Source organism: Molothrus ater, chromosome 3, assembly GCF_012460135.2.
Source record: "Molothrus ater isolate BHLD 08-10-18 breed brown headed cowbird chromosome 3, BPBGC_Mater_1.1, whole genome shotgun sequence".
NCBI classification, from domain to species: Eukaryota; Metazoa; Chordata; class Aves; order Passeriformes; family Icteridae; genus Molothrus; species Molothrus ater.
In genome coordinates, this window is record NC_050480.2 from 89,407,244 (window position 1) to 89,695,601 (window position 288,358).

Consider the following 288,358-nt stretch of genomic DNA (forward strand, 5'->3'; position numbering starts at 1 on the left):
AAGGGCTGATTTTCATCAGGTGCTGATGTGGCTTGCCAGATTTTGACAGAACCAGCTTCTCTTCACTTGTGCTCTGGGCCATTTGAGGGTGGTTCCCAGAAAGGTCAGCTCCCTCCTGCTGCTGCTGTCTGGGCTGGCAAGCCTGGGACTCAGCACAGTCCCAGCTCATCCCTGGGACTTGTCTCCTGTTAAACCACTTATCTCCATACCCGAGCTCACCATCACAGCAGAGCAAGTCTTAGCTGTGAAAGACCAAGGGACAAATGAAAGCCCATGGCTCAAGACTCCCTCCCAGAAAGATTTGACTTCTCCGTTCTGTTTGCAGTCACATCTCAAGGGCATTTAAACTACATGGCCTAAGGACCCCAGCTGCTTAGCACTAATCCAGAAAGAGACAGCCTCCAATATTTATGGGTATAATCCTGATAGTTTGCAGATCCCCTTCTCTCTAACTCTGGCACAATTGCATACATGTTGCCTATTGGCATCCCAAGGCCTCCTTTTGAGATTCTGCTCACACGGGGCTTCCAAATGTCAGGATGAACAATTACTTCTGGTGATTGACACGAAGGAAGAGAGCTTCAGCAGTCATTAACAGAGGCCTTCACTACAACAAAACACACTCATTTATTCTCTCTTCCTAAACCACAGCTTGTGAAGAAAGAAAGAGGGAAAGAGAAAAAGACAGATAGAAAGAGCAAGCAAGCAAGCCTCTTTTCTCTTCTGTAAACTTAGATCTGTTTTCAATTTTCATGAGCTTTAGCCTGAAGAACCGTACAATTCTTTTTTGTAAAAATATATAAATTGCCATTTGATAAAAAGAAGAAGTTTGCTCTCTAGTGGCTGAATCTAAATAGCTCAAAAAAAACCACAGGCTGCTGAAGAAAGGGAGGTTTTCATCAAAAATGTGCTCAGATCCTAATCTTTGTGCCACAAAATATTTGATCTTTGCCAATACTCACTGTTGAATGACTATGACTGGTCTGATTCCAATAAGCAAAACCAAAGTGCAGGGTATTAACATAACACTGTGGAGTTTATAGTTACAAAAGGAAAAGGTTCTGTCTCTAGATGCTTGCTGATGTGGGAAAGGGCTAGGATAGGGTTTGAAGGGTCAAATGACATAGGAGAGCATGCTGCACAACCCAGCTTCACAGGCCATAGAAAGTTTATGAGAAGACCACTACAACAGTGGCTGACTCCTGCTTGTGGCAGGTTGCCTTTGACCATATCAGGCCAACCCTGCACTTTGCCACTTCCATTCATTATGGTATTTTTGAGCTGGGACTGGTTTGTGCCAGCAGGCAAGATGTCATGGGATGGAAGAGTGCAGGACCAGGGGCAGATGAGGTCAAGAGAGGGCAGGGGCCTTCCCCAGGCCAGGAGGAGGACCACAAACAGTGCCCAGGCTCCTGCACCCATCCTGGACCCCAGGGTAGCTTGCAAAGCTACACTGTTGAGTCAGGATACAGAAAAGACTTCCAGTTTCTTCATATTTGCATTTCTATCCCTGGTCTTCAGCTCAGGGATTTCAGAGGAAGAAGGCCCAGTCTGCTCCCATCACCCAGCCGGGCCTCCTGCTTTCCCTTTGCACAGACCCTCATGGTGACCCCTCAGACCTCACAAAGATTCCAGCATCTGGGTTTGGGATGGTGCTCCTGAGAAGTGTTTTTCCTAGCATAGCCCACAGCCTTTAGCAGCAGTGGTCAGTGGCAGGCTCTCTGTGTGCCATGGCTCTCATTTCTCTCCTTTACAGCACATCTGGCAGGAGGAACCAGGTGCCACGTTGTGCTTGGGTCAGCCTAGGAATTGCAATGAGTATTAGACCTTTCCTAGTTACAAGGGAGAGAAAAAAACCAAGAAACAAATCAAAGATACTGCCTCAGTGAAGGCCAATCTAGTCCACTTCTTAACTAGTGCTCTTATTTCACAGAAAAGTCTGCAAGAGCTCATGCTTCTTCAGCAGCCAGATGGAGAAGGGGACAAGGCAGATGAGTGACAGCCAGGTCTCAAAAGCCCACCCTCTTGTGAGGCCCATTCCCAGGCAGAATAATTGCCAATCAGAAGCAAACTACTTTATAATTAAAGCATTGTATGAGCAAAAGGATGTCTGGGTCTTTTGCTTAATTGATAGACATGGTAGAGAAGCACAGACACATGGACAGAAGGGCTTAGGCAACAATTGCTCAAATCAGTGAGGGTTTTGCAGAGTTAATCCTGGGCAGGAGCAGAGCTAGGGCAGGTGTAGAGGCACTAGCAATCCTCCAGCCAAACCCTGCTGTATCTTAGCCCAGAAGAGTGTATATGCCTCCTCCTTCCACACACCCAGGGCAGGCAGGGGCACAGCCAGGCCCTTAGGGATCTCATTCCCAAAAGAGGAGCTCCACATGTTTCATCACCATGGATCATGCAAGTTTGGGCCATGCCCCATGGCTTCTGCTGCTCTGGCTCCACTGACTGGCTTGCACACTGCATTCAGAAGCCCTTTATGGAGCATGGGCCTTGCAAAGTTCCCCAATGAGAAGTCCTCCTCTTTTCTTCTCAGAAGATGGGTCTCTTTCTCTGAAGATGGGTCTCGGTGTTTGGCCACAATGCTAGACTGTGTCTCTTAACTGTCCTGTTCCTCATGGTCAGGAAATCCTCTTTTGCAGCTTAAACCAGAAAGAGAGTGCTGTGGTTATCCAATCTGGTCTCTGTAACCTGGTTCATTTGGCCTCCCAGCACTGAACCCTCTTTGAACAAAGATATTTTCTTTGAGAAGTATCTTGTTTGAGAAGTGCAGTGTGATAAAGAAAGTCCATCCCTGACACCAAGCACCGTAGATGGTAAAATCTCACCCCACAGAGCAGAAATTCTATATACAATTGTTGTATTTGGATCTTGAAACAAACAATGCATACTCATTTACAGAACAAAACCACCCACACCTCAGTCATATTTCCTCATTATTGTATTGCAGCATTTCAGATTTTTTTTTTAATTTGAAGTTAGTGATACTTCAGATGGAAAATGCAGAAGCAGATTTAGAAATAATTTCTCAGTTCAATCAGAGTCTTGGAGATAAGGAAGTGACTACATTAGTGTCTAGGGCTGTCTTTGGCTACAGCATCATTTCCTATTATGAGCTAATCTAGAGTGGCACAACATCAGTGGGAAACAGAGTCAGGTTTTGGGGCTCTTTGCAAATCCCTAACCTTCCCAGTGACCATATTTTACAACCCAGCCCTGGAGGCAAGGGTAACTGAGGTTCTTGTTAATAGATCCCTCGGGGCCGATTAAGGTTAAATGACACTGAATGACCGGTGTTCATATATATATATATATATATATATATGTATATTTCGGGTTTTTTTTAGAACAATTTGGTTTCAATTGAAAGTTATGTAACTATTTTTGTTACTATCTGTAAAAATGCAACAATATCAACGTATAAAGATACCACTTGAGAACAATTTTAAGGAAAAGAAAAAAACAAGAATAAAAGGATAAGAGTAGTAGTGGACAGGAATGATCAGTGGATCAAGGAACAGGACTCGGTTGTTGCAATTGATCCAAGTGACCATTGGTCACTGATTGCTCAAATCAGTGAGGGTTTTGCAGAGTTAATCCTGGGCAGGAGCAGAGCTAGGGCAGGTAGTACTAGCAATCCTCCAGCCAAACATTGGTCCAAGTGATGGTCTCAGTCTTGATCCGTCGGGACATGGGGGAAGCCCACAGAACATTAAGTTCTAGGGGTTAATAAAAGATCAGCTTCAGATGGGAACGGCCATGTACCTCCCCTGAAGAGGAGAGTTTTACACTGCGTTGAAACACTGTGGATCGTGACCAGTCCTCTCCGAAGCGCCCCCCAAAAGTGAGCCTGGGGGCGCCTCGGGGGTTTTTGATGGTTCACGAATCCCCCTAAGACCTGACTGCTGTTCCTCAGGCCAGCGTAGTTCAGCCAGTTATGCCCCATCAGAAGGGATGAAAACCTTCAGGCCCATGGGAATGTGAATGTCTCTATACCTCTCAGCAGGGCAGATTTACACCTGAACCGCCTGTGTAAGAGAGGACATTGTCATGATAAAAAGCATTATCCCACCTCTGCAGGATGCGTTTCTTATCGGCCTTCCCCTCCATCTGGCTCAAAACCCAGCTTGTTGCTAAACAAAGGTCGGTTTACCTCGGTCATCCTCTGGCGGTGGGAGCGCACCCTCTCCCCACCTGGGCTGTTCTTATGCAGATCAGAGCTTTTGCCACCACACACACAAAAAACCTCTTCTCCCCCTCGACTGGGTGTGCAAACCTGGCCTCAGCAAAGCACCCTACTGCTTTTGCAACTGCCCATTTTTCGAGTCATTAACTCAACACTTCGGTCCTTCACACCTTCATCCTCTTCAAAGCTCCTCCAGCACCGCTGCCGCAGTGTGCTGTCTGCGCACCACCAGCTGGGCCACACTGAGCTACTTCAAAGGAAGGTTAACCCTTCCACTAATACAAGGCATCAATGGAGATAAATTCATGACCAGACCAAATAAACTGGGACTGGTAGAACAAGAGACTCTCCCTCTTGGAGGGTCTCCAAAGAGGCCCGAGGAACAGGAAGATGTGTATCAGCAATCTTCTGCAAATACCAGAGCCCTTAAAGGATGTGGGTGTACTGTATATTCCCTTTTCTTCCCATGAGTCCTTGCAAGACTGAGCCTACCAGGTTGGCCATGGTATTGGACTACCTTCTCCACTGCTCTGCTCTTCATGCAGTAGGCTCTAGCACCAGAAAGGTACCACTGTGATTATCTTTCCTGATCTCCCTCATAACCCGGTTCAGTGGACCTTCCGGAAGTCATCTGTCTTTAAGAAAACCACCACAATTGTTAAGTTTCTTATGAGGGAAAAACCACTTCAACTTTTTTGAAGTCATTAAAGTCCAATTACTATTATACTCACAATAAAAAAATGCATCTTATTTTTGTCTGAGTTTCCTTACTTTCAGCTTCCACCCAGTTTTTCCATTCACCTAGGACAAAAAGCATTTGGCCATCAAGTATCTGTCTTCATCCAGGCAATGGTAAGCAGTCACCAGTCTTGTTCTCAGGGGTCTAATGATACCAGATTCTTTCCAATGAACCAGACAGGCCCTGGAGACCTTCTTATGTTCTGCCACTTCTGTTCCTAGATCTGTGACTTCATGTGAGACACACATTGAAGCACATGTTGTTTGTTTACACCCAGCTAAACCACTGATCCTCCTGTGACCACAAGCGTTCCCTGTCATCATCTCCACATGTCATCAGCAATGGGTCCTCCTTCCCTAGCATCAATAATATGTTCAGTAAAAAAACAGCTTGTAGATAATGATGTGTACCTGCACTTGGAGATTAACCCCCAGCATTATTGAAGAAAAATCTAATGCTGCTTAGGCAGCTGAGAACCAAGAAAATAGGTCTTACATGCAGTATGGGTTTGTTGTTTGGAAGAGACATGAGACAAGGAAGCAGATTGAACACCAGGTCCTTGGTATGCTCTGACTTTTGCTGGCCCATCTGATTCCTCTTTCATGATGAGAAATGGAAGATCTTGCTTCCTCTGGAGGTAGAAATCTGCTGGAGCTAAGCCTGAAACCTGCTTCCCAAACAGCTTTCCCTCAGGACCTTTCCAACAGATTGTAGACTAACTTGAGTGAGGAGATTGTGCCTAGTGAGCTCTCCCCCGGTTTCTGAGGCTGGACACACCATTCCAGATGGAAGGCAAAGTCATCCAAGTTGCTGAAATGTCTCTCCTTCACCTTAGAGTATGTGGGGAGGCAGGCAGAAATGGCAAGGAGATCATTAGGGAGGGGGGAACACAGCAGTGTTATGTGACAGTAGTAGAAATCACATTGCACCAAGCTTTGATGTCTCCACTAATAAGCTCTCAGAAAGAGTTTTATGGATTTCCTCCCCAGTACTGTCACACAACTAGACTGGATTTTGCTTACAGTCAATCTGACCCAAGGCTTCACCAAAACCTAAGACTCTGAGCAGGATACACTGAAAGTCTGTTAGTGTGAGTTGCACTTCAGCAAAGCTGAATGTTGCATAAAGCAGCTTTTTTTTGACCAGCACTGAATCTGAATGAACTCCTCTTTTGACTGAGCTTTCATTCCCGGGAAACTAAGACCTTTCGTCCCTGTTTTTTTTAAAGGAACTTATTTCCCATCTCACTGAAAGTGAAATCAGAGCTGATTATTTCTGCTGACTTGGGTGATGTGCTGTGAACAGGACATGTCTTTTAATGTAGCTCAAACTTCTTTTAAAAGTGTATCTAAGGAATAAAAGTGAATGATGAGATTGTTCTTATGTAGTCTTAGTGTTGCCATGGAAACCATTTCCTGCCTGTATTTATCCCAATTCATCTCTTTTTTTCATCAAGGGGAGGTAAAACTTCCAAAATAAATAGACAATACTCTGAAATGAAGGTACTTATTAATGAGACAGGGTATCCCCAAGATACACAGCATGGGATCTGGTACTCTTCCAGTCAAGTTGAAATACATCTCAAATCAAGAGCTTCTGGGGGGAAAAAAGATATAATGAAGGGATAGTCTGTATGGCTGGTGGTTTGTATTTAACCCATCTTGGACAGGGCTGTGTCTGGAGGGAAAAAGATGAATTAGTCAGTATCCTGTGCAGCTGGCCCTTGAATTGTATTCCCACCTCATAATCCTCTGGGATCTGCAGTTCAGCCAGGTCTTAATCCACCTCACCATCCGCTCATCTAATCTCCGCTTCCCAAGTTTACCTATGAGGATATCATGCCACTGTCTTGGTCAGGTTGGCTGCACTTGAGAAAGGGCACCCTTTTACCAAGGCAGAGTCCAATACTGAAGGGGGATGGTTAGATCCCAGAGCTCAGCTTCTCACTTTTCTCATACTCTGTGATTTCAGCCTAAGAGGAATGGGTAATAGCACTTATCTATCTCACAGAGAATTAAAAGACAGAGCATAAAAGAGAGAGTCAAGGAAATACCATCTCTTTGAAGACTAAACCCACACTTTTAGTGGCATGTTGCCCTATGCTATCAAAAATGACACTGTAATTATCCTCTTGCCTTCTGCCCCTAACAGACAACACATCACTCCTCTTGCACTTTGTAAATCCCTGGCAGCAAGCAACTCCCTCAAATGGGATCTCACTTTATGGAGGTGTGGAGATCCACCTGGTTCTGGATTAAAAAAATACCTTGGTCAGTGATTTGAATGCAAGCTCCATGCAGATGTGATGGGTTGGTGCCTGACATTCAGCACATCACAATGTACAGTGAGAAAGAAGAGGCATGAGGACCAGAATGCTGCTGCCCATACTTGTCACATATGCTCCTTAGGACCACTGTGGGACAATTCTGGAAGCCAACACCCATGGTGATGGGGCCAGCAGGAGAGAAAAGGTTGCCCTCTTTGTTCAGGTATTCATATCTCCCTAGTGTCTTTTCCATTTTGCTGTTTTAAACATTCCTCATCATGTCAGAACAAGAGTTTAGTGGAAAAACCCTCATTGATAAGATTATATGCAAATGCTTTGAAATTGGAGCATATTGCTAGAGATATATGCTGTGGATCCTGTGGGTGTGCTTGGCCTGTAGCTGTTCAACTGCAGAGTGCTGGTTAGGCTGAAACCTAACCCTGTGAAAGCCAGAGGCTTTCATTTTTCCAGTGGGGTGGGGATGAGGCTCCTCAAGTCGGTGCCTGAGCATTTCCACTGACATGTGAAGGAGGTGACTGGCACGGCAGGCACTGTGCCTGGCTGATGGGTTTTGCAGGACCTTGGGGACAGGAAGTGACAAGGGGAGTGTATGCCATGAAAGTTTGGGTAGGAACTCGGCCACGCAGAACATCCTTCCTCTTGGGAAAACAATTGAAGGGGTGCTCTGAAAGGCTGGCTCTCTTTGGCAGGAGCTTTATCTGTTTCTGGGAGGGTTTATTTCCTTTGTCTCAATTACCAGCTAACTTAAGACTATGCCTCCTTAGCTAAAAATGAGTGGCAATAAGGGAATCAAATGGACAGCTATTAAACCAACCCAAATGAAGGAGCCTTCAAGAGACAGGGTTATCCATCTGTGGGATGTCACAGGCTGAGTTAAATTATGCAGCCTCACCACACCCCTGCATCTGAGATAGTTCTGAGAGATAGCTAAGCAGATATTTAAACCCAAAACAAAAGCAAACACCTGAAGCTGCTCTAAATTCTGGGCAGGGTAGATGGGCCAAGGGTGGAGTTGCCTATGCATTTTCCAGGAGGATGAGAGTCCCTTCCCATGCCCTTGGATGGTAATGATTGCCTCTGTGGCATCAGCCTGGAGGTTTGCACTGGGAATGAGCTGCCAGGGACAAGGGTGGCAAAGGAATTTCTGGTTCAGACTTCCTACAAAGGCAATATGCAGGGTGCTGTACCCTGCACCTCACCTCGAGTACAGGCAGCAGAAGGGGAAGGAACAGGGAGGCAAGACATGGAAGCAAACCTGTTGGATTCAGAGCAGAAAGTGTAACAGCCTGTACAGCTGCAATGGCCCAGGGTGACAAAAAAAATCAAGCTTCTCAGTCCATGAAGCCACCTGGGTCAAAACAGGGTGAGGATTCACCCTGTTCAGATCTTATTTTGAAGGAGATAATGGTTGATAGCTACATCACAGCCACCACTTTTGGAGCCCTCAGCTGCACTGCCACCAAATCACCTCTGCTTAATGCCCAGTACCTGAGGGCAGACCAGAAGTACTTGTCTCCTGGAATGCAGGTTACATTTCAGGCTTACATCCTGAAATGTAAGCAGGGAATGGGGCATGGAGGCATGCCAGCCTGGGCTGCCTCAGCATTACTTGCTGAATCAAAGGGAAGTGCCTCCACAGGTGTCTAGGGGCTTAAGGACAGGCTGGGATCCTGAGCCAGGCCTAGCATCAAGCCAGCATCAGGAGATACACAGGCAGAGAGCAGCAGGGCTCCTGGGGCTGAGGCAGTGAGAGGCAGCAAAACAGAGGTAGAAAGAGGGCTGGAGCTGGAGCCAGGCATGTACCAAACATTGCCAGACAGAAGAAAAGCTGCCTCCAAGGATGCAGGCAATCCTTGGAGAGGAAGCCCAACACATCCTGAACCCTCACTGTGTCTTAAGCAAAGCCAAGTATTTTCTCATAAGTAAACACAACTGACCAAACTTAATGATACTTTGCACCTCTTACCTACAACCAGCTGCACAACATTCAAGGCTCTCAGCTATTTGGATCCAAACCACTGTTTGTAAAGCTAGGTTTGACCCAGCTATAACACTGATTTTGGTCACAGCTGTTTATACTGAGGAACTCATTACAGCACAAGCATTTTGAGGATGTAATATTGAACTATTAAAAGGGATTTTGTTTTGTAGTATTTAGAGTAGTTCTTAAATCAAGACCTAGTCTGTCTCTTGACAGTATGATCACTGCAACTTTCTGATGTTCGGTCGATGGAAGGATGAAAGGTTCATTACAGCTTCTTGCCAATATGAAGTATGACACAGTTAATTAAAGAAACATAAAGTTGACATGCAATGCTAAAGATCACCTCTGTGCCTCTGAATGCACACTGGCATTATATCAGTTGGGTAATGATGGGATAATTTAGTTCCCTATTTTAGCTGATGTTTATACAGTCCATTATAGGATGGAAATGTCATCTTGTGATTTAGCTGAAGGTGATGTCAGACTGTATGGTCTATAATTTATATCAGATTTCCAATAATATTTTGATTTGATTACTCTGAAGTATGAACTTGAATGGTCAGACTTCTGGGCCTCCTTAAAGTCAGGGTGTTTAAAAAGCCAGAGATGCCAGAGGAGAGGCTCACAGCCTTGCTGCCCCTTTGCTGCTCTGTGTACATCCTCTAGCTGGCAAAACATCTCTCCAAGGGGACATGTGCACAGGTCCTCAAGACAGCCTCGCACAAGCAAGAACTGAGGAATGTAAGACAGGAAGACTTAGAATTGGTGTGTCTCCTGCTCACTTCCATGTTGCTGAGAGAAAACCATCAGGAAAACTGTGGCATTTAAATAAGCAAAGGCACTGTGCTGGTTAGCTCTGATAAACACACATCTACAGAGAGACAGGTGACTATATACAGAGCATTGGTGGCTAAATACAAAATGTTGTAAGAAACAATAAAAAAATGTTAACTTTTCTTCAGTACAGAAAATGTGAAGTTCTCTTTGAATAATAAGACAACAAAACTCTTTAGATTTCATGCTTACCAGGTTTTGTATAATAACAGCAGGAAAGATCAAAACCTGGGCAAGCAAGGCCATGACTGGCTGCCGGATGCTGTGTCAGAGCAAGAATCACTGAAAATGGGAGGGTTTCCAAAAAGGGAATGGGCTGCATCATTCATTCCTGACAGAGTTATGCAGCTGTTACTTAAGCCAGTCCTTGTCATGCCACAGTTCTCTGATAGTATCAGGACTACATGGACATTTGTCAAAACAGGATGACATCTAAAGATAGCATTGAACTTAAAGGAAAAGAATTTAAAAGAAAACAAATCACCATGGTTACCGTGTAGGGTGAGAAAAGTTCCCTGTGAGTGGAAACATGACTTGGGTGACCTTTGCTGAGACAGACTCCCAAGACAGCACTGAGCTGTGCAGAGCCAGCAAGAGGAGAACAAGGGAGTCTGAAAAACAAGTGAAGATATTTCAATGTTCAAAGTGGTACAGTGCAGCTGCTGCAGGTCACACCCCCCCTGCAGAGCCCAAGGGCTTGGCCCAGGGGGCTCAGTGATTTGTAGCTGAAGCAGTTGGAGCCTACATGCTGCTGTAGCACTGGCTGCAAAGATGAACATGCCAAAACCTCCGCAGCACAGCCAAGCACCGTTACCAACCCATCCAAACACCCTGGCTAAGCCACAGGCTGGACCTGTGATCCAGCAACACACTGAAACCACCACTAGGTTACCTAGAGCCAAATGCCACATGTTTCAAAGCTTTAATTAATCAGCTCTGGCTACTCAGGCTTGTTTAAAATCGTTGCTGGGTGAACCTTGTACAAGCTGCTGGGTGCTGGATGAGGCACTGACTGCTCATGCTGCTCTGCCTCTGTGCTGCATCACATCCTCCCAGGAGCCTGAAAAGACAGCATAAGGTCAGTGGCTAATCCAATAGCTAATCTGAGAGCGTGCCTGCTCTCGCCCTGCACCTGTGGAATTGCAGCCTGGGTTTATAAAAGAGCTTAGAGCTTCCTGTGGCTTGATCTGAGAAGATGACAAAGGCCAGAGCCTGCTTATGTGTGCACCTGGATGGTGACAAAGAAACTGGGGTAAATTGCAACCCCTCTACATGCCTTGAAGCAGCAGCTGGGGTAATCATCTCAACTCTTGTCAAATCCCATGCATTGGCCAGTCTCTATGGAAGAGTGCTGAGCCTTTGCTACAGCTGCACAACAGCTTCTCACTCAGCCACTGACTAGCAGAGCACATTATGGCAGGAGCATATCATGCCTTTCATAGTTGCTCTGCTTCCTTCTGCTGTCCCCAGTACTGCAGAGCTGCTCTGGTTTGTGCCTTCTGTGGTGTTTTGGTAACCCCAGGTCTTACCTGAAGGAGAGTTCCTGCTCCACTGCTCAGCCTGAGAAAAGATGAACATCTTGCTACAGCCTTTTGAGCATCTCAGCTGCCACTAGGCAAACAGCCAGTACATAAAGGTTTCTGGTACAGGTGCAAGCTGGCGGTGCTATCAGCATAGAAAAAACATAAACCCCTGATTTGTCTACCAAGGCAATCCAAAAGAAGTTCTTGGTCTTCTCTTCCCTGTCTCTTTCATGTCTCTGTTTCAAACCTCACAAGCACTCAGGTGCTCAGGTATTCACCTTCCTCCACCGTATGAAATGCTGAGACCCAAACCAGGATATTGATGTGGAAACTACTGATAACACATGTTCCTGAAATTCTTCTGACCAACAAGGCCAAGAAATTCCTGCTTTGCTGACTTCAAAGAGAAAGTCTGCATGAATCCTCTAGCTCCTAAAGCTTTTATCTGATATTTTTGAGTGGAGTGGCCTTCTCTCCCCTAGACACTTTGTGGCAAGCTGTAGTAATATAGAATGGAGTTTCTGACAGTGTTTGAAATACTCAGGAAGGGACAAATTTCCATGAAAGCATCACTTCCCTGCTGAGCTCAGAATAGTGTGACATAAGCAAACCATGATGAACTGATGAAAGTTTGTTCTGATGATGTAATCCCAACAGTGTTAGGCAACACTGAAGGTTGGCAATGCCATGAACACACACATTTTGCAATCTTCCCTCTTCTAGATTACTCATGTGCTTTAAGGTAAATGCAGCTAAACTAGTCCTTTAATTTTAATTAGTCTCATCTTGGTCCACCTACTACAAAGCAACAGTATGTCCTGAAAGTTTCAGTTTTCCTATATTTAGATAACAGATGCAAGAGCAGGATGAATATACAGCAGAGTGATAAAATTACTATATGGCCTAGCAAAGTTTACAATTGTCCCTCAAACTCCAGCCAGCAGTGGGTTTTCCTGTGATGTGAAGGAAGATAATAGAGGTGCTTTAGCCCTCTAAAAAGTACTTCTGTTAACACCAGTCAGTGCTGTGACTTCTCTGGTGTCCCATATTCTTTCATCTGAGTACAAAATCAGCATTTCAGCTAATGTTGTCATTAACTCTATTTTTTAAATCAACAGTTCAAAGCATCTGCTAAAATTCCCTTCAGCTTTCATTTCCCATTCTTCTGACATCATCCTTTCAGTATCTCTCCAGCCATCACAGAGTCCAGCCAGAGAAGAAGACTGAACAAATGCAGAAGCAGGCAATTAATTTTCCCAGAATCTTGTCATCTGTTTCAAATAAATCAGACAGTAAAATGCAACGGGAAAGGACATTTTAAATTCACTACACACCTTCAAGACATGAGTTAAAACTGCAAATGGTTATACTGTGTAGCAGAACCAAATGCATGATTGAGATTACAAACAGATTTTATTGTTTACATTGGCCACTGTGTAACCTAAAGCAGCTGACTGTTTATTTCCCCGAACCAGTTTACATCAATACATCATAAAGCACTGGGTATTTTGCAGTTGACTTTCCTTTTTTTTTTTAAGAACTGTGTTGCAATACAGTTTTTAGCATGGAAATTTATCAAAAGTATTTACAGTTGCTTGGGAGTTCAAAGGGGCAAGATAGGAATTCAGATTAACTGGAAATCTAAACAAATGTAAAGGAAAATGAGGATCAGATTCCAAAAACCTTCTACTCTATACTGAAAGTCTAACAAATGGTCTTGATTTGTGTAGGTTGTTAAAGAAGTGTAAATTCCATGATAAATTGATGTAGCTCCTGGGATGAATAAAATCAATAATGTAATAACACTGACTTAATACCAAGCTGACGTTGATTGAGAATGAGTACACAGAATTTGAGGTCTCCTTCCATGCACAAGGAGATATTAGTAAATCAGAACCAGATTGGCAATTAAACATTGTTATTTAAGGGCAGATGAATAAAATCATGTGTGATGAATAGAGCAGGCTGAGGGTAAAGCTAGTCAGTTCAAAACTTAGTGTTCAGAAGTCTATGATTCCTGAATGGGAGCATGTGGAGAAGTTAATAATGCCCTCAGAAGGCTCACAGAAGCTGATGGTTTGTGTTGCATTTTTCCATAGTTGTTTCTATACGGACAAAGGCAGGGAGGCAAAAGATCCAATGAATGACACCCCAGCTCACAAATTAGTTTTTGCAATTTGTCTCCAATTTAGACATGTATTATTGTGTTCCCTTAGCATATAGTGAAAATGGTCAATGAATGGGCCTTCTCCAGCTCCTAACAGACTTGTTCCCTTTGCATGTCCAGTGTCCCTGTTACTTAAATTCTATTACTGTCATGGGTGGAGAGTCAACACCAGGTGAGAATTAGCCCTTTCCAGATACAATGCAGAGATCAACTGAGGGCTCATGGGAGGAATATTTGATTACTATTATACTAATTTACACTTCAAATCACAAGTAATGTTCAGAGAATGATGGGTCATGAGAAAACTAACAGAAAACCCAAAATAAAATGATTGTGTGCAACAGAATGAGAAAATGAAGCCTTGTTTCTTATGTTTTTTTCTCTGTCCCTCTATCCCTTTTCCTCTTGGACATCTGGTAAGATTTCACTCTCAGGAGAAGTGACATTTTAATTAATTCTCCCAATGTCATGGAAATTTAATGTAACTTTGATACCACTTAGGCCTCTATACTTATCTGGAGTTGGGTATTAGGGTCGAAGAGGCATATGCACATATGAAGGGTACACAATGTCATCTAGGTTTAAAAGAAAATATTCCTTTTATTATGATAAATGGAGTGCATTTGTTTTGAAGATGGGAGGGAGAAATGACTGCAGAAGCTCAGGCTGCTGCTAGGTCTCAGCAATTATCTCTTGGAGTAGATGTGGAGAGACTTCAGGAGCAGAATGGCAGTGGGAGTGACTTGCCCACAGATATGCAGGACATTACAGAGCCAGAATACTGGTTTTTCATTTCCACCCTCCATCCTGAAAAAATGAAAACATAAGTGTCTTGTCCTTTTGTGAGACTTATGTATCAGTGGGATAAATCCTCTGATACAGTATTTAAACATCTGTTCATACAGATCACTATCTCACCTTCTAAAGAAAATCTGTTCTGGGCAAAGACCGTGTTGCTGCTGCAATGTGCAATTCCTTTGTTCCTGGGGTTTGCAGCAGCCTTGGACTCTCCATAATGGATGTGCTGGGATCTGTGCTGAATGCACCACTGGTGGTAAATAATTACTTGACCAGTTAGCAGACTCCTCAGACTGTCTTCAGTGCATTTACAGCCTCCCCAGATGTATTAGACCAGAGGATTTCACAGGATGACCACCTGAGCTTGCTTCCACTTGATCCACTGCAAGTTTGATCACCAGCTTCAGCAGAAATGGGAGGTGAATCCTACATGTTCCCCAGGGTTTCTGTCAGATACCAGTGTCTCCTAAACCTCCATATATAACTAAAGAGGCTGATAAGTAATGAGGGAGGAAAGATGTCAGACAGGAATGCCCTTGAAATAAGCTATTCTAACAATACTATGTTAAGATAAGCACATCATCCTCAACTCTGTGTGAATGAACTGGCGCTATTTAGCAGCTCCATAACTCATTCAGCTTTTTTTTTCTTTACGTAAAGCACCAAACTCATTCATTATAGTTGGCTTCAGGGCTCTTGGGAATCACCTGAAAGCTCTCCATCTTCAGGATGGACAGCTAATCTAGACAAATAATTTCAAATAGTTTAAGAAACAGTTTGACCCCCGATGCAATATAACTAAAGGTTAAAGGACATCTTGGTGTGTATCTTTAGAGAATATAAATGGAGCTGTTTATTCCTTACCTCTGGAGCCTGTGCAAGGTTCAAATTCAGTTTAAAAGCTTATCACCAAAATTCATTTTATAGAGTACCTTAAACTCCCACTCAGTCCGATCAAAGCTTTTCCGACATAAAGTGAATGAGCTACAATGAGTTCCCTTGTTCAGTCAGCCAAGTCAATGTTCTTAATCAGTATAAAAACATCAGGAGTCAAATAGTGGTTTTTATTAAAATGTGTTTGATCAGCTTCCAAGGAGGTGACAGAGGTCTTTGGAAAGAAGCATTGCTGCCTGCTCCTAGAAATGCATGTGAGCCCTGTAAAAGCACTGGGCTCTGAGAGGACCCTGTGGCTTGCTCATGACTGACCTCATTATCCTGGGAGCTGGGCGCACCCTCTCACCCTGCACTCTAATCCTCCTCCAGCCTGACCTCTTTTGAGTTGCCTACTCCTGAAAACTCATTTATCTCAGCTCCCTCCACTGGATAATAATCAAGCCCCTGGGCTTTGCCAGGGATCAAAGAATGATTGCTCCAGTTGTCTCAAAATCTATTGCTTCTTTAGATGCTGTTGCTTATTCAAAGCAACATTATGCTGAAAGTCCACAGCAGCTGTGGATTAGACAGGGCAATGTTTAGGAAGTAATGTGTGGGGAAAAGCATCCATCTGACTTTCTGGGCACTCACTCAGCTGCTCAAGAGAGAGTGGATGCACACCTAAGAGCACCACACAGACATGGCTGGCCCCAAGAGCTGCTTGTTGGTAGCACTCCTACGAGTCTTCTCCAAACACAGGCCCATAAGGGACAGCCTCTGCTCAGCTGTCATACCACATACACCCAGACATCCCCCACATATCAGAACACCTGTCTAGAGGCCAAGTTCCTTTTTTGAACTTAGTGAACATAAAGTTGATTCTTCCAGCAGTGGGGAAGGAGCTCCCTGAAGCCTACACCCCTACAATGCACAGAGAGGGAGAAATGCCACGTCCTGGGCTGTCTGGTCCACTGCACTGATCACCATGAGCACACTGGGAAATCAGTTATGTCACCCAAGGCTTCACTGTGACTTAGGCTTGTCAAACAGCTGGGTCTCCCACATTACAAAATGGAAGACTCAGGACAATACTATCTTGCTATCAGGTCCCTGATGGGCTCACAACTTTCCTAATGTTTCTCTGCTACAAATGATCTTATTTCAAAAATCTCTATGCACTGATTGCCAGAAACCATTTACTACCAAGAATAGCTCAGACATGGACTGAAATCTTAGACTCTGGCTGAAATAAGGATGATCAAGACATATTCATGACAGCAAGGCTGTTATGAAATAGAATTATTCTCTGGAATAGCTCTAGACTTCAAATATTTAGGGCCAGAAAATGAATGCTAACTCAATTCTGATCCATGCAATCAAACAACAGCAACAAGGCAGCAGGGCCATTTTAGATCCATGTGTTGGGAAAATGAAAATGACCTAACTAATGGAGATGCTTTTCTGCATTCATGGTGTCCTCTCCTCCTTCCAAAAGCCTGTCAAGAGAAGTTGGCAATAAAACAAATATAACTGAGATGTTTGAGAAGATAGCTCATCAACAAGACCTATTCACACGTTCAAGTCATCAACAAACATTTCAGCTGGCAAAACTAACCAAATTTGGCAGGTGAAGCCTTTTTTTGTCCTTGGGACTATGCTTGAAACTAATCATTTGCAGTCATAAGCCCAGTTGGACACATCACTACCTCAAAAAGTTTAATCAGTGAAGACATAATCTCTGTTTAGGACTATTTGGACAGATTTTTCTCTCCCCAAGGAGCCATTAGGAGGCAGGAAGTGTGTGTCCACACACTGACTGGTGTAGGGATCTGACTGATAGGAAGGAAGCTCCAACCAGGAGGTGGGAGTGGAAAGGCATTTAACAGAAAATTCATTTCTGTTCATTTTCATTTATTTACATTTTGATAGCTTGTGCATAGGCAGAGATTTGATAATTTGAACTTCAAATAAAGGACAGGAAAAGTAGCTGATTCATCTTATGGTCTCTTATGGATATTCTTCTCTGTGGTGACCAGTGAGAGGACCAGAGGGAATGGCCTGTGGAAGTTGAGTCAGGGGAGGTTTAAGTTGCATATCAGGGAAAGATTCTTCACCCAGAGGGTGGCTGGGCACTGGAACAGGCTCCCTGGGGAATTGATCACAGCACCAGGTATAACGGAGTTCAGGAAGCATTTTGACAGCACTTAGGTTTGTGGTGTGATTTTGGGGTGATCCTGTGCAGGGCCAGGAATTAGATTACAGTGATCCTTGTAGGTCCCTCCCTAATCAGGATATTCCATTCGATGGTCCTTGTGGGTCCCTTTCCCATTCAGGATAGTCTATGACTGTATCATTATCAATTCAGGGAAGTAGAAAAACTTACAGAAACCCTGAACAACTGAGTTCTATTCCATTCACAAAATAAAAGCATGAAGAAGAGAGCAAGAGAGCAGCTGAAGTTGTCCATGATTACACACTTTTGAAAATACAAGCAGTTCCAATGGTTCCTAAACAGAGACTTGTGATAAAAATTTTACATCCATTTGTTAAAATTTTTATCTGATGCCCTAGCAACATCCTTTGAGTAATTCCTATCTTCAGGAACTACATGGGTCTTATGTTTTTGTCCTGATTTAACTTTTTTTTTTCATAAATAGAGCATAGTCATAGGTTGGTGCTTTTTCCCCAAAGCTGACTGGGTTGGATTTGAGGAGATGAACATGGGAGCAACACAAATCTTAAAAACCTCCCCCCCAGGCTTCTGGCTACCTGTTGATAGTCCATCCTCTCTCCAATCACTCCACACAATGTCTGTAATAGAACACTAACATAGTGTAAACATACTGTTTCACTGCTTCAATCAGTGCTTTCTCTTACTCAATCTAGAGGAGAAAGTAAGCAAATTACTAATTAAAGAAATATAAATAAATCATTTTTTTCTCTCCTTTTTGCCTTGTTAGGTGCCCCCCCAGCTTACCATCCTCCTTGTGCATCCTCCTTTCTTATCACAACATAGTTACAGGTAATTCAGATTTTCCCTCTGTAGCCCTGACCGCCTTACCCAAATCTCACAGCAATCTCACAGCCCTGATCAGGTGTGACCACCCACCTTGGTACTCACAGAGCCCGAAGTCATCTTGGTGCTGCTGCACAGCTTCTTCCTGTTTACTAACAGAGGTATGTGTGTGCTCAGTTATAACTCCCATGCTACTGAATCACTGAAAGATACAGGACAGCAGTTGAATGTGGAGATTTCTAGGAATAAGACATCTTTCTTGTGCAGCTGAACTCTCTCTCTTTCTGAAATGCTTCTGGATTAGTGATTTGAAGAATGCATTTTTTATTGTATTCACCAAGCTAGATGCATGCTGGTTCTGGGTAATGAGATTTCTTAATTCAAATTCCCAAAAGTGTAAAACAAACTACATGTTATTGCATTTCTTTGTAATATAATCAGTTACATATCTGTGTGTGTAAAATATTGTTCACCTGCATTTTTTACCTGTAGTATGCAGTGATGGAAGATGGTTATTCAGAGTAGTTGCTGCACTCTCATTGAAGAAGGCAGCTGACAACCTGGTTCAGTTCACATCAAGCATGCCAATGAGACTTACAGATGATCATTGTTGACACACTGTTAATGCTTAGTCACGATATTTACTGTGCTCTGTGTGAGATAATGACAGGTTTGAACCTACACCTTTGCTAATAATATGGGGTTCATCACATATTTCAGAAGGAACAGGATGAGGAGGGTATCATTCTTTGTTCATTATTGTTTCAGCTAAGTGAGAGGAATCATGTATGGCATTGACCAGAACAATTCAGCGTAAAGCCTTCACCCTTCCCAACTCATGCTGGTGACTAGTTGTTGACATGATTAACTAGTGACCTAGATATTGTAGGATGACAAGAAACGTCCATGCTACATGGAAAAATCTTTGTTTTACTACAGCATTTCTTGCATCTCCTCTGGCAGCCCGTGTTCATTGTTGTCTGAAGCAGGATACCAGACTTAATCAGCTTGGCTTTGCACAGCAACCTCCATGTTCCCATAAACATGGAAAGTACATTTTGGCTTCTCCCTACCAGACTGGATGCAGTGTCTGTGAATACTCACCAGACTGCTCCCTCCTTGCAATCTTGCCAAAACTAATTCCATGCTTCCCATACTTGCAGCACAGTGCTGCAGTCTGTCACCTTCTCCATGATCCCAGGCTTCCAGCAGAGTTGACTGGGCAATCTTCAACCTGCAAAGTGAGTGGTCTGGAAAAGCAGAGTGGTGGAAGTGTGAAAAGAAGTCAAGGAGGTGTAGGGGTTGTCTTATCCACCATGGAACCAGCTGCAGGATGGCTGTTTATCTGCGCTCTGTCATCTGCGAGGCTCAGTGTGGTGTCCCTTCCATCCTGCATGAACAATGAGTTCTCTAATGCATCAGAGCCAAATAAACTTTGTGTGCCTGTATTTAACATGAACAAAGAGTGACAGTGTCACTTTTGATTGCAGGCGAAACACAGCTGTTTTCACTAAAGCCCAAATAATTACATAAGGAGTGAGAGTCACAAGACCTCTGATGAAAAAAGGAAACGGAGGCATAGTCTGAGAATATAAGACTCAGATCCTGAGAACAGGATGGGGTTGTGTTTATGCAGGTAGATAGGTAGTGAGAAATGTGTGATTCAGATGTTTTTATGAGGCAGATCCATATAACTACAAACTGGGTAAAGCTGCCAGATTTCTGTGCAGTTCCATTGCATTTTTGGGAATTGTCACACCCCAGATGCTGTACTGGAGAGGAAGAAGTTGATTTCCCTCCTAGGGGAAGTCCAGCTTGTCATGCAACAGCACCCATATTTTCCCAACCAAAAGCTGCACCAGTCACTTCACCAGGAATGGGAGAGCCACACCCCATTTGCAGAAAATAGAGGGTATTGCAACAAACACCTCTTAAAAAATGCACAGCTCATAATGGCTGCAGGCCACAGCAGGCCAGTTTCTATCCTTCAATTAGTGATCTTCCAAATGACTCACCAGTGAGCATTGCATCAAAGACCTGCAATCTGCAAGGGCCATATCTAAATATTCATTGACAGGACTGGTAGCACCACTTTTTTGAAGGTTGCCCAACTTCTCTTTATAAGGTCCTATTTTCTGTTTCTTACATCTCTGCCAACCCTTTATCAGTTCCAGCTCACAAGTTTCAAGCTTAGTCCTGCCACAGCTCATTGTCTGCTAGTTGGGTTTGATGATTTGGTTTGGTTGAGTTTGGGGCAGATATCTTATTTTGTGTTTAATCACTTTAGCTGTTTCCAACAGATATTTGTCAAAAATAAAGAAATAATGAAAGACAGAAGCAAACAAAAAAAAAAACGGAAAAAATTTTGTGGATTTCTTCCTGTAATAGCTCCTAGTGGCAGAGAACTGAAATTTGTCAGGCAGAAGGCCCTCAGGTCATGAATCTGCCAGGAAAGCCCATGCTAATGATGTTTCAGCTAATCAGATTGCAAACATCCTGAAGCTTGGTCTTTCCATACAGCTACTGACTGACTGTGTCACTGACTGTGACAACATCATCAGGAACAGCATTTGACCATCTCAAGGGAGAACTAAACTGAACAGGGCACAAGCATCAGGTGTGGTGAAGTAGGCTTGCAGGCAAGAACCTGCCATCAGTGTGTAGTTGCAGTCATTGAGTGATCCACTCATTCCCTGGAAAGCTAAAAACTACTTGGACCAAATTAAGAGAACCTGTGAGTGAGCCTGTTGTTGCTATCTGTTACTGTTATCAGTTTTCTGTAAGTATAACAAAATGAGCCCTGCCAATTTATACAAACTAATTTAGAAAAGGCCCTAAGTAATTTCCAGAGATTAATACATTATGGACGCTCCAGGTAAATATGTGGGAAGGATAGGCATGTGGCTGTTGCTTGGGCTTGGGAGACTGTTTAACCAGAGAGCCACTATCAATCAACCAATCAATCAATCAATTAGCATTGATAAATTAAAGGGAAGAAGAATGACAGCAAAGATACTGTAATCCTGTTTTCTGAACAATAAAACTGAGCATGTGTAAACTCCAATCATTACTGAGCCATGGGCACTGCAGTATGAGGTGTCTGGAGCAGGATCTGTGTGTGGTGGGAATAGCCAGGGGGAAGAGAAGCTATACCTTGGAGGAGGAAGATACAGCAGTGAGACCAGGCAACTATGTGAAGGTAACAGTAATAAAAGAGTATGGATGATAGAAGTTAGAGGCTAAAGCAAGGAAAAGGGAGTAAAGCAAGGGAGATATGCTTGGAAGGGGACCAGTCCAAGTGTAAGGGGGATTCTGTACACTTCCCACTCTCCTCCTTCAAGGACAGACATAGGGATAGAGAAGCTTTTTCCTACTTCCCAGGCCTATCCTACTTGCTCCAAGGCATAATAGAGTGCCCTTGCCACCTCCAGACTGCAGTGGGGAAAATCCTGGGTCCCCGTTGGGGTACAGGCTGGCTCTCACAGCTGCACAAGGGTGCAACGGGACGTAGCCTGGACAGGTACTCGCAGCACCAGAGGGCACCAGACAGCAAGGAGCAGGTGTTAACTGGGTCCTTGGGGCTGCACAGGTACAGGGCTAGGAACAGTGGGCTGAGTTGGAAAAGCAGACAGGAGTGTATGATATCAGAGTGGTGATCTCAAAAAGATTATCTACTTTTTTCATTCACTCTCTGTAACTGACTTGGAGTAAATCTCAAAATACATGGCTTTGGGATTTCTCTCTTTGCTCTGTCAAATCAAGAAAGTAAGACTACAATATAAATTCAACCTACCCCCCCTACTAACTCTACCTCACTGAACTGGACATGTCCATACCATTTATACCCCAAATGTGGCTTTGCAGAACACTTTAGAGAAGAGGGAACCACCAGAGTTTTTAACTTCACAAGTGTGGTGAAACTTGTGCTGTTGGTCCATATGGTCAGCATTCATTTACACCCCTAGAAGCAACGAGACACAGGGTAAACTTTTCAGTCATTGCACCACCAGCTGTAGCCCCCTCAGCCTAATGCCAAAGATACCACCTCTACTCCCCTGACATTTATCACTGAAGTCATTGGTCTCAGTTGATTTCCTGCCCCCTGTTAACAACCCCGGTAGCAAGAAGGCCCAGAGGCATTCCCTGTGACACAAATCTCTGCACTAATATGATCATTTGAACCCTGGAAAAATCAGGCTTCCTTTTTTCCTCTGTGTCCTTGTGCTCTGAAATTAGATTTCCTTAGATGTAGGGTAATTAATATGAGTCCTCTCCTCAAAAAAAGCACATCAGGCTATATACTTGACTCTTCAGCTGCAAGCTGAGAGAAGTATTACAGCCTTCCTACACAGCTGGCTCAAAACCCAGTCTCAGGACTCTAATGGACTGTTGAAGAGAAGCAGCTGTGGCCAAAGCAGACTCCCAGCCTGGGAAATACTTGAAGGAAGGGAGAATACACTACCTGGCATGATGATTTATGGATGTGTTCAGAGTAACACTTTCAATTGTTCCCCAGCTACATAGATATCATCCTCTTTCTACCCTACAAATTAGATCCTTTAAATCCCCCATGTAAGTTCTTTCCCACTAAACATTTTAGTCAGGCTAAATGGAGTTTTATCCTTGGGTTTTGCCACAGTAACTGCTCAGAGCAATAGTGGCCTCTTTTGCAAAGGTCATTGCAGGGCCTTCCAGCTAAATTAGCTGCTTTAGGTCTGACAGTCCCTCACGTAAACTCACTTTCCTACTGCTCAGCTTGAGTTTCACAGCAAGCTCAGCCACCAAGAGTGAAAGGATGTTATCTACCAATCACATCAGAGATTAGAAACACCTTGCTCTGGAAAGAAAACTAAGAAAAATATGAGGATGTATATGAATAGAAAAAAGTATTCAGAAAACCTTGATGTGTCATCCTAATCATCTTCCTATTCATGAATGTACTTGAAACCTCTTACAAGGTTATGATAAGAAGTTGTTCACCAGTGTTACAAGAAGACAAAACATTCTGTTTTTTCCAAGCAGCAAGTTACAACATGAAAGTGAACGTGGTGTGCAGAACACTTTTCACCTCCACGTTCCCATCCAGAACTGTATTTTCCCTTGATAAATGATGAACCACATCCTACAGCTGTGCTACATATTTCAGACTAACAAGGGCAGAAGTGAGGTCACACCAATTCTAGAGTGCTGTCTATTGAGACAAAGGGGCTCAGGCTTGTGTCATGTGCTCTGTGTTTCATGCAGCATAGATTTAGACTATTTCCCTAATCCCTTGTTTTCCTGAGGACCTGGCAACAGTTTATGTACACTGAAGTTAGAGACATGGCCAGCTTATGCATTTTTCCCTTCCTCTACCAAACATTATCTTGTTCCTTTAAACCCAGCTTAACCTTACTTTGCTTCCTGTTTCTTCAGGGCACATACACCAACAAGAGAAGTGAAAGCAGCTATTTCTGTTTTTCCACTGCTCTGAGCAGTTCCTGAATGCTTGAAAGTGAATAAGAGCCAGAGACACCTCCTAGAAGATGAGTGAATCTATAGTTCCAGTTCAAAACAAAAGGGATCCTTGAATTAAACCTGTGGTGCAAAATTTCTTATCCTCATCTAGTAACAGGAGTTTGATCTGCTGCCAGCAACGTATGGCAAGAGCTGAACAGTAAACTTGGGAATCATGTCACTGATCACCTGCTGTCTAAAAAATTCAAATGGTCATCTAGCCCTCCTCAGCACACAATGCAGACAGACAGACAAAGAGAGTACCTCACATCCCTTTTATTCCTACTTTGGGCTGGTACAGATTGTTCCTGGAAGGTGTCTCTTTGTCTCCATAGGGTGAGAAGACTGGTATGAGCTAGATGCTGAGCTATCAGGCTGGGGTTAGGTGAGAGGCACTGAAATCATCTTAACAGCTATGTTTATCTGGGTCTTTTGTCCATGGGGCATTTATATCTAGGATCTCCTGATGCTGTCAATTCCAAGGTATTCAGAGGACTGATAGTGGTGTCTCCAGTGATCTCATGTCTCTGTTGCTTTCTGCCTGTTTTTGTTTTCAGGATGTTACTCCCCTTCAACCACGAACATGACTCTAGAATTACAAAGAAGATGGAAGATGATGGAAGAAAAAAAGGGGAGGTTACCTCTCCCCCACTCTTAATGGCATCTGAAAAATGTCCAAAAGCTGCTCTTAAATGAGTAGCTCTATGAGCAATGTGACTGGTGACTCCTGATTTCCTATGGATTCCTGTTTACAGTTAAATTCTCTGGCGCTTAATAATGTACAAATGCCAATTACAGCTTCTCTGGCACTTGGAGAGGTCATAATGATCCACTCCCACATAAAGTGTCTGGTGTCATATCTGAGTTCTGCCTGGGCCTTTCCTCTAGAGAAGGCACACACATGATATGTCTCTTCTAGAGAGACATCTATTTTCCTGACTGGAATTGAATGTGAGTTCAAAGACCTGAGTGGAATGACAGCAAAACAGAGCCAGTCTTCCAGCAAGCAGCAAGCCTCTTGAAAACTCAAAGATAATCCATTTATACTGTAAGGAAGTAAAATGAGAATGGAAATACTTTTCCCTCTGTTCAACTTTCAGTGAAAACTTCTCTTCACCTCTGCCTCTTTTCCTGTCACATCACACCTCTGAAGGCACAGACCTGGCAGATGGCAAAAAAAGAGTAGTTGATTTTGTTATTATTTAGATATAGAGCACCTTAATGTATGCTAGTAACTGCTAAGTTGGGTGGAGAAGCTTTCTGATGGAAAATTGTACCTCCCTTTGGCAAAAAAAAGAAAGAAAAGAGGTGGTACTTGGAAAGATGAAGGGCAATTCAGTCCTTTGAATGCTCATATCATAAAACTGAATATGAAATAATTACCATAAATGAGGCAACTGCTCCTACACCCTCTGCAACCTGGATGACATCCTTCTGTGTCATCAAAATTAAAGTTACTTGCAGAAAACACATCACTTACTGCCTTATCTCAGTTACCCAAGCTCACACATACAAGAAAAGAAGACCAAAGTCTTCTAAATTGGTTCTCTCTACAAAGAAATTTAACTCTGCAAGGATTTTAAGTCTATTTTTTCCTCCAAAAATACTGGCACTAGGAGAGGCGTGATTTTATCCCTAAACAGGGTGTTCCTTAGGCTCTTTGCCAATTTAATTGGCTTATTCATATCCTTCTCTTCCAGATTACCTCAGGGTGATTTACATGTTAGAGGCCTATAAACACTGATGAATCATTACATGAAAACCAAAAACATTGTTCATTGTCTGACGGGGTCCTCACTGGTTTTTGCCCCCAAATTATTTTTTCTCACTGGAACAACCTAATATGTCATCAACCTCTGACATCATTCTAATGCTATACAGAAAAAAGAGTTGCTAAAATACAATGGCACTACTGTAATTTGGTTTTTACCAGTGTTTCCAGGTACTCTGTAGGAGCAAGCAACAGGTGAGGTTTTCAAGTGGGGAGATACAGATGTCCCCAGACTGGCTTCTTCAGTTGACTGGCCATTTTGAAGACTGTCTCCTTCTCATTTTCCATCAATAAATCACTGTGACTGAGCTCTAAAGAAATGCAAATACAAAGACAATTTAATTTCCTCTCTCTGAGAAACATAATTTTTGTTGTAGCACTTGAACATCTACACTAATATGGTTTTATTTAGAAAGAGCTGGTGGACTTCCAGTGAATTCAAAACAATTTCCTTCATATGTTAAACATGAACTACATCTCTAGGAAATATTTTGCAGGCCAATTAAGGACAACTTTACCTCTACCAAATACAGAAACAAGCAAAGATTTGTATTCATGAACAAAGAAAGAGGTTAAAGAGGTTCATTTTGCCTTTTTGTCGATTAAAGTCTTAGACTTGCATGTATCTCCTTTTTGTGACATGAACACTTTCATAGAATCATAGAATGGTTTGGGTCAGAAGTCACCTTAAAGATCATCTAGTTCCAACTCCACTAGACCCCATCCAACCTGGCCTTGATAAAATGATTTTGATAAAATGCACTAGAAAGCTTTAGAGAACATACTTTTCTACAACTTTGGTAACAATTTAATATATTTTGCCTCAGTATTCTCACAAAAAGCAGTCACTCCATCACCCTCTAGGGAATTACTATACCCCGTATTCAAACACATAACTTTTCCTCCTTACATTTTATGTCCCTGCAGTGCCTCTCCTGAGCAAGCTCCTTGCTTCTAGACCAGGGCTACTACTGGCTATACAGCCACTCAGGGAAATACAGCACCCTTCCAATAAGTTCCTATTTTGCTTTCCAAAGAAATCTCCATGCCTAACACCCATCTCCCTCATCATCAACCAGCACTTTTTAATCCTTTTTGCAGTAACATTTCCATAATGTCTTTAAAAGCCACAGATTGCTTCATAAGGCAGTCCTCACCATTTTGGTACTTGTTTTCACAAGGACTTTTGCATATCAGATGCTAATAAACTCAGTACTCCTAATAACAGAGTCCATATACTTAAATACCTGCTGGAGGATGAACACTTCTCAACCATTACAGCTGAAATATTTCAAAGCCCAGTACTTTTAAAACAGTGCAAATGCCTTAAAACTAGTTTCCCTGTTTGCAGTGGCAGTTGTGGTTACAGGTGTCATGCACTTATTAGCTCTGCTTAGTTATTAAAACTTGCACACAAATTCACTCATATTTGCATTCACTGTGTTTATCTACAAAAAATCTACAATGCATTTGTCATGCCCACATTGCCTCTATACAGCATGTTCATACAGAAGTTCCAAGCAACATCACAGAATTATTACAGTCCTTATATGTAAATGCAAGTGAGCCACTGCATGAAGCTTTTACTATATAATACAGGAAAGCAAATGTGTAATGAAATGGTGGGAAGAATGAGGGGTGAACTCCCTAGAATTAAAGCACATATATACATAATTTTTATAAACAGCTGGAATGTTTCATTCCTACTGAGTACTTGAAAAACACAAACCAGTAAACAGAATTCAGATCTCACAAGAAGTCCATTTCAGGACTGGATCATTTAGAGTAATAGAGGAGCATTGCCTAATGCGAGGGAAATAAACGGAGCCCACACTCTAGACTCATTGCAGGAAAGTGGAGACCTGGCAGCCCTTTGAATTCCTCCTCTTTGATCCACAATGAAAAAGGATAATGAGGGTGTTCGTACTCGCCCTTGTCTAGTTTTCACTTTCTTCAAGAAAAGGAGCTATGCTGATTCAGGGCTCTAGCTGTGGCCCGGGAGAATTTTTGTCCTTATACTCCCCACACATTAAAACCACTTTTTAAAAGTTCTCAAGATTTTCTCTCCCTTTCTAAAAGTTCTCAAGATTTTCTCTCCCTTTCCTTAATTCAATCAATTCTAGTAACAGACGCTTCTTTGTTGCTTGCCACCAAAGTATTTTAAGCACTTTGAATCCTGTCTCATTTTCGACTTGTTTCTAAAGGAGTCAGATCTGGCTTTTAGCTCTTTGTTTTTCTTTCAAAACCTTATTGAACGAGTTGTGCTCCTCTGCGTTCACTTCAAGAATACCACATTTTCTTTTGTCATGATAACTCTCACACTGGAATGCCTCAAACAATCAAATGGAAAAATAAAACTATCTTTTCTATTTATTATTTTTAATAGCATCCCTGTGGCTGTGAGTTTCAGACAACCACTCAAAAGGCCATGCTGGGGGTCACAATGCAGAAAATGGGGCTAAACCCTTGCAAATTGTAGCTCAGGAAAGAAAAGCAGCGCCGTTTATTCAGGAATGTTCAGTTTATTACTCTCTATTTTACACCTTATGTTGCAACAGGAATTGACAGCTGCAGTAGGTCTGGCCTGCTCATCCACAGCGGGCTCTCTTTCCTATAACATGAAATGTAAGCTTGTGTTTTGTGAGCATGGGTATTGTAGAGAAAACCTGCTCCTGCTTCCACCCAAGCCAACAGAAAAAAACAGACTTAGGAGTCAGAGCTTTCCTTTCTTTACTTTTATTTAAATGTCAGTGTTTTATGTGGTTGTTTATTAAATAATAATAATACAATAATGCCCAGAGGCTCCAATTAAGACTGGGAAGTCGCTGCAGTGGGATTGTGCAAAGGCGGAGGAAGGGACGGCGGGCTGGGAATTGGACGCTCCCCGGCGGCGGGAGCAGGGGCCGGGGGCCGGGACTGCTCCCAGCGCTGCCCGCCACCGGCAGCACCCAAGCCTTTTGTTCGCGTGGGAGTTTGATGCTACTTTGGTTTTGGGGTTTTATTCATTTGGGGTTTTTTAAATGCCAATACACAGAGCAACCAGGAAGACATACAAAGGGGTTTTCTTCAAAGTAGCTGAGGGAAAAAAAGAGTGTGTGTAGCTGTATATGCTAATTTTTATTAATTAAAACCAGAGCGCTGTGCTGGAGCTGTGCACAGGCTTTATTAGCTAATATTAAAACAAAGGGATGATCGTCTTCCACAGAAATTTCGCCTTGGCATAGCTCTGTTTGCTGCAGCGGAGCTACTCCTCACTTCACACCAGTGTGAGCACAGGATCAGGCCAGGAGCCCTCAGGAAGGAATCAAAAGCTGAAAACAAAAGGACAAACAGGAGGCACACGGGGAGGACAATCCAAAGGAGTGGGATAAGAAAAAGCATGTTGCTCTTGGCAGAAAGCAACTGCCAAAAATTAGTTGCGTAGTCAGTCTCTTGCTCAGTTCTTTTTGTTTTGTTATGAAACAGGATTTGTTTTTATTATAGAGGAACAGGATATATTTCAGGAGAAGAATCTGAGCTGGATAGGTGTTCTGGCAAAAGTACATTTTATGGGGAAATTTGAATGAAGGCAGTGTGGATTTGGCTCACAAGATGGGTGCAGTTGTTTCAGGCTTAAAGAAAAAAGGGCAGCACAAGTGAAAGTCCTCTGAGGAAAGCTGGAGAAGGGAATGAAGAAGGGAAGGAAGTTATCAGAGGAAAGCTGGACTGGACCAGAATGTGTGGGATTGACATAAATCCCAAATTAATGCATCAGCAAAGGAATGCCAGGCCCCAAAGGTGAAGCCTGAAACCAAAGGGATGAATAACCCAAGAACATCCAAGAAGGGGTGCAAAGGTGATGAGATGCTCCTGATTCGTAAGGAAGAAGGGTGAGGAAAGCAGTGAAAACTTTGTCTCCTGAACTGGTGAACAGAGAGACCCTGAACTATGGGTGGAAAGGAGAAACTAAAGATTCCCTGGGAGAAAGTTCTAGAAAGCTGGTAATTTATGAGCATCTGCAGCCTAAAGGTGACCTAAGTCTGGGGAAGAATTTTGGAAACAAGGTCTGAGGTGGGGAAACAGGTCATTGGAAATACTTCACAGAAGAGCAGCCATGACCTAAAACTAGCTTTTATATGAGAGGAAAAAGGAGCAGATCAGCTTGAAGGATGACAGAATTAGTGGTGGTGGAGAAAGGACAAGGAGTGGGTTTGCCAGCAGAAGATGGGTGCTATCTTTCATTTTATGAATAGAAAAGATATGCTAAATGAAAAGTACTGTAGAGGATTGGCAGAGGGGAACAGAGAAGTGATTGATCAGAGGGGGAGAAGTAGGTAAAACCATAGGTGTGTACAGATGGTAGAGCACACATACATAGCACCTTGCCTGGGAGACCAAGGAGCATCCTGGAGGTCAGCTGCAGCAGGCAGGAAGAAGTTTTTGAGAATAAAATGTAGCCAGGTACTATCTGAAAAGAACAGAAGGATGGATAAGACAGGCAAGATAGTGACAGAAGTTGAACACTTAGTAAACAATCTGGAAAAATAGGAGTTTTAACTCAACTCCCCAGTTCTTCATTGCTTGATGCAGAAAATTGAGCTCAATACAAGCAAAATTTCCAAGGAGGCAAGAGGGGAAAGTACCTGCCCATTTCTTATGTGTTGCAAGTGAACAGAATGAACAGTGTCTCACACCTCCTCCTAGTTCTGAGGAGGTCAATAGGAGATAGTTAATAGATAGCTGAGTTGTCACTATGTCCCATGCTGGCTTGTTCACTAACATACTGGCACAGAAGAAAAACTGACCTTTACCATATCTCAGCTTGACACAGCTGTGTAAGCTCACAGAGGATCCAGGCTCCAGTCCACTGAAAAAGTGGAAAGATGTTCACAGCTCAGCATATTTGACTTCAGTGGCTCTTAATTTACATGTTCAGTATTACTCACATTATTAATACTTGGCCTGTAATTTTTTTTACAATTCCAGCTCTATATTTTCAGTTGACTAAATTCTACACTCCAATTAATATGCAATACCATGCTGCTCCTTTACCCTTAGAATCAATTATGAAAAGTTCTTTACAAAGATGTAAGAGAACATTTTTGAAAAAAAATCTTTTCATAAGAACTACAGGTTTCCTTTCTGCTAAAGCACTGTACCATTTTTTTTTAAGATCAATAGCAAAGCAGAGTTTGGTGCAGTGTTTGTCCAAAATCCAGGCAGGGAAAATTATATGTGAAGTTTAAAAATGTGAATTCTTAACAATAGTAAAAGGGAGGTAGAAAACCGATAGGCACAATGTAAAACGTTTGTGTATAAAAATATTTGAAATTGGGGTGTAAGGGTATTCAGGACATGGTGATGTAAGGCAATCTTTCTTTATGTTGCAGCAGCATTTCCAGTACCTTATGACACTGCCCTCCTTTTTTTGGTGATCCTACACAAGGTTGTGACTAACAACAGATAGAAAAGATTACTGATCCATGCTTTGCTAGTTGATGCTTTCCTGAAATCATTGAGGTAATTGCATTAATCAGAGCTGCAAAACTTTACTCAGTGCTTCCTAATTATTCTACATCCAGGTCTGTTAGCACAATTCATGCATATACACCAGTGAGTTTAGTAATTTTCTTTTTATAGCTTCAATATATTATTCTGAATATAGGTGAACTGACTCAAATGGGTTATTCCTGCTTCATATCCTTTCAAACTGTCAAATTTTAACTCCAGCCAGCAACTAAGCACCACACAGCCACTCCCCTGGTGGGATGGGGGAGAGAATTGAAAAGGTAAAAGTGAGAAAACTCATAAGAGTTTTCTGAGATAAAGACATTTTAATAGGGAAAGCAAAAGCTGTGCATGCACACAATGCAAAGCAAGAAGTCATTCATGGCTTTCCGTGGGCAGGCAGGTGTTCAGACCCCCAGGAAAGCAGGGCCCCATCACACCCAACAGCGACTTGGGAAGACAAACAGCACAGCTATGAATTTCCACCCCCCACTTCTTCCCCAGCTTTATGTGCTGAGCATGATGCCATGTGATGTGGAATGCCCCTTTCAGCTGTCCTGGCTGTGTCCTCTCCCAGTTCCCTAAGCACCCCCAGCCTCCTCATTGGTGGGATAAGAAGCAGAAAAGACCTTGATGCTATGCGAGCACTGCCCGGCAAAAATGAAAATATCCCTGTACTATCAGCACTGTTTTGGTCACAAATCTGAAACTTATCCCACATCAGCTACTGAAAGGAAAATCAACTCCATCCCAGCCAAAACCAGCACACCTGCAAAATGTTTAATTCCACTTTGATTTTGTTGTAATTTTGTATTACAAAACTTCCTGGGTTATTCCTAGTAGCGTCACTGAAAACATCAATACCACAGAATCCCTTTTTGTAAAAATACTAAGCCTTACCTAAAGCCCACCTAACCCACAACTAAAGATTGAGGTTTGTTTTCACCCATACTGGTGCTTCTGGAAGAGTGTTCTGGAAACTCATTTTTCTGGCACCTATAAATCTTCCTCTTATTTTCAGTTTGGGTGGGGTAACTGACAGTTCCTGTATCACAACATAGTCTTCATCACTAAAATAGATGTCCTGAACTTATTTTTTCCTTGTGCTTTTAGGGAAAAATCATAGAATTCAACAACTAGTAGGGGCAATAACATTTAAATAACAACACTTGAATTTCCTGGGGCTAATTTTTCCCTTTTACATTCTAATCAGCTCACTTATCTTTTCCTAAACAGATTCTGGTTTTAATTAATTTTTTCTGAATATGTGTAATTATATACAGTATTTTAGAGGAAATAGGTGTTTTGAATGTCTTTTATATTGGGAAATATACTTCTGTACTTCTGTTGGCAATTCCTTAGTAGCTCAGGCCTAAGAAACAGATTTTTCCTGTTGAAAGTCAGTGCATATTATAAGTTCAGGTCATAATTTTTGGTACAGTTTATCAGCATAAGTCATCATCTAAATAAGCAGAGCTGAACTTCACTGATCTCTGCCTTTCATTCCTGTTCCTGTGTGTCTTTTCCCTTTGGCCAGCACCATCTATATTCCTATATAGCAAAGCAGACTGAAAAATTTATTCCAGTTTTCTTTCAGCTGGTTTTTCCACCTTACAATTCCTGTACTAACCTTTTTTTTTTCAACTTAACTAATCCCTTCTCACTTGGCACCATACAAACACTTCACTGACATAATGGCAGATAGCTACCACTGCAATTTGTCCACAAAATCTGCAACCACAGCGTGTGCCTAATACATAAGTAAGAAATCTTTGGCACCCATGTCCAAATTCAAGTGGCATGACACCACTTAAAGTGAATTTTGTTCACTTGCGGAGGAATGAACGAGCCCTAGAAACTGTTCAGCCAATCTGTGGTCCCGTGTTGGCAAACATGACTGGTTAATGAGAAATGAGCCACTGGTGAAGTGAGAAGATCATGGTTAGATGGTGTAGAAGAAAAATGGGGCCTGTGATGTGGATCCTGAATCAAATGAATAGGATGTCTCAGGAAAAAGGAATAGGAAGCAAAGTCAAAATGGTATAGAAAGAGAATGAGAGGAAGACACAAAAAAAAAAAAAAAAAAAGAGAAATGGAGCAATGAAAGGAAGGGGAAGAAAAGAAGAAAATGGACTGCACAAAGCCTAATATTTGGTCCACTATGATATTTCCATCACCATCCCAAAGCAATACACTGAAAGGGTTACCTTCCCACCTCAGTCAGGGCTGTACAGAGGTCAAAATATTGTCTTGAGTCTAAGGACTTGCCTTTTTAACAGGTGTCATGCTCAAAGTACGTATTCAATAAAATCTAGCACAATGCCAGTTATGAATCAGCTCTCCCACTCCCAGTATTAATAAAATTTGTGGGTACAATTTATTTTAAAAAGATGCTTATAATATATAAAGGCACCCCATGTAGCACATAATGGGGCACTGCAAATTGGTTATATAATAAGTAAGCAGAAGAAAGAACAATATAAACAGTGGTTTGCAGCCTTGACCCTATGGTGTTTCCTGCCACAATGAAAGTAAAAACACATGTTCCCTGACAACCATCAAGCACTTTGTCACTGCTGTTGGACATTTCGATGCCTTAGGGCTTGTCTACATGCAAAGCTATGTTGGTTTGTCTGGGTTTAATTTGCTGCAAAGGGCTATGTGAATTCTTATTTTGACCTAAATCAGACTTGCTTCAGTTTAGTTCAACAAATTAAAGGTCAGATAAAAGCCAAATAACTCTGTTGATTAGGACAATCACTGTTCTAATCAATTGCTTACAATTATAGTGCTGCCTGTCAGCAAAAGCTGACTTTCTAGATCCTTATTTTGATGAAGTCTCACCTGATTCCTCAGACTTTCTTAATTGAGTTAAATTGTGCCTGAATGGTCCTTAGGATCTAGTGCGACATGGTTAATGTCACCAAGTCTTTGCTTCTGCTGCTGAATGCAGAATATATATCAAAAATAATAATTTCAGTGGAGAAGTACTGGTTACTCTGAAATTTAACTTTTTTTCTTCCACTACCACACCCAAACTTCTCAGCATACAAATGATGGCAGAAGCAGGCCACAGGGCACTCCAAACTAAACAGGTACATCATACACACACTGAGAAACACTTGGGGTTCCCTTAATTCAAAGCCTGCCAGAGCAATTTTGCCTTAGTCTTGCTGGGTTGAGTGCTTGGTAAGAATATTTAACACTGGTGCCCAAACACAGGGAAAGCTATATGCTTAGGGATATGTAATGGAAATGAAGAATTAAATGGATGGAAAACCAGCCAGCATTATTCCAAAGAAGAGTGTCCACAGAAGTAGTTATACCAGTACACTAGTAGTAGGACAATTGTAACACTGTAATAACATCAGTACATTTCCTGAATCTTGCTGCAGAGAAGCAGAACTTGTCTTAGTTTTAGAAAGGCTTGTCAGCATCCTTATTTCCAAGGAAACACTCCAAGGACTTCCTCTTCAGAGGAACAGCTCACAGCAGAGGTTTCATTTTGCAATTTTGCAGTATTAATTTTAGGCCAAGGCAACTCAGACAGGCATAAGGTAAACTTCACCTAATTGCACCAACACTGTCACAAACTATCTGTCAGAAAACAAATCATTTGTTGAGAAGGAAGGCTCTGCTAGGTCACCCCACCACCTGAAACCTCAGCTACCCCAGAAGCAGCACAACCACAGTGCCAGCACAGTCAGATTGGTGTTTTGACTGCCTGGGTGCTGCTTTGATAGAATTAACAATACATGCCACACACCAAACACGTACAGCAAATCCTGCTTCCAAAGGATGGTAAGGTTTGTGGGGTTTTTTAATACCATTAGAGAAAGTCTAGCTCACACTTCAGAACACAATCAAAAACACCAAAGTGTTAAAACTTTATGACAGAATATTCATAATTTTGCCTTTCAAAGACAACATGTCTTCGTGTTTATGGTTAAATTACCAAAATTAGACACAGAAAACATAGAAGTTACATATATTTTGGGGGGTCTAAACCTCTGTTAGTTTTCCCACTGTGGTGACCTGTAACACAGTTTGTTTCAATCAGGAAGCTGCACAGGAAAGAGCTATGCTCTTCCCAGCAGCAGCTTTATAGTTCTTTAAACGTCTTCCCTCACCACCCTCCTTAAGCAAGAATGTGCTTTATGCAACTGCAAGGAAACCACTCGGTTACGCCGTGACACAGATCCCGACATCGTGAGGCCTTTCCGTGCGTGTCCTTAGGTGCCACCTCGGACTCCCGCACGCTCCCTGCTCTGCCCTCACCATGGAGGCCACTAAGCGCACTTTGCCCCCAATTTCACATGCAGACAAGCGCCACGCGGACGTACATCCGCCGCCCGAGCTGCTCGACACCTGCGCTAACAGGAGGCAGAACAGACCCATCGCCCCTTTTGCGTCCCCGCGTCCCAAGGGGACCGACCGGCCCTTCGCGGGAGCCCGCCGCACCCCCATCCACACCCCAGCCCGCACCCTCCCAGGGGGGATTTAAACCAGACCCCGGAAGCCTACCCTGCCAACGCAGTGCACGCCGGAAGCTGTAGTCCCAGCTCCCCAGTGGCCATCCTGCCTTTGAGTGGCGTGGGGCAGGGCGGGGAAACCACGAGTCCCGTGAGCCTCTGCGGGGGGGGGAGGGGGGGGCCGACGTTTGAACCGGCGGCGTTGTTGTTGACGCCATATTGCTGGTGCGGGGGTTACGGCCGGGAGCGCCATCACCGCCGCCATCGCCGCCGCCCGGGCCCTGCCATCGCCATCGCCCCGCATCGGCCGCCCCGCACCGCGCACCTGGGACCGGCACCGCGTCTCTCGGCACTGCTCGTGTCCCGCCACCGGCCGCGGGCGGAATTTGTCCTGGCCGGGTAGGGCGGAGCGGGCGAGGAGAGCAGAAATCCAGCTGGACTGAACCGGGGTTGCTGCTGCCGCTGCCGGGGCCGGTCCCTAGAGAGAGGCCGGCGGGGAGGCGGCGGAGGCGGCCCTGACGCAGCCGCCCCCTCCTTTCCCTTCCCTCCCCCCCAGCCCACTCCAGACAGCGGGGAAGACGCCTCTGGGCAGGGCCGGCTGCTGCTGTCTCCACCGCTGCCCCTCGCTCCGAGCCCCCTTGGCCGCTCCGCGCCATGGCTTGCGGCGCCACTTTGAAAAGGACTCTGGATTTCGACCCGCTGCTGAGCCCGGCGTCCCCGAAGCGAAGGCGATGTGCGCCATTGTCAGCCCCGGCCTCAGCCGCCTCCTCCTCCTTCGCCGCCGCTGCCTCCTCCCCGCAGAAATACCTGCGCATGGAGCCCTCGCCCTTCGGAGAGGTGTCGTCCCGGCTCACCACAGGTGAGGGACGCGGCACTCCTTGCGCCCGGCAGCCCCCCCGGGGCAGTTCAGCGGGGAGGGGGCCGGGAAGGCGGCCGGGAAGCGGGGAGGATTGAGAAGGGGGGGTTGGGTGGGTCTGGCGTCCCCCTCCAGCCATTTTCTGCCGGGCTGTGTGGCTGGCAGCGGCCGGGGCGATCCCTGCTCGGCTTGGTACCGAGAGACACACAATAGAAATGGCCGTTTGCAGCAGGAGAGGAGGGGGAGGAGGAGGAGGGACGGGGAGGAAGAAGGGGGGGCGGGTTGAGCCGATGCGGGCGGGTGGCCATAGGAAAGGGGTCGGTGAAGGCGGGGAGGGTGAGATGAGACTGGAGAAAGGCACCCAAGTGGCGTGGGGAATGGGGGTGCTGTTGGGGGGAAGCTCTAGGAAAGGAGGAGGCCGGCTGGTTTTGGTTTTTTTTTTTTTTTTTTTCCTCCTTGTACCACGGGAGCTTGGATGTGGCAAGGAGAGCCGCAGGGGCGAGCCGAGCTCCGGAAATGCTGGGGGCGGCAGGGGACAGGGGTGCGACCGAGGTGGGGCTGGGGTCGGGAGTCGGCGGGGCCCCATCGATCCCTTCCTCGCAGCCATTATCAGTGGGTCGAGGCGGCGGCACCTCCTCCCGCTGCTCAGACATCGGGGGAGGGCGAGGGGGGCAGGGCGGGGAGGCCGGCCTGTCATCCATCACCCGCAAAACGCCAGTGGGAAAAGGCAAAAGCGAATAAAACAAAGGGGTAATCCCACTTCCCAGCTCCTTAATACGGGCTATCGTCCCGGGTAACCCATTCTGTGTTATCCTTAGAAGTTCCCTAGGAAACCCGAGCGTTAAAAGCGGTTGTGTGCAAGGGTGAGAATTGCCTTTAGGGCAGATAAAATGGGATCGGGCGGTCTCCTGCTCTCGTCTGGGAGACGCAGGGCAAGAACGAAACCCTTTTACATTTTTAAAGGTGCGAGAGATGAGTCAGCCGGCGGCCCTAACAGCTCGAGGTCTGCTTGTGTAATGGTTGTCAATTAAAAACCAACCGAGTTCTTTTTAGCAGCGAGTAGGGAGAGAAGAAAGGAGCCAGTCTTGGTTGGGCAGGAAGGATTGATTGGCCCGTGCCATGCTTAGTCCAGTGGGCAGCTTCCAGCAATGCACTCAGGGACGGTGCAGCTCGCGGCCATGAGCGGCTGTAGCACCGAGGTATGGATGTACCCGTGTCCTTTGTGTGCAGGGGAAAAAAAAAGCCCTCTGCAGTTGTTGCAGCAGAATTCCTTCCGCTGTTGTGTTGGGTACTCCCTTTTATAACACAAGTTGGCTCTAGGTTACCAAGCTCTAAGTTTTAATGTTCCAATTGCCATCTACACGTAGGACAGTGCCATGTTTCAATATTGTTAGTTCGGAAAACGGTACCCTACAGTACATTTTTTTTAGCGCTTTTACTCCTATAATAAAAAATGGCTATGAGGAAATATAGAGGGCATACAGAGTAAAACTTGGCATCAGTGCTTGATATTTTTTTGAACCTCTAGGAAAGGATCTTGAATGAGTCAGCGGTCTGGGATGAGAGTTGTGATGGATGGCACTCCCTGGTACGGCGAGGCATTGCATCTACTTTGAAATAGATATTTAAAATCAGACCTAATTTAATTATTTTAGAGGATAAGTATTGCTTCTTTGCAGTGATTTCTTTTGATTTCTTTAGGGTTTGGAGAGCTTAGGTTATGAATATTTGATATAAATATTGTCTGGCCAGTAAATATGTATTGCTGAAAGGAGACAAATCAATAAAAATTTCAGAAGAGACAACCTAGAGCAGTTTTTGAGGTAATACCTAAGCTTTCACTCTAACCATTCTGAAGGGCTTAAAAACTGAAATGTTACTGAAATTGAGCAAATACAGGCCTCTTTGTCTCCTGAGAAAATCAGAGGTGCAGGTGGTAATCCATGTGAAAAGGTGATTGGCATACAGACAAGGGTGTATTTTATGTATAAAAAATGTGTTTAATATAATGGAGAGTGAATGACAGTAAATCAAAATGTCTCCTGCAGCACTTGAATACTCCTAAGCAAAACGTGAAGCATTTATAAGTTGTTCACGTTTACATGGGTTTTGCTTAAAAGCTCCCTCTGTGGTTTCCATTACAGAAAAAAAAATCTTTATACCGTGCTGGTATAAATGCATTTGTTAATCAGCTTTCTTAGCTTTAAATTTCAGTTGAATTTGGTGGTATTATCACATTGTATATATTTCATTTCAACCCTCACTAAGCAAAATAGAGCTCATAATTTTAAAGAGGCCTGTTGAAAGGATGTCTGTGATTCATCTAATTTTGTAAATGTACCTGTGAACTAATAGTTAGCATTTTTCCTGGTAGTCACTTGGAAAAATCAGATGGTTTATTCTAGAGCTCTGACTTAGGTTGAGGCCTAGTGTGCTGCAGAAATATATATTGCTTTCCATTAACTCTGAAATGAGTTCACATGACCATTTCTGATGCAGATGTCTGCATTAGGGTCAGATAAATCTTGCTGTATGTGTGAGAAGAATTCCAGTCCGATTTAAAAAGTGTTACCAAGTCACCATTCCGTGTTAGGTTTTGTGTTGGGAAATTTATTAACAATAGCCAGAATTTAGTTGACTAGGCTTGGGCTTTTCTCAGCCTGTTACTGTAATCCAGATTTCCAGCACTTAACAAGAGTCTGTCTGAATTTTGTGTAATGAAAATGAATGTTCATATGAAGTCAGAGTTCCGGATATAAAGGACCTGATGCTTAGACTTTAAGTTCATGCTTAAACATTTTTCTTCTATCTGATACTCTGACCTGGTAGTGTTTTAACTTCACACAGTGGAGACCATATCAGCACCAGGACTTCTTACCACGTCGTTCCTCATTTCAAAAATGAATTATCTGGAAGTAGAATGTTACAGATTGATTGAGGGGTGTGTGAGGAACTGAGAATACAGTGTGGGAGTCAGATGAGAAAACAGCTGTCTGTATAGAGTGGTCGTAGACAAATAACCAATGTCTGTTGGAGAGAGGATAGGCTTATTCAAGATGAAATTTATCTCTCACAAGAGTGTTTTAATATTTTGTGGTTATTTGAACAGCTGTTAGGTCACTTCCAGTTTCTTGGTGAATTTGGCAGCCAAACTGTAATTGTGGCTTTACAATCCGTACTTTCTGTGGAATTGTGCTTACTGGCTTGAGCCATACTCATGAGTATGTTTGCTAATTTTTGAATAATATTATTTGCATGTAGAATGATGTTTTTAAAACTGTATTCACTATAAGCAGTGCAGAACATACCTGCCTGGTGTAAAACTGGTTTAGTTTTGAAAGAATGACTGCTCTTAAATATTTTTATACTGCTTGAGTACTACAGATGAGTTTTAGTTTCATGTACGTTCTAGCTATAAATAAGACTATTTTGTGTAATCAGATTAACTGCACCTGGGTCTGGATGCTGCCTATGTGTTATGGATACACTTGTTGGGTTTCCTCTGAAGTCCAGAGGATGCTTTTCTGTTTCAAAGCTGTTAAATGAATTCAAGGGTGAAAGGAGAAAACATTGGCAGTATTATTTCTCTGTTCTCTTTTGGGTGTTTTGGAACCATTGTTTGCAGTTTTACCCTGATGAAAGATTGTTTGGGAGTGGGCAGGAAAAAAGAAAAACTACACTTAAATTTTTTAAATTCATAGGCAGGTTAGTTGTTGAAAACCTGCATGTCTGGACATTTCTGAGATTGAAGCTACAGTGGGAAATACAGTTGAAAGAAACTGGGGGGACAAGGGAGAAATAATGTTGATCTTGGGGATTTAAATCTCCTAATTCCTGGTACATAGAAACGCAGAAAACAGACTGAGATAGCAAGTTTTTTTTCCACACTTCATCCAAAACCAGAGGTTAACTTGAAAGACCTCTATGAAGTCAAAAAGGATGAAATCATTTGAAAGTCCACCGACTTGGACACATGCAATTTTTCCTCCATCTGAAACATTCATCTGCTTCAGCACTTCCCCAGCAACTAACTAATGTTGCAGAGTAAAACCCAGAGTGGGTGGAGCTGTTGGGAACAGGCCTCCTGTGAGGGACTCTTTACAAATGGAAGGTAGATAAATTTGCCTTTAGAATGTCCTTTTTCTTTCACAGAAAAGTCTGGAAAGAGATTGATGTAATTGACACAGTTTTTCAAAGTTAATGCTAGAAAATGTCTTTGACCTTTTTGAATAGGAGGAACTGTTAGTCTTCCCTGTGGGCTGTCCTCCTACGACCTTTGAGTTGCCCTCTTGAGCAGACTGAACTGCTTCTGTCTGAAACTTGGTCAGGCAATGGCCAAGCATAGGTTTGGCTTTTAAATGAACAGATCCAGTGGCTTTGGAATGTGACATATTAGTAGTGCTGCATCTCTTTCTGCTTAATTTCTGTTTTGTTAACTTATCCACGTGTGTATTTATTGCTAAATTGTCTCGGTGAAATGCCAGGTTTCTCATTGCGCTCCAGTATTGCAGAAATCATTAGGATTTTAAAAACCAAAACATTCCCACCCCTTAAAAAAGTCATGTAATGGCTGCATCTGGACTTCATAATTTAATTTATATGAGAAATTTCTGTATAGATGCCTGTGGTGACTATAAATGTTAAATAGCCTTGGTTGTAGATGTCATAAAATGTTGAAGCCTTTTTTTTTTTTTTTTTTTGTTTCAATGACAAGTCTGATAAATGCAGTGTGACAATTTTTTATGTGAAGGGAAAGATGTAATTGCTGTGTCTAATACATTTTGCATTGCTTGATTTATTTTTCATTCCTCAATCCCTTGATCAGGAGAACTGGGACTTCCTGAAATAATACATTTGCAGAATGAGCTAATGCATATGTGAGCAACCAACTTGTGGGAGAACCAGAATTTTTGTCGGCCTGGAGTAACTGGATCTCCTGAGGTGGCCTGCTCTGTGCCCCAGTCTGTGGCAAGCTGCTTCTGTCCCTTCTGTAGCTGTAGCCGGTGTCTGTGAGGTGTCAGCATGTACCTGTTATCAGTGTTTTCTCTCTGGCTTGGAGCATGTTCCTGTGAGGGGGAGCATGGTTTCCAAAAGTATACATCCTGTTACAAAGCTCTTAACATGCCTAACTGAGAAGCATGAGTGGAGTGGTTGACATCTGAGACTAAAGCAAGAGAGTAAGAAGAATATTTGGGTTGTTTTAATTTCTGTCTCTGCCAGGGTTCCCTGGTTAAGTAGAAAAAAACCCTGAGGAGTATCTTTATCCATTGCTCTGCTGCAGTGCTGCCTTTAGGTGAATCTGGCATCTTAAAATTAACATTGGATGTCAGTAGTGTGGTGGTGTGACCAAAAGTAGGAATGTGGTAACATCAGCTAGGTGTTGAATAAGGTTGAAGGCCTAATGGAAATGTTATATGTTAATTTGAACTAGGATAGTGGAGCAGTTTCGCTTTAACAGAAGCTGAAATCCCTAAAGATGTATGCCACTGACATCAGGATAGCATTTGATTGATTACTTAGAAGAAATCTCAGGCATGGTTCAAGTTTGAATGCATATGTTGAATGGTGACATTGCCAACTGAAACCTGAGCTAAAGGTTCCATTTCAGGCCTGGAAGACTGCTACTCTGATTGCAGCGCATTGAGTCACCTTCCTGTGTGTTTTGCTGAATTTTCCTTTAGTTAAATGAGAGAAGTCAGGAACTGTGATGTGAGATTGATAGTTTAAAATCAAGCCCAAAGAAGAAAGTCCTTCAGGCGAAACAACCAGCACCTTCATAATTGATAAGCATTTATTAAAATGAAGAAAATAATTGTTTGCCTTTTAAACTTTCTAAGTCAAACTGCCATTTCCTTTGTACGTAATTTCTAGGTAATTACAGGTCAGGGTGAAGTAATTAAATGGTAGAATTTTGAAAAATATTAACTTGACTTCTTATCATGAATTAAAGAATGTAGGAAGACTGCATCACTCCTTGGAAATGAATATTTGGCGTTGCAATCCATTAGTGTGACAATTATATTTCAGATGTCAAACTTGTAGTCTAATTTGCCCTGTTCATATTTCATCCTCTCTTCATTTGGAAATCTTTGTTCTCCAAATGGCATCTCAAGTTCTGAAAGATCTTAATGCAGAATTTAAAGTACCTGTGTACTCAACTTTATGCTCTCAGTACACAGCTCTGGAAAAAAAAAAAAAAGAGTATCCATGTATTTCATTATATTCAGGTATATTTGACTGAATCCCTGATGCCTTCGGTGGTCATGGTGAGACGATAGCAGTTTTCATTTGTAATTCTTGGTCTTAGCCTTGAACCTGAAGGGAAGGGGGGCATAAAACAGATTATTGTGTAACTGGTAGAGATTCATCGTCTTGTTGAATTTGAAATGCTATTTATGAAGTACTAATTCATTCTGGTGTGTTAGCAGTGTGGCTTTTTCTTGCTGCTACAGCATATTCGCAAGTCTAATTTTCACTTTGAGCACCTCTGCCTGGTGTTTCCTGTTAAATAGCTCTGTGCTTTCAGAGGCATCTCTAACCAGTAAAAACCACTGAGCACAGGGGGCAGACTGAGATTATGAAGAAACTGAGGATAGGCCACAATGATGTGTGTTTCATCATATTAAATATATTCCTTTTGTAATCTCAGATCAAATCATTGTACAAATGTACGATGTTTTTGAATGTACAATATCTGATTTGAACTTCACTGTGTGTTCAAGGTGGATGAAAGCTTTTTTTAAAATATCTAATAAGTTGTGATATACGTGATGCAAGTTCTCACTTAAATTTTATAGTCTTAGAGAAGGTGATAGTAGATTTTCTTTAATGAGTGTACTTTCAGATTCTAAATTTTTATATAAAAAATAATACGTTAATTAAAATGCATGTCATTGTTTTAAAGGACAGTTTGGGCCTCCACACTGAGGCACATAAAAAAACTGTGCTATTTGGCACCAGTTCAGTGCACATTTTAAGTCAGTTGTGCACTGCAGAGAGAACAGTCAGAACTAATTGGAAGCTGGAGAAGTTGAAAAACTGAACTTAAAAAAGCAGGAAGGTTTTCTGGAGGCAAAAGTAGGTTGGATCTACTGATTCTAAGCTTTAACTGGGTCAGTTTTAAAATTCTTTACAGTTGGATGTCTGCTGTATAGGTGGTGTTCAAAAGTTGTCTGGTTTGCACTACCTTAATATTTCATGGCTTCCTGCAAGTGCTGAGATGCTATAAAATGTTGTTAATATATTTGTGTGGCATTACAGAACAGTAAATGGGAGAAGTAACTTGGTGCATTTAAGCAGTTTTTTTTACTGTATTAGATTATTTTAATTTGGCATTCAGATTTTCATTTAAAATGAGGTATAAATATTTGCAGGCTTACATTTCACTTCACAGTGAAATAGTTTTAAGTCTAAGATTTTATGCTACTGTAGGTGAATAAGAAAGTCTACTTAGTCTTTGCTGATATAAAAATGTGCCTGCTTTATTTAAAGCATTCCTGGTCTCATCGTTCATGTGAGATATCAGTTTGGTGCTGTGTTAAACTTGCATTTCTTGACTTATTCTCCCTTTTATGAGTGGTGGAAATCGGGAAGTGTGAGATGAGTCAGTCTCCTTGCCTGCTATCAGCAAGGTACTGAATATGCCTTGCAGTCCATTCTCTGTGCTGAGCAGCTGTGCCTTAAATCTTCTAAGTTAGTCTGAATGGAGGAATCCCATTTACCCCAAACCAGGTTATGGGCATGCTTAGCAGGTGTTCAGTCAGTGCTTAACATTTCAGGCTTTTTTTTCTCCTCCTTGCACTGTAGTCAGTGTCATGTTTAAATAGTCCTTTCTCTTAAACTTTGCTTAGTTCTATACCTTCAGCTGAAGTCATAGTAATGCCAGCTGTTAAAGTGATTTTGTCAGGATGGGGATCTCCTGGATATGTCAGTGTTTCTTGAGGTTTTTGATTTTCACAGCAAGATTTGAAGGTGGCAATTTAAAAAGCGTTGCCAAATTAGAAGTAGATGAAATTGCTGTAATGTCTTTGAGACTTCTTGTCCACAATTCAGTATAATTCAGAATAATGTATCTTTGGTGCACAAATCTTGATTTTCTATCCTAGTTGTTACTGTTTTCCCAAAGTCCACACCTGATTTCTCTGCCTCCTCTTCCTGTTTCCCCCCTTGCTTTTGCTCCTTCTATCCTGGCTGGTATTTTAACATTTTCTCTAAATTATTCCTTGTTTAAATTCTAGGTTTTGTTAGGACTGAAGGAGACATAGCATATGATTATTGATTTAACTCTTGCAGTTTCATCAGTTGACCAGAATCTGTTTACTTTTTTTGTCCTTAATGATTTTGGTGGTTAATGTGCTTTGAGAATGTTTCTGCAAAAATATGAAAGGAGAAGTATAGAAAATAGTTTTATTCTAGTTTTTACACCTGAAATTTGGCTGATTTTTTTGCAGTTCACATGGAGTTCAGAAAGTATGGCCAGGACAAAGTAGTCATAGTGAAGGATGGTCATGGTCTATTATGTTCTTCAGTTAATAGAAATGCAGTGTGAATATGTGCAGTCATGTTTCTCACAGTGTAAACATGCTTTAGGACAGATGATCATGTGAGCTAATTTGGTTCCCATTCAGAATTATGCAGTATCACTGGAGCCAGAACAGCACTTGATTTTGAGAAGTATTGTTCTGCCACCATAATACCATTTGGTATAAATATTGTTAGGCCACTCTCTGAGTGATGTGTGTATGCACATGATCAGCTCTGCATGGGATTCTGTTTAATTTTAGAAGCCTGGCTGCATCTTGGTTTAAGATTTTTTATTTACTTTGGTACTGTACAGGAGTGTTTGTATCTTGTCCTACAGAAAGTATGAATCCTCCATCCCCCTGCATCACTTTCTTGTGGTTTCTTCTCTTAATTTACCTGCTGTGCTTTTTTATTACTGTTTTAGTACTCTCTTCTGCATTTGCTGCTTCTTTGAACCATATTACTGACCTCCCATTAGAGAGTTGAAAATTTTACAGCTGCAGGCTTGGGATTGAAAAGGTATGAAGTCCTTAATCAATGGACAAAATCCAAGAAGCCCCTTTGCTGACACACATTCCTGTTGACTCAAAACAGTTTTCTCTCTTTTTGTAAATTGGAAGTCTCTAGACTGACTCATGGAATTGAACCATGACTGTATTTAAACATCTGAACTGAGAATTGTGTTTGCTTCCACTTGGTGTAGCAGAGGCTTCAGTCACTGACTGAAGAAGGTGGTAGCTGAAGGTACCTGCATCACATGGTTCCTTACTAGAAATGTTCAGATATGGAACCTCAGCAGCACATGGATTACAAACATGAAATTTGATTTAAGTTTTCATGCCATTGTATTGGCAAAATGTGACAGAAATAGGAAGGGTCTGAGTGGAGTTCTTTGTAACTCTGACGTGATCCTATGAATTGATATGTACCTGACTTTTGGAAAGTTGTCCTTGCTAAAAAGTCTAGAAGTGTCATTGGGAGCCAGCTGTGCAGGTAATTTTTTCTTGAAGCATTTGAGCATTTAAAAGTAAGAGTTCTCATAAAGGATGAGAATCTGTGGAAATTTCTTTATAGGAAGAATATAAAAAATAGAAAATTTCTTTTTTTTTCTTGAATATTTTACATTGATGATATGCAGTTAGGCCACTGATGCACCTGAAAGCCATTTGGTATGTGGAATTTCAGAGAGAAGGCACACAGGATTGGTGGTTCTGTTGCAAGGATTAGTTTTTCCCTTATGATTCTACAGTGGAGATGAGATTATTAAAACCTTGCTGTACTTCATTCATTGCAATCAAAAGCTGCAGTACATATTGTCATACTCCTTTGAAAGAGACTGTTGATCCATCCACTGTATTTTATTTGGATAAATTTGAGAGCATCAAAAATGTTGTATAATTATATATATATATATATAAATATAAATTTTGTATATTTTTCCTGTCAGTTTCCAACTCTGATATTTTAAGCAGTAGGTGGTTAATGCATGTTGTCTAAATTGTGTTTTCCTCTTCACTGTGCTGCCTGTAGTACAGCCTGCAGAGAGGAATGGCATGTCATGTGGCTGTTTTATTCTTGAGTGTCTTGTTACTCTTAATTCTGTGAGTGATAAATGCTGTGTGGGAATCAAAGATTAAATTAAAGATAAAGTATATGAAGCGAAGATAATTAATACAAGTATAAGTTTTATCGTGAAATTTTTATCCATGCACATTGTATCATTCCTAAATTTTAGGATGCTGGGTTTTTTTATTAGCAGTACTCTGGTGCTAATACTTGACCTCAAATAAGAACATTTTTGCTGGTGTTCTCCTGGTGAAAATAGCCTGGGTTACCTTTCTTTTAATTAGTTTAATGTTTTATGTCTTAGGTAAGACATTGTTTTTGCAGGCCATGTTTTAAGAGTCTGCCTATCCTTTGTCATCTGCTATTTATCTACAGCATTTGATGCTTGAGTAGAAATCAAGCAAAATGGTGAAATGTAAAGATAATAATTTCAGGGGTTTTTGTTGTTTTTTCCCTCTTTTTAGAACAAATTCTGTACAACATAAAACAGGAGTACAAACGCATGCAGAAGAGAAGACATTTAGAAAATAGCTTCCAGCAGACAGATCCTTGTTGTTCTACTGATGCACAGCCACATGCATTTCTCCTCACTGGACCAGCTTTGCCAGGTACTCAGATAATTCTGTGTAATTTTCCTATGTTTTCTTAGACTCTGCTTGTGTAAACAACTTTTTCGAGTTACTTGGTGGTTTATGGCACCTTGTCACCAGTTACTGTTGTTTTTTGGCCATAAATTGTGTGTAATTCTGCTGTATTCTGTTATTGTGTCAGATTCCATTTGAGTAAATAATTCTCCCTGTTACCTGTTGTGTTATGACACATTCCCACTAGTTACTGCTGCTTTTTTTGGCAGTAGCGCTATTGGTCTGGAAGATGTTAGCTTTGCATTTTAAAAATTGGTCAGACAAAAACCTGGCATTGTTTTCAGGAGACCATCCTGCCTGCTGTCACTGGTACTGTCATAGGCTTTTGCAGAGCAGCTGTCTTGGCACCAATATACTGTACTATAATATTTATATATAATAGAAGCTTAAATTTGTATGTGGCAACTGCCATGTAAATGGTCTTCACGGTGTTTGCATGATGGTCCTGGGGTTTTGATGGTTGTGAGTGTTGTCCATTACAGATGTTTTCCTTTTTGAGCATCCAGTCCTGCTTCAGTAGTAATTGTGAGGATCAACTAGCAGAGCAAATCTTCAAATGTTTTGTAAAGTTCCTTTAATGTAAAAGGTGTGAAAAAAACTGATTATAAAAAAATAGTTTTGATCTACTTGTAATTGTAAATTGGTATGCCCAAATATTTACTCTTAGGTACTTCATCTGCAGCATCATCACCATTGAAAAAAGAACAGCCCTTGTTTACTCTCAGACAAGTTGGAATGATCTGTGAACGTTTGCTGAAAGAACGTGAAGAGAAAATCCGTGAAGAGTATGAAGAAATTTTGACCACAAAACTTGCAGGTATCTTACAGTTCAGAATAATATAAGTCAGAGTGATTTTGAAAGCTTAAAACTTCTCTTACTTTTGTTATAGAGTGTATGGTTTTTTCTGACCTATTCTGATGAAGGAATGGGGTTGCATACATGACAGAAAAAATGATGTTTACTCCCTTTGATAGGTTTTTTCCTTCTGTGCGGCTTTGGATAGAAAGTATGACTCCTATTTATTACTACTCAGTGAAGACAGTTGTTTTATTTCAGTTAGAACTTTCTCTTGCTACTGTGTCTGAATTGACAATTTCCCTTTTTTTTTTTTCCCTTCTTCTTCAGAAAGACTGCCTGTAGAGAGCTCTTTTTGAAGGACTGTTTTGTTTTGTTTTTTTCCTGCTTGGGAACTGACTTCCTTTTTCTGGAATTTGGCAAGATGACAGTACCTAAGATTTCCCTTTCTCTTCCCAGTACTTAGCATTACACTGCTGCCAGCAGTGTTTGGTATCTGCTTGAGAGTCAGTTCGACTGTTTTGCTGATGCTCCATGTTGAATTCTTTTAGAATTCAGCTGAAATTCTTGGCACCTGATGCCAGCTTATCTTTCCATCAAGATCATGCTAATGTCAGCATTGTAAATATGACCTTTCTTCAGTTTTTGAGGTCCTTTACTTATAAGCCTCTTGCTAGCAGTTGAGCACCTAAATTCTTGTGCCTTCAGAGGTAGGTGCTTTCACAGTATGATGTGGAGTCTAATTTAATATTTAGTGTGATGATAATGAAAATCTGAGCACACAGTTCTGCAGATGTGCTCTTGAATACCTACAGCTGTTGTGCTTCCCACCTGAAAACACATCAGAATTAAAGTTGGCAGGTCTCTTCAAGTGGGAATAAAACCTTTTACAGGCATGCACATGCAGAAAGTCACCAGGCTTGTGGGTTGCTTGTGATAGTATTGTCTCTGCACCTAAGATCCTGTTCATGTTCTGCACCTGCTGATCTGCTATTTCTGTATAAGAAATTGCTATAGTTCTATGTCCCTCTTAAATCTACGTCTATTTAAAACTATAACTAAAGCTGTGAATACTTCTGCTTTGAGCCTGGTGTTCCATTCCAGTGGTGTTCTTTTTAACCTGCTTCAGTCCGAATTCAGATGAATTCGGACTCTATAGAACTTTTTCTCCTAATTTATTAGGAGTAATTTCCTGGATTTTCTTAAATTCATTTCATTTAGCAGGATTCATAACCATTTGAAGACCAGATAGATTTACATGTCTTCCAGACACTTTTGGAGTACAAGCTTGAAATTCTTTACAAACAGGAAGCCCTTCTGTCAAGTTTGTTACATATGCTCTGTCTCTCAGTCCCAAAAGGAGCATTGTTGGGTTTGTTTTTGGGAAAGGGAGGAGATGAATTCTATCTGGGAGTTGTGGTTTAGTGAGACGATTTAGGTTTGCTTGTTCTTACCATAGTGCTCACCAAAAGAGCAATTAGGAAGATCATGTTACTGCATCACATGTATTAAGCCAGTAATACATTTTCAGCATTATATGAGAATTTAAAGACTGGCAAAAGAATTTAGACATTCCCTACATGGAAGGTCAGTTATGGTTGTCTGCTGACAGAATGGTTATATCCTTTTCTAAACTTCATGCAGTAAGGTGATACTCCTTGTTACAAAAGTGAAGTCAAAGGAAATGTAACTGGAAATTCCATAATAAATCTCAGTTGAATAGCTTCTTTCAAGTTACTTAACTGAGTGTTTGCATCTTGGGTATTTTCTGAATCAGAGTTGTCATGTAGGTAGTTAGCCAGATATTGCCTATTCTTTTCTTCTTCCATGTTCCTTGCAAGCAGAGTTGCTTTTCATGCAGAATAAATGTTTGATAAATGGAAAACTCAGATCATTGTAATGCCCTGATTTCTCTTCCTGCCTCTGTTACCTGAAGCTGCTGTGTTAGCGCAAACTTGGTTTTGCAAGAGCCTTAGCACTTCAAACACTAGCTTGAAAGGTTTTAAAGAATTTCTGAAGAACAGCCTTTTATAGTAGTGTAATTGTATTTGTGTCATTTAGCCACCTGACTTAAAATAGTTAGGATGTATATGATACAGTGATGTAAGTATTTGTGCAGTGTTCACTTAAATTTTCAAGTAGTTAACTGTAGGCTGCTCCTACCTTTGGATTGCTTAACTTCTGAATCTGAATGTCACAAGAACGGGGCTTTTTTAGTAATTGGATTTTAAAAAAATTGCAAAGCTGTAGTTCTAACTAAGATGATGTTACAAAGCAGCTGTGTATGCTGACTTCCACCTTAATTTGCAAGTTTGATTTTGGCCCTTAATACATACTTCTGGGAAAAAATCTAGTTAGTGTTAATTTTTGAAAGGGTTTCAGTGCACTGGATCCTTCAGTCTGCTCTTTGTGTTATTTTGTTGTTTGGCTGAGCTCACATGGCTGCTGAACAGCTGCTGGTCAGAAGTGCAGTGAAGCAGGTCCTGCCTGTGGGCAGAGGGAGCTGAGCTGGCCACCGTGACTGCAGGCCCCCTTGGTCAGGGATGAATGTCCTTCCACCTTTGGGTCCGCTCCGTGCTTGGGGCTGCTGCTGCACTGCTTGCTGATTTACTGACACCCTGTTTACTTCAAAGGTGAAGCTCATCCCTGCAAGAGGATGGGGACTTTATTGGGGCAAACCTGTGGGACTAGGAACCACTACAAATCTAACTGCATTTTTGGTTGAAGATTGCCTTCTTTGACCTTGCCCTTTTCTCAGAACACCCCACATTGCTGCACATGTATTTTTCCACAAGGGAGGAAGGGGAATGGAAAGGAGCGGCATCTGGTAGATATTACTCTCCTTGTTCAATTTCCTAATTCTGAAAGGTGATATCCTGCTGATGAGTGCAGTATTAAAAATGGAATAAAATATTGCAAATGTATTTGTATGGATGTGTGTATATAAAGAATAACCTTTCTGGGAGATAACAGTTCAAACAGTGCTTAGTTCAAAGCCAAGTATGTTTCATATAAAAATTTCATTTCAGATGACACAGTAACTGTTTTCATGCAATCCACAGTCAACTATATGTCTCCCACAGCAGCTGCTTCTGTGATTAGAATTACTCTAAAGTTAGTCACTTAGCATTTCATCCTTTTAGTTTCTTGTTTGCTTTTGATTTTCTGGCAGTCAGCAAATACAGTTTCTAACTCTCTAGCAAATCCCTTTCCTGTACTTTTGTGTTTCCATTTCATTAAATTAATTTTCTTACGTCTGGTAGTGGTAGAAGCAGACAAATTATGTTTCCAACCCTAGTACTGACCTTTATGCCGTGTTTTCTACTCTGCCCCCATTATGGATCTGTAAAATGGGCACTCTTCATTTCTTCAAAATACAGTGTGTGATACTTAGCAAGTGTGAGGTATATTGAGATCTTTGTTACATGCAGCATAATTCTCTTTGAGTTTACTGCCATCTTTCTCATTTTACAGAAGTTTGTATGGGAGAGCCTTTTAATTAAGGGGACATTAGCTTAATTGTTCTGGAGGATAAAAAAAGAAAAGGCAGCTATGAACTGTATTAAGTTATTTAAAACTACTGCTGGTTTGGGGGTGTGTTTAACTTGTATGATTTCTGTGTATAAAAATTAGCCCTGAGTATTCTTCTGCTGGATTTAAATTTAATACTCATACTTGTAATGTTTCATCCTTGCAGAACAATATGACGCATTTGTGAAGTTCACGCATGATCAGATCATGCGACGATATGGAGAACAGCCTGCCAGTTGTGAGTATCTCTTTCTTCTGGTCTCTGTAGCAGCATTGAATTACCAAGTGTTCAATAATTTAAATGGCCATTGTTTGCTGTTAAACTGCTAGGCCCCAAGGTAAAATATTCAAAACTGAGAATATGGAATATTGAGATTGAAAGGGAGGTGCGAGAGAAAATGCAGCTTGTGTTTAAAACATCTTGACCTGGTTTCCCATAGCATGCTGGAGTTTAGTTTTGATACTACCATAGAAGATTTGCACAGAGCTGATACTTGTTAGTGCTGTCATTAACTCTTCTTTTTTTTTTCTTTCCCTTTCCAGATGTTTCATGAATCACACTTTCTGCATATGTGGGCTGCCCTATACACCCTGTTTTATTGTTGCAAGCTGTCCCAGTAAAGACTTGCAGCAATGCCATATTTTTTCCCCCCTGTGAACACAGGTTATTTCAAGCTTTTGTCAGTGGCAACCACTCTTATGCAGCAACTGGTTTTGGAGTGCTCCCTGATGTCAGTACCACCTGGATGTGGACCTTTGCTACCTGTAATAATACCAGTGGCCTCATTTGCTGTATCATTACGATTTGGCTTCTTATGTTAATAAGTTTGAAAAAGTAAAGGATTAAAGCTGGTGTTCTAGAAGTTGCCCTTCACTGGTTGTGTAAATAAAAATGTAGAATGACACTTCTGACTGAAGTTAGTGTGGTTTTCATAACTGTGCACTACAACAGAGCTGTAATCACAGTTAAGTTAGAATGTAATCCCAGGACAATTTTAAGCAAATAGCCCACAGTACTGCCTGTGAAATAGTGAAGGAGGGCATTTCTGTATTCCATGACTTTTTTGGGGGTTAAGAATGGGTTTATATGATTTCTCATTTTTGTAGTTTTTATTTATTCTATCAGTCTTTAACAAATGTTTATTGCTGCAATTTTTCAGTGTATCATTGTTTTACTGCCCTTGTAGTACTGGAATTTAGTTGGAAGAATAAAACATTTACTTCTAATCTGTTTGTTTTTAATATGCAGGTGGAACTTTTGCTGTGTATGAATAAACTTAAATCTGAGTGTTTAAATGAAAATTTTATTTACTAGCAATAGTGGGTGGGTCAGTTTTAGATCAGGAGAAGGAGGTGGATTAAAATCTCAGGTCATTCTTCAGAGACAGAAATCTTTCTTACATCAGCTGTAGTGTTTCGTGTTGAGGAAGCTTGTTTGGTACAGAAGGGACAGAAAACTGGTGATGTAACTTGCTGCAGCTGACTCAAACAGCAGCTGCACTTGCCTTCCTTCAGATTTCAGTGACACATTAAAGGAAATCTGTTCATGAGACAGAGCAGGTGCATGTACTGCAAACTGGAACAGTGTAGCTATTGCAAGAGCTGAGGGTGTGTAATGCCTGTTAAGGGTTGAGAGCCTTGTTGGATGCATTCAGCTGTTGACAGACTGCTGTGTTGGTGCTGCTGTCTGGCCAGTGCTGGGTATCTGAATCACTGCAAATTTCCTACATGGCAAGTCTAGATCTGTGTGTTGTGGGGTGGGAGTATTGCTACCAAAGGCCTTCAGTTACCTGCTCTGGGGACAAGAAAGCAGTTCCAAAATAATAATTTAATTATAAACTGCTGTCTTCTCTAATTTACTGTCAGCTTCTAGTTAAAGGGAAGTCTGCTCTGTGATAGATCTGTGTCCCATCTCAGATTAACAGAGGAATTTGAGTTGAAGCTGGTAGATGAACTTGGCAGTTGGCTCATGCGTACTTACGGTATCAGAGAAACCTTGTGATGAGCTCTACTTCTCGGTGAACTCTTCCACTTAGGAGTGAGATTGAAGGTTCAGAATTGGAACATTGCCACAGTATCAAGTATTTTCTGCTCACTTCCCTGAAACCTGTCTTGCCTAAATATTTGGATTATCTCTACTCTATTTTCAGAATCCCAGAAATGAGAAATCTCTGCTAGACTCCCCTCTCAGGTCTTTTGTCACTGAAGATAAAACTGTCAAGGGCTGTAATTTCTGTTGTCTGCCTTGAAGTCCTCAGTCCCTCTCCTTCCTGCTCCTCACTTTTTGACCTCCTTTTATTAAGTTGCCCAAGCTAGGAAAATCACTGCTGCTAGGTGGAGCACCATGCAAATTCTGGCATCCTCATGCATCTCATGTATTTTTTGTGTTCTTATCTTTTTTCTTGGGATATTAAGATTTACAGATAAGAAGTGATGTCATGCTAGCACCCAGCCACTCCTGTACTGCTCCAAATTGGTGCCTAATAAGCAGTCTTGTGGCAGATGAAAAGCATGGCACTGTGGGTGCTGGTTATCACAGCTTTGGTATACTTAATTTGTGCCTGTTTTGGAAATGAGGTTGCATTCTTTGAAATGTTTCATTTTTTAACCTGCTGCTTGTTCTATCTTGGACTTTAAACTGGCTCCTTTTCCTAATCTCAGTGCCAGTATCTAGTGTGATGAATCGCACATGAAAGACTTGTTCTAACAAGAGTCATACTCTTCCAGTAGGAAAATGGCTGGCAGCTTGATGGCTTTGAAAGAACTAGGGAAATTGGGGTACTGTGAGGAGCCAGCTGGTGCTTGAAAACCAACCTGCTTTGCAGAACCTTTTCAAAGGCTCTCGAGTTACGGAGAAATGGGTACAGTTCAGTGACCACGCAGTTCTTGGCACTACACTTTGTGGTGGCCACATGTAGAATATTTCTGTTACTTGTATGTAACTGCAGTCTTACCCAAAAGCCAAGCAGGCTGAGAACAGTTAATTGGAACTTAACAGAGTGAAACCAAAGATCTTGGTTAACCTGTTTTTAAGGTAGTGATGTATTTCTTTCCAAGCAGATCTCAGTTACTGTGTACTTGAAAAGCAGCATGTACGTCCTGTGTGTTGATTTTTGTGTCTAGATGTGAGACCCTAAGATGATTCAGCAATTTTCAAGGTTGCAAAGGAAGGAGATACAAGCAATCTTTATGTGCTGATGTTTGAGATTTGCCTGTGTGCACTTGAACAGCATGACCAGTCACAGATTCTGCTTAAAAAACTCTGTTTTGTGAAAGCTCTTTGTTCCCGAGTTGGGAATTGGGAAGGATTTAAGCTTTCTGACTCCACAGTGGGGAGAAAAAATGGAGGCTGGTAAAGCATTAAAAGTTTATGCTCTTGTTAACCAGTGCTTGTGACTTTTGTATTGTAAGTCATTCTCAGTGATGAAATGACTTTTACAGGCACCTGGACTGTTCTTATAGTTTATTGCTGTTGTAGGCTTCAGGATAAAGAAAAACTACAAAGTTTGTGTTTGAAACCAGTAGTGCAGTAGTGTAAAGAAGTGTCAAAGAACAGCATCTGTAACAGTAGAGAAAAAGGGTTGGAAAATTATTTTCATGAGTGTTAACTTGCATTCAGGTCTGATTTTTGGCAGTAGTTCTGTTGAAAGATGTGGCTACCTAAGAATATGATACAGTTAGTTCAGAGGTGAGGCTTTACACTAGACTTTCAGAACTACTACAGACATTAGCACTATGGGGTGTTTTTGTCCTGTTTTCTTTAAGTGAACATTGCAGACAGTCAAGATTTTTTTGAATGTCTGCAAAACATGTAATTACTATGCAGACAGTTGTAGAAACTAATTTTTAATTTTCCAGTTGGAATTTGTTTCAGCTAAGGTATATGAGGGTGTCTCAGCTGTTACTGATGTTGGTTCCAGAGTCAGTGATGTTAAGCTCTTTCCAGGGAAGTAGGACTGATTGCAAAGTCCAGCTTCTGAAGAAAGAAAGGTGAACTAAATAATGACCAGTTTAGTTTGTGTTTTTAACTGTTCAACCTTCTTACCCTCCTTGCTGAAGAAAATGAAGCGCCAAGTACAGATTTGATCTGAGAAACCGTATGTAGCACAGCAAATGTGACTTTAACCGTACAAATCTGTTATTAGTTTAAGGGAAGAAACAGCCATTAACTATTAATTTTACTGTTTTAATGTCATGTTGCCTGCACATTTGGGGATTAAAGGCCACACACTGTTGAGGCTGGTTTCTCTTTATTTCTGAATGTTTTACCCTCTGGGGGTGTGAAAGTTACCTGGGGTGAGGTTAGCAGAGTGGGGTGGCAGGAGACAGCCACACAGCAAAGCACTTGGCTTCTTGTCCTCTTGCACATCACAGAGACATTTGGTGCTGCTCCCTTTCATTTGTCAAGTGTGTTTGTGAGATAAATGGGGTGAGGTTCAGGATGGGGGTGTTGAGCCTTCCCCTCTGCTGAAATGCCTCGCTTTCCTCTCTGCTGCTGCAAAGCTGTATGTGCTACCGAACCGGGTCCCTGAGCCTGCTCACGAGGGAAGAATGGGAATATTTTACCTGTGTCTTGAAACTTTTGCAAGTGCTCCACTGCGATCCTAAAAGTTCATGCTCTTGAGTTTTTTGTCATTGTTTGCCAAGCTGTATGTTCTAACAGTAGAGACTGATAAGCTCCTCTCTGTCCTCCTCCTCCCCCTTCTGAACTGGCTGGCAGCATTCAGAACCAGACCCCCACTTACACGCAGAGGACCTGTTGCTGTGACTGCAATTCCTGCTGCTGGAAAATACTCAGAGAGGGCAGGAGTTGTGTATTTAAAACAAACCAATACACCTGAGTTGTGTATTTAAAACAAACCTTATATACATTGCTGGGAAACAGCTGGCTGAGTCACTGGTTCTGTACCAGGACTTCCCCTTCCCAGTACAGATCTGGTTTATGGAAGTGATTACGGAGGGTGTATCAAAGCATGGCAGGTGCACTGCTCTGGAGGGCAATGCAGCTCTTCCCCTTTGGTTCCTAAGGCTTTTCCCATGGTTGAAGAACAGGGCACAGACACTGGCATAAACACATACTGCTCCTTACACAGAGTCAAGGGAAAAGGTCTGAGAAGGCTTTTTGAAGACTTGATCATCAGATGAGCAGTGCTGGTACACGCTCAGCCTACATTGCTTCTCACAGCTGTCTCCTTTGCCAGCATGCAGCACAAGCCATTGGCGAAGAGGGAGGTTACAACATGTGCTTTAGGTGGGGATTTTCCTACCTTCCACCCGAGTGCACAACTGCCATGGTCTCAGTCTGCTGACACAAGTTTTCCTAACAGCAGGAGTCAGCTAGTACCCATCAACTTCAACTAGAAAAACGAATTCAAACAGTTCACTTTTGCTCTTGCCAAAGGGCAAAACTTTGCATCTTCACAATTATTCTCTCCTCTTCCTCAAGGAGTTTTGAGGGAGTTAGGACCAGTTTGGAAGAACACACAGCAGAGGCCGAACATGGAAGTTCATTGTCTTCTTTACCATACTTGTTTTATTTATTTTTAAATTGAGTTCAAGGATCAAGGAGACATTTTATAATAATGACTCAAATCCTATCAGCTTATAAGGATATTAATAATACTGCTTCATCACTTTTTGGCTGACACAGCCAGTGTTGTCCTTTTGGCTTGCTAGTCTGAGTTGTATCAGTGGACTGTTAAATATCACACATCAAAGATTGAAACTGGCACAACAATATGGTATTTGGAACATGAGCATTAATACAGCAGAACATTACACAGGGAAGATGAGCATTAAAAAACATCTCTATTCAAGCCTGCCCAGGCACTCAGAATGTATCTCACAACATTCAGGCACTGCTGACTTTGACTCAGTATGCAAAATTAGCAAGAAGTAGAGTGGTGGGAACAGAGCCCTTGCTCTGTTGGGAAGTTTATTAGCACCTTGGTGGCACATTAACAGCCTCCCCATGTCAGCCTTGCCACATGGTCAGTTTTCTGCTTGCTGGGCTTTATGAAGCCCAGGAGCTCCAGTTCAGAAACGGCTCGAATAAAGCGAGCGCTGGACATGTCAGTGAAGGAAAGAAACCAAGTACGCTTTTGATGAGACAGTGACAGACACACTGTTCTCCTCTAGGAGGGCAAGATTTCTAAGTCATGGTAAGCACAGATTTCACAACATGTTGCACAAGCAGAGCACAAGCTGCCTACAGAAACACAAATCTTCAATCTCATCAGTAGTTCTGCCACATGCATACAACGTGACAGCAAAGGAAGAGTTCCTTTTCCCACTGCTAAGAGAAACTTAAAGCCTACAACCATACCAATTTTGTAGTGTCTCAGAAGAATTTATACTTTTATGTCCCTTGACAAAAAAATGGATAGATAATTACAGAGATTTTTTTTTCTGAGGTTTCATGGCACCACCTCCTTTATATTCACTCTGCCTTTGTTGCTGCCTCCCTGACATACAGGTTTATATTCCTGAGTTAGAGAATTAAATTTATTGTGAGTGACAATTAACAGTAGAGCTTGTAAAAAAGGAAGGGCCAGGAAAGCCAGGTATAGTATTAGAGCATATAATTATCATTCCTTTAGTTAAGCCTATTTTTGCACAACTATTCATTTCTTCTCTGTGGCAGCACTACTGTTGTAGCCATGAGTTTTGGTTTTAATGCTCATCTATTAAATATTTTTTAGACTCAGTTCAGGATCAGGACAAAGTAACAAGCAGAATGGGTGTCCTGTGCAAAGTAAGTTCTTAACTCCAAGGTACTGGAACATAATGAACTACTGCTCTATTTGTCCATGTGCTCTCTAGGTCAGAGCCCTCCTCCCATCTGTTCCCAGTGATGCTCTACCCCTATCCAGCAGCTATACCAACTCTCTGATGATTTACCCAAACAGCTTCAACTTGTTTTATGGACTTTTGGTTCTGTTTCAGACCCAAACACCTCCTGTAGACCAAAGCTGCTCTCTTACCTCACCATTCCCAGGCCAACTATTTAAACTGATCTATTTCTTAGACATTTTCAATATATTAAGGCTATTTAAAGTAATTTTTCTGAAATGAATCAGTGCACATGAAACAATAATACAGGGGTATTTTAAAACCCCTGGTTCATAAATCCTGTAAGCTTTCCATGTCAAGCTTGAGAAAAATGAGAAAGGATACTGGATAACATCATCCACCTGGTCTGAGGAAGCTGCATCTGCATTTGTTTCCTCAGCTGCCATCACTACAGTTGAGAAAGCCTAGAAAGGGAAAAGCAGCGCAGATTTATTCCAGTTCATAGACAGATAGATCTGCATATAAAATAGTGACCTCTGAGCTGAAGGCTATCACTCAGGGGGAATAAGATCTTGGAAGGAGAACTCCAAGAGTGTGTCAGTTCAGCAGCAATCAAAGAACAAGCAAGGTTACACATTACCATGGCAGGAATACAGAATGCAAGACCTCACTCTCTGAACTCCTGTGCCTGCATTTTAAATCTCAAATGGTTCTGGGTCCTGACCCATTCTCAGATAAACTACAGAACTGAAAAAATATTCTCAAGGTGAGACTGGTTAAATATTTTGGGGAAGTGATAGAGGTAAGTTGGCTGTGAAGAAATCTATAAAACTGAGGGCCAGCGAGAGTCTGGGTAGGAATATACAATACACAACCAGGGCAGCAGCAAACAAAACACAGCTGGAAGAAGTAAAAGGCATATCCTCTGAACTGCAGGTGGTTAAGCTACAGAGTTTCTTGCAGAGGATGCTGTGGTTGCTAAAATATACTGGTAATGACATCCAGGTAGGTTTACAAAATACAGAAGAACCACTCAAGTTTAGGAAACCTTAGAGCTAAAATGTGATTGTTAGCCAGGGAGACTTTATCATATTAATGTATGTTCTCTTGCTATATTCTCTCTGCTTTTGGCTACAGTATGAGACAGGTTATCAAGCTAGAAGGACCCAGGCACAAGCATTCTCTCCAAGAGGCCCCCCTTGCCTGTTTCCATAAAAGTGTCACAGAATACTTAAAGACAAAAAAAAAAAAAGAAAGGCAATTTTGTTAAGCACAAAATCTGACCTGTGCTGAGCTTAAAATAGAAGCAGAAGCAAAATAATTTCATCAGAGATTAATAGAGCTGGAAATAAATGATTCACAATAGAGAAAGACTTATTGGAGTTACTGTGGGTTCTTGTGGTCTTGTGGACCAAGGTGTGCAATGATTTAAGCTGTCAGAAGGGGCTCTGAAGAAAAGCAGCCATGCAGGAAAAAGGGAAATCAGAATACTGAAAGCAGGTGAAGGCACTGTTGGCATCATCACATACCTCTAACCAATCCACAAGATTGATCAGTCTGCCACATTCCAAATGAAGCTTATACACTATGCATATGTCAGGGGCTTTGTTAGAAATGCCTCCTCCGTCACATCTCAGAGCTTGGTTCTGATGAAAAAAATTGAAGGCAGTAACCTTGATCAGTGTCTAATCTTGAGCAATTCCATGGGCTAGACAGAACATTATTTCAGGTAATTCAGATAGTAGGTATTTTATGCAAATGTTTACTGTTTGTGTGTTTAATGGCAAGTTGATGGTACAAAGGAAAAAAAAAAACAAACCACAAAACCAAACAGGAAAATAAGCACACTATTAAAAAAAAAAAAAAGCCAACAAAACCCTCCTACAGATACTTCACTCCTGGTGTTCCTTCTATAACACTTATGCAGCAGGTGCTGTAATGAGTGATTATCTGATTATTCTTTTATGCATTTTTTTTGCTAGTTCTATTTACATATGAGAGAGAAATACTCCATTTTATGGAGTCAGGAGAAGAAACTAGTCATGATTTGCCATGTAGAAAATAGGAAAGTATAATTTTTCCCCCAGGCCCCTTAAAAGGAAGAGGAAGACTTACTATAGATCTGTCATATGTACTAAAAATAATTGCTTCTCTCATCTCAGAGTTTTATCTTTGAAATGTAACAATCATTTATCTCTAGCTTGAAACTCAGCATCTGTAAAGGCAAAAGTCTAATTTCTCACTAAGTATACTATGTTTCAGGAAATTCATGGAATCATTAAGGCTGGAAAAGCCCTTGCAGACCATGTGAGTCCAATGATTAACCCAGAACTGCCAAGGCCACCATTAAACTGTGCTCTTTACTGCCACATCCACATGTCTTTTAAATCTCTCCAGGGGATGGTGAGTCCACAACTTCCCTGGGCAGCCTGTTCCAATGCTGATTCTTTCCAGGAAGAAATTTTTCCAAATATCTAACTTAAACCTCCTTTGGTGCAAGCTGAGGCCATTTTCTCTTGTCCTGTTGCAGATTCCCTGGAGAAGAAGCCAATCCTCACCTGGCTCCAGCCTCCTTTCAGACAGCTGTAGAGAGCGATAAGGTCTCTCCTGAGCCTCCTTTTCTCCAGGCTGAACAATCCTTCTCTCAGCTGCTCCTCATAGGACCCTTCCCCAGCTTTGCTGTCCTTCTGCAGATAGGCTCCAGCACCTCAATGTCCTTTTAAAAGTGAGGGGCCCAGCACTGGACACAGAACTCAAGATGCAGCCTCACCATTGAGAGCACAGGGGGACAGTCACTGCCCTGGCCCTGCTGGCCACACCATTGCTGATCCAGGCCAGGTGCCATTGGCTTTCCTGCCCACCTGGACACAGCTGGCTCATGTTCAGCCACTTCTGACCAGCACCCCAGGCCCTTTTCTGCTGGGCAGCTTTCCAGCCTCCTGGATTCAAGGTCATCAGCACTGAACCATTTACTTGGGAAGTTGAGGGCACTGGAGCCAGAGGCAAAAGTCTCTGTACAGCTGCAGAAATTGACAGCATTTCATTTCAGTTTCATGCTCTTTAAGTCAGCTGTCTTAACATGAAAACAACCACTGATCATTCCTTTCAGGTCACAGACATTTGTTCTAAAACACTTTCATATGCTAGTAAAATATACAAGCAACATTAGGGAAGTTATAAAGCTATAGCAATGACAGATATCTTCAAAAGAAAAATGCTTTTCAAGACAGGAAAGAAGGCTAGGCAAAAAAAAAATTGCTCAAGAATCTGTAGTTTACCCACAGATCTCAATATCTGCAATTTTTGAGACTCAGCTCCAGTTTGGACTCTGTCACTTATGAGACATTTCACAATTTACAGAACACCTAGCAATTTTCAAGTTTATTTACTCTCTACAAGGAACATAAAAGCTATAGACCTTAGGTTAGTATCTGTCAGTTCATTACAAGAGGGCTTCCAGAAAAAATTAGAGAATATGGCTAACCCCTCACAGTGTTACAATGCTGACATTAGTTCATCAGGAACTCAGAGGCATCATGGTACAGTTCTGTAACTCAGCAGTGTACCACAATAGTTTCCAATACTCCTGTGTTAGTACCTAGCACACGTGAGGTTACACTTCTGGCTGATCTAGATCTTGTGACTCACCACTGCCCAAAAGGACAACACTACACCCTTCCCTTTCCCCTCTCCTACAGCACCCAGCTCTGTAGTTTTCTACTACTCACCCATGTGCCAACCCGGCAATGCTGGACCCTTTGCATTGCTTTTTTAATTTTAAGGTCAGGACAGTTATCACAACCAAGAGGATGCAACTTCCAGAGCAACTGCACACTCCTGGAACAGGCTCATCTGTAGCAGCACCTGAGAGATCCCAGCCTCCCCTGTGGTAGCTGGGCCAAGCTCTGCAGAGCAGTGGAGGGAGCTGGGAGGGAGCTGCAGCTGCCAGCAGGGAAACCTCAGCTCTGAGGCTGCAGCACACGTGTGGTCCCGAGAGGAAATACCCAGGCTGAGAAGCAGGAAGCTGCCCTACAACGAGCAGCCAGCTGTGAACCCATCTGTACAGCACAGAGGTGCTGCTCCCAAAAGAAACGAACAGGAGTGGGAGCAACCCAGAACACAGCTGATAAGGAATTGCTCTTGCCTGATCCTGGCCCAAGGTTAGACAGAGGATTCCTTGCTCTGGAATCAATGCTGTTATCCCAAGGACCAAATCCTCTTTCCCTGATGTGGGAGCTGGTATCCCAAGTTTCAGCTTGTTAAATTTTCAAGGGATCAGGGAAACCAGAATTATGCTGGGTTTGATGCAGGTTTTTTTTTGGGTTCTCTTCTCCCCCCCAGCCTGATAAATATGACCCTTGGTTCATGCTTTGCTAAGTAACTAACTGGTAAGCAGTGCATCACAAATTAATCATTCACTGGTACTCTACGGAAGCACTTTTCTGTCCTGGCCTTCTGGAAGGCCTTACTGGCCTTCTTCTCCAGTTTTGGAGAACTTTGCTCTGGTCACAGTGCAGAAAAACACAAACCATGCAGAAGTCATAGACAGAAAATATTTGACTCACTTGGATTAAAATGCTAAGCAAGGTACTCAGCCAATACTGCTACTGTTAGAAGCTATGCCAAAACTTCACAATCTTCTCAGAAAACACTGGAAATATGTTAAAGCATGTCCAAGTACAAAGTACAGCATGACAAAGGGCTTTGAATCTTGTCAACTCATCAAAGAGAACAGAATACTTATTAAAGACATCAGTAGTTACATTTTCTTGGCTGTCCTAGTCTATGTATTTACAAGTTTTCTAAAAATAGAAATTACTGAGGTTCATATTAGGTTTCTTTAATGGTAACTTGCTAACTTCTGTTCTCACAAATAAGCTCTGTAAATGGTTTTAGTAATAACTCCTGCACACAGCAAAACTAATAACCCTCATTCAAATCGAGGACAGTGCCAGCAAACCCAATACAAATCAGACTTCAATACAAATGTAGATTTCAAAGGCTGATCTTTATCAGCCTTTACAGTTCCTGATAAGTGTTAGCTTTGATTCAAGTAGTGCATTACTCTGATACAGCCACAACCAGTATTTTCTTCAAAATTATGATCCATGTTTTAGGAAAAATGTTAGGCAATAAGAACAAGTTCAAGCACCTTCTATAATCAAGTAAAAAGAAATGTATGTTCACTCCTTTTCCAAATCCTAGTCTATTTCTTTCTTTTGGTCATCCTTTCAGTTTGACTTATGAAAGAAGTGGAGAACAGTCTGCTTTTCTCTTCTAGAAAAGGACAGGGTTAAGCTGATCCTTTTCTTGGACTCAGAAAACATAGGATATCAATGTACAACAAGGATTAAAATAAAATTGTAGAGGAAAACAAAGGACTTGGTAAAATACACTGTAATGATGCTATTTTAATGTTATGACTCCACCTGAACAGCCTTTACCTTACAGCTAATCTACATAAGTGAGGACTGAGCACCAGCCCTATTAAGAAAGTCTCTGGAAAGAGTAACAGACACTTTATTTTTCCCTGTGGACAGTCATCCTAATTGCAGTGGAGGACAAAATTAGTTTTCTGCTACATCTACAGAAGAAAGAAAATATCACAGCTAGAACACGCTCTGAAAAATGGATTCCTCCTACAGAACCCTTCCCAGAATTACCTTCACCAGACAGATTCCCCAGCTCCTTGAACAAAGTCCCCAGGTGCTTATCAGCACTTGCTAGTTCTCTGCAAAAACAGCTGAGTACGTGCCAAGATTCACGGAACAGCGAACTCAGCCTTGCACACCGTGCTCCCACAGCTTGCCCAGGATCCAGCACGGGAGCAGCTCCTCACCTTCAGGTACCAGTGGGGGTTGTTCAGAGCCGTGTGCAGCGCGGTCCTGGGGGCAGCGTTCAGGTGCCCCCGCAGAACGGCGGCGCCGTTGAAGTACACAATCTCCTGCAGGGTCCTTTCGTCTGCAGGAACAAGGTATCTTCTGGAAAAGCAGGAGGTATGGGGGGTGTGGGGGAGACACAAGCTTCAGCTCAAGGGAAACAACACATTCTACTGCTGTCAGACTATAAAAATGCATGTTTCCCATCCAATACTGAAAAATCTCTGAAAAACAAGATGAACAGCACTGAAATAAACTTTTAAGCAGAGAAGCCTGTTATTATCAACCCTATATCTAATGGATTTAGCAGAACTCTAGCTGGGACACTGATAAATTCAAAAATAAGGGCAGCAGCTACAGTGCTAACCCAGTCAAGTACTCCACAGATCTTATTTATCCATCTCAAGGCCTCACCATGAGTCTCTGCTCATCTTGGCCTTCCTAGCTGAAGCTTTTTGCTTGGCAATGATACTTCTGTTAGCTTCTCTGCCTCCCCCCACCCTCTATAATTAACAAATGCCTTCATCTCTTCCCCCACCACAACAAGCCTTTCACATTTTCCACTGCAGAGCTGCCTCCAAAACTGCATCTGCTATGGCTTGCTCACCAAAACAGTTCCCAAAATGGACAGGATATCACACTTGACATCTGTACAGTTTCGTAAGCAGAACAGATCAGCAAAGATTAGGGTAAAGACTCTTGACTTTATTTTGCCACTTATACCCACTCCTCCCTCAACACTGTCTCAGTAGCCAGAGTAGGTTGGTCCATTTGTATTCTAATTATTTCAACTGATCTCTTGGAACAGAGGTGTGGTTCATTTGGTTTTGGTTTTTTTAGTTATTATTTTTAGAGCCCTCAAAGAAGGAATAGGAAGAGAAAAAAAAGTGTGCCACAGGGAGCGAGACACAATTTTTACAAGATTAACATGTTAGTAAAATTTCACTTGCAACTTATAGTGCAAACTAATGTAGGAATATAAAACAGGAAGGCTCACCTTACAAGACTGTCTATATAGTCAACAACTTCAAAACGAAGCATTTCAAACTTTGTCAGTTTCTTAGACCTCCTTGATTCCTTCAACTCCAACAAAGTCTTTAAAAAAAAGTGGTGCATAAGACTACATGGGAGGCAGTTATTCTCTGGAGAGCACAATCTATGTGTTTAACATGTAGAATTAATTTTTGCTGGCATGTTCTCACTGATGATGTTTAAAATGTAATAATGCAGTTATTTTTATTTAGGCCAATGTATTCAGTTCTCAAATCCGTAGGAGTTAAAAAAATTCAAAGAAATATGTGTTAGGCATAATGTCTAAATTACAAGTTAAATAAAAACATCTAATTTGCATTTTAAAATCCTGGTTTATGATAGATTATTTTCTATAATTTTCTATGTGTCAAGAAGGCCAGAAATACATAGTTGGTACTTATTCACTCATTTTTAAGATGAGACATTCACACACAACCCTTTACTCAGAGACCCAGCAACCTGGGAAGAACTAGCCATGAACATTTTAAAATATTAATTTAAGGAACCAGTCAGTAAAGCCTAGGCAGGCCTAACCTTCTGAAGGTGATAAAGGTCTGTCTTCTTCTGGAGCTCCTTTTGTGGCGATACGGACACATCTCGTTCTTGGGAAGCTTCTGCTACTAGAACAAAACTAATGTTTGATATGTGGGGTAGACTTTTCCTTCATAACCTCCTAACCCCAAGCACTCTTCAAAGTACTCAGCAGTTCCTTGTTCACACAGACCCAACCACAGGCAGCTTTTGGGTCTTGCATCTTGCAGAAGATTGTTAAAAAAGGAGTCTGCAGTACAGCTTAGCCAACAGTGATTAAGTAACAATTCAGCCCTGAGCAAAGGCCCAGCACAAGCCTTGCACATCACTTTAATTCTGTTTAGGTCATCCTAGGTCATACCCTCAACATTTGTTAATTTGACAGATTAGGACTAGGTACTACTCATGCTTTTGGAATATTCAAAAAGCCACATGCTGCATTTTTTTTTCCTTCTCATGTGCAGAAAAATAATGAGTAAGAAATGAGTTCTCCCTACCTAACGCAGAAACTGCAACCAGAGCAGCAAACAGAAGCATGCTAAGGTATTTCATTGCCCAGTTTTTTTTCTCACTTTAATTAATAAGAAAATTATATCTTCATGGACATGTAGTTCCGTGATCAATTACACCAATTATTAGTAATTTTTAGGTAAAAACAAAAAAAGCAAAACCTCACAAAGCACAATCAGTGCCAGGATGAGTGATAATCAGAAAAAAAAGGAATCTAGATTTCTTGCCTTATTCAAGAAGATGGTAGATGGAGATTCCACCCACACATCACAGGTAAAGCTCTATCAGCAGTGACAATCATGATATTTAAAAGCTTTTTGGTGACCTGCAGAGAACAGTTTGGTATCTTCCAGGGTCCTGTGGACATTCATCTGAGTGTTGAAGACTTCAAATCAGAAAACTTCCTCTCCACTAGTACAACAATATATTTTTTTTATTTTCCAAATCCTGCAGCTCAAAATAGACTGAATGTGAAGATATTTTGTTTGTTCAAGCTTCATGATTTTGAGTGTTACCTCATGTTTTTCAGTTCATTAGGCAGTCAGGACAATGGACTCTGTTGTTGTTATAAAATACAGTATTTTGGACTATCCTTTCACTTTAAGAGCTCTGTGGGCAATTTGGGTACATCACATTTTTGGTAGACATCTGAGAACCCTCACTAAAGATCAACACCATCACATAAATATAAAGTAAAAAGTTATCTAACGCAGCAATCTATTCACATCCAGTATATCTTAACTTCCCCTTCTCACTTCTCCTTTGGAGATGAAATTAAATCCACTTTGAAAAGAAACTAAGATCATTCATGGATTCAGTAGACCTTCTCTATTTTAAACTCATCTTCAAATCCTAAGTAAACATAAATACTGTCTTTTTTGCTTTATAGTTCTGCAAGTTCTGAATCCCCAGAGCTGTTGTTCCTTATCATTCCTCAAGGTAAGAATCCAACTACTTAAAAGCCTTTTGCTTGAATTCCTTTTTTCCAAACTAGACAAACCTTTGGTTTTCCATCATAGTTCAGATTCCTCAGTGCTGGTACCAGCAGTGACATACACAGCTTTTTCAAAGTGATGACCTATTTCCTCTACCACAGCTCTGCTCTTACTACAACTATTAAAAAATACACGGTACAGACAAGAGCTGATTCTTTTGGACAACCCCAGTTAACCCTACAGTGTGATGTGACTACTTTAATTAATACTGATTGCATTTGGGGATGCAATCAGTGCATCTTGTCCAATGCTGTACAGCAACCACACTAGTAATGAGCTTAATTAATATGCATAAAACAGACCAGATTATAACCAATTAATCTTCAAAAGCCAATCTTTGTGGAGTGCTTCTCCATAATCCAGGGAAAGCAACAACATTCCTATTCCAGAAGAATGCTGGAATACATCATACTCGTGTTTCAGAGAAAATGCAGCAGTTTCAGTTAACCTGCCTCTGAAAGACAGAATGCTGCTACTCATTTGCCTTGCCAAACTTTGAAATATGTCCTGGACCATGAACAATCAATTCTAGGGGCTTGACAGGTCACAGCAGAGCTGACAACTGGCACTTGGGGTCCTAGCTCTAAACATGCAGGGGAAGGAACCTTATATTTGGATTAAATTCCATGTCATAAGGACTGCTTATGCAGTCCTTGCCTGTCTGCTGCTATTTATCTTTAAAACCAGTTTGTTTTTAGCAACTACAACAGCTGCTAAAATGCTCAAAATACGTGTATGAGAGATTCAGGGGATAATGTTTGCTGATCTGTCCAATTTCTTATCTTACATCACTCTTCCGTATTATAAAAAACACGAACCACATACCAGTAGAGAATATAAACATTTCCTAAATTTGTGCATGTATTAAAAAAAAACAGTCCTGCAAATATGATGGTTTAATATGATGACAGGCTATCTCAGGGAAAATGGTCAGATTACAAAATAGCTTTTATATAATCTGTAATGGAATACATGATGGTACACACCCACCTTCTAGATTCTGAAACTGGGTCAGGAACTCCTTCAACTTTTCTACTGCCCTATCAAACTCCTTTCCAGAAGATGACATCAAAATTTCCACACATTGTTGGAGTATGGTTACCAAATCAGTCTTATTCAGCATCCTAAAAGACAAAATTGTTGGCTGAAGTTGAAATGCAGAATGATGAAACAGCTTTCAATGTTCTTAGTTGAAAAAAGTTAAAAAAAAACCCCAACAAATTGAAAAACTCCTTTTAAAAGAAAAAATCTCCAGGATTACAAGCATTCAGTCTTGCAGCAAAGTCAATTTTTTTTTCCTGCTATCGTTAATAGAAAGAAACAAACCAATTAGTTTTGGTGATGATGTCCTTCATGTTTTCTTGCAGAACAGTCATTTTCCTGATTATCCAAAAACACTTGCTGGACACAGGAGTTGCAATTTTTGAAACTGTGAGTCAGACATCAAACCAAAATTAAAAAAAACCCAACACTCAAAACCAATTCATGGTAGGGTTCAGAATTCATTCCCAAAACCAGTAAATGAAATGGTAAAAAAAAATTCCCTATGTAAACAGATCCACAAAATTAATCTCTGTGACTCAGAATGACTCTCAAATGAAATCTGTATGCTTTTTTCTGCATTTAATTGCTGTAAATCTAACCATCACTAGAATCCCAGAACCATTCAAGTTGGAAGGAATCTCTTGAGATCCAGCCCAACCTCCAGCTCAGCATTTACTTACTATTTAGTTATTAGGGCCTCTCCCAAGTGTCACTGAGCACTGCCCAGTCTCAAAATCTTAATGTAAAAGATATCAAAGCAGTGATGGTGATCAGTGTCTCAAGCAGTGGCTTTCCATATCAGCTACCTAAAAACCGGCTAAGAAATTTAAGGAAGAATTCAGAGGAGGCTGGGGAAGCTCTTTGGATATCTGGAGGGACAACTGCAATTTGAGCTCTAGTTTTTAACTGGCAATGGATACTAAATGCTTTAAAAGGTTAAAATTTAAAACTTCAGTTTATCTGCTTCAGGGTTACAGATTTTTGCAAGTCAGATATTGCATTCAGATGCACTTGTTGTGTACAGAAAAGCATCAGGAGTTAACAACAGAAAGTGTGACCTTGACCACACAAAACATTTTGAAACTGTCTTGTACTATAACGGGTAAACAAGATAGCCTTGCTCCAGGCCAGACAAAACACTGCAGTTAAACACCCAACATGGAGAGAAAATAAGGGAATGGGAAAGAACAAATTTATTTTCCTACAATTATTCAAAAGGAAACTGCACGTTCTAGAAAAGCTTATTTACAACAACGGGAGGATTACAGGGCTCAAAGACAAGGCAAGAAGACAGCTACCACATATGAGAAAACAGTAAAGATCCTTTGCAACCTTTTAGGTTTGAGATTACTGCAAGGTAGGCCAGGTATCAGTGGGGTTAAGATTTTAATTTGGTGAGGAGTCAGGCTTAAAGCAGGAAGGCAGATCTCAGATTACCAAAAGGCAGCAAATAAATCTAACTCTGATTATTCAGACAAGTTATACAAGAGAAGAAAGGAAGCTACAATGAAGTCCACAGAAACTCCTTCTGAATGCTGAAGAGGGAAATCACCTGAAGAAGCGATACCATGTTGGTCAGCACCGGTCACAGAAGGGCAGGACTGTGATAAGCAGTATGTGATGAAAAGCCACCCATAATCAGCAGACAAAAACCAGAGTACAATATCTAGACAGAAGACAAGTCCTTGAAGTTTTGCCACCCAAAAGGTTGATGAGATGTCCCAGCCAGTTAACTCCACATAACTAATCGAGTGAGATGCTCTCCAATCCTCTTGTGATGGAATTAACGCAAAATGAACTGAAGCTCACACATTCTCTGTCACCCCATGACATCTTTTACACTCTGGAAAACTCAGGTAGAGTAACTACTGTCTAGATTGCTCAAGTGAGATTACACCATCTTTGGGAAGAGCACTTCTAGCAGAAGGCATAAAAGCCTGTCCAGGGAAAAGCTGAGGTAGAGAAGCCAATCGTGAAAGAAACACAATTCAGAAACTTAAAACCTTACATTCAAACATAATTCATAAAAGGCAAAAGAGGTACTCGGTTAGAAAATGAGAAATGAGCTGATCTAAAGCTTCTCCATTTTTTACTTTCTAAATATAAGGAAAAAAAAGATGGATTCCAGAAAAACACTGAAAAGGAGTAAGGGATGGGGAAGGGTGAACATAAGGATATCAACAGGTGATAGGAAGGCAGAGATATTAAGGAACAGTGAGTAACTTTTAAACCTGAGCAAAAGAGGAAAAAAAAGATTGTGAGTAGAAGGTGAAAGACCACATTTTATAATTTTCTTCTAAAAGATAACAGCAAGATTCTATATAGAAAAAGCAGAGATGAGAAGATTTGTAAAAAGGCAAACAGAAGTTAAAAGCTGAAAAAATGACAATCACAGCTAGAATTCCAAGTACTTGAAGAAGTTGTGTTGGACAAGTTTTGCTAGGAAAATGACAGAATTTCTGAATTAAAACAAAAATATATAAAAATCATAGAATCACCATCTATGAAAGCAGAGCCCATGATCACTGTATTTCTATCAGAGGCTCCCACAGTGAGAGCCAGGACCACAAGAACAACAGGAGGGAGATGAACAGATAAGAATAAAAGGGGAGCAAGCCAGAATCTGATGGCAGCATCAAATCTGAGATATGAGAAGAGACAGATGAATTCAGAGAGGATGAAAGCAAATTAAACAAAGGAGAATAAAAAGGCCAAGAGTTATTAAGAGATTATGGTCAGACAGTAGAGAAAGCAGAATGCCAGATTTGTGGGCAAGAGCTGAGAAATGACTGAGTGCTGTCAAGATTCAGGAGAATCAGAGAAGGAACACAAAGGAAGGACTGCAGAAATGACAACTCAAGCATGTAATCCTTTTAAAGGGATGAAGGTAAAGAACACAGAAAAGTGGCTATGTGCAAGAACCACTCAGTATGGCAAAGGTACAGTTTAAAGACTGTATTTCCTTGTGTGTGTGTATCAGCCCAGAAAGCTACCCTCCATGCACCACTGAAATCGTTTTTTTGTGCAGTTTTACTGCCAGACACATCAACCTGAGCAGCTCAGGGGGTCTGGGAGAGGCAGTGACAGTTATGGGGCTGTGTGACAAAGCCAAGGGATCATTTGAATGAGTGCAGTATCAGGAGACAGACACTGCCATATGTCTGTTGAAAGCACATTTAGAAGTCTTCAGCTGCAACATTGCAATTGAAAGGTTTTCTATCAAGAAAAGTGGCTTTGACAACTTTGGCATTTTAAACACTGACAGACAACACAAGTACAGCGTCTCCTAAAGTCCTATGCTCACAGTATCAGAAAAAAATAACTCAGTCCCTGTAAAAACTGTTAAGGCAAATCAGGAAGAGAAGGAAAGCAGTAAAATAAAAAAAGAAAGGCCTCAGCTACTATTCATTGGGAAGAGATTCTAATTTTCACAACAGATTAAAATTTAAGACAACTAAGGCTAATAATTTGATTGATAATATCTACCACAATCATACTTTAAAAGACAAAACCCGACTCATTCTCATTCACACAAAGTAATCTCAGTGGTTTCAGCAAAATTACTCAGGGCATATGAGATATGAGAACCTGCCTGAATTTCACAGAAATCAGTAGAAAACCAAACTGAAAACAGCAGCCAATTACACTTGCAAACAACCCTAAAACTAACTGTGAACAGGTAATAGCCTCAGCTTTAAGTTCCAGAATAACTGATGACTGATACTTTCCATGTGTACAGGCAGTATTAAAACAAAATGGAGAAAAAAAAATCACCTTGCTAGTTGAAGAGATGACTCATACTCCTCTGTCTCCCACACTCGGTTTTCCAAACAAGCACAGTGCAACTCCCTGATCTGTTATGCAGAAGGTGAAGAAAGGATAAAGTGTTTTACAAAGTAATACAGGATCTTACAACAAGCTGTTCAAAGCAATATGCAATTCCTTTAGAGCCTGTTTTCCAAAGATGCAGAATGATTGCAAAAGGAATGACAGCTCTTAATATCTTCCAGAACTAAGCTTCTGCTGGAGACTTGCTCTGCACCAGGTTCCAAACAATTAACATTCAGGTGAAGTTAACTGCAGTGAACAGAAAGGAACTCCAATTAAATACCCCAGCTAAAACATCCTTTTATTCTCAAACAGTTCATGATGCTTTTGTAGTCAGTGAGAGATTCTAGTAACAGTATGGAATACATTGAGAACTGAGAGACAGGTGCACATGCACAGAATATATAATTGCTCTTCTAGCAGAAGAAATTGCTTCGCATAAGAAGGTGGAATAAATGACATCAGAGCAATAGGACTATTAACAGAGCAATTATCACTGTTCCTCCTACAATTGCTTTTTTCTGTACAGAAGGCTGCTAAAAACTCAGTCTCTTTGTCTGAATTTGACTAGTGAACCAATAGGTGGTAGAAGAGTGTACACAGCAATGCATACAGGTAACCTCAGATGTGGGAAAGTCAATGTGTGGATCCTCTTGCTGATCTGTGCACCTGCCTCCTCCTGGAAACTCCTTCCTGTTGACTGACAAGGTATCATCCATGCCAGTAGAGAAACCACAAACTCTCATCCTCTGCCCATAGAAAGAGAGCATCTCTCTCCACTTTAAGGAGCAGGGGGCAAAACAGCACATTATAAATAAAGAGTAAATATTTATTTAACTGTCATACTTTGAGGGAAAAGAAACCCCAAACCAAAACCACAATAGCAACAACCCAACAAGACCCACACATAACAGAACATCACCTGCTTGCCCAAAGGATACTTTGGAAGAGAAGATGTGAAAACATGAAGACATCTCAAAATTCGAACATAATTTTCATGGTAAACACGTAAGTCCTCCAGCAACTTCTCTGTTTCTTCCTACAGTGGTGATAGAATGATTTAAAAAGTAATTCTGACATCCATTTAAAACTCCCATAAAGCACTTAAAATTACTCTGAACTTTTGATATTATACTGTGCTATGATTTAAATCATCAATCTTAAATGGAGACCACTAAGCAAATGAGCTGTATTTCAACAGTACACTGCATTCTCATTGCATATTGTTACCTTTACTTTCTTCCTCCACCTCACTAGAGATTTGCTATTGACTAGCACTAGTATTCTACCATTTTCAACTATATTTAGGCCTTTAGACTTGAAATGTCATCTCATAACAATGAGAGTATACACTATTCCTTTAGCAGGCAATGAGAAGTTACGTAGCTACTTTTACTCGAAAACTTGCATTTTTATACTGCAAATGCATTTACAATTCATTTCTTATATTGTGGGTGGCTGTTGTTTTTATTAGTTACATGTACAAAAAAAGACCAGCTCACATAAAACAAAGAAATATTTAATTGATTTTCCTATGTGTTTTTAATTTGATTTTGCTTATTCATGTGTCAAGAACAACAAAAAAAAAAAAAAATCACATTTAAGAAACAGAAATTATTGACTACTGCTACTGAATTTTCTGGATGGCACTACATTATCACTGGCCTGCCATAGAAGCATTTATTGCTTTTGGAAAGCCACATTCAAAAATTCTGGTACCTGTACTGAAGTCATCTAGTCTTTGTGGTCATTACATTTAAGTCTGTGAATCAAAAGATCTTCTTTCCTCTGTCTTCAGTCAAAAATAAAGAGGAAAACCCACAGAATCCTCTCTACGTATTTAATTACCCTTTTGCCTAACTCTGAGCAAACTATTCAAATGGAAAGAGAAAAACAAAATAAGCCACTGAAATTTTCTAGACTGAAAGTGAAACAAAGGGTATTAAAGATAAAAGAAAAGCAAAACCTTGTCTACAGGCAATATAAGGAGGTACAGATGTATGGAAAGAAAAGGTATCACATTGAAAAGACTGAAAGTAACAAAGACAGTGCTACAGAGAGCTTTCTGATGTTAAAAAAAGTTTTAAATGATTAAAAACATTAACAATCTTTCTCCCCTTTTAAGAGAAATTTAAGAGTCACCGATATAACATCTGTTAAGGCACCCTCTAAAACCTTAGGGCAGACATTCACAAGTCTGTATTTTAAGCAGGATCATTATGAAAAAAATTATCCCCACTACAAAATAAACTAAGAAAAGAAAACAAGTTCTCTCTAATGCTGCTTCATCAACCTTATTTCCCCAAACCCCAAGAATTAACACATCTGTATTTCCCTCATCTTGATCATAGCTCAAGACAGATATAGTTAATATAAGTAAATAGCAATGTATTTTGCCAAATAATGAAGTGAAAAGGCATAATCCATTTTAGAAGAGTTTGAAAATATCATTAAAAGACTATGCAATATTATTTCCAGAACAGAGATAAAAGACATAGATTGCCACATTTACATAGCTTTCAAATTAAATCTGCTGTGAAACATTTCAGACAGATTTGTTTAAAATTACGATGTGAAATTGCATTCAAAACTGATAATTCTAAATAGGTGAAACTCTTTCCATAAATATTAAAGTGGTAACAACATGGAATATAAATGAGGCTGATAAAGTGTATTGCAGGTTTAGGGGCTAAGCTGGAAGACTTAAAAGACTAAAGTGACCTGGTGCTGAAACACAAAGTTCACATGAAAGATTACTATAGTGATTTTGAAAGTGTTTCCAAAGCTGGGCATGACACTGTAGATTAGCATGACATCAGAATAAACAGCACCTCATTAATGCAGCAGTGGGACCTTTTTTTCCCAGGCAGAATATTCTGCCAGCTTGGCAAGGCAGTAATGGTCCCACCTCTATTGTGGAGATTAGAATAAATGTCTGCAATTAAAATCTGTGAGAAGCATCATATGCACCTAAGTATGAGAATTCCAGTTTCCTTCCCAAAGTTAAAAGTTGAGGCTTGTGAAATAAGGGGTGTATTATTAAACATGTAAGGTCGAAAAACATATAAAGTTTAAGCTGATGGTTATTCAGCTTTCAAAGCAGGTGTAAATAAAGGGCAAGGGAACAGTTGTAACTTAAGTTATTTTTGCCAATGAAGACAATGGATCAGAAAATGATGTAAAATCATATCTCATCTTGAATACTGTAACTGTACTTGCCATATTGCTTGCTCCTAACTTCACTCCAGCCATTACCATTGTTCTTCACACTTGAAAAAGACTTAGACACCAGGCAAGTCCACCATTTGCCTGACAGGTTACAAATACTTGAAATGAAGAGTCAGGAGAAACCCTTTATCTTCAGCAATGCTTCCACTGGGACTGGCTCAGATGGTGAAAATAACCAACAGATTTTTGTTGGTGAATTCCTAAAGGGTTCATAATAGTAGTAGTCTGACTTCAACCCATTGGCAAAGCTTCAGATAAACATATAACAAATTAGTTTTAATCCTGTATGAGGTGTAGGGTGAATGTGTGCCTTGGGACACAGACTCTGCTCTACTGAGTTCAATCAGAAACTACGCAGAGGCTATGAAGGATTAAAAGCTTATGAAATAACCTCCAAGATAACTTACACATTCTTCAAACACTTAACTGACCTTCCAAGAAAGTCAGTCTGGGCAAGCATGAAAAGACCTGGTCATAAATAAACCTTGTATCCTTCTTTTTAAGCAATTATATTTCTAGACATAGCTAGAAGTTGATGTAAGAAAGTTGTGCAGCTTCATCTGAAGGCTGACCTGGCAACCCTAGAGATTTGGAATTTTGATCTGCCAATCCTAATTCTTCATTACTGGTCACAAAGCACAGTATGTTCTGTATGAAAGATATTAAACAGAACTATATGTCTTGGTCTTGTATTTTATTATATTCCACAAAGTGATATATTGGGCAAGTTATTTCTGTTCTCCAAAGACATTCTTAAAATTTTACCTTTAAGAAGCTGTCGTTTGTCAGCAGTTCAATCTGTTTCCCTGACTCTTGCTTTTCCACATACCTTATTGGCAGGAAAAAAATAAAACCAACATAAAATTATAATGTAAAGGAAGATCCTAGGGTGAAAAACATTTAAAATGCTTATGCTGCTATAAGTATTATGCATCTTTCTTTGGAAAGATTCAAAAGGATTCAAAAATCCAACAAGTTGAAAGGCCACTCCAAAACTCTAGAGATTATGCTTCAAATCAGCTTAACAAGTTCAAAAGTGATTTACGGTTATTTGTCAGAATAACTTGTTTCTGTATTAAGAATGAGAAGGAAAAAAAAGTAAATTCAAGTGATTACACATCACAGAAGCTGTACTCTCTAAACTAGAACATTAAGGCTTCCTGAAATTATTTAGAAATGTCCTCTGTTTGATCAATTTACCTTTGCTATAGAAAGTGCACAAATGAACTACAATGTTCACAGAACCACATTTATAGATTCTTTTAATTTTTTTTAAAGCTAATCAATACATGATTGTCCAAGAAATGCATTTCCATCCTTACCTTCTAAAAGAGGGCAGTCTTCGAATGTTTTCACACTGATCATGTGATAAAGAATAAACTCTCTTCTTAATGTCTGCCAGGTGGCAACACAGTACACTGAGAGGCTGGGAATAGAAGTGCTCCACAATACAGAGCTGAAAAACAAACCAAGAACTAGGGATGTTAATAAAATTCAATCTCCCTGCTACATCTACTTTTTAATGCTTTCTTACTAATACATTACATATGCTACAATGGTAGTAATGGCACTCCTTTAAAAAAATTAATTACAATTCATAAATATTCCATAAGTCACTACAGGACATTGATTATACAGCTGTTCACAGTCACATAATAACCTTCTTTGCTATATGTGCTATTCATTTTCAGTACCTCAGCTTTTCCCCCCTTCTTATATAACATCACACCTAGCTATAATGACATGATGCTGATCTCTTGTATTTATCACTTCGAAAATCTGATCTGCAATTGCTTCATCCTTGAATTCTTTTACACACAAGGACACAGCCATACATGGTCAGGTCTAAAACTTGTATGTGCATGTCAGGCCAATGCAGAAGTACTAAACTTTGATGACTCTTTCAAATAAGAGGAGCTGAAACCTATGAAAGACCACAAAGGTCTGTCTTCAAGAAGAGGTACTATGGTCAGGATATTTTTCCTGGCCACCTGTAATCATTGAATCTTATATATCAAAAAATCAGAGAAATTCTAAATGTATATGACATTAAAAGGGCGTATTTTGCTAGCAGATTCACACATGGAACTAGGTAAGAAAGAAACCATTTCACAAGCCTGCATTAAAACAGATGACAGGGCCTACAAATTCTTCAGAGAACTCTTGTCTGCAATCCACAAAAACTACAAGGAGACCTAGACACAGAAATACATCTAGATATGAAGAACTATACAAGACAATAAAAACTTAACTATCATCCTCTCTAGAGACTCTTTTTGGAAACCCTCTGAGCTCTTCCACTTTGTCTCCTGAGAGAGGGTAAATATAACTCCCACAACTCTGCTACACAACTGCTTGGAGCACAAGTATTACTTCCTCTGAGGCACCAAGTAAATGACCCTGCAGCTCCTATTTCCCTGAAAAGGCAGGAAATGTGCATCCAGAAATTGTGCCAGAGGAGCTCAAGTGGGGAAGAAACTCTGCTGTAGCCTACTCACACCTACACAAACCAGAGACCAAGGAGCTGGTACAGATGATCAGAACTGGGGACTTCTGTCAGGGCTGCTAGAAAGCTACAAATTAATCTATAGCAAAATACAGCTCTTTCTGCCCACTAAGCCAGGTCACCCTTTTAAACCTAACCTTAAAATATCATTGGTTTTGTGGCACAGTAAGCTTTTATTTGTTTCTTCATACAGGTCCTACAAGTTTGCTCTTAAACCCTTATCAGTAAAGATTTTAAAATATCCATCTGTTCACAGATCCAAACTGTCTCAAAAGGATATTTTTTCATGCAATTCAGCAGTACTAGGACCTAAGAAATCTTTCAGTGCCTAGTAATTACCCATTGTTTTCACAACCATCATTTGAATTCTTGTTACCACTGCCTACCTGAAATCCTTTGATAAAATTCTGTACAGAAAAATCATGGTACAGGAATATGTTGATGAGAACCTGCAGAACTTTTTCTCCCAGTTTGAAGGGAAACCGGGATGTCAGAAGCAGCTAAAAGGGAGACAAAAAGAAGAAGTAGCCACAGCAGAAACTCTCTCCTGAATTCAAATCAGTAAAACTTATATGTGCAACTTGGTAGAACTCTTAGTATGTGTTAACATTCAACTAAATGAGATACTAAATACACTGCCAGCTTCTAAAAACAGTATTTCTACTAAAATATCCTTGCAAAGATTGATTTTTAAAGTTTATTATTTTACTGCATTTTCCTAAGTACCTTTCACTAATGCAACATTTTAAGTTAATTTTGCTTAATGCTATTTTTGTAAAAGTACAAATAGAACAGAGACTGCTGTAATAAACAATGATACCACTACTTTCAGCATGTGTAACAGATTTTGGAAATCCTGTGGTCTACCAAGAACCCACAGGCACAACATTTACATGGCTTGAACATATGGATAACTCAGCTAATGTTTGACAGGTGGCAAAACTCAGGCTGAACTTTATTTTTCAGAATTTTAGCTAAGTTTCAAAGCTATCTTTTTCTGGAACAAAGTAAAACTGAAATTACAGCTTGACTTTAATGAAGAAGTGTGAATGTCAAAGTGTAATTGCACAAGGCAATGCAAATGGAAGATGAAAGCAGGTGTGTGTATGTGTGTCTCAGTATGAGCTCAGTATTACACTACTCTGCACCTGCAAGTAGAAATATCTAAAATCCACAGCTCTCAGGAACAGAGTCCTTTCCAAAACCTTCAAACAAACCTGCATCTAAAGGCTACACATGTAAACTGTGTTTCAATACGCACACACTCCTCATTTCTATTTAGAAAGGGAGTTACCTTGTCAATTATAGTAGACAGGTGCTCCTTACAGGAAAGGGACTGGAAAAGCTCTATGCACAGCAGAGAGGACACTGAGTGAGGAAGTAGTCTGTGGATAATCATTGGTGATGTAGCAATTCCAAAAATCAGCACTAGAGGTAATTCATGGATATGCTGACTGGATAATGGGGGAAGAGGACAAAAATAATAGTTACATTATAGAAGCTTGTGTAACAAATGCATTATGTTCCTACTACAGCACTGAGTTTCAATGCAGAAAGGGGTAAATTAAAAGATTTGCTGCTGATAAACCAAAAGAAGAATTCATGTGGAATAAAATTAAAAAGAAAGGATGCTATTTAAAGCCCTAAAGTAGATAAGAAAATGAAACTCCATTTTCAGATTCAGATTTCAGAAAGTGGCACAAAAAGCATCATTTCCATAAGTTTTGTGCTGATCCTAGCTTCCCAAAAAGTTATATTCAGAGACCTGAGTCTTAAAATAGGATTTTTTTTAAAGATACAAAGAAAAAATAAAAAGCTACATTAAATAGGTAACAGCCAAGAAAATGTACAAGATTTACACCTTTTAATAAAGTCAAAATAAATATGGAATATCTCCAATGTCCGGAGATAGTGAGTGTTCCAATTACACTTTAAAAAATTTCCAACTTCTCCAGATTAAACTTCATCTTCAGATAATTTTTTAGTATTTGCTTTAGAACTGAAAATCAGGACTGAATGTGTAATCCTTGAGGACAGCATACAATTTATACAAAATACAATGTTTTCTCTGTATTTTCAGTGTTTCCATTTTTAGTGGTTTCAAGGAGGTACAAAGTATGCTATCTTATATACCTTCTAGGTTAAAATTGTCAACTTATTCCTTTCCTTTGTTTTTGCCACAGCAACTTTTTGACTTTGGATTTTAATTGTTATCCCACAATTACTTTGTTTCTCTAACTCCGCAAATGAAATAGCTGAAGACAAACATAAAACCAATAAACTTCACACATTACTGTCTACTGCTGATAACCTTAGAGAATCTTAAAAAGGAATCAGAACTTGTGATCAACAAATCATAGGAATTTCTCACATTTGTCCACTTCACCTTTATTATTAAACATGTTTAAGACTGAGATGAAGATAATAACACAAGCTATATAATTTCTTGCTGTTAGCACAAGTGAATTGCTGAGGAATTGCAGCCCCAATTCTAACAGCTCCAACCTTGGGACTTAAGTGCATGGTGCTCTTTTTGGAAAGCAGCATGAGTTTTTGATTAGCATGCCTGAGATAACATTAAGGAAGACAGAAACAGAATTACATGAAGGAAGACAGATTACATTAAAGAAGAACAGAAGTACAGGAGGCCCTGAAGTAGTCAGCTGCTGCTTACAGATCCTGGCCAGCTGGGGAAGTTTTATATACACCCCTATTAGTAAGCTAGTGACTCTTTAGGAGCAGCATTACCTCAGCAGTCACACAAAAATACACTCTGCAAACAATTTTAAAAGATCTAGACATCTTGAAAATTTAGTTTCACATTCACAAATTTTTCAACAACTAGTACCAGTAAATCCTATCATGTGAAGAATTCAATCAGCCACCCCTTATCTCAACCTGGCCCTTAGGCACTCTGGTTCACAGTCTGAAGTTTAGCTTTAGTGTAATTTACCCCTAAAACATAGCAAGTAGTTTTTGCTCAATCACTGCTGCAAAGAAGCAGCACAATATTTGATTCCAATGCTTCACTGGCCTAACTGTTAAATTTCAAAACAGCTGCAAACAGAAAACAGGTAAAGGAGTGGAAGAACTAAAGTTCAAGTCACATTACCTGCTGATGACTATGAAGTCTTGAAGAACTTTTGTGGTGAAACTTTCCATGTCTCTGAATATGACTACAACTGGAGGAGACTGCCAGTGTCTAGAGGAGGAATTTCTTTTTTTGCTTGGAGTTTCAGAATCTGTTTTCTTTAAAGCCATTAATTAAACATTAATACACAGAAGCCAGCAAAATAAAAAAGACTGAATCATATCTATGATATTACAGTACTCCAAATTGACATGACTGACTTTTTGTGAGCTGTATTTATTATTAGCACCCAAAACTGCCATTTTTCTTCCTTCTGTTTGGCATAGCATGAAGTACAAAGAATAAAGAGATTTTAAACACACAATCCAACAATGACAAGAATAGCTCTGAGAGAGAGAACTGGTGGAGTTCTGTTGGGAATGCAGGAGATTTGAATTGTGTACACAGACACTGCTTATTTTCTATATCTTTACCCAGTAATAAAAAGACCATGCACTCAGTACACTTTGGTTTATCACACTGCTCTAATGAAGTCATCAGAAAATCAGCTGTAACTTGTATTCATGACAGAAACAAAACTTAAAACTTCAATAGCTTTAGAAGACAAAGATATGAAAACATTTTGAAAGTTATTTCCTTACTGCTTGCCAATGTAGTGTGGGCTGCAGATGACATCATGGCCCTTTAGCACTAATACAGTACCTTTGCCCTGGATGGCTGTTCTTCTGTAAAGTTTTGTTTTAATAAACAAAATAACTCAGCACTCCTGGGAGAAAAGCATCTGGCATGAAGCTGATACTGCATTTTAAGCTTCCAGTTCCCAATTAAACATATGATAAAATAGTACTTCTTGCTTGTGTTTGATAATTCTGACATTCATACATCATAGTAACTAACTCCACATTGTTTCTATGTGTCACATATTATATTCAAATCACCTCAATATCACGTTATTTTTAAAAAATTAACCTTCGGCATTTTCTCAGAGAGAGCTTTGAATTATTAAATTTCTGTTTTAAACACAAAGCTGGGTTATTAAATCTGTTTTGAAGGTCAGACATTTTGATAAACTGGGGATAAAAAAGGCCAACAACATACCTTTGTTACACTGTCATACCAGCTGATGAGAGAAGGCATTGAACAACGTATTCTATTCTGTGAAACCTGCACACAGTCCTCATCTTCCAGTGAGTCCACATCTATATCACACTTCATCAGCTGTCCCATCAGCTTCTGCATCAGATTTTTTATACCTTCACAAAACATTTTGAGAAACGTGGTAAAGACATTTGGTTATCTGGCAACACTTCTCTGTCTCATACTGTAAGAAACGACCCCAAAGTTATTACTCATTATTTCCCACATTTCTAATTACTCTCCTTCTCTCTCCAGAATGCACCTCTCCTGCTCCTGAAAGCATTAATGATATGCATGCTGTTCATGCAATTTGCCTAGATGGCAACAACTGAGGTTAAGATGTTGGTCTTCCATCTTTTTAACTGTTATGCTACAGCTAAGGAGCATTGCAATCTTCAGTGTTTTAAACTGAACTGGATACCTCTCAAAATACAGTAAGCATTACTGCTCTGCTTACATAGGTTTGAGCAAATCTTTGGAAAGTCTTCAGGACCCCTCTGTCCATTACTCTTGCATTTAGGGGCAGAAGCTAGAATTCCTACTTGATTTGATACCATATTCAAAAGAAGCAGCTACACTATTGCAGTATTTACCTGGGCAATCTTTGGCTTCCAGCAAGGCTACATAAGGAGTAATGTTATCCTGAAGGACATCTGAGAGACCTCTGAAAGTCAAGTCATGATCTGTAACATTCACACCTCGAAAAAAAAAAGGACAAAAATTTTAAAATCTAAAATTTTAAGTAATTTTTTCTCATTACTTGTGAGCACAATGATTGGACAATAGACTGAACAGTAGACAAAAACCAGAAGATACCTCAAATATTTAAGGAAAGAATGAAAAGTATCACATCAGCTGTGAGGAAAGATGAAAAATTAGCACAAGATTAGACGTACATGTTGACAGTCCCTGATTAAGAGTAACAAGGAGTCACTGTGAATACCCTTCATCATATAGCTTGGTGGGGTTTTTAAAAGAAAGTTTTCCAAGGGTGCAAATTTGCAATAAGGACTGGTTTTCTAACATCCCTCAGAAGCCACCCACAGCCATGTAAGGCCTGCAGACAAGAAGTTAAACTCACCTCCTCTAGAAGAATACTGCATCCATACCTGGATCCTCTCATGGCTCATGTAAAGAGGAAAATTACTGTAATTTGCTGTGAAACTCAGTCTGAATTCACTATGAACTACCTAGTATTTACTGCCTTTGTTAATATCCTTAATCGACAGAAAAAAAAAAGAACAAGCCCCTCACGGAGGCAATTCAGAACTTTGTCCACAGAAATATTTGAAGCAGTAGTTTTTCACTTTCTATTACCTACAAAAGTTGACTACCATCCAATCTTTGTTAGTGCCTACATGGTCAGTTTGAAGCACAAGCCTGATTTTAATTTCCCTAAAATAATGCACTGAAAATGTAATCAACATGCCTTGAATCAGGTTTAGGATTTATAGGTACAAATCTCCGAAAAAAAAGGAGAATGGAAGAAAAAAAAAATACTTCAGAACTTCAATAACTTCATCTCCAGCTATTTTTCCCCCGTGCTCTTTTCCCAAGACAAAGACATTACTTTCCTTCATGTAAATTTGCACTGCAAGAACACTTATCAGAAGTTATACAATTCCCATGGTTAAGTAGTAGAAACCACCAAGCATGCTGGTGGCAGAAACAGGGACCTAATCAAAGTTATCTCCAGTGCCTCAAACAAAAAACCTCAAATCGCTCCCAGCTGCTTAAGAGAGACCTGTAGGGGAGTTGTTGACCTACTGGACTATTAAACAACATAAACAAAAGGGGAAGGAGGTTTTATCTGACTTCCTTCTCCCCACCCAAGCTCTTCTGTTGACATGTTTGAGGCTGATATTGCTCACAGTAGTTGCTGGGATTCAGTAAGTTTCTTTGATGTGTCTGTGAGATTTAATCAGATGTACATTACAAAAAATATCTTAAAAAAATTACCTAAGACAAGAGCTGCAGTAGGGATTTCTCTGAACTTCATCCTGCAAGTCCATTCTGTTGTCTTCTCTTGAAAGTCAGAATGAGACCGGCTCAAAAAACTCACCAGATTATCAAGCAACTGCTTATTCAAGTTTTCCTGTATTTTCTGCAAACATACACAGAGAGAATTGATCTATAAAATGTAAAAACACCACTGCATTGTCCTTTTTCTACTCCTTTCCTGCATAATCTTTAACTCTTAAAACCCCAGGGTTTAAAATTCTCCTATGGTCTATAAACCACGCTAACTTATTAATTGTGTGGCAAACAGCCATTTCCCATCTTGGAACTTCTGGTCAAGCGCCTCAAGAATAATTTGAAAAGCAAGTGTGTGTGTGTTGTCACAGCACAGGCTTTAAAGAAGGAGAAAAAAACCAACATACTGACAAAGCCTCAGTGATGCAGGCAGAAAAAACCAATATAATTAGTTTCTGGAACAATGGTAATGGAAATTCCTATTCTTCCTTCTCACCTTAGAAAACACATTTTTCTGAGAGAACTAAATGAGAGCAAATATTCTGCTCTTCCAAATCTAATTTGGGATGAAAGAAGTAAAAACAGTATTAAAAGAAATAATTAAGTATGTTTTATAGGAAAAATACTAAACCATGTGACTCCAATGTTTGCTACACTGCCTTTTGACATTCAGGACTATTTTCACACAACAATCTGCATAAGCAGGAACACACAACAAGGTGACAGAAAGCAGGGGGGGGAGATAAAACTTTTAAAACAAATATATGTCAGTAGTATTTTATGTTTCTTTTTTTTATCTATGTGCCTTTGAAAATCTGTCCCTCAACCAAGATATGCCTTATGCTAGAACAGACAAAAAACCCTCCTGTACTCTGAAGTTCAGGATATCAATATATACTCTAGAACACGCATGTCAGAAACAAGATTAAACCCTTGCTCCAAACAAAATCATCATCAAGATTTATTAGCAACAAAAATTAACACACACAGCTGTGAGCTTGATTTTAAGCAAAGTGGCAAAGGCTGTCTCTGGCAGCATTGAAGAGGTCACTATCAAAGAGTGATGGTCACATCTCCAGGAGGTAGCACATGATGCCTGCTCAACAGCCTGAACTCCACTTCCATAATACAGAAGGGCTTCTGTTGGTCTCCTAAACAACTGATAAAACTGTACACAAAGTAATTTTTGTCTTTTCATCCTCCACTTATTGAAGAATATTCTTCTGGCCTTTCTGATATTGATTGTGCAGCTCTGAACTCCCACCTGATAAATCCTATGCAACTCAGAACAAATTGCAACATGACATTTTGGGAAGAATTTACATCACCAGCATTATAACACCATTGTAACAATTCCTGTATTACCACAGATTCTTTAACAATCTTTCTGAGCTTCTGTTTCAGATTCCATCAAACCCTATACTTCCTGTGATCACTATTGTTTTTGCTAAGCTGACCTAACAAAAACCTCAGTTTTTACTCTGCATGATTACAGTATATATTATTTCTTACATTGTGCACTTGTGCCAATGGAATTCAGTCTGCCACAACATTACACATTTACCTAGTTTTCTAAAATACATCAGTCTTTTCTTGGCAAAAGAACTTTGTTACTAGCATTGTTTTAATAATGTTCCAGAAAGTTCACCAGGCTGCTCTGCATCTCAAGTGACTAAGTCACTTACTTCCATGGCATTCTCACTCTGGAAAAGTCATGGGAACTGGAAGTTCAGTTAGTGCCATGACACCAGGTTTCACCAAGACTATTTGTTATGTGGTCTGAAAACCATTATCTTTATATTAGAGCAAAAATTACTGTATTTTAGCCCTGCACTTTGCTTTTTTGTTTCTAGCCCAGATCCTGGTAGAACAAATTCTCGTCTCACAGCAGAAGAATGTTTCTGTAAGCCTTTGAGGAGATTTATCATAAGAACATTTGCAAGGCCACTTCTGACACCAGGAGTCAAAACTGGGATACACTGTGATACTGAAACTAAAAAAAGTCCAAAATTCACCTTCCAAAAACAAAGGGTAGCTCCTGCCACACTTCTGCCAGCTTTTTAGTTATGAGAAGCATGAAAGGATGTCATCACCAGATGACAGATGGTGCTATCACAACCACAGCACAGTTTATGATGGACATACAAAGGCCAAGAGTGCTCTACAACAAAGCGCCTTGGAGGGCAAATCCTCTCTGAACACCTCAGGCAGAGAACCAGGAAAACACCAGCACAAGGCCTGTCAAAAAATCACCAGGCAGCAGTGCCCTGGCAAAACCTTTGGAGAATGTCCTGCTAGGCTCCCTTAGCATGTTACCAGAACCCCTAGAATAAAAGCCCAAGCCACATGCTTCCCACCTACTCTGCCACGGGTCAGGTTCGCTACACTAGTGTTTGACAACACCTAAGAAATGAAATCCTGACTAGCTAAAGACCTCACCTACCTGGTCTGACCTCAGAGATGATGCTGCTTTGAGGAGTTCACACTAGAGACTTTCTAAGGCCCCTTCCAACCTAAATTACCACACTCTTTTAGATGTAAGAACAACCATCAACTCCAAGTTTGTCAACAACAGAATAAAAGGATGATTCAAAACTCAGTAGGAAAGATATCACTGATACACCAGAGGCAGAAAAAAAGTCTCTGTAGCAGCAGAAATAACTTCAGGTAATCTGCCCTTGGGCAATCAAACTCTAAAAAAATACTCATATCAATATGTCAGAATAGGAGGAATTGTCTTCCATCAGGAGGAGTAAGACCAGAAGAAAGTATCTGGAAAACTCCTATCAGCCTCAGAGAAAACAAGGGTAGGAACAAAATTAGAGGAATTTATGAGCTTAGCCCAAGGGTCCAGATTTTATGCTACATGCATCTGGCTTCTACTGCACATTCAAAAACAAACTTTGGAAAAATCATTCTCCTTAATGTCTATAGAGCCCAAGGGCAAGCAGAGGAATATGGAATACTTGCCCAGAATCCATGACACTGAATAGAGGAGGGAAGGAAATCTGCTGTATGGAAGCAATTATTCATACTATAATGCAAGCCAGCTGGCTATAGGGACACAACAACAGCATGCCATGTAACACACAACAGTCAAGAGGCCACAGTTCAGCATGACATTAACTCTGACTCCATTCACAAGTCCATACTAATTCAACAGGCCGTATTTGCAGCACTGTCACTCCATATCTGACATCCATGCAGCTGTGTTCACATAAATCCACTGTGAATCCTGGGCTGCTGTGTATGAATTCTGGAACACTGAGGTCAAGACCAGCCCAAAGTCCTCAGAGGGCTGGCAAGCATTAACTGAACTAAAACAGCAGTATGCCAGGAGTTAATAAAGAAGACAATTAGTAGGAAGAGAAGCTTAGAAGCAGCAGCTTGAAGCTGCAAAAGTGTACAGTTCTGTGGTTACAAGTAATGTGTACTTGATGCATCTATTATTACTACTTTTTACTCTGGACAGTCAATATTTCTGGCCGTCCCATTGCTTTAACTAACTGCCATACACTTTTAAGCATGTCAAAAAGATCCCCAGAAACAAAGAAGCAAGCAGCACTGTTAAGAAATGCAAAGCACCACTTTGGTGTGAGGCACAAGACTCACTTCTGTTTCAGATTTGATCTGGTTCCATAAAGACTGACAGGTGACAAACCGTAGCTCAGTGTCCTCTGAATCATTGCTTGTGCATCTGAAATCATGAGCTGGAAACACAGAAAGCAAATGAAAGCACAAATAAACTCATGAAAACAAAACTTTTTTTCCTGAGAATAAAAAAAAGGGCCCAACTGTACATATATATTTCAGGGAGATGACTTTTCTCTTAAGCAATTAATTAATTGCTGGTATTTGGTAGAATAAGCAAGGGAACAAGCAGAATCTATTACCCAAGTATGCATGCAAAAGGTAAAGAAGAGGTTTCTATCTCAAGTCCTAGATAAGACTAAACCAGAGCAAACAGCCTTTAACAATAAAGTAAAACAAACATCATCGTCTTGCTCTTGTCTCACAAAGCTTTGTGGGTCCACTTGGCTGCCATTCCATGGGGCACCAGCAGTGGCTTGATCTCTAGGAAAGAGCCAGCTGATGAGCATAATCTCCTACAGCACTAAACCCACCCAAACCAGGTCTGTAAATAACAAGTAAGAGACATCCCTCCACCTCCATTTTCATTGTCTCCTCTATCACCTCATTTGTACCCCTAAGAAAAATCACTTAGAATACATAACCAACTCTGATTACACAGATCTTAAGACTTCTAGTTGAAGAAAATCCAGCCACCACATTATCTGGTAACATACCAAGGCATAATATCCTTTTTTCACTACCAAAACTCAAACTATAGGCACAGATGTCCTCAAAAGGCCTTTTGTGGGGTGTGACAGTATTATCAACTATTGATGCAGAAGAGTTCCACAACTAAAACTTCCCATTGGACAGGACTGGGCTTACAGACTGGACAGATGCACATACAAGTACATATTTTAGAACACCCCTCTAACCAACTGCTGTGAAACTGTGTCCTCTGCCTCTCTCTTTTAGGGCTACTCCAGTCAAATTCATTTTTCCACCTCAAAGCATTTGCTAACTAGAACAATATGCTTAGTAGTTTATCCAAGCATGTCTAATCTCACAAAAACAAAAACATAATATCCAGTAAGGGGTAAAACTTCAATGTGGTCTAAGTGCATAGGCCTTGGTTACTGCAATGACAAAAATCTGACCTCATTACTTTCCTCTCCATCTTTTTCATATAAATTGTCAACCCTTTTGACAGCTCTAATGATGATAAAAGTAGTTTAAGTTGGGAATAAAAACAGTAAGTCTCCCAACTGAGTCTCAAATAGCAATTATTTAAGATACATTATTTCTGGTTACAAGAAGAGTCAGTCCTCAAATGAAAACAGACATGCATACACATCTAGAGAAAATGTATAGCAAATATTTACTATCCACAGCAAATACTAGTGGACAGAAGCCACAAGTGGCTTTTTTTTCTCTTTTCCAAAAGAAACTTAGGCAAAATACCTAATGTATTTTGTATATAAAATACAAAATGTGAGCTTTAAGGATGGATATAATGTCTGACTCCCACAGCTTAAAATGGCTCATTCAGATCTTCAGGTGAATTGTTTGTCTGTTAGCAAAATACTTATGGTAGCATGGTGAGGAGTTATCTTGTAAAAAAAAAGTGAAAAGACAAAGATGGCTATACAATCTTGATTGCTGGAGATGAGAAAAACCCAGTATTTACTCTAGCCAATAATTTGCTTGCATTCCTCCAAAGGAATGAGTTTTCAGCAATCAAGCAGTAAGAGAAAACCTCACACAACTCTCACAGAACTCATGATATGAACTCAATCAGATATGATGAAGCTTTCAGGATTAACCCTTCTCAAAAACAGAAACATAAATGAAAATGTACTAACCTATTTTATCAGACAATCTTCTCTTCTTGGTACTTGGTTTAAAAACAAAGCAGCCCTAGAGAACAGCAAAAAAAAACCCAAACAGATTTCAATACAAGCATCAATCTGACTGGCTCCAGAGGCCACTTCATTGTTCTTTTATTTCAGTGCTCCATTAAAACAATAATTTGCACTGAATTGCCAGCCTCTTAAGAGTATCAAGTGACACATTGCCCCTTTGTATTTGTGCTTCAAGCTGGAACACTAGTGGAAGCAGTAACCCAGCACACTTGTTAGGAATTTTTTCATCTTTCCAGTATGTTTTGCAATTCAACCATCAACTGGGCCAGCAGCAGATTCTTTAAATGTCTCAAAACCTCCAACAGGTTTAGAATTAAAAGGAAATTATTCCCTGGGGACACATCAGTACGGTTTTCTCAGTACAGTTTCAGTTAAATACAAAACAAAAGGTAAGAGGCAAAGATCAATGGAAAACTCAATCCAGAATAATGCAATGAGCATTATTAAGTCACTTAGAAAAGGAAATTACATGGCCAAGCCACAGTGAACTGCATCCCAACTCAAAAATGTAGGTGGTTAGAAGCAGAATGACAAATGGTTGGGAAAAGGTTCATGTAAAACCCTCTGTTCCAACAAATTCCTGTAGAGAGAAGTAATCTCCCAGTTAGACCTATTTCATCACTCAAGTATTAAGCTTTGAGTTCTTGAAGATTTTTTTCACTTTCTTCTAGAAAATCTGAAATTTCTTCCCCCAGCCTCTCTACAGAAGTTCATCTCTTTTGAAGAGTTACTGCACTGCCCAACTCTCTTGTGAGGTTCCTGTGCTGCAGCAAGGGGAAGGAAACACCTAAGTGCTGGAAATAACAGACTGATTCAATCCCATATTTCTCAATAGAGATGCTTATACAGGGATTGCTGAACTCAAGCTAGCATAGTTCAGCCACTAGAGTAAGAATGATGTAGTGGAAATCAAACACCAGAGGTATGTTCAATTTTGATCACAGTCACCAGTCTGTTGAGTGACTTCAGACATGTTATTTCCTTGCTTCCACAAGTAAGAAACTGGAGTAAAACACCAATATCTATATTGACCCTCTCTGAAAAACAGCCTCACGAACTGGAGATGCCTTCAGACACATCCCATTTTACCATGTGTGTTAAGGACCATTTAAAAACAGCTGGAGAAAAGTTGTGGTTATTCTACAAGTGCTAAACACTCTGGAACAATTCCACTGCAAAAAGGTGTCCCACGGATTTATTTGTGCTGCTGCATGCACAAATGGAATTGGCCACAGGAAGTATAAATCATATACAAAAAAGAAGAGTGTATGCCTTAATCAAACCAAACACAAATGCTGCTGAATGCTTTGCAAGCATTGGCTTTTCCACACCACTGAATGTGGCTGAGAATAAAATAGAATAAAACTAGAACGTAAAACTGCAAAGAAGTATTACATATAAGATGTGGGAGGCAAGGTGAAGGACATGATTCACTGCCAAACTATCAGGCAACAGCCACTGTCAAAAGTGAAATCCAGCTGTTTCAGATTAACTCCTAAGTTTGTTTGGAAGCACTTCACTTCTGGAAGCAATCACCTGCACAGTGCCTTCCACACCAAAGGATGCAGCTGCATATCACAACTCAGTGAAAAACATGGGAGAGGCAGGAGTCTTCCTGTGCTGATAAAACACACTGTGAACCACTGCTGTTGTTCACTGTATGACCAAACAAGAGATGAAATAAGTTAAGTGTTTCAATCCAACATTACGATGAAAGCACTATCCCTACTGCCCACTCTGAACACAGCCCACATAAAAGCTTTCAATTCGGAAATATTAAGGGAATAACAAATATTTAACACTACATGTGGGGGACAGCACTTCTAGCTCTATTTCTTCGCTGAATTAGTTTTGGGGCAGGGAAGCAATGAAGATGGCAGCAAGCAAAGCCACCAGACTTCACCTGGAAATGACAAAACCTTCAGCCACATACCCCAGGCTCTGTTCTGGGTGAGATTTGCTGGAATTAAGAACGGGTTTTGTTGTGGAAGGAAGGCAGGTGACACTGCGGGGTCACTCAGCACTCACGGTGTTACTCTAGGACTGCCCTGTGCAGGGATAAGCGCTGGACTCCATGGTCCTTGTGGCCCCCTTCCAGCCCAGGAAACGCCGTGATCCTGGGGGACTGCAGTGAGGACAAGCAGCGCCTTGGGCAAGGCGAGGCCGGGCAGGGATGAAGAGGCAGCAAGGATTTGGGAAGGGCCGGGCAGCGGAACAGGGGAACCGGGAGCCTGGGCACCACCAGGGAGGCGGGAAGGGTAGCGGCGGGAGGAGGCGGGAAGAGGAGCAGGCGCAGGAGGCGGCGGAGCCCGGTGCCGCGGGTCCAGTTCCCACCGACCACGCTGCTCCCTGGGGAGCCCCCCCGCTCTCTCCGCTCCTCACCTTGGAGACGGAGCACGTGCTCATGTCGCCCCGCGCCCGCCGGTACCGGAGAGCAGGAGGAGGAGGAGGAGGAGGAGGAGGAGGAGGAGGAGGAGGAGTTCCCGCGCACGCGCGCTCCCGACGCACCGCCCCCTCCCTGCGCGTCCCCGCGCCGCTGCCCTTTCCCTGAGCAGTGGTACAGCCCCCTCTGCGCTGCGCCGCGCGATTCCTCCACCCCCAGCGCAATCAATGGCCTCCTCTCCCCCTGTAGCCTGAGAATGGTACGGCCCAGCCCGCCCCTGGGCGGGCGGAAAGGAGCGGGGCGCGGGGGGGATAAGGGTCGGCCGTGGAGCTTCCGCCGGGCGGTGTGGCCATGGCAGCAGGTTCCTTCCGGAGGAGCATTGCCCTCCAGGTACGCACTGCTCCTTCCCACGGCTGGCGCGGAGCGGGAGTGCCCCCTGAGCCAGGTGTCCCCTCTGTGCCCTCACCACAGGTCCCCCTGCCCGGGGGCTCACAGTGGGCGCGACCCGCGGGCGCGGGCTGGGGGCGCGCTCTGGGGTTCCCGCAGGGATCGGGATGGATGGAGTGAGGGTGTGAGGGATTGCCGCCATCCCTGGAAGTGCTCCAGGCCGGAGCGGGGGGCTCTGAGCAGCCTGGCCTGCTGTGCAAGGTGTCCCTGCACATGGCAGGGGTTGGAACGAGATGATCTTTAAGGTCCCTGCTAATCTAAACCATTCTAAGTCATTCCGTGATTACTTCAGTCCATTAAGGATCCCGTGGGTTCGATGATCCCATGAGGTTCGATGGGATCCTTCGTGAGGAAAAAAATAAATTTTCTATGGTGTTTTGACTTGCCTTTTTTCCAAGGTTGTTTTACCACCTTTTAGGTTTCTATTTTATTGTAGTTTTGCTGTTTTTTACCTGGGCTGAAATTAGATTTCAGATATAAAAGGTGTATCCCCCGTGGGTATTTAAACAGGGAGCAGTATTTTTCCTTGCATCTTTGTCTTTTTCCTTAAGTCATTTTTTTCTTCATTTTTCAATTTAGCTTTCAAAAGTTTTGGATCTGCCACCAGAGAATTTAATAAAGTCCATATCTGCAGTTCCTGTCTCCAAAAAGCGGTAGCTGTTTACATTTTTCTTACAATGTTGGTCATGTTTTATTATTTTATGTCGTGCCTATTATTGCAAAAGCTTAACAAGGCTTTAGGGGAAAAATACAGACAAAAACCCCAAACCATTTATACCAATGTAATTATAAGATAGTTCAATTGAATTTAATCCTGTATTTTTTTCAAGAAGCTCAAAGTAATATAATATAATTGCTTACAAGCCTGTACAAATTACTGGCAGTGCATGGATGGCAAATTCTTCAACACTGATGATCTGAATGTGAAACTCCTTAGAGCCAATGTGAAGTTATCTGGGTTTTTTTTTCAGTGTCCTGCTCGAGAGTTGCAATAATGTTAGCAAGTAAATTTTACTTATTAATGAGCATGGGGTTTGTTTATTCTGATGGTGTTCTCACCATATCTACTTATTGATTGTATTAGAGCAAAAGTGATACTTGGCCTTCTCATCCAGCTTTCTAAATACTCTGGACCTTCAGATATTTGTGGCTGGGTTATGCTTGGCAATTGCACTTGTCATATGCAGAGTCAGGTTGGATCTGCCAAATGTCCCCAGCATTTCAGCAGGTTTTTTTCTGATTTTCATATGTTGGTTGGTTTTTTTGGTTTTTTTTCAGGCATGTTGCTGATTTCCAGCTCTCTATTGCTTCTGTAATAGAAAACAGTTCTGGAGATTGCTTAGCACAGGACTTGCATCTTCAAGCCCAGCAGCTTGCTGAAAGGGTATGCTCATGAATTCATCACATATGATATGTATGCAATAATGAACTTACAGACTAGAGGTGTAAGGGGCATAATAAGATAAAAAAAGTATTCTTTCTGCAAGCATCTGTTTGGGTCAGAATAGTTTGATGGCTATACTTACTGTGAGTGCACACAGCATCTTCACAGAGACTGGAGAAGCAGCTTTGGTTAAGGGTCTTGTGAAATTGTTGTTTTCAAACAGTTTGAAGTAAACAGTGCTGGTGAAGTTAGGTGGGTGTCTAAAGGGTGTGCCATGGTCTGTGCTGCTGCTCAGCACTTGAGGAAGAAATTCAATGTGTGGTAGCTTGGAAAACCAGACTGCAAAACCCAGCTCTGGAAAGCCAATGGATAAAGTTGGCCTCTGGGGCAAACAGGCCTAACTTTCAAATCCTTTTCTGCTTGAAATTGAGTTTTCTTGTTATTTTAGGTGTGCTAGTTTGGGAAATGGCAGTAGTTGGGGTCTTGATACTGAAAAAAGGACAAATAAAACCAGTTGTGATACTGCTGAGGAGCTAAACTATTTCTCATGCCATTCTTCACTGCTGAGGTGTTGAAGTTATCCATGTCTTGGGCCTGTTCTAGCAAGATAAATATTCTGATTCGGGTGGAAGAAGACCTGACAATGCACAGATATACAACCAAAAGTTCTGAAACAACTGAAAGATTGTCTAGAAACATGAAATAATTCAGGTTGGCAAGGACCTCAGGAAGGTATCTGTTCCCATATCCTCCCCAGTGCAGGTGTTTTGGATGAAGTTGCTGAGGACTTTTGAAATCCAATGAGGTGTTAAAAGCCTCCAAGGATTTGACAGCCTCCATCTCAATCTGTTTCAATGACTGTATCATCACAGTAACGAGTTGGGTTTTTTTTTCCTTGTGTGTCATTTTAAAGACATCTGCTATTCCCAGTGTTTAGGAAGCTGCAGGTTTCCTCCCTTCTTTATTGTTTGTGGCTCAGTAAATAATCCTGAAACATTTGTTAACCCTGAAGCATTAACAAACCTCTACAGCTTTACATGGAGGGGCAATTTCAACAGTAAAGAACAGGCCATCAATACAAGCCTCCACACTAAACAGACTATGCCAGCTAGGCAAAGGAAAATAAAAATCCATAATCTCTAAGGAATGTTTTTTTTTGTTGGGTGGTAAATAAATGAGATGCATTTAGTTTAACTTGTTTAGAGTGGTCATGTCATCTCCAAAGAAGGTAAGCAGTGTTTAAACTAGCAAAATATAACCATGTATCAAAAACTAGCAGAGAGACAAAAAAAAAATGCAGGCAGTTTTTGTCATGATAAACAGTTGATGGAGTGCCTCGAGGTTCAACAGAATGCTCTTAGTTGCTTCTGAGGAAATGGGCCACAATATTTGAAATATAGGTGTTTAGGTTAAACAAAGAGAGATGGAAGTTTTTCCAGTTAACTTAAATAATTTCCAGTTAACTTTTCCAGTTAACTTAAATAGTAGGGCCTTGAGACAATAGATGAGGCAATGAGGCTTTGAAGTACTGAAAATTGTCTCTTAGAAAGTCAGACTGGTCTTGTTTCCCTGGGCTTTTGATTTCATTTGGCTGGCTGGTTCCTTTTTCATTTTTGTACTGTTACTTCTTCGTGGAGGGGACGTTGTGTTGGGTTTTTTAGTGCTTCTGTACTGCACAGTGGCATCCTAGTCCAAGCCTTGGGCACAGGGACATCTGGTTACTAAAGGACCACAGGGCACTTGGAGAAGAGGTGTTTAAAGCTGTGCAGAGGGTAAATGAGCACTCTTATTAAAGAGAGATAAAAACTACTGATGTGACAATTGACAGATTATGGGGAAAACATTTATCAAAACAAATGTTGTGGAGAAAGTCCACTGGGTATTTCTGTTTTCTCTCTGCCCCATAAGTAGAAAGGACCATTTGTAAAACAGCAAGGTGGAAAATTCAGTGTCAACACAAATGTTTTTTTAATGTAGCTTGGGAGTTAGCATTGGAATTTGTTGTTAGCAGAGCTTGTGAAAATAAAAGAATTTCAAAGCTAGCTGTGATTTCTCCTGGACAGGTGACTGTCTAAGCTGGAGATCTAGCTTGGGGGTACAATTTCCTCTTCATGGTGAAGAGCTTCAGTAGGATTGTAGCTTGCCTCTCTCATAAATGCTGACCGAGTGAGAAGGTGATTGTGACATATTTTTATATGCTTTCCATCCCTCTTCTTCCTTTTTTAGACAACTTCTTGACTGTGAAAGACAGCTAGTTTAGTAAGAAACTCTCAGACCTGACAGGTTGAGATCCAAAGCTCTTGGCCTGTGAAGAGACCCAAATTCCTGTTGACATTAGGTGTTGGTTGGCCAAATATGCCAGGTTCAGAATTTTCAAGACATGTGCCTTATGGAAATTGTACATGAAATTTTTCATAAATTGGCCTTTAATATCTTTATTTTGTCACATGGGGTGCCACAGAATGTTGTCACTTAATTTTTTTTTTTTTAAGTGCTGGCAGCTACTGTGTAAGTTGTCAAATGTATCTCAGCTGTTGTCTGTACAAAGAGTTCAACTACTGCTCCCAATCAAAAGGAAGCACAGAGTGTGCACAGGCAGGGTTTGAAGTGGAACATATGTGTGGCATTTCAAGCTGAGTTGTATTCAGAGCTTATTAAGCATGAATGGGAAATAATACAATTGTCCCTTTTCCAACAGCATTGATGAAATGATCCCTTTATGATTGCTTCAAACAAATAAATAACATTTAATGTTTACAGTGGATTAAATTAATATTCACAGTGGATTGAATGACAGTTTTCCAGGTCACCTGTTTTCATTCCAAGTTCCTGTTTTATTTTATTCTCTTAGCTACAATGTGATTCAGTAGTGAGTGCCATCAGCGCTGGTCCAGGAACAGTGAATTTTACAATAAACAGAGAATTATTAGCAAAGGTGAGTAGTGTCTTTCAAGTGCTTTAAGGTAAAAATAACTTTTCTCAGTATAAAACTATAGAATACCTACTATTTATTGTCTTAGAAAGATATTTTCTATGTAAAATTGTCCTTCACGAGTTTTCCCTGCAGATCCTTGTTGCTGATTTGTTACGTAGGCCTAGAATTTGAAATGAGGCTCAAGAAAGTTTCCTCTTGTGAGGAAACAATGCATCTACTGTTCACTAATAATCATAATGTTTCATTTTCATCTCTCTCTTTGCTTTAAAATGCAGGCTTATTTACATCTACTTTGAGTTTTTACAGTGTACAACTCAGAAGTTTTCATCTTATAAATACTTTTGGTTTTATCTGACATAGAAGTATTTGGTAGCAGATCTTTTATTACACACTCTGCTGGAAAAAAAAGGGGAAAAAGTCCCAAAGGGAAGATGTAGTCCTCAATATCCTGACTGTAGTATACATATACATTGTAACCAAGCCAATGGCTATTAGAGAATAGGTCTATAGGTCAATTTGGTGTATGTGTCTAGCTTGCCTTCTTAGGTGTCATAATAAGAACAGAATTTTCAGATGCTGTTTCTTCAAAAAATAGCTGTTGCAGAAAAACTTTGAAGTGATTTCTTTGAGTGAGAAAAATGAGAAAAATTTCCACTGAATGAAGTGAGATTTCCACTTTATTTCACTTTGTTAAAGGCTTCTGTTATCTTCAGGAAGCTTGTCCAGTTCATACAGCTTCATAGATTAGGTCTGTGGTGCACTGGCCTGTGTGACCTTACACATTTCAGTTTATGTAGGGGCTGACTTGGTGCTATGAGCACATTACTGACAAAACTTACACAAGTGTCTTGAGGAATATTTTAAGGTATTTTACACAGCCTCCAGACTTTGAAAGCAGACATGTTTTAGTACAGATCATTCATACTGGCCTTACAGACTTCAGGTGGGAGAGAGAAAGAAGAATTGTTTGGACACATTAGGGTGGAAGAGTTGGCTTTCTTTGGCACTAAAAGAGGAGAAGGTTTTCACAAAATTTAGTCTTAACTTTCACCAGAACTTTGCCAACAGTTTCTCTTAGATTTTTTATTTGATCAGATACAGCTTTCTAAAGTTAGTGGCATTTTTATCTGTGTATGAGACCTTGTTTGCTTGGCAAACCAGCTATCTAATTACTAATGTGAATAAAGGATGTGAGATCAGTCTCCTTTGTGGCTGGCAAACAGTTTTCCTGGCAATGCTTTCTGTTGATGAAACTCTTTTGTGTGGTTGTTTTTTTGTTTTGGTTTTTTTTTTCCAATTGTGCTTTAGACTGTGCTGCAGCAGGTGTGGAAAGATGGCTCAGAGTATGGAGTAAAAAGTGAACTTTTCTCTACAGTTCCCAGACAAAAGGCAGTGGTTGAGTTCAGGTAAGCACATCTGAGGGGTCCTTTGAGACAAGTTCCTTGTCTGATGATTGGTATTTTCTGCTTGATATTCATTGCTGTAAAGTGGGATGCCTGTGGTGTTAAACCATATTAACCAATATTATATTTAGCTGTATTTGACACTCTGATATATTCACCAAGTAGAATATAAATTCTATTCAGGGATTTGAGGCTTTTTCTCAGAACATGTTTTTGGTATTTAAGGAGTTCATGCCTTACACAGCCTTCCATTAAGAATGTTCTCATTTAACACAGAGTAGCCTTCAGTTTTTAAGAAAGCTTCTTTTTATCTTGTTGTGAAGAAACAAAATCTGAATTTCCAGGCAGTAATGAATTTCTTTTTGCACCTTAATACCTTTTTCCCTGACTTGTTAAAGCAGGCAGGTATTTGTTTACTGCTGCCCCCAAAATTTTTTTCCAGTACAATTTTGTTGACTGTCACCTACTCATGGAACGAGAAGTGGCTGACTCAGATTTTTATATATAAATATTTTTGTTGAGTAATATTCCCTGTGCAGGCTTTGATAGTTGTAGAAAGTAAGAACTTGGCTTTAATTTGGAGGTTGAATTTTCATAGCTGAACTTTCTTTTTTGTTATCTGGGCAAAGCATTGTGTAGAGAGTTTTTTTTTTGTTGTTTTCTTTGTGGGAGTGGGCATTGCTGGAAAGATGTAATTTTGGTTGCTGATCCTTGTACACAAAATCTCTCATCCTGGTTTATCTCTGGAAAAGACATTGGGAGAATGATCCATATGTCCAAAGCTTGTAAAAAGTGAGAAGATATTTTTGGTTTTTTTCACCAGCACGACTGGGCTTTGGTTAGATTTTTTCTGTTGTTTGTGGGGTGGTTTAATCACAACAGTGTTAACTGATGCTGGAAGGAAAGCTGGTTGGCTAGGAAAACTTGCTGTCTAGGACAGATGCTAATCAGGGAATCTTATGGGAAAACTGAAAATGGAGCTTTTATTTCAGCTCTTCTAGAAAATGAGTTGGATTCTTTTAACTTGGTGATCTGGCAGTGTTGTCCACTGAACAAATGTTATTTGTTAAAATCTGTTACAGCTCCCCTAATATTGCCAAAAAGTTTCACATAGGACACCTGCGTTCCACCATAGTAGGTGAGTGTGCATTTCCCTGCCTCCTGGGAGGGCTGCTTTGTCTGCCTGCCTCACTTGGCAGGGAGCACTGCTGACATCTCCCTGCTCGGGTGTGAGTGCCCTGTCAGGGCCACTTGCTAATTAAAACCTTTCTGCTCATTATGCAGGGAAGAAAAGAACGTGCTGTGTTGCTGGCAGATTTATCAAGTCGCACATAATATAGTTTTATGACTGTGAATATTAAATGAAGTAGCTTAAAATTGGTCTTCAAAGACACCCAAGGCAGTTTTTATTGAGGTGTTAGGAGAGTCCTTTGAATTTTACATTCTCAATTTGTACTGGACTGCAGAGCAGTTCAGATCGTTATGTCTTGGTGGCTGTCCTGCAAAAAGCTTGCTTTTATATGCTAATAACTTTATGCCAGTATTACTGAGACAGTTGCTGTAATTTCTAATAGAATAATTAATAAATTCCTTGTGCAGTGCTCTAATGGTATATGGAAAACTGTATTTGTCCCTTATTTCCTGATCTCACAATAAAAACTAGTAGGTTGTAAGAGAAGATCCTACAAAATCTGTGTATCTAATAACTTATCAGTTTTTAATTATACTTAATTAATCATTTATAGTTATTAATGATGTAAAGTAATTGCTTCTTCCATGGACAGATGAAGTCGAGTGAAATGATGTATTTTGGGTTTTTTTTTATGTTCCATTTCTGGATCCTTTGTTACGTAAAAAAAACCTCTTTCAGAAGTAGTTCTGTAGAGCAATGGTTGTCCCAGAGTAAGACAATTAATTAACTACAGAGAATGGAATTGGAAGTAATTGCAAGCTATAGTGTGGTGTTATAACAATACAAGAAGAGAGAGCTTTCTGCATTCTTTACAACAGTATTGTCATTAAAAGGTACCCTTGAAGCATAGGAAAATAGAGGAAGGGATATGGGTATTTCTTCTTTGTCATTCTAAGGTTATAACTAAGCTCAGGGGAGAGATGAAGGGTTTTTGTTGTACGAGCAGCTGGAACTTACTTCTGTGTCCTTACATGATAGGACAAGTTTGGAGCATAGTCTGTTAAGTGCAGAGCTCAGAACTGCTCCAGCAGTCTATAGAGATTCAGGACTTGATGTTCTCTTTTTAGCATCGCAATTAACAGCAGTTTGTGAATTTTGAGTTCTTGCCTAACCTGGTATGAGGGTGCCTGACTGTGATGGAATTATGTAGAATGCCACTTATTTGTGGCATTTGTGATCTTATACTTTGCAGTATGTGCATGTAAATCCATTCACCTATGTATGTTTCTGTCCCTGCTGTGTGAGACACTTTGTGGCACTGTTGAGATGCACAGCTTTTCTTTTCCTGCTCACAAAGGAACTTGCTTTTTACAACTACTGCTACTGCTGCTTTCAGTTGTCGGGTGTTTTAGCAAATCCTGTGGAGTATTCCATCTGATTTCTTTTCCTCTTCATTTTGAATACAGGTGATTACAAAACCAGAAAACTGTTCCATAGGGATGAGAGACTACCTGCAAATGAATAATAATATCATTTTTGTTTCATTACCAGGGAATTTCATAGCAAATCTCAAAGTAGCGCTGGGACATGAAGTAGTAAGAATAAATTACCTTGGTGACTGGGGCATGCAGTTTGGTATGTTTCAATATTTTTTTATGCTGTGCTCTTTTTTACTGTATAGTATGGTCTAGGTTTCCAGCTTCAGTTTTTGTAGGCCCATTGGATTCACTCTGTGCTCATAAGGAATGATATCTTGTTTCATGGAGGTAATGTATAGTTCATTTCCTTAAAAAATCTGAACAAAACAATCCAGACTGATCCATCAGCAGTATGACCTGTACTGATGCTGAAAAAATAACAGGACCAGTTTTATCCAGCTGTCCCTCAGTAGCTTGTCTCTCAGACTAAATGTGTATTTTGGGGTTATATGTTTTGGTTTGGGGTTTGGCTTTGGATTTTGTTTCTTTGGTTGCTTGGTTTTGAGGTGCTTTGGTTGGTTTTTGTTTTTGTTTGTTTGTTTGTTTGGGGTTTTTTGTTGTTCCTTTTCTCATTATTCATAGAGTGTAATTAATTTCCACAACAACCACATTTTGGTACATTGGGGCCCAGAGAGTTTATATCTTAAAAGACATTGCTACACTTTCCCCAAAATATTCGGTTTCCACTTAAAGTGTAGCAGAAGAGAGGTGTGTAGCTGGAGAATGTGCAAGTGAACAGGGATTGGAAGATTCTCAGTCCAGCATGCTCACACATAGGCACCCCCATCTCTTCTGAAATCATCAGATCAGTGGGGACTGACAAGTCCTCTCAAGTGCAGCCTGAGGATGCATGGCTTGATCTTTATTGCCACACCAGAGATCATTTATGTCCCATTGCTGGATCTATAGCTATCTCTCTATTATGGCCAACTGACCCATCCATAGTATTCACAACTTTGTTGACTTATGTTGTTAGTCTTGCATTTCAAATTGATCTATATTCTCCTCTCCTTTTCTAATTTCCTCCAAAAAGCTGGTTTTGGTATATTTTTAGGCATTTAAAAAAAGGCAGTCATGCCCACTTCTTCATTCCTGAAAGCTGGTGCACCTCTGAAAACCAGAAATCCTCACTTCTTTTGCAGTAGGCTCTGGAAACTGTCCATTTATGGATGTTTAAATGACAAACACAAAGTGCAGTGGTTACTTTTGGTTATTCCAGCCCTTATGCTGCCCCCTCCAGTTTCAAAGGTACTGCTGGTTTTGTGTACATCAAGGAATCAATTTTATTAACAGAATCAGGTTAAAAATTTAAAATCAATACCCTGCTTTCATTCCACTTTTATATTCATATTTGTAAGTGTAGATAACTAAAATACATTCAGTTCTACCTGTTGTCATTCTAGACTAAGTTCCTGGGTTATAGAGAGTGCAGTGTAACATCCTCAGGACATAAAACATTCTTTATTAAATTATATCCCCTGCAGGTTGTCTTTCCTGATCATGTTTCTTTAGCTGATAGCATGAAACTGTAGCTTATAGCAGAGCTTTGTTTCACTTATGATTTGTTTCATAAGAAATGAACAATGGGTTCACCAAAAATTGAGTAAATTTCATCCTTGCATCCTATTTCATTCACGTTGGCCCCTTAGACATAATTTTATCACCATGCTATTGTATAATGAATGTGGCAATGACAATTAAGCAGTGAAATGCTGTGTGGATAAAAGGCTTCTCAGCTGACCTCATTCAGTCTGCCTTTGAAGATGCTAAGTAGCACTCTGAAATCTGAATATCAAGAATTTTATGTATTTTAATATAAAGGTTCCTGAAGGTGTAACAATCACACTACCTGTTATTTACATGTGTGCCCTTTGTGCAGCATACAACTCCTAGAATCATGCTTTTGACCTAGTAGTTCCAACTATTTTTTTTTCAAAGTAGGTAGTCCCTCCCCTCTTTATTTGGTCTGGCTCAGCTCAAATATATGGCAGTATTATAACAAATAATGGTCCTGCTTCACAGAATTATAGCATAGCAGTATTACTGTAATGGTCCTTTCTCAGAAGCAGTGCTGTAATTAATTATCTGTCAGCTGGTTTTACAGCTACTATTGTTAGAAGCTTTAAAATGTAAGAATTGAAAACATATTTTCCTGAAACATAGCAGAGAGGCCCTCAGCCTTTAGGCAGTTTTGGGGCAGGTTTCTTAAGGTAACAAAGCATATGCAGTCACACTATCTGTCCATCTGTCTTCCTGTCACTCTGCTCCTAATAAATTTTGATCCCATTGGGCAACTTTAGCTATATCTGACAAAGAAAAATATTTCCATGGGAATGAATTACTTTTGGCATTATGACAGTTGGCAGCCCAGTAAGGGCAGAAATACAATGTGTTGACCTCTGGGAGAGAAAGTTACCTTCTGTGTTTAACCTGCTGGCTAACCAGTCAGCACCCCTAAGTCAGAATCAGTTCCAACATGGGCTGCATCTTACCATTAACTGGTGAGTGTAACAAGGTCTGGGGATAATGTGGGAATGACAGAAAATGGAAGGATGTGTTTGGGTTGAATAAAGACTGACAGGTGTGCTGGAGATTGGAGTGTGAAGTCAGTACTGAATAGTGGAATGTTTAGGTACGCGAATATCTAAGAGAGATCGTTAGGAAATCCACCTCTGATTGCTCACAGAACAAGCTGTCCTTAACTTCCTTTCAATAGGATTACTAATACAATACTAATTTTATTTCCTAAAACCTGACCTGTTTTTCTTCTTTAAGTCTGCCATGCCTTCTTCTGTTCTTCTGTACTCAGTGTTTCTAAGAGGGAAATTCTTGAGACAGTGCTATTTGTTCAGTTGCAGAGAGTTTTCCAAAGGGATACCTGCATACCTATTCCTGCATCAGTCCTGGTCCTTGTCAGCTCAGAGGGATAAGCTGGCCTTTAAGTCAGTCTCTGATAATCTGAGAGACAGACTGATTAATGTTACTTGAAGGAGTCAATGGGGTCTTTTCACTTAGACAAAAAGATGGGGATTTGGATTTATTTCCCTTTAAGATGGCTTTTGGAAAGTCCTGAAACCGAATTGGATGCTCACAAAAAGCCATATTCTGAGCAGGCAGCAAAAATTTCCCTTGAAAACATTGCATGAGTGGTATGAGGAATTCTGTGTTGTATCCCAGTTCTTATTATCCTTAAAATGATAAAACTAATAAGGGAGGAAGCAAAACAAGGATTTTTGAGTATATTCCGTTGCTGGACAGTTTCCACTGCATGGCTTCTTATTTACATCTTGTTGCTGTGTAAAAGATGATGGTCTGTACCAGTCCAGAAACACAAATTCTCCTTTCATGAGAAATTGAGAAATTAACACAGTATTTCTTACTGTTTTCTAGCTGTTATATTTCTGGTAGGGGGGTGATGTTTATTCAGTGGAATAATAGGGTTATGCTTTTGATTTTCTTTTTGTAGCATACACCATTATATTCTTTTAAAATGTTCCAGTGTTAAGACTAAACTTACCAAAATAACCTGTCAATATACTCTGGTCTGTTGTCTGACTCTATATGTAATTGTTATTCAAGGCTTATTGGGTGTTGGTTTCCAATCCTTTGGCAACAAAGAAAAACTGAAATCTAGTCCTTTGCAACACCTTTTTGAGGTAAGTTCAGAGAAGACCAACTAGATTTGTCTTTGCAGGATTAAACACGTTACGGTTTGTTGGCTTGCTCCATTCAAACATGCCTGATACCATCTGAGTTAGCATTTACTTTTTGTTGATTTTTTGGTACTCTTAAGTGGTACTTTGTGTGCGATATAGATACAAAACACATAAGGGATTTATGTACTGACCTGCACAGACCCAGTAACCATGAGGAGAGGATGGCTTATGTTCAAGCCCTCATCCTCTAAAAGATCTCACATATTAATGGGCTTAGTCAGTCAGGGTTCCTGTGTGGCACTCTCAGGTGTTTTCTTAGCCCAGAGCTGAGCTGGGTATGGGAGCTGTGGCTGATGCTGCTGTTCAGGCAGTGTGCCACAGGAGAACTGCTCTGTGCAAATCTGTCTCGTGGCAAAGGAACAAACTGTGTTTGGATGCTTGGGTACTCAGCAGCTGAATGCATGTCTGTCAATTGTTTCTATGGCAGGGTAGCCCCTTCTGAGCTTGCCACCTTCATTGACACAGGTAAACTTGCTTGTTCCCTCGTTCCCGAGCCCTGTGGATTTAAGTTGATAGATTCTCAGCACTGAGGAGTTTTAGAGCTGTAGGACTGATTTAAAGAGAAAACAAGAAGCAGTCATATTTTTGAGGTTGTGCATCACTGTGTATTACTTCATTTTTATGTATGATTTCAGTCTACTCTTAGAATTTTAATTTTTTATGCTTGAATTTTGCACTAAAGCTTCAAAATACCAGCTATTGCAGTAGCATGTAGGCTTTATGACCTTAAAAAATTGCCTTTAAGTGTAGAGAACAGTATTCAGTCAAGATGCAAAAGATTCTGAAACAGTAGTTGTTTGAGACCAAATTAGTTTCTCAGTTATTCCCAATTTTTAAGTGTTTGTTCAGCTGTATGCCTGGCTGTATCAAAAACTGAGATGTGTTTCAAAGTTGTGCTTTTTCTGCTGGGGTGTGAAATCAGTATTTCCTATGAATATAAGTTTGTAAAATACTGAGTCTATCAAAGATTTTGCTGCTTCAACTGCTATCTCAATTTTAGACAGTGCAGTTGCCATAAATGTCAATTTTCTGGTCTTTTGGAGACGTGGCTGTGGTTTAAAAGTCCATGATACGTTCCCTTCCAAGCATAAATTAGTTCTTCCATATTTTGCTGCTGCAGTTGTTTCAAGGTTATGAAGAGGATAATAGTGGCAGCAGTAAGGAATTAGGGCATTAGTCTTCTTTCAAGATAAGCTGCACATTTTCCTTTTGGGCTTTGGGCTATTCATTCTTTCTTTAAATGGGGAATGTGTTGCTTAAACAAGTCTTTTAAAATGTTAAAAATGTAATCTTTAAATGTGTATTGTTCTTGTAGAACTGTTTTTATTGGAGGACAGGATTATACTACTTCAGCATTTTTAGTGTCATATTTTAGGTGTATGTGCAGATTAACAAAGCAGCAGAAGATGAAAACACAAAAAAGCTGGCTAAGGATTTCTTCAGAAAACTGGAGGAACATGATGAGCAGGCATTGTCAATTTGGAAGCAGTTTAGAGACCTCAGTATTGAGGAATACGTCCGGATTTATAAGGTACAAATCATCCAAATACTTTTTCTGTGTTGTTGGTAAAATGATTTCTTTCTCTATTGCTTCATCAACATAATTGACAGTGCACAGCACCTTTTCATGTAGGAGACTGCCAAGCAGTGGACTCACTTGGGATCAGAGATTGCTCTAAGGTTACCAGTTCATTTCCCTTAACTTTAAAACTTTAGAATGTTGTGAGGAAGCTGTTTCTCAGTATGCCAGGCTAAGCCTCATTCTGCTTGGGAAAAAGCACAGTAGCTGATTTCTCATCCAAGCAGGCTGTCACTACAGTTGCTGACATGCTAGATTCGTTTCATTTAATATAGTCCAGGTAATTGGCCTTTAGACTAATTCTCCCTTCTCAGAAGTCCTGAAGCTCAAAGTGTGGTGCTAAACAGCCAGGCAAATTAGTGTTGAATAAATATTGCTTGGTTTTGCTTTATCTTTGAAGTCAGCAACAACCCACCAAATTTAAAAGTTTCCATGTAATAGATTTTATTAGAAGATGACCCTTTCACATTTCTGATCTAATGTTAAAATGGTGCTTATTAAATTGGGTGTAAGACATTACAGCAGCAGGAGTTCCCTGCAGGTGGAGTTGAGCTAATACACAGCTGTCTGTTTACACTGTGATCTCATAAGTGGAGCCAGTGTCCACTGTTTCATGGGACATGTTTGTGCCACTGACCTAAAAATTACCCTTAAAAATTTTAAAGCAGTTTATAATCCAGATAATGTGGCTTTGCTTTAACTTCTTCCCTGAAGCATGTCACTGGAGCCAAGAAAGGACTCTTAAGATCTCAGAAGTGAGACACTTGATATTTCTTGTGGAAAGCTGGCCTCTGAAGGTAATTAGGTACTGGGCTGTATATGCAGCTACATCTTGAAGGTCACCCATCACTAATCACATGATGACTGGTACAGCTAGGTCTTTCTCTCCCAATTTCAATTAAACTAAAAAGTTTAAAACTGATGAACTGACCAGGTTTGATGGTTAAGGTCATCTTGTCTCCTCTGAATGTATCCTCAGACTTAATTTCTGTATGCTCAGCAATGTTTGTGAGCAGCTTTTACTTTTCAAAATTCCTTTAAGCATCCTTTTAAAATAGGGTTGGTTTCATGTCCAGGTAGCTCCTCTGCACCCCACTGGTTTCACCTTGAGCACAGCAAGGAAGAGACTTGCCTCAGAATTGTGTATGAATTGCTCTAACCAGTTTATGCCTGATTTCTCATGAATGTTACAGTGAACATCATATTCACCTCAGGGAGAGATTGATTCTAATGCAGAAATCGATTAAATCAAAATCCAAGCATCCTTTCCTTTTAACAATTAAGTGATATTTCCTGGAATAACATTAATCTTTGCACTATATCTGATCTGTGACCTATCATCTGAATGACAGAAAAATAATTAGCCTTGATCTTAACTATATTACCCTTCTTTGATATTCTTGTAACTTCTCAGCGTCTAGGAGTGCACTTTGATGAATATTCTGGAGAGTCATTTTACCAAGAGAAGGCCCAGGAAGTTCTGAAGATGTTGGAAGATAAAGGACTCCTTCAGAAAACAATGTATGAGCTCATTCAATCTGTTGGTGCACTTTATTTAACATCTCAGTTGCACTTCAGACAAGATAAGATGAGTGAGGTTTGTACATAACCTGAGGGGAAGAGTTTTCTTTACGTGGTTTTGGTAGCTGTTCTAGTAGAAGACCATCAGGATTGTGCAGTCACAGCTAAAATTTACATTTTCCTTTTCTGTGACTAGCACAGAAGCCTGACCTTGACAAATTGGGTACAATGACAGTGTTCAACTCCTAATGGTGTTTTAGGCTGTTGATTGGTTTGGTAGCTCTGTGTGCCATTTAATGAACAGAATTAGATGTCATCCTTACCTTGATGAAGTAGGTGCCTGGCTGAACTGGGATGGAAGCTGTAATCATGGAATGCATCAAAATGTGGGCAGGCTGCTCCCTGACATCAGCAGTGGTGACTGCAAACTTACAGGAACGGTCTTCAAAAAGGCTTAAAGGAGATGGATTCTTTTCATTCAAAGAAAAGGAATGAGACACTCTAGAGGGAAGGGGGCTTGTGGCAAGAGGCCTTGGCTTTGGCTCTGACCTCAGTCTTACCTGAATTTACCAGTGTAATGGCTTGCAGTGCCATCAGTATTTCCCCTTGACTTACAGAAAAGGGACAGGAGTTGTGGATCTCTCGGAGAAGAAAGACCTCTCGACAGTTTCCACCGTCATGCGCAGTGATGGGACATCTCTTTATATAACAAGGCAAGTAAGCCCATCTGTGCTCCCTGCCAGTCATTCTGCCAGGGAACTTCTGAACATCAGCACATTGATAACTGATGGCATGGATTATGAAGATTTTTATTTCTAGGATGGTTGTAAGTGAAACTAGTAATGTAACTATGATGGGATGAAAATGGCTTTTAAATACTTTTCCTCCCCCTAAGTAATGTTAGTAAATCTCCTCTTTGTATAAATTATAATACTTCCTCCAGCTACTAACTGAAAATGAAACTAGAATCTCTGGATCTAATAAATAGTTGCCAAATAATAAAGATTTTAAAAGACCTTTGCTTAAAATGTTGGTTGATGGTGTGATACAGGAAAAAACTGCTTGTTCAGCCTTGCCTTCATTGACTCAGTGGACCACCAGTGCTGTAACATCAATTTTATTGCTGTTTTTCAGCCATCTCATCAGTATCCTAAAATTCCTCATGGGTATTTTAATATGGAAGCCTTAACAGTTTCTTTGTGCCAGGAATGTAAATAAATCTAGTGTCTAGCCCTCAGGGTAAACTGTACAGCTTTTCAAGGCAAGGGTATTAGAGAGATGCTACAGTCAATCCTGTGCATTAGGGAGCTGCTGAATCCCTTAGCCAAATGAAGACAAAGATGCCACAGCTACATGCCCACAGATCAGCCAGGAATAAGCATAAGCACCTGATCTCCACAGGCCCAAAACCACTCAGCACAGTGGGCACTTTGTTCCCCTCTGGATGATTAGGATGAGTATCTGTCTATTCCTGTGAAGAAATAGATGTATGTGCATAGATACATATGTGTATGTGATATATATTGTGATAGATATACTTGTATTATGTATATGCTAAGTGTATTATTGAATAATTTAATCAATGTACATATGTATTGTACATGCACTATGCATCCCCCAGTAGCTGGAGGCCCCTGTGGTCTCTCCAGCAGTCAGCCTGGACCCTCTGATGCCAACAGTTCAGACTGCTCTGGGTGCCCCATCTCTGCAGGCACATATGGAGACTTCTGGGATACTTTGCCTGCTTGCTTGGCTATTTAGCTTGGTACTTGCTGTCAGTCATAGGAGGATGTGTGTGCCCTCACTCCAGCTGTTGGCTGAGACACCTTGTGACCCCTGGTCAGGCTCCAGCTGTTACTGCTTCATTTCACTCATGCCCAGTCCCCTCAGTCTCTGACACCACAGATGCACAGCCTACGTGAGCTGTAGTCGCCAGCTGCAGCTGCTGACCCTCCAAACATGTGTTCACACAGAGGAGAGAGCCCCCTCACCCCAGGAGAGTTTGAAATGGAGTTTCATGGAAAGACAGACTGTGCCGAAGAGGTGCAGGACAGAACTACACAAACATATAACCAGCAATCGACTTAAAAGCCACCCATCCCTGTTATGATCTTTTCTTATCTTTGGTTCCTCCCCTCAGCATTCCATAACAAGTCTTGTGCAATTGCAAATGCTTTTTTCAGATTGGAGTACAAGGCTGATGGTTCTCCTGGGACAGTCCTGTGTGCTTGTCTGTCTGTAGATGAGCTTTGTACCATTTAAGCTAAGGTTGAACATGGGTTCATTTTCCAGGAAAGGGTTGTTTCTCCCAGGTCCCAGCAGGCAGACAGACACTGGACTTACTCTGCACAAAGAACAGTTTCCTCAGTAACTTTCTTAGGTAGTGGTTTAAAAAAAACATTTCAGACATGTTATCAGCAAAGTACACATGTCCTTTTTTTATGTGTAAGGCATACATGGATCCTTCTTTTCAGGAAGTCCTCTCCCCTCCATAAAAAGCAGGTTATTTTTCTAAGAGGCAACTAGTGAGGTATGTCTGAGCAAAAGTCCAAATAGTTTCTCATTATCTCTTTCAGAGATCTTGCAGCTGCTATAGACAGAATGAATAAGCACAGCTGGGATACCATGATTTATGTGGTAAGTAATTCTGGATTCAGCACACACTTTGGTGCTGACTCTCTGCAGTAACCCAGGGGCCTCTGGCTTGCAACATGACTTTGGCACACAGTACTTTTGGCAGTAAAATGGATGCCCTTACTGCCCAGCAGCTGTGCCTCTGTGTGGCAGCGTTCCTTGGTTCTGTTTCAGTACATGACCCCCAGAATGGCTGAAAAATACCTTTAAACTGAAAGAGAGTAGGTTTAGATTAGATATTAGGAAAAAATTGTCACTCTGAGGGTGCTGAGGCACAGGAACAGGTTGCCCAGAGAAGCTGTGGATGCCTCATCCCTTGAAGTGTTCAAGGCTAGGCTGGATGGTGCTCTGAGCAAGGTGGTACAGTGGGAGACACCCTTTCCTGTTGTTGTTCTATTTCTGGAGTCCCATACCATTGTTATCAGATTTCTAAAGTCCATACCTCCTTGGTGTGTTCTTATGGCTGCAGAGCTTCACAGCAGACTCCTTCTTCTGCATCTTGTTCTCTCTCAGTTCAGGGCTCCTCCAAGGCTCTCCCTGACTGGCTAACCCACCCCCTTTTATCCCAGTTATCTTCATTGGTCACAGCTGCAGCCCATCAAGGACAACCGGGACCTCCCAGGGCAAAGCCTATATACAGATATTCAAATACAATACATTTCCTCTACTACCCCACAACAGGAGGGTTGGAACAAGATGATCTAAGGTACCTTCCAACCCAAGCCTTTATATGATTTTATGGAAATTAGCTCTGGAGTTATTCTCTACTCGTTGCAATTAGTTTGAAAGGAGCTCTTACTTGATTTGACATTTTATTTTCTTTATAGATGTTGTAATTAATAATTAAACAAACCAGAAAAAGATGTTACTATTATAAAGGGTTTTAAAATGTTAATTTAGAAATTAATGGTCTAAAATGAAACTAAGTCTACTCTGAAGTCCTGATATCTTATCTGAAATGTACATTTTTATGGCTTTGAACAATGCCTTAGTTTCATTATGTAGAAATTGCAGATAAAGTACTACTTAATCAATCTGGATGAAGCAGTTGTAGACAGGGAATCTTTTTATATTTATTGGTTTCATTATTTTGCTTTTTCACAATTCTAGCAGTATCAGTAATGGATATGAATAGCAGGACTGTCTCCTTACTTCTCTGAAACTGTTTTTGATCTCATATTAGCAAGAAAATATCATGTGATGCTTTTAAATCTTCTTTTTCTCAGATTTAGAAAAAAAATTACAAAAGCCATGTTCTTTTCTATCAAGTCCAGAATTAGTAACATGTGGAAAAAAATCTGTATGTGGTCATGTTTGTTAATGTCCTTGTACCCTTTCTGTAGAGCTTTTTCAAAAGTCATTATAATGTGACACATAACAAGATGCAGGGAGAGAGATCAGTAAGCAGAACATTAAATACACATTGTAAGTGCAACTTCTAGTTAAATCACATTCCTCCTTTTAGCTTCAGTCTTCAGGAAGTTTCCTGTAGCTTGCCATTCTTACATGTTGTCGTAGAACAGGGAATTTTTGGTTATTCTGGGAGGAAATAGTGTGATTTTGATGGGCGCTCTTCTGCCCCTGCTGGCTGGAACAGTGAGTCCATCAGCATCCGAGGGCAGTGTGGCTGTGAAAGTGCAATGCTTTAGATGTTAAGGATGCTTCCTGTCTGGTTCACGTGGGTGGGCAGTTATGTGTTTGGTGTTCCAGGAGGTAGCAGGGACCAAGGGAGAAAGAACAATTAGAAAATTTTGTCCACTTTGCACAAATCAGGATGTCAGCTGAACTTTCAGCTAATGGCATGAGTAAGTATATGAACAAGAGTCTTGAGGAGATTGCTGCTGTAGTTGAACTCCAGTCACTGTTTAATTCCTTGCCTGGGCTTCCCTGGTCTCCTCTCAGTCCAAAGAGAAACACAGCACAGCCAGACTGTGATGTGACTCGTGTCCATCACAGCCAATGTCTCATCCAAGTGGGAAATGACAGATTAAACTGTCCTGTCCTCTCAGCCTTGCTCAAGTTGTATGGTTTTCAGAGGACATGATTAGTATTTTTACAATTTCTGACTTTCTGAGGACTGAGAAAGTGGGTTATTAAAAAAAAGAGTGAAACAAACTTTTAGGAGACTCTTGTGGGACAGACAGCCTGGTGAGGGCACTGGCAGCCTTGCTGAGCTTTGCTGCTGTTTTGTGGCACTGCTTTGTAGTGAGTTAGGACTTTACTCAGTGTTACCAGGGGCGGGAGGACTTCATGGGATTAAATGAGCATGTTAATGTATTTAATTATTAAAGACTAAAATCAAACATATTTCAGAATGCTCATCTTTTTACAAGAAAATTATTTAGAGACTCTAGAGTCTTATTTCACAAGTTTGTCTTATTTTCATCAGATGGACTTCTTCAGAAGAACATTAAATGGGTTTACTACTTGTAATGCTGTAAATCAGTGCATTCACCAGTTTAGGTTTTAAAAAAATCTACTTATTTCATAAAAAGGCAGTGGTACGAGGCAAATATTCAAAACATCTTAAAACGTGTGGCATGGTATGAAAGGGGTACTTAAGATTCCATTGAATGTTGCACTCAAGAAGGAGATGAAAATGCTTTTAGAAATAAAGAATTAAATATAATCCATGCTGTCAGACTGCAGACTTCTACCTTAAAGCCAGCCACTTAATGAGATAGGTCTGGCTTTGTGCAGAGATGCACATCATCTGTAAGGTGCATGCAAAAGGACTTGGAAAGCCTTGTTTGAAGCACCAGCCACTGCTGAACATTTATCAGCTGTCCCTTTACCAGCCTTGCTTGTGAGTCAGCATGGAGAGGTGATTCCCAGGAGCAGAGCAGGTTATGAGGAGCTAGGAGAGAGGAGGCAGGTGCTTGTACAGGGGTAGTTGAGAAGGAACACAAGCATTTCACTCCTTGTCCCAAAACAGCAAACAAATGAGAAATAGTGATTATTTGGTTATCTCTGCACTGTTTTATAAGGAGGGATAAAAAGGGGTCTGAGTGAGGTAGTCAAAACAATTAGGAAGGAAAATGAACCTCAGAGCAGCAGCAGCTGTAGCTAGAAACACATGTGAAGGCTGTTGTTAAACATAACATACAGTCAGAAATAACTTCAATTTGTATGAGAGTGTAACTGAAAGTGGAAGAGAGAACAAGATGCATCACTGTCATGAAATTGTGATCATTTTTACATTTTTTTGAATTATTTATCTGCCTTATGATGTAAAACTACAAATCATGCTGGGGACAATAGAAACTATTGGGTTCTGGAGGCAGACAGCCAAAGAGGAGTTCTGTTTCTAAGCCAAAGGACCCTTGGAGTTTGGTGATATAACCCAGGGGTATAACAAGAGCAGCAAGGTTCTGAAATGAAAATGGAGATATTTTGTTTGATGGGCAGCTCTCAGATCATGAGAAATTACAGAACATTGTTTCCTTTCACTTAATGTCTTTGCCTTCATGACCTGAGAATAATAATTTCTGAAAAGGTAGATTTCTTTTTCTAACATAATTCAAAATCCCATTGCCATAGATTCCAGCTGTCACAATTTTCAAGTCTTGCTTGTCTTCATGAGTCTTAATTTTGCTTGCAATGATTTACTGGCATTGTGGTAGTGTGTGTTAAAAGCTACTGCTTATCAGACTTGTAGTGTTTTCTGATATGCATCAATTCTATTCCTTAGACAGATAAAAGCCAAAGTAATCACTTTCAACATTTATTCCAAATACTGAAGCTCATGGGCTATGACTGGGCAGAAAGGTATGTACTTAAAAATCATAATTATATACTGGTTTTGGTGGTTAATTTCTTTTTCCTCAAGAATGTATATAATATGTACATTGGGATTTCAGTTGAGCGCTCTTTTGAGGAGAGTCTCCTGATGGTGTCCATCCACCACCATGCTATAGCACACATCATGTAGGCATTTTGGATGAAACTAAGCTACAAGATGTGATGCTGGTGTGCAAGTAATGGACTCCAGAGTACAAGCAGACATTTTGCCTGTAGAACCCAACTAGTACTAGTCCAACAGAGAAACAAACCCTTAGAAATATGTGCAGTGTGGGCCTCAGGTCCTTATCAGCAGCCTTTTCATTCTGTGTGTCCACTCCTGCCGGTCTGATTTATTTGTGGATGGCGTCATTGCTGTGTGTTTTGGATGTGAAAAACAGCCCTGTCTCTCATTTAACAGGTTTTTCATAACTGCCTGATGTGAAAAAGGGAAACTATTTTTAAGAGACTTCATGGCATAGCTTCTGGGATATTGTGTGGTCAGAAATTATTACCTCTTAAAGTATTTTATTTTAGCAGAGATCAGAATCTGAGTTTGTGAATCATGCTTCAGGCTTGAAGTATCTATTGCAGGGAAGTGTATCCCTGCTGTTATTCATTGTAATTACCAGTCTTGTTAGTAATCTGAGCAAAGGTCAGTAATGGATCTCCAGACTAAATCATATTCCTCTCTGCCAGACTGCATGTCTTTTGTGGTTATATATAGGGTTTAAGCCTTCAGGAATACCAACCTGCCCCCTTTCACAGTGCTTCAAGTTGTGCTAAAATTACCTTAGATTCTGAATCAAGAATAATGCTTGGGATTATTACGAGCAGAAACAGTGAATGCTTTATTATTAGCAATGATTAATTATACTGTTAGCTTAATGTGGCCACAATAGAATTATTATGACTCCTTTTCTAATTATATTAAGAGATCTCTGTTGCCACAGTAATTTGATCTGTCTACATCCTGCCTCTCCTCAATTTATTGCAGTTTATTGCATTGAGGCTTCTGTACTAAAGCTAGTAGCAAGAGATTCCTGAGAGCACACAAATGACCAGGCTATCATAACTCTGATCATAATTTTCCCATTATATAATAAGTATGGAGCTTGGTTGCTGAAATGAGAGTTACTGATTATATCACTGAGCTTCCCACGTTGGAGTGTTATTTATTCAGCTGTTATTGCTTTTTCCTCGTAGAGAATCCAGCTCTGAAAAAACACTGCAAATGTTTCTCTCTATTGAAATATAATTTTGATCCTGCTGCTTCTCAACACAGGTGCCAGCATGTGTCTTTTGGTCTAGTTCAAGGAATGAAGACTCGGAGAGGAGAAGTAGTTTTTCTGGAAGATGTTTTAAATGAAGTTCGCTCAAGGATGTTGCAAAACATGACTTCCACAAAAAGTTAGCTATTTCAGGTCTTACTGGCTTCTTTTGATGTTCTGTGTTGATCACATTGTGTCATCTTTTCCACCCTTCACTTCTCCCTGTATTGCACTAATCACAGTAATATGCTCCTTTCCTTTCTTTTTGTACTAACCATCATATAAGCAACATTACAATAATTCTTTGCAACTCTGTGAACTCCCCCAAATTGCAGATTTACAAATTCTAAAATTCAGTGAAATTATTTTATCATGCCCTGAGAAGGAAGGTACCTGCCTTTTGGGGACAATTGTTTTTTTCTGGAGGGACAAATGAGTCAGTAGTAGATTTGGGGCTGGAGTTGAGGGATCAGTCAGATTTCATCCAAAGGATGTATAGCTCTGGCAATTTTCTCTGGCAGGAGTGACCCTCGCTTGCCTGCCGCTGCTGCCTTGTGACCCTGCCAGCCTCGTGGCTGTTCCCGAGTGCCAGGGAGGTCACTGCTCTGCCCCAGATTGTGCTGAAGGGGGGGGTTTGCCTGCACCTCACTGGGCTGTGGCTCCAGGATCGTTTCCTCCTGATGCACTACAGATCCAAGCAGTTCCCAGTGAAATGCTGCCCCCTCTTGTGCTCTCTGGGGTTAGGTGCTGGATTGAGCCAGCAATCTGATCAGTTTAAGTAGTATGCATCTTCCTTGCTCTGCCTCCTCAGCTTTTTTGAAACAGACGATTTTCCTTGTAAAATGGACAAGGAGGTGGTCTCCCTGCACGTGGCAGGGGGTTTGGACTGGATGATCTTTAAAGGTCTCTTCCAACCCAAAGCATTCTGTGATTCTCCCAATTCAGATTCCCTCAGCATAGTCAGTTTAGGTATTTACAGTGGATGGCATGAATACTCCCTAAATGTACATCCAAATAGTCCATTAGCCATTGGAACAACTTTTTTTGTTTATGCATCTTGTTATCACTTGGAGCTATTTATCAGTTTTTCAACAAAATCTGCATTTCCCTGATCTTGGAGATTGGCTGTCATAATTGTGAAAAAGAATTCAGTGTAGCCTGCATAGTCTGTCGTAATGCACCCTCCTCACTTCAAATCTGTGCTACACATACAAGGGGAAGTGGGAAAAAGCCCATGTGAAACAGCTGTTTTCAGCTTTCCATATTGCTAGTTTACAGTTATGGAAGATCTGCCTGCTCTTTTTTTGGCATCTCCAAGTCTGAGCAGGAGTCATTATGGTGCTGCAGACTTAGCAATGTTTTTCTGTTTCTCTTCAGCAACCAAAGAGACCCAAGATCCTGTGGAGACAGCAGAGAAGGTTGGTCTTGCAGCACTCATAATTCAGGTGAGTCTGAGCTGCCTGACGAGGTGTCTGCAGTGTCTGTGAGAAGTTGCAAACTGAGATGAAGAGCTGTGGTCTGGGTGACATCAATTTATTGTTCCAGGACTTCCGGGGCCTTCTGTCATCTGATTACCAGTTTAGCTGGGAGCGAGCTCTCCAGAGTCGGGGAGATACAGGGGTGTTCTTGCAGTACACCCATGCCAGACTCCATAGGTAAGAGGAGCATTTCTGCACAGCACAGTCTGACATGAATTTTAACCTTATTAACTTTCTGCTTTGCTAAGTAGTAATGCTAACTCCTTAAATATGACACATGTTCACTTTTTCAGCAGAAGTGTGAGTTTAAGATAGAAATCATTGAGACTTCCCAGAAGATCAGGCCAATTAATTTTAAATTTTCTACCTCATTTCCATGGAACTGAACTAACTGTTCATGTAGTTTCTCAGTTCTAGGAACAGCTTCTCTGTGGTTGGTGTCACTGATGAGGAATGGTTGCCTAGAACTAACGAAACTGATGTGAAAGCCAAAATACCCACACTTGTAAAACACACCACATCACAGAACCTGGATGTTTTTGCTACCCACAGTAACTAGTGGATTATTTTTACATTGTTATTCCCCCACTGTTGACAGCTGAGATTAAAAGGAGATCCCTTCCTGTTGACTCAGGTCAAACACTTATTTAATTATTTTTTTTAAAGAGTTTCAGAAGAGTCCATGTTGAACAGTTTTATCAGTTATACTGAACTGCCAGAGCAGACCTCAATATGTGTTTTCTTGTATGATTCCTTCCTGGGTGAGACCAAAGGTGTGAGGCAATGGTAGCAGGACATGGTGTTCAGAGAGAACGTGCAAGCCTGATCCTTTTCTCTGGTCTGTTCTTCGTGTACTCCCTTGTCATGTATTGGTGGTTCCAAGGTACCATAGTGGGGGATTGTCTACCTCCCTAGTCCTTTTAGCTTCTGGACCTGTTGTCCATGCATATGTCTAATCCTGTTAACTGAATGGCCAGCACACATTTTTCATTTTTTTTAAGTCAGCTAGTCTGTTTCAGTGCTCCATTCAGCTTGAGCTGAGCCTACTCTGTTTCCTTAAAAACACAGATTACTGTGGTTTTTTTCTGTTCAGCATTGCTAAGAGGTGGTTTTCATCCAACATTTGTTTTCCATTCTTGTGTTTTAGTTTAGAACAGATGCATGGGAATGCAGAGCTAACTGATGTGAATGTGTCATGCTTGCAAGAGCCAGATGCCATCTCTGTTCTTCAGCATCTTCTCAGGTTTGTCTAGTTTTCTTTCCAAATTCCATTTCCCTTCAAATAAATATCTTGATATGCCACTGACCTTTTGAGAGGGCACAGACTGTATGATTGTAAGAAAAAATGGCTTGTTTGAGGCAATGGCTTGCCTTTTGTGCCACATGGATTGCAGCATTTGAAATGTTCACGGTTTTAGAAGCCATATGATGGAAAAAGCAGTATTTGGAACATACTTGGTGTACATGAGCCTCCTAATTATTCTTGTCTTCACAAAAGTGTACTCAGCTCTGTATAAATATTAGCTGCAGATCTGCTTGGTCCCTCATGTTCTGTTTTTGTCATGTGAGGAGAGAGGTGGTAAGGTACATGGAGTATATGTGTGCACATTTGGGGGCTCAGCATCCTTCAGAGCTACTGAACATGCACAACTGGTACCTGTTAATAACAGTGGTGTTCTCATTAATTCAGTCTTAAGGTTGAGCAGATTCTGTTTTCACTAGTTCATAGATGTGTAATTAAACTATGGAGATGAGGGAGTTGTCAGTGTTGCACAGCCTGTGATGGAGTCAGAAACAACTGAAGCTTTCAGAGTTCCTACTGAGAATTCCTGTATACTGCATTGCACACTGTGCAGTACCAGCAAGAACTTTTTTGACCCTACTAAGACCTTCCTGAGGCCATCTGTCTAAAATTAGGACTTCCAAAAGTCATGCCAGTGCACCAGGTGGCTCCTTTGACCTGCAGGTGTGGGCTGCAGAGCCCTGCCATGAACTGTGACAGCCTCCAGAGGCCTGCCTGCAGCCCATCGTTTGCTGCACGCTCTCTTGAGCAACAGCAGGACCAGCCAGCTCTCAGCAAGACCAGCAGTGTCTTATTTATGCAGTTCCATTGTATTTCACAGAAAACATGTGAGCTGTTCCTTGGGACTTTTTTGTACTCTTATGTATCTGCTGAGCTGTTGTTACCACTGTGTGATCCCCAGTTCTGCAGCTTGTCTTAAAGAATGGAAAATTCCATGGCGGTTCAGCTTGGACATGCTGGCAGGGATGGGCCTGGGAGCTGAGCAGAGACAGGAAATCCAGTCCCCACTCTGAATTTGAAATCTCTTCAGCCCTGGAGGTGTTGGTACCTTCTTGCAGGCTGTGAAAAAGGACAGCAAAACACACAAAGAAAAAACATAGCTGTCATGACTGCCTGTTCTACCCTGTTTAATACTGGCTTACAAAGTCAAGTGTATTGTGTAAGTTATGTAGGATGACCCTGCTTGCAGCAATCTCTGAGTCTCTGGGCTTTGTATGGGTCCAATCCGGCTTGCTCGAACCCAGGCCCACACGGACTGGCATGGACAGTAAAAGACGAGAAGCGCTCTTCTCCTCGTGGGGACGAGAGTCCTGTTTATTGGCTTGGGAGGGGACGCTCTGCTGGCAGCGACCACGCAGGTAGAAAAGAGGGTGTGGCACCCTTGCAGGGGAGTTTTATACCCAAGGGATGGGGGCAGGGAAAGAGGACCGTGGCCAATGGGATACACTTGGGGAAGGATGAGGGGAGGGGTGACCAAGGACCAGACCACCAGGGGATATAGAAAGGGGCGTGCATAGGGGAGAGACCATGTAATGGGAAAGGGGGAATAACAATCTCTGTGACCTAACTTACTCAGTACAAATTTTCCATCACCCAGTGCAAAACAACAACTAAATAAACTATTTAGTGCAATACAACACCTGCTTGAGCAGGGAGGTTGGACCAGATCACCCATTGTGGTCTTTTCTAACTTGAACCATTATTCTGTGTGATTCTGTATTCCAGGATTTGTCTTTTTCTAATGTTGCAAGATTCCTTTTATCTATTTAAAATGCTAAGCTGCTTTTATTAAAGGCAATGTCCTCTAAGGGACTATTTTGACTTCCTTGGTTATTTAACACATTTTTTGCTCCTAGAAACGTACAATTAGTGTTAAGATGTAAAACCAGACATAATGTTCCAGGAACAAATATAGCTCTTGTGTTTGCTATAGCCTGCCTCCCTGAGCTGTTTGCATGATGAGGAGCAGAAGCAATCTCCTTCAATAATAAGTGAACAAGGAAGGAATAATCAGTTGTGTGCTAATGACATGGCTTAGGTCTGCTTCAGAAGATTAGTTTTGCTAATTCTACAGCTGTGGTTGTGTGCTTGTTCTGACTTCAGCAAGTCTGATGAGCCTTCTATCTGAGTACACCTTGTACCACTGCAGCACCAAACAATCCTTTCCTTCCTTCACAGGTATGACGAGGTCCTGTACAGATCTTCTCAGGATCTGCAACCCAAGCACATTGTCAGCTACCTCCTCACACTGAGGTAAGGTGTTTGCTGATACTGGCCATGTCTCCAGTGAGGACAGGTCTTCCTGAGCTGGCTCTGCAGCCCTCACATCTGCACTGCTTTGAAGAGTAAAAATAGTGGGAAGATGCAAATTTGTGGCACAGTTTCCCTGCAGCAGGAAATATATAAAGTAGGATAGCAAATAATGTAATAAATAGTTGAGATTAAGGCTGGAGCCAGGATCCTTCTGAGAAACTTAGCAGCTTTTAAGAAAAAATAATCATTTGGCTGAAACACAGTATCTGAACCCAAAATCATGCTGGACTAATGATGTCTTAAGGAGCAGATTTTAGCTGATAACATCCTCTCAATATCAACATTTCAGCTAGGAAATTTTATCCAAACCACTTTTAACTACTATCTCAGCCCGTGAACAAAGCTTGTTATTAGTGTAAGCCATACTGTGGATCTGATTCCCAGAGGAGTGGACAGCGCCATGAAATGCTGGTGTCGGCTTGGTGGAGGAAGCTGTAGAGCCTGTGGATAGGGAAGGCTTTAACAAGTTAAGGAAAATTGTGCAAAGAATCATGCATCTTGGGAATGATAGGATAGGCTCTCAAGGATCTTCCCAGATCAGTCTTGAGACTGTTCTGTGCGTTTTTTGGGGGCAGAGAGGGCAGGGAGTGGGAAGGTATGTGTGAAGCAGGAAGATGGTTTTTTTGGGGTTATTTTAGGAGAATGGAGTTGTCAGGGCATACCATCAACACCATGCAGGCTACAGAAAACCATGCCCTCCTTCAGCCAGGTGAAGAGGCTGTTGGAAATCAGCCCGTGGCATGCTGCAGTTGTGGGTAGCTCTTCCAGTTCTGCTGCTTTCTGTAGCCCACAGCGCTGCTGCGTTTGTCAAGTGCCTTGCTCCTTCTCACCATTCTCCCATGTTTTCCCTTGCAGCCACCTGGCAGCCGTGGCACACAAAACCCTCCCCGTGAAAGGCAGCGCCCCCGGCCTTGGCACAGGTGCGGCACAGCGGGGTTGGGGGCTGGAGCCTGGGGGGCGGCCCCAGGCTGCTCCCCTTCCTGGAGGAAGGATGCATCAGGGCTTTGCCAGCCCAGCCGTGTCACCACTGGGGGGAATACGAGCCCGCAGGCGGAGGAGCCAACAGCCAGGCTCTCCCGTGGGCGGAACTGCTTAGGGAAGGCAGGGATTGCTGTTCACAGTTGTGCCTTCGGGAAAGGGCTGCTCTGCTTGATCCTCCAAAAACACAACACTCCCTAAGGACAACTGCTCTAGACCCAGGCAAACACCTTGTCATCACCTTTCCTTCTAAATGTTTTAAGAGTAAACATTTGAGCATTTAACTTGCTCGTTGACTTGTGATAGTTTCCTTTAGTGGTTATGTGGGAAGATAAAGAATTAGGAGAGAACTGAATCTGTCTCCTCCCTCTTGCCACCTACATAACCCAAGTTGTCGGTATTGCCTTTCTAGCTAAAGCACAGAGGCTGACAACTGTTAATGTGCTATTCCAAATAAATGCAAATTCTTTTTACTGATCTCCCAGGCAATGTTTGACCTCCTAACAACTCAGTAAATGATATATTAATTACACTGCCTCTCTTATTTTCTTTCATCTATTTCAAAAGAAATTACCTATTTGGTTTTCATAGATCACATTTAAGTGTTGAGTTGTGCTGTGGGGGAAAAACAGTCCATGGAATTGGTGAAGCTGCAGTCTGTATTTGAGCTTTGATACTGTAGGCATTCATTCCTTTGCATCAAACTTCAAGGAAAACCTCAGTTCCTTATCCTGTAAATAAAAATAAGCATCTTGCAATGTGACAGCTTTCAAGAGCTATGATTTTTGGAGCAAGCTTGATAGAGCCCTTCCCAAACAGCCAGCTGTGTAACAGCCAAGACATGGACGAGGGAGAGTGCAATTTCCAAAGCAGCCCATAGTTGCCTGACAGCCTGTCACTCAGGCACAGCGAGGGGAGGGATTCCAGCGGTATCCTCCGGCTATACTAGCCGCTGGTGCATGAAAGATGTTCAGCTTTTAGTCATTGCATTCTTGTTCATGCATCTCTGCTTGCTCTGCCTCCAGGGCTGGGCTGGGCATTCCTTTCCACCTTCCTTTGACAAAGTGTTCCTCTGTTGACAGTGCAATGGGCTGCCAACAGCTGGTGTGAATTTGGCAGCATTGGCATGTTCCTCAATACCCAGGTTTTGTGTAGATCCGAGTCCCACTGTGGGCTGAGACTGCACAGGAACAGGCTGCATACTGAGTTCTCACCTCGGCATCTAACTGCTGTCCCAAGAACCACATCCTATTCTCTAGCACTACCCTAAAAGGACTTTGTTTGTTTTCCAGGCACGGCTCTGTCTCTTCCACGCAGCACGCTCAGTTCTTGCCAATGGAATGAAACTTCTTGGCATTACACCCGTAACTCAAATGTAACGAAGCCATATCCCATGTCAAGTCATATCTCATAGTAAAATGATTTTTTCCACAATAATATGGATGGTCTCCTGTGTGTCACTGCTGCTGCAGGCTGGAAGCTCCATCTGTGCTGGCAGGTTTGTGTTCTCCATGCTACCAGCAGGTGTGGCACAGTCATTTGCAGGGGCAAGGCTATCGCACTCATTCTCTTCAGACCTTTGGTGGCAGCAGTGTATTTAAGACACTACTCTACCTGGAATTTCCCATGAAAGAGAACTGCTGTGTATTTGCCATGTAAATATCACATCCTTTTAGTAGAGGAAGTGGTATTAACTGTGCTGCCCTAAGCAGAGTTCTCCACTCCCTGTGTACCAAGGCCTAATGGCACAATGGCTTCAAGTTCTCTGTCTGTTGTAACAGAAGGAGTTACTCAGACCCTGCAGAGCCCTTTTCCTGGGTGTTGTGCTGCATTCCGCCTTCAGGAACATCAGCCAAGCCCAACTGCCAGCTGTCACACCCTGCTCCTCAGCCCTTCCTCAGACCCACTGATGTGATGGCTGGCACGAAGAGACTGCTGCCCAGCTGGTGGAACAGGAAGCACAGTGTTCCCTTCAGCACTGTGCACACAGGCAGACGTGGCAGGTGCTGCTTGGCACCCCTCAGCCTCACACTGCTGTAGAGAGGTGGAGCAGCACCTGTGAGGTCCTGCAGGTGCCTGGCAATACCTTCCACCATGGAAGCCTTGACTCCCAAGAGCAACACTGTAGTGGAACACTTGGCCAAAGGCAGAGGGGACCATCCTCTCCCACTGGAAGAGAATTTAGGCATGATTGTTACTGCTGTGTTTAACATGCCCCACTTTCGAGTAAAACAATTCCTGTTTGAAGAAATATAGCCAAGAGCATGAAATTGGTCGCATTTCAACTCCACTGTGAATGTCAAGTTGCCCAAATGTGCCAGGGTCTGTTCTCCCTCAACGTAGAGTTGAAATATCTGGAAGGCCTCAGAAGATGAGGAAGGAGGTTGAAGTTGCACAGTTGGCACTGATAAATTAAAAGTTAACATGCATTACAAGAGCCCTTTTTGAGCATCTGTATGCAGAGAGGTTGAGAGAGAAAAGATCTTCTAGACAGAAACTTTGTTTACACTTAAGCCAGAGGTACAGGAACAAGTAAAAACTTTCCCCTATGCTATGCATAGAGGATCCCTATAACACCTACAGCTGAATTTAAAAAACACTTAAAGAGTAAAAGGAAAGTCTCTAACAAACAGCTTCAGAGTCTTTCATCTGACTTTAAACCAAACAAGAAGGGCTACCTCTAGTCACTCTGAGGTAGGTAATGCTCAAAGCAGGGGTATTCCCTGTAGAGTTGCATCATCTTGTGCTTAGTGCCTAGAAGAAGAACTCTTCCTGTCATTAATCAAACTGCAATTGCCAAGTATCTTAGGAGAAAATGGTGGCAGTAGTTGCTTTTTTTAATAGTTTTTTTTATGAAGCTTTTCAGGCATTTCTGCCCTCAAAGAGCAAGACAGTTTATCAAATACACAAAGAACGGATTTCCCATCGTTATATACATTTTATACAATTGAGTGATCAGTTCCTTCATTGGGTTTTCCTTGTAAATGAGACTCTTCATTATTGATGAAGAATGAAGAATACCTTCCATAAAATACCCAGCCAGCTCCTCAGCTGCAGTGTAGCCTCAGTGTCCGCCACTGGAAACTCCACATGTAAAAGAGAACTAACTTCTGCTTTTAGTCTACCCACTTAAACCATTTCATGACTAGCTTAAGGCTAATTTTGAAAAAAAAAAGTAGTCTTTTTTAAAGTCTATTTTTTCTCTTGTCCATTCGTCCATTTTTATGGACATCACACAGTAGCAAGTCTCTCTTTAGAGGTTTTAGTCTCTGAGGGCTGGATTTTTGTGGTGTCTTGTCGAGGTAATCCATAGAGGTAAATAGAAATACACACCAGGAGAGCACCCAGGGAGAAGGTAACAGCTGAAAGGAGACAAAATAGTTTAAATAAAACCATTCATATAAGAAACCTTCAGCAAGCCATGTAAGTTATGATATCTGAATGACAGTATTGTCATTCAAAACTAAACAAGACATTAAACTTGATAAGTCACAGCATTTCGCTTCATCCTCTGTCCCTGGGATCTCTTGAGTGTTTACAATCCCCACACAGTTCCAGTCGGTCTCATAGTAAGAATGTGGTGGTGGTGGTCATAAAAGCAAGAGTAAAGCATCTCCTGCAGTCCAGGTGCCATCTGTAGAGGCTTACATTACAATAAACTTAAATCATAAAAAGCCAGGGTATGTAAAAAAGTACCCTGTGATAATACCTTTTTTGTCTTTCCATGTCTAGACAGAGTTATTAAGAAACTCTATTAATGAGGCTTTCATTAATAAAGATCATTAGTCCAGGTTTGATTTGTGTCAACTGTCAAGAAAACACTGCCCAAGTAAGTTTTTAAAATTTTTTCATCCCTTGCTTTATGGTGCTCTTTTGTAGCCAAACACTGATTATTTTCTCCTTATGCAAACTTTCATTAAGTTTTATCTAATAATACATCAAAAAGCTAGTTTTCCCACCATTTTCCCACATCATCTTTGGATTAAGGTAGGAAACAACCCACAACTAAACAGTGAAGGACTGAGCAGGAGTGTTGGGCACTGTATCAGACGCAGACTTGACTGGGGAGAAAATTGCAGAACAGCCCAGAGCCATCTGCTGTTTCCTCTCAAAGACATTCACCACATCAGTCAGTCAGTCACAACCCCAGGTGCTCTTTGACTTTCTCTCACGGTGGTGTCCACAGCAGATGGAGAAAGTAGAAGTTAATGCAGTAGTGGGTGTAAGTCATTAGGGATGTGTAAAGCCCTTGAAGAAATAGCTGAGGAATTAATTTGGCACTGGCTGTACTTAACCCAACAAGAAATAATAACCCATCAACAGCAGTCCCAGATTAAAAGCTGTATCATACGCTAAACTGCATCAGAAAGTGATGCATGAAAATAAAGCTGTTTAAAGCAGAAAGGTTCTTTCTGTTTGAAGTTGTAGATGCCTCTGAAAGAACAAAGCACCGATGCCTTTGAAAGCAGAGTCATCAGGCACCTCTGTGTACCACAACAGGGACCGATGATGCATTAGTGCACAGGAGTCCTGGAGAAGACCTGAAGCTAAAACCAGAAAAACGGAAACGGAGAGGTTTGGCTTTGGTAGGAGCTGCGTGCAGCAGGTTGGGCAGGCAGGAAACGTGCACAGTCATCAAATCAAAGGCAAAAAGGCACTTACTTATCTGGAGGCCAAAGAGGATGACTGATGCCACAGTAGAGAGAACAATGGCTGCCGCTGCAGAAAAGCCTTTCATGATGTTATCTGTGTACTTAACAACCACAGAGGTGTAGAGGCCACCCACGCTGGCCAGAACTGGAAGCAGATAAGGTGTTACCGTAAGTACAGGTGCAGTAGGTTACTCTTGAAATGATGCATTTTACTCCACTAGTGTGCTCCTGCTTTGTGCTACATTGTCCTAATTAATGATTTAATAGATCATTCAGGGGAATGGGATGTCTACATGGCATCCTGTAAATAAGATATAACTCATTTAAAGATTATCTACTTGCTAGTCAATTATTTAGGCTGCTGTTTCAGCACAATTTTAAATTGAATAAGTAAATAACTTCCAAGAAAATGTTACTTTTAAATAAAATCCCTCAAAACACAGTTAAGAGTGTGTCATCCTGAATTTGTAGCTTCCTGCAATCAGTTGTTAAAGAAGAAAAACAATGTCAAAGACAAAAACCACAAGATACTTACGGACAACAAACCAGACGTAGTATGTGTAGCCATAGAAAAACCCTTTCTCCAGAACTTTGGCTCCATCTGACATGTACACAACAAATAAATTCACCACAATCCCAGATAAGTACAGCTGAATGTTCCTCACCCACAAGGAAGTATCTGAACTCTTCAACACCTTTTCAAAATAAACTCCTGAAAAAAACAAAACAAACAAAAACCCGAAAATATTTCAGTGAGAAGAATGATTCATGGTTTATTGCATTTTAAAACCAGACAACCTCTTAGAGCCAGCAAGCTCTCAAGTTCACTGTCTGTGGACGACCACTGCTGAACACCAATGATGGATCCAGGGTTGGTGCTGACATACCTCAAGGCTCAACCCTTGTACAAACTCCGTTACATCTGTGTGAGCACGAATCTGCTGCAGCAAAGGGACTATGAATGTTCCTCTCTTACATTCTCAAGTACTCCAGATTTGTAACTAACTCAGCCCTTTACGGAGTTACGGTTGTCTCATAGAATCTTTTGCTAAATTGTTTCAATTGGGCTGTTGGGTTTAAGTGCAGTTAAAACCTTCAGGCCTAAAGGGGATCCGCTTTTAGTCCACGGGAAGGTCTCCCTCAATCCTGTTTATCCTTACCCTTTCCTATCCCTACCCCTTTTCAATCCACAGCCTCCATGAAAATAATTTTATGTTGATTTTAGTTTTAGATTTATTTTAGTTCAATTTTTCTTGGAGGGTAGGGGAGAAAGGGAGGATCTGTATTACCTCAGTACTGAAACTGAAAACTCCTCAGGAGCTTTGTCCTGAGGAGTTTTCAGAGCACTTGGCAGAGCAGCTCGTTCTGAAACCACAGCTTCAGGGGATTACAAGAGCAAATCAAAACCGAGGCCTTCTGCTAATTGAAAATACAGGTTGGTTTTGAGGAAGTGGAATTCATTTTAATCTAAAGCTCTAGCTCTTGATACTACACTGAAGAGCATTATTTTTATGCTTTGCATTACTGAAACTCCCCAAATACTTCTTCATTATTCTACTTGGGAGGCATTTGTCAGACTACGAGGCAGACATTTGGCAAGGCCCTCACCACCTGCTTTTTTAACCACTGCTCACCCAACCAGGACTCTTCCAAGCTCTGGAATTTCCTCTACATTTCAAAACAAAGAAAGCAGCTTGCAGAACTCTTACCAGTGACTTCCATGACCTTCTGGTGAGAGCCCTATTGACTAAAAGTTTATTGGTGATTAGTATCTCACACCATCCTTCATACAATATGAGAAACTAATATGGAACCAACAAAGGTGGCACAAAGATTCGTGTGTTAAAAGCCCTAGGCACACGCCCCTTTCTCCCCACAAAAATCCCCAAATTAGCTTCAAGGAAGGTCTTTCTACTCTTTTATTAGTGAAAAATGCATTTTATAATTTAATAGAATACAGTGAGTACTTATGGTGAATAAATGAGGAGGCAGATTTATACTCCAGGGGTTCAAATAATTATAAAACCAAGGAAATACTGTATTATCTCATAAGAATATAAATTTTTGAAATGTGAACAACAACAAACTAGTACTGTTAATGACTGCAGCCTTTAAAATAACCCAGAATAATTACCTTGAGATTTCTGCCCCCTGAGAAGACCCACAGAGCATAACGAGGTGTAATCAACATAACAGAAGTTTGGCTTGAGTATGAACCATACTTGTACATGTTATAAACTGAGAAAACAGTAGGCAAATCAATAAAACTATGCTTCTAGATTTGTGAATACACATTTCACAAATCCACTAGGCAAGAAGAAGGAAAGAATGGGGGCTGATGAGGAGAACCTACTCCTCAGTACTGTTTTAAGTCACAAAGGATTTGCTGTTAAATTATCCCTCCAATGCTTTTAAAAGCATTGCTGAGGCCCCAGATACTTGGAAATTATCACAGGATCAGCAATTTGAAGAAAAAGCTTCTTTTCCATCTCTAAGTGACAAACACACATAAATTTTTTTACATTTTGCTGGACTAATGAAACACTCTGTAAAACATGGTCGGTCCAGAAACTGGAGGTCTAACGGCAAAATAACTGCTTCATGTGAGCGTGGGAAGGAAGAACAGGAAGGGAATTTGAAAAGAATTTATGTTTTCAACATGTAAAGCCCCAGGGGCACAAGGAGCTCTGTGGATGAAACACACAGTCAGGCCCTCCCAGCTGCCCCAGAGCTTCAGCTGTCAGCAAGGAAACCCAAGCTGCAATCCTTTTGCAGGAGAAGAAAGCCCTAAGTGTCTAAGGTGCCTGCATCAGCCTGTCAGTGCTCTGAATTTGCAGGTCTTTGGAAGCACAGCTGTTGGCCCACATTATCTGGGAAAGCAGGAGTTTTAGGAGACTCTGAAGGCTGTATTTTGTCTTGCAGCTTTGGAGCACCTATTTAAATGAGGAAATTCATAACCTTCCAGGAAAAGCTGACTGAGCTCTACATTGTTTTATTTAGTATTTCTACTTCAAAGTGCCTATTTCACTGAAATGACACCAAATAAGAAGGACACTCTCCTCCTCTACCCACCAGAATGTTTTTCCATGAGTAATGAGCATCTATGCACAGCACAAGATCATTCTTGCAAGATTTTCCAGTACTAGAGGTGGGTGATAGTACCTTGTTTTTTACAGGGGAGAGGAGAAGAATCCAGTTTACAGTCAGGGGAATATGCCCCTGTCAGTCAAGTTTCAAATTAACAAGTAATTTGTATTTCTTTATTTCTAAGCACCAGTTCACTTGTCCCAAAGTTTTAGTGTCCTTCTCCAGAAGCCAGAGAAAAAACTACACTGAGAGGAGACACTGGTTGTAGAACAAAGGAAAAATAAACAAAACCAAAAATCCTTCACTGAGTTTATCCAGGCTTCCTGCTACTACTCTAACTCTCTACCTTCCACATGCTCCCTCTACATCCCACTTAGATTTTCCACCTACAGAACTATGGCAATGTGTATTTCAGAGCTGAGCTGGTACAGAACTGAGTGAGGAGCTCAGTTCCCCTTGTAAAAAACATGCAAGTATTTCATGTGATCACCAAAGGGGAGCTATTCACTGCAAAGTAAACTTTATAAAATTGATGTACATTAATTAAATGCACGGAGTGAGTCATTATGCTGCTCCCTACAGTCTTATTCACAGCATTTGAAAGACACTTCCAATTGCAAACCAGCCCTCTATGTTGCATTGTGTAAAACCAATGGTACATGCTCCTATCATTTGCTTGACAATGGGAGTAATCATGTTATGAATCTGCCATAATTACCAAAAGTAGAAGACAGTTATGGGCAGAGGGAATAAGCTATTAGAGGAAGACAGTTAACAAATGTAGAATGTTCAGTTTCAAACACTGAGAGTTTTCCAGTCCTTTAGATACAGCCCACATACAGAAATAATACCGTACCTGCAAATCCTGAACAAAACACTGCCACAGCAATCGCTCCAAACCCTAGCCATGGGTTCTGCTCCACCTGAAACATCAACCATTATTTTAAAAAGGATTCAACACTTCAGTCATTCACAATAATCAATTCCAGAGTGCTGTGGTTTAAATTCAGCCAGCAACCACCCAGCTCCTCACTCATTCCCCCTAAGCCCCACAGTGGGGAGAAGAATTGAAAACAAAAGGTAAACTTTGTGGGTTGATATAAGCACAGTTGAGTAACTAAATCAAAATAAAAATTCCTAATAATTCTAGTATTAACAAAAGGAGAGAGAGATATAAAATCCAAGAAAACTAAGCGATGCACAAAGTAATTGATCACCACCTGCTGACAGATGCCCAGCCCATCCTGCAGCACCAATCAGCCCCTCCTGGCCAAACTCCCTGATTTCCATAGTGGGTGTAACATTCCATGGTATGGCATATCCCTTTGGCCAGTTCAGGTCAGCTTTTCTGGCCACGCTACCTCCTGGTTTCTTGTGCCCCTCCTCACTGGCAGAACAGGAGACACTGAAAAGCCCTGGCCTCATGGTTAAACACTACTGATCCGCAATTTAAACACCAGTGTTACCAACATTGTTCTCATACTAAATCCAAAACACAGCACTGAACCAGCTACTAGGAAGGAATTTAATTCTCTCCCAGCCAAAACAAGGGCACAGAGCTACTTCATTAAGTAAAGCAAAATTATTAGCATTTCACTGCAGCACCACGTGCCCTTGCTGATCCAGGGCTGGCCCTCAGATCAGCTCAGTGTAGCTGGGTGGTGTTTCCCTTTCTGTGGGTGCTCTCACAGTGCTCAGAGGCACTGTCCACTTGGCTGCAGCCAGTACTCCCAGAGGCATGACCTACCTTTCCCACTAATGCAGCTGAGCAGCAGCTATGACCTAAGAAACAGAAGACACTTGTTTCTCCCTACAACAGTATTAGGTCAGTGCCTCTGAAGGGTGTGTTTAAATGACATACCCACACTTCCCTGGAGTTTCGCTCCTTATTCCTTGCACTGCTTTAATTCCAAGTTCTCTGTTCCAACAATTACAATGTTACCAAGGCCAACTGCTGGAAACAATCTATTACTCAGACACTCCTAGGATGGTGCATTAGATTATGATGGTTGTGGTAATTTATACTAATTGGAGCAATCCGTTTCATTTCCAAAAAAGTGAGACCAGAGCAATACCACAAGCCCGCCTGAACTGGTACATAGTAAAGCTGAAAGCCAAGGATCAAGCACCATTTACTCTTTATCTGAAGAGGGAAAATTTTAACTCTTACCTGTACTTTTGTAGCCTGAGCAGGCTCCCACTGAACCAGGGTAACACCACCACACAGCATGAAGACAGAGAACCACTGCAACTTACTAAGGGTACGGCTCAGCATCAGGACTGTACATAAAGCTGTACAAGGGATCTTCAACTGGTATGTCACCTAGAAAAGATGGGAATGTAGTGTAGAGGACATGGTTTTATAAACTCCTCCAAAACAAGAAAATAAAATAGAAAATTCAGCTACAGAATGACAGATTTTTATATTCATTGATTTCCTACATATCCATCTCCAACTACAACAATGTGAATTTGAAGTGACTCTAGCAGTGAGTGGCTTGGCTCAGAAAGCCAGAGCTCTGCAGCAGAGTGTATGCTCTGAATAGAACAAAGCACAGATTTGCTTTTAACACTGAGGCTGAAGAGAGTGCTGCATGCCAGACAGATACCTGACACATGTGCCTAATGAACCAGGAAAGAGAAATATATTTCCAGGTCTGTTACTGACAGAAACCTGTATTACCTGGTAGACAGCAGCATCCAAGTTGCTAAGAGCCACGAATGCCATATTGTTTTGGAGAGCGTACACCACAGATGGAACACTTAATTTTAGCAATTCTTTAGGACTTCCGAATACATTTTCTTTTAAAGATGTTATTAATCTTGTCAGACTTCCAGTTTCTCTGCAAAATAAAATATTAGCATAATGGAGGGCATTCCATATTTTAAAACAGAAATCAAATCAATCCCTTGGGAGGGCTGAAAATTTATCTTCCATAATCAGTTGTACTTTCTGTTCATAAAAGAAAAAAAAGTTTAACTGGCAAAAAACAAGTGAGGTTTTCAACAAGTAGAAAGCCCTGAAGGCGAGAGAAACATTCTGGAATCAGGAAGTTAGATGCATTAATATGTAGCAGTGTGTCAATATAGGCAGTGGAACAGAAGGCTGTTGTTCACATCTCCCCTTTTTTACTGGGTATTAATGTTTGTGTGTGTTGTCAAATGCCCATGATTTTCCAGATGCCCTTTAAACTAGGCCTCACAGTACAGTCAAAAAAGCATTGTACCCTTGCACACTTCTTACCTAGAAAAGCCTCTCATTCCTCAGGCAGCCATGGGCTCCCAGTCTCACTTGTGCTGTGGGAGAGGCTGGACCAGCAGCAGCACACACATGAAGAGGGCTGGCGGGCGTGTGGGGGCTCCCTGTCGCCTGTCCCTGTCTTTGCCTTTCACACCTCTCCTTCAAGTAGTTACAGCGTGTGACAGAGCAGGCAATGGGGAAGAACGTGTTGCTGCTGGCTGCTTTTGCAGTTTGCTCCTCAGCTTTTCACAGCTGCCCTCTGCATTACCGGTGCTCCCGCATCGCTTGTACATCAATCTGACATTTGCTGCTTACTTGTTGCTGCTGCTCCAGTCCTCTTCCCAGTTCTCCCACGGCTCCCCTTTCCAATCTTCTCTCGCTTAGCACTGACAAGTACCAACATCCCAAATCATTCCTGCCTCTCACAGGCCTTTCAACTTGTAAGCTGTACTGCTCTTAAATTTAATTTTTGTGTTTCTATTGCACACTTGTATGAATAAATAGCTTTAACCACCTTGTTTCAGCATATTTTCCTTTCCTGATCAACCACTGACTCTGCACTCCAGTTGTTCAACTTTTCCTCTCTGAAGATTTACAGGCTTTACCCTCTCATGATCCTTCCATCCAAATTTCTCTCCTTCCTTTCCTTCCTCCCTACTTTCACCAAGCATTTACTTCCTTTTCCTCTTTTATTTTCCCCTGTAGGGAGAGTAGTCGTTAGGCAGAGGCAGCTGCAAGGGATTCTTTTTGCATTTTTCTGTTACAAAAAGAACACACAAAAAACCAGACATGTCTGTCCACAGGGAATAACTGTGACAAGAAAATCCATGGACAAATAGCACTTAAAGTGAAGTCTGCAATACAAGAAAGGGGAAGAGTTCATGCTACAGCTCACCATGGTTAATTGGACTAGATACAGAACTGTATAAAATGTTAGGAGTCACTGATGTTATGGGCAGATTTTTTTGGTTTGTTCCATTTCTGAATGTATTTATTACATTGTCTAGGATTAGGAGATAAGATGCATAAGAAAACTGGGTCATTCCCAAGTACAGCTGGACTAAAGTACTTCTATCTCAAATGTCTAACTGAAAATAAAATATTTAGCACAGATGTGGTTCTACTCTATGAAAATAAGAAGTAAAAAAAAAACCCACACAGGAATAACTTCTTCTATTCATTGATACAAAGGTGGGCTCTCAAACAAGAAAATAATATTTAAACTATAAAACAATATTTAAAATAATTTTAAAATAATATTTAAAATAATTTTTAAACTGCCTCTGTTCCAGACCATGCTCAGTGAATTTGCTGATCACATTTTTAAAGTTGCAGCAGCAATAGTAACTTCTGCCTACTTTGACTTCAAGAACAAAATTTCAGCAATGAAGAATAACATGTGTCTAATAATCACCATCTTCCCTTCAGATTTTGAGGACAAGATGATAAACTGTCTAATAGTTCATCTCTGCAGTGGATGTGCTTCTGAAGCAGGCACTTACCAAGAATCTCTAACTGTAGGTTGAATTCAGTACATGACCAAAAAACAACTTAAAGCAAACCTCCATGTACAGCTGATAATGTAAAATTAGGTGCCCAAAGAAGTACACTGCAAGATCAAATTAGAAAATAAACAATTATCTAGCTTGAATTCAGCTTTCTTGATGTTGATCTAGGTTTGAATTTTAAAACATTATAAATTTTCTTTGTAGAATGGTACAGGTTGGAAGAGACCCTAAGACCATCTTGTTTCAACCTCCCTGCCATGGGCAGGGACAATTTCCACTAGACCAGTGTGCTCCAAGCCCCATCCAGCCTGGTCTTGAACATCTACAGGGTTGGGGCATCCACCACATCTCTGGGCAGCCTGTCTCAGAGATTTACCACCCTCACACTAAAGAATTTATTCCTAATACCTATTTTCTTCCACTTTAAAGCCATTTCCCCTTTCATAAATTCATTACCCCATTGACAAAGCCAATTTCTAAGTATGAAGAGGTGAGAGATACTAATAACTATCAGTTATGCAACAGAAAAACACATTTGTTAGAAAAGCTGAAGTTAAAACTGGAGTTTGCAAAACAGCTCTGCTTTTCTTCATCCATGACTAAGTAGTTATGTACCAGCTAAGAATGTAGCAAATACTATTACCAGATAGTGAACAGGACTTTAAATAAGCATGAGAAAGGAGAGTATACTTCAGTTAACAATTAGCACAGCTTAAACTATCATAAGCTTCTCTTTTGAAAGACAATTCTTTGGCATTCAATGTGCCCTCCAGGAGATGCTTTAAGAGTAAACAGTGAAGGCATCATGTAATAATGTGTAAGAAAACAAATTTGGCAGCTGGAACAGTGGGAGAGTTGTACTCTAGTATCCTGTATACTGCAGTTACCAATGCTATCTCCTTCAAAAAGCAAAGGTACCCACCCTAATGTATGCTGCTGTACAGTAAAAAAACAGGACTGGTTCCTGAACTACAAAGGCACCTTACCTTGGGTGAGACAAATTGGTGAGATTTAAAACTGAAGGAAGCTGTAAAGGAGACAGAGAAAGAAGCTGTGCTGGAATTGATGCTGTTCAGCATATCATAAGTGATCTGAAAGGGGAGGTTACTAGAAAGTTGGCAAATTTGGACCCACCAGGATGCCAGACACATTACCAAGGAGAGGTGAGCTTGGCCTGATGAACAGTGCCTGCTGGTGCCCATCTCTCCCTCAGCTATAGAGAAAAAACCCCACCAGCTGACCAGATCAGAATAGACCTTACAACCTCCAAACAGCTCAGTGAATCTGATTCTTCCCATTTTAACTGGTAAGTAAGGCTCAGGTGTCAATAAATGAAAAGAACATAAGAAATGGCCACCCCTATATACAGCAGCCCTCTCTCATCTAGTTATGGAGACCTGGCAAAAAAATGCAAGTAGTTCTTGGAGGGCACCAGCTCAAGGATGGCATCAGCTTCAGAGAAATGAGCAGAATCCTTAGGAAAGGAACTGAGGCCAAGAGGGAAAACACCTTCACTCTCTGCCATGGCACGTTCACATCCTGAATACAGCATGCAGCTCTGGATCCTGTTTCAAAAGGGATGTAACAATACTGAAATGCTCTAAGGATGGGTACTATGATGATCCCAGAAAAATTAAACTAGGGCTCCTGGCTTAGAAAATAAATTAGTGAGGAAAATGCAGATCTACAGAGTTATGAAAAGCAAAATGAAGGAGGAAACATTATTCATCATATCTGTCAAGACAAAACAGTTACTGCCACCAGCTAAGGAAAGCTCAGCCCATGCTTGCCCCCTTGGCTACACTTCCATTCCACACATCCTCTGCTGACTAAGGGAAAATAACGGGCTACAGACACTTTTTGCTGTGCTGGGCTGTTCTAAAAACATCAACATGCTAAGACTTCTTTCTGAGTTAAAAGTAATCTAGTTTTTAATTATTTCAAGTAAAAAAGACCATTCATACATTTAATGAAGAAAATATTACAGACCCTTAACAAAAGGGATTGCTTACCCTGCTGCACTAGGTGTACTATAAACAGCCTGAGTCCCAGGTGCACAAGATTTGACAAATTACCCACACAGGTGAGGCTGCCCAGAAGTAGCTCTCTACCCTCACTACTGGGAAGCTACAGTCAGGGCTGCTACAGTCTCCAGAGAGGAAGTGGGATCCTCATTGGTCACAACAGTGAGAACCACAGCAGAACCACGTGTCAGCAGAGTCATTTCTGCCAGCATTTTGTGCTGACAGAAAAGTCCAGGGTGCATGTAAAGAAAAATAGACATTCCCCACTGGTCACATCTGCCTTCTCTAACACATTCCACTTAATGAAAGGTTAAATTAAAAAAGCAGTTTGTCACAGTTGCCTCACCAAATTCAAATATTGCCTCACATCTAAAGCAAGTAAAATGCCATGTGTGTGTTCAGAGGAAAAGATCTGATGAAAATCTGAAGTACATCATGTGACTCCATGAGCACATAACAGCCAGCCTTCTGATGTACCACATGCCACAAAGAGAGACAGAGACCCTAAAAGGACAAATTCTATCACAACAGCAAGAACTTGGATTTGGAAAATAGAAAAAAAATAGAAATAGAAAATATAGAAAAAATCTTTATATTCCTAGAATATAAAGATTCTTCCTAGGAAGGATGTAGCACAGGGAAGCTGAAAAGGAGAAAAGGCAGCAGACTGATAGCCTCCCTATTTGAGATGCTCATGCCTGGACTAATGTTCTAGTTCTTAGCAGCAGACGGGGATTACAGAGACTACTATTTTTTGATCACAGTCTTTCAGCATTGGCTTGCAAATTATTAGAGACAGCAAAATGTCTGTCTGCAACATTGTATGGGAAAATTTATTAGTAGGAACGTTAGAATTTTATGTAACTCATCAGATGATGGCTCACAGCAGATGATCAAAGTCTGAGTTTCATCTACACCAACATCTTAAAGACCAAAACATCATGGATAATCCATGCTGACACTCTGAACTGATTCCAAAAATAGAAAATATGTAGAAAGGATACACCTGAATATTGTGCTGTATACAAAGCAGTTTCAGTTGATGAGGACTCACAAGCTCTAACCTGCTCTAAATTACCTTTCCTCAGCACCATTATCCAGCCACATTCTCAAACATACCTGCACTTCAGGACCCGAGAATCTGAGGTTAGAAGCAAGGACTGGTTTTCAAAACACTGATCAGCACTCCCACACTTACTTAGCCAGGATGCCCAGGCTCAGGAACAGCTTGATAACTTCAGTGACACACACAGCTGTCGTTGAAAAGTAGAGCTCAGTCTCCACTGTCCTGGTGTACCGCAGTGCCACCGTGTAGGTGGCAGCAACCAGGGTCATCACCGTGAGGCAGTACAGCTTGAACAGCAAGCTGACATTTTCTGAAACAAAACAGAGAGAGACTCAGTGTGACCCCCATTTTCATTTAAGAACTGAAACAGTGTGTTCTCCAGCTGGAGGGGTGAATCAAACACCACTGTGTCAGCAGACAATAATTACAATGTTAGGAAACACCTTCCATAAAAAAATTGTGGTTAAATTTTACAGCTTCTCAAAGAAGCTTGTACAGGAACCCCAAGTGTTTGAAAATGAGATGCTCTCTTGCCCTTGTAATCATCCTTCATTCCAGAAAAAACTAATAATACATTAACATTTATCTAATAACAATCAAAAACTCTTTCATTGCTTTCCTGCTCTCTAGCTGACAGTAGGCACTTGCTCTGAAATGGCAGCTGATCCTCCTCGTGTAATACACTGAACTCTGACACAAAGAGTATTGGCAGACTAGCAAAAGCAAAAAGAGAGGAAAAATTCAATATAAGCAAAGAAATCTAACAAATCTTAATAAAAAAGGCAGCATTTCTGTCAGCCCTATTTTCCACCTAAGTTAGTAAAAGAAGATTTTGCTCTGAATGGTGATGGGACTTCACACAAAGGACTTTCTTGAAAAAATCCCTGTGGAAAGGTCTAAGGTTAAGGCTCTTGCAGTAAATTAAATGACACAAGGACTGTGTATCATTCGTGTTATCCCCTCTGTCCTCCCCACTGATATACTCGTACGACAGTAGCAATACCAGAATCAGTTTTGACCCAGACCAACTACTATCCTGCAAAACTTTGGAGTTAGCCTGTCCAAGGTCCCCTGGAAGAAGGCAGTTTTTCATCCATCTGCACTCCTCCAAGGCCTGAGAGCTCCATCAGGCCACTCCAGTGCACTGCCAGGTCAGGGAATGCTGAGCCTGCATCTGAACCAGCTGGGAGAACAGCACACAACTCCAAATGGGATTCCTCTGCACAAAGGCAAAGCCCACCAAGAGACATCAGCAAATGTGTGGCTTCTACAAAATCTTTTTTCACACTGGTAGATTGCTATGTTTGGCATCTCTCTGGTGGGTATTGGTCATTCAGCAGCACCTTTGGGGCCACTGTCATGTTCTAAATATCCTAAAGAAATGTGTTTTAATTGGTGTAAGTTTGTATTCGTCTGCTGATTAGGGATTGAGATAGAGGATAAGTAGTTTTGTAATAACTTAGCTCATTTAATAAAGGAACGAGTTGCTGAATCCAGTGTGATCAATGCTTTGGTTCATGTTACTTTCAAACCAGAGATGTCTTCAATTGCGTAACATTTCTGCAAGGTACAGTTAATACCTCCTGCCACTGCAATCATTTAAATTAGCTACTTCCTCATAGATAAAAATCTTACCCACGTCAGTAACCACTTTTAAAAGGTAGAGGCAATTAGTTTTTGGACTAACAATGCTTAGAAGAGACTTACAAGCTGTAACCCATTTTTAAATTAAATTTGGATTGTGGGGAGGAAATGCAGGGGCATAACAATCAGGAAATATAACTAACCCCATCTGGTTTTACAAAAACGTATCTTCAAATGATGATTCAGTGCTGACAGAAATTATATTTGACACATGAAGATTTTAAGTCTATGCACCACCAAACTAAAGCTAACTTAATCCTTGCCTCTAGTAACTACTCTTAAAAAAAAAAGCCCCAATTTGGCAATGGTTTGGAAACTTGGATATGCCAAAGGCAGCAAGACATAACAAATCTAGTATCTAGACTAGATAGTTCCAACATTATGTAAAAAGGTATTTGTAATTCTTTTCGGCCTGGACGTTTCTTCGGCTGGCTCCCATGTCTGCATCAGTACCAATGCAGCGAGGGGAGCAGAAGAAAGCATAGCTGGGGCACCCATAACTTCTGCTGAATAAATCTGAACTTACACCTGCCTAAAGAAAAGAAAAGCTGAAAGAAGCTTTTGGGTTTTTTCCAAGTAAATCCCACCTGGATGAAATTATTTCTGGCAAAAAGGGACCAGACAGGCCAAAAGCCTCAGGATAAAAGTGCGAGCCTCCCACACATCTCCACGGCTGATCTCAGGGCTCTGCCAGGGCTCCTGGAAGGCAGCCCCGGGCCAAGCCTGGCATGGGAGCACAGCCCGCTGCCTGCCAGGTAATTTGGGGTGGCAGGTGCCCGGCACACACTGCTGGAGCCTCCTGCCCCTCACCCCGCCAGGCCCCGCCAAGCCACCGCCGGAGCTGGGGAGCCCCGGGCAAGGCCCTCCATGGGGGAGCTGGAAGAGGGGCAGGCGGCGCCGTCCTGGCGGATTTAAACCCCCCTGGCTTGCCCGAGGTTCTGGCTTCGGGACCGTGTGAGCTCTGGCCTCGCTGTACACAGAATCCCTGAGAATCAGGGAATCAATTAGTTGGGAAAGACCTCTGGTTTCATCGAGACTGATCTATGACCGGACACCGCCAAGTGAACTACACTGTACCCCGAAGTGCCGCATCCAGTCTTTCCTTAAACATCTCCAGGGATCGTGACTCCACCACCTTCCCGGGCAGTCCATTCCAGCAACTAATCATCCCTTCTGTGAAGAAATTCCTCCTAATGTCCAACCTAAGCACACTCCAATATGCACCTGGGCGCGGCGGCGTTTCCAGGGACACCTGCGGTGCCCACAGGGTGGGCGCAGTGGATGTCCCTGTGCACTGACCGCCTGCGCCCCGGGATAAGCCCCAAAGATGCTGCGGCACGGTCAGACGCTCCCAGAGGGGAACTGGTGGAGGGGGAGACGCGACTGTGGCGGATCCTAAAGGTGGAGGCGTCCCGGGGACCCGGCAAGCCCCGTACCGGGAGCACCCGCCCCCCACACACCGGGGACGCAGCGGTGCCACACCGCGAGGAGAAGCTCCCGGGCGGCGGGAGGAGAGCGGGAGGGCGGGAAAGCAGGCGGGGAGAGCCCCTCCCCAGCGCGACCCCGCGTAGCCCCTTTCCCCCCTTCGCTCCCGCGGTGGTGGCGCCCGGTGCCACAGCCACCAGCGGGGAGGACAGTTCCACTCCCTCTGGCACGGGGGAGGCAGAAGGAGGCTGAGCGCGGGTCGCGTTTCCTCTTGGGAAAGCGGGTGGAAATTGTCCCCGTTCTCCGGCCGTGCCGCCCACCGGGAGCCGCGGGACCCGCCAGGAGCCCCGCACCGCCGGCCTTACCTTTCGGAGGCGACATGGTGCTCGCCGAAGGCCTCAGGACCGCCGGGCCGGGGCCGCCCGCCGTGCCCCGCCGCTCCTCCCATCGCACCATAGAGTGCGGCGCGGCCGCCCAGAGCGCCCCGCCGCCCGCGCCGAACCATCGAGTCGAGCTCCGTCCCGCCTGGATATCCTGGAGAGCATCCTGCTCCACCCGGCCGCGTTCCGGAGCTGTTTCACTGGCAGCCAACATCCAGGAATCCCACACGCCTGTTTCTCATTGCCAGGAGCAAGCTCGTAGCCACCGACACGTTTCTGCCGCGAGAAAAACCGAGATGGAGGTTACAACTGTATTCCCCTGTATTTTACAGCACTGCAGTACCTTCTCCAGTGGAAAATAACAAAGTAGAATAAAATGAAATTTCGATCATCAGTTTACTTTTAAACAAAATGTATTTCTGGATTCTTGAAATACCAGTTTGTTGGTAAGAACTGTAACATAAAAGCTTCAAAGCAAATTATGATAATATAGAGACATCACAGCAATAAAAAGAAGCGACACAGTATTTTTCTCTCGGAAAAAAAAAAAAGAAAAGAGCTGCAGCTAGTAATTGCATTGGTATTTTAATTAATAAATCTAATCATTAGTGCCTGCTCATAATTTAAAAACATGGAGGAGCAGCACATCTAGCTGCTGATGATTAGTTTATTTTCCCCGCAGAGAAAATCACGTAGTCAAAAACAATTTAGCAAAGTTCTTTCTTAGTGCTCCCCTCACACTCCTTTGTTCTTTTTTAATAATGCTTTGGGGATTAGTCCCTATTGTGTAACTTTTAAAAGTGAAGCCAAATACCTTGGAAAACAACAAGAGAGTGCTATCCTGCACAATGCCACAGAAAAATCACTCAGCAGCTTGAATCTTCATTGTCACAATCTTGTCTAGCTATGAGCCAGGAAACCACACTGCATCACAATGCACATACACAAAAAAATAAATTTAGAAACAGCACACCCTATGCAATCACAGTTGTGCACCTGGACATTGTGCAGACAGCAGCTTGAGGAAGTCTTTATTGTCATCAAAAAAATCTCTGTTTTAAAGTACCCATTTCCATTTGAGAAGATGTTTCATCCTGAAACTCAAATAATTTGTGTTTTCACAAACAGAAATACCATCTGCAGTTGCATTGATCAGACCTGGCACATAATTCTTTGCCACAGTGACATAAAGCTAAAAACTTTCTCTGTTGTGCTTTAGTTTTTCAAACACAAGCAAAACAGCTTTCAAAAAGGTCCCCTGAAGTCAAGCTCCCCTATGGTTTTCAGTGTGCTCACCAGTACACTGTTCAGCCAAGAAATTGCTAGAGACCTAAAAGGGTTCCAGAACCACCCAAGACAGAAGCCCTCTTCTCAACCTCCTAGCCTTGGTCTGCACTCATTGGGTTGGGTTAATGCCAGCACAAACAGACAGGCCCAAGGACCCAGACTGGTTTCATTTTGTTGGTTTTGCCTTCTTGACAATTCTGCTCTAAGGCTGGAGCTGTGACATTCGAATGACTCTCCTGGGGTAAGTTTTTTCACTTAAAGACAGTATTTCAACGAGCAATTGTTGCATTAAAACTTCAGTAAAATCCCAGAATGCTACATATTTAAATGTTGGAAGTGAAAGTCTTTGGGAACATCTTGATTCTAAACTGCTATTTCAAATCTGTGCTTCAGGCTTATCACTTCTGTCACTTAATGCCAGTCAGCAGTCCCAACAGATAAGATAAATGAAACAGACCAACTGTTCCTGGAATCAAGAGACACGGCAAAATCTTTAGTGTCTAAATTCACATATATTCAGGGATTTTTATATACACATTCAAGATGCAGCTTCAGGTTTCTCCTTTTTACTTAAGTTTCATCCAGTGGTCTTGTTAAGTCTACTGCGACCATATGAGTAGTGGGAGATGATCCTCCTCGGAGACCTTTCAAGAAAATCTGGGGTTTGGGTACATTGCTTGAGTTGTCACGCTTAGTCTGGGTGCCAGCATCTTTTGGCAGGTACACTTGGGTGCAGTTCTCCCTTCTCATGTGGCTGAGATCAGTCTGCATGGAATGAGTTAACATGCGGCGCAAGTTGGCCTAAAGACACAAAAAGAATCAGATTAAGCAAAATTTTGTTTGAACATTTCAGCACCAGTATATACTCACAAGTATTTGTCTATTTTAGATCCTTGGGCTTCACAAACCTGGAACATGGCCCACCTTACCCTCCTGTCAATACACAGCTGTGACTGTGATTTGGTAAATCCTGAACTAACAGGATGTGTGAACAGCACTTTAGATACCCACACAATTTTAAACTAGTCTCTTAATATTTTCATACCACTGGTCATTGTCCTTCAACTTTTGTTAAATGCTTCACCTTTGTTTCGTTAGAATAAAATGTTTTCATCGCAAGTGCTTCCGGTCTTTGGTTTCTGCCAAATGTGATGAAGTTTAGAGGCTGGTGTCACAAATTATCAGATAAAAGTGAAAAAATGCCTTTTTATACCACATTGCTCACTAGCCCCTTGACAAGGGGTAAAAGTTAGGGCAATTTATGATTAAAGCTGGTTATTCACAGAAATTGCCATAAATACAACAACAAAACTACTTCTCACAAAGCATTGATATTCCAATGCCAGCACTTAAAACAAAAAAATGTTCCTTATTCCACTGAGCCTTCTGTGTCAGCAACAATGCAAAACACTGTAAATTATGATATAATGTTGTCCTCAAAACACACAAAATACAGTCTCATGCTGGAATTCAGGCCCCTCCAAGTAAGTGAGGAAGTCCCTGGAGTCCAGTCCAGTCAGTGAAGACTGGAGTCAGTGGAAGCTGGAGAGTGATACAGCTGGCCAAATGTCCTAAATGTTGTATCAGGGCAAGTTAAAATATTCTCCAGCCTCCACCACTGAGGTCTCTCTCTGCTGGAATGGAAGGTGAAGCACCTAAATGTAGGCACATTTTGGTACCTTAATCTACAACTGAATCTTATATGCAGAGTCATCAAGCAGAATCCAGCAAAGAACAATAAGGAACTTATAGAGAAGATGCCATGGGAAGAAAGACAATATATTAAGTTTTGTTTTGTTGTGTGTTTTTTTTTCCCGAGGGTTTTAATGATGGAATGTATGCTATTACAAGGAACTATGCTTGCACAGAGAAACAAATGTGAGCTAAAAATTTTACTTCTAACATCATATAGGTTTTCTAACAAAGTAATAGCTTAATATTTCATACCACTACAAGTTTTTTGGCTAAGTATGAACAACACAAAAAACACCAAAGGCATGTGAGCTCATCCTCTAACAAAACCCACAAATATGTCTGATGTTTTCCTGAAGTATCAAATTCATTGATGCACTGGTAAACTATTTCTGTTATTTTATCACTTTGTTATTAAATGTTTTATCATCTCCATATTACAAATTAGCATAGTGAAAGCACTTTTGCATGCATCTGGGATTTTTTCTCTCAGCTCCATATCACTAATCTCACATTTGGACAGCTGAGGCTAGAACACCCTTAGTACTTTAAAGTACTTTCTCTAAATATTTCAAACTAATGAGCTATAAATTTGTTTGTGAATGGTCTTCACGACCAGATATTGGAAAATCTCCACTTTTGCTTATGCTGAAGAGCGACTGACTACATCTTATGTTTATTTCTGTACTTTTTACCTTTACAGAAGCAAAAGAGGCTTTTAGCTAGGCTTCTTGTAAACCTAATTGGTTTCTTTATATACCTCAGTACCAACTATTTCTTAGAATCCTTTATGAGCTAGCAACACTGGCAAGACTCCTCAGTCCAAAATTTTGGTTCCTTTCATAATGTTAAAGATTTCACGGCAAAAAGGAAAACAGAAAGGAAATAGGCTGCCCAGTAGGCCACAGACCTCCACAGTGCATCTGTTCACAGGAGTAAAAAAAAAACCTTTAGTATTATATGTTCAATTGATATTGTTAACTGCAATATTCCCTGTACTCACAAGTTGTTTGTTTTGATTGAATTCTGAAAATCAGGTGCTATACCTTGACAACTACATGTGCTGGCAAACCCTAGAAAGAAGCTTCTGACATATTTACTGTTAATTTATAAGTTTTTATGTACATACGTGGTCAACCTTCTATGGACAGACTGTGATTTCCAATCCATCAGAAAATCCTGATAGTATGACAAACATTTGCTTTTGCTTTTTCTCACAAAGAAATTATATAGTAGTATCTTCAACCAAATAAATTGATTTGAATGTAGAACAACCTTAATATCCATTGCAATTCAATTCAAAACAACAAACTCTTATTACATAAAGAAGGCAACTGAAAAATTTGAAATTAATAGATATAGAAGTGGAAGCACTGCTCAAAAACAGGGAAAAATATGTAAGAAGTGAGAGAAGTCTAAAAATAAGGAGAGAGAATATCTAGAAAAAAATTGGAGCAGTTGTAATGAAGTATATGTTATTGAATAAAAGGTTAGATTTATGTTTCAAGGAACAAAAATTAAGAATAATTTATTATAAATTTGTTATATCCAACAACGAAAATCTGATAACAGTACAAACCAATTTTATAGCTTTTCTTCTCAGTTCCCATTCATTCCATTCATAGGATCTCACAATAGTTGGAGGCAAGATATGAGTATCAGTTTGAGTACCACTCTCACGTTTTAGGGGTGGTTTCATTGAACCTTTGCTTGCCTTTCTGGCCTGGATGAAAAGAAACAACCAAAGCCAAGCAAGGCATTGAGAAGAATACACCGAAATAGCATATGGGTATAGTACTTTTTAAAAGCAAATAGAGACCTGCAAACCACAAGTGGATAATGATTTTTACATTCAACAATATTTTTGTTCCCCATGCCCCCACTAAAAGGAAAACATTAAGCACCTGGTGGATTTAATTTCTGACAGAAAACCTTTGAGGCAGAGGCCACAGCTGAGTTGCAGGCTCCTGTCTACCGAGTGAGTGCTTAATTGTTGGATTTTAGAAAAAATGGGTCCCATCACCAGTATTTTATGATGCAGCCACCCCAGTTTGTCTTCATGAATGGACTAAAAATCACAAATCATAACTGGGAGAAGTGCACACATCTCTGCTATAGCTGGAATATAAACTATGTTTCAAACCAAGGGCCAGTTCAAGACTACATTCTTTCCACTGCTAGGGATCTAAAATTCACAAGTGGATCACAGAGAATGTTGCCTATAAATTCACACCAAGTCTTTGAATTTCCCAGAATAACACCATCACATTCATTATTGGTGACTCTCCTTTTATTTTTTAATATGTTCCATAACTCCTGTCCCCAGATACAACTACACCCTCATCCAGCACACATGGATGGACTGCTGAGCTAAAGCTCCACTTAACGTGATATCTGACCTATCTTCTGTTGCATTTATTTACTGGTCCTTTAAGCTACTTTTGCAAAAATGAGGAAAAGAAACATCAGACACAAGACCTGCCTAGGCTATGGACTAGCAGCTTTTATCACTGCCAGAGTGCTTTGGATTTACATATTCTCCTATGAATAGATAAGGTGAGAATGACACTAAGTAGAAACATTTTTTCAACACTCTGAAGACCTGGAAAAGATGGACAGGCAGAGGATTTTACTTATTTCCTAAAGATAGGTATCATCTGTTCCCTTTTAGAAAGGACAGACCAACCAGTGACCCAGCAGCTGTTTAGCAAGAGGCATGGGCAGTGTGTACCTGTGTATGTGGAACAAGGTATTCAAACTGATGATGGAGCTCAAGCAGTTGAATTAGCTCTGCATATTTTTTTGCTTTTTCTATATTCAATTGAATGAACTTATCTGGATCTTCAGCAAAGATGTATGCATCCTCTTTTGAACTGAAAACATAGTATTTCTCCTTGTGCTTCAAAATTCCAATAGCAGGATTTCCTAAAAATGAGAAGAAAAACTAACCCAAAATAAGTCCCACAAATTAAAATAGTGAACAGTATGATATCCAATACAAAAGACATTTGTAATCAAGATTCTGTGTTTGCCTCAAGTTAGTTTCACTTCCTTCATTTCTGAACTCAGTATAAACCCTTAAAAGCAAGCTTTTTTAAAATATAGAAAACTCTATTTCGTTAGGTCAGTAAAACTGCTTTTGATCAGTTCACACCCAGCATGCCTTAGGTGCATGTCTCAGAAAAACAACAGATAAAACACATATAGCAAAGGCATAAGAAACCAATCTTTACCCTCAAATGTTTCCCCTAAAATCTTCAGCAAATATCTGATTGCAGATCAGTAGTGCATTTATACCAAAGGGCATAACACTGAGATGAACTGAAGAAGCAGATAAAGCAGCTGGGGAGCCAAACAACAAATTAAGAGAGAAAATGAAGTGTCAATAAAGGCCAAATAACTTATACAGGAAAACACAAACTGATTTCAAGGACAGTAGCAGGTTGGGCTTCAGATGTCATTGCCTAGGAAAGACCAGAATCATCACAGACCTTGAACACACTCAGTCAAAAAAGAAATTATTAGTATGCAAACAGAGGAAGAGAAGAAAACCAATATTATAACAACCCGTAATAATGTTTGTAATAATACAATAATACAATAATTTTGTTATATAATAATTACATAATAATAATATTTAATATTTAAATAATTAATAACAATACAATAATTTTGTTCCAACACAACAGAACAAGTGAAAGGGAGCTAGGGATGATCAAAGGCTTGTGATACCTTTCATAGAAGGAGGGGTTAAAGAAGAAAGCCTCCTCAGCTTTAAACAGAAAAAAAGAAATAATATGGTAGGGGGTTATAAAACCATGAATTGTGTGCAATATAAAATTACTATTTAGTAATTTTCCTAACAGAAGGACTATCAAGTCTTTGTTGAAATTATCAAGCCAGAGCTTAAAACCATCTCAAAAAGAGGTACCTTTTCATAGCATGTATAATTGTGGGGCTCTTGAGAATAAGAACATCCCATGACAAACTCTAGATGGATTCCAAAATCAATTAGATAAATTAAAACCTCTTTGAAGGATTATTCAACAGAAGGTTACAGACTCAACATTAATCAGAGAAAATCCCATAACCACCAACTGCTAGGATTGAAGGGATATAATTAAGGAAAGATCACTCTGACTTGAATTCTCAGAATTTTAAAGTGTTCATGACCATCCATGTGCAGTAATCAGATACAGGGCTAGAGAGACCTTCAATCCAACTAAGGACAGCTGTTCTCATGTGCAATACTAAGTGTAAGTGAATTACATTGCCATAAAAGTATCTGTTCTTTAATACTGACTAGTAAATGGCCATATTTTCCTCGCAAACTTCCATAAGTTTAAAAAATTCTATATGGACAGGTTCTAGAAAGGACAGGAAGATGGGAAACATGAACTAGGATAGTTGAAATAAGGCTAACTTTCAAGACAGATGAGCCTAGAGAGACCAAAAATTCCTACAATTAGTTGACTTAATCAAGTGCACTTTTGCATTCTTTTAGGAAAGATTTTTAGTACTTTGTCACAACTATTTAAAATACATATGAGGTAGGCATGAATGGCTATGTTTACACATATGGATGCACAAAACAGAAGGAATTGCCATTTCCCTATGCCTGCATTACAGCACATTAACAACAGTAACCAAACCTGTATTCAGTTGCAGTGTAGGTTATACAGACTCATATAGAGCAGGAAGAAACATTTATCCATCCCATCTTGTTTCTGCCCCTGCTCCTCTTCAAGCCATCCTGCCTTCTACTAAGGGCAGTTTATTTGTGTATTTTAAAAAAGATACTTTAACAAGGGAAATAAGTTACCTGGGGTGAAAATTGCGAATATGGAAAAAACAGTATTCCAGCTTTGACATAAGAGGATGCATTCAGAATGCCTTTACATTTTTCCTAATCCTTGTGTAAATATATTGTATGGAAAATATCTAACCACAAAGCATACCTGGTAGGGTGATACCTTTCACACCAACTGAACATGCACAGAAACCATGGTACTGGATCAGCAACTGATCAAAGTTATCAGTAGTCTCTGGAAAAAGCCATTCTTGGTTTGTGAAATCAGAAACATTCACTCTGGTTTCTAAGAAAAGGTAAAACAAAGGAAGGACTTCAATATTAAAATATCAGATATCTAAAAGCTAATGATATTACAGGATGACCAGATTACTCTGGTTGACAGGATGACCTGCAGTGCCCAGATCCTAGAAGCCAAAATTTCATCCTGCCTTGAAAGCAAACCTACTGAAAATCAGTCCTGCGAGAACCTTCTTTAGTAGCATCAGTTTTCTTTGAAAACATAGGACAACAAAAGGAAGATAATAGTTTAATCTTTGATTTTCTTTTCACCCACACGTGCATTACAAACTCCCTGGCATAAAACTTGGTTCCTGGGGATACCATCTTACAAACAATCCCTTCTGGTAACCAAAGCCCTGTTAAATCATTTTGTTTATACCCTACCCCTCAATTTCCAAAGTTCTGAAATGTATAAAAAGACATTAATACACTTCATAATTTTTAAAAAAATATATAAATATTCTCTGATCATTCTGAAATTTTTGTAAGGCATACTTGTATCTAGAAGCTTTATTTTAATTTTATATGTAAAAATAGAATCACAAGCTACACTACATGAAAATGTAAATCTGTACCCTACAAGGCTCATTTTAATTTACTGTGCAAATTCTGAGTATAAAAAAATCAATACAGCACCTTCTGTAAAGCACCTCTTGTAAAAAAAATTCAAACTACAAAATCTTGGAAAATTAAGGAAAATCAAAAAGTTTCAACTTTCCATACCCATGGTTTCTTTTATCCTTTCCTCATCACTTTTCACAGTCACTCCTTCCAGAAAAGATGTTAGCATTTCCTCTGGAAAAAGCTGTGATTGGATTTCCAAGAATTGTTGCAGATTGTCAGCCATATTTGTGAGGAAGCTTAGCAGTAGCATTTCATCCTGAAAGCTGGTCCAAAGCTTAGAAAGTTCCATAAACAGAGGCTGGAACATAAAGAAAATTCTCTGAAATACAGATTTGTTTTATGTCTATGGTGTAACCCAAGCACTGTGCACAACAATCTCAGCTATGAACAAAGCAGGGCTGATCTCCAAGGTCTTCAGCAACCAGAAATTCCAGGGGAACTCAGGGACACTGTGAGAGGAGCTTCCTTCATATATGCCTAAAGCAAGTATATCCAGCATGTCAACCCACAGGCAAGAGTTGTACTTTTCTATATTTTACTTCAGAACCTTTCTCAAATAAATGTACTTTGTGACCATGCTTTGAATTTAGCACTTCACTGACAATACAGTTTTATAACTGAAAATATGGTGTACAGGACTAAGGACCAGAAGGAACACACCTGATTAATTACCAAAGTAGTTAAAACCACACCTCTATATAAACTACCAGGTTTTGTTATTTTGTCTGCCCTGCTTCCATAGTGAGCTGGTAGCACAGCCCCAGGCCATCATGTGTGTCAAATGGAAGGGGTGCACTCTCCAGAGTGGTCCAGGGTTCAAGGCAAAACTGGAGGCTGCCCTTCCCAGCACTGACATGCTGTTGGCATACAGGTGTAGGCACATAAAGTAGCAGCCTATAAGCTTTAAGTTTAAATGCTGTTTTCAATGACAGTGACATAAAATGTGCCCTGTTACCTAAACACACAGAGAGCATTTACAGCAAATGATTCAACCAATCTGAAATGCCCACTTAACCACACATTTTATGCATGCTAATAACATTATCATAAGAGCAGCCAACAGAGCCAGCTGTGAAATTCATCGGCATTGCTAATGTTGTGGAAGTGTTATGGTTACAAAAATGGAAGAAACTAAAGGAAGACCAAAAACATTCTTAATAGAATAAACAAAAAATATTAATGAAATGTACTGTTTTTCCTAAAACAAGTGTTTGCTACAAATATAGGCCTTATCCTATGCTTTTTAAAAGACAGAATGCCCTGTTTCTCTACCTTTGTAGAGGATCCAGCTTGTCAGCAACAAGCCAAAGACAAGAAAAATTATTTAAATAGTGTGTTAATAAAAAAATCTCTACCTGAAAAGGATCTGAAATCAAAAGGCATTATATATTTTGTCTTCAGCAGAGAAGTCAAAACAACTAACCAACCAGAAGAGAAAAGAATTCCAGGAAGGCAGCAAACAACAACAGAGAGCTTTTAGGGAAAAGGGTAAGATATATCAGTCACTCAAGCCCCACAAAGATACAGAAGAGGAAAAACTGCTTTGAGTAGCTGGACAAAAGGGGAAAATGTTCTCCAAACGAGAACATCTGGTTTATAAAATCAAAAGCAAACATAAATTGAAGTTTGGATCATTCAGTCAAAGTGCTGTTCCCATGAGTTTCCAGCTTGGATGCTCTTATGGGAAGTGTAAAAAATACTCGGAGTAGGTGGGGGTCATGATCTTCCTCTTCCTCTGCAGTAGGCTTTATTTTGCTTTCTAACAATTAGCTTAGAATGTTAAAAATAACCTAAAACATGTATGAAACTGCATGCTGGTGCAGCAGCCAACGACAAGGAATTGGAATGATAACCAAATCACACAAAATAACGAGCTCTTAAAAGAAAAGCAAATTTAAATGAAGCTGGTTTCTAGCACATTTCTCTCCTGTTTCCTTTATAACATGCCATCATAACATTCCCAGGTTTTCACAGGCTCATTAAGCAGCCTCCCTCACAATACCTGTAGTTCACAGCACTCATTCGCTTTCCCCCTAATACCTCCTTCCCATGTCCTGTAGCTCCCAACCAAGGGTGCAATAGTGCAGAATAACAATTTTTCAGTGGCTGCTCACTGGCCAAAGAGCACACAAACTTCATTTCAGAACTGATCTTGGTAAGACTCTAATTGTGTCTCTAGTTGCTCTTATTATCCCCCCATAAAATTTGAAGAAAATGACATATTTTGAGATCTTTTGACTCTGATAAATGTGACTGAAACTTGCCAACAGGTTGAGAAGCTATTGGGAGGGGAAAAGAGGCTGACACCCATCACAGAAACCCAGTTTCTTCAGAAAAATTATATCAATGACTCATACTGTAATTACAGGGATTTCTATGTGAGGGAACTTTAAAAGAATCATACTCTGTTGTGTTGTTTTCTGCAATCATTATGTTCTTACAGTTTCTGCAATGAATGGGAAAGAATATATACACACACAAAAAAGGAAATCTACAAATAATGACAAGACACTTACAGTAAAATACCATTTAATTCCTTTGCTCCCTTTTTGTACCTTACCTTTTTTTTACCTTAAGAGCAAATCTTTTAGTTGCCCCTTCAAAAATCAGAATACAGAAAAATACATATTTTTACAATACAAAAAAAAAAACCAACAGATTTTTGATATTGTAATAGAGAGAAAATTTGTAGCTTCTTGCTAAACAGAAACTACTCAAAAACACACCTGCAAAGTATCTTACTTTAATAATGTTTTCTACTGAAGAAGTAATGGGTTTCCTATTCATAATACTTACAAAAACTTCTCTGGACTCTATGGAAGTCTTATCCTGCACTGTGTTTTTCAATAACATCATTGCTGCTTCAAACTGAACATCCAACGATTCAACTTCTTGAGCACTTGTAACTGCATTAGACTGGAAAGAGAACAACAGGTAAAATGCATCACACTCCAAAAATCAAGTATTTAGTAATAAGTATTTACCCGGGCCTCTTCTTTCAACTATTTTCAGAACAATTGTTTTAAGGAACAAAATGTACTCTAGCTATCCACAGAATACATTTTTCCTTAAATGTTCAGGTGTTCAGGCACTTCAGTCACACATAAACTTCCAATTTTTATAGAAAATCCTCTGGATTTTCCCAATAAAGAGAACAAAAAGAAAAAAACCCCTTTTTTCCAATGCCTTATACAGGAAAGACTAATAAAAAACTCCAGGTTCTCAAAAGATAAATGAAAAGCTCTTCAGTAATAAAACAAGAATTAAAATTGTATTCTTCAAAGACTTTTGATGACTCCATATATTTTGGGGGTGTCTGCAGACTAAAACTGAGATGATTTATGGATTGATCGAGGAGATTTTTTTCTCTCATGCCTTTTGGGGCAGAGAATTAGTATGCAAAGAACTGTTTAATGGTGGACTTGGCAGTGCCAGGCTAATAGGTTAACGGTTGGACTCAATGATTTTAAAGGTATTTTCAAAGCTAAACAATCTTTGGTTCTTTATCTAAAGATGTATTTTATTTTATTTCATTTATTTCCAAATATTTTTCTTATATTTCTGTCCTGTGCAAGTAGGTAACTTGAAGACAATCCACCTGCATTAAAAGTCCACAGGATATAACACCTCACCTGAAGGATGCAAAGGAAGGCTTCGTACTGTCTCACATTGAATAGTGCTTCTTTTAATTTAAGAAATCTAAGCTGGGAGAACCTCTGGGGGTCCTCCTGCATGGCCTCCAGCAGGGCCGTGTAGCGGTGGGCCAGCAGCTGGCAGGAGTTCAGACGCTCGTCCAGAGTCCGCGTAGCCGAGGGAATGGCTTCGCTCAGGATGCCCGGCACTGTTCATGTGGAATAAATATGAAATGTGTAGAAAAAGAATTAATGAATTAATTAATCACATGGTTAAAGTGCAAGATTTGAGCATAATGGTCTTCCAATTAAATTTTGATTTCTACATTTTGTTCTTATATTCATCCATTTCCAAGTTCTTGCAAACCAGATTAAATCACTCTATCTCACTAGTCAGGTTGTTGCAAATATTTAGAATTACAAGTGTGGAAATACCACAGTCAACTTGCTTTATGGTAGATTCAACACTGTTGCTACATCTGACATGGGTTTCCTGAGAGTATCTGCACAATTTTCAATTCTCGGTTTCCTAATTTGTAAAATACCAATAACAATAACATGCCTCCCTGAGATGGGAAATTATTGGAGCAGCTCCAATGAAGAAGTCCAGTAAGGATGAATTGGGAATACCCAGCTCAAATGCAGTTGTTTACTTACAGTCATCAATGCAGCTTCCTCCTTTCTGGCACTGCTTGTTGTACAAACGAATTCCTGTCACTAGCATGGCAAGATCTTTCAGCTGTTGTTCTTTGTCCTTCTTACTGAGTGAGATGAAAGTAATCATTTCTGTCTGGGGGAATATACTCTGCAAGGCAGCTATAAGCATTACAGTGTGGGAGAAAACCCTCAGTGTGAGGGAACAGAAAAGAAAATCATTAAATAAGAAAAAAATAGACTCTCCTAAACAAATGCAAAAAGTAGGAAATATATGGGAAATTTACACTTCAAGGCTGAGCAGTGACAGTTTGGATAGCAAGCATTCATCACAGTTTACCCCATTTGTATCTAAATATCAGCGAAGAGGAAGTGAAATTTTATTTTTTCAAGAAGAAAAGCCCAATTTCACAGCTGGGCGTTTACTGACCTGTTACCTCCCTGACAGCCTCAATATCTGTTGGGGATCCCAGGCCAGATCTCAGCAGCACACAGGCAACAATCTTTTGATACACATTCTCCATTTCTTCTTGCGTATGTGGACCACTCTCAGTGATGGCTCTAACTACAGGAGCCAGTTTTCCTTCCAGAACACGCTCCTGCTCACTCAGTAATTCATCTAGGAAAGAAGGACACTTAAAAAGTGCTATCTAAATCCTTTGAAATTTGCCTTATACAGAGGGTGTAATTCATTTCCACAGTCAGAGCACCAACTTAAGGTTTCTGAAACACAGGTACATGAAAGAGATGTTCATAGTCCCACATCATTAGAATTAAAACCAGCAGAGTTAAACATTAATGGAATGTTAATTAGCATGATTAACATCAGTCAGTAGAGTCCTGAGAACTGTTCAGGCCAAACTAGACAGCCAGTCTCTGGCTCTCTGAACTCCTCTGACTGTAGGAGGACTTAACTTACACACACACAATATTTCAAAGACACCTGAAGTTACATGCTCATGTCTGAATACTACTCAGGATCTCAAAAACTTGCTGGAGTTACTGAGCTTATAGAGTTCAGAGGATTTAGGAGCAGCTCCCCATGTTGCTAATTTTTGGTTTTAATCCATGCTAACAGGAAAACATTTTCATTATCTCCCCACAGAGAAATGTTTTTGTCACGTCTATGCTTGTTCTGTGTCTTCTATTTCCCAGCCAGCCTCCACTGTTCCTTTGAGATCAGGGATTACATTTACAGCAAAGGCATTTTCCCCATCTCATTTTATTTTCACATTCTCATTCTCAGACCATGTGAAATTACTACTGATGAGAGAAAAACGTACTCAGCTAAAGCTGTAACCAATTGTTCAAGATTACTTAAATCTCCCAGTTAGGGATATTGATAAAATACTGAGTTCTGAGTGCCTTCAGACACACAGGTGCAAGCTTTTCTTGCTGAAGGCAGCTAACCACTGAAAGTGTAAGTGTCCTCAAGCAACCTAATACATTATATTCAGTAAATCTCTCAGACAGCATGAGAAGAGTGTACTCTCAAATCTAATGTACACTTTTCCCTACTATATCCATACTGAAACATCAGACTCCTGTACAGTAAATTTCTCCTGGGATTTTATTTTGTTTACTGACAGGATTCATTTAACAGTAATCACTATTCTTAAATTATAAACTCAGCATCAACTTCTATGAAAACATATTTGAAATTACCTCGGTTTGCATAGTTCATATCAAAGTAAACTTGCATCTTAATTGTGCTTAGGGATGGGTTTGTTGTGTCAAGCAGTCTGGTAACACAGAGCTAAAAAGAGAGTCAGAGAAGTGAGTTCTTTCTCATCTCTGGGGAAACATCTGAACTGACAGCGATCTACTAAAGGTTTCACAACAGCTGTAGAGCCCCTTCACTACCATTTTCTCCATATAAAGCTTTTCTAAGGCATTTATTTATGGAAACATAGTCCAGTCTTTAGCTACAGAGCCATGAGAATAAAGCAGCACTCAAATTTTGAAAGTGTTCATGTCATTTCAGTTAACAGGAACAGGTAGCAAATAATGCTATAGTCTTAGATAAGTAGTGACTCTCAACATCATGTCAGAATTACCTGAATAAGATCCTGCATGTCGTTTTCTGTAAGGGTTCGATCCATATTAAAATCATTTCTTGGATCTAACACAACAGCTTTCACCTAGAGATTGCCAAAAGAAAGATACTAATTTATGTCACAAAATTTCATCTTTGCAACTCACTTTTTATATTCTGAAATATCTCAGATGCATTCAATATTTTTTTTACTATTTTTTTATCCATTTCAGTCTTTGATAATGAAACAAAATTACTTCATTTCACATCTTGCCTTCATTTTTTATTTGTGCCTGAGAACTGAGATTGAAACTCAGTTTCAATCTCAGTTCTCAGGCACAAATAAAAAAAATAAATTTGTGATACAAATATTTAAATATAGCTCCTTTAAAATTTACTTGGAAAAATATTTTCTTAAGTAACATTTTTTGAAAATCCATCATGGTTGTTTATAAACTTCTAAGTTGGTGCTATATGCATTGATATAAACATTTACCATTTGAATAAAAAAACCCATGGTGTTCTACATGCAGGAAAATAAGTGCATGTTTGCAATTGGTGTTCATGCTAGGTGTCTTGCCAGCCACTTGTACTGGTAAAAGTTTTTACTCATTAAAATTTTCCTGCTTAATTGATTAATACTGCTTTTGAGCCCAATCTTTTTTCTAAAGCTGCAGTGTCACCTTTAGGGGAAAAATAGTATATTAACAGTACTGTTCTGAAGCATTTATATTTATATACAAGTTTATCAAGAGCTGATCATCAATAAAAAAAGAATCTAGCCCATCTTTCTTCAGACACAGCTTTGCAGGCACATCCAAACTATATTGTGCAGCAGTGCTGTGTCTCCTAAGAGATGCCAAAATGCAAAATACTTTTAGGATACTTAAAGTTGTCTACCAAGGACAATACTGAGATTGAATCCATTAAATTTTCACTTTAGATGGGATCAAAGCCAATTCCTTCAAATATTCAGCCCATTTATAGTACCTGGCCCTGTCTGAGCAGAGAAACAAAATTATCCATCACAAGAGAGGGAGGAGGTGAACATCGAAGAATAAATAGAGCTGTTGCATTAAACATTCACCTCTGCAACACAGGTTCATTTATAAGAGTGTGAAGAAACATTATTAAAACTTGGTAAAACTTCTCTTTTTCACTTCTGAAAGAAAACAATGGTTTATCTGCCTGCAGAAGAAAGCTCCGAGTTGGAGTTCAGAGTTTGCAGGACTCAGGACCTGCAGCCTTCCTGGAGCATTTTATTCCCGTAAGTTTTCAGGGGAATAAAACACTTTTTCAGTACTAGATGTCGCTGAGTGCCCCTTTAAAATACCTCACAGCAGGCAATTGGAAACCAAGGTATTTCCAAGCTCAGGTCACCCCTGCCAGCCTCAGCTGCCGCCAGCCCCTGAACGCCTCCTCTCGCGCTTACCATGAAGGCCACCAAGGTTTCCGAGAGGCTTTGTCCCTGGGCAGCGCACTCCAGGCCCACTTGGCGGATTATTCTCTTGAGGACACTTTGGGTCAGCTCGCCGGACATGCTGGCCAAGCACGCCGGCCTTAAGCGGCTTACATTCACTTCAGGGAGGGTCCCAGCCGGCCCGAGCCCGCCGCTTGCTGAGCAGCCTGTCCCGGTGCCAATGCTCCCCGGTGCCGCTGTCCCCGCGTCCGGCCGCTGCCCACGGGCGGGAGCGGCCGCGGCCGAGCGCCAGCCCCGGGCGTTGCCATAGGGACGCGGCCCGGCCCGGCCTGGCCCGGCCTGCGGGAGAGCGGCGAGGGCAGGCGGGGATGGGAATTTACACACGGAGCACAGGGAGACAGGGTTTGTGCAGGATAGATGGGGCGGTGTGTGTGCAAAACGTACACGCCTGCACGTACTCCAAGGACGCGGCTATGGAGGCACAGGAGCGGAGGTGTGAGTGTCTCGGCACGCACACAAACCGTGCTGTGGACGTCTGCAGCTATGGCTTTATGCAGCTGTGTCTAAATACACATATATATGTATGTATAAAGACATATACCTATAGTACATAAGTATATGTACCTCAATATCACAGAATCACAGAATTGTTAGGGTTGGAACGAACCTATAGAAATCATCCAGTCTAACCCCCCTGCCAAGGCAGGGTCACCTAGAGCAGGTTACTCAGGAACGTGTCCAGATGGGTTTGGAACGTCTCCAGAGGGAGATCCATGAGCTCTCTCTGGGCAGCCTGTTCCAGGGCCCTGCCACCCTCAGTGTAAAGAAGTTCTTCCTCACGTGAAGGTAGAACTTCCTGTGCTTGAGATTATGGCCACTACTCCTCACCCTCTCACTGGGCACCACTGAAAAGTGTCTGGCACCATCCTCTTGGCACCCATCTTTGAGATATTTATGTGCATTAATGAAATCCCCTCTCAGTCTTTTCAAGACTAAAGAGGCCCACCTCTTGCAGTCTCTCCTTATGAGAGAGATGTTCCAGACCCCAAATTGTTTCTGTGGCCCTCCTCTAGACCCATATATACTCATACATACAATATATATCCCCCCACCATGGCAGCGGGGGTCAGAACTAGGTGATCTTTAAGAGCCCTTCCAACCCAAACTGCTCTACGAATGGTCTGCTTGAGGGGGGCAGAGTGGGAAAAAGAAAACCTTCATGCCAAGCAAGCACACAGCCAAAACACCTGTGTGTTAACAACACACCACAAATCCAAAGCACAGCATCACAGGGAATGCTGATAAGCAAGCTAACTCCATCCCAGCCAGACCCGGTACAGATAAATGTATTTAGACAGCCATAAATGCATACAATGCATAGATAAATTCACACAAACGTGTATAAACAAAATGTGTGTTATGGTACACAGTGAGTGCTGTAGGCAGAGGTAGCACAGACGAGGCAACTTTGCAACACAAGCAAGAGAGCCATCTTTGCTTTCAGGTCTCATGATTGCTGCTGGAGGTGGCAGCTCCTCTGGGTGTAGTGCCTGCAAGTACTACAGGCCACAGCCTGCAAGTAGCAGCCCAGTGAGCCCCAAGTTCTTGCACACACCGTGGGCAAACCACTGGATGAATGCACTGCCTTGCTGTAAGTGATTCAGTTAGTCAATATGCAATTAATTCTAGCTTTTCTGTGTCAGATAGAGGAAAGAGTAATAGCATGCTAATTAAATTTAAAAGCCATGCCCCTGAAAGGCAATCAAATAAGCTCAAAAGGCACAGGGAATGTAGGGATAACAGATTAAAAGCTACACCAGTTTTCCACTGATTTAATTTTTTTCCCTTTGATTTACGCTGTCAGACAGAGGGAACTCCACTGAAAATCATGATGAGATCAAGATGATAATTTTTTTCCACTGTGACCTCAGACAAGTCACTCTTATCAATAAAATTAAGATGATACTATGCTACCTGGCAAGTGGCTGCAGGATTACATCCATGTTGCCAGTGTGTGTACAAAGGTACAGTGCAAGGAGTGCAAGCATAACCCATGGGAAATGCTTTGGGAAGATCTGTGGAACAGGGATGAAAACAACTCTGCAATACACATTGTGAAGTCTTAGGTTTCATTCTAGTAGCACAGCTAATGGGGCTTCTTAATATGTCCTCTGCATTGATATTTTTAAAATTCTGCACCCTTAAGCTCAGTAATTATAGCAAGACTTTCATCAAGAGCATAAAAATCTATAGGACCTCTTTTTCTGCAAATTGCTGGATGAGAAGCTTTTGGGGCCCTTCCTGGAGCAGAAGTGTGTTGCTGTTAGTGAGCTTAGGGTCACAGAGATTTTCCTCTGTGTTTCATGGTAAATCACACAAGATCCAGCTCTTCTGCAGATGCAGGTGGAGAGGAGCAAGAGGAGAAGAAGAATGTACTTTTGGGGATTAGAAGGAGTACGAGAAGGTGCCAATGCCAGATCTCCCCCTACAAAAGCAAATTTCAAGTCAGGCATAAAGCTTGGTGCTCAAAGCACTGCTGGCAACACTTCCTCCTGAAAAGATTATCAGCTAAAAGCAGTCTTACAGAGTTCAACCAAACACTGTCAGCAGTAGCAATGGAGGTGGAGCTTACAGCTTTGGTGGTGCAGAAAGTCAGGTCCCATCCCATAACAGTCAGCGAGACTTTTGCAGACACCTTCACAGGCTTAGTACACGAGTATTTTTAGAGAGAGCAGGAATCTGCAGGTAGGATTTGCCCAGGTTTTTAGTATGTATGCAGAGCATGTGTAATTGTGCAATTTTGGCTTAGCAATTTAAGGACTCTAAAGATGGTTTACAGACTATTTCAGTAGGTGTCTGTGTCTACATCTGCAATTAGCACAATCTCTGCAGAACATTTGGTGCTGAGGACCTGACAGCCACAACATACATACTTTAGCAGTTGTTACTTCAGCCTAGCTTTGGTCTGGTCCTGGTGACTGGTGCTTTGTTTGTGACTGAAGTCCATTAGGGGCACTGCCAGAGATCTCCTTCAAGGTTAATTTCACACAAAATATTCACATGCTCAAAGCCTGCTGTACTGTGCAAACCAAAGCAGAGCAGATGAGGACTATGTAGAGATTCTCTCTGTGAACAGGTGCTTGATCCTAAATTAAAAAACCACGCACCTTAACATCCCGCTTCCCCCTACCCCAATATTCACAGTCATGTTAGTCTACAGGAGTATTTCCTGGGGAAAAACTGAGCTTTCTAAAAAGCTACCAGGCTAGCTCACATCCATACATCCCAGCAGGAAATGTCCAACTGCCTGTACACACTGTTAGGCTACAGGCTGGAAGGAAAGAACAATATATTTTCAGTTTAGCATATTGAGAATTTAAAATCTTTTATTGTTTTAAGCATTTCAGTAGTATTAACCTATATTTCACATAGGAGAGGGGAGGGAAGGGAATTATTTATTTTCCAAAGAAAAGCATAATTTCAGGGAAAGTTTGTAATCTGTACTAGACCACAAAAATTGCTTTAACTTATTTGTAACCTACTGAAGACTTTAGGTGGCACAACACTGTTTTCTAACCAAATCAGTTGGATTTCTCTTGTAGAATTAGTATCAACTTTTAAGCAGTTCCGGGAATGGAGGCCTGGTACCTGAAAGACAGATAAACTCTTCCCCCTGGCGGCGTATGTGAGGCATTGACAGACGGTCAGTAAAAAGATTCCTGGATTGTGATGAGAGGAATTCCCGGATTAGTTTGAAGAGTCATTAAAAACAACACACACGGTTGTTTTTAAATCTCATAAAGTTCGACACCCTAGTGCTTTATTCATGGGAAAGCATATCAGCTATTTGATGAATTTGCTATCACATTAAACTGAGTATCATGTCTAGGAAGTCACCCCTTTATCCTGCTATAAACAGAAGATGGGATTTACTTAACAAGATGCTCAAGTCTAGCACATACCCTCATTTTGCTAGTGTGGGGACAAAGTTGCATCTGGGTGCTCTTACACCACTGATCTGCAGAGGAAACAACCCAGAAGCAGCTCATGACTCAGCAGTCCAGTTCAGGGCATGGCCTGAGGCACATTAGGTGAAAGGAGAGCTTGCACCCCAGAGGATAACAATTTCCAGAATGGCAAAAAGCACTGCTTGCTGAAGCTTCACCCATTGCCCTGTGTCCAGTGGGGATGCTGGGCTGAGCAAGAGTCTGTCTGAGTTCCATTAACACAGCCACATTCACCAAGGGATTCTGCAATCACTAACCCTCCAGTCATTCCCACTCATGGCTCATCTGAAAGAGAACTTCCAGCTCAGTTAGTCTCTCTCTGCACTCAGGGCTCCTCTGACTGGATGCCCTGCTGGTGAATGAGCACCAGCCCCTTGGCCTGAAAGTCTTCTGCTGCCATAAATACTCCAAGGCACCGGTTAAAATTCTTCAAAGATGATACACCTAAGTGCAAGGACTTACAGCTGACAGGGCAGGACACAAGCAGAAGCTGAGTCCCTTTCCTCATCTCTGAAGTTAAAATATAAACTGGGTGATTCAGGTTTTTGTTTTCTACTCTTCAGAGGCCTGAAATTACCTCACACCTTGATGCAGAAATTAAAGTCCACTTGATTACACTTGATTGTTTCAAAGGAGCAGTCCAAGGAAAGCATGTCTTCACACAGGAATCTAAGGCCTGTCTCTTTTGAGAGGAAATACATTCCATCTATCTGGCTTTATTTCCAAAGTGTCATGGAGAAGTGTAACAGTCAGAAATCCATTTTGTGAGGACAGACAAGTCATGCCACCTTTTTTAGCTTGTCTATTAGTTCACAATAAAGCTGACTTTCAAAGCTGTGAATGTTTTGGTGCAAGGATTTTTATTCTTTCTTCCTCCTCAAATCTAGGTATCAACAAATGGAAACCTCTGTGCTTGTGCTGCCTTGTTTGAAGTACAAAGCTGTGGTGCTGGCCAACCGTGCTGACCAGCTCAGCTTTAATGACATGGTCACACAAGAGCATGCAGTGCTATTTAAAGCTTCCATGACTCTCCTGAAAAGCTGTGTGAGTGGTAGGCATGTAACCACTGCAGACTCATTGAGGCACAGTGCAGACTAATGGTTCACATTCAATGGAATCCTAGTCAACATTTATAGCAATTATTTAGCATATAGTTTAGGCTCTGACCCTCCCTTTTGGAATATGATAAAGGAATGTTAGACTGTTCTTCTATTTACTTCTTCCAGCTCCAACATTTTTCTGCTTTAAAGAAGGGATGTCTGAGGATGCCAGTGCTGTTTCTCCCCCTAATTCCCACTGTATCACAGTTTCATTGCAGTATGAGGCTGCCTGGAAAGGACCTTAGACTTAAGCATTAGACAGGGGTCTCAGATCAGGGAAGACAATTTATTCCCAGGATGAAACCGTCACCAAGGCAGCAAGATCTTGCTGGACAAAGAAGTCCAATTTGTCTTTTAACTCAGAAATAGAAAAAAAAATTACACATAACATGGCACAAAAAGTTTACATTTCATTTGAGTGTTTCTGGAAAAAAAACCCCAGAAGTACAGAAACCCAGTTAATAAATGCACTATTGTTAGCCTGGATCCCTTAGCAGGCACAATAGATGCACTGTATTTTCCAGGTTACAGAAAAAGGTGCAGAGCACAATTATTTGTCCTTCAAACCTTGAGAGCTCTGGCAGTCACTGTAGAGAGGGAGAGATTCCAGACATACCATCAGTGCCTCAACTGGAAACTCTTGCAAAAGATGCATTATTCAGCTGTATTCAGAAGAATCACTACTTAAGGCTCTCAAACAATATTAACATTAAATTACCATTTCAGTTAAAAGCATTTATAAAAGTAATCAAGAGAATTTTGCATTAATCATCCCTCTAAAAAAAATCTGCTCAAAGCTAGACTCAGGACTTAGCATAGACTCAGAATCACAGAGTCACAGAATCACTAGGTTGGAAGAGACATTCAAGATCATCAAGTCCAACCCATGCCCAAACACCTCAACTAAACCACAGCACCGAGTCCCACATCCAATCTTTTTTTAAACACATCCACAGATGGTGACTCCACCACCCCCCTGGCCAGATCATCCCAGTACTTTATTACTCTTTGTGTAAAAAACTTTTTCCTAGTATCCAGCCTATATTTCCCTTGGTGCAGCTTAAGACTGTGTCCTCTCATTCTGTCAGTTGCTGCCTGGAGAAAGAGACCAACCCCCAGCTGACTACAGCCGCCTTTCAGGGAGTTGTAGAGAGTGATAAGGTCACCCCTGAGCCTCCTTTTCTCCAGACTAAACAACCCCGGCTCCCTCAGTCGTTCCTCACAGGGCTTGTGTTCCAAGCCCCTCACCAGCCTGGTTGTCTCCTCTGGATGTGCTCAAGCATCTCAAGGTCCTTCCCAAACTGAGGGGCCAGAACTGGACACAGCACCCAAGGTGTGGCCTCACCAGTGCCGAGTACAGGGGAAGGATGACCTCCCTGCTCCTGCTGGCCACACCATTCCTGATACAGGCCAGGATGCCCTTGGCCTTCTTGGCCACCAGGACACACTGCTGGCTCATGTTCAGCTGGCTGTCAGTACCCCCAGGTCCCTTTCTGCCTGGGCACTGTCCAGCCTCACCATCCACAGCCTGTAGCACTGCAGGGGGTTATTGTGGCCAAAATGCAGGACTTGGCACTTGGACTTATTAAACTTCATCCTATTGGAGTCTGCCCATCAATTCAATCATCCCAGGTCTCTCTGCAGAGCCCTCCTACCTTCAAACAGATCAGCACACGCTCCCAGCTTAGTGTCATCTACAAATTTACTGATGAAAGACTCAATATCCTTATCCATGTCATCAATAAAAATATTGAACAGAACTGGCCCCAGCACAGACCGCTGAGGGACACCACAGGTGACTGGCCACCAGCTGGATGCAGCACCATTCACCACCACTCTCTGGACCCATTCAGCCAGTTCTTAACCCAGCAGAGAGTGCTCTTGTCCAAGCTGTGAATCAATCTATATCAAGTTGCCACATATTCCTGCTGAGCTATGTTTCAAAAGAGCAGTAGTTTGGCCAGAGTTTGGCTATTTCATGGGATACCTAGATAGATTGGGCCTGATAATAATTCAGAAACATTAATTTTTTTTTACAGGTAACCACCTCCTTGTACAATGTTTAGATGAGTCATTTCAACATATAGAATATCCCATCAGTATGCAAAAGCAAACAAACAAAACACAACAGCAAAAAATCCCTGGTGCTGTAATTTTCTCTTGGGCTCAACAACTGTAAGAATCAACTGCTGGGCAGCAGCCTGCACTGATGGGATTCATCAGGAGAATGGGGATTCATGAAGGACTGAGGACTCAGGAAGGGGATTCATGCAGGACTGAGGACTTTCTTCTCAGTTCAGGCTACAGGAACTTATTCCAAAGTTATGGAACTACAGCTATCCAATAAATAGATGAAGGAGAAAATCTTACAGCAAATATCCTGCTGTGTCTGTCTCCATTAGTGCAAAAAGAAAAAGTGCACTAATAATGGGAATGTGGTTATTCTACAGTTTGTAAATTAACTTCTCATTCTGCTTGCTTTTATTCAGCTATAGGCTTCTCACTGATGTACAAGGATGCTCTTAATTCATCTGTCAGAAAGGAAGGGAATGATCAGTGAATCAGACAGGGATTTTTATCCACAGTACTGCAGAGCCCTCCCTGCAATGTTTTTCCCATGTCAGGAAATGAGCTGAGAACCAAATAGATACCCTTGTAGTTACGTGCAGATTTCAATTATTCTCCAAAATTCTGGGGGTTTTTTGGTGTTTTTTGTTTTGTTTTGTTTTTTTTTCCCAAAAGCAGTTCTATTCCCAATGCAACCTCGCTCCCTTAAAGCAGCTATTAAGGCTTAAGCCCCTGTCAATTTGTGCTGAATTCTTGTCAGGAAAACTCTTTAGAGAGCTGTGCCTGTTCGTAGCAATCTTCAAAAACAGCACTAAATCAAAAGCAGACTGGAAAAAAAGTGGTATTTTAACATCATGGGATGTCTAATAACCTTCAGAAAACCAGAAGCATTGCTGAAATAGCACTTCTTTCTTACCTTTTAGTTTAGAAATGAATTCTAAGACTTTTCTTTAGATATTCAGCACTGGCCAACTGTGACTGTTTTTTTCAATGTGGGATGTCAGCTGTTCTTGATAATAGAAATGGAAAACATTATTTGGATAGAAAATAACTTGAGGAGGTAGGAAACTAATTTGTGAAATTACAAGTACACAAAAGTCTTATAGAAGGAACTGTTCAACTATAGCAATAAAATCTGAATAAAGGATTTAGTGATGGTCATAAAATCTATCTTGCTGGCAGAAGAGCAGAAGTCCTATTCCTTGGCAAGCACAAACATTTGAGAAACACAAGCTGGGCTTACTTTGAATCAAAGGCATGTCTTGAAAAAACATGTCCTAGCCCTTTGCTAGGACAGTTTACCATGCTGACTTTCTCCCCAGCTCCTTCCCATGACTGAAGTGAAACTGGAGATTTCTTCAAACCTCTATCAAAGTATAAGCTGGAAGCCATACAGACCTGCAGGCTGATCCAAGTGCACAACCACAACACCAAGATCAGCAGCACTTTGGCAAGAGAACACCCATCCTTTACAGCTTTAAGGTACTTAGAAATGTGTCTGCTGGCAGATCATTTTGAGCACAGTAAAACTTAACGGCAGATTAAAAGAGTTTTCAATATTAATAAATGTAGGACACAAGTGCTCTCACGTGCTGCAGCAAGATATTGCTTTACTGAGAAATATAATGAGAAGTAACAGTTTCCAAAAAGCCCTGGTTCTGGGCAACTGTTTCGAGTTGGTTGCTAGCAACATCTAGGACTATTTGGAAAAAGCAGAAAGAAAATCCCTACGTTCACATTGAGTCCTTGATGCCAAAGCTTTGCCAGTTGTATCCTCTGGCATTTCCTCAGTAACAGCTCTCTGTGGAGATACAAGGATGTAAAACACATGACCATCAATCATGAGCATTCATGCTCCCTTGAAGTGCTAGATGTAGTCATCATTTCAAAAGAGTCACCAGCCAATGCTACAACTCTCTCATCCTGAAGAAGACCTCCTTTTTACACAACCCTCTTTTTTGTAAACATTAAGTTTCATTTTAATCATAATTTCTTCTAGAGATATCTGTAATGAAACCTGGAGGAAGACTACTAATAAGTTACACACATCTTGACATGCACATATGGATGGATACCTGCACATGAGGGAAGCAGCATGCTAATAGCTTTTTCAGTCTGAAGCTTCAACCAAGAGCAGAAAGCTGTAAGAAATATCTTTTAGCCCAGGGCAGACTAACTGACAGCTCCCAGAATTCCTAGTCAGTATTTACATGTCTTTTAACTAGATAGCTACTTACAGTTGGCTGCATTAGAAACAGGAACTTCATATACCTGACTTGGGCCTCTACTTAAGGCAGCCTTTCTTACATCTTTGCAGAATTCACTCACTGGTGAGCAAATCACCTGCCCTGATTTCTGCTCCTATTTTTGCCTTTCAGACCCTGGGTATTACCTTGCAGTCCAAATCTTCAGTCCCAGCCCAAGCAACAAGGGACTTCTCCTCACCAGACATGGACCAAGAGAATGCATGGCCAGTATTTGGCATCTCACGAGAAGTGCCCTTGCTGCTTTCTAGGGGCAGATCATTTTCATTCCTGCTGGAACAAAGCAGTCCTTTCTTGGCTTTGGCAAGCCTTGTGACTCCTGCAGCTCCTTAAATCCCACTCTAAGGGTGGTGTAAGCACCTCCATCTGCCTTGATACGGATTCTATAGTGTTGCAAATCATGGACATTCTGCACGTGAGACAAAGAGGCATTATGGATAATACAACACAATCTGAAAATCTGAGTTTGATTTTTATCTCTGCTGTAGAATATTTGGCCTTGCTTTATAGAAAATTCGATTTGTTGTCAGGTGATCTTTTAGGCTAAATCATACATATTTAAACACAACATTTATGTACAAAAAAAAGCACGTCATTATAGTTTCTATTAAAATCTGATTTTCTTTGACTAGCTGAACCTCTGTGTTGTTCCATTTGAAAGTGAACAGGATTATTTTACTGAAACAAATTTTGAAAGAGGTAACCATAGTGCATAATGCTCTTCTTTCAACCGAGTTTTTTTTATACTATTCCTCATAGTTAGTTCTACTTTAATACATGTGCAACATCATGCTATTTCAATCTTAAGCTCTCCAATAATGAACAAAGGATATTTGTTCTCAGAAACAGCTAATATGGGTCATCTCTGTAGTCATCTGGGTATGTTCACTTTTATAGGACAGACAAGGAAGTTCTTGTTTTACTTTTAATCTGTGACTTTAATCAGTTTTTGATGGGCTTTATCTTTAGTCTGGTTTCGTTAATCTGTTTGAACTTCATGTAATTCTCTCCACTTGTGTGTCACCATATTCCTGATGTCTAAGCAGTAATGACCTTAAAGGGCTGCTCCTAGCTCAATTTCATGTCATTGTTATATTCTTAGACAGGTATAGATCCTCCCAATAGGTCTCTCAATTATCAACTTAATCTGATTGTAAAATTCTTGGTTTATAGTGTTTGAAGGACTGAATAATTTGTGTTGATACAAGACACATCATATTAAGCTTTAAGCTTGCACACACCAGGTTGAGAACTTCCAACTGACAACTTTCACAACCTCTTTTCAAAGTTCAGTTGGGATAGAATTAATTTAAAATGTAAGCACCCTATAGGATGAGATTTAAAAGATAACACATTGATATGAGTGCCTTTCATAAACACAGAATTCAGGATCAAGCTTTGACCTACACTATTAAAGCAGTGACTTACAGATTTAGAGAAATGGGCCTTTGGAGCAAAGCAAGGATTTTCATGCCTGTATTGACTCCACTTGTTGCAATTCTTTATTTCTGAAGACCTTCAAGATTTTCAGCCAGCTCTGAAAATTACATCCCCTTTTACTTCATCCTGAAAAATATCCTCTTCCTCCTAAAGTTAAAATTTTTGAAGGAAGCCCACACTGACATTAAAAGCTTATTTCTCAGCTTTGTGGATGATCCTTAATGCACAAACTGCTCTCAGAAGTGCCTGTGAAATTCTGGAAGGTTGTTTTGATGAAAGATGACTGATCATTTCTTTGACCACTTACACTGGAGTTTTCACAGCATTCTAGATAATGGACATCTAGATGGGCAAATAAATATAGAATACCAAAAGGAAGAATATAAGTTTACAGCCTGCTAAGATCTGTATCCTCTCTATATAAGACTTCTTCTAGAACTGTCTGGAAAATACCCACAATGTAAAACTTCCTCCAAAAGCTTGAGTTAATGACTCCACATCATGGGTATATCTGGCAATAAATCTGTTTATGTCCCAGTCAAGTAGAACCTGCCCAAGTCACACCTTAAAACATGAGCAGCAGATCAAACATTTACACAATACCTGACTGGAATGCTATTGTACTTAGGGCTTGCAAGAAATAGCCTCTTGCTTTGCTCCTGCATTGCACCCCCTACCTCTAATGAAGACACATCTGTGGGTGAGGCAGTCATTGGACTACTTTACTGGTCAAAAATTTTCTATCCCAGTGACTCAGAGCAGTCTTGCAATGAGCTGCAGAAGGAACTCATAATCAGCATATGAAAAAAAAAGCTGTTTTCATGTCCCATTGATGACTTGGGTCTAACTAGAGGCCTGCAGCTGAAGGAAAGATGTTTGCCTCTTATCTGTACTGACAGGCAATGTTTCTACCATTTGAAGTCAAGAGAAGAAAATACAACAGGTAAGAAAAAGGGGCTATGCATACAGTGTGAGGTGTATGTGTGAGGGGGAAATAAAGCTGAGAGATGATTGTGCATGTGAATATAACATGGAGCTCCTGGACTAGGTCCAGTGGAGGGCAACAAAGATGTTGAGAGGACTGGAGCATCTCTCTTACAAGGAAAGCCTGAGGGAGCTGTTCAGCCTTTAGATGATTGAGAGGGGATCTCATTAGTGTCTATCAGTCTCTGAAAGGAGGGTGCCCAGGAGGATTGAACTAAGCTCTTCTCAGTGGTGCTGAGCAATAGGACAAACAGCAATGGGTAGAAACTGATGGACAGGAAATTCCACCTGAATATGAGGAAGAACTTCTTTACTGTGCAGGTGACCACACACTGGAACAGATTTCCCAGAGAAGTTGTGGAGTCTCCCTCACTGGAGATATTCAAGAACCATCTGGACACAATCCTGTGCCTTGTGCTCTAGGATGACCCTGATGGAGCAGGAAGGTTGGACCAGATGGCCTCTGTGGTCCCTTCCAATCTTACCCATTCTGTGATTCGGTGTGACACTGTAATTCACTGAAGAATTCCTGCAATTTCTGCAATTTTTTTCAGAATTTCTGCAACTTTTTTTGCACTTTTTGGTACTAGTTCTGGTTTCTTTGACTCTGACAATGGTAGATTAGTCAAAGCCACTTAAATATTAAAAAAAAAAAAAAAGTTGTGGCTGCTCCTGTCTATGTGCACATAGAGTGACACTGCAGCACAGTCACTTTCAGGGAGAGGGAGAAAGGAATTCCTCCAAAATATTCAAGAAATCCCTGCCTCCAGCATACATTCAAGAGGGTGGCTTTCCAGTGTTTTAAATCCTTTGGCAACCTCACCATTTCTGGTCTACACATATCAGATTCATTAAGACAGCCTGCAAGGAAAGGGCAAAGGGGAAAAGTTTTGCTATCCTCAGTTTAAAGTCATACTGATACCCACTGACATCCAGCTTTTCCAGCACATTATGGTATCAAGCCTGCATGACTTTTTACTGGAAGGACAATTTCCATTTTTCAAAGAGTTCAGTAGAAGGTGCTGTAAGAACATTATTGCCAGGAGCTGTGGAAGGAGACCTGGTGCAGTGCACAGTGACAAATCCACACAGCATGTTTGAACTCAGAAACTCCTCAATGCCATATGTTGTATTTAACAAAAAACATTATGTACAAGAGGAAAGAGGCCTGACAGGAACCTACTGAGAACCAAGAAAAAGCCACCACCTAACACCAGCTGCCATCCTCCTGTGGGGTTATAATGGTTCTTACTGTTCCCCTGGGCTTTAGTCAGCATTGTACCCCTCACGTTTTCCAGCCTGCTTCCTGTACCAGCATTTGGGTAAGAACAGATAAGTAAATTGCAGGAACACAGATCTTTTTGTCCTAAGTAAGGCTGCAAGGCAATTAAAATAAGATGATTTTATGTTACAGTTACAGTATCCAAAAAAGTAGCTTTTTCACTAGAGGAACAGAAAGATATGCAGTTTTAGTATTCTTAGAGGAAGAACAATCTTATTAAAGGAAAAATAATTTTAGTAAACAAGAAAAAAGATGCAAGCAGCCCAGCCTTTAGAAGCTTAACAGCGCTTATGGACTTCAACCCTTATTATTCACTTCCAAATGAGCTCAGTTCTTTCAAGAAGTCTTTCAATACCATGTATGTCCTTTTACACCGCCAGACTTTCAAGACCCACTCCAAGTCACTCAACATATTGCTGCTTAGATAGAACCAAGCACAGGAACAGATGAAACTGAGGCTTTCAGGCTTTTACAGTATTAGAAGCTTTTTGTTCAGGAGGATCTTTGAACCATGTACATTCTAACACCTTAACCTTGGATTTAAAGTTAAAAAGATTGAGGGCACATACTGAAAAGACCTCTGCTAGGGTGGTGTGTGTAGAGAATCCCAGGATATTTTCCTTCTGAATGGAAAAAAAGAAAGTTTTGCTGTCTTTTTGGCAGCTTCCCAGGAATCCTCTGGCAAGATCATAGTGGTCCCACATCATACTATGAAAGGAATCCAACTCCCCATTGTCACTGGTGAAAGCCCTGAAGAGGATGGTCTCTGCAGAGCTCAGTGCAGAATTGGCAAGCCTGCAAGAGCATGTGTCAGCTTGCACAGCAGAGACACAGATCAAGGCCTCAGTCCCAGGGGTGCACCTCTAATTGACCAGCAATAATGTCAGGGAATTACAGTTCATGTCCCATATGCAGCAGACTGGGTGGCTGGTGGTTTCTGTAACATTGCAAGGCTTCCAGAAAAGTCACCCAGGAACTCTCCAGTACCTGTCAATAGAGCCCTTTTTGGCAGCAGAATTAAAAGAATAAGAACTTACCCTTGGCAGCAAAGTTAGTAATTCTAAGCTTTCGCTTACAAAGCTCAGCTTATTGAGCTGAACTCAGTATTACAGCCTTCTCTGAATCATGCTTTGAAACACAGTTTCTTTCACATGGTTTGTGAGATGGAATGGGAATTTTCTGCTCTTGACTACAGCAATCATTTTCATTTAATGTAGTTTGTAACAGATGAAATGATCAGTCCAGCTTGTGATGGAGATCAGATTTCTCTCATTAACAAATACAGCATTCCAAACCATTTAGGAGTCTTATCCAGGAGAGGTCAGCAAGCCTTCTATAGAAACCATATGTTTAATAACCAAGAGATGGATATTATTGAATATATACCTATATTCTTGAATGTTAATCAGTTTGCTTTCTCAACTACCCATAGACAAATTACCATTTGTACTTAATCAGTATCTAAATATAAATGGGAAACTAACACAAGCTGGTTATAAGAATAATAATTTCACAGCTATCTTCTGATATTGATTAAACACATTAAGAGATGGGGAGATTTTTCATTTCTTTGAGCTGGCTCCTCTTCCTCATCACAGTGATGGCACCAGTTGTCTTTGCTTTCTGTTTTTTCAATAGCACAAGGATGCAATGTATAAATATGGATTAAAGTCAGAAGAAAAACACATTTACAGGTTTGGGGTGTTTTTTCTGTTGTTGAATTCAGCAGTTGCCCTGTAAAAAGAAACACACCTCAGGCAGTTAACTTTAACCTAAGCTCATCCAAATTATTATTCAAAAGTGACCACTAATGTGACTTTTAATTTCTAGCGGGGAAAGAATTTTAACACACACACAAACACACACACCATGAAACAGTCAATCTCACAGATACGAGAGTTTAGGAGAAGTTTAACACAGACATTACAGCAGTAGCCGATTTCTCCTCTATATTCCCCCCATGACTAATGATAATGCATTAAACATGCCAACAAGCATTTACCTTGTTCTCTATTGAATCAAGAGCAAAGATCCTGTTTTATAAAAAAGATCTACAAATATATGTGTTGACTGGACTCACAACTCTCCCCTCTTAAAATGGAATTCATTATGTGAAAATGTGGTGTTACTTGAGAGTAATGCTAATGTCTTTTTAGCAAGGTGAGGGTACTTTTAATATCTGATTCAGAAAGTGAAGGAGCTTAGTCTGTTTTCAACATGTAGCTCCAAATCCAGAATAGTTTTCCAGTTCTAATAAAAAAACTTGGCTTTTGTACAAAGGGGGACAGGCTGTACTAAGAGTTACTCCTAAAGGATCCTCTTTAGTGCTGCCTTGCAGCCCTAGAGCGAGTACCTTGAGGAAAAGTGACACTTGAGCTCCAGTGCTGACCCAGCAGACATTTATTTTTATACCAGTCTTGCCAGTGCTAGAAATATTTCAGGTTTTAGTTTATGCTTTGACATATCTGAGACACATGCACCGTGGCTCTTTGGGATTAGCAAGTTTGCAGCCCTCACATATTTTATGACACCTTATGTAGCGTTTGACAGCAACTCTTCATAAAGGTCTTCTTCTTAAGAGCCATAGGCTACATTTTTTTTTCCCCAGGACTGTTGTTCTATTATTTTTCTAGAGTCCCATACTGTTCTTATCAGACTTCTAAAGTCCATACCTCTTCAGTGTATTCTCATGGCTGCTGATCTTCACTAACTCCTTCTTCTGCATGCTATTCTCACTCAGGTCAGGACTCCTCCAAGACTCTCCCTGACTGGTGAGCCCACCCCCTTTTATGCCAGTTATCTTCATTGGTCACAGCTGCAGCCCAATTAAGGACATCACAGCTGCAGCCCATCAAGGGCAACTAGGGACCTCTGGGGCAAAGCCTCTATACAGATATTCAAATACATTACATTTCCTCTACTATACAGGATTGCCCATCTTTAGATGACTGGTATGCATGTTCAACCATGGCAGCTCCTACTACAGCTTCACAAGAGCCTCCATAAGTTTCTGCTATGGATTTTTCATACTTTTTCTGCTGAAGTACGAGGTAAGTTGTATAAATATTTAATTTGTAACTCGTTATCTAAGGTGTTACTATAAAAACTTTACTACAGCCTTGGTTATAAAGTGCCTGAAATATTGTGAGCCAGTGCCCAAAAGAAAATGTGCTCTACTTTTATGTAGCTAAACGAGAATTGTGAGAACATGAGCTTTGAGAGTGCAGTTGCCCAAAACCTTCTGTGTTGGTTCTACTTAACAAACTAATGAAAAGGCTCAGAGAAGCATTACTATCTCCCTTTGCAGTACCTTTCCAGTGTTACACCTTCTTCCTCAAACACAAAGGGCTCTTGTGTATTACATTTACAGGCAATTTTGATTTTAGACTAAATAGGATTCACTCACATTCTCATAGCCATGGATTCATAAGCAAGAACATGCTTATGCCAGGTAGTCTGACCAGGATTCACTGCAGTGACACAGAGGACAAAGGAACATACCTGTCGTGATGTTGTCACCACATCTGGGCTAGAAGTCAAGTCAAAGGCAATGGGACACAAGCACAGCAGTGACTCACATAACCACTGCTTACAAGATCAAGAACACTTCTGTTTGAATTCATGGTTTATTGAAAAGCTCTTGAGTGCCCCAGAATTATGCTTTGAATGTAGAATTTATGGTTAGGGAGGCCTTCTAGCTAGCTTACTCAACAGGTGTTGGCATCTCAATTCCTCCAACCTGTGGACAGTAAGAAAGACACAAGCCAAAAAGTGCAAGCATTTGGTGTTCAGAAGGAAGATGTTAAGCCTTAGAGGAAGAGGTTGGGAGCTTCAAGAGACAATTTCCAAGGTTACTTAAAGCTATGTCTGTATACAACAGCTTAGGTAGATCAGATATCAAGTCAGACAGGAAATGTAAGAGAATGTGTATCGCACTGAACATTATTTTGAGAGCCAACTCCTCAGTAATTTTCTCATGACAGCTCTAAAGATTTAAAGCATTTAAATATTCTAGTTCAGGTAGCCTAAGAATTAATCTCCTCTTATTTCAATGACCTTTTTCAAAAGTCCCTAAATTTCATTCCTGTATATGAAGAATGTGTTTATAATACAACAGTACACAGAAAACCACTTTCCTCAAAATATAGGAAAGATACATTCAAGTTGAGATCATTACTGATACTAGAAATGTCCTTTGTAACAGAGAAATTAGATACAACACCTGAAAGGTCACTAAATATGAATGGTGATGCTGTCCAGGTAGAAGCAGGAGAGCAGAAAACAGGATGGAATCATCTAGTCAGCTGACCCAGAAATAAGCGTATTTGGCAGACAGACATACTTAGTATTTTAATGGGAATGTGACAGAAGTACTTAAGGTGCTCACTAGAATAGCTAAGTGTCTCAGCATCAGATTCCTATCAATATAATGAAATGATAACATCGTTCAAGGTGAAGTTTAAGGCTGAAGGTCCAGATCCCTGACTTTTAAATCCACATTGAAAATCAGAACTGGCTATAAATCAGGATTATAAAACTCATACTAAAGAGGGACTATCAGAAACACATCAAAGATGGTTAACACCTTAGGTATAGAGTCAAAGGGGGTCAGATTCCAGCCTCAGAGTTAAACTACTCTTTTACAAAACCTATTACTTGCAGTACTTGGCTAGACTCAAAGTTAAATTACTCTTTTTCTGAAATCTAACTCCTGTAATGTGCAGCACATCAGGTAAAAAATCCCAAAACCCCAGGTATCATTGTGGGATACCACAGGCAACACAGGGAAGGGACTGCAGCTATTATCACGAGCAGATATAGCACCCAGAGCTCTGCAATTAATCTGACATCAACAGTTTAAGTTGCCAAGAAGCCACAAAGGAAAACAGAATGAAGTGGAATAGCCAGCAATATTCTGTTTATACTGTGGATTAAATTTTTGAATAAACACATTGGAAGTGCCTGTGCCTTTTGGAAAGCTGACTTGAAGAAGGAATAATGTAATCTTACAAGAAAAATAATGGAAAAATATGGTGCTCAGACACCTTGATGAGTAGGATTTTTCCCTAGTCACTCAAGTTTTAGGAAAAGCAACAGCAGACTGCAGCTACACAGTGGAAAAGTCCAAGTATACAAAAGAAAGGCAAGACGCAGCAATAGGAATGAGGCTTGGAGTTGCATTACTAGCTGTTGTTAGTCAGGCTGTTTACCTTACTCTTGGTTTGCACACAGACCCAAAGACAGCTAGTTGATTGCTAGTCCCAGTAAACTGCAATGAAGGGAGCACAGGTTTTCTCACTTCTGAGGATGTTGCCATCATTGTTATTGGCTCCTTCTAGTCCTTCTAGGATTTGTCTTTCTCTCTGGTCACTGCTGACACATGCCCAGGCAGAACCCTGCCTAGATATCCCCAGAACACCCATGTATTGTACCTACTAGCCACTATTAATGCCAGCTGTTCCAATACCTGCATCTCCCACCAGACACTAGCTGCGATCGGTCACTCACTTTGTTTTCCTCCATATGGAAAGTAAGTAGCAGCAAATGGAATGCTGCACTTCTGTTAATTAAGCCCAGAGAAGGAAATCACACCAGTAACTCCAGTCCCAATGGCTGGGTTTCTCTCAGTGTGGCCACCCCTCCACCCAAGCACAGCCACGGTGCATTCATTCTGCGCTCTGGTGCCCATCAGGCACTGCGGCTCCTTAATTGCCTCACATGCACAGACAGTGTGCACTCACACTCCAAATGCTACCAGCCTCATTAGTTCCTTTCACACTTCATTTCTCCATGTGAGGCATTCAAAGGTTTCACAATCTGCATATCTTCCTTTTAAGATGTCACAGAGCTCTTCTGCAGACCTTTGAGGGATTAACGAGCAAGATGTCTCTATTTTATTAATTAGCTACTTCTCAGCCATACTCCACAGCTCTCTACTAGTTCAGCTGCTCAGCTACAGTAATTAGACAACCCACTTTTCAGTCTTCCATAACAGTGCCTTAGAGAGAAAGTCTGACTGTTCCTAAGACTGTGGTATTTTCTGGCAATTATCAGACATCTCCTGAATGACTAATAGAGAAATCCTGCTTTCTGTATTATTCACTGCAGCATTACAGCTCCCCATTCTAGGCTTTGTCTCATGCACTCTGCTGTCAATATGTGCCATCACTGGCACTTGAGCGTCCAGATGTTATCTGAAAGATTCTTTATTTGCATCATTCAGATATAACAGTCATAAAGATTCTGATTCTCCCTCAGAATCAGAGTTGCAAGTAACAAGGGTAGTGTTACTTCTTATGCTGCAATACTTCTCAAACAGGAACAAAATCAAGCCAACAAACATATGCTGTCTCTGCTTCATGCAATGGAAAGCTTGATTGTATGTCTGAGCCCACAATTTGTTTTAGCTCATTTACTCACAGTACCTGGCATACAGAAATCTACAGAATATGAAATGGCCTTTTTTTTTTAACATGCCAGTCAATCATAATTAATATTGTGCAGTGAGTACAACTACAAGGGAAAAAAAATCTCTTAAATTGCACTTAGTTACTTTACTTGCTAAAATATTTCCTTGAAATACCAAATAGTGTCCATGATAAATAGCCCTCCAGATGCCATTGCAATCCTGCTGCTTGCTATCTTGTCCGTTTACCTACATTACCAAGCTACTCATTTAGGCCAAGCTGTGGCTTCTTTCATCTCTCCAAAACCAAGCACATAGACTTAAGAGGACATGCTGTTTCTAAGTGGAACAAACACACCTTCAACTTAACACTTGAAGGCAGTAAACCAAATGTTTTTCCCTTGCCAAGAGGCAATGAGAAGCAATGCCAGGGTCTGACAGGCTGTTATGAGCTGTATGAGCTGTGCATACACTGCTGAGTAAGTCCATCCCCGAGGAGAGTATGCCGGCAGCATGGATATGTACAGACACAGCTGGCCAGATCTGAAGCTCCTGATGCCTGTCTCCAAATATGCCTCCAAAGGCTGTAGATCAAGAACGGCCTGGGATGTGCACTCACCAGGACCCTCAGTCTTGTCTGGATGAATGAGGTGCCCAGGACTAAGGTCCACCACAGACAACACCTATTCCTGTAGCACCCATGGTTTGTATCAGTCCCTGCCACTGTATCTCAGAAAAAAATGTGGGCTTTTTTAAACCCTTTAAGACAGGGTGACTTCTTCCTTCCATGTGATCAGTAAGGCACTGCAGAATGATGATTATATTATGCCCTCCCTAGTAGAGAAGAACTAACAAATCTACTTAGATATCAGTATAAGAGAACCTGTTCAACTGTTTGTTCAAGGAAAGTTGAAACACTTCAATATTATCTTGGTTTTCTAACACACAGCTTGCAGAATTACCCCTTATGTTGCCTAACACACAGAGATACATGCATGCAAACAGTGTGTTCTGTGCAGTTAATGCATTTAATTAGACAACTGTGAACATGAAGTTTGGATTTTTTCAGCATGGATGTAAGAAGGAAATGAAACATGGAACATCAGTTATCTACAGAGCTTCCATAATTCAGAGAGGTAAGGCTTTACAGACATGTCAGTCAGAAATAGTGCCAGAGTGTGCCAAATATCTGTTTGAAGTATTTTATATGAATTAAACTGTTCCACAAGAAAGCAGTGACTTCACTGTCCTCACTTCTTAGTTTGGTAGAGTGATGGACTTTGAACTATCCTACACTTAAAACCCCACTTCAATCACTCATGCACTGATGTATTTGCTTAGACAGATGATGAATAAATTTTCCACTACCAGCTGTTAGTTAGCACTTAGCTCACTAAGGTTGACACACCTTTTAAGATGAACTGCAAGAAACAAATGCCAACAAATATAAAACATGCAATTACTTCAGTTATATCTGTCTCTTATTTTGTTTCAGCTATAGAATTCTCCACCTGGGAATTCTCCCCAGCCCTTAGTCCCTGGAGCCAATATTATCAGGGCAAATGGTACGCATTCAAATCCTGAGCACTCAGGTCTATGAAAATATGTAATACTCTTATCCCAAATAACTGAATGGTTAAACACGAGGAACTAAGATTCTGCCAGCTACTATCAGCAGATATTATGACAGCAAGAGAGAGAGCTCCCTTGGAAAACAGCTCCATTAAATGGAATGAACTCTGTTGAAAACTTAAGACCACTATAAACCTCCCTGCTTTTCCTCTTGAGGTGCCAAGTGCATTGCTCTGACTGCCTGCAGTATAAACAGACAGCTATTTAGAAACCTGTATAAAATAAAATTCCAAAGCAAAACACTCCAGCAATTCTCTGTGAGCCGTTTGTCATCTGGTGGGAGGCTGCAAGACTACGGATGGCAGGTGTCAGACGCGCCGAGTAACGCCTGCCTGAGGAGCGCTCGGGTGCTCCGGCAGTGAAAAGCCCCTGAAGTGGTGCAGAAAGCAGGAAGGCTCAGATCCAGAAGGATCTCTTTGTGTATTTCAGTCTTTTCTCAGATATCCAAAAAGCCATATAAAGCATGAGTCAAGCATATAGAGAAACATAAACCTACAGCTGGCATGCTTCATTTAGGAATATACATATGTTGGCAGTTTTCCTTCTCCTCACTTAGGGTCCAGAGTCAGCCAATCTGTTATACACTTGACTAGCTTTGGACACAAACCTTCAGGACAGATTTAAAGTTAAGCCTGTACTTTATTGCCCTTAGGAAATGTACCTCATAATGAAACAAGGCCTGACAATGAACTTACAATAAAGTCCATAAACTTCATGCAATAAAAAAAGGTAGTGAAATGTTCAAAAGTGAATTAAAAATCCAGCCAGCTCAAGCTCACATCTCATCAAGCACAAAGCCAGTCGTTTTTCAGGCTAAGTACTTCTTCTGGCACTAGAGTTCAAATCTCAGGTGAATAAAGGTCCTGGCTATGGCAAGCATTAAGAAAAACCCAAAAAAATCCAAACTAAACTTTTTTATTTATTATTATTCAGAATTACAATCTTGCTGTCAAGCACTCAGTTCTGTCATGCTGGCTATTTCCACAGAAATGAAAGCATGTTGTGCCTTGATGACACAGCTCTTCCCCTGTCCATTTTATCAAGCAGTGAAGAGAAAATAATTGAAAAACAGAAGGCCTCTGGTCTTCTGGGTATGTTTCACATTGTGCATGTCAATGCAAGGCTGAAGCCTCATGCCTCCAGGCAGGCATGACACTCACCCCGCTGCCAGGGCTCTCAGGACATTGATAAACTCTTGATATTGTTTAAATCAAAAACCAAACACTCCTCTTCACAGCACACATTAAAAAAACATGCATAATGTAATTTCTGCAAAACTTTACACTGCTGATCAGAAACTTCTAAGACAGTCAGACACAGCACATACTTCAGATTCTTCCTAGATCCTCAAACATATGAATGCTACCATGAGCCCTTCATCACTGAGGTTATCGTTGTGGTATGACATGAAAAAAATCAAACCTCAAGAGACTGTACAGAGCTTCAGTCTAAGGTCAGGAGCCAGAATCAGGTGTAAGAAGGTGAGATTCAGGATTAAATATCCCAGCTATGTCCTGTTGAAGGATGATGGGATGATCTGTGCAAATGTTAAATCAAACATAGCTCTTACCTAAGTACTTGAGCTTCAGAAAACATTTGCTAATGGTCTTGCAGCTCCTCTGCCTTTCATGCTTCATTATGCCCAATTCAGAATGTTTCATACACTGCAGAACAGCTGACCTTTTTCCTCCCTGAATATACTGGAGTTACTAATATGCAGCAGTTCTTTCTTACTAAGATGTAAATGCATTAATGACTGGCCAGAACACATAGAAGCAAGAGGACTTTGGGTTTTCCTAAATCTCAGATTGCAATAAAAGAAAGGAATTTCAGAAATGAACTTTCCCAGTACCTTACAATGAGTTTAATGCTGTGTTCTGGAAGGCCTATACTCCTGAATCTGATCAAAAGCAGCACTGGGAGGTAGTGGTGGGTACCCTTTTTGAACACACAGCACAACAAAGGAATCCAGATCAGAACTTCTAATCATTGTGATGTTCCAGTGTCATTCTGTAATAGTTACTAGAGTGTCAGAACTCTACTCCTGACAGATCTCATTTGCAGGCCAAACTCTTACTGTTGCTACAGAAAACACGCAAGCTGGTAAAAGGAGAAAAATCACTGGCAATTGTTTACCAAGTTACTGAAACATTTGCTTTCCAATTAGGATTTAAACATGCTGACAATTCAGTAACAGCCAGGAGACAGATGATAAGGGAGGGTTTCATGAATTCAGGCTTTCCAGCCTGAATGCAGCTTCCTGTGCAGCAACTGTTACTGGGCAAGGGCTGGTTTCACCCACAAAGAACTAACTTTCCCTGGTAATAGTTAAACAGCATCACAGTAGGCTTTGGCCCTTTAATTGTTTAATTGCTTTTTTTGTTGAATGCCAACAAGTCCCATTCACACCACACAGTCTAAGGAGATCTTAGGAACAGTACAACAGCTACAGTTTTGGATATTTTAATCATAGCATTTTGTTGCTGTTCTTGGAAAAAGATGTGAAAGTCAGCACAGACAGTACGGAACTGGCAAAAACCTCAAAGAGCCTCTGCCCAGGAAATAATTTTGACTCACAGTTTTTGTCAAGCCAGTTATCATCGCTTATAGATAATTATCACTGTACTGAAGACTGAAATTGAAAAACACAGAACAAAAGAAACTATACTTGTGCTGTGTGCACTCCAGATGCATAAGGAGTGTCACGCTTTCAGAGCTGAGCAAACAAATTTTGGTATCAAAGCAGTTTTGTTTGGGTGGGGTTTTTTTCTCTTTAATCCCTATACACACATTGTTCTTATGATAAAAATCAGGAACTTAAACCAGCAAATGCCTGTGTTGATACTGTAACATTCATTAACCTACCACATACCTCTCTGTATTGGCACTGCTTTATCTCTTTTTTATATATAAATTGCGTATCATTAAGAGTTATCTCTACAGCAGCTGCCAAAGAAATAATAGGACAAACTCAAATATCCATTCTTTCTTCAACCTCGCAGTTCTAAAGTAACATGGTCAACTTGAGTCCAGCCAACATTCAAGAGGCCCTATCTCAGCTTCTGTAGGAAGTGTCACTGGCATGTACATGCCTACACCCTGTCCAGGTCAGTCTATTATCTTTTATGCCTCCAGTCCCACTTTCTTTTCCCCAGTAACTCTATATTCACTTCACAAAAACATAACTGAAAATCTTGAGAACACAAATCTTGCATTATTCTCAAATAAGAGAATGGGGTTTCAATTCATCTGCAGACATCTGCAGAGGATCAAAGCATGTATTCTAGAAGCCTATAGAAAAACAGGTAAAAATACTTACTTGTAGCACTGATTTGGGAATAATTTAGTCAAATTCATGCAAACATATGAGACCTGTGCATTTTAATGAACTGAAAAGAGCTAAAATCCTGTGCAACCATTTTTAAAAGAACAGATTTATTCTAAAGATCCTTCATAAACATAAAAAAAAACATTCTGCAGGATATGCACAGCATGTGAGAGTCCTGAATATTTGATCATTTCACCGGGAAATTCCTTCACCAATCAAAAGGCAAGTAGTTTCCTCACCTGCAAACTTAGCAACCAAAACAGGAACAAAACCAGGAACCTTGCTGTTGTAGGGCAGCAGGCTCCAGGCTCCCAGAGAGGAATCTGCTTTTAAAGGCTGTAAAAACGCCCCTTTAAAAAAAAAAGAAGCTTCATTATAGGTAGACCTCACTGCCCTTCTCAGGAAGGAGGCACTTTAACCAAAGCCCCCCTGAATTTAAGATACAGTTAACTATAAAACAAGAACAGGAATAAACTCACAGATTCAAAGTGAAGGACTTAGAGGGAGATACAGGAAAATCCCATGGTGCAACTGCTGTCCCTCAAGGCAGCCAGTCACCTTTTTTATCTTCAGTACCAAAATCTTTTGATAAAACCCAAAGCAGCTCCCAGAATAGTAAAGCAGGAGTTCCTGCATGTTCCTTCTCTGGCCTGACAGAAGCCACCTTGGTTGGAAGAGGGTCAACAAAGAGGTCTCTCAGTTCCCTGGGAGCCCTTGTTGGGTCTGTAAATACAAGAAACTGAATGGAAAACTGCAACATAAAATCAGTAAGGGTCCATGGGAGAAAGAGGTCAGAGCCTGGAATGTGTCCTCTCACCACATGTTCTGGAGTCTGGTTAATGGGACACTGTCTAGGAGACAGTGTCAGGCACCCAGAAGCAGCTGGGAAGCTCATGAGAGAAGGACTCAGTGCTGGAACAGGAAGACACCTGCCTGTACAGTTTGCTCAAAGGCTCACAAGGGACCACCACATGTGCTAGGAAACGCCACAATGCCCACCCATCCTCCAGCCACACTCACAGAAGTACCTAGGGATTTTAGACTTTCCATTCCTTATTTTGAGTTCAGTAACCTGCAATAAATTAACATCATATAATGTACTTTGCAATATAGAGAAATGAAATTTTTGAATGCAGTTGAAATAAAACCAGTCCTGCTGACTAGTCAAGAATATTAGACAAACTCTGGCCAAGCTGGAGCTAAAGCTATGAACTGGCAGGCTGAAGCCAGCATGAGCACTGATCTGTCATATGGTGTGAAACAGGAAAGATAACGGCTGAGTTCCTCCTACCTTTCTCTTAACAGAAGTACTTGTTTCACTTTTTCTCTATTTGGCTACTGATATTTACCTTCTTTTATTTGTAAGGAAGAGTAGATTAAGCATCCAAGGATTATTTTGGCCAGTATTTTACAGTTTCCTTTATGAAATAAAACTGTTGACCAATTGTTTTATCCGATCTTCCTTGCCTTAAAATTAGTTTACTTGCACCACTGTTATCAACAAGATATCTACTTTTCTTCTCAAAGACAATACATTATTCATTCTATTAAAAAAAAAAAAAAGATAAACCCCTGACTTCATTTAATCAAAGCAAAGAGAAAGCTGAACTATCATGTCAGTTTCTAAGTGAAGCCATTTATTATATTGAACAATAGTTTTTGAGAAATAAAAGAATTAAAAGACACTTAAAAGTATATCAAGGGAATCGCAGAAGTTAATAAATAACCTAAAATACACTATTAGGAAGAACTTTGAAATAGCCTAAAATACACTGTTAGGGAGCCCTAACTTTGATCAGATATCTAGATAAGTTAACCAAAAAAAACACTCACAGAAGAAACTTTGGAATTAGAATATTTGAAGAGGAAACATTGGAATTAGAATATTTGAAGAGAAAAGCAGAAATGGAAGCCAATAAGTTAAAGTGACCTGCCAAGCCGTTAGAATCAAGCCAACTACAACAGTAACTTCTGCCAAGCCATGGAAAGACATGCCAAGAATAACAGGAAACTGCCCAAATTAGGAAAAGCTTAAAATTTAACTAAGGAAGACCAAGAATTCCTGGAAGACTCCGACTGTACTCCTGCCTACCTATGAATATGCATGTAATAATGATGTAATCCTTCTTCAAAATTGTATAAAAACCTGCTTTTGCTGTACATAATTCAGAAATCCATTTAGCGATTTCTCCAACGCGTTGCCAATAAATACCTCCTGCCTATAGACCTCAAATCCAGTCTCTGGGCAGCTTATTATCGCATTTGGGGCAAAATTCGGCATCATAAGGCATTTACCAGCACTGAGTGGAGGTCCAAAGTGATTTCATATCTTCTGACAAAGATCTCTGTGGAGATCATAGAGGGCAATTATTAAAATCACTTTTATTTTCAGATGTATCTTTACTGCAGTTTATTTGTACAGGCATAGCATTTTATAAAGGATTGGACTGGATTAAATAGCAAGCGAGACTTTTCTCCATTATTTCAAGGGAAAGAGAAAAAACCAGTAGTTGCCTGGAAAAGTTCGGAGAGTGATTTACTGATTTCCTTTCTTACATTCTCAGTCCCACTTGGAAGTTTTCCTCCTCATGTATCTGGACCCCTCACTGTCGATTGCTTCATAGAGGTCCTTTTTATTCTCTGTTGTTGCATGCAAATAACCAAGGTAGGCCACACAGAGGCTAATTGCTATCAGTCCAAACGCCATCACAGGTTTGTTCTGACAAGAAAAAAATGTGGTAAATGTTTTTAGTCAAAACATTTTTCATTAAACTCAAACATTACATTCGCCTATCTCAGCTTAGAAACTGAATGGTAAACTATTGTGACATCTGCAAAAAATCATCACTGCCTTCTTGCAGACTGAATTTTCTGACAGCAACAGGAATTCCCTTTGAAAAAGAAGATTCTTTCTGGAGACAGAACAGCACATTGCCCAGTACTCTCTATTTTGCTGGTTGGAAATGCTGATTGAGTATAAATTAACCAGACAAAACCAATTTCTGAAGGTCTCCACTACAAATTTTTAACAGAATTCATCTGGATATACTACTGGGACAATGCACTCTGGTCCTGCTTGATTACAATCCTCTAAACCACACTTTGTATTCTTATCAAAAAATCTACTTTTATTAAATCTATACTTATTATAAACTCAAAATTTCATTCATTTCTGGGTTCTGCAAATGCAAATAAAACCCAAGTATCATAAACTTAATTATAAAAGCAAGAAAAAGGAAAATCCAAAATATTGAAAAGCTACCAAAAATCAATTCACTTCATACCAAGAAAGTTTGCATTCTATGATTTGTTCCCTTTTAAATATTAAAAACAACTCCTGATGTTCTTATTACTTAATAATAATATTATTTAACCTGTCAAATTACATGGGTAATATACCTCTAAACAGGTCTTTCTGAAAGCAACTTGGCTAGGTACAAAAGAATCAGACAATAAGCATTGTAATGTTCTGCACTCTCCACAGTCAAGAGTGGAAAAAAGTAAAAATATTTTTAGTTACATTTCTGAGTGGTTTGCATAACAAGAGATAGTTATATAATGCCCAGAGAATTGTAATGATCACTTTAAAGCAACTGTATCTCTTCAAGCATATTTAGTTTCTCTCAGAATGACTGTCTTACAGGTTTAATGAAAAGCTCTGGGTTCACAGCTCTGAAAAGCATAGTTGTTTGAACACTCCTCAGTCCTGGTTTTCTCTCTTTGGATGTTTCATTTTCATTTGGAGGTTTGGTGGAAGACATGTTGCTTAATGTTGAATACTTCCTAGAAGTAGAATGAAAAACAGGTGTAATTTCTGTAAAAAAACTGGAAGAGCTGCATTCACTGAATGCAAATTCACACTCATTTTGTCTTACAGCATCAATTTTAGCTAGTGTAAATATTACTGATCACCTCCAGTGTCACCTAACATTCCCAGCTTGCACACACTGATTTGTGATCTTCTTAATTTTGTGCATCCTGACATTAACTTTAGGAGATTCACATCTTCATACAGCAAATCTAAATCTCCTGATAATGGGCTTAGGGTTTTTCACTTGCCTTTGGCTAATGCTTTAGCTACCTGTGGACCAAACAGCATCAGTCTTCAGACCACTGGCTAAAAAGACAATAGTAGGAAAAAATCTTCTACAAAAAACCTTCGACATGACAGGCCAGCCCAAGCACCACTGTAGTGCAGTCACTTTAGCCACCCACCCCAGCAGGCCCAGCATTCAGGTCTAACTTTTGCACTCACTGGGCAAATGCCTTGAGTTCAAAATGAAAGAGGGGAACTTTCAGCTACTTAGCATATGCAAGAAATTCCTTATTCTGAGGCACTGGAACAGGTTGCCCAGAGAAGCTGTGGATGTCCCATCCCTGCAAGCGTTCAAGGCCAGGCTGGATGGGGCTTATGAGCACCCTGGTCTTCTGAAAGGTATCCGTGTCTCTGGCAGGGGCGTTGGAACAAGATGATTTTTAACCCAAAGATGATTTTTTTTCCAACCCAAACCATACTATGACCACCTGAGCAAAGGTGGAAAAACACGCCCTCGGCTACCCCTGATTACTGAGGGGCAGGGGAGACACGGGTGCTGGGGATCCCCTGGGAAGGGAAGGGCAGCGCAAGGGCAGTCGCACAACCCCATTCCGGTCGGCCAGGGGCTCCTGGCGCCGCCACCGGGACGAAGGGGGCAGTTTGTCCCAGTTTGGAAGAGCCCAGTGGGAACTCCCGGGACACCGGGGATCTCCCCCCCCGTTCCACCGCCTCACGGAACAGCGCGGCGGGGGGGGAGGGGGACACTACCGCCGCGCGCGCCACCCCGCCACAGCCCCCCCCCCACACTCACCGCTCCCAGCCAGCGGCACCTCCCCGCGGGGCGGGGCTGCGCCTGCGCGCTGGCGCCCCCTCACGGGCGGAGGCCGGCGGCGCGGGTCCCTTCCCGCCCCTCCTCTCCCCTCGCCCGTGTGGCGGCGGGTGGAGTGCGTTTTGTTTGTTGGGGGCTGTGGAGCTGTTTGCCTAAGCCATAGAACCATCAAGGCTGGAAGAGACCTTTTAGGTCATCCAGTACAACCCGACACTACCACTGTAACCCATAAGCACTAAATCACCCAGCGCTAGATCCAGATGCCTCTTGAACCCCTGCAGGGATAGTGACTCCACCGCTTCCCAGGGAAATACTTCAACGCCTGACCACCCTAACAGTGAAAAATATTTTTCTAATGTCTAATCTAAACGTCCTCTCTCTCAGTTCAAGGCCGTTCCCTCTAGTCCAGTCACTGCAGGCACGGCAGAAGAGACCGGCCCCAAAAACCTTCCAGGGAGTTGTGGAGAGGGATAAAGGCCCCCTCAGGCTCCTCTTCTTGAGAATAAACAACCCCAGCTCCCTCGGCTGTTCCTCATAAGACATGTTTTCTGGTCCTTTCAAGAGCCTTCTTGCTGTTTGCTGGCCACACTCCAGCACCTCAATATGCTTTTTAAAGTGAAGGGCACAGAAGACAACGCAGCATTCCAAACTAATAAGTGGGAGATGGGGGAGAGGAGCTGGCTGGATCAGACGGGCCCTTCACTGCTGGGCCCGCTCCTAGCACCTGGCCATGGTCACAGCTAGTCCTGCCTTCATCCTGTCCTCAGCCTCCCTGCAGGTACTGACAGACGCTGTGGAGGCCCCCTTTTAGTTATTGTCTCAAAGCTGAACAGGCCCTGCTCCCTCAGCCTTTCCTTGTGAGAGAGAGATGCTCAAGTCTCTAAATCATCTTTGTTTCCTTCCACTGGACTCACTCCAGAAGCTCCATATCTCTGTTTGTAAATGAGGAGCCTAGAATGGGTTGATCCCAAGTGCTGGAATGAAGAAGATTCATGTGGAGACAGTATCTGGAGTACAGTCGGTTGAGCAGGAAAATATGCTACGATTTAAGTGTCCAACTTCTGTTGTGTAGATCCAAACCCAAGATGTTGGGTGTCTAGAAACTCCTGGTTACGTAAATGCTGCTGTATGATGATGTTTTGTTTCCTTTTATTTGTAAACAGTAAAATTAATAAAATTGCTTGAAGTCCAGAGGAAACAAAGCCTGGTTGCCTCTGACTGTTTGTGCCTTCCTTTCTACCTTCAATGCCACCGGACGGTTTCAGCCACCTTATAAAGTAGGGGAGAAAATTGAAATTTTGGAAAAAACAATACCTGTAGGGTAGGGAGGGACACAGATCAGTGCTCCCTTAGGTAACTGGCAGGCAGAACTGAGATGTCATGGACAATATTGCAGTTTTAGCAGCAGTGAGCTGCTGGATTAGCACATGTAGCTCTGGACTCAGCAGCCCTGGCTCACACTCCTCTGTACCTGGAGGGTGAGTGAGAGCACTTGGTGGAGTGTCTGCTTATTGCAGCCAGGGAGGCCGGAGGGAACAAACAGAAGTCTTGGCCAGCAGTGGCTGAACACAAGCTGGGAGTGTGCCCAAGTGGCCAAGAAAACCAGTGGCATCCTGGCTTGGATCAGCAATAGTGTGACCAGCAGGACCAGGGCAGTGATTGTTCCCTTGTGCTGGGCACTGGTGAGGCCACACCTCGAGTGCTGGGTCCAGTTCTGGGCCCCCTCACTACAAGAAGGACATTGAGGTGCTGGAGCATGTCCAGAGAAGGACAACAAAGTCACTGAAGGGTTTGGAGCACAAGTCCTGTGAGGAGACGCTGAGGGAGCTGGGGGTTTTCAGCCTGGAGGAGAGGTGGCTCAGAGGGGACCTTATCGTACTGTACAACTGCCTGAAAGGAGGTTGTAGTGAGGTGAGGGTTGATCAGTTCTCCTAAGTAACAACGGACAAGACAAGAGGAAATGGTCTCATGTTGCACCGGGGAAGTTTGGATTTCACTGGGAAAATTTCTCCACTGAAAAGATAGTCTGGCATTGGAACAAGCTGCCCAGGAATGGCTCAAAAGGCGTGTGGATGTGGCAGTTGTGAAACAGTGACCTAGGTGTACAGTGCGACCTGATAATCTTAGAAATAATTTCCAACCTTAATGATTCTATGATCCTGTGAAATGTATAGGTATCCAGACTCACAGCTTCCTGTTCCATGTTTTTATTCTGCAGTAGTCAAACTGCCTTTTTATTTTTTTTTAAAGGTGGCAGAGTAATAGCAAATTGCAGGTTAACTTTTCATGTCTAAATCCAGATGGAATATCTAAATTTTTTTTTTTCATGTTGTGAGCAAATATAATGAGGTGAGAAAAATAATAGGGAAATAAGTTTAGGTGTCAGGAGAGGATTGAGTGGTATGTCTGGGGTTTGTGTCAACAATTAATTCACAACATACCATCTGCTAATCTGGTAGCTATTGTTTTGGTGGCATATGCCATGCAGCTGATTTTGTTTGGAAACTATTGAGTAGAAAATCTGAGTGAAGCTGCTTTTGTTTGTTTTCGTATTTGTCTAATTGAAAGAAGCCAATGCGAGGTTTTTGCAAGAGCTTGGTTTTGGGAAGGTAACCTGGTTTTCTTGAGGGGAAGAGGGATGTTTTACTGTACTATAGGAGTTGTTCTGCATATAGCTCCCAAGCAATTTTTTCCCCCACATTTTGGAAGCCAAAAGAATTACATCAACAAGAGAGAAAGCACACTCACTTATTGGCCCATGTACCCCTTCCCAGCAGTTACACCACCCATGCAGATAAAACTTCTGATCCAAAGTCAGCCAGGGACATGACAGTTTTTTCCAGATTTTGGTAGGATGGGTTTGTGCCAGAACACATTTGCAATATATTGGTGGCAAGGATTGTTAGGTTGCTGCTAGGTCTCTAGCACTTCCCATCTTATAAAGGACAGGTCCCAGGCATCACTGACAGGGGAAGGTCCTACACTGTACAGAAAACACCACTGGCTGAAGAGAATATATTCTCCATATGGAGAGCTGCAGGATAAAGCTTTGTGTGTAAAAAGAGAAGGAGAGAGGGATGTAGAAATGGGCTTAGTCTTTGATGTGAATGCTGGTACTTGGCATATGTTAAGCATGTGCCAACTAACCAGATTAACTGTGCAGTGATGAAAAGCTTAGACTGCTTACTGTTTCTAGTTTTGCTTTATGTCTGTGGGAAAGTGTTGTATGTTATCTTTAATGTGAATATTATGTTGCTATCATCTGACCCCAAAGGATGTTGAAACATTCAATCCATTAAGTCTCATGAAGTTATTTGGTATGTTTTATAGGAGAGGCTTTATAAAAGTGTAGAATAGTAAACATCTGTGGCATTTCTGAGTCACCCATCCCCTTAATATCTGAGTATCTCTCCTGAAAAGAAATCACACAAAACCCCCTTCCTTTTCTAAACCTGAGCCTATTACTGAGATTTATTTTCCTTTCAACTAAATTCCTTTGGGATTCTGCATTCAGCATTGTGCTTTGTGCCTCAGCCATTCACAACCTAACAGCAATTTCTGCTTTTCTTGAGGCTCACATGCCCTTATCATTTGAGCTGCAGAAGAGCCTGTGCAGAGAGCAGAGCGCAGCCGGCGCTGTGCCCCGCAGCCATGGTTAGCATGCGACAGCGGGGCGGGGAGCAGCGCCGTGCCTCCTGCCCCGGCTGACTGACCTCACAGCTCCTGCTTGTTTCAACTGCTGCACAGGAACAGAGCTTCACATTGTCTTCAGAATAAAGATAGGGTGCCTCAAGGTACTGATAAGCTTATCCTTGCTTCAGAGACACGGTTACAGAGCTGTTGTGGGCTGAAAAAAATCTTTTTGCAACTACACTGGAACCTCAGCACTGGTATGACTTGTAGTGAGAGGGGCAACTACCATCACATGTTTGTTAGAGTTTTGATATATGAACATGAAATTAACTTTTAAAAATTATTTTTAAATGTTTTAGGCACCATGAGTTTCACAATATTTTAATTGGAGTTAACAACTGGAACTTTTTTTTTGTTTTGTGCTGAACAAATCTGGGGGAGAAGGGAAAGCAAAAATTAGTAATTAGAAGTACTTTTTCCCTCCTTGCTCAAAGCTAATGATGAGAGTAATCGTTGTTGCACTGAGGCATGTGAAGCAGTATGGCTATATTAAGGACATAAATGCATGAGAAACAAACAGACCAGCTAGACAGGGGTGGCATTGAGGGTATTGAGGGTTTTCTGTGTGGTTGTTGCTCTGCTCGTGTCAGTCTCAAGAGTCCTTATGCTGATTTTCAGCAGCTTTTGCTGCTTTGTGTTGTTTCCATTGAAAGAAAGCTGTTTTCAGACAGCAGCATACACTGTTTGGGACCCTACCACTTACAATCCCAAACAGTTTTAAGGCAATATGCTTTTTAAAACCAAGAATCTTCTGTGTTTCATAACATTATTTGTATGTCTTCCATAACACTTGTTAGCCAGCCCTGTCTCTGTGAGACAAAACAAATCACTCGGCCGTGCTTTCCAGCAAAGATTAAAGCAATTGTTATTTTTCAAACATTGATCAAGCTTATAAATCTTTTTCAACTGAATTCAGTATGGAAGGAAAAAAGGCCCTTTGTTTAGTTCTACTTTCATTTTTGAGTAGGTAAATTGGTTCTGACTAGGAACAGAATATCAAAACTCAAAGCATCCCCTCTAGAAAGAAAAAGGTGGTTTCTACTACAAAAGAAGAGCAGAGACACATATGCAGCACTGAATTTTCTCACTACAACAATGTACAGCCAGATACCTTACATGGGGTTTAAAGACAAATTTGAGCTAAGACTGCATCTCCAAAAAGGAAGGGCAAGGGGAGACCTCTTTTCACTTGTAATTGCTCTGGACTTCTTTGCATGCAATGTCATAATTGCTCAGCTTTGCAGTATGCCAATTTTGCTCCCTGGTCCATTGCCAGCAAAGAAAAAAAAAAAAAAGTTTATTTTTCAGTCTAATGTAAGCAGGGCAATGCAGTTAGAAGGCAGTTGGAAGCGGAGGCACAGACCAGGACTAACCTCTGCCTCTGACACCAGGACTCCCAATCAGTTTAAGCTGTGAGAACTTAAAATCCTTTGTCATGTAGGCACCCTTTCTAATCTCAGGCAGGGAATACAGCTCCTAAGAAGACTACAGAGGGTAGAAATTTCACAGTTTCAACAGAACAAACTTGGTTGTAAGGGAATCTGACTCAGTATTCTGGAACTCTTCAGATTTTCTACACCTTACAGTTGTCTTTCAATATATAAATACCACCACACAGAATAATAGAATTGTTAAGGTTAGAAAATACCTCCAGATCATTGATCCTGAGAGGAGCTCAGCTGGTTAGAGCATGGTGCTGATAACACTGAAGTTGTGGCTTCAATCCCTGTATGGGCCATTTACTTAAGAGCTGGACTTGATGATCCTTGTGGTCCCTTCTGGTTTCTGTGATCTGTGAATCCAATGTCTGACTGAACACTGCCATGCTGTTATAAATGAGAAGCTTGACTAGGCCAATATTCAAGCAGCAATCAATTTATTAATTAATATGGTAAAGTATGAGCAATACAGCGCTGGGTACAGTAGGGGAAGTTTTTTCTCCCCATAGTTGAGGCTTACAGGTTTTTATAGGGGTACCCATAAGTTTCTCAGCAGTTTCTATTCCCAATTTTTACTCATCAGCAGTTTCTATTCCCAAGTTTTAGGTCACAATTCTATACACTATTGTGATTTAGTTTCTCTCAGGATGTATCCCAGAAAGGAGTATCCCCAGATGGTGGGGTCCAGTTTCTGAAAGAAGGAAGAAGTATCCCATCTGGTGGGGTCCAGTTCTCCAGATGTGGGTCCACCTTTTGATTGCAAGGATTATAAATCTCATAACAGTGATGTCCAGCTTCCCTTGGTCGAAACTATTAATCCTTGAGTTGATGTTCATCTTCCTTTCTCAAGCTGCTTTTCACTGTTTTTTTAAGGCGTGAGATAAGCATGTTTCCTTTTTATATATTCTAAAGCTGTAGTTTCAAAGATCCTTACTACAAGCAATATTCTAAAATTATACTTCAAAAGGCTATTATTGCAAAACTCTTTAAGGGTTAACTACAGAAAGTTCCTATCAAAAAGCAACATCCTTAACTCTTTAATTCAAGTGCTCCTAAATCAACTTAAGACTTAAAAAGGTTAATTGCAAACAAAAGATAGGTTCAAAGGCCTTCTTCCATGCTTTACTTTTCTCAGTTATTATTAGAATTCATCTTTATAACTGTCCCATGGTCGGTTTCCACACACATTACAATCACAAATACACACGTTTCCTGTGTGTACCTGACATGAAACACAGCTTTGTATTTCACAATGCCAATTAAACCATAGCACTAAGGGCCTTGTCCAGTCATTTCTTAAACGCCTCCAGGGATGGAAGTGTTGATTGTCGAACCTTATAAAATTGGCTTCAGCCCATTGATCCAGCTTGTCCAGATCCCTCTGCAGATCCTTCCTGCCCTCAAGTAGAGGGCCTCAACACTCCCACACAACTTAGTGTCATCCACAGCCTTTCTGAGGGTGCATTCTATTCCCCTGTTCAAATCATTAATGAAGATGTTGAACAGGGCTGGCTCGATACTGATCCCTGTGGGACACCATTAGTGACTGGATGCCAAATGATGCAGCGCTGTTCACCACCATTCTCTGAACCTGGCCACTCAGCCAGTTTTAAACCTGGAGAGGAGTGTGCCTGTCCAAGCCATGGGCTGCCAGCTTTTCCAGGAGAATGCCCTGGGAAATGGTTTCAAAGGCTTTGCTGAAGGTCAGGTTACAGCCTTTCCCTCATCCACTGGGTGGGTCAGCTGGTCATAAAAGGAGATGAGGTTGGTCAGGTAGGACCTGTCTTCCCTACCTCCAGGCTAGCTGGGTCTGATCTCCTGGTTGTCCTGTACATGCTGCATGATGGCACTCGAGATGTTCCATACCCTTCTCCAGCACTGAGATCAAGCTGACTGGCCTGTAGTTTCCTGGATCCCCCTTCCAACCCTTCTTGTAGTTGAGTCACACTGGCCAACCTCTATCCCACTGAGATCTCCCTAGTTAGCCAGGGATCATGATAAATGGTGGAGAGGGGCTTGGCAAGCTCTTCAGCTCCCTCGCTACCCTCAGATGAATTCCATCTGGTCCCACAGACTTGTGAGGGTCCAAATGGCTCAGCAGTCCACCAGCTACTTCCTCTTGGAGTGCAGGGGGTCTGCTCTGCTCCCTGTTCCTGACTACTGGCTCAGGGGACTGGTTACCCTGAGGATCACTGGTCTTCCTGTTGAAGACTGAAGCAAAGAAGGCATCAAGTACTACAGTCTTCTCCTCATCTTTGGTTACAGTGTTCCCCTCTGCAGCCAGTAAGAGATGGATATTTTCCTTGGCCCTTTTTATGTTGTTAATGTATTTATAAAACCACTTCTTATTATCTTTCACAGCAGTGGCCAAATCAAGTTCTAGCTGAGCTTTTGCCTTTCTTATTTTCACTCTTCATAACCTAATGACATCCTTGTGCACTTCCTGAGTTGCCTGCTCCTTCTTCCAAAGGTCATAAACTCTTTTTTTCCCGAGTTTCAGTAAAAGTTCCCTATTCAGTCAGGTGGTTTTCTTCCACCCCAGCTCATCTTCCAGCACATGGCAATGGCCTGCTCCTGGACCTCTGAGATTTCCTTCTTAAAAGTATGTCCAACCTTCCTGGATCCCTTTGTTTTTAAGGGCTGTTTCCCACTCTGTGAGCCATTGTCCTGAGCAGACCAAAGTCGATGCTCTGGAAGTCCAAGGTAGAGGCTTTGGTGATCCCCCTTTCTTACTTCACCAAGGATCAGACATTATTATTTTGTGGTTGCTGTGCCCAGGATAGCCACTGACCACCACACCTCCCACCTGCCCTTCTCTGTCAGCAAGCAGCAGGTCTAGTGGAGGAGCACTGCCCTGGCAAGCTCCCTTACCAGCTGTGTCAGGGAGCTACCTTCCACACACTCCAGGAGCTTCCTAGACTGCCTGCTCTCCACTGTGATGAGCTGCCAGCAGATATCTGGGAAGTTTTGCATTATCTGCAGTCCAGCTCCAAGCTCTGGCACCTTTAGTCACCCTCTGAAGGCATCAGCTTGTCTGGGGACAGTCCCAAGGTGCAGGTTCAGGCACATGTGTAGGCTATGTGATAGTTTCCTCTCTGTAAAACTACCAAACATTCACATGTAATTCCCAGATAAAAGCCACAGTAAGTTTGAGCTAATTAAATTATACTATGAATAAATTAGAGTGTGAACAATTCATTTAAGAGGCAAGGAGTTCGGTCTTTCTGCATATTTTGTAATGTTACTCCACAGAACAGCCACATCCCAGGTGAAATTGGCCACCAAAGCTCTGATATGAGATGCATAAGGCAGGGCATAAACACTTATTCCATTGCTTAGTTATTGAGAGTAACGTTCTAGGCTTCCTGGTGGGGAATGGTTCAGCTGTGTAGGCCAGTGTGGGTACTGATTACGTGTACAGTAAACAAAACACATTTCAATAAAAAAACTCAGGCTTCACTTGCTTGGGAAAACCACGCTGAATGTTTTTTTTTGCTTGGGAAAACCACATTGAATTTCAACGTATGTTGAAATTCTAAGAGAAAGGCTTTTCTGAGCATTTGTGTAATGTATTGTTGGGAGACGTGTGCCTAAAGAATATGTGTGTTTTGTGGACAGCTGACTTGCCCAGGAGAACACAAAATGCAAATCTGATGTAAAATGTCAAAGAGCAAACCGTGTGAGTTAAGGCTCACAGCATACATGTCTTCAGGCTGTGCTACTGTGAAAACACGGAGTGCAGCATCTGAGCTGATGGCCAATGAGTGCTCAAAAGCTGATGCAGATAAATCCTACAACTTCAAATAAATGCCAGTTTCCTCATATCTTTCTGATGATACAAGCTGCTTTATGGTTCTGGTTTGAGCTGTGTGCCAGCAGAGGTGATCAGGTTGCACTCATTTAGTTTGTATTACCTAGGAGATAAACAGTTCTCATTTTCCAGGCATAAAATAGTAACTCCCTTTCTCAGAAATGAGCTGTTGATTGTTAATTCCACTGGAAAGCTGGGATCCATCTGTAATCATTCACTGGGGCACAGGTAAGTTAGATTTTCTTGTTATAAAATTCAGTTTCACTGAATGAGAAGTTGATTTTCTAATATTAAATAGGATTGATAGTAGCCTCGTGCAAGTGTCCCATCAGCCAACATAAACCATGGATGTAATCTGTTTTTTGTTGCACTATTGCAGTACTTCATAATATTACAGAGTTAAAATCTCTGTGATGTGGCCAGTGACAATTTATTGTCCAAGTGGAAATCTTTTGACTTTGTCAATTCTTTTTATTATTTTACAAGTGTGACAATAGTAACAGTAGGCTGAATGGAGCAAGAATATTTATTAATGTTGAAGGTCATTTGCTGTGGAGGGAGATTTTTGTTTACATCAGGAGAGCATGGTAGTGGTGGGTTATCGTTTGGCATGAAGGTGATGAGAAATGAAGTCATAGTCATGTAGGTGAGATAGGAATATCATGGCTTTAAAAAATTAAGTAATTTTAGCTATTTCTGAGCTTAATTTTTTAAAAATACACCATTTACCAAGTAACAAAGAAAACAGTGAACTGTTTCTGCCCTCTCAAAACCCATTCATTGCAGCAGAGAAGAGACCACAGCAATTAGCAAAGCATTACACTCAGCAGCTGCTGGTTTTTTAAGTGATGTTTGTGGTTTCCCTAAATACAAAACAAGATGGGATTTTGACCTAGTTTAGAAATTGCATTTTCAGGAAAGTGAATATTTGACAACTAAGATCCTGAAGCACAGGGAAAAAAAGGAGTTTTACCCCAAGCCACTGCAGAAACCCATGTGAAAGTCAGATGTAAAAGCCAAATCAACCATCTCCAGTATTGTGCTAAATGACCAGCTGAGCTGTCTTCCATCTAGTGTTTCCTTTTCCTTCCTGTAGCTGGTTGACAAATAAGTATCTAGGCTAATGTCTTTACATTCCACATGTCTATTTTAAGCCCTACTTAATATCTTATTTCTGCTTTTAATATCACGGTAGTTAGAGGTTTATCTTCCAGTGGACCAAAGAGTTTATTTCTTGCTCCAAGGAGTTAAAAGTTAATAATAGGCATGGAACAGTGAGAGGTTACAATCAGCAAGCTAAGGGAGGTGAAAGCAAGGGACTGGGCTATGAGAGACCATGGCTCTTTTCTTAGCTCTGCCTCTGATGTGCTGAGTGATGCTGGATAAACCACATCTGCCCCTTGAGAGCACGTTTTCTCTGTCTAGATTGACAGTGTTTGTAGGAGAGGATGCCCTTTCCCCATTACCTCTTAATGAAGGGTTCATATCAATGAATTTCATTCTAAAGTATCTACAGTGTCCACTTTTTGTCTGCACATGAGAAGAACAAGGTATTGCCAGCATATTTACCTCTGCCATTTGGGGACATCTCCTTCCTCTGGAAGCACCTGAAGGATGAAATAGGTGGGAAAATTTTGGCTCACATCAGCCTTAGAACCATGGGCTTTGCTGCACTGCTGACAACTAGCTGTGGTCATGGCAGAAGTGAACAGCTTGGCCAGGACACAGACCCAGGAGGGCTGTGTTTGCTCATGGGTTGTCAGGTTCTACCTGGCTTGCTTTTGAAGAGCCTTAAAAAATGAGTGTCAATACTACATTAATGTTAGAGCTTTACTTATTTAATAAAAGAGGTGAGTTGTCTGAAGAAGGCAAAGTTAATTTTTATGTTTCCTGTTTTCTCTTGCTGACTCTCTCATAGGTACCTGGAGATACCCGTGGCACTCTCATCATTGAACAAGAAGCAAAGTGATTGCAAGGTTAGTGACTTTTAGCAAGAGTTTATCAGCTCCTATTGCAGATGTGCAATAGTTTGCACAGCTGGTACATGTGCAGCTTGGTAATGTGACTTTGAATCAAGTGGTACTGTTCCTTGGTGTTCCCAGGAGGATTCCTGAATCCCTCCTCTTCTCTAGCAGAGCACAGAGTAATGAGAGCAGCATGCTGAGGGGACTAGTGGAGCTTCCATCAACTTAAGAATAGACTGAACTGCCAGGAACAGTTTCTGCACAACTAAGCCTTTTTAGGGCCAGAGAACAAAGCAAATCAGTGTTTCTCAGCCTGTGGACCTCACACGTCTGGTGGTCACTAAGGAAGCAGTAGGCAGTCCATGAAACAGACTCAGCAACCGTAAAATGGATGCATGCCTCCTTATATCAACAAACAGAAAAGATAAGGGCAAAATGCAGTTACTAAATGAACACCTGAAGATAAGCTTCATTATTTGTTTGGTTGTTTATGGAAACCATTGTGCCAGTACTTGTTTTTTCTTTTCCTCATAACACTGGGAGGATCCTTGATGTTTGGGAAAAAAAAAAAGTGCTGTGATGGTGTTTTGATTGAAGTGTAAAAAATAAAGGAGAGAATGGACTCTAAAGATTGTTACCAGCCCTGCTTTTTTATGGTCCTATATCCTCTGTGATTTCTACTTCTGCTCTCTTCTTTATCATGTTTTGTCACTATTTATGGTTCTCTTTCTTCCTGTTATTAAAACTAATTAAATAAATAAAATCAATAAAATAAATAAAGATAAGTTGTATGTGCAGCAAATACTCCTCAGCAATGTTTAGATCAGAAAAAAGAGCTCTTCCATCTCTCAAACTGTGAGGATAATTTAGCTTGCTTGTACAGACTTGATAGATCCACTGTTCAGAGGCTTGTGTTCTTTCTCTTATTTTTCACTAGTCCATCTCCATTTCCCAAAATACTGTGCCTTTTTCCTGTAATTTGCCAGCTCTTTGAGCTCCAAGTTGCCTGCCCTTTGTGCCTCTAACACTGAAGATGCTTCCCCACTTCCTCTTCTGTTATTCAGTTTGTTCTTGCATTTTCTTACTTTCCTGTCACTGCCTTCTACCTGCCATTTTCCTCCACACAAAAATACCTTTTCTGCTTTTAAAGTAATTAAATTAGCAGAGCTGATTGAAATCTAGGTGAAGTAAATCTCTGAGCACTGTGCTTTTCAATGGATGCATTACTCAATGCACATTAGCCAACCTCCTGTAGGCATCAGTGAATGACAGGAATTAATATTTGATGAATATATTCAACAACAATAGCATTATTCAAACACTTTACTCAATAAAGTACATTCAGCACGCTCAGAAGTTAGTGGTGCATTCAGGTTACTCTGTTTGCTCAGCAGAACACGTGCCCAGCCCCAAGGGGGAAAATCAAGTCACTGATACATGTGAGGGAAACGGGGTGGGAAGCCTCTTCTGGTCATTTGTGCCTCTCATGAGCAGGACAAAGTGTATGTGTATGTTGCTGGGGGTGTCTAAATCCCATATAGGGAATAAAGGATGTATGTGATGAGGAAGAGAGATTATTGGCTCTATTTTCTGACTGGCAGATCTTGTTTTCATGCTTACCACTCACACTTCAGCTAGTAAAGAGAAAAACAAATCAACATATTTCTAATCTTCAGCTTCTGTTCAAACTGTGGTGTGCATGTGTGTATTGAGCAGAGGGTTGAAGTAAGTCTAACCACAAATCCCTGCTTTTCACTTCTTGCTCCATTTAATGTTTCCTTGAGTACTTGGAGCAAATAAGCTTTCTTCTACTGTTTATCTCTGTCTAATGCCTCCTTGGTAATTTCCAGTAGAGGCCAAGTCTCTTTTGTGGTCTTTATGTCCACAGTGCCAAGGGGATCCCCCTTTAATGCCTTTGTAACTTTCTTAAAACTTTGAGTAATTTCATTTTTAGCTTCAGCATTGGACATTACCCCAACACAAATTTATGTCATCTACATTTCCCACAATCTACTCAATTTCTTTAGCTAGATTCTCTTCTTGACTCCCTTTGTTTCTTTCTGTACAACATGAACCTTCTCCTGATTGTAAGGCTAAAATCTCCCCCTGGTTGCAAGGATTTGGATCACACTTTTCCTCTCTTGTCCTTACATTAGCCAGAATATAATTTTGCTAAAGCATCATGCCCCAACACTACTCAGTGTCTGCTGCCATGTGTACTGCCACTTCTTGAAGTGTTAACAAAATACCACTGTCATATTTTTCCTACTGCCCAGCTATGTGCTTGCTAGATGATTTTTCTTTTTTCATTGTCTGAATCCTCACCTTGCTCTGAATTTCATACAGCCCACTTAATGTGTCTTCTCTAGCCTGAGCTAACTTGACCCCTCGTTAGTCTTGTGCCTGTGCTGTCCCTCTCTTGTTTACCTGTTGAGTAACTCGTTGTCTTTGAAGTCCATTTTCTTTTTTTTTTTTTCCATTCCATGTGTTCTTTGCAATGCTTCAGTGAATAATTGTATTTTCAAAGGATGCAAAAGCATCAGTTAACATCCACATCTATAGCAACAGTGGTCATGAAGCAAACATAACCTTTCCAAAGCACATTTGCAGCTCCTTTGAACAGGGGTGCTGTGCTAGTTACAAACAATACTACAAAAGAGGCTCTGTGGCCCTTTAGGTTTGAAGCTGAAAGTTGTTCTCTACAGCCATTTCTCATTATCAAATTAAGGCTGCAACTGGAAAAAATATAACCAAAGTTCTGCAGACCTCTGGCTGCAGAAGCACTGTGGGCCACAAACCTGCCCTGCAGTCCTTCAATAAATTTTAGTTTCTCTTCAACAGAGCACACAGACCAGGAACCACTTTCAGTTCTGTGGAATCCCTGATGCCTTATTACTAAACATCTAGGTAACAGAATGTGTTGCTCTCTTTCAAATTACTTTGCAGGAATTTCATCCATCCAATCTTCTGCCTGGCTGGAACTTGCCCCTTGCTCAGGATCTGTTGACTTTAGTCAAATTCCTGATCCCTGTTTTGTTTGGTTGGGACTTCTTATTCTCCTTTATATTGTTCTTCTCAATGTGGTATTGGCAAAGAAAATGTAAAGTTGTTCTTTTCTAATCCCTTCTGCTGCTCAGTTAAGGAAGTAGCAGCTCAGCTTTGGGAAAAAGAGACCTCGAGGTAAATTTCTCAATCTGTATTTAGGGATAACCATGGCCTGATTTCCACCAGTGTTGGTTCCCACTGACTTTTGTGCCTTGCTGGTGACCCAGCATATCTTTCATTTCTGTTCACCTGGAGGCTCAGAACTGGTGGACCTCCAACCATGGATTGATAGGTGGAATCAGGCTTTTTACTTTAGAAAAGGATGGTGCACTTCTAGTGGCCATCAGCAAAAGCCCCCTTGCAGCCACACTTGTTTTCCATGGAATAACAAAATTCAGAATTCCCTCCCAACAGTCCATGTGCCATCTTAAAGCCTCAGAAGAGGCCTCTTGAGGTTTTCCTTCAAATCTCCAGAGGACAGCTCATCCACAAGATGCACGTGCATGTGCTAACATTGCTCAGTGAACGCTTTGTTTCCTTGCCTGTGATTTATTATATAGTGGTAATATATACCACTGGTGGTGGTGTGTTCATGTTTGCTGTTCAGCTCCTTTGAGACTGTTGTGACTGTGTATTGCTTATTTAGAAAGCATTAAAGCCTTGAAGCTCATGTCTTCAAAAGTTTGATTTAAACTTCTGCTTGAACTCTGTTTGTGGAAGACAGGAATAGCTCTTTAATGAAAAAGTAACCACACTGCCAAACATATTTAAAAGCATAGGAGCATATGTCTGAAAGGATATAAGCTGGCATTTCCCTGTTATCTTTTTTATCTGCAGCATAAAGGAGTAGCTTGGTAACCATTCTTGGCAGCATAAATCAGGAATATATAAATTTCTGCAGCTGCCCCTCAGCTCCTCAAGCTAGTGCTGAGCTCTGATGGTAGCAATGCAGGACTATCCAAATAACCTTGCTTGCCTGCAGAAGCCTGACCATAGGGCTGCAGAACGAGGGACAGCAAAAGAAGCAGTGAGCTTTCCATGTGTGTTGAGCCTTACAGAATCACAGAATCATTTAAGTCAAAAAAGACCTCCAAGATTGAGTCCAACCTTTGACCAATGCCCACCTCATGGTCAACTAGACCATGGCACTAAATGCCTCATCCAGTCATTTCTAGAACACCTTGAAGGGATGGTGACCCCACCACCTCCCTGGGCAGCCCATTCCAGTGCCTGAATACCTTTTCATGAAGCTTTGTGATGCTGTGGCCTGACTACTACTCAAACTTGCCTGCTGATGAACTTTTCCATCAGCAGTACCTGCAGCTACAGCAGGGTCAGTGGGATTAGCAGGGTCAGTGGGATTTGTGTGTGCCACTGCAGCCACAGAGGGGTCCATTTTCTCTCCTGCTAGGCAGAGCTTGCAGAAGCAGAAGTTGCCATGAGGACATTAAATGACATAACACATGGAAACTTCTGATTTCTATCCTCACCTCACGTCTCCCAGCTACTCTGTGTGCCAGGAATGCATCCACTGTTTGCTCTTACAAACAAAGGAGCTTGATACCCCCAAGGATCCAGTCAGACCCGGAGATGGGGCCAGGTGCAAAGGTGACTGTATATTCTGGGTGGGTACCTCAGGTCTCCTTTTGACTCTGATGAGTCTCCCTGCCAGTGGCTCCTTAGGTAGCTCTTCCAAAAGAAGTGTTCCAGAGTTAGGACAGGGGAAGGCTTGTGCAGATAAGCAACTGTAACACACACACACACAAAATGTGCACACATATTTTGGAGTAATGGTAAGAAATATGACAAATAAAATCCAATGAAGCAGGAAAATATTTAAAATATTGCACAAGTTTACCCAAAAGTTAGACCACAGACAAAAAGCAATCAATTTGCATTTTTGCAGTCAACTTAGTATGGGACACTTGGTTCCTATGCATAAATGTGAAAGTGAAATCTGACTTGACTGTGTGTAGTATCTGCATAACTGACAGGGCTAAGTTGAGTGCAATTCAGTGGTAGTGCCGGCCTGAACTTGCCAGAGAAAGCCCTACCTGACAGGAGTCCCTCAGGGAGAACAGGCACATTTCTTACAGAGGACAGCTTAACAGAATGATTAGACTTCAGCCTAATTGACAAAATGTAGTTAAACAGCAAATAAATTTTGTTCAATAGCCTTAGAATGTATCAGAATTATTATCAGAAATAAGATCAGCTTGTTGTTCTTATTTAAATGCTTAATAATATTAAATTACTTCTAAATGCTTAATAATTTTAAATTGTTTCAGCTACTGGTTATATTTCATGTTGAATGAATGTCTCATTTATCTTCACCCAAGAGGATGCATCTCTCTGATCTTGTGTTTCTTTGATATAGCACTTCCATCTTTCCTTGATGAGAAAAATGAGCTGGGTGTTCTTACGTGATCTACTGAGTGGAGTGAATAAATACTCAACAGGAATTGGAAGAATTTGGGTAGCTGTTGTGTTCCTGTTCCGCTTACTGCTTTATGTTGCTGCCGCAGAAAACATCTGGAAACATGAACATGATGAATTTGAGTGCAATATCAAGCAGCCTGGTTGTGAAAATGTCTGCTTTGACCATTTCTTCCCTGTCTCTCACATCAGATTTTGGGCTTTGCAATTAATCATGGTCTCCACCCCTTCACTCTTGGTTGTCTTTCATGTTGCTTACAGAGAGAACCGAGAGAAAAACCACAACCAGAAACTTTACAAAAATCCAGGAAAGATAGATGGTGGATTGCTGTGCACTTACCTAATCAGCCTCATTTTAAAAACAGGACTTGAAATATTTTTTCTTGTTCTGTTCTATAAATTGTACAACGGATTCAAAATACCACATCTTGTGAAATGTGACATAAAACCATGTCCCAATACTGTAGACTGTTATATTTCCAAACCCACAGAGAAAATGATTTTCCTCTGTTTTCTGGTGGCAACTTCATGCCTGTGCATTGTATTAAATCTAAGTGAACTGAGTTATCTGATGTTCAAATACTCCATAAAATGTTATCTGAAGAGACACGTGAAGAAGCAGCAAGGCTCAAAAGGCAATTGCTGCGAATCAGAACTCATCAGGCACAACAGAGCAGCAGCTGCAGGACGACTCCACAACAGCTCATCATCTTTGCCTCTGAATATGCAAGATGAACATGAAAAAAATTCCCCGCTGACTTGAAAGAAGGCTGGAGACCACCCTCCCATTACACAAGCTGTTTTTGACAAATTGCTTTTCCAATCAGTGCTTTGCAGAACTATCCTTTGAAAGGATAGTTACATAGGAAATGCTGTTTCTCTGTTAGTTCCCCATTACTTGAGCTGATAAATTTGGTTACATTATGTATGTCGTACATAGAATCATTGAGACCTTTTCATGTTGAAAAAAGAAATGTAGAAGTTCTGAGAATTCCATGAAGCTTTAATATAAACACAGATGCTTATGATAAATCATGCTGAAACATTTGCTCAAACAGTTGTGTACTGAATATTACACAGAATTGCTTTGGTACAAGAAAAAACAGGCATTTTATATGCAGAGATAGGAAGAACGTGGGACTGATTAAGATGAACAGCAAGGGGTGTACAGGATTTGTCAGGTGGGTGGATCAGACCTGGTAACTGCTGAAATGGCAATGGCAAAGTGCTGGCATAGAGTGATTGCTGTGCCTTGAAGTGAGCTGGATAGTCACGAGTCCACTCCATTGTACTATAAAACATCTCAAAAACAGAAGAACCAAGAAGAGGTAGACACATCTAGTTTAGCCCATGTGATAAAGACAGATTTGGTTATTTAGCTGTTTGTGGAGCACCTCCTTTTGGAATTGAGCCTTTACAGCTATTAGGGTGTTAATAATCCAAAAGTATCCTTTAAGAAAGGCACTTGCTCAAACTTGTGCAAGCAGCATGTACCAGGGTACAGAGTTAACTCCTGGTCACCTGCACCAAGCAGCTCCCATGTCATTGTCTTCTGCTCTGTGGCATTTAGGTGAACAGATCATTCCTACTTCCCTAGGATCTGAATAGAGAAGTGCAGACCACAAAATACAGCAGAACAATACAGTAGCCAGTAGTCCCTAGTATTAAGTAGCCTAGAATCTGGTCCCTTTAGTAAGGCTGAAAATATGCTACTCCTTCAGTAGATTTCTCTGCTGCAGAGGAACACATGAAATATAAAAAATGTGAAAAGCCTCAAGTAGAAACAAAGTAAAAAAGAATCACCTGTTCCCTCCCCCAAATTTCAAAGTATTTCATAAACACCACACACCTCTGCTCTTTGTTATCTGCATTGTTTGGGCTAACAGGAAAGGGACAGAAATCAGCTAAGACATGTCTTCTGTTGAACCTAGGCTTCTAAGACAATGGAAAGTAGTGCCTTAAAATATTCTTCAGAGTAGTGTTCTCTTTCTGTTGTTGGAATGAAAGACCTTTGGACAATCATCTGGTACTGAGCCTGATCAAAATGCACTGTTTAGAGAAAAGCACCAACTGAAGTGGAGCTGCCTGAATGCTGAACTAATAGTATTGTTTGTGCCAGAATAAGGAGGAAGAAACAGTGGCAAAAGCAGGTTAACTACTTTTTTTTTTTTCTCTGAGGCCCCCTCCGGCTCCATGGCTTTGGTTACAAAGCATTACATTTAATGAGTAGCAGGTACAGAACAAAACTTAGCAACTAATGAACAAGCTATGCACTTTTGATGGCGATTTTCAAGGTAGGGTTTGTTGTTTGTTTGTTTGGTTTTTTCCCTAAAATAAACCTACTTTTATCAAATATGGGAAGACATTTGCTGCTGCTGAAATTAGCAGCAACAGCAGTCCCTCAGATACCAGCTTGCGGCCAGATAGTTTTAACTCTTGATTGATGCTGAATCAGTGCTTATATAGAGACAGGGCACTTTATACAATTCAGAACATTTTCTGTTAAACCTCTACAAACACAGAAGACTCATGACAGAAATGCAGTTAGAAAGTCTTTTGCAGCTCCTGGACACAGCCCATCAAAGAGTGTCTGAAGCAAAACTGCCCATGAACCCTGTGAAACTGCAACTGCTGCAGCTTAAGTAACTGAGAATAAACCCCGAAATTACCTTGGCCTGTCTGGACCCTCATGCATCATTTTATTAAGACAAGGGCAAAACTATAAAATACAAAAATGTTTCTGAAATATCTGGGTTTTAATAACTGTGGACAGATTTTTAAGAGCACATTATTTATTGAAAACAATAAATATTTATTCATTGTTTTTAAGGTAAGGTTTATTTGATAGAAAATGAAGAGAAGCAAACACAGTTTAGCCAACACAGGTTTCTGATAAAATTAGTGCATTAGCAGCTCTCTAATAAAAAAGTATATTAAATCAGGGCTTGAAGGGTTTTAAGGACCCCCTAAAGCTCAGTGGCTGGTCAGAGATTACCACTTAGACTAAGAATTTTCCCATCAAACAAGAACTCTAATTCTTTGAAATGGATATTCAAAGTTTTATTTTTAATTCTGTCTTCCAACAGCCAAGAAATTATAAATAAATTCCAAAATCAATGTTTTGAGTCTTGGAGGATGCTTCAGATTTGACAAAGCCAGTACCTTACATGAGAGATATTATGAAAAATTATTATGGACCAACTCCACATAACCCGACTCACTCGCAGCAAATAGCCAAGTAGCCTTCGCATCATGTGCTGCAAAATTTGAGTGTTTGACATGGCTACTAATGAAAAGGAAATGAGCATCACTTAACCTGAGAGAACAGAAACCAATACATCTGCTTTCTGAACCCTTGCTCTTGGCAACCATTTAGTCTTTTATTGGCTCCTTCCCTTTCTCCGCTTTTATACACCTTTGTTCTCCAGTTTAAGTTTTGCTTATCCATGCACCCCTGAAGGCATTTGCTGTTACATTTTTGGTTCAAAGGAGTTTACAGGTTTGGTCACTAAACTTCTGAATCACTCAGACTAGCATTTTAAAAAATTGAACTCAAGTGCTATGTTCTGCAAGGATATAAGCAATTGATAGGAAGCTGCTCTGAGCCCATACTGTAATGGAGAAATAACATAATCACTGCATGCATGTTCATACAAAAATATTTACCTCATTAGTATTTCAAAACATCCCTGCAAACATCAAAAGATCTGTGTCTAACATAGACTCTAATTTTCCTTAAAATGCAAGTAAGCTTCTTGCCTTGGGACAGAAGAGGTTTGAAAAAAAAGACACTGACAAAATATTTCCCTATTTGCTGATAGTTTCTTTCCTCTACTCCCTTCTCCAGTACCAGTGGCCCCATTTCCTATCCCTTTAATTGTATCATCTCCATACCAAGTCTCCAGGCAGGGCTGAGCAGAGCATGAGCAGGTGCTTCTACAACGTGGGGACCTAAACCCCAGCGTAGCCTGTCCCTGTCCCTCCTCCCCTGCACACAGGTGGGAGCCCCAACCAATTCTTTGGCACAGAAACTAATTGCAACAATTAGCCAACTACTTGCCCCTCACCCAACCCAACAACTGATTCCAGTGCTGTTTGTACAAGCATTGCTCACTTACTATCCAGCATCCCAAACCAAATGGCCCAGCAGAATGCTCTAGAAGCCAACGTCTCCCCATCCTGCTGAGAAGGACTACCCTGAAACATGTGGGGATAAACCCACTACTCTTATTTACACTGAATTAGGGCTCAGGTAATAGCAAATTTCTTTACAGACATGGTTGAGTACCAGAGGCTGACTGTCAGTTTAAAGGTGTCTTTTGATCACAAAACAGTCCATGCTCTGCTTCCCCATCAGCAACACCTGCAGCTGTAGTCAGCACATTCCTGATGGCAACATGGGGCTTCAAAGGAAGGACCTTGTTTGAATGCTCCACAGTTAATGGGTGACAATTCTGGAAGGCAGAGACATAGAGGAAGGAGAAAGAAAAGGCAGAAGACAGGGAACTAGGCAGTGAGGGCGAGAGCATCTTTAGGGCACCCCAAAGCAGGCTGAAGTGCTGCTGGTACATTTGGCTCAGCCACCTGGGAGCCCCATCCCACTCAGCAGCCCCGAGGGCAGGGCTGTGGCTACAGGCCCAAGAGAGGCTGCCCATCCAGGTGTGCTACAACTGCTAGGGTGGGAGGTTTTCTCTATCACCCAAGGTAAAACATCTGAATGCAAACACCAAATTTTTCTCCTCGGGAGTTTCTGTAGGTGGCTTTACAAACCAGAGTACCCTCTGCAGTCTGTGACATTTTAAATCAGACCCTGCCTTTGGTACATTTTAAGCTCAAAATACTCCTGTTTGCTATTTAAAAAGGAAACAACAAACCCCATACTAGCTTACCTGTTGGACAAGCTGTCAGTAACCACCTAAAAGGGAGTGTGCCATGGAATGTACTAACTATATGGGTATAGCATCTGCTTTAATTGGATTGATTGGGATGAGACAATATTAAATATTTTATTCTCAAAAATTCAGATCCAAATCAGAAATTGCTTCCTGAATATTTATGGCATTGGATTTTTTAATCCTTTTCTCTTTTTTTAAATAGCATTCTAGTATAACACTGTGTAGCTAAATAGCTGTATACTATTCTCAGTCCAAGAACTGCAAATGATACAGTATCAATCATTGGGAATGTTGAAACTATTCAACTTACACAACACAAACATTCTTCTAAAGACTAACAGTTGCGAGGTCTGTTGACAGTGGCTGAAGTGGTATAGGTACAGCTGAAAACAAGAGAATTCAGGTGAGCTTTGAGGATCCTCTCCTGAGGATCTCTGCCCTCTTCTCCCCTGCAGAAGTTCCCTGTACAATCACCGTCGCTGGTAACCAACAGCAGCTCCATCCAGGGGGACCAGCAGCCTCTGGCAGGTAGAAAATGGCACTGTGTACTTGTAATGATTATAATGATCGCTCTTAGAGTCACAATACAAGGGTTTGTTTTGGTTTTATCATTCTCAGACTGCACCTTTGATTTACTAACGTGGCATAACAAGAGTTTGGTCACTTGGGAGGGATGGAAAGTGAGAGGAGCTGACGGGCTCTGTTCAAATGGAAGCACGGGCTTTCTGCGAAGGTAAGCAATTTAGCACCATGTAGCAAACCAAGGGCTGTGCCCCAGGTCAAATGCTGCTGCTGTTCACACATAATCCTCACTCTCGCAATAAGTCACTTCATTTGGTTGTAGGAAGGTGCTCTCTGCACTGATATTTAGGAAAACTGTCAGAGATTCCAGGTGAATAGCTTACAAGCAGTCAAATCTAGCACTTGATGCAAAAGCTTTACACAGCAAGACAAGTTTATAGAAAAAAAAAAAAATCAAGCCAATCTCACCCAAGATAAAGACTGTTTTATATTACTGAAGGTAGGTCACATCCAGTAACGATAATAATCCAAGAAAAGTTTTTAGTACCACACAATCCAGCTGGCTGAGTCAAACATAACCACACATGAAAACCAACACTGAAGATTCCTGGGTACTGACAGCTCCCACCAATGCATTCACACTTTTGGTTACTCAACAAACGGGATACCTGTCATTTCAGTTAGCAGCATACAGAGGAATTGCTCCAATCCCGGGCACTACAAGCAGCACCAGCAGCTTCTGAGGCTCGTTCCAGTGTGGAAAAGAGAGGTTGTGACTGGTGCCACATGCAGTCAGCGAGAGGCAGAGGAGCGCAAAGGGAGCCCATGCCACCAACAGAGCACGACCACCGAGTTTATCTGTAAGACCACCATCTCACTTCCCTTTCAGAAAGTGCCTTGTTTATTTAGTTTTTAATGGTATGGCATAAGGACTCGTGTATTTTATAGATAGATACCAAACTGGTATTATCAAAATAAACCCATCTGTTTTATAAACCCACTATTTACAAAAACGGTTTCTGAAGTTTTTTTGTTTTGTTTTGTTTTTTTAACAAAAATTAAACTATACACCAATCTAAGTTACAGAAACAAAAATAACCTTTATAAGATCACATGTATAAAACAAGAAATGAAATGTGTGTTTATTTAAGGCAATACTGGGCTACTTCACAAATCACCACCTCAAATATATACACTGCTCCACACTACTAATTTTCTATCACATTCACAACGGATTCTTTAATACCAAATATTGTTTTAAATCTTCAATGTAGCAAACTATTTTTATTCACATTTCCATTTTTATTATGGAATCATAAATGCTTTGTAACCAATTAAAAGCAATGAAAAATGTAGCTATAAGAAAACTATTATATTTATGTGTTAACTACATATGAATATCATCCATAGATACTGGATGTTAAAATTTACAAAAATGAGAGTGTGTCAGTACGTTTAACCTATGAAATGTGATCTTATCCAGCTTTTCTTCTGTAAATAAATGTTTTATGCAAAATAAACTGGATATGGCAGACTTAGCTAGCTTTAGTTCAAAAGTTCTTAATTTAAAATGATTAAAGGACAGTTTTAAAAACTTGCTCACTTAGTTACAAATTAAAAGTCCGAATATAAATGTGTCATTTAATAGTTTAGACTTACAGACTGCTGGTGGCAGCAAATGATTTACAATAATAAATATATACAAAAAAATGTATCTACAAATAAAGAAAACTGTTATACATGAGAAGTAACCTGGTGAAAGATACCAATCACAGACAACTCACAAAGATTTCGTTTATGGAAAGGACAATCTGATAGAAAGTTGAGGTCTTGATCAAGTATTTACAAAACTGAAGCAATTACTTTCTTCAAGTCCCATAGGGATAAAAACAAATAAGACATTTACATGACTCATGTCATGTTTTTTGCTAGATTAAATCACTTCAAAATAAAAGAGCTCCACAGTTACTAGCATGCTTGATGGCTTCCTATTCAAAATAAATTCTATTACAGGTCATGGTTAAACACATTAGGTTTTCAGTATTTTGATTCCCCTTCCTCAGTACCCAAAACAATTACTTTTGCAGCTATAACCTCTGGATTATCCTCCCAACGTCCTTCGAGCTTTCTCAAACTGACCACAGGTTTCATTTCCTGAAGCTGCTTCAACAGACGCTCAGTGCAGTCTTTAAGAGTCTTGTCTAACACTATCTTTACATTATCACCACATGGAAGCTGTGATGGGTTGGCAAACACTACAAGGGTTTCAGTTTCAGAACACAACCCAGAGACGTTATCGCTTGCTACGGGGGCCTTCTCGCTGGCTTTCCGAGAGTTTGAATGGGATCCTTTTTTGGTTCCACTGCTATGGTATTCTCTTTCAGAGTTTTTCTTTTGCTTCACAGCAGATTCTTCAAGGAACTTGAGGAACGACACTTCAAAACCCATTGGCTTGAACGAGCTCCAGTCAAAAGCTGCAGGTTGCTCCTCGGCCGTTTGAATGGCAACAGCAGTCTCTTCCTCCTTGTGCAGGTTACTCACACCACTGGGCAGTGCCTCCTCTGTTTTCTCAGCTCTCTTTCTCTTACTCTGAGATACATTTTTTTCTTTATTTGCTCTTTTCAGGTTGTTTGATTTTTGCTTCTCTGAGGGGCAGGAGCTGGTCTCCTGCAAGTCACTATTTACACTGGAAGAGATTTTTGCCTGATTTTCAGCAGTTGAAGAATCCTCATTAATTAGTTTAGTAATGAATAGTTCTGTCAGTTCATCCACTTCATCCTTCTCACCTTTTTCAGTTTCCTTTTGTGATAAGGTAGTTGTGCTTGAATCATTATTGCTCGCTGTCAAACTCGGTTCAGGCTCTTCACATCAGTTTTTTTATCAGTTTCCTCCTGCTCACAAGAGGCTTCCTTTACTTGGGAGACAGAGTGTTTTTTAGATACAATAAGAAGATTCCTGTGTTGGGAAGTAAAAGCTTTGGACAGTTTGTGACATTTATAATGCCTTATTATGTTACTTTCACTTGTGACTACGGACGAGCATCCCTTTATCATACAGGGATACTGAGTTATGAACCTGCTGGTACATTCCGATAAGGCATCATTTCTGGCCTTTATTAAATACACGTACTTGCCGCGCTTCAGTGAATAAGCCTTATTTTCCTGAACCTGTATTCCTTTTGAGTTTTTGTTTTCCAAGTTCACGTTTTTCTTTCGTTTTGTTTTCACTGACAGCCTGTTGCCCTCTTTTCCTGATCTGTTTTTGAGTCCTCTCTGTTTAGACCTCAACGGTTTCTCCTGATTTGCTTTGCTTGAAATGTTTTCCTGGCCTGGTGTCAGCCTCCTGGGTCTTATTAGATGATCTTTATGCCTGTCATTATGTTTGTTAAAAATATGCCTCAAGAGGTTAGACCTAGTAGCATAAATACGGTCACAGCCTTCACAGTCACACTTGAACATGCCATCATCTTCTACTTTGTTTGGCTTTATCTCAACACTGTGCTCCGTCTCAAGATGCACGACATAATTAAGATACGCTGTAAATGAAGACTTACACTGAGACTGGTCACAAAAAAACCTTCCCACCTCTGGAGCTGATTTCATGCTTCCAATTTGCTCTGGGGTCATGTCGTGAAGCTTCATATAATGCTGTATCAAGCTGGTAACTTCCTGGAAGATACGAGAGCAGTCGTTCACCTCACACCTGAACTCTCTGACAGCAGGCTTGGTTTCCACCTCCTCACGTTCCTCTCTGCCTTGCTCATTCTCCTCCTCCACTTCAGCAGAGAAAGCAGGGAGGTCTGATTTGTGCACAGCCTGGTAATGAAGAATGAGGTTTTGTTGTATTGTGAAAGCTGCAAAGCAGCCCTGATGGACGCACCGGTACGGTCTGTAAGGGCTGTACCTAGTGGGAAACTCCAGAGATTTTGTTACGGGCTTCCTACCATTCCTCTCCTCTTTCTCCTTCCTGTGCTTCCTAGCCTTGCGTACTTTGGCTTGTTCCTGCAAACCATCAAAAGATGCTGGATTGTGCTGCTCCAGTGGCACAGAAACCACCTGGGGAGGTTTTTCCAGTCTTTCAGGAATATTATTTTCTGGTAGAAGTTTTTCCAATACTTTTACAGGCTCTACAGCTTCCTTTATCTGAGTTTCTTTGACCAATGGAGCTACAGTTTTGTTTTCTATTACTAGTGTCTGCACAGTTTTTATTTCAACAGGTTGTGGGGCTGTGTTTACAGTTTCATTTTGAGATCTTCTGCCATAAGGCCTCTTAATTTTTAATTTTACCATCTCCTCTGTTGTAAAATGATGTACAAGCTGACAGTGTGCTCGGAGATTAGAGTTTCTTGTAAATGTTTTTGGACAGGTAGCTACAACACATTTGAAAGGGGCATACTTCAGTTGATGTTTCTTTATTTCTAGTATCATTTCTGCAGTGTACTGATGGATTTTGCCATAGTGTTTAAATAATGCGTCTTTTGTCATAGCACTGTAACTGCAGCCAGGATTCTGACATACAAAAGGTTTATTAACTCTATCACTAAATTGAATGTTACTTGCCTCTGGAGATAGCTGGATGAGGGGTTTATTTTCAAGTGATACAACAGGAACTGCTGGTGCTAGCTTATCTGCTGGAGGACACTGAGAAACAGTCTCAGAGATTGGAACGGGAGAATCATCTTCCAGCTTCAGTTTTTGCAAGCCTTCCAAAATCTCTGACATTTGAGTATCATCCTTGTGAGGTATCTCAGCCTGAGCAGAGCTACCCTTTGCAGCAGTAACATTCCCTGTGTGCACAGCAAACTGTGTAGAAGTGGGTAGTTTTACACTGTGTGCTGAATTTTCTGAAGCAGCCTGGGTGTTATTTACTTGCAAGTTCTGTCCTGAAGTAGCAACAGTATCCTGAATTTCAGTTTTCACCTCAAGCATCTGTGAATTCATAGCAGTTTTAATTATTTCCAGGGTTTTTTCGAAGTTCTGCATAACACTGTCCTGTGAAATCTGTTGTTCCAAATTTGCCTGCACACAAGAATTTGCAGCCATCATTTGGGAATCCCCATTTTCAGTTTTTACTGTTAAAGGGGGCAGAACTGTATGAGCCTCAAGGTTTGTTTTGAAATTATCTTTGATACTGGTCATGAATAACTGATTGTCAACATTACTGAGTTTCTGTGCAAGGTTTTCCACCACTGTTTGAGAGCCACAATTTGCCAGCAAGTTGGACTGAAAACTTTCTCCCTGTATTTGCATGTTTCCTTCAGTGCTTTTGGTTAGAAGTCCCATTACTGTTGCATTGTTTACTGCTAATTTCTGTGATGTGTTGGGCACAAGCAGGGGTGTAGGTGTTTTTCTCTTCCTCTTTGAGGAGCTGGTTCCCTTCTTATTCAAGTTGCTTGATCCCGAATTCTTGGGACTACTTATAACTGAAACTCGTGAACTGTTCCCAGCAAAGTTTTGTGCTGCTGCAACAGTGTTAGAATATGAGCTAGGACACAAGCCATTTTCAACAGTCTTTAGCATTAAGTCCTCTGTTGCAAAAACAGGCAAAGTCTTGCATTCATTTAATGGAGGAATTTTGGCATTGAGGGTCCTGTTTTGGTCTGTCAGCAGGGTACTGGGGTTACAGACTGTCTGCAGCAGAGAGGGTGTGGCTGAGCTGGGGAGAACGGCTGCATTCATCTGAGTTGTACCAGAGACACAACTTGTTGTAACCACACGTGGAAGTACTTCTGTGTTATCAAAGCTACTCGGGATGCCTGCAGTTTCCAAGGCTTGCTTTATAATTTGATTACCTTCCTCATTCCCACTGGTATTAAAGTTAGTCACATTGGCCCGTGGAAACATAGTCTGCAGTGCAGAACGATTTTCGGCTGCAAGTAACTGGAGGAATGATGGATCTTTAAAACACGTCTCTGGATTGAAGGCAGACTCCGGAGGTTGCTGCAAGTTTAATGAATTTGAAGAAAGAATCATACTGGCAAGCAAAGATTGTCCATTAGCCTGCAGAGCTTCTGGAGAAATTTCTGATCCTTCCAGAGGCTTACAGTAAGACCTCTTTGATAAGTGACCACCAAGTGATCTAGGATTAGTAAAAACTCTGAAACACCTGCTACAGATAAATTTGCCATCTCTAATTATTGCTGGCCACTTTGCTCGCTTGTTATGCTTTGGCTTCCTTTCTTTCCCATTTGAGCCCCTGCCACGATCTTTTTTCACCTTTTCTGAAGCTGGGTGCTGAGAACTAGTTTCACTGAAGTTATTTTCATTACTCAGTTGTGAGGGAAATATTTGATCAACACTCTCCTCTTTTGGGAAGGTAGAACTAGCGTTTCCTTCTAGTTGCAAAGAAAAGTTATTCGTGTTATTTTCCAGTTGTGAGAAGACTGAATTTGGAGGATTCTCTGCTGATGAAGGAAATAGAGACATTGGACCATTTTCTGCAGGCAAAGGAAGAAAAGGATCTGAACCACCATCAATATTCAGAGGCATAACTGTTTTTGCCAGATCATCCAACTGGGAAGGTAAGGTTGCAGCAGACAAATTTTCCATTTGTGAACACAAAACACTCTCAGGCTCACTTTTAATACGAGCAGACAAATTTGGATTTATGACACTTTCCACTATAGGCAACATAGGACTTGCCAGATTTTCTAGGTGGGTTGGGAAAAGAGTACTTGAGACATGCTGCACTTGACTGGAAGAGGAGGGATTCAAATTTGATTTGTTCTGTGCAGTAAAAGCAGCACCACTGGGATTGCCCACCTGTGATGGCATAAGATACACAATCTTCCCATCATTCGGCACATTTTGCAGATTGCTGGATTTCCGCGGTTTCTTATTTTTACGCTGCATTTTAAAAGCAGCATATTCATCAGGGTGGGCTGCCTTCATGTGTTTGCCAATGCTCTGTGATGAATTGTACGTTCGAGTACACCCCTCAACCTGACAATTAAATTTCTGAACTGGGGCTGCTGGTGACACAGCTGGAACTAAAGAGCTATTTATGTTAGGCTGTGATGGAATAAATGTAATACTTTCTAACGTTTTTAAAGGCAGGTTATATAGATTAGCTGCAGCTTTAATACTGTCTTCAATTTCAAGTTTGGAAATGGGTACACCGTTTCGATACCCTGTCTGATTCTGCATGCTGAATGGATTTACAATGCTCACTTGTCTTTCTAAGCTTTTTGATTCAAGGGCTTCTGGTTTTAATGTGTCTGAGGTGACAGTCTGAACATTCTGAGTCTGACTGAGACAGCCTTCCTCCTTTCTCTCTTGGAAAACTGGAAGACAAGAGTCAACTGATGGGCACAACTGCTGGACTCCAGGTTTAGTAATATCTACTTTACTGGCAGTAGCAGCCAATTTACCTCTTTTCACAAAGTTATCTCGGATCTTCTGGTTAACAACAGATAGCTTAATGCTGCCCGCTGGAACTGTTTCTTCTGTTTTTATTGAACCCATAGGAGACTGCTCTGAACCAGCATTAGGCAAGGAATTGCTTTGCTGCAGTACACTCACTGATGCATTTACACTTTCATTCCCTACTGGTTCTGCTTTGATTTGGTTCCAGATGTTTTCTCCTTCAATGAAACTGCTTCGGTTTTCAGCTGGAGGAGATGTCAATTCCTCTTTAACTGCAACTCCATCAGTACTTTCATTAGCTTTAGGAGGCTGACTAAGATCAGGCTGATCAGTTTGGTTTTCAGGCTGCTCTTCTTTTTCAGGCTGCTTGTTGTGATCCTCAACATGCTTCTCCAGTTCGTTCTGTGAGCGGTACACCTTCCCACAGCCTGTGACTCTGCAGGTATAGGTATTATAGTGCTGTGCTTCATGATCATAGAGTAAATAGGCTTCAGAAAACACTCTGCCACATTTGGGAAACATACACTTAGCTCTGAAGACTTGATGCTCTCTCCTATGGGTCAGCAGCTCAGCATAACTGTTAAAGCCAGCCTTACATTTCATCTGTATGCAGATATAAGGCTTGCTGCCACAGTGCATTTGTAAATGATCATTCAGGTGAGTAACACTTACAAAATGTCGTCTACAGTACTGACAAATCACTTTTTTGCTCTGCATTTCAAGAAAACGTTTAGCTTCTTCATTATCTTTATGGCCCTTTGCGTGTGCTATTAGATTTTTAAAATATTTAAAGCCTTTTTTGCAAAGTGTTACAGGGCAGGTAAATTCATTAACAGGGGGTGGCTTTTGAACTGGCACTATCTCTGGTATGTAAGGTTTATCTTTGTCATCGTTTTCATCATCTGAGCCATCGTTATCATTAAACACAATAAAGTCTGTTGAATAGAGGCTGTTCTTCTTAATGGGTCGCTGCTCCTGTTTGGATACAGAATTAGTTTTCTGATTCTCATTGGCAGTTGCTATTTTAGGAGGTCTTCCCAGTCGCCTCAGTGGTTTCATAGCAGCCAATCTCTCTTTGCTAGATTTTTTCACATGCAAAGTTACATGGGGAACAAAGTTTTCTTTAGAATTAAAATTTTGGGCACAAATAGGGCAACTGTAAATTCCATCTTTATAATGTTTCTGTGCATGTCTAACTATTCTATGACCTAGGAATTCCTTGTCACATAACACACAATACTGCATGTAAGCTTGCCAGTTCCTAAATCTAGCTGATATGAACCCCCTCTCTCTGAGTTTTTTGATTTCTCTCTTTTTCTGCTTTTCATCTCTGATACCCCTAAGAAGGCTGGTAGCCTCATCAATGCCAGCAAGGCCATTCAGAGAAGTTTCTTTACTATCTTCTTGGTCATCCTCAGCCTTCTCATAAACTTCACTGTCGTTTAGTTCGTCTATGGATGACACAATGGATGCCTCCTCTCCCATAAGTGCCAGACACTGACGCTTCAGAGTTTTCCAGTCCCAGAACTCTGGATCAAAAGGCCACTGAGTTTTCAGTACAAGTAAGAGCTCACAGCGCAAAGAATTTGGTATTGGAAGATTCTCTTCATCGTACTTCTGGTCAGGCTGATTATATAGCATTTCAACAGCATAATACGCATCCACAGTGGGTTCCAGAAGAAATTCACTCAGCTGACAAGCACGTTTCACCTCCAAATCATCTGGAAGTAAGCAGGAGATAGTCTTGCAAATAGATATCTTGACATCTGCATTTTCACTGGATTCCAAGCGCAATGCTTTCACACACAGTTCAATGCATGTTGCAAGTCCAGCACCATCAATCTGTAAAGCAAGACTAATTTTAGTAAGTCATTTTATCTAACTCTTTCTATACTTTTAAGTAAAAGATGTCATTATTCAATCATAAGTGTCAGAAAAAATGCACCTGGCGTTCACAGTAATACTTTTTACCTCAAGAAACAGAATGGATTTTCCTCAGATGCTATTCCTTAAATTGCATAATTTGTCTTCATGCTACTAAAAAATGTTGAAGTTTACATACAACTTAAAGACCAATTAATTGTATGTCCTGTCTAGTTTGAGCACTTTTGGACTGTATGTTAGAGGCGTTTGGTTTATATCAGAACAATATTGAGCCTTTTCCTTGGAATAAAGCCTATCAGTTGTGCCACAGGTATTTGAGAGGAGCTTCTATGAAACATCAACTTAACACTGGGTAGAAATCAAATGGCAGAAACTGCTACAGGTAAAGAAAAAAACACGTGATCTTCAGAAAGATCTATAACTTAGAGATCACTTAAAGTAAAAGCTTTACTTTTATTTTTAAAAATTATGTCACTTCAAAGTCAACTGACCTCAAGTGAACACACAGCTTCAGTCCAACTGAAAGCAGTGAGTGTAGTTACATTTTGTTAAATGTTCCATCATTTGAATGTTCTACAGTCATGTGGTCTTTACTCATTCATACCCTAAGGCAACACCATTTACATTTACATTGACTTTACAAGCTCTTTATGCTGCCAGGGATGCATGAGAGGGGCTGTGGCATACATGAGAATAAAGTTCAGCAAATTTATGAATGTACAAGTCTACTACCCACATGGTCTCCAATTTCTGCCAACAAGTAAATGCTCAAATGCTCAGTGGAGAAAAATCAATATGGCACAGAGCAGACAGAGATATCAATGAAAGTTAGAAACTTTCACAGACTCTGTGAAAGTTATTTTCCTCCCCCTCTCTAATTCCAATTTATTTCATATCTTACAGGGGGGCAAAAAATCTTTAAATTTAGAAGTCCATGATTAGCTGTACCAGAACACTGAAAAACAAAACCAGGAATTTTTATTCTTAGAATTAATTTCCCAACTTACAAAAATCTTCATAGGAGCTAAATTTAGCTATCAATATTAAATATTGCAACTACTAAAGAAACTAAGAAAACTAGATGACAAGGTTAGCCGAGAAAGATGAGCACGTTTGTAATACAACATTGGACTTAAGCCCACAGGTGACAAGTATTTCATTTATCAAAATAAACTGCATTCATAAGTGGCAATTCAAAAGGTTTTGAGTTGTAGTTTTTGGGGTTTTTTACACCCTTCATTTCCTTTCCTCATAAGCTGATCCTCTCAATTTTCTGTAATTTTTGAAATATGGAAAATAACGGTGAGGAATGTTAGGGCCTCCTTACAGAAAATACCACATTTAGAGGACACAGACAAACCTAGAGGCCATAACCTCACCTTTGCTTCTTTCTTCATCTCAGTTGTGGCATCCAGCTTTTCTGTTTAATCTTACTCTTTTTGCAAAGGAACCAAAGTTTTAATGATTCAAAATGAATCAATTTATAATTCACCTGCAGAAGGAAGTTGCTATGGCCATTCCTAAAACCAATTAGGATTGCCCTGAAACTGATACTGTACAGAAAGACAGGAAGTTTTCAAAAATTTTCCTAATTACCATTCCATTGAAAGTGCCAAAAATATTCTTTCAGGAGTATCCTTACCTCTGAATTAATTACTTTAATCAGGAAGAAAATGTGATAAACAGTCTTAGTTAACACAGAAAGTTGACGACATCTCTCTAGATACACTTGAATAGAAGGCTCTACCCTTTGCTGCAGTTTACTCCAGAAAAGAGTCAGTTCCCTAGAACAAGAGAACAATATTTCAGGGCCATCAATGCAACCACTAGTCTTATAACAAGAAATGCAAGGCTAAGAACAGTTTCCATTTTGTCTTTGAGAAAGGAAAAAGCCTGAAATTTATTTATTTACACCTTATCTTTTATTAAAATATCCACACTATTAAGTATCTAAATTTCAAAATTATGACAATGGCTCAATTCCAGAAGGACAGCTCAGAATAAAACCTGTATTACCACAACTTATGCTACATAATTTACTCATTATGTGGCCTTGGAAAAAAAGAAGTCTTGTACAGTAGTTTACTATTCACAGACTGGAACTGTATACTTCTGAACTCTTAGTAATTACCAATACCTACAGAAGATTGGCTTCTCTCTGTGGTAGATACACTTTTTCTAAAGCTACTCTGCTTTAAGAGCTGGACGTGACTGATTTAGCAAGGAATTAGCCCCTAAAGCCAAACAGTATCACAGTATCTACATTATCTTATTTGATGATTCCTCCTCAGGTGCAAAGAGCCAAAAGTACCTAGTACCTTGTGAAATGCTGTAACACCCAAAACTTTAGCAGAATCTCTTAAAGCAAAATCCTGCATTAGCGGTTTTCTCCTGCACATAAAACAGAGATGCACAGACAAAACAAATTCTTCAAGAATTATACAGGTTTGCTAGTTAGCAGAAGGAAATTAAAACCCTAACATCTCAAATATCTGCCAACAAAGACCAGTTAACTTGTTCCTACGTTAAGAAAGCAAGCCCTAAACAATAAGTATCTTCATCTAGCTTATTACTGTGGTTACAGTAGTAGTAAAGAGCTTCTTCCTTTCTAAGTTTGTTAGAAAAAGAAACACCGCGTTGTTACAGGACAGAAAGAACAGTACTTACTCATTAAATGCTGACATAATGCTGACCAGTTGCCTGCAGTTATTAAATTTCTTATTTCTATGGAAAAATTATTAACCAGCTATTGGTATTTGCCTCATCATACAGATACCCTTCAAATTCCTGCAATGGATGCTTATCTTGCAAAATCCATTTATTTTCTTTTCTAGCTTTCCAAGAGTCTTATCTCCTTTCTGTTTAGCTCACAGATTTTATCAAGCTAAAGAAAGTTAACTTATGGCTTATGTATCTTCCCCAGACTAAGTTTTTTTTCTTAGATAGAAAACAAGATTCAAACTCACCAGGCACAGTACATCTCCCCTTGCTGCAGCTGGCGAGATAGAAATGCTGCACATAGAATTAGAGCACTTTTTTCATCTCCATCAGATTCCAGGTTACAGATCATTTCAAGTGCATCTTTGCAATCTACTTCTGCAATCTAGAAGAGAAGAAAGAGAAGAACAAGACTCAGAAAGTGGTTGCATTTTCAAACACACAGTCACATAAACCTTTGCAAGACAATAATTCAGAACTTTAATTTAAGTTAGAGATGAGCTTGAAAGCAAATCTAGTATCAAAACTCATTATGCCACCAGAAAAACTGTCTTATTAGAGTGAACATAAACTTTTTTCTTAGATGTGACTTATTTGTATCTAGTGTCCCAGTCACCTAAGAATTTTAAAGCATATTAATTATTCATATATATCACATACATCTGGTAATAGTGATATGAAGACTTATAACTTTAAATTGCAGCTTAACACAAAAAAGAAAATTACTTGTAATTCTAATCCAGTTTACTTGTCAGTGATGTCACTACTGCTTTAATACAATGAGCTGGATGGTTAATGAATCTGAGGTTTAACATGACTGTTCTAGTACTTTTTAAAAAATCAAAGATATGAAGAAAAGGAAAGCTGTACAGTGAGAAGCAGGTCATCTGAATGCTGTTCTAGAGGAACACTACAGTCTGTGCAATATAAATTATTTGTCAAGTACCAATGGAAGTACTTAGTTTTATGGCAAATCAAAGGAAAAATCACAGCTGCCCAGTACTACTAGATAGCTATATCAGTACTGAATCAGTGCACTTGCTGTAACAATACTGTCTAATCTGATTCTCAGCTGACTGGTTTGATTACATCAATTAGTGCATCTGGCAGGACATGCTGGTATTTATTCTTTGACACCAGCAGCTGAAGAATAGCTTGACTATAACAACAGCACTGTTGGAAGTCTCTCTTGAGAAATCACAAGACCACCCAAAGCAAGAAACAGAAGTGCTCACCCAAACACCCAGCTGGTCCGGCACTCTGGGTAAGGCGGCAGCACAGCTGGATTGGGCACCACGGTATCCAGCAATCAAACTACAATTTTGAATAGTACAACTACTTATTTTCACACCTCTAAATTGACACTTTGTAAATATACTAATAGCCCTTCACTGAATATCACTGGAGGTTTAACAACCTCAAAGTCATCTTGTAGAGAAAACTGGATTTCTTAAAATGGAACAGTATAAATGTAACAGCAATTTAGACTGAAGGTCTGCTTTGCTCAGTGCCCCATCTCAGACAGGGACTGTCAATTAAAAGCTTAGAGAAGAATACAGCAAACCGAACTTATTATAAGGGAACTTCATTAAAAGCTTTTCCAGCCTGTCACACTTCTAAGGGACCCTGTTTCTAACAAAGGTTTCAACATCAAGTTTTTCAGTCTAGCATTTCACATACTGCAGGTCTGAATTCTTCACATTATTGAAGGAAACTACTAGGAAACCATGCTGAAAACTTGCTTAAATGTTACTTTCCTACCTAGTCTGAATGGATATAAAAATTTCCACACCGATAATATACTTTTTTGCACCTTTTTTTTACTATTTTCTTGCTGTTCTCACACTACAAAAATGACAGTCCTTCTCAGTTTTTAAGTCCACCCTGACATGTTAAAGCTTATCTGCTTTCTCTTAGTAAGACATGATCTTTCCAAAACTGTTAGCAATACTGCAAACAGTTAGCCAAAGCTGCTAATCTAAGCAATCCAAAGCTGAGAAATACCTGGATTAGGTTCTCTCTGATAACCCAGTATGAACTTGTATGTTATGGCATCCAAAGAAACAAGGCTAACCCATTCCTTTTGTCCAGGGCATTCACAGTTCATTCACTGAACCAGCCCATTCTGTGTTGGGGCTGAGTAACGAAGGAAGCCTGTTTGCAGGGTCATAAATTCAAAGTTCCATTGCATGTCTCCAGCAAACAAAGGTAAGATTGCACAGCCCTGTCACAACCCCTCCTGAGCCTGTTCTGACAGGGTCTGCAGCAGCCAGAGCTGGGAGGAGAGCAAAACTGATCCAATTCTACTGAGTATCTGAAGAACACGCTCAGTGAGAAACTGTCATCTTAGAATTTCATCTGTATCTAGGGCAGGAAAGTTTTCCAGCTCTAATCAGTGCACAACTCTTATCCCTTTAAGTTCAATGGCAATATGCTTAATATTTAACATAAAAAGATGACAGCAACAAAAAGACAGCAGAGACACTGGCAGACAAGAAAAGTGACATTTGCAGTTCGTTTTCCTTCAAGAAGGAAAAAGGCTCAGCTAAAACTTTGGAGTGAGAGATGAAGATGCCACCTGAAAGAATGCAAAAGAGCAAAGCTGTCATCTCCTCTCTGACTTCTGTATTTAAATTAGAAGGATTTTATATTACAAACCAGATCAAAGATCTGATTTCACCTTCAATTGCGCCCAGGAATTTAGGTGAAGTTACATTTATTCTCTGAACTGCAGGCAGCATCTAAAGGGCCCCATTCTATGTACTAGGTATACACAAAAAACAATATAGTTCAAGTAATAAGAGTGGGAAAATGATTAACTTCACTTTACTAAGGAGGTCTGAGGCAGAGTTTTATAATACTTTAAGCAAAATCAAGCACAAAGTTACAGCACAGCCAGAAAAGGCCCATTAATGACCTAATAATACACTTCCATGAGTGTTTTGAGTCATTACTCAGCTTAAAAGTGACTTGAATGAAAAGAAAAAAACACCAAAAATATTTTAGATCATATTTTAAAAGAAAAACCTATTCTATAGAACACCAGCTTATGATTACTGACTTTACTACCATTAAAGAAATAAGTCTAAGAAAAAAAAGTTCTTTATTATTTACTTACTTCTTCCATTAGCCTTTCATTTGGTGATCCTGAACAAAGACAGACCAGGTAGGTTTGTTTGAAATTGCCTTTGCCACTGATTTCTGGATGGTCAGAGCAGAGTTTTGCCAGGGCAGTAGCTTGCGTTAATTGCTTTGTTTTCATTAGGTGCTTAATACGCATATCCAGCAGGACAGGGCCTTCTGACACTAAAAATTCATTCACTTAAAAAAAAAGAAAAAAAAAACCAAAAAAAAAGAAAAAAAAAGCCAAAACATTACATGCATGTTACAGAGTTAACGGACTGCATTTACTCGTCATGGTTCACCCTAAAATTTACACAAATCAAAACAGATATACAAAAGATACCAAGCAAAGATGAGGGAAAAGCTTCTCAGTGAACTGCACTTCTTTATCATAAAGATTCCCTGTCACAGACCTTTTATATACTTGCAGGTTTTAATTCATTTTAATTTCTTGGCTAAACAGCTGCACACAAAACAGACTTAGAGACCAATAAATATTAAAATATTTAGATACCATTTAATTATAGTTCTACAGAAAGATAACACAAAGCCACTACTCTTAGATCGTCTGTACACTTGTGCTATGCCTTTGCTAATGTTGCCTTTTAAAGACCTTGCTATTGAAAGATATATGTGACAAGTACAGAAGTTTCTGAACCTGTTTTTATTGGTGTGAAATGTTTCGTATTATACACCCACAGAATACAGTCAAACACTTTATGGTTCTTCAACCAAAGAATTTTCCTTATTTGAAAAAAGAGGCATATCTTGCATACATTTGACTGTGCATAGTCTAAAACTCAAAAGAGACAGGTACTGAACTGGATTTTTCAAACATGCTCCCACCAGAGTTAAACTCTGTAGTCTACACTAACAGTCCAACTCTAGGTGCTCAATAGAAGGCATAAAAATTCCACAAAAAGGGGAACACAGGCTAATGTTCTGAATCTTAAATATACATCTCGGGTCTCATTCAGATCTTCAAGATCAAAATTGCTTCAGCTTTGAAGCATGCGGTTTAGTACTACCTCTGGAACATTTAAAGTCAATTATTAAAACTAGACACATAGGCAATCACTTTTCTCTAATCCTTTTGACATCATTCCACCCTGTCTTCACAAGGTAGATATATACTCTATAAAAAACCCCTTGGTTTTCAATTGCCCTGACTTCAATTTCATAACACATTCTCACGTCTTTTAAAACCAGCAGACTTTTTCTACTGATTTTGGTTTCTTTTGTGAAAACTAGCACATTCATGATATGCTTTCAGTATTAGGATTAAAATCTTGATCATTTCTGAATGAGATTTTTTCCAACCTTTGAGTAGTCCCAAAACCTTCTAGTCATCTGCAGTGCTCACTTTGACACATTTTGATAGGAACTGTCATCATATACCTTTTAATTTCCTCATCCTCAATTTCACCTAAATCATGTTGCCCATTCACTTAATTTATATTTTCTTGACTTTTCAAATCCTGTTTCAATTTGATGAAGTAACTACTTTCAACATCTAAAAAATTAATTCTCTCTGTAATACTTGAACTAGTAGAATACAAAACATGGTTTAATTAAAAAAAAAGTTCATCTCATTCTTTGCTTCTTCCCATACTATTTAGTTTGATTCACTACTGTCTTCATTTCATGATTTCTCCTTCTTCTAGCTGCTTATATGGAACATTACTAAAAGTCCATCTTGAAATCAGAATCAGGTCAACCATTTTCTTTACCATTTTAATGCACAAGACTTTTAGGCAGAAAATGTTGCCTTTTGCAGAAATCAGGCCTGTTAAACCCCATCATTATCTTTCAGGCATTTTCAGATCTGTGGTTGAATTATCATTTCAACCAACTTCTTAGTTATTTGACCATACACTTGTACCCTGTTACAGATGATCAGCAATGGCTAACTGATGTGTAAGAATATTCAAATCAAATGAGCTCCTTCTTCCTTTCCCCATGGCAATGAAGGTACGACCAGATTTGTATGTACGCAGTAACAAAGGAAAACCAGAGCACACTAACAGACAATGAGTAAACATTTTTTTGTATTTATTAGAGGACATTCTAAGCAGCAGATAAATGTTCCTTTAATGTCATTACCAATGCATTATAAAAGACATTCACACTCCTGCCAACCCACAAATGACCCTGTGACTAACCACATTCAATAGCCTAGCCTTGCTCTTCCTCCACCAGGTACCAATAATCCCTTCACCCACAACGTTTAGTCCTGGATAGTCTGTCTGGAATAACATTGGAACATTTTACCTTATTTCTGTAACAAGATACAGGAAGACCTTAGACTTTAAGAGACATTGGTAATTCAAGATGTTTCACTCCGATTTATTACTATAATTGCTGCATTTAATATTGTAAACATTACATTCTATCTGCTAGCTCTCAGTAATCCCCTTCCTTTAGTGTTTACTGCTTCAGCCAGCCTACCTTGCATAAGCATCAGCACATTTTCTGTTATCTTCTCAACAAGACACAGGAAGACCTCAGGGTTACCAGTTACATATTAGCTCTTAAGCCTTTATTCCAATCCCAGTGATTATAACCATTATGTTTAACATCTGAAAGCTCATTCAAAACAAGAATTTTAATACATTTGTTTTGTAACTGAACTAAAGCAGACATTTTAAGAAAAAAAACAGTGCTGGGACTACAGGACTAAGTTTATGGTGGGGCACAGTCTTAAGGATAAGATTTTGAGGTTACTGAGGAAGGTTTTGTTTATTTTCAAATATTTGGATAAATATATTTTATTGTACAATGTCAATTTCAAAAGTTATTGTGGACAAATTGCTAGCCTACAATATCAATAGTAATTTATAAAAAGGCTTTGAGACACAAGTGCTCTTCTAGAAAAAATCACAACCTTTATGAGTGTAAACCCTGACATATTTAATGGGAACAATTATTGGAAAAAATATTGAATTAATTTTTGTGCAATGCTCCCTCATCCATTAAAATTCACAAGTATGTTTGTGCAAGATGTGCAAAATTCATATAAAATTACAGAACATGAAGGAAAATGAAGATGTGCAGATAGCATCTGACAGTGGTATTACAATCTACTAAGTCTAGCAAATGAATTTGGACAGACTGGGATCTAACCTTTTGGACAGTTTCCCTCTGATTCCCTTGAATTCCACAGCTGGCATATCAGGTCCTACTACCAAGTGATTCCATGCCAAGTTCACAAGAAGGATATGAACTTTTACTACAGGAATTGCTTGTACCATACACAGACTAAACCAGAGAAAACGTAATCCACAGATTAGCAGCACATGAGAGCACGAATAAACTCCAGGCACTAACAGGTTCTCTGTGGAAGACAGTCCAGATTAATGCCATGTTTTAGCTGATTTAAAGAGCACAAAGAATATTTGCCTTACAAAGCACTCATAATCCTACTACCAGACCCCTCATCAGATGTAGCATAGGTACAGATTAATCCACCACCTTTATGTCTTATCAGCCTTGCTTTAGCCAGGGAGGATGAAGCCAGGAGGTGAATATACACATGGACAATCCATCTCCAAGAACTTCAGCTGCTAGTCAGGAAACAATGTACTGGGTTTGGCTGGGGTATGGTTAATTTTCTTCACAGTGGCTGGTACAGGGCTGTGTTTTGGATTTGTACTGAACACAGTGATGATGATGTGGAGATGTTTTTGTTATTGCTGGGCAGGGCTTACACAGCCAAGGCCTTTCCTGATTTCTGTGCTGCCAGGCTGGGGAGGCTGGGAGAGCTTGGGAGGAGGCACAGCCCGGACAGGTGACCCCAGCTGACCAAAGGGACATTCCAGACCATGGAACATCACGCTCGGTATATAAGGCAGGGAGGAAGGAGGAAGGGGAGGACATTTGCAGCGATGGCATTTGTGTTCCCAAGTGACCCTGAGGTGTGATGGGGCCCCGCTCTCCTGGGCATGGCTGAACACCCGCCTTTCCATGGGAAGCAGGGAATTCATTCCTTGCCTTGCTTGTGTGCATGGCTTCTGCTTTCCCTATGGAACTGTCTTTATCTCAGCTTATGAGGTTTCTACCTTTCCCTTCCTATTCTCTCCCCAGTGCTGCTGGTGGGGGAATGAGAGAGTGGCTGAGTGGGGCTTTGCTGCTGGCTGGGGTTGAGCCATGACACGTCCTCCGTCATCTTCAAGTGTTAGTCCATATGTGCATTCACACTGTGAGTGACTCTGAACTGACTTGATGCTTTCCAAATCTACCAGGAGCTGGGACTCAGAATCCTTCATGCAAACATCTCAGCACAATTCTGTTGAATGCAGCATCAATCCTAGATGCCTCTGTGGTGGCACAGTGTCTAGAGAAAGGGTACAAGAAGTTCCAGATGGCTGCTTTGAATATACCCAGGATGAAAACACGTTTTTCTTCTCTCAAAACTGAGGCTACTCATATCATTCAACTTCTGGTGACAGGTGCTCTAATTATTGAAAATAGATCCACGTTGGCTGTTACATTCTGCCTGTTATCCACCTTGACAATCTCTGGATAGTGATGGTTGTATCCAGATTCTCCTTTCAGTGAGATATTCTTTAGATGCCTCCCTACTACATTTAAACTTATGAAAAATTCAAGAACCCAACTCTTGGCATCCAGGTTTAAATCTCTAAGGATAATTAGAATTAAATACCAAAAAAGCAGCAGCAGCCTGGCTTTTCATAAGGTTATCAAAGATCCTTTTCCTCTAGACAGTTCTTCCACTCACCCTCTGTATCAGCAGAGGAGATACCACTGACAGTTTTGAAGGATTATACCATCACTACAAGAAAATTATAACTTCGAGGATGGCAAAGTTCATGCTAAAGAGCACAAGCCACACTGACAGAAATTAAGGATGGAAGTGCAGTGTTTTAACATTGCATAGGCTATGGCATAACCTTAAACACTTTGGTGTACTTCAACTTTCAGTCTTCAGCACACTGAGCAATAAGGCTACACAGACAGCCACATGACTTCAGGAAACCTAATTTTCAGTTGTCATTAATTCAGATCAGTTTCAATTCTAGATTAATATCAGTCCTGATCTCACATTAAGCCATCTGTAGTTCAGGAGGAGGCCAGTAAGACAAAAGACCCACTATGATGTGAGAAAATTAAGACAACTTTACTAAGGTTTCCTTCCATAACCAATTAATGAAGTGGAGAAATGTAGAAAATTCCTCTCTCCAAATACAAGTGTTTCTTATCTTCAGAAAAAAAAAAGTCATGCAGGTGAAACCTGAAGTAATAGCAGGTCTGGTCACCATGCAAATGCAATGCAACGCAATGTCTGATAGCAGTGCAGGACCTGTTCCCATGGGACTCTTACAAGAAATTCCTTAAAGATGGTAAAGTTAGCTCTCCTGAAGTCCATGGTCACAATCTTACTTACTGCCTTGTGTCCTCCTCATCCAATACTGAACTCATGAGCAGGGTCTTAAAAAGACTCAAATAGAAGGCAATTAAATATTAATTAAACCTCCCTCTTACCCGTACCTTACAAGTTACAACGGCAGCAGTGTGGTTGAGAGGAAGCTAGTAAAGGAGCACTCTGTGGGACTCTGAGGACTACATACTAATCCAAAGTCTGCATTAGGTGTAGAATAAGTAATTAAAAGAAGCAACAAAATGCAAATCTTGTGGAAGAGTATGCCCAACTTCTGGAAAAAAAAATTGAAAATAATTTTTTACATTTACTGGACTTATCCAAGAGAGCTGTGGTAATTTGAATACAAGGAGACCCAACTTGTTTTCTTAAAGCACTAAAAGAAGTCCATCAAATCCCTAAAGATACCAAGCTCTCTTGGCAGTAAAAAGAAGAGCCTTGTACAGATAAATTATCAGTTACTGGAAAAAGAAAAAAAAAAAACCAAAAAAACCAAACTCTCAGTGGGTTTCTATAGGATCTGTACCAGGGATGGGCTTTGTCCAGCACATTTATAAACATTTGGAAAAGGGCGGAGAACCATGACAAAATATGCTGACAAAAGCAGGGTAGTAAAAACATGCCAGCAGTCCATAACACAGCATACCAGATAAAATTAAAATGTTGACAAAACCCCCAAAATGATTTTCATGGAGGAAAAAAATACAAGCCTAAATGTACATACAGGCATGATAGGGGAAAAAGCTAACACTGAAATAGGTACTAGTCCTCAAAAAAATGTCTTGTTTAGTTCTGATTTAAGAAAACATTGGTTCAATGCTCAGTCAAGAAGCAAGGCTAATGTTATAAAACTATTATTATTAAATATTATGAAAGGAATGTTGCAGAAAGCAGAAAATCATATTCACTGCTGAATAGACCTTTAGTTCCCCATAGAAAGAATGAGACAGTAAATTTGGAAGACATGTAAGACTACAGAAGAGAGAAGATGAGATATGATAGCAGTCTATCGAATCAGGTCTTGTGAGGCATTCATTAAAAAATGTGAGAAGAGTTAACGTGTTAATAGATAGAAAATATCATATGAAATAAGCAGGCACCAGGCTAAAAGGAGGCAGACACTAAGAGGAACTACTTCACTTGATGTAAGAACTGTGCAACTTTGCCATAGAGCTTATGCGTGATGCTTTATACAGATTCTAAAACAATTTAGTTAAAGAATCAAAAAAACAACTAAGGTTTATTCACACAAGGATACCGCTTCTGAATTGCGGGGACCAAACAAAAATAACCTATCAGGGCACTATCCTTGTAAGCCTCTGCTGATCACATACTCTTCCCCATGCAACTACTGTTAGCCATTCTCAGAACTCAGGTCTCAATGAACTTCAGTAAAGGTCCTCTTGGCATTCATAACTGAATAAATGACATTCTCATTTAAAAAAATATATGCAGTTTTTATTTTTTGTGTTTATGGCAAATAAATTTTGCATATTAGTACTGAACTTACCCCATCGTAAATTAGCCTGTATGTAAACTCCCTTCACATGGCTTATAAAGAAAATGGCAAGAGAATTTGAGGCATGATTATGTTTTATGCAAAATACCAACATTAAATTATTTGTATGTTACCATGAACATACTATCTTAATAGTTCAGAAAATGCTACATGCATATTTATTTATATAGCTTATAAATTACCACAAACTGTATTGAACAAAAAACTTCCATTGATCATAATAATATTTCAATATACCATGAAATTGAAGTAAATAACTCTAAATTTTACCTTTATCTGGGTCCAATTGTTCCTGGGACAGAATACCACACAATACTGGGTTCTTCCACACTCCCTTCTCTTGTGTAAGTGTTGTTAAAATGTGCAGTTCCTGGCTGCCATTTTCCATCAAGTTTTTATGAGCCACCTGAATAATATATTTTACAAAACAAGGTATTGTTTTAAAAAGACATAAATAATGTGTCTTTCATACTCCTTTGTACCTTATGTTATCACATTAATGCCTTACCAGATGGAGAGTTACAGGTATAACAAAACAACCTTAACCTTCAGCCTATACAGGTTTTACTTCTGCCTCTGTTGCCTGAGATATAAGCTGAGAAACCAAAACAACTGAGTGCTTCAAACTCACCTTGAGATTTATTAACAGGGCTACTTCTGAAATTTCTGAAACTAAATTTTGAAAAAGGCCTCTCTTTTAAAAATGGATGAGCAATTTCTCTAGTCCACATATTGTTCTGGTACCAGGTACTTAAACTTTATCTTCCCAAGCTCTTCAGCAGCTCAAATTCTACGTACTGGAGACAGTGAAAAAAAAATTTTTATAATGTCGAAAGATTTTAGCTGTTAAGATCTCACTGCATAGTTCTATGCAAATATGAATAAACAGGCTGGAGTCTTAAAATCAATTAAAATGTCTTCCATGGTATTTATATACTAGAATAAATTCTGTGAGCAGATGTACATTTGGAAGCAAAACAAATACCTGCAAAAATCTGTGGCTTAAGTAGCAATGCACAACTTACACTGGTCCTTAAAAAAAAAAAAAAACCAGCCAAGAAATGGCTCATTTTTCTTTTACTTTTCCACCTGCTCTCAAGGCTGTGGAACTCTCCTCAGCATCAAACACATCTCTTTAGAGATGTGTTTGCCTTATATAAATTAATTCTTTAGAATTGATTTATATAAGGCAATTGCTAGTCAGAATTCACTCTAAAATAATCAGCCTTTCATCTTCCCATGTCATTTAGGCTCAGAATCCTGAGGTAACTGTATCTGGTCTTTTCATTATTATCCTTTTCTCTCCCTCCCCCACTTTCTTTTTTTTAAAAACAGTATGCTGGACCTCCCACTACGTATTTCTGATAAATACTGAGAAGCAGAACTTGTTCCAACACCCTCCTTTAATGCAGTGCTCAAACCTTAACCAGCCAGTGCCCTGTGAGATTTAAAACCCTTCAGTATCAACTGAAGTTCGTAAGTTTCAAACATACAACCATATATAGTACAGAATGACATATATGATAATATTTAATTTCTAAGAGTGTTAATAGTGAACTATATTTTAAAACATGAATCTTACTTCAATAATCTATAGCTATTTTTTTTTCTCCACAGCTGCTGCATGCAGACAGATGATATTACCTTCAGCAATTACTGCAGAGTATGCAGGATTTCCAGCTGAAGGCCTTGCTCGTTACAGACAGGCTACACACTTAATATCCCTAGGTTTCCAAACCATTCTGAAAAGCTATTTTCTTTATTTTATGAACTAAACTCACCTGTACAAAAGCCTGAAATTCTTCCCATTTATTTTCAGGTAAGTCCAGAGGCAGACACAGTAGAAGTTCAATACAGCTTCTAGAAGTCAAAAAGGAATATTATTTGAGGAAATTCTTGATGTTGAAATTGTATAATCAACAATTCCTTATTCTAATATCAAAATAGTTGTTTGAAACACCAGCCACAGAACAGTTTGCTTTTTTGAACACAGAAAGAAAAAGAGGCCACAAACACTCTTGCAGAAAATGTAAAAGCAAGTTCTCTAAAAGACACTATTAAAAAAAAAAACCATAATTGAATCCAACTCTGTAAAAGCCTGTGTGAATTGATGCCCTTTCAGATTGTATGCAGATCAATAATAGCAAAGTGTTTCAAGCCAGGAATGTTGGCTTGTCCTAGGTCAGGAATCCTTCTTGCCTTAATTCAGCAACCAGATATTCTCCCATACATACAAGTGCTCATAACTGGATTGGGAAAACATTTAGGCAATGACAAGTTAATACCATACAGACTGGTTTCAGTAACCAAACCACCATACTCACAGTGCTAAACGTTCAAGCACAAAGGCAACGTTTTCACACTCAGAGGTAAGGTAAGGTCGTGCTTTAACATAACTTCGGATAGCCACCGTGTACACCTCCAACAGAGGCAGAGGATCTTCTGATGTCTTCCACTTTTCTGCATATTCCAACAAAGTCTATTTAGGAAAAAAGAAAAAACAATCCAAAAATCAGGAACAAATGTAAGTTTAAAATTTTAAATTTCTCACTAGTAGATCTCCTTAATATGAATTACATATTCTCAAAGCATGCTTTTTTCCCCTTAAAATTTACTGTTTCATTAACAACTGACACTTAGACTCCACACACAATCATTCTCTGATCATATAAAAATGTTATGACTGACACTTCCTCCCTGTGGTAACATCATATGATTCATTTTATATTCCTATTATCCAAATACAGAAGCCTGAATAGCATATCATAATTAAGGGTCATTTTTAGACATTCATCTCTACATTTCAGCTTCTAAAGCAAGTAAATTTGAAAGCATTAGTCTTTATTTTAATTTTCTACTTCCAGGAACAGTTTTGCTTTTCCCCTGCCTTGCCACCTTGAAGATACAGGTATCTTCAGGACATTGCTTTTTACGGGCTCTGAAAGGAATATGTTCTATGCATTTTAAAGATACCATCTGTACATCAAAATCTCATTAGTAAAAAAAGTGGTTTCCTACTTGCCACATGAATACCTACAAATCGTGATTTCAAACTAAAACTCGTGAAAGTGATGAAATAAACATCAGCAACCCAAGTGCAGAAGACTTCTATTCATTTCAGTCAATGCTGGGGGACTCAGACACACATTCAGGCAGTCATCATCCCAACCACATCCCCCCATGGATCTCTGCTATCATGCCTAGGGTAACTTGATGGATTGCAAACTCATCCCTACACCAAGGCAGGTTGCATGGAGTCTGTCATATTACAATGACCAATTTTGCTGTCTGCTTCTTGAGGGGCATAACATGCAGAAAGCTGAGAATAAAAGAGAGCAGTTTTGGCTGTCTGACACCCCACCAAAAGCAGGGCCATTATGATATATAGTTTGGAGGAATATGTTGATGGAGCTGTGTCTATCCTGAAGAACAGAGACTCTATAGCCTTTATGGGCAACCTGTTTCTGAGTGTTTAGAATTCCATTTATTAAGATTTTCCTCCACCAGTACCTAGAGAAGCAGTCCCACAGGTTCTCAACAGAGGGGTTAATCCCCCTCAAACTGGTGCTAGCACAGCTGAGAGTGTAGCAAGTGCTCAGCCAGGGCACACTGGAGCTGCTCAGAACAGCTGGGCTGCTGCCCCAGAGCTGGTCCCAAGCCTCTACTGGTGGCATGGGGCCACACTCCCTCCCACCCTCCAGCTTTGTGCTCACCTTGGCCAAACTCAGTGCATTCCCCCCAGATGCTGAGCTCCCTCCCAACAGTCTCTCTGACCTCTCTCTTACCTTGCTTGCTCCTACCAAATCACTATCATCCACAAAAGTGCTGAAGATATGCTCTGTCCCTTCCTTCAGTTAGTAATAAAGAAGTTAAGAGACTATTTGCTCCAGTATTGAGCTTTGATAGGAAGCCACAAGCAGCTGGCTGCCATCTGGACTTTGTATTACTAAGTGTTTGGGACCCACACTTCAGGCAGGGGACTATTTCATAGATTTATTTATAAGAATACTATGGGAAATGAAATAATAGGACCTGCTGATGTCTATGTCTGGCAGAAAAACATCTGCTATTATCCCCTTGTATGCACAGAAGGAAATCAGGTTTGTCAGTGTGAAAGCATGTTACAGAGCTCATTGTGTCAAGGACATTTAGCAAAAGTCACAGTTCTTTTTTTTTTTTTTGTTTAGGTCAGCTGTAATTAAACTAATTTTGACAACATTTTTTCAATTCTGACAAGGTTTGTTCTGGTAAGGAAAATCAGAGCCCTCTGAGCAACAAAGCTCTTCTGCTACAGAGTTTCCCACACACCTGAATAAGAAACAGAATAAAGTGGTTCTCAAATTATTTAACAACAAATGTTGAAAATTTGTTTAATTTCTAACATATTAGTACAACTATCTAAAAGAATTTGCTATATTTGGGATACAATGCAACTCAAATGATAAAACAGAACTTGGTGCAAATTTATGTATCAGAAAGTAAGAAAACCAATGTTAACTACTTTAGAAATGCAAGCCATCATATCAAAAAAAAACAAGACAAAACAAAACTAGGTTTATTCCTGTCTTCAAATCTAGTTTAGCTAAAAAGCTAAGCTTAAGTTAAATTCAGCATTGTCTGTCTGTACTGCCTTAGTCAGTGGTAATATTAAGAACATACTTTAAATTCTTATATTTTAATATCCAAATAAATCCTCCCAATAAAAAATGTCAACTATACTGAACTGAATCAGAAATCTGTTTCATATGGTCATTTGCAATTACAATACCATCACCACATTACATATCATTCACCCAAAACAAAAACCCAAAGGTATCTCATTCAAGGACATAAAAGGTAAGAAATATGAAAGCTTTGGCAAAGCGCTGCATTAAAGGTTTGGTTTTAAAGGTGATCTTACCACACAATCAATATGTAAAGAAGTTACATACTCTATCCCTCTCCTGCAGCAGAAAATGCTTCTGAGCATCGAGTGCTTCCTACTGGAACCCTTAATCTGACTGGAATATGGTCTGTTTTACTGTAACACTCAATTTGATGCTCTCGTAAGTGCAGCAAAAAAGCTTCACAGATCATGGTAGAGAAAAGATGGAAGAGCAAAACAGAGATGAAGCATGTAAGAAAAAAACAGGGAGGACTAGATAAACAAGCTAACAATATTAGCAAACAGTATTTCAGTACCTCTTGGCAATTTTGCTCAATGCACTAGAATGATCAGATCAGAACAAAGCAGTTGCCTTCAAAGAATCTTGAAAGAAACGCCAGCAAAAAAGTCTCCCTTTGTCCTAATACTCTCATAAACAGAAGTATACTGTGATTTCCATTACTGACTTGTCATATGCAACATATTTAAGGATGCTAGTGGCAAAACAGCAAAGCTGAACAAAAAACAGCCCAGGAAAGTATACTTTATATTCTTCACTTTTTGGGTCTTGGAGCAGTGTTTTGGATAGAAAAGGTAATAACTTCTTCCCCTTGTCTAGCTGATGTAAGTAGTCACATTAAAGAGTGAATAGCATAAGCTTCAGTTTACATGAAAGCCAGAGACCTGTAAAAGTAACCCTCTCTCCTCAAACTGATGTTGTTTCTTGTTAAGAATTCACTAGAGCAATCAATACTGCACCTTTTACGGTATAATACTTGCAGAAAATTTAAAATAAAAAGCACAGTCATATAATCCTTTTTCCTTTTGGAGTAAACTTTTTCTTCTTTTAAGTGTTTTGGAATGACTTGCATTTTTGTACTGGAGAAAACACCACACAAGTGCTTTTTGTTGAAAGAGTATTACAGCATAACTGATTTCACACTTGCTTAAAAGACAATTTTCCCAGTAAAGGGAAAATGTGAAAACAAGTCGCTGGTGAGACTGAATAAAAGAGGGACAAACATACTAATCTGAAATTCGGCACAGCTTAGTGTTCATATTGATTCACAGATATGCTGGGAAAATTCTTTGCATTAGTTTGGAATGCTTCTTAGCTCAGACAATTAGCTTTGTAATTGGTGATAAATAGTTAAAACTAACACTGTCATATAGAATTACTTCCCTTTCTGAATAATTTGAAAAAACATACTTCTCTTTTTAGACTAAATATATATTAAAAAAACCCCAAACCAAACCACAACAATAACCAACCTCCCAAGTGGTAGCTAACATATAAGACCAAGGCAGTAGCACCTACTTTTACTCATGTCCTCTTCAAAAGACCACAGCAAACAGCAAGATTAATGTAAGCTTTGGTAAATTAAGGACATTTCCAACTTTGCTACCAAGCCAAGAAACATATCCTGGAATTGTCCAAAGTGTGGAGGACAAGAAAGAAGAAGAAAGGGTAAGAAAAAAGAAGGAGGCAGGAAGATATAACTAAACAATTGGTTGTTTGAGAAGTGTGACTGAAGAATATTGAGAATATTCTCACCTGCCATTGCAAATATGAGAACCTAAGGAAGAAACCGTCAGGCTCAGTAGAGAGACCCCAATGGCAAGTGACCACTGAGACCTGCAGCAACAAGATCAGGAGATCTCAAGTTTCATGGTCAGTGGTCAGCATGGTAAAGAACCACCAGGTAGGCAGTATCACCATCCAATCTGCACATGGGGGGATACCAAGACTGCTGACCCATTATGACACAACCAAGCAGAAATTCTCCCAGACAAATAGGAACTTTGCAGAAATACCATGTAGTCATTAATACCAGAAAATTGGATAATAGAAGAATTATAAAAGCACTGGCAGAAACTATGACAGTCCAATAAAGACCACTTCAATCTACATTCAGATTATTAAGAATAAACTGAAGCAAATAAAATCTCATTTTTAAGATCTGAAGTTCATTTGCAGTTAGTCAAAATAGTTATAATCAACAGACTGGCAAATTGTCAGAATACACCATCTAACAAAAAGTATTCAGACTGTTGGTGACCTGTTACTACCATCTTTTTAAAGTGGCAAACACAATGTAAAAAGGAAGAAATTTGCACTATAAAACAGTGGCACTAATTTCAGCATTAAATAGTGCTATTTTTATCTCATATATATAGATCAGCCACTTCCAAGCCATTATGTGAACTATATTAAGCATTTACACCCACCACACCCTTCAAAAATATTCCTCAGTATGACAGATTTCCTTGTCTGGATGTCTTTAGACTATACAGCGCTGCCATTATACAAAGAAAATCAAATTCATTCTGCTTTGCTTAATGAATCAGTGTTGTGCTCTGCTTACAACCATAAAAAGAAAGAATTTTACCCCCAGCCCTGGGCCTCATTAAGTTATTTATCTCCCTAGTCAGGACATGCTTGTTAATCAAGCCAAGTACTGCATTCTGAGCACAGCAGCAAAAGTTTTGCTTCTCTTTGAGACTGAAACAGGCATTTTATTTTAGCAGCAGCTTACACAGTCAAGAATCCTCTAAAAGTGGAATGATCTTGACCTGTACAATAAAAATATGTACTATACCTGTGATTTAAACTGCAAAAAAAATATACAACCACAGGTAAGGTTCAGACCTTACTTTTCAATCTTTATCAGAACCCTTACAAGACTGTTGCTGTAGCAACCCACCCACCAGAGAATGCTGTACTGAACAATCTTCTTTGCTAAAACTAGCCCTACAACACCAAAGCAGTGGTAAAATATGTTTCATATTAAAAGGCAGCATTATTAACTGTTAACAGAAGTTACACGTGTATGGTCCACACCTACATGTTTCTTCAGCTCTGAAGAACAGATTCTTACCCTGAACACACCTGAATAAGGGTAAGTTTACTTAAATTTATGTAAGGACATGCCTGGGACTGTCCTTTTCATTCCCTGCTACACCCAAAGGACAAAGAGGCTGGGAAAGTGACAGACAGTGGTCACACAGGTAAGCCGCACCTCTCAAACAACTGCAGTAAGTAGCAAAACCTTTATTTCAGTGACTTTCTTCAAGCACATCCACACAGGAGAAAATCCAAACAAAATGACACAACTGTATTATGTGGAGATGAGTCTTAGGAGCTGCACACAAAGAGTGGCTGAAGGAACTCTCTCCATGAAGTAAACTCCACAGTGGCAGAGGCAGCAAAGCAATGACAGAGCTCCACGCACACAGGCAGGCAGGTGCAGGAGCTCCAGCACTTCTCAGTGAGATCACTCTGCCACTTGCTGTTCACATGGAGCACTCCCACAGAGGCAGGGCTCCCCTTGACACAACCTCACCTCTCACTCCACCAGTACCTGCCAACAACAACCCGATACAAAAGAGCAGCTGCCTTCAGAGGAACCACCAATGGCCTGATTCAAGAAAACACATCAAGCTTTATTCAAAGCTGGTGAGGTATAGCTTCTGCTATCATGAACAGAAATTTCAAAGGAAAGTGAGGGTTCCAGTCAAGAAAGGGTAACTGAAGAAAACCAGTGGAGCAAGTCTCCCATATAAACCATGCACATGATTTAAGAATATTTTTCTTGGCTTAAGATTCTCCCCTGTGAAGGTGACAGGTATGTTCTAATAACCAGTCACAGCTTGTGTCACTAGATGATGGACCATGAGGAAATGAAAATCAATTGGAGATCCGGAGTTTGGTATCACCACACAGAGGAAGATGGAGAGAGATGCTGTACACTGTAATGAACCAGATAACATAACCACGTGAATCAAATCAAGTTCCACTGACTGCTCTGGACTGGTTTACAATTTGATGCTTAGTTTTAAATGGACTGAAAAGAAGAAGACATATAGCATAGTTTGATCCAGAGTAAGTGTCCCTGAGGACTTTATCTTGGGACCAGTGCTTTTCAATATCTTCATCCATGACCCAGACACTGAGATCAAGAGTACCCTCAGCAAGTTTGCAGATGATACAAAGCTGAATAGTGTAGTTGACATGAAGAAAGGGATTCTACCCCGAGCGACTTGGACAAGCTTGCGAACTGCATCTACAAGAACATCACGAAGTTCAACAAGTCCAAGTACAAGGTGCTGCCCATCGGTCAGGGTAACCCCAGATGTGAGTACAAACTGGGAGAACTCATTGAGATCAGCCCTGAGGAAAAGGACTTGCTTGTTCTCATAGATAAAAAGCTGAACATAAGCCAACAAGGTGTGCTCAGAGCCCAGAGAGCCAACTGCATCCTGGGCTGCACCATAAGAGGAGTGGCCAGCTGATCAAGGGAGGGGATTCTCCCCCTCTACTCTGTCCTTGTGAGACCCAGCCTGGAGTGCTGCAGCCGCAGTCCTCAGCACAAGACAGACATGGACCTGGCTGAGCAGGTCCAGAGGAGGCCACATAGATGATCAGAGGAATGGAGCAGCACTCCTATGAATAAAGGCTTGGAGCTGAGGTTGATCAGCATACAGGAGAAAAGATTCTGGGAAGACCTCACTGTGGCCTTCCAGTATTTAAGTGGGGGGGCAAGAAATTTTGTATGGGGAGATAGCAACAGGACAAGAGAAATGCTTTTAACTGAAAGCAGGTGAGTTTGGATTAGATGTTAGAAAGAAATTCTTTACTCAGAAGGTGGTGAAGTCTCATCCCAGGCACTGCTCAAGGCTGGGCTGGATGGGTCCTGTGCAACCTGATCTAGTGAATGGCATCCCTGCCCATGGCCTGGAACTAGATGATCTTAAAGTCCCTTCCAACCCAAACCATTCTATGATTCAATGAACTTTGCACAATCAGGCTCCACAGGTGGTCATGAACCTGACCTTCACTTAAGAGTGACTTTGATCTCCCAGTCCCTGACTTATGGTGAGACAATACATGAAAATGATTTGTGCTATCTTATTCCTCCCTATAAGATTATAACCTAGAGAAATTAAAAAGCAGGGGAAGAGATATAATGATGATTTCTTTCAGTATTTGAATATCTGAAGTTTGCCTGTTTAAGCCTGCAAGTTTACTAGACTACTAAGGAAAGATCAGACACAATTATTCTGGCCAAAGGTAGTTCAAAAACATCAAGTGCCAAAATCTTTAGTTTTCCTTTTTCAAAAAGTGCATTAAAGTACATGTTTCTTGTCAAAATCATACATCATTTTTCAGATACTCTGAAAAGCAGACAATTCTGTTAATTTAGTTTGTAACAACAGAGATACACACATCACAATGAATTAAGTCAATGGTCAGCTCACAACCTGAAAGACAAGGACTTAGGTTTTTTTAAGGAATAAATCAGCTTACCATGGCAATACTATTATCTGACAATAAGACATGGGGAGTGAGATATGATTTAAATAGATGTTCTTTGTGAACGGTTGTCTTCTACATTAGATCGTGTTAGAAAATCAGATCTAGTGCCAGACATTGCCTGTTAAATACATATAACAAAAGGGAAAGGAACTATTTTATAGTACCATATACTATTTCTACCACATACGTACTGTTCAAGTACAACTCATCATCTAGAAGATGCTTTCTTTTTCCATGCAAACTGAGAAAAACAAGGCTGTATTTATTTCCCTCAGGTCATGAAATATATTGCCTGTGGTCAGCTAAAGAACAGCACAAAAAGATAATGGCAATTCTAATACTGACCTTTAAAAGTTCCACATTACTGTCTGCTTGCAATTATTTAAACTCTTGCTTCCTCAAATTTCTTGTGTAGTACTACAGATGAGCATGAACAACCTTTCAAATATAGACAGCTGTATTTTAAGAATGTAATGCAAGTAATAGTCTCACCCCTGCTTGTCAATGTGCAAGTTATTAAAACATGCAACAATGAGCCATGAGAAGCAGGCAAAGCAAGACACTGGAGCAGTAAGGGTATGAAAATACTGATTGTGTTTACTGAAAATCTTCCTATGCTGACTGCTGCTGAATGTGAAGAACACTGACAGTGCAGCCATGCTGACCTGTGAAGCAAACAGAACAGGTGACACCTCCTGGTTTTGTATTACCAGCACAATCCTCTCTTTGTATTACAAAACAAAGTGTAGCCCTGAAGGTAAGCTATAAGACTCTTACCATTTAAACCTAAACTGAAATTAAAATGGAAATGTATCCCAATATTCTGTACCCTATGCAATTACTTGTTTCTGAACAGCCATCTTTCTGCTTTTGACACTTATAATTTTACTGAAGCTTAGAAAAGTGAGATTTACTACATCTCTAGCAAAAAATATTTTCCCCTTCATGATTCTGTACTTCATTTTCATTGCCTTTTGCACTGATCTCCACACCTTGAAGATAATCACTAAATGAAGACATGGATTTGAAAGTCTGACAAGTAGAGGCCCAGATAATTTCTCTCTGCTGTATTTTTTCTCCAACAAAGAAGCAGTCTACTATTCAATTACCAAAACAACACAATTAGTAAGATTAAAGACACCCCCCACCCCCTCAAATCCTAACTCCAAGGGTCTATAATCTTAGGTTGCAGTTTTGGAAAGGAAAACTGACTTATCTGCTTCTCTCTGAAAAAGTATTTCCCAGCATGTTCTTCACATTGCTGACCTTTCAGGTATGGTAGTAACAAGCAACAACTAACTGCTTACATTTAACTATTACTCAAAAGAAAACAGAACCAGATTTGAAACTGCTGGTTGAACTTTCGTTTCTCATGGGAGTTAGGAGCACCATGAAATATTCAATAAAGTTCTTGCAGTTCTTGGTTCCACAAGGACTGTTCATCAGTACTGGAATGTGCACACAGACACAACTCTCTGCTCGAACTTGAGAATCTCCACCACTCACATCTTGCCAGTAGATAAGCTCACTGACAACTGACAACAACAGAAAATACTGAGCAATCTCAGATGTGCAGCACTCCATCCCAGAAGCATGCAAGGCAACTGTGCACAAGCACAGCTCCCAGATGGTGTCACATTAAGGGTGTGCACACATCCTGATACTAGGGTAACCAAGTATTTTGAGATCTACAATTTGTGCAGCTAGACCAGCAGATACAGAAACTTCTAAAAACATTTCATAAATATATAGGTTTATGCAGTTGCTTTGAGACATCCAAGATGAAGAAATTTCTTTTAAAAAATGAATATACTGGTGCTTTTTAATACCAATAAATTCACAACTGAAATACCTACATTAAATATAGATGAACAAAAAGTGTTTGGTTTTTTTTAATCTCTGAATTATATTCTAACTGCAAGGTAAACATAAAGCTGTTATAAATAAATTTATTGTACATGCATAAATTCTTCAGACCAAGAACAGAAGAATATAGTGAGAAATAAAACACCTTTAAAAAAGGAGTCAAAAAATGCTGAATGGACACTAAAACACTGCTTTGGGGAATAAAGACAACAGAATTAAATGCTCTCCAGTCTTTTTAGGATAGCCAGGAAAAAAATTCTCAAATTGCATGCAGAGGTAACAAGCCCTTGAATGGCAACAGATCATGGATACTGGAGAAAGTGGTAGAAATTGCAAGACAGCTTAGTCCCTGACAAAGGCCCTGAATCCTAAGACATGAGACACAAGGAACATGCTGACTTCATGTGGATTCTTGATCAAGCAGCTAGGTATAGTCATGATGGTGATGCTATATTCTGACTTTACAATAGCAGAATAAAAAGTTTTGGTTTGGGTTGTTTTCTGGGAAACAAACCTATTAAACTGAATCTTGGGCTGAGACTAAACATTCATCTCATTCAAGACAAGTTCATTTTTGAAAGCTGTATTTTTCAGAGTAAAACTGTGAGCCTGATGCATAATCTCACTGACTACTACAACCATTAAAGAACTGAGTATGTGATGAAGACAGCATTGTTCAAATTCCTGAAAAGCTGATAACTGTCTGCTTTTAAGGTCAATTTATGATAGTTTACAAACTATGCCAGCCTGCTGGCCTTGAGTCTTTTGTGCAATTCCAGCGCTGTGCAAGCATCATTACCGAATCACATGAAGGCACAGAACTGAACTGGTGAAATAGAAATGAACCTGTAAGTGAACAGATCTCCCTTTCCACGCAGAGTATCAGTCCTCTCTTGCAATAGTAAAATCATCCCCACCCCAAGAATTCAGTGTCAAAGAACTCAATTAGAAGATGACTAGGATGATAGCAGGCATGACCAATGAGCACAAGACCATGCACCGGGCAATCGTCCTCACAGCTTCTTAGAAGCAATTGCTTCAAGAAGCATTTCCAGACCATCAGAACTTAAGAGAACACAGCAACATTGTGTGTGCCTCTCTCCTGTAAGGAAAATTAACAGACTGGTTCAGAATAGCTTCATAACATGAGTTCTTTTTAACTAAGTATTCAAGACACTAAAAATAAATTAGAAATCCAAATTTAGAAATTATCTGCAGCCAAGAAGATTTCCTACCGATACATTAGTACCAGATGATGTCTTTGTGAAGTCCCACAGCAAGGTTACATCCTAAAGGGACACACACAAAAAAATCTTTACAGTGTAATGCTACAATTATTCGCAGCCTTGATGATCTAAAGCTTCTAGAGATGAAAACTATCTTTTACTTTTGTGATTTCTCTCCTTGCCTTTCTCTTCTTCTTGTTGTTCAGTGTTTTACCAGAAGATGGAGAACAAGCCCTTCACCACAAAAAATGCCAACTGCTGCAACTCTTTTTTTTTTAAACTGTGAGGTTAAGGTTCCCATGAAAGGTACCCACCTTATTTGAGGAAAGTGGAGGCAGCTAAGGAATCACTGGGATGCAATCAGCATTTACATTTAATTTGTATAAGAACAAACTACCCAGCTAAGATGTTAAATGAACAAAGTATTCAAGCAAAAACTTGAACAGTTCTTGAACTAGTTCTGCATGTCAAAAAACTCCTTACTTCTATGTCTAATTTAAACCAAGTCTAGCTCAGACTGCCCATGAGACTTTACCATTAGGCATTAGAAATACTATAAGACATGATTTTCAAAGCATTTAAGAGTAAACTAAATGGTTACATAGTATAAACCCCATCTCCTTCCCATATAAAAAAAGCACAGGGGAAAATGAGGGAAGAAAAAAGTATGAGTATCTATTGCTTTTGCTGTGGTATGACAACCTTCTGATCAAGACATTCTCCACATCACCATGATCATAATCAATCTTGATTTTCCTTTCACCTCTGTGTCCAACAGAAAAGCTCAAACATCAATTACTTGTTTCCATTTTGTTTTTCAGTTGGGATACCGTACAGGCTATTTTACAGATTTTTAGGTTAGAACAGAACTTACATAGAAAAACACATATTTTAAACCTGTCCACAAGCATCAGACAGAACAGCACTCATCTAAAATACTGCTACCACAGATTTGCCGTAATAAAATCAACAAAACCACTTTTTATTTATTTAGAACTGTACACAGAGAGGTCATTTTACATCAAAACAGCACAGCACTGTACTTCTAAATAATTTCCAAAGCAGTTCAATGATACAAATTAAAAGTGGCACTATTTAACTGATTCAGTATTTGTTTACCAAGGCTTAGCACTGTTACCTTGATTTTGTAGCTACACAAGTGCTGTGAGAATATTAGCTCTTACATGTTATTATAATACAAAACTATCCAGAATCAAACAGCAAAACTCCAGTAGGTACACAGCATCAGACTGCATATACAAAACTGTGGATGACATAAGCTAATGCAATTGTATTTTCTACAGGACAAATACTATTTAAATTATGGTACTGAACAAAGAACATCAATCTCAATTTGTACTCAATTTTAATTTCTAAAGCCTATCAAGATTTTACGTTGTTGCTATGCTATTTTTACTAGAATGTATCTTCTGAATTGTTTCACAATAAAGTTGTTAAGCAAAATATAGCTCTAGAAAGCCAAGACTCCTTTGGCTGAAGAATCAGATGATGATGCTTTAATTCTAATGGAGATATTGAGTTGTGCCCAGAGGAGAGGACTGAAGCCAGACTCTTAATTCCATCACTTACTGCAAGATTGTATTTAAACAATTGTTTTCACTCTCAATTTCAACAGGCATGGTGCAGAGCTACCAAATTTTTTTCCCATTACAACTCCTCTCCTCCACTGACAGGCTGCAGTTCCAATCTTTGCTGTTTTTTTTTCTTTCCCTTCAAATAGAAAACTCCAGCTGCTTTCACACTTTGCAAGCCCATCCTAACATCCATCACTGGCTTTCCTACCCTGCAGCTGAAAGCAAAGTCATGTCAAGATTAGCAAATACTGAATCAGCGAGTCAACATTCATTCAGAGATGAATTTCAAAACCAGAATCTGAGTTTCCCAATTAGGTTCTGGTCCACAAAAAGCTCACAATGACTATATCATCCCAGTGCAATGCACAAGGAGTAGATAATACAGCAGAAAGGAGAGTTCTGAGAACCCAAGTCTCCAGTGAACCCATCACAAGCGGTTGTATTTCAGACTGGCATTCACCTGGTTCCATTAACTGGATACTCGTTAGCAGCTGAAGTAGACTGTCTGCAACTGCTTCTGGAGCACAGCTTCTGGTTTAGTTTCATCCAAAAGACATTAAAATTTCCACACTACAAAGCTGTTCCACAATGTAGAAAGAAGTGTGCTAACAGGGATGATCAGATCACTTTCAAAGCAAACTCTGTGTCTGATCCAGGGTATTAACATATAGGAACTCACTCTTTTGGTTCACACTTCTAAAACTGTTCTTTCAACCACTGTCTCATTCATCTACTGAAGAGAGAACTTCAGAACACTAAAAGCAAGTTTTGTTAGACTGTATGAGCAGCTATGTTTTCACACTCTTGTCTGTATAACAGTGTTTCTCTTTCCACAGGCAAAAAAATAGTCCACCCAAGTTCTGCTCACCCATGTATTTGAAGTACCATCTACAAGGCAGCACTGGTTTTTATTACTGGTACCTTCAGAACCCAGATACACAGGTATGCACTCTGTGATGCAGATACCCATCACTTAATAAGAACTGATTTTTTTGGTGTTATCTAAACAAAGAAAACATGAGCTCAAATACCTTCAAGTACTAGTTTCCTGAACAGTTTTAAAGGCAATCCGTAAAAGTGTTGCAAAACTCTATCTATCTACAAGCCTTTTTTTAATAAACATTTTCCCCCCCATCATCCTCTCAATTTTTTTTTATTCTCAGACTGATCAAGTAAATCTAAAATCTTGCCTATCAAACCAGAATACAAAGAAATAACTGATCTATAACTGAACATTTTTTTTTGTGGTGAAACTGGAAAAATTAACTGGAAAAATTAATACACATCTAGGTTTTATGTTCAAGCTTCATCAGAAAAGGAAAAGGAGCTTCACAGAAACAGCAAAAAATGAAGACATGCAGAAACTCATTCCTCTGTTCATACTTAGGGAAAGCTATCCTCCCTGGAGACTTTTTAGAGACAACAGTTCAGTTCAGAATACAAAGAGAGAACAGGTAATTGTTAAAGAACTGATACTACTTGCTGACTAATTTTGATTTGTTAGAAAGAATTAGAATACTTTTGAAATCCAGTAAACGTAACCAACTACCCTGCAATGAATGATTCATTTTCTCAGTCTGTTCCACCACTACACATTCATACATATATTCAGTAGCTTGTAACATAACTACATATTATGTTATCATTGCACAAAATTAGAAAATATGAAAGTTGAATAAACATAGAAAGTTAGTAAGAATTACCATTAGCTGCTTTTTAACTCTTGCCTAAACAGATTTGCCTCAAATAACCACTTCTACTTAGGTCACTTCTGTGGATTTTTTTAAAAATAAAACTCACTACAGCTCTAGTTACCATTAATATGCAATTACCAAACAGATTTCAACGACTCTGAAAATGCAAGAGTGCAGTGAGTATTTGAACTCCCCTCTGCTCTCCCTATACAAATTTACACCACCTAAGGTGTAAATGACCTTGATGACTTCTTACAACTCCTTGCCGGTAACTCTTAGGGTTGTACATCTCTAACTGAGTTAAGACAGATTGTGGGAAGAATCCCTGTCATAATCTTAAGGGTAAGTTTCTTTATCATCTTCTTGAGGATTTTTTTAAACTATTATTATAATTCAATTTTTAGGAACTTTAGCACCCCAACTCTTTGGCACACAAACATAAAAAGTTAGCCATGCCTCTAATCCATTATTTATACATCACTAGGCAGATAACGTAACAACAACAACAAAAAAATCTCAGGTTTGTTCTCTAATGCATATAACCATGTAGAGGGGAAGTACCCACTACCCTCAATTTACAGATACAAAACCAAGAGATGTAACTATGCTGTTGGAAAATATATTTATATTTTTAAGACAAGGTCTATGTTGGAGGAAGGTTTGAAAAAAAAGCACCTCAGCAACTACAGAAGCAGAAATAGAAGAACAGCTTGTGGGGCTCTACTACAACTCTCATAAGTAATTATGTCATATACCATCACCCAGAAAGTTAAAAAAAAAAAAAAAACACAGGAAAGGGAGACAACTGAAAGTTAATTACTATACACAGAACCTTCTCTTAATTGACAGAGAGATATTTCTCTCCCCAAATATAAGTTAAAAGGCACAAACAATTTGCATGTTTTTCATCTGGGCATGCTGAACACATAGTGAAGGTGCTTAGCTCGCTAATTATTAAACTGAAAGAGGCAAAAGCAAAATTACCTTGGTGCTATTTGTCCTATTATCTTTTAGGCACTATTTTGCTTAGAATTCAAACCCCAGCTAGTTTTAGAAAAAGACCTAGAAAAACCTAGAAAATGTATGGAGAGCCTCTGGTTACATCCATAAACTATTTTAGAACAAATAAAGTTATTTCAAACACCAGTAAATAATTTCATTAAGCCTCATGCTTTGTCACATACAGTAACAGAAATTACCATTCTTTAGGTTTGCCTTTCATCTTTCAACATTTTGCATTTAACAGGCTCTTTCTGAATGGGTCATTGGTATCAAATTTCTCTCTTGCATCCTAACATAAGTGAACTTGCTATAGTTCTAGGCTGCATTTCTCTCTATTCAGATATTCAATCATGTCTCAATTCAATGTTGTCATCCCAACGCTCATTTTAGTCTGTTTACTTAAAAAGAGCATTCAGCAGTTGGCTATTAAACAAGCATTTCATGAATGTGGCGGGATGTTCATTACAGTAAACTTTCATCCACTGCCAGGAAATCTAATTTACCTATTCTTTTAATTATCAGACTAGCATATGGGCAGATTAAAAATAGGAAGACAGCCAGAAATAACTGTGTCTAATCTGGAAATATGTACATTTCCTGCAACATAGGTGACTTAAACTTGCTCTCTCATCAAGTGAAATGAGACATTATGATACTTCTATAGTTCAACTAGATTACATTTTTGCATTAGCCATCTTTATCAACTTCTCCCACTGCCCTTTTAATTCTGATAACTTAATTGATAATCTTCATCCTCAATAGAGAGACTACTCAATTGCTATTTTAAACTTGTCTACTCAGCACTGTCAAATTGGCAGATGCCCTTCCATCTGATTGATATTTCCAGTGAAAGAACAAGGCAACATCTACCACACTGTGTCTAATAACCACCAGTGTCCTTTTACCAGTTGTCAAAGCACTGCCACTGTGTCCACGTGGGAAAGGAGAGGAGCCAAGGCAATACTTTCTCCTGAATATGCTGGGAAACCTGAGCAGAACTCTGAATTCCTGCTGTCACACTGACATGATGACCAATTCCGACTGGGTACCCAAAAGCAGGGTTCAGTCACTGCACAAGTTTCACCAAAAACATTAGGCAAGTTCCCAGTCTGTAGAATGGGGATTATGAAGTTTTATCATGTTAACTATTACAGATTCATAAACAGAAATTACTTTTTATCCCTACAGTTCTCTTCATAGGACCAACCCTCCAACAATTAAAAAAATAAAGAAGTTCAGATTGTGTCTTGTGTGATTCTGAACATTTACTCTCTACTTGTACCTATCCTTGTGCTCCCTGTATTAAAAACCAGTATATCACCACAGGCACCTGAAACAAGCACTCTATGACAGGACCAGCACTGGTGGACACGGCAGAGCAACCTGGACTTCAGGAGTGTTTGATGCTCTGCTGCACTGACATGCTTGTTTCCAAACTGCAGGGGCATGGATTGGATGGATGGACCACACTGCAGATAAAGAACGGGCTGTATGGCCACAGGCAAAGAGTTGTGGTCAAAGGCTCATTGTCCACACAGAGACCAGTGGTGCCCCTCAGGGGTCAGTACTGGGGCTGATTCAACACCTTTGCTGGTGACAGGGAGAGTGGGACCAAGCGCTCCCTCAGCACATTTGCTGATGACACCAAGCTGTGTGGTGAAGCCAACATGCTGGAGGGAAGGGATGCCACCCAGAGGGACCCTGACAGGATGGAGGTGAGGGCTGTGCAAACATTATGGAGCTCAAAGAGGTGCTACTGGTGCAAGGTTCTACACCTGAGTCAGTGCAATCCCAGACACACCGACAGGCTGGGCAGAGAAGTCACTGGGAGCAGCCCTGCAGAGAAACACTTGGGTGTGATGGTTGAAGGAAGACAGCATGAGCAGCAGGGTGAGCACACAGACCAGAAAGCCAGATGGAATCCTGAGCTGCATCAAAAGGAGCATGGCCAGCAGGTCAAAGGAGGTGATTCTTCCCCTTTATTCTGCTCTTGTGGGACCCCATCTACAGTACTGCATCCAATTCTGGGTTCCCAACATAAGAAGGACATGGAATTGTTAGAGCAATTGCTAGAGTTCAGGGCCATGAAGTTAACAAGAGGACTGGAGCACCTTCCCTATGAACACAGGCTGAGAAAGTTGGGGCCATTCAGCCTGGAGAAGAGAAGGTTGTGTGGAAACCTCATAGCAACTTTCCAGTATCTGAAGGGGCCTACAGGGAATCCAGAGAGACTCATGATCAGAACCTGTAGTGATAGCACAAGAAGTAATGGGTGCACAGTGAAATCAGGAATGTTAAGGTTCAGTATTAGGAAGAAATTCTTTACTGTGAGGGTAATGAAACACTGGAACAGGCTGCCCAGGAAGGCTGTGGATGCCACAAACCTGGCACTGTTCAAAGCCAGGCTGAATAAGGCCTTGAGCAACCTGTTCTAGTAGGAGTGTCCCTGCCCATGGCAAGGCGGGGGTTAGGACTAGATGATCTTAACATTTCATTCCAACCTCTTAACATTCTATGAATCACAAGACTGAGGAACTCCTTATTAATGATTTAATGCCCGATCACTGAATGTACTTTACCAATTCACCGAAACCGTTATTTGGTCTGTTAGATTGTCTACTCGACAGAATCCATTCTCTCCATCATTCTGAAAAACAGAAGAGGAATCCTTCCAGAATCTGTTTGGTTTGTTTTTTTTTTTTATATACAGGACACTGAGAATGCTACACCAGCTCAAATGAAAACTGCTCTGTTCATCCAAAAGACAACAGAGAGTTACAAATAAAGACTGGTCTTTATCCTAAAGAATTTTACTTCGGGGAGTTAAGGTTCTCAAAGCAGTAAATGCACCTGTCCAGCAGTTAGGAGAGAAGGAACACCAGGAGTCAGTGTTTGAAGATGGATGGAGCTTTGGTAGTTGTCTATATAACATGAGTTCCTATAAGAACAAAGAACTGTATGACTGGTTCAGAATGAGTAATAACCAAGTGAGAGCTACATTAGTTAGCACAGGATTTTCCTATTTTTCTGATGAATGTTTAGTTTACTTTACCTACATACAGGAAATCATAAAGCTAGAAATATTGTATACCAGAAGACTGTGCAACAGTAACAGAAGAGAAGATGGAAGAGACATTTGACCAAACTATTTTCACCAAAAACGGGCACGCGTCTTTGCAATTTGGTCCAATTACCAACTGGATCAGGTCTACTTTCAGAGAACAGTTTTATAAAGCTCCACTGCCTTTTTGACATTACATATATCTTCCTTCTGAAAGTCTTTGCTCTGCCAAGTACAAGGTGTTATTAGATTAACTCTTCACAAATGAAAGCAGTGTACTTCACCCTTAGAGATGAAAGACCTGAGAAATAATACCCTGGAGTTGTCTTTAATGCATATTTGGAAGAATAAACATAAAAAAAGATTTCATACCTCAAAAAAAAACTTGCATACTTCCTAAAACGTAACACATTAAGTTGTTAACCAATGTAAAAAGCGCAGACCTAATAAAATGGGAAATGATATCTCAAAAGACAGTTTCAAGCCATACTGTTTACCTGTTATTTAAACTAAAATTTGCAAATTGTTATACGTCATCATTGCAAAGAAGCTGGTGGCCTAAGAACCTCAGGCTAGTTTCCCTCTTGAAAACTATAGAAATAAACACACTGTATTATAATTGTGCAAGGATATGCATGGAGGCCTTTAAAAGACACCAATTAAAAATGTTTGCCCTCTGAGTATTAACTTTTCACTAGAAGTGTTTCCTAGAGAAATGGTGGTTTGCTGATAGAAGGGGTTTCTCTGCAACTTCAGTAAAAGCATCAAGTAAATTAACTCCGCAAAATATGTGCATCAGGGTAACTATGACACTAAGTATCTATTTGCTGAACTTACATGGAAAGATGAGCTTTTGTCAACATGCTGAAGTTTTAGTAATTTTTATCCCTCCATCTATGTTTTGTCATGTTCTTAACTGCCTTAATTTGTTAGCTTCAGAGAACTATCACTTTTCTCTTGAATATTTGTACTTGGAAGGAGAAATGCTTTAAGTTAAATCCTAAGTCTTAGATAGACTGTCACCTTCTTACCAAATTCTTATTAATTACTACCTTCCTTGCAATTAAGAACTAAAAAAATCTTGTATGTTCCAAAGATATAGCAACAAAGCAAAAAGGAAAGAGGAAAATAGGAAAAAAATAACATCAAGAACTGCAAAAACTGTTCTCAAAAGTAAAAAAATAACTGAAAATAGCATTGAAAATATAGGAGCTGCTTCCAACAGAAAGAGAATATGCTACTTTTTATTATCTACATGGGATACAATAAATCACAGTAGCCTTAAGCTGCAAGAAGATATTAAGTTATACTGCAAGGGTGGCCGGAAGAAATTATTGAAGGCAAAGAAAACTGAACTGACACGTATTATGCAGCTTTTTTTGAATCTTCTTCAATGGATAGTTTTGAGAACAGATTAAACAAGCATTTGTAGCTATGGCCTATCAATAATCAATGCTGCTTTGGAATCACAGTCTACCCAGCTTATTTCAATACAGGAAAATCTAATAACAAAACCTTCTAGTACAGATCTCAACAGTTCTAACAAAGACCAGCTCCAATCTAGTATGATGCTGGGGCTTGATGCCATTATTGAGGACAAGGATTAGAACATTTATGCTCACTCATCAGATTTACCCTAAACAGCAAGGATGCTTTCTTCTAAAAATTTATTACGCACATTTTAACTGGATAGGTACACCTACTGTTTTATTTGAAAGCAAGACAATTTCCCTAAAACTTCATGCAGTTTAGCTTGAAAAAAAAAGAAAATCAGGGGGTTTTGCTTCTATCCATCCAAAGAGATAACGTGACTGTTTGACATGTCAGGTCTCACAGTGATGAAGTAGCACAAAAATGCCTGAGGCAGCTGAAAGTCTGCATGATGACACAGAGGTGGCAGGTGTTTCTCTTCATGCATTTGGGGATCTGTGTGATGTACTATATTTTAGCAGATTCCTTGCTATTTCTGGCAGCTGTACATCTCTCCCTGAATACCAGAACATCTGGAGGTCACAGGTATGAAAGTAAAATCAAAGGTACTGGAAGTTATAATGGGAATCTTGCACTTGTGGTAATGTATTTACAAAAACATAGAAAGTGAAAAAAATGGAATAGGAATAGGAAATAGGAAATGAAAAAAGACAGAAACATTGTAACAAACTTTTAAGTGTTACCTCAGTGTAAAAATCCCTCACTGGACTCAACAGAAAACACTTTCTACTCAAAGTGGAAGCTATGGAATCCATGCATACCCAAAAGAAGAGACACAGACTTGATTAGACAGGGCATAATTGAAATGAAAGCTCAAAAAATATCAACTTACTAACAATTACATTCCATCAGTTTGTGCCTGTATTATGTCTGTTGAGCTAAACAAAATCTAAGATGGATATCTACCTATCCACTCAGCAAAGAGTTTGATTAAAGTTGTCTGGAGTAAGAAATCAGGTAGGATATTAACAAAACAGGAAATGTCTTCTTACTTATATTAAAAAGGCACCTGATGTTTTGCTGGTGGTGTTTCTCACCATCAATGAACACTAATCTTACGGTCACATCACAACTGCAGGTGTTCAATGAAATAGCAAAAAACATCCTTCAAAGGCTCTTGAAGTCTTTGGACACAGAATTACTCCTGGCAAGGGATCATACTCTAACTCCTGCAGGAAAAAATAAAGCAGCCTACTGAAACACTTCCTTGTCAGACTAAGACAGACTCTAGGTTTGGATAAATCCAGAACATCTAGGTAAAAGGTTTAAGAAATTCTTTATTTCAAATTTTATGGATAGAACTGAAGATTATTTCTGTCATCTTGTGTCTGAAGAGGAAGTTGAGAATACAGAGATTAAAAGTGAGGAAGACAATGACAGTTGAAGAGGGTGACAGCAACAGAAAGCTGTCAAGTCTGTGAGGTATAAAAACTGAATGTCAATTCTAGTAAGATTAACAGGAGAATTTGTAAGAGAAAACATAAGCCTAACCTCCAATAGAAACAAATAATTAGCAGAAACCTGTACTATACAGCGATTACAAATATGTAAAAATAATAATAATAAAAAGGTTTTTATGTAGAGACATGCAGGTCTGCTTTTAGGAGGGACGTCTTAGATGATATATCCCCAAATATTACCAAGATCTACTCTAGCATGACAGCACACCCAAAAACAGGGTAAGACCTTAAGGTCCCAATACTTCACTAGAACCTCGACACACAGTAAAAATCAGCTTAAAACAGTAGGAACAAACTGTACAGGCAGAGCAGTTAAAAACAATTTTTCTTTATAAGAAGTTTTGGGGCATCTTTTAAAACGCCCACAAATTTTCATTACCCCCCCCCCCCCATTTTCCTGTCATCATTACACCTTTTCTGCAACTAGTGTTAAGAATATTGAAGGTTACTACTGGGTAAACTGCCAACACTAGAAGGATATTAATGTGTCTACTAACAGCTAAGCACACTTTTAACACATTTTAACACATCTTTTTCATAGCAGGCAGACATGACAAGACAATCAAGAAATGAACCAAAAATGCATTCAAAGTTTTGAGGAAAGGCCACACAACCATCCAAATTGTATCTTATGCTTATAATACAGGCCACTTTATGCTCACAACTTGTACATTAGTAGAACAAACCAAACTGTTTTACACTTTTGGAGAATTTGTACCACAAAGTACAGCAGGAGAGAAAAAACCCAACCCTTAGAAGCAGATTCAGGAAAGAAATGAAGTGTCAAAATAACAAAGGAGGGAAGACTCAAAACATGTCAACTACAGAAAAACAGTCAGAAGAGGTAGAAGCACCACAAAGATTTCACAAACACCTGGTGACAACAGAAAATTTGTTACCAGTCTGCAATCTGTTTTTATTTATACAAAATAAACTTTTAAAAAAGGGGCAGACTGTGTAGTGACAACTGGAAGGGAACACAGCCCATAGTGAGGAGCTCTGATATACCCACTGGCAGCACATTCACCCAGCTCTCAAGCACAAAAACCTGGACACACATTTTGGTCTCCTCCAACTGAATATAAACAACTGGTCACCTTTAAGAGCCAAGTCTGAAAATAATCTAATCAGTCACCACATGGTGACAAGAACAGCAATCTTCTTCAGATCATTCTGAATTCTTGCAAAATTTACACTTGTAATTTTTAGTCACTACAACTGAAGACACTTGTTTTGTCTGCCACAGTCTGCACTCACACAGTTTGTGAAAACATAATTGTTTCTCAAGGATTTGCTCATTATCGAATTGCAATGGAAGAGCACAAATCACAATTAAAAAATCATTTTACATGGACCCACATGGATGTGAATTCCACTTGATAACAATTAAAATAATGCTCTCTATTGCAGGCTGACAATAGAGAACAGAACTACAATCACACAGATCTAGTACAGGATTAAGGCCCAGTCTATAATCCCCTTCAAATTTAAGAATAATTGCACCATTTCACAGAGCAATCAGCAGCAACACACAAACATATTTATAGCTAATGAAATGCTGCATATAAAATACATCAAAGTAAACTTTATTCTTACAAGAGAACAGGTCTATAACATTTTCTGTCAAGGTACAAGGGTCTTGTTTTTCTGTGGTTTTAATAGTTATTCTACACTGTTGGGTTATAAACAATAAAGTATTTCAAACTGAGGTATTTCAAAACCAGATAAAGGACTTGGCTATACAGCTCCCACTTCATTTAATAAGAACAGAATACTTAAATCCTTTATTTGCCTTTGAACCTAAGGATCTTTCCACGCTTTACTGCACATTCTTCAGCTTTCATCAGTTGGACATTAAGCTTATTTCTTGAACACTGTTACCCACTTCATTAAAAAAAATAAAAGTTAATTCATGGCAACAAGCTAGGTGGTTGCTGGGCTCCAGAATGACCACCTGGCAAAACAAAACAAGGACACCAGACCAAGATCTGTGCAGTTATTACATGAGTAGGAACTAAGAAGGAAAAAAAAATCATGTGAAATCATACTGAGAGAAATACTAAAATATTTCTTCATTACTGAGCTTCTAGACCCAAGATATAAATGATATATATTCAATTTATATATATATATATAATAAATAACAACTCTGAGTTTCATATATTTGACCAAATCCTTCTTTCATGCATATATTTTCAAAGACTTGATTCTAGAAAGCACGGCAGATACCTTTAAACTGTTATTTGGAAGAGATTTTTGAGCTGGCTTTTATATTACATGGTTTTTCTGCAACTCGTGTCATGCAGTGCAAGCTAAGTAGCTAAGCCTACTCTCTGAATCACGAATACTATTTTGTGTTAGCCCAAATAAAGGATTAAAACTGCAGAAGAGGCTGGATAAGTATTCTGGCACCACAAGCACAGGTGAACAGATTTAAAAACGCCTGCTGAACCAGTACAAAAATGCTTGCATAACAACACTTTTTAATACATTAAGCATCTGTTTAGTCTTCTGTTCAAAATTTGAAAAGCAAGATCTTTAAACATTGAATGGCATGTCTCAGTCCTCAGGGTTACACATCAGCCTTCAGCCAGCAAAAACAGATACAGCCGTACTATAAATCTTGGTATGGAAGGAACAGTAACTCGTTTCAAAACAGCATGATTTCTATGTCAGTTTCTACACAAATGATCTGCTCAGTGAGACTTGTTTTGAAAAGGTGCATGGTTAAAAAACGTAGTAACCTTGAGCTTTACAATGGACTTTTGTAACAGTCATTAAAGTAATGAGAAGAATATTCATACTTGTTAAACTTGAAATCAATCAATCAACTCTAGAAGCCACCTGCTAAGAACACACAACCACTCTTCACTGATAAATCTGCTTTAGACATCAGTAATCTACTCCGTACATGTCAAGGATGGTGTCTTCATTCCCACCCACCCAACACTACTTCAGTTCAATGAACAGCTCATTCACAAGTCGAGACGGAGCCAGGAAAGGCAGATTTCCACCTCTCAGTGTAAGAAGTTAAGAAAGTAGACACAAAGATAAAATAGACTAAGAACACACTGATCTGAACCAACATAAACCAATCTCTCTGTGCTTAATCCAATGTTTCTGTGCATCAACATGGACATTCTAACCAGGCACAACATGATAAATTTTGACCAGAGGAAAACGAACCTGACATATGCATACTGTATATACAAAATAAAATAAAACGATGCTTAAAATATTTAGTAGCAAATCTTCCTGGTTAGTAGGAAGTAGAGCCCAGTTTAATCCAGAAGCGACAGATGCGAAATTAGCATGCTACAATGGCCACCAAGAATCAACTCCTTAACAAACCAGATACAAAATCATAAATAAAACACATTTCAAACTAACCATGTGAATTCACTCTTACCCATTCCACCTTTTAATAATTTGCCTGACCATCCATGAATGGGTGACAGTAATGTGTAAACAAACACTATCACTTGTATCAGCCAGACTATTAAACAAAGTAAAGCTACACAAGTAACGGTTTCTGTGGCTAAAATATTTGAGAACTTGTTTTATACACTGGGATGCACCCAATGCTATCCAAGAAAGGATATCTAAGAGAAATCAAGGCCATGTATAGACATAGATATGACTAAAATGGTCTGCTTTTTTAGCAGTCCGTGGAGCTAGTACCACAAAGTTTGTTTAGGAACAAATACTCAGCAGGTTCACCAGCTCAGAAGAAACACCTGCAAACAAGCCCTGCCTCAGGACAAGCCCAAGCTCCGGGAAACGGGCCTTTTTCCGACGGCTGAATAATTACACACAATGGTGCTTCAAACAGTGCCGGCTCGGGAGCCCTCGCCCGAGGTGGGATTGCGCTCCCTTGATAGGGCAAGAACACGGGGAGACCTGCCACCACCACCACCACCAGCGACCCTGTATAGTCCACCACGACCCTCACCTTCCCAGCATGGCAGAAACTCCACTATCCCTCCCGTGTACGAGATAGGGAAGGGAGCGGGGGGAGGAAGGGGACATAGAGCAGGAGCCCGGCGCCGAGGGACGCGGGACGGACTCCAGCTCCTGCCCGGCCCCTCGGAGGAGCGGCGGAGCCCCCACCTCCCGGGCCGCCGCCTCCCTCCCTTCGCCCCCAAGGGAGGAGGGGTGTCGGAGCCACGGGGACGGGGGGGCCCCCGGTCCGCCACCGCCAGGAACAAAGGGCCCTTCGATAAGCCGAGCCGCAGAGCACAACAAAGGGGCCTGGAGACCGCGAGAACCGGGGCGGGGGGAGGCGAAGCGGGGGATGGGGATTACGGGCCGGGCCGGAACGGCAGCGGGCGCAGGGGCCACTCCGCCTCAGCCCACAACAAGCGGCGGCAGCGGCATCGATCGCCCGGCCGGGTCCCAAGCACCGAGTCCCCGCTCCCCCCTCCCGCGCCGGCCGCAGCACCGGGCCGCCGGCTGCGGGTTCCCCGCGGCGGGGGCGGCGCTGGTCCCGCCCGGCGCCCGCGCTCCGGCCTGGCCAAGCTCTCTCACACACACACACCCCGCCGGGGAGGGGAGGGAGCGGGCGGGGGCAGGGCGCGGAGGAAGGGAAGGGAAAAGGGAAGAGGCGGCCTGACCTGGCAGAGCTGCTTGCAGTACTCGGTGGCCGCCTGCACGGCCGGCTCGCGGCTCTCCCGCAGCCCCGTCTCCAGCTCCAGCAGCCGCTCCCGCAGGCGCCGCAGCTCCAGGAGGTCGCCGCCCGGGCCGCCGCTCTCCCGCTCGGCCTCCTCGTCCGCCATCTTCGCACCCCGCTCCGTCGCGTACGCAGCCCCCCCGCCCCCCTTTCCTCCCTGCCTGCCTCCCCCAGCTCCCCCCGCTCCGCTCCGGGTCACGTGATTACACAATGCCACGTTCCAGGGACGGGGGGTCACGTGCGGAGGAGATGGAGACGCGCGGGAGCGCGCGGCGCGCGCGCGCGCGCACCGCCCGCCGTCCCCCCGCGGCGCAAAGGACTGGGGCCGGGGAGGGGGCGGGGCCTCCGCGCCTCACGTGACGCCACGCCACGCGCGCCAGGGCGCGCCCCCGCGCGGCCACGTGACGGGGCCCTCCCCCGCCCGCGCGGCGACGCGTTTTGGCGGCAAAGCGGCCGCAAATGGCGGCGGCCTCGGGGGCGGTGAGGGAGGGTTCCATCGGTCCGGTTTGGCCGCTGACCCTCGAGTTCAGAATCGCGGAATCAATTAGGTTGGAAAAGACCTCTCAGATCATCGAATCCAACCTATGACTGAACACCATGACGTCAACTAGACCCTGGCATTAAGGGTCACATCCGATCCTTCCTCCCTGCACCTGAGAGCACCATATAGCGCGAGTCACTGTTGGACGGGCCATGGTCCACACCACCTAGGTTTTGTGGCTTGTTGTTTACCTCACCTTTCTCCCTCTGCAGGAAGTGTGTTAGCCTCAAGGATGCCACTGAGTTGTCTTCACACCTGGATCATCCTGCTTTTGTAATTGGAAATGGGAAGTACAGCTTGGCTTTTCAGATGAAGCAGTTGAGATCTGGAGGTTCTGGAGGGCTTTGTTGCCCTTGCATGCTGGGCCAAACACCCTCTCACATGCTGGTGATGTACTCACAATAGTACAAAGCTCCAGTCATGGACATTGTCCTTCCCTGCATCTACTGAATTAGCTGAGGAGACTCCTTTGTCTGTCACAGGTGTTGGAAGTACTGGAGATGGGCCTGAGGCATTGATTCTGGTGAGAAGGGAAACATGGATCTGATGGACACTGAATTGGCATGGATACGTGTTTTGAAGTCTTCTAGGTTTCACCGGTTGACGTGTGTTGATGGCTTCACACTCTTCACATTGCCAGCCCTCATTGAGGGATTGAGGAGGAAATGTGTTACAGCAGCGAGAGCCCTGCCTGAACTGAACTGAATCATTTCTCGTAGCCAGCCAGTGCTGTCTTAAACTGGGCATTTCACATCATCTGAAAAATGAGGAACACTGTTACTTTGCACAAACTTAAATTGGGTGTAACAGTATTTTGACTGGAAGAGGCTTCCAGCAGACCCCTAATCATGCCTTCCAGTCTTGCACTGACCAAGGTGTAACTCAGTATCCCATACCCACTACTTATCTTGTATGACCATGGGATTGATTTGATGGGGTTTTTTTGGGTTTTTTTTTGTCACAAAAAGACAAGTGGTACTACCTCCTTCTTGCACGCAAGTTGAAAGCTGAGGTGTATGGTGAAATGAACAGTAAATCAGAGCTGGGAAGAAAAGAGGTTCTTCCACAACTGTTAGTTTGCAAGTGTAGACATTCACAGTGAGAGCACTGCATATGCAACATTTTGGAGACAGGCCTGGGAATCTGGTCCAAAAATGACCACATTTTGGGTCATAGCAGTGAACCCAAAGTAGTATGTTTCTTGCTTTCCATACAAGTGTCCAAGTAGATATCTTATTTGCGGCTTGTAAGCCTGAAACATTTTTAAGTTTCTTGACTTTTTTTTTCACAGGAAGTCCATTCTGTTACAAGCAGCAGAAGAGAAAACTTCCACCTTTTCCATTTAAGGTTAGTGTAGCACCAGGTAAATCTGGTTTGTATGTATCCCTTGCTACCGAACCACCTGTAATGCCAGTTCTAGTCAACCATGCAAATACCAGAAACAACGGCATGAAGACCTGTTTTTTCTTTCTCAATCACTTAATATACTGCAGGATCTAAAATACCTTCTCCTCTGGATAACTCTGTCCTATACTGTGCTGTTTGCAATTATTTTCACTTAAGGGTGAACCACAACACCCCAATTGATAGTCTGTCCTTGCTTTAGCTTGCTATATTGTTTCTACCTTGACCAGGGGGTGTTCTGAATTGAGCCCAAGCCAGGAAGGAAGGAGAAAGGGAGTCTGGGTTTCTCAATCATGCCAATGGTTAGCACTTGGAGAGGGTAGAGTAAGTGTTGCTTATTTTCTTCTCCTCAGGGTCAAGCCAAAAGTAGCCTGTCCTTCAGTCCTTCAATGCTACCCTGAAGAGAACTTGCACATCAGCCTCCAGGGGCTTTGTGAAAGGGAGGACTCCTGTCTTTAATCATGACTCACAGGCAGAGAATTGCTAATGTTATATCTAAGAGACACAGAAAATAATTATTAAGAAGAAGGAATGACCACAAACAGTAGTGAAAAACAAAGGAGTTATTTTTTTCTTGATAACAGTGAGAATGTGATGACAGCAACTGATTCAAGTGTGGCAATGCCCTGAGAAAGAGGGAAAGAATAAAAGAGCAACTACAAGGCCTTGCTATTCTTCCTGTATTTGACTCCTGACAGAAGCTACACTATGGTGGATAGAGCTCATGGAAGAGAAGAGCTGTTGCTTGATGTTGACAGGAGAAAGAGATTGTGCAGAGCAGAGCTTCTTTTCAGATACCTGTTTTCCTCATGGGCCTGTGGGGCAGGCTGTGTGTCAGTGGAAGAATGTGAATATAAGAGACAGGAGGCTTACATTGCAGAAGAAGAAACATTGACTGTAATTGTAAACATAGTCAAATAATTCGCTTGCTGTTAAAACAGAAAAATATGGAGAAGAGAGAAGCAGATGAGGAAGATGCATGTATTAGGAAGGACAATTAAAAGGAGGGATGAAAAAAATTAACTCAACCAAAACAGTCCAAGAACAAAGACTGAGAAGATGGTGAGAAAGAACAAAAAAAGGATGGAAGACTGGAAGGGAAAGGACCTGACTTTTACACCAGTTCAAAGACAGATTTTTTGTCAAGAAGACCTGAAAGGCTTATTACTTGGGTGTACTAGAAATAAAGATTTAAGATAAGGACTTAGAGCAGTAAGTATTCCTCACCATTAGAAATTTCTTTGGTGTTCAATTACACTCTTCCCTGTTGTCTTATTCTTGCCTCTTCCTTGACTGATTTATTATTTCCACAGTGTGGTGTTTTCCTAGCTCCATACTTTGATTCTCATGTCTCAAAGCTGTCATTTAGAGGAGGCACATCAGATACTCTTGTGGTTTGGGATGCAGGGCCTGGTTAGAAATGCATAAGAGGTAAAGGAGTCTTCATGACCAGTTGTTTGAAATAGCTTTAAATAATTAAAAAAATTAGTCTCCCACTATTTGATTTTAGGTAGTGGACGAGGGAAATGGAGCAAGAAGCACAAGAAGTATCAGAGGTTAGAATGACGACAGCAAAGAGGGAGGGTTGGAATAGTGATGACAGTGTAGCTTAGACTGTACTTAGCCAGTGGTTGAGAGGAGGACTAACTCTCCCCAGGAGAATGTCATGTTAGCAAGAAACAGCTGTGATATTTGTGTATCGCTGGAGCCCTGGCAACAAAACTAGATCTTTTAGGGATAACAGAACATAAGACAGAATAAAGACTAGGATGGGATCACACAAATATTAAAACACTCAAGGTGTTTGGGAAGCTAAGGGGATTAATGGAGGATTAGAATTTGCAGTGTGATAGATATTTAAGAAACAAACAGCAACAGGACAAATAAAGTAGAACTTGTTAGAGTCGTTATTGGGAAAATGTGTCCAAGAACTTCTGTTAGAGAGCATGAAGATGTGCTTGAGATGCTTGGCTTCAAGTCTGGAGAGAAATAGTTTTTAGAAGAATAATTAGGAAAAATTAGGAACAAAAATAGATTGATAACTAAGGTTCTTAATTTCTTAGGTCAAACTTTGAGAAATTAAGGGAGTGAGCTGGTGATGACAAATGCATCTAGATGGCTGAGGACTTGCTTGTGGAAAAAGTTTGTCAGCTGCCAAATCTCTCTGAAAATACATATCTGTAATTCAAGTCTCAAACAAGAGCGACAGTCAGTCCCAGCTTGATAAATGGCCACTTCAAAAGGATTATTGGGAACAATCAAAAGCTTGGAAGGAAAGGAACAATATGATTACTTGAAAAATATTGAGAAGGGTAGGAATAAAGTGAGAATTTTGAGAAGCTCAGCTTCCTTTACAAAGGAAATTAAAGCAGGGGCTAATGAGAAAGAAGATATGAAACGTTTCCACATTTGAGATGAAAGAAAAAACCCTATCACATACCCATCTGAAACATCAGAAGATTTTTATTCATCCAGAAATTTCCATTAATGGTATAGGGGAAAAACATGAGCTATAATAATGAAATGTGCTGATGATACAAAACAGTGAGATAATTTCAATATGAGAAGGATCAAGACTAGATGACCTTCAGAACCTTAATAACAGAATGGATTAATTTTAATAACACAACATGCAAGGAGACTGATAGCAATACTTTCTGCTGGAGAAGAACCTCATTAGTTGGAAGTAACAGTGGGTAGGATGTGCTCGTTGCATTAGTCGATGTTGGCCAAGTCGTAGATATAATCCAGCTGCAAAAAAAGTTGCTAAAATCACATGACATGCCAGGTCAGCTATTTCCATTAGATATTGCAGAAAAAAACATTGGTCTCACCTCATCTGAAATGATTTATGCAATTCTGGTCACTATTATTCAGAAAAGATGAGATCGCACCCCAGGAGGTACAGAGAGGACTCAAAGAAAGATCAGTAAAATGGAGAATCTGTTTCATGAGAAGAGAATAAAAATGGTACATTTAGCCTAGAGAAACAAAAGGTGAGAAGAAGTGTAATTTCAGTCTGGAAACAGTAGAAGTAAGCATTAGTTAGGACAAAAGCTTTTCAAGCTGAAGGGTAGTAGTGTGTGAAGAAAAATGGGTTAACTGATTACTGAATATGTTCAAATAGACATAGCTGTCATGTTAGGCAATAAATAGCGCTATTTCTGAGGCATGTAAGTGTTCCTTCACAAGGTTACAAAAGAAGCATCATGAAAATGGTAGATTTGTGCAAAGGGATCTGATAATGAAAATTAATTGCAAATTTAACATGAACTCCAAAAGAGGCAAGAAAATGAATCTTATGTAGTCACATCTTCCTTAATGATGCTGCTGCCTTCTGTCAAGGCTGGGTCCACATTCACCTGTATTCAAAATCACTGATACAGGTCTGTATATCACTCAGTGATCAACATGACCTATATGTCTGACAGCAAGAAAAAAACCAACTGAGCAGAGTCTTTGCATAAGCTGGGGGAAGAAATGGAAAAAGTTTTTGCAATATCCATTTTCAGGTTGCAGAAAGGAGCAAATTAATGATGAGGGAGACAGCACATTTGAAAATACAGCCTGGATATGGCTTGAGCTGTTTTTTCAGAAGGAAATATAACAAAATATTTTCAGAGCCATCTTAAAAGCAAGGGAGTGGATAGGTTCTCATTTACATAATTTAATACAAACCACAGTGCTAATACCTGTAATTAATGGTGCCTTTCTACCTTTCCAATTGTGTTTTCTGTTTATCATTTTCCTTTGATCACTTCCCAGTGTACACTGCCTAAACCCTCAATAGTTTAGTTCTCATTAAGAGAATCTAGCAGAGTTCTAGCTATACCTTAAAAAATTATTAAGAGAAAGGAAGGGTGTATGTAGATGGATGTGTTTTCCCATTGTTGTATTCTTTTCTTCATTCTCTTCCCCATTTGGCAAGATTTGGCTTTTCAGTCAGGAGGATTCCACAGAAACACTTTTGTTTTTGTGGTTACTTTAATTTTGTGTCTAAGGGCTGAATCTTTTTCATGAGTATGGAGTAAAGGATCGGGCACTAGGATAGGGCAGTTCTTGCGAACAAGTTAGGGAGGGAGAAGAGAGAGTGTATTTAAAATAAAAACAGATAATCCTGCTAATAGGTAAAGGAAGAATTTACTTTAGGTGTAGGTGTAAGGTCAGTTAAAAGAACATTTTGTTTTTCATGTTGATCTGCATTCTGCATGATTTCTGATTCTTCATGATTCAGCTGTTTTATAACCAGTTACTTAGTGTTGACACCCAGCTCTTTGCTATGATAAAGTGTAAAACTGCTTCACAAGAGCATGTTTTACAGCAACACATTTATTTTTAAAAAAATATTTCATTGAATTTTTCAGCAAATTAATATTGAAAGCCTTTGATAAAATATAGATCCCTGTGTCAATAGAAGGAAAGAATGGTACAACCTGCAAATGACAGGAGGAGGAGGTAGAGGGATGGACTTTAAGAAGAGATAGTATAAATGTTCTGTAATCCCTTACCATTCTCTGACTGATGATGAACTGCATATACTGCCTGTTGCAGCAATATTGATTGCAATCAGATGATAAAATCATTGCATGGAAAAAGAAACCACTGCAGTGAAAATGAAAAGATGGCAATTTAATGAATTCTTGATTAAAAAATGATTTCTTGGAATTAAATCAAAACCTCATTCTTATAGCTGAGAGTTAGTCATGGAAATAACAAAATGCTGAAAAAATATAGCCAGTTAAGAATTTGTTTCAGACTATGTATTTATCTTCAACAGCCATTCCACACTTTTCGTCTACATTCCTTATGCTACAAATTTTCCTCACTCAGAGCCTTAGATTTACTTACAATTAATCCACTGGTATAGTGATGGAGATTCTTGCTGGAATGCATTAACTTCCTTGGTTATATCCTCCCTCAGGCAAACCTCTTGAAAAATATTTCCTTTGTCTAGTACACACAGTTTAGTAGCTCCTTTCTTATCGTGAGATAGCAATTCTTTTGCAGTGATTTATGCATACTATTCAAATACAAAACCTGCATTAAATTATGTTACATTAAAAGATCTGAGACGTGCATGCCATTACTTAGGCACCATTGTGCAAGGAAAAATGTGGGTGTGATCCTGTTGCTGTTCAAGCCCATGCTTACAGGAACAGCAAATCATTGTGATGTGGACTTGCAATGATGTAGCAATACTGGGTAACTTTTGCCTTACAGAGACCAAACAGCCTTTCAAACTCACTGCTGACCATCTACACCTTTAGTATTTTTATTAATCACACAAACAAATTTGTTATGTGGCATTTCAAAAGATGCAGGCTCAGGACTAATGTAGCTTGTTTAAATGCTTCGCAATCTGAACTGTTTGATTGGATTCACAGTATTCTACGTAAATCCCTGCTGGAAATTCATCTGATCTTTGTTCTTTCTCTAGTTGTCACAGTGGAACAATAGCCACCAAATCTTTTATGGCAGCTTACTACATTTTTGAGTGCCACTATAATACCTCTCCTTGAGCTCTTTATTTCGCAATTTACTGCCTTATTTCTAAGCTGCATAAACCTCATTCCTTCAGCTTTCCTCACAGCTGGTATTTCCTACTTTCCTTGCTGGCATATGAGTCCCTCACCCTCAGTGATGGACTGCAGTTTTTATTTCTTGGAGCACAGTGTCCAGTGCCCAGCTCAGTTCTCCTTTGCTGGCACTTTGCCAGAGCTGAGTGGAATGATTACTGTTTGTGTCATCTATTACATTGTTGGCTCTAGTTTGTGATCTCCCCCATTGTTTTCTGCCTACACAGTCGTTTCCTATTCCATATTTAAATTCTGCCCTCATTAGATTTCTCTTTCCAAAGTGTTGCCTGGTTTGTATTTTGTCTGATTGATTTTAGGCTGATTCTTCAAGACCCATTTTTAGTGCTATTTCCATCCTTCAGAGCACTTTGCCACTTTACCCAAGCTGCCATCGCTGCCTGTGTCAGTGCACTCACATGCCATCACCCAGGCTGTTAAATGGATGTGGGGTATAAAACTGTTCCCAGGATGACTGCTGTGGGACTCCTCCTGAGAAAGCTTCTCAGAATGACAACAAACCATCAATTACTGCGCTTTGAGAACAATTTTACAAATGTTGTGCACCTACAGGGTTGTTACTTATCTCTGGAATGCACTGATGTGGCTTACTTAGTAAAATGCTGTGTGGAACAATGTCAAAAGCTTGTCATTGTCATGATGCATCATATCTGCTATTTGCACTTATTTGTTAAAGCAATTATCCTGTCAGAGAATGAGATTAGCATCAATTGATAAAATTTTTCTCATGACTAACCCATTTCAACTGGTTTTTAATAATTATCATAATCTTCCAGGTATTTACCGATTTTTTTATTTAATAATTTGTTCCATTCCAGGGGATAAAAGTTAGGTTGACAATATAAAATGTTCTATGTTCTCTATTCTCTCTTCTAAAAATAAGTATTGCATTTACACTTTTCTACAGTTTGAACCTTCCTTGCTTGCTGTTACTTCTTGAAAATCATCATTAATGATTCAAACATTACTTCAGTTAGTTCTGTGAACATTCATGGTTAATTCATCTGAGAGCTACCCCTCAACGTGCTAATAGCATCCAGACCCAATACAATTGATCAATGGACCAAGCTACCCCCGGGATAACAGTGCAATCTCCTCCGAGAGTCCGTATCCGCAGGGAGGTTTATGCCCTCGATGTTGGATCAGGACACCCTGGTGGCGCAGCCGCTACCAAGGGTTTGTTTGTTCAACCACTAACAGTCCTACGTGATCTGAGTTCTGACCGGAGCAATCCAGGTCGGTTTCTATCTGTGATGAACTCTTCCCAGAACAAAAAGATAGGGAAAGTGAGGCCAATACCACAAGCAAGCCTTTGCCTTAAGTAATGAAGACAACTAAATTACAAAAGGCTACCACACCACACCACACCACGTCCAAGAAGAAAAGGACCAGCTAGCGTGGCAGAGCTCAGAAAATGCAAGAGCCCACTAAGAGCCACTAAAAATGAAACAGCCCGCTAACTTAGCCACCTCTAACTTTCGCCCCTCCCCTAAGTGTTGTGAGATCAAAGGTTGGACTGTCTAAACTTGTACTTGACAATTCCAATACCATTCTGCAACATGTGTGCTTAGTGTCAAAAAATTGTTGCAATCAGCAAAGCGTGTGCGCTTGTGTACTCCCCGCTCGGCCAACGTGTAAGTAAGTACATGATTAAATGCCTCTCAAATCGCTGGGACTTGCGACACTACCGAGCTTAATGAGACTTCACACCAGCGCCTGCTCTGCACGCAGTGCAGACCGCTGGCTTGGGGAGCTGGTGCGATCCCCTGCCCTGAGCTGTGTTTGGGTGCTGCTGGCTGTGGGATGTTATCCCTGAGCACCCCGGGATCGCTGGGAAGGGGTGTTGGCCGGGCGGCTGGCTGCTGCGGGGTGTGCCGCCCTCGCCTCAAGCCCCGAGTCCCGGCTGTGCCCGCGGGCGCATCGATCCTGTCAGCCCCACCCGAGCGGGGAAAGCTGTGCGGAGGCGCCCGGAACGTGCTGATGCTGAGTACACAGCAATCCGGTGGCACCGGTGTTGCTGGGACTCCCGTGACAAGCCTGGCTTCTCAGCCGAGCACAGTAATTCAGATGTGGCAGCACGCTGCCGACACTCTGCTGCTTTTGTGGCTGAGCTGGTGTGTTGTACGGGGCCATATCACAGCGGTGGATATCCTGGGGCCGTTTGGTGCCTTAGAATGCCTCTGGATCCTCTGCTGATACCTGCCTTGGCGTTTTTAAACCTGTTTTCAGAGCCTTGGTGTCTGTAGTGATGCTCTGACAAAAACTGTAGTGATTGAAATAGGGAGTAGATAGAGTAAATTTAGGTGGGTCACTAAAAGGTGAAGTTTTAGTATTTTGGGGCTTGTTTTGAACCTTATCTGCCCAAATGTAAGAATCTGAAGTGCAGCTGCACATGTTTACATCTGAGATAGGTTCCCCTTATAACCAAGGAGATTGGCAAATTTGTCTTGGCCTGAGATAGTTGTCAAAAATAGGTCTAAAAGTGCCTTTTCCCCCACTTTTTATTCTGAGAGAGTCTAGAAACTCAGTTCAGGTGTCTGTCTGGAATTGCAGTTGCCTTTGTCTGATGAGGCAAATCTCAGGCTCATTCAAGTAAACTTTGCAGATTATGTGTAGCCATAGATCCATTCCAAATGTGGTAAATAATGAAAGTATCAGTTGATATCCATGCATGCTTTTTGCCCCCCCTAATTTCCTTCCCCACTCTTTCCTCTGCGTTCAATTTTATTTTGTTAGGCTTTAATTTGCTAGACTGATGAATCACTTACTCTATGGTTAGCACTTGCTCATTCCTCGTTTGTAACTGGCACTGATCCTACAACTTTGTATGTAGGATTTGGTTGAGTGGGAGGGAAAGCATGTGCATAGGATTCATATTTCTTCTTGGAAACATTTACTAGACCACCACCCAGAAACTTGTGACCCAGTGCTGTTTCACAGACAGCAAGATGAGTGATTCCAACATAAACTGATGGTAATCACAGAGAACTTTTGAACACCCCAGGAAACTGAACTTATCACTCACTACATTCCCTCTCCTCCCTGTTTGCACTGAGCAATTCTGCAAGTTGTGTTCTGAGGAATACTAATCATATGTTTGTGAGTACTAATTCATGATTTGTTTAATATAGGTTTTTAAAGCATACTGCTATGGATGTCAGCCTGAAAAAGTTCCCAAGAATGTTTCTTCCTCTGTTTTCTCTGCACATTAAAGCAGCATTGCTGGAAGACTCAAAGCAAACAGCCAGGAAACTGTTAAAACACAAAGATATTGGCACTGAGCTTTACTTTTCCCTGTCAGAGCAAGCTGATTTCACATACACAACCCTTTAAACCAATAAATCAATGGTAAACTCATGACCTTATTTGCTGTAATGAATCACTTGTATTGCTGTGTTCTGCAGCATATAAAACAGCAGCAAATCTGGTTTCACTGGCCAGTGCACTCTGCCTGGTTCAGTGCTGCAGTGAAGCTCTGTTTAAATTAGAAATGTATGTTTCAGCTTGACAAGGCATATCAAATGTTAACATTTGTTTCCCAGTCATACTTCACTTGGTAGTATTTGGTCCTAGCCAGTAGAAGTAGCAAAGCTGTACTATCTCTGAATTTCCCACCTAATATCTAGGTATGGCTTTTAAAATGTTTTTTTTAAAAAACCAAAAAAACTGTAAAGGATATTAGCAAGAAAAAAAAATACAGTCAATTAACAAGTGGTGACATTGAAATGTTTTTATTAGCTTGCTAGCCAAAAGGTCTGATTGCTTTCTTAGAGTAGCATGTAGCACACACTCAGATATCAACATCATGAAGCTGGAGCTGAAGGTTCATTTTAAAGATTTTGTATGCCAGCATGATTTTTTGCCAGTCTGTATCTGCCTCTAATAGAGACTCTTCAAGCTGACAATCCTCAATACATATTTCCATGATTTCAAACCCGATATTGTTAAATGCATTTTGTGTTAGTCTGTGGACTTGTCTATGCCTATCGGACTCTAGGTCCTGGTGAAGTTACTCCTACCTGTGAATAGCTCTGGGAAGGTACATTCCTGAAAGTCTGCTGCACTTGCAGCACCATCCTTTCAAAGGATACAGGGCATTCCCTTCTCAGTATCAAGCAAGCAGAGTGTTGGTCTGTAGTTGTTATACTGTCTAGGACCGTACATCATGGATAAAAATAATTTGGATAAAAGGATAGCCTTTGCTTCAGAGAATTTTCAAGCTAAGTACCCACTAAAACAAAAGGTTACAAAGAACACGGACAAAGAGAAAGAATCTGGAAGGCAATTAGCAGATAAGATCAATCCTCACTTTTCTCCCCTTTCTAACCGCCAGGATATGTTGTGGGAAGTTACAGAGAACTACTTACAGCATGTCTCTTAGGTTATCTGACTGCAAAAGAAAAAACATACCTATATTCATTCCAGCATATTAGACAAAACATTAAAGATGCTTTGCACTGGATCTAGTTCATTTGGAATATCTTAAAAATGGGTATCTTAAATGAATATCTTAAAGAATGACTATCCAAGCCAGCTTTCTTGACCTGTCTGTAACCAGTGGAGCAAGCAATTTTAGGGCATCACCCATTTTATTCTAAGGTGAGAGCTGACAGCCCATGCCTGTGTCTTTCAACTGACTGCCACAGCAACCAGCATGGACATTGGCCATACATACTGCAGATGTCTAAAGCTGAGGGGATTTGAATCCCACTGTGGTAGCTTTTTGCCTTCTGTGCACTTGTGCAAGGGTAAAGTATCAATAATCTAGACTTCTTGACAGTTTACTACTGAAGTGCACACAGAATGTTGCATGAACAAAGTAATTCCTGAGTGTTGAAGCAGGGAGTGATCTCCTGAAGCATTTCCTACTGTATTTCTCATGTCTGAAAAGAGGACACACACCATCTAGACCATCTAAACAGGAGACTTTATTCAGTCATTTCGTGTTCTAACTTACCTTAAGAAATAGTGTGGATCACAAAATAATATAAAATAGCAGCTTTGCATTTTTTTCTGTTTTTCAGACTGCCTTCCCTGCCTTCTCCCTCCTCTAAAATTTACAGCTTAGACCTTTATAGTCTACTTAGATAGACATTTAGCCTAAACTTGAGATGTAAATGTAATGGATTGCTGGCCCCTGAAGACAGCCATGCAATATTGTTGGCAACAAATGGTTACTGTTCTGCTGTGTGAGAGTGGCTAAATTTCAACAATGTGGGAAATAAACTCTAAATATCCAGCATTCAAAGCACTGTAAGTTCTATTTTGAAGTGTTATTATGTAAATGTAAGCCCTTTTTATTTCTGATAGACAACTGTATGGAGGTGGGCAACACTAGCCCACTTTGCTTTCCAACATGGCATTAATTATAACTCTCTAGCCCATTTTCCATGTGCTGACTCACACCAATAGCCAAATACCATGTCTAATTTCCTTTATTAGTTGCTCTGACAGTCTCTGGCAAAAGTGAAACAAATGCTGTGTGCAGTTCCTCCAAAGGGCAGGTGTCTGTATGAAGGGATAGCTTAGACATGATCAGAAGAGACCACTGTGAGTGAGGGAAATGATCTGCTGCACTATGTAGACCTAAGGCCACATCTGAAAATTCTGGTGAAGCCCAGAACATCAGTTTGACATCTGATGTGTTAAGAAAAATGCCCAAGTGGGTTGAACAGAAGGAGTTTAGGGGAAGGATTTTAGTCCCCCAAAGCCAGTATGATATGGTGAGCTCTCCAGGGCAGGGGACCATTATCTGCTTGTTCTCTGTGTGGGTTTCTTAGGTGCTGCTGCAATATGGAACTGAAATATGGTGAGTTTTTTATTCAGCCAGATTATCTGGCAGCCAGTTTTCTCTGTGCAGGGACAGTAAGAGAGGGTAACAGCAACCTGGTAATGATCCTCTTGGTGATGTGATAGAAAGAACCTGTTTTCTTCAGAAGCCTTTTCCCAGCTAAGTTTCTATGTGAGTGCATTTTTTTTATTATCAGCAATGTAGGCTGCTTCTTGCTTGCTGCAATTTGATTGGAAGTTGAGGAACCTGAGCATTTTTTCTGCTTTCGTTTTTAAATCAAGAAATACGGTTCTATGAAATGTGAAAGCAATTAATAATATAAACCTCTACTAATAGAAGAGGTGATACAGTGAGCAAATGAAAGCATTCAGATTTGGGACTAGAAAAGGATAATAGCTAATTGTCTGAGCAATTATTAGTGTATAAGATAATGAGAGTTGCTGAAATAGCTAGTTGTATAAATGAGACATCCTGCATTATTGATCAGGCTTCTTTGTTTTAGCTGCACTAGAGACATACATTTCACTTTTACATGGCTATTTATCAAGTCTAAACCTCACATGCAATGATGCATTCATATGATTTGGGGTGTGTGTGTGTTTTGTGGGGTTTTTTCAAGAAAATGGATAAATGTTGAAATCTGTTTAAAGTAAGGCAGCATTATCCATCTCTCATGGGCTACCCCTGTGGGGCTACCCTTGTGGTGCAGGAACATATTCATTGACATAAGTGGTTTGATCAGTAGTCTATCCAGTCCAGTGGTTTACCTCTGTCTGATAATAAATAAATTAAAAATAATTACCGTTTCAGGATTCTAACAAACCTGGTTACTTCAACTCAGCAGCATTATACATCACAGGAAACGTACCTTCCTGACCTTGTAATCTTGTTTTAGTCATCATATGAGGTGTAGTTACTGTTATTAATTTAAGTAGAGAATAAGAATTTTGAAATGCAATCTCAAAAGCCCTTGAAGTGAAACCTACATGTTAATTACATTTTGTTTACTGTCCCACAATGCTGTGAGAATTGTAATATTATCTATTCTAAATTTTCTCAAAGGAATTGGATTTCAAATAAACCTATTAATAAAAGAAGCATGAAAACAGAGCTAAACAAGAGTCATCATCCTATAAGTACTGTAAGTTGCCTAATAACAAGCAATGATTAAACATTTTGACCTTGAAAATCACAGTAAGAAAGGGGAAAAATATATCTAGTCCTTATAATCTTTCTGGTTTTCTTCAGTGGCATAGTTTTTACTAAGCTTGCATGAAGTAATGTTTATTGCAGATATTTCTGAAGTGCCATAGTCTGTAATATTAATTCTATTAAGAACAGACAAAAAAATACATATTAGTGAACCCACTTTACACTATGGTTTTAGAACAGGAGAGGCTTTTCAGTCAATTATTTATGTGCAATAAGTACTGAAAGACTTATTATCAGAATAATCAATGTTTGGCTGAAGCTTGAGAACACTAATAGCTGATCTTAAAAGTCTTGATCCAGTGTCATTTGAAATAATGGCAGAACTCCTGTCAATTTTAAACAAAGGATGCTGAGGCCAAGAAGTATTGCTTTGAGAGATAATTTTAGATAATCAGTTTAAAGCATCTGTAAAAGAATAGAAAATTTGACTTTCACTCTTTGCATAATGCAGTATGAAGTATTTTAGCAGAGGGGACCTCCTAATGGTGTGTATCTATATTTTCTGTTGCCTTGGGGGGCCTTTTTTACAGATATAAATGTGTGTATATATATATATATATTACTGTCTCTGGGAATAAACTATTACTGTCTCTGGGAATAAACTGATGGCAGCTAAAAAAATTAGGATCAAGCTGACAAGGAGTAGGGCGACTCTGTGGAATACTGAAATACCTGCATATCTCTTTATTGAACACTCAAGTTACTTCTTTTGTTCCTTGAATACCCAGCAAATATTTTCTCTCCAAGATATGCTCTCACTCATTCTGGTTGTTCTCTCTCTTCAGCCATCCTGATAATTTGGTTAAGTCAGTGTGGAGCGACTTGGGATATGTGGGATTCTCTCTGCTCCTAGGAATGTCTGGAAGATAGCATAAGAAATGAAGGAAGTGACACCCAAAATGCAAAAGATAGTACCAATGCTTCAGGATGCTTTCTGGTGCAGGGTCTGGTGCAGGCTCTCACTTGTGGGTGCTGTGTCAGCCTGTAGGGCAGGGCTGGACAAAGCTATCAAGGAGGCATTTGAAGATTGCAAGGGAGAAGGAAAGAGGAGTTTCTGGCATCTGCTGAAAATTCCATTCTCTCAAATGGAGGACTGCTCTTTTCTGATTTTGCACAAATGATGAAGGGTGAATTTTGGCTGCATTTGGAGGAAGTTCTGAAATGTAATTTAATTATTATTGAAAAAAAAAATCCTCCAAAGCTCAACCTGCTCATCCATCCAAGCCAAAAATGCTACCAAAACTTCATTACTTCATTTTAAAGGTTTTTCTTTCTCATTTACTTGTCAGCAGGGATTAGGAAGACCAATAAAGAAGGCAGGGATGAACACAGCAGTAATTAAAAACCAAAAGTTAGATGTGTGCTCTACAGTATTTTCTGCTGGGGTATGGTAAACCTTGTATTACCCATATTAAAATAGGCAGATTCTCTTTAACAGTGCTAGTATGTAAACACACTTGGAGGTGTGTTTCTGTTTATTGATAGAGTGGACTTATTTTTGAATAAAAGCATTTGCTTTCTGAATCAAGAGCCCTTCCCCAGTTTTTTACAGACAGTGCTGGGTAGCAGTGCTGAGTGGCAGAGTAGAAAAGCTTTCCTCTAGCAAGGAAGAGGCAGCATCAGGAAGCAGCCTGCAGATAAGCAGATATCGCTAAGTAGGGAAGTAGGACAGATACCCTGAGACAGCATCTGGCAGAGCAAGGGAGGAGACGTGAACTCTCCTTTCCAGAGACAGCCAGAGAAGGAGCTGTAGGGACCCAGCTCCTAGAAAAGAGCCAAAAGTTCTGCAGCTTCATAATATTTAGGTTCTGAACTCACACTGATTTCAGCCTTAACAAGTGCTATATTTAGTGTCACGTAGGTTCCTTAATAGAGTCTCAATTTAGGAACATACTGGCCTTAAAGAAACTTGAAAATTTTAGCAATTCGTTGCATTTTTCTAATGCAGAATGGCAAAATACTGATCTTGGCAAAGCATATTCAATGGTCCAGTTTGGGGTAGATATTTACCTATATTTTCATCCATATGCTTGTACAGACCATAAAATCATGATATCAGTGTGGTAAAAATACTTGTGAGAGTATTGCTAAGTGATTTAATAGACTAGAGGGTGCCCTCTCCCCCTCCAAAACAGTGAGCCACGTTCTCTCATTTCTCATTCACTCACACATTAAGACAGATTTGACCAAGTATTTTTAGTCAGAGATTTGGAGCAGCTAAAGTAAGAAATCCTCTTAATAAATATAGGAGCTTTCTTTAAACTATCTTTTATGCCAGTGTAATTCCATTGACTTCACAAGATTTTTTCCTAATACATTCTGATAGGGAAAGAGTAGCAGGTTGTGGGGTTTGGTTTTTTTTTCCGCTGTGGGGGTAACATTGTCACTGCTGGAATCCTTCTCATGAAATAAACGTTTGGCATAGCTTTTGCTTTTTACTAGTAGATGATTTGCTACAATACCTAGGAAAGTATCAAATGTACAATACAAAGTTTACTTATTTTCATTGTTATGAAAACAATTTTCTGGCTTTTACAAGCCATCCTGGCTTTCCCAAAGGACTGCAAGCTGAGGTGAGTATGAAATGGGCAGGACAGAGGCACTCCGTAAACTTCAGCAATTTTCATCAATTTGCTTTGAATGACAAGAAAAATTAAGCTTCTGTCTTCTAGGGAAGCACTTCTCAATAAACTATGTTTACCAATAGCTCTCAAATTTCAACTGTATGCTTTTGTTATTAAATAAAGCAAAAATTGTGGAGGGACTTTTAAAAATTATTTATCTTTTATTATACCAGCACACATTTTTGAAAAAAAAAAAAACAGACAAACTTACAGGTGTAGAAATCCGTCTTCAGTTGTGAAACAGGAGCCAATTTCAAGCCAAGCGTAGCTAGGGACAATTGTTTTGAGTTTAACTTTGTTACAGTGATGAGCTGAACAAATAGAAGAGAAAAAGGTGTCTGACACCTTGAAGCAGATGAGGTTGTTAGTGAAGGCAGAGGTGATAAAGGTTGCGATAAATGCGTCTGAAATAGCAAATGGAGTCTGGGGGTGTTGCGGTTAATAAGAGAGTCAGGGCAAGGGAGAAGAAAACCGAAGAGCAGAAATCTACAGAGGTGCAATTCACCAAATCCAACTATACAATAAACTTGTTGTAAGAGACTGATTGTTTTGTGAATAAAAGCCTCATTTTCATAGGAACACGAGAAGCTGCAGGGGGTCTCTTTCAATATCCCATCTCCATCAGTAGGTGACACAAAGCAGGTCCTTAAAAGGTAATTTTAAGCCTGTGGGTGTTTAGAATTTTTTTAAACTATAAAACATTTGTAAATCTCTCCGGGTAGAACAGTGATCAGTCCAAGGTAGCTACCCTGGGCTTTCAATGATGAAAAATAGGCACACGGTAAAAGTGGCTTAATCTTGTACTGAAATAGATGTTTAGGGCTATTTCTCTGCACTGTCTGTAAGGGCAATCCAGAGTGAGTAACTGGGGTTTAGGCACTTCGCTTCTGCAGTGAGCTTTTACATCTGAAGTGAACCTCCCTCAACTCTCCAGGACTTGGAAGCACAGCAGGGTCTTGAGCACCGACCCAAGGCTGTTTGCATAGCCAGGGGCTGTTCCCAAAAGGGGTCTGAATGTTGGCCTCCCCTTTGAGAAGAGGAAAGGAAACATCCAATGGATGCGAGCCGGGCTGTACCGCTTGGCCTCGGTGCCAGAAGGCAGAGTAAGACCCGTCCTATTTAGCCGGCTCTACACAGACTCTGACACCTGAAATTGAGGACTTACAAGTCTCTAACCTGTACTCTGATGCAGTTTTCAGAAGTCCCTCCATTGCATTAACTTTATTCTAAAAACAAGATAAGATCCTGCAAGAAATCTTACCTTTACAAAGGTGTTCCTTCTACATTTTTATGTTTATCCATGCATTCATTTTCTGGGCATTAAATTCAAATGGGGAATTTACAAACTAACATTTCTTCTAAATGTTTGCATCAATCACTGTTCCACTATTTTTTATTCTCTGCTAAAACAATGCCATTTCTATAGTAGTGTTTTATAATATATTTTTAATAATATTCCCCAGTTTAAAAAGAAGTGTTAGAAAACATTAACTTGTTCTTTTTTGAAAGTGAGCTTCTGTTCATTGAAAACTGTAGCAAAACAATGGATGTTCAGTGTTTCAGTTCCCCCGGAAACTCATACAGCACTGACTTTGTGCTCTCAATCTGACCTTTTTTTCATTATATAAGAAAAAAAAAAATCCTTATGAAAGTCAGGTTGAAGATAAGATCAGCATGGTGGGCTGGTAATTACACAAAGTGATGTTCAGTCATTAGAGAAAATGTACAGTTGATCCAATGGCTTAGATGTGGGCGAGGAATATGATCTAGCTGTTACTGGTATAAAAGAAAGGTGCAACTTTTTCATACATCAGTTTTGGCAACTTACCACCAAGCGCTGAGGACAGCTCATCTTCAAACACCATCCTGCAGTTTCTCTGATTTATTCTTGTCGATCAAGAGAGGTAATATATTTTTATTTTTTCATTACTGTTACAGAGGAACAATTGCATATGTTTTGACATTCGCTTTCCCTTCTTTTCCAGAAGTTTCCTCCTCCTACCATTCTGTCAAAGTTTTTGCTTTGAACATTAACTTAAAAGTTACTAAAACATCAACGCTTAGAGTTAAGCTTACTTTGTAAGTAAGAGAAAATGAGGCTCTAGAATTAGATTGCAGCTAAACATTGATAATTTTGATTTTGGATTGGGTCCCAAACGTCTTCATTAGTAACTTTGTGTTTTTCTCCTGCTCAATGGTGGCAACTGATTTAAAATATCAAACACTACACAACCTGTGGTATTAGAGCATCTTTAGAGTCTTTAACAGAAAAAGACAAGATCTTGTAAATAATGAGAAATCTTTCTGCCAGGAAAGATTTAAAATTGCCATCTTTCTAAAGAGCTCCTGAAATTCAGGCATTATGTATTGTTCCAGTAGCTCAAGAAAGATAATATTTAATAGAACAAAGTAGAAGCTTCCTTGGATTTGTCGGTGAGATGCAATGAGTGGTGAGAACATTAACTGGTTTAACAGCATGGGCACAGTCAGAAAATTCAAGTAAGACCATCAGACAAAACAGCCATTGCTCTGGAAAAGTAGAGAAGATCACATCTGTGGTTTATTTTCAGGTCTCTTTGGTGGTTTTGGTACGAGCCTGAAAATCTGACTCAATAAGGAAGTGCAAAACTGCAATTTCAATTCCCCTTTTGGTTAATATAATGTAAAACACCTTCCCTCTAGGATTCCCTTGAGCCATTACAGTGTACAAAATTATAGCATTATATCTTCTTGGAAAAATTAGGGTGAAGGATGCCACAGTGCCTTCAGCAAAAAACATGAAAAACAGGATAATCTGTGTAGTGTTGTGATGTTATTCCTGTGGCTGGCTTCTTTTATTGAGCCATTGAAGGATTTAGGCTATCAGAAGGCTCAGGATGATGTAGCAACAGATCATTTGGAAAAGTCTGTCTGTCTTCTGCTGGTGTATGAGGCCCTCCAGCTGACTTCTTGCACTCTGGGGAATGTTCCCTTGGATGGAGCAGGGCTTAACATTAAACTGTGGAATTGTGTTCCAGTGCAGGCAAGTCTGTCAGCAGTCACATCCTCTCTAAGGGATTGGAAAGACGATATATAGAAAACAACTTTAAAAAGTGCTTTATTTTCTGGAGGGAGGGATCCAGCCAATCCACTCTGCTGGCTCCATAGATGCTGTTGGGTACAATTCAGTTCCCAAAATGTTTGGCAGGACGATAAGAGGTTGTAGATCTAAACGGTGTGAAGGACCACCTTTCTCCTGCAGACACAGCTGACTCTTGTTGAAGGAACAGGTCACAGAGGGCTGGCAGCTGCTTCTCAGGAACCTGACAGCCATGTTCAATGCTTCAAAGCTTTCAGGAAAAGTCCAAGCAGAGAAGGAAAACCACAGGTTGCACAGAGCCTGTATGCATACTTAGATGCATCCACTGAACTGGCTTTTGGATACATCTTCTAAATGCTAATTTCTAGTGCTTCCAAAATTGTTGCCAATGTTTTCTCTTCCTGATCATTATTGGCTGCTTTTAATTCCTTTATCCTCTGTTTTCTTCCAGCATGAACTGACTCACTGGGCAGGTGGGAGGGAGAAGGTGAAGTTACTTGTACCCAGCACCCAGCCTTGCCAGCTGTTCTACACCTATGACTATCACATCATCAGCCTGTTAGCCATTCTGCTTAGCTGGGCATCAGATCATTCTCTTTCCTCTATTTTTTTTTCTGTCTTATTAGGAAGATGCTTGTTTCCACTGCCTTCATTCATTGTGCTGGAAATCACTGCATATCAGTTTTTGCTCATAGACTTTGCTTCTTTCCACTTTAGTAACCCCTGTCAGGCAGGGGCCATGTTCTTTTCATGCTGCCTTTGGTCTCAGCCTTCAAAAATGTGTGTATTTGTATTTCTAGACAGATCATGGATTGCTATGGGAAGTATGCAGCTGTCACATTGACCATTTTGTCTGTATTTCTACATATTCTTCATACTTTCCCAGATGGAGAGTTTCTCATGCAGGGTAAGCTGCTTTCAGCATTCAGAAATGGAACAATTATAGAATATTAATTAAATTTTCACATTTTATAAATGCAGTCATAAATTTTGTCATTCAGTGGCATTTATTGACAATGAGGGTATAATAAATCAAGATAATTTCACTATGAGCATGCTTCCTATTTCTTCCTTAAATTTAATTTCTCCAGGTCAGTGATATCCTCGATGACCATGTCCTCAAGTTGATGTTGGTAACCTTAATCCTTGAAACACTATTGAATAGAAATGTTTGGTTTCTTGTACTTCTGTAAACCAAATTACAACGTAACATTAGGAACAGCAGAACCACAGCTTTTCCTCATAATATGCAGAATATTTTTCCTGTGTAGATCCCAGAATATGGGATGCTGGTGATGTAGCATTCTATGAAAGACACACATTAGATTTTAAGGGTACTTTGGAAGTTGCAGGGTCTTTTATTTAGCCTTAAATAAAATATAAAAAAATGTGATGTACAAAAATCTTGGTACCACTGAATGCTTTAAAAGTATTCTATAACAAAATCTTGCCTAAAACCAGGCAATGTTTAAGAAGCACTACAAATCCTGCTGGTGCTTTTAACTATCTACAGCTAGTAGGAAGTCTTCTAGGAATAGCTAGTGCTGTAGACAGAAACAAACCTTCACAAGTATCAACAAAATTGAAAAGAAAACCAGAAAAGATCCAGTAGACCATGCTTGTGGTTTACCTAGAAAGCCACAGCCTAGTTTTACAGCTGGTGCGTGTTGCAGAGTTGAAAAAACCTAAAGAGGAGAGCTTTGGTGTTGTGCTTTTCTGTTCTGCAGACATCAAGCAACAGAATGTGGCTTGTGCTTCCTCTTATGGCCTGCACTTTCCCTTTCTTTTAGAAAATGAAAATACATCTGGAAACCAAGTAAAATTCTCTTCCTTATATTTTTATGGCAGGTTGTCCAGAGTGCAAACTGGGGGAGAACAGATTCTTTTCCAAGCCAGGAGCACCCATTTACCAGTGCACTGGGTGCTGTTTCTCCCGTGCCTATCCCACTCCAATGAGGTCCAAGAAGACCATGCTTGTTCCAAAGAACATTACATCAGAAGCAACATGCTGTGTAGCAAAGGCTTTTACCAAGGTGAGGGTGAAAAAATGAGGTCTGCTTTAGCTTCTTTTAGAATGCAATATTTAGCGGAAGCAGTGAATAGTGAAGAATATGGTTTTGCTGGAGGACACCGGAGAGCAGTTTGAGGGAAGAATCCTTGGCATTTATGTCTTTTATGCCTTGGTTCTTTCTTTTTTATAAAGAAATTAAATCATCAACCAGTAATGAGTCTGATATTCAGCTGGGATGAGGAAATTGGTGCAGTGCCACTGAATTCTATGAAACTGCTTTGTCTCATGACACCTGCAGCTCTGGTGGTGGACTTGTCCCAGTATTTTCAACTCTCCTGGATGTGCACCCTCCCCTTAAATGCTATGCAGTGTGTATTTGATTTTAATAAGTCAATTGCCTTGTGTCTTTCCTGCATAGAAAAGAGTTCTCTGGGAAGGTGCCTGGTCAATACTATCAATTACATGTATGGGAATGAGGGACAAAAACCATCTGTGCTCGTTAGATTAATTGAGATGGTGTTTTACTTTTTCATAGTATAACCAAGAGGGAACTGTAAATGTGTGCAAGTACTGTGAGCATTTAACATTCACCTGGAAGGATCTTTTAAAGTTTCTTCTAACTCTGATTATTTTGGGAGTGTTTCTGCTCCAAGTGAAGAAACCTAACATTTTATGTAATAAATGGTGAGCTAGTTGAAACAAGCCAAGGTGTCTATCCTGTGGTAACCTGAATCAGGCTCATTAAATGTGTCAGCTAGAGGTTCAGCTGAGTTACCCACTCACAGACTCGGTGCATTTGGAATACCTTAGAGTACTGAAGTCACATGGGTATGGCTGACAGACACAGAACCCATGAAAGTGTTTCTAGAGTGACAACTGGAGGCTTGGTGAGATCCCCTTTGACCCCTCAAATGACAATTGACAGTTCAGTGGGTGCAGCTGAGGAGAGCCCTGGATCTCCACTGGCTGCAATGAGAGCCAGACACCTGACTTTAAACTCTGCTGAACCAATCCTGGCTCTTCACCTGAGGAGAACATAGATCTTATTCTACACTGACAATGCTATACTTGTCCCGAGGCAGCAGCTAGAATTTGGTTGAGATTAAGTATAAAGGAGACTCTTGTGTTTGTTGCCTTTGTTTTTGTCATTCCCATGTGATGTATTTTAAGGACACTTTCTGATTTTCCATAGATTGGTTACTAGACACTTTTGGAAAATGAGACACTTTAAGGAATGTCCAAGTTAAAGAGCAGCATATTGTGTCACTGTGCATGTCACTACTGAAAACTTTCACATTACAGCTCCAAAAATAGTGATGATGCAGCTTCATAGGTTGGTGTTGAGGCCATTCTAGTACATGTACCCCAAAGGGCCTGTGTACTTTTAGTTAAGAAGTTTTCAGACATATTTTACTTGACAATACTGTTTTTACTGCTTAGCTAATCCTAATTATTTGTTTTATGTGTGTGTTTTCTTTTTTTAAGATTACCCTTAAGGACAATGTGAAGATAGAGAACCATACAGATTGTCACTGCAGTACCTGCTACTATCATAAATCCTAAAGCCTGTCCCTTTGTTAATGGTCAAGGACAACAGGACAACAGTGAATGGAACGTTTGTTTTCAGCTTTTACAGCACCACAGTGTAAAACCTTATGTTTTCTGGTAAAGACTCTGGGTAGACCTCTGGATAAGATAGATGGCTATTTTATTTCCTCCTTGCTTCTTCATGCATTTAAGTAAGTGTAATTATTTCCATTAGGGATAAAATACAGCACTTGCATGACCAAATGCTTGATCTATTTTTAAAATAAACTGTCAGTTAAATCATCAATGTTTATTGAGGAAAATGGTGATTTATTAGCTTAACAGACAAAAATAGATTCTGATGCAATTTAATGTTTTTTTGTTTTTTTTTCTTTTAATGGGAGAGAGAGAGGAAAAAAGAAGAGAGGGATGGGAAACTGAACAGAAGAATTATTTTCCCCTTAGTCACTTTATGATTAAATTTTTTGAAGTTGCAATGTATTGTTCCTCCTGCTTTCCTTCCATTTTTATTTTATCTAATGGGCAGAAAGTATAATAGTATAATATAATCTGTGCACAGTACTCTGTCTTTCTGTGACATCTTTTATATTTCTCCGAGTTTAATCTCCTCCCATATAGATAGGCAAATGATGCAAAATCAAACAGTATAAAGAATTTTTGTACGTTTTCATGTAGCAATGGTGGAATAGAGTAGTCATACAAGAGTATTAGTGTTTAAGCTGCTTACCTTTTGCTTGTCTTCATCAAGGCATGGGGCTGTAGTAATTCCCAAATGCCTTGTGCTAGACCCAGGTATACAAATGGAAAAGGTAGGGAATGTGTTAGGTGAGAAGAGGACCACAGAATATGTTCTCATTACACCTGACATTAGTATAAAAAACTTGTTTAGTTGTAGTGGGTTGCATCGGGGGCTCTGGAGGAGCTGCTCACAGGTCTGAAGCCTGCCCATGGGAACTGAATGAATGAATTTCTTTGCTCTTCACCCTAATTTCTGGGGTGAGAACATCATCCTTGCTTTGGTCACTGGCTGCAAGAGTTTAAATGTGGTGACCCCAAAAGGCTCAGATATATTTGTGGGGGATTTCCCTGCAGTTGAAGCTGTGAGGACCGCAGTAAGAGATTCCAATGGGGACAGGGAGGATTTCCGGAGTGGCGCTGCGAGGGTGGCTGGTCTGTCCCGGGCCACGGCCGTGGCTGATACCTGTGCCGATGCCAAATGACTGAAGCAGTTTAGACGGACCCCCAGGGCTAAGCAGTGATGGGGAACTTGAGGGGCTGAAGATCGGTTTCTAATGATCGTTTACACCCATCAATCACCCCCCTTCTGTCCACTGGAGTGCAAATTCAGTGCTATCTGCTAAGAACACAATCACGGGGCTTTGTGGGGAAGAAAAGGCTTTTCGTTTGTAGAGGAGATGAGGTGCTTAGAGAAGCGTTTTTCAATGTATGTTCAATAAACCTTACTAAGCTGATCTCCACGCCTTAACCCCTAAACCCTCTCTTATGTCCTAGCTTCACCGTACCATTTCTGGGAGATGTTTTGCCTGACTTGCTCTTGAAAAAAACCAATTTTATGAAGGAGACTGATCTCGTTGCTTCACTGTTCTTACTATTCTAGAAAATTTCAATATTCTGGAAAGCTTTCCCCTTAGTGTTTTATCAAAGTCTCAGTTGTTTCCACATTACTTTCGGTCAGAGGAGAGATAGTTCAGTAGGATGGTCTTTAGGATTAGCTTAGAAACACCAGCAGCACAGGTTTTCAGGATGAGGAGTCTAATTTCTCATTCCGGATCATCACTCGAACATTGTGGGAATACGTGTCAAGGAGCTGCTGTAGCTGACTCACAATTCCAAGCTGCTGTACAATTCTATTAAACGTGATTGATGTGGCTACTTTTGCAGGAAAGCCAGGTCCTACCTGGGATTCCTGGGCAACGAGAGAGGAGTGATTTGAAGCTGATGATTACCTTCGGGAATGGTATTGCATTTGCTCATAACTTTGACAGGACTGAAAAGGAGAGCAGGGAAACAGGTTCCCTGAAGTTTGCTTGCAGGAGTGATGTGCCTTTTTATGTTGCCGACCTTCCTGGATGACATCTTAATCATCTCCTCCGGCAGAATCCAACACTTGCTTGTCTACCTATGCTTGTGCTGCCCACAGTAGCCGCACAATAAACTTTTGTTTGCAAATTCTGAATCAACTTCCATATTTCGGGTTGTGAAACCATAGAAATACCAATTAGAGTGAAACCGAAAGAAAAAGGAAGGAAGGAAGGAAGGAAGGAAGGAAGGAAGGAAGGAAGGAAGGAAGGAAGGAAGGAAGGAAGGAAGGAAGGAAGGAAGGAAGGAAGGAAGGAAGGAAGGAAGGAAGGAAGGAAGGAAGGAAGGAAGGAAGGAAGGAAGGAAGGAAGGAAGGAAGGAAGGAAGGAAGGAAGGAAGGAAGGAAGGAAGGAAGGAAGGAAGGAAGGAAGGAAGGAAGGAAGGAAGGAAGGAAGGAAGAAAGAAAGAAAGAAAGAAAGAAAGAAAGAAAGAAAGAAAGAAAGAAAGAAAGAAAGAAAGAAAGAAAGAAAGAGAAAGATACTCAAGCCCTGTGTCCTGCGAGGATGCCTGGCGTTTTTTCAGGGGCTTTTCTTTTGCTTTAGTCGTGACCTCCTCAACTCACGGATCCCTCATCCCCTCAGGCAACCTCGGGCACCAAGAGCTTGCAGAGTGTGTATTGTGAGGCTGTGTGGAATGGGGGAGCGCCGGCCTCTTTAAGTTCTCTGGCTCTAACTTTTCGGTTCAGGAGTAGCAACAAGGAGTAGCAAGGAAAGGGATGGAATAAGCACGCAGATACACAAACTTATCAGCAGGGGGTAAGGGAAACACGGAGACAGACCAGACCCCTTCAGCCCCCGGCTGATGGGCTATTAGGGATGGCACTCGGGCAGTGGGGGGCATCCTGGGCTTTCTAAGCAGTGGGAAGGGGGAATGAGCCTCCTGTCTGCTCCGTGGGTGCTTGGGGACTGGGCAAAACTTTGTATCCCGTGTGTGAGTGCTGCGAGGCTTAAGTGAACCGGAGAAGAAACCCATAGGTCTGGTGACAGCAACTAGTGAGACCGATATGCCGGCAGGAGAAGGTCAGGGCAGACCTTACCAACCTCTAGAACTCCCTAAACAGATGCTGTAGCCAGGTGAGGCTCCGTCTCTTTCCCTTTCCCCTTTCAGTAACAGGTGATAGGTGATAGGACATGAGGTGTGGCCTCAAGTTGCAGCAGGGGAGGTTTAGACTGAATACCAGGAAACATTTTTTCACAGAGAAAGCTTGTTAAGTGCTGGAACAGGCTGTACAGGGAGTGGTGGAGTCACCAAACCTGGAGCTGTTTAAAAGACGTTTAAATGTGGCACTTAGGGACATGATTAAGTAAGGGACTTTGCAGGGCTGGGTTAATGGTTAGACTAGATGATCTTAAAGGTCTATTACATCTGAAATGTTTCTATCATTTTAAAAGAGAACACTCATCAAATTTATTTTTCCTCTAGACATCAGGGTTGTCCCAATTGGAGGGACAGTGGGTAGGTCAAGTTGTCAGCAACTGAAGGGACCAGGGTGTATACTTATGTGGGAGAGATTTAAATATTAGCACATGTGAATAACAAAATATACTTCCTTTTCTTCTAGTTAATTTAATCCTGTATGGACATGTATGTGTAATTGTATGACAAATTTTTAGCTGGACTAATTGATGAGCAGGAGGAAGCCTGAACCTGGAAGGACTCAAGGTCTGAGGTCATGCTGAATAAGGGGACACAGGGTCAGGGCATGGGTAGACAGAGAAGCTGTGCTAAATTCAAGGAATCCATGACTGTGGAGAGGTTTGTGAGATGAATGTGTGGTCCACACATTTTCTTGCTAGCAAACTTCAAGCTGGACTGTCTGGAGAGTAGGAGGAGACCCACTTGGTCTAGGTAGGGGAGCCCAGGCAAGCTGAGCTGATATTCAAGGATCTTGAATGTAACTGCACTCATGAATCTCAAAAGTGAGGAGACATATGTTTTCATAGAGGATTTCAATCCTCATCAGCTGGAAGGGAGGAGGGTGAGGGTTGTTTGTGTTTATGTGAGTGTGGCTGAAGGCAGTGGTCTGCTGGGTAATCTCTGTGCAGTTTCCTTGGTGCATCTCTGGGACAAATGCTCCTCTTTTCTGCTGGACAAACCTGCACACAAGGACAGGGGCTGTGTCCAACAGACTGGGATGGAGAATCCCTGTGTGCCCACACTTGGCCTGCACCAGTAAGCCCAGAGAAATCCCAGAGTCCTGAAGTCCACAGGATTCAGCAGGCCAAACTTTACATCTTTAGCATATATTATTTGAATACATTTTCTTACGTCATCGTCAGAATGAGGTCAGAATGTGTTTCTTTACATTTGAAAGTAAGAGCAAAAATCCAGGCCATGGTTGAAAGAGTGGCAATTGTAGATCAGTGGGCCCACTTACAGTCAGGATTAGGAAAAACAATGCTACATATTACAAGGAAGTTAATACAGCAGACCATAATAAAGAATAAATGGGATATGAATAGGAGTGCTGGAAGACTATCTAGATTTATATTTGTAGGGATTAAATACCATATTTGCAGTAAAAAAGAAAAACAGAAAAACCAGCACAATACAATTTCATTGCATTATAAAATGGCTGAAATAGAGGCTCAGTTGGTCATATATATTCAAGAGGGCATGGACAAACAATGTCATAAAATCAGAAGAAAAACTAATCCCTTGTTTATGTAGATAGCCAATGTACATCTTCTATATTTTAGAAACAGGGTATTTGTGCATGGAGATAAAATGAAGTCTTTGTCAGTGTGGTTTATAAGTAACAATGAATCAGTCAGACTGATACTGTGGATTAAAAATGCTGAAGATCAAGCAGACTGAAGATAAAAATGATATATTTTTGCTGTCACAGTGACCTATATAAACTTACATCACCACAGTCCTAATAACAAATTCGTTCTGTGAGCAGAGGGGCTAGTGAAGCTTGATTTCCTGACTATCTGTGCCACGTCTCATTGAAAATCCATTTTGCCATGTCTCAGCAAACCCCTCTTCCACCTAGTGGTCCTATCAGGTGCCCTCCTGAGCTGCTGCAGAGCCATTAGCCAGAGCCAGGGCTGCTGTTTGTCCATCCAGCATGTTTTCTTAGGGGTGCTACCAACTTATTTTTGGCCAGATCCCAATTTTTATATTTTACCACTAGTAGGTGTTTATTTTCACAGAGCTGCTAAGAACTTCCAAGAGCTGAGGTCATTACCCTTTATCCAAAAATACTTAAAACTGACCAGAGGGTAAAACATTTGCTGAGGAGCAGCTGTTGGACACCTGTGTGGACAGACAGACAGTGTGAGTGCCTCACTGCTTCCAGGTGCCAGGCTGAGAAACTTTTCAATTTCCAGTCCACAGCTGGTGAGAACAGGAAGGGCATCTTCTTGGCAGAAAGATAGATCTCTCAAGCTGTAGGGATTTTAATGAATTGATGTTTCAGACCAGACTTCTTACTCCTAGCAAGACTGATAAGTTCCAAGTGAGAAGTCCTTTTCCCTCCCTTTAACCCTGCCTAAACAATGTTTCTTAATAGTGGTGAGGGGGAAAAGAGGTTATCCCAGGGCTTGTTCTGGAAAAGCACAGGTTGTCTCCCTTTTACAGCTAGGAAAATCTCCTTACTAATTTGGAATTCACTTAAATATATGCATACATAGCAGGAGTCTCTTGCAGTGGAGGGAAGGGCATCAATGAAGATTGCCATGGAAAAAGATTGATTTGAAGAAGATGTCAGGAAATTTGTAAACTCACTTGGTGATGAAATAAAACTAACAGTTATTCAGGTGTCTGTTATAACAGGTGTCTGGGGGACTTCACTGTTTAAAGGGTTTCCCTGTAGCTCTGCAGTCTCCCATGTCTCTGACATATGTTAACCCAGCACTTGGCCTGCTGTCAGGTTGCAGTAAGACGCCATCTCATTATCTGCACACATGTGTATGCAGTAAATCTAACAGTTACTGCTCTGCCAAACCATTCTGGGTCTGGGGGTGTGAGAGAAACCATTATTCTTTTGGTTGAGGGAAACAAAAGGCCAGGAAATTTGCTCTGGGAGAGGACTTCAGCTCAGTGTTAATTTCTTGAGAATTTGGGGTTTATTGATTTTATAATTTGTTTTTAAAATAATCTCTCCTTCTTCCTAATCTGTCTTTCTTCATAATTTTGATGGTCTAAAAACATAAGAAATATCTTTCAGGTCAAATCAATCATCCTTCTACCCAAGCACTCGGTTTCTGACTCTGGCAGC

The 288,358-nt window shown here is 40.5% G+C and overlaps 10 protein-coding genes and 1 long non-coding RNA gene across 20 annotated transcripts; 4 read left to right on the plus strand and 7 right to left on the minus strand.

Annotated features, from left to right (window-relative positions):
- Positions 1-14,305: 14,305 nt before the first annotated feature.
- LOC118684535 (uncharacterized) lies at positions 14,306-14,734 on the minus strand. Its single transcript, XR_004979858.1, has 2 exons — positions 14,648-14,734; positions 14,306-14,536 (listed from the first exon to the last, which is right to left on the minus strand). It is a non-coding gene; the product is annotated as an uncharacterized LOC118684535 (long non-coding RNA).
- A 21,114-nt stretch (positions 14,735-35,848) lies between these two features.
- AKIRIN2 (akirin 2) lies at positions 35,849-55,793 on the plus strand. 2 transcript variants are annotated; one of them, XM_036380019.2, is made up of 5 exons: positions 35,849-36,501; positions 47,052-47,195; positions 47,914-48,048; positions 51,725-51,796; positions 52,102-55,793. In XM_036380019.2, the coding sequence occupies exons 1-5, from the start codon at positions 36,297-36,299 to the stop codon at positions 52,110-52,112; spliced, it is 567 nt and encodes a 188-aa protein (XP_036235912.1). In that variant the 5' UTR covers positions 35,849-36,296; the 3' UTR covers positions 52,113-55,793. The 2 variants fall into 2 exon arrangements, with proteins under 2 accessions (XP_036235912.1, XP_036235911.1); XM_036380018.2 differs by having other exon boundaries at positions 35,852-36,501; positions 47,899-48,048.
- A 1,265-nt stretch (positions 55,794-57,058) lies between these two features.
- Positions 57,059-92,048, minus strand: ORC3 (origin recognition complex subunit 3). 3 transcript variants are annotated; one of them, XM_036380836.2, is made up of 20 exons: positions 91,983-92,048; positions 89,541-89,595; positions 87,718-87,815; positions 84,091-84,235; positions 82,725-82,829; positions 82,093-82,247; positions 81,016-81,152; positions 79,198-79,357; positions 78,290-78,403; positions 76,720-76,853; positions 76,163-76,226; positions 73,092-73,208; positions 72,116-72,195; positions 68,288-68,421; positions 65,796-65,878; positions 65,227-65,324; positions 64,190-64,331; positions 59,880-59,996; positions 58,735-58,814; positions 57,059-57,621 (listed from the first exon to the last, which is right to left on the minus strand). In XM_036380836.2, exons 1-20 carry the CDS (start codon positions 92,004-92,006, stop codon positions 57,516-57,518), a joined length of 2,148 nt encoding a protein of 715 aa, XP_036236729.1. In that variant the 5' UTR covers positions 92,007-92,048; the 3' UTR covers positions 57,059-57,515. The 3 variants fall into 3 exon arrangements, with proteins under 3 accessions (XP_036236729.1, XP_036236728.1, XP_036236732.1); XM_036380835.2 differs by having other exon boundaries at positions 65,796-65,881; XM_036380839.2 differs by lacking the exons at positions 57,059-57,621; positions 58,735-58,814; positions 59,880-59,996 and having other exon boundaries at positions 64,226-64,453; positions 65,796-65,881.
- Positions 92,049-92,302: 254 nt separating this feature from the next.
- RARS2 (arginyl-tRNA synthetase 2, mitochondrial) lies at positions 92,303-122,772 on the plus strand. Of its 3 annotated transcripts, XM_036379676.2 has the most exons (20): positions 92,303-92,373; positions 93,010-93,083; positions 93,709-93,814; positions 96,666-96,749; positions 98,058-98,155; positions 99,235-99,290; positions 100,836-100,919; positions 104,342-104,418; positions 105,854-106,009; positions 107,472-107,578; positions 108,196-108,291; positions 110,155-110,215; positions 113,904-113,980; positions 115,278-115,402; positions 116,641-116,708; positions 116,809-116,918; positions 117,889-117,984; positions 120,223-120,297; positions 121,213-121,277; positions 122,628-122,772. In XM_036379676.2, exons 1-20 carry the CDS (start codon positions 92,335-92,337, stop codon positions 122,747-122,749), a joined length of 1,776 nt encoding a protein of 591 aa, XP_036235569.1. In that variant the 5' UTR covers positions 92,303-92,334; the 3' UTR covers positions 122,750-122,772. The 3 variants fall into 3 exon arrangements, with proteins under 3 accessions (XP_036235569.1, XP_036235568.1, XP_054370189.1); XM_036379675.2 differs by having other exon boundaries at positions 121,213-122,772; XM_054514214.1 differs by lacking the exon at positions 92,303-92,373 and adding an exon at positions 92,603-92,675 and having other exon boundaries at positions 121,213-122,772.
- Positions 122,773-124,140: 1,368 nt separating this feature from the next.
- Positions 124,141-142,150, minus strand: SLC35A1 (solute carrier family 35 member A1). Its single transcript, XM_036379677.2, has 9 exons — positions 141,659-142,150; positions 140,348-140,638; positions 137,046-137,223; positions 131,758-131,917; positions 131,245-131,397; positions 129,931-129,997; positions 126,523-126,699; positions 125,998-126,132; positions 124,141-124,697 (listed from the first exon to the last, which is right to left on the minus strand). Exons 2-9 carry the CDS (start codon positions 140,574-140,576, stop codon positions 124,567-124,569), a joined length of 1,230 nt encoding a protein of 409 aa, XP_036235570.1. The 5' UTR covers positions 140,577-140,638; positions 141,659-142,150; the 3' UTR covers positions 124,141-124,566.
- CFAP206 (cilia and flagella associated protein 206) lies at positions 140,626-157,039 on the minus strand. 2 transcript variants are annotated; one of them, XM_036379673.1, is made up of 13 exons: positions 156,811-157,039; positions 155,401-155,484; positions 155,009-155,099; positions 153,774-153,962; positions 153,347-153,505; positions 152,690-152,898; positions 151,854-151,973; positions 149,157-149,355; positions 148,300-148,437; positions 146,073-146,266; positions 144,921-145,064; positions 142,184-142,450; positions 140,626-140,638 (listed from the first exon to the last, which is right to left on the minus strand). In XM_036379673.1, exons 1-12 carry the CDS (start codon positions 156,916-156,918, stop codon positions 142,220-142,222), a joined length of 1,866 nt encoding a protein of 621 aa, XP_036235566.1. In that variant the 5' UTR covers positions 156,919-157,039; the 3' UTR covers positions 140,626-140,638; positions 142,184-142,219. The 2 variants fall into 2 exon arrangements, with proteins under 2 accessions (XP_036235566.1, XP_036235565.1); XM_036379672.2 differs by lacking the exon at positions 140,626-140,638 and having other exon boundaries at positions 142,142-142,450.
- Positions 157,040-162,808: 5,769 nt separating this feature from the next.
- On the minus strand, positions 162,809-166,457 carry LOC129046629 (uncharacterized). Its single transcript, XM_054514233.1, is given in 4 exon segments — positions 162,809-163,164; positions 163,167-163,301; positions 163,304-163,325; positions 166,365-166,457. Coding segments are annotated over 4 exon segments (606 nt in total).
- A 17,214-nt stretch (positions 166,458-183,671) lies between these two features.
- On the minus strand, positions 183,672-186,196 carry SMIM8 (small integral membrane protein 8). 3 transcript variants are annotated; one of them, XM_036381293.2, is made up of 3 exons: positions 186,156-186,196; positions 184,950-185,091; positions 183,672-184,027 (listed from the first exon to the last, which is right to left on the minus strand). In XM_036381293.2, exons 2-3 carry the CDS (start codon positions 185,067-185,069, stop codon positions 183,869-183,871), a joined length of 279 nt encoding a protein of 92 aa, XP_036237186.1. In that variant the 5' UTR covers positions 185,070-185,091; positions 186,156-186,196; the 3' UTR covers positions 183,672-183,868. The 3 variants fall into 3 exon arrangements, with proteins under 3 accessions (XP_036237186.1, XP_036237185.1, XP_036237187.1); XM_036381292.2 differs by lacking the exon at positions 186,156-186,196 and adding an exon at positions 185,833-186,036; XM_036381294.2 differs by lacking the exon at positions 186,156-186,196 and adding an exon at positions 185,564-185,818.
- A 16,333-nt stretch (positions 186,197-202,529) lies between these two features.
- On the plus strand, positions 202,530-208,907 carry GJB7 (gap junction protein beta 7). 2 transcript variants are annotated; one of them, XM_036379671.2, is made up of 2 exons: positions 202,530-203,237; positions 208,785-208,907. In XM_036379671.2, the coding sequence occupies exons 1-2, from the start codon at positions 202,530-202,532 to the stop codon at positions 208,905-208,907; spliced, it is 831 nt and encodes a 276-aa protein (XP_036235564.1). The 2 variants fall into 2 exon arrangements, with proteins under 2 accessions (XP_036235564.1, XP_054370135.1); XM_054514160.1 differs by lacking the exon at positions 208,785-208,907 and having other exon boundaries at positions 202,530-203,324.
- Positions 208,908-209,094: 187 nt separating this feature from the next.
- On the minus strand, positions 209,095-258,335 carry ZNF292 (zinc finger protein 292). Its single transcript, XM_036379670.2, is given in 9 exon segments — positions 209,095-210,836; positions 210,839-217,184; positions 218,869-219,010; positions 220,193-220,329; positions 223,063-223,265; positions 230,255-230,390; positions 231,766-231,844; positions 232,309-232,463; positions 258,174-258,335. Coding segments are annotated over 9 exon segments (8,181 nt in total). The 3' UTR covers positions 209,095-210,015.
- A 20,946-nt stretch (positions 258,336-279,281) lies between these two features.
- Positions 279,282-282,319, plus strand: CGA (glycoprotein hormones, alpha polypeptide). Its single transcript, XM_036380671.2, has 3 exons — positions 279,282-279,381; positions 280,323-280,507; positions 281,971-282,319. Exons 1-3 carry the CDS (start codon positions 279,282-279,284, stop codon positions 282,046-282,048), a joined length of 363 nt encoding a protein of 120 aa, XP_036236564.1. The 3' UTR covers positions 282,049-282,319.
- Positions 282,320-288,358: the final 6,039 nt, after the last annotated feature.

Excerpts from the sequence above, each read along its gene's own strand:
- AKIRIN2 (XM_036380018.2), top strand. The coding sequence starts at position 36,297 with ATGGCTTGCGGCGCCACTTTGAAAAGGACTCTGGATTTCGACCCGCTG. Across the intron at positions 36,502-47,051 it reads GTCGTCCCGGCTCACCACAG|AACAAATTCTGTACAACATA; the intron begins GTGAGGGACGCG and ends CCCTCTTTTTAG. Across the intron at positions 48,049-51,724 it reads TTTGACCACAAAACTTGCAG|AACAATATGACGCATTTGTG; the intron begins GTATCTTACAGT and ends TCATCCTTGCAG.
- ORC3 (XM_036380835.2), bottom strand. The coding sequence starts at position 92,006 with ATGAGCACGTGCTCCGTCTCCAAG. Across the intron at positions 76,227-76,719 it reads AGACTGCCCTCTTTTAGAAG|GTATGTGGAAAAGCAAGAGT; the intron begins GTAAGGATGGAA and ends CCTGCCAATAAG. Across the intron at positions 57,622-58,734 it reads CAGGTGGATGATGTTATCCA|CGCTCGCTTTATTCGAGCCG; the intron begins GTATCCTTTCTC and ends TGACATGTCCAG.
- RARS2 (XM_036379675.2), top strand. The coding sequence starts at position 92,335 with ATGGCAGCAGGTTCCTTCCGGAGGAGCATTGCCCTCCAG. Across the intron at positions 100,920-104,341 it reads TGACTGGGGCATGCAGTTTG|GCTTATTGGGTGTTGGTTTC; the intron begins GTATGTTTCAAT and ends TTGTTATTCAAG. Across the intron at positions 116,919-117,888 it reads ACCCATGCCAGACTCCATAG|TTTAGAACAGATGCATGGGA; the intron begins GTAAGAGGAGCA and ends CTTGTGTTTTAG.
- SLC35A1 (XM_036379677.2), bottom strand. The coding sequence starts at position 140,576 with ATGTTGGCTGCCAGTGAAACAGCTCCGGAACGCGGCCGGGTGGAGCAG. Across the intron at positions 137,224-140,347 it reads CACCATGTCGCCTCCGAAAG|AAAATGTCAGCTTGCTGTTC; the intron begins GTAAGGCCGGCG and ends GTTTTGTTTCAG. Across the intron at positions 126,700-129,930 it reads GTTTTGTTCAGGATTTGCAG|GAGTTTATTTTGAAAAGGTG; the intron begins GTACGGTATTAT and ends TGTTTTTTTCAG.
- CFAP206 (XM_036379673.1), bottom strand. The coding sequence starts at position 156,918 with ATGTCCGGCGAGCTGACCCAAAGTGTCCTCAAGAGAATAATCCGCCAA. Across the intron at positions 155,485-156,810 it reads AAACCTTGGTGGCCTTCATG|GTGAAAGCTGTTGTGTTAGA; the intron begins GTAAGCGCGAGA and ends GGCAATCTCTAG. Across the intron at positions 142,451-144,920 it reads GAAGAAAAGCTATAAAATTG|GCCAACTTGCGCCGCATGTT; the intron begins GTTTGTACTGTT and ends TTGTGTCTTTAG.
- SMIM8 (XM_036381292.2), bottom strand. The coding sequence starts at position 185,954 with ATGGGGTTGTGCGACTGCCCTTGCGCTGCCCTTCCCTTCCCAGGGGAT. Across the intron at positions 185,092-185,832 it reads GTTTTTCCACCTTTGCTCAG|GAAGTATTCAACATTAAGCA; the intron begins GTGGTCATAGTA and ends TTCTACTTCTAG. Across the intron at positions 184,028-184,949 it reads CAGAGCTTTTCATTAAACCT|AACAAACCTGTGATGGCGTT; the intron begins GTAAGACAGTCA and ends TTTTCTTGTCAG.
- GJB7 (XM_036379671.2), top strand. The coding sequence starts at position 202,530 with ATGAGCTGGGTGTTCTTACGTGATCTACTGAGTGGAGTGAATAAATAC. Across the intron at positions 203,238-208,784 it reads TCATCAGGCACAACAGAGCA|AGGAGCGCAAAGGGAGCCCA; the intron begins GCAGCTGCAGGA and ends AGCGAGAGGCAG.
- CGA (XM_036380671.2), top strand. The coding sequence starts at position 279,282 with ATGGATTGCTATGGGAAGTATGCAGCTGTCACATTGACCATTTTGTCT. Across the intron at positions 279,382-280,322 it reads TGGAGAGTTTCTCATGCAGG|GTTGTCCAGAGTGCAAACTG; the intron begins GTAAGCTGCTTT and ends TTTTTATGGCAG. Across the intron at positions 280,508-281,970 it reads TAGCAAAGGCTTTTACCAAG|ATTACCCTTAAGGACAATGT; the intron begins GTGAGGGTGAAA and ends TCTTTTTTTAAG.